The following is a 280,054-nucleotide window of genomic DNA, read 5'->3' on the forward strand; positions in this document are numbered from 1 at the left end:
TAGGGACCATGGCACGAAGATATACACGAGAACGTGGAAAATAAAATTGAAAAAAAAACTCGTACTGAACGGCGAGCGAGCGAACGAGCGTCCTGAAACGAGCCTGAAATGAGGAAGCTAGAGCTCGAACAAGCCAATATAGCTTTTCCCCCTGCGCCATCCAAGCGCGCGCGCGCGCGAGCGTAATGTGCGAAAGCTTCGTTAAACGATCACCTTGCCGGGCGATTACGCGTAACACGCCCGTGCACAGCAACAGCGGGAGAGAAAGAGAAAATCAGAAACATCCAGGGCATGAACTCGCACTCGCTCTCTGCGGTGTTTCTCTATTTCCCTACTTTTTCGTGTTTGTAGCGCATGACTACATCGATTCGGCTCATCTAAACTGCACCCTGTCCTTCCAAGAGCCAGAGAGAAAGAGAAAACTTGGGCATTACAGTCCACGGTATCGCTGGACAAAGCTCTGCAACTCTCTCTCGCTGGGCTCTGCCTATAAAATGGTCATTTCGTACATGCGATTCTACCCCTAATCCTTGCTAAAATGTTTCTCTGACCGCACGACACAATTAACTGGGCTAAAATGTGTTTCCTCGTGCTACGTTTGACTTCTCTATTGTCGCTTATCAACGCGTCGAGATTTTTCCGACATTCCTCGAAGTAATGATCTAATTTTGTCCATATTTAAGACTAGATAACGTAATTCAAAAGAACGTATGAGAATTCTTACTCATTTATGAGAGGGTGAAAGTGCGATAGGGTTTAGGGTGAATAGGTGGATGTAACGAAAAAAAGTCCAATGGAAAAAGAAGTGAGCGTGAAAACAGAGGATTGATTTAGGGGAGTCTGTGCAAGGCGATATCAATGAGGAACACCTGATGTCGCCAGTACTTCATGCATCAACTTCTTTTCACCTTTAAAGAAGTATTGACGCACATTTTTTTTTATTTGTCTTTGTCATTCGATTATAGTTTATTCATTTGTACCAGCTAATAAATAAAGATTTCCGGGGGATAAGTATTCAGTGGAAAAGTTCACCACTCTTATTATTTAAATATACCAAATCAGATAAAATGCAGGTTTCGGCCGCGCGAAAAGAATTGTAGCTCGGTTTTCTGCAATTTCCGCATTCAAAAAGTTCTCTACAACGTTGAGGAGCGAGAGAGAGAGAGAGAGAGAGAGAGAGAGAGAGAGAGAGAGAGAGAGAGAGAGAGAGAAAGGAGAGAAAAAAAATGCAAACTGAAGTAAGTAGATTGATCCAAGCGTGCTCTGAGTAGTTTTTCATCAAAAGCTCGAGCCAGGCTTCCTTATTCGAGCACCTGCCAAGTAATATTCATAACACTAACCACTCATCTTTTAACTTGATGATGAGAGTGAGATGTGCGGAGGGCAAAAAAATGTATATAGAACACATTAAAAAAAGGAAAAATACTCTTTTTACGAATTATAAAAGAAAATACCGAGTAATTCAGAGAAACGGAAAGAAGATGCAACGGGCGAATTTTTCATTACTTTCTCTTTCGCATTTAATTTGCCTGTGCCCTCGCCGCACAGCTTCTTTTGGGGGCTCTGCAGTATACGCACGGCATGCACACAATCTTATCCCCGTCGCCGACTCTGCAGTACAGCGACGACGACGAGGGCGGCATAATGCATGACTCGAATCGGAATTCTAAAAGCAATTTCTTCTTATTTGCACCGAATGCGCGGGGACAATATTTCGGCCTCGAATCCGAGCTCCGTATAACCTGTTGAATACAATAAACAAATAATTCGCCCGCGTCGGAAGGAGGGTGCGAGAGAAAGGGAGGCCAAATTAAACCGAAATTTACTCGGTAATTACGTTTACTCTCATCGCCTAGCTTGACACAAAATTGTCTTACTCAGTGTTTAACGGATAACAGGTATATGACGATGCATAATGGGAAAATTAGCCAGCGAAGCGGCTGAAAGTTCCATATACTCGGCTATATGTAGGGTGATGAAATGTAGGTCAGTGCTATATAATGCAACTAATCGATATTGTTCAACGAGGATCGACTTGACTCTTTCGCTCTCTCGCTCTCTCTTCTCGTACCCCACGGCCGAATAAATGCATCCATCTATCTATCTCTCTCTCTCCGAGAGTTAAGCTCGAAAGCATCGTTTCATTCGCAGTAGACTTCGAGAGCTAGGCAAGGCTCTTTGACTTTAAACTAACGATCAGCGCTTTTAAGCTCAAAGCAAATCAAAGAAAAATTTTCATGAGCTAGATTTTCGCTAACGAAATTTTTCTTCTGAGAGGGGTCTAGAAAAAATTAGGAAAAATGTCTACGTCAACTACGAAAGTTCATACGTACGTACTATACGTACGTCGCAATTATAGAGGAAATAAATGTGAATTTGGCAAGTCAAAGAACGTCTCTCTCACTCTACGTCGTCGTTTGCAAAAGACAAAACAGCAACAAAGGACAATTAATTAACAGTTATCATATCAAACAACAAGGCTCTGACTCCTCTGGTTTATGTAGATACACATGCGCCCAGGCACATATACGCACACACCCACACACACGCAGAAGTCAGCTAGTTGATGTTATCTCGAGTAAAGACGCTCGAGGGCCTCGAGAACGAAGAGGTGGGAGGGATGACCACCACCGCAGAAACAACACGAGACAGTACACGAAGTTATGCTTATATACGTTTTGCCAGGCAGCGCAGTGTAACACAAAGTAGCTATATAGCAGGGAGCACGCGCCGTACACGTCAGTGTATGTGGGTGCACACACACTGCATGTGAATATGCATGGCGGCTGTTATATGTATGTATACGGTCTCGAGAACGGTCAGCTTGCTTTACTCAAGTATTAATGCTCCGATAACAAACTCGAGGAAACTTACGACGTTACACAGGGCAAATATAAGCCCGATCAATGAATCACACACACACACACACACACACACACACACACACACACACACACACACACACACACACACAAATATACAATGTAATATATAGCGAGGGATCATTGCTCGAGGTTAAGTGCTATATAGCATCTTCGAATGCGCCGAGGAGAAGAGGAAATGTATCGGTAGTCGAAAGGAAATTGACGATAAATACGTTGGGATTATATGTATGATTGCCTTTCGAGATGAGCTGTGCGAGCGTGTGCAAAGTGAATTTGGATATAATAGATGTGCGAATAATTGTTTGGGGCGCATGCATAGCCGGCGAGAGGCAAATCAATCGATATCCTGCTTGTAAGCGTCTATATGGAAATGCATCATAATGAATCATCGAAAATGGCTGTTTCAATTTTCAACTTTTATTACTTGGAGATTGATATTTCCTAAAAACATATGCATATAATATACGAAAGAAAAAAGCAAACGAGTGAATGAATTTTCAGTTCCAAAGTCATTTATCGAACGTTGATATTTTTCCTCTCTGTCTTTGTCCGACGTAGAGTAGCTCACATAGCAGCAGCAGCAGCAGCACGTGCTCGATTGACCGTCCAAGTGGTGCAGCGTGTCGAACGGTACACGATGTTGCGGTGGATAAACTCCGAGGCCATCGCAGCAGCAGCAACAACAGCAGCAGCAGCCGATGACTGAATTGATGAGGAGGTTTTGTCGCCATGGTATTTTTGGTTGATTCGTTAATGATCGTCGCGCCGAAGCTCGCACGGGCTCGCAAAAAGCAATTACATATGCTCGAGCCATATGTGCCGCGTACGCTATATACCCCCTGCACGCGTCACAATTAATTATTTATTTTCTCTATCCGTATAATAGGTTAAAATCGACCGAGAGATGAAAGATTAATGGACATTTCAGATATTAACAATGTAGGCGGAAGATGAGCAAGATTTTAAACGCGTTATGAGCTCTTATCAACGATTATATAATAGAGAATATAATTTGACAGGCTCGCGCGGCAACAACCGATTTCCCAAGTCGGTAAACGGGCGCGGGAAACGGAATAACGCAAAAAAAAAAAATAGGCGACTCTTTCGATCGCTCAACGGCGCGTGGGCTAGATTAATACGTTAGTTTGTGTATGTATATTAACGCGCGCTGCTGCCACCCATGTATATATATATACGGCAACTTTGTTGCACCAAAGCCTCTATGTGTGTGGTATACGTGTATATAAATGCCAGTCGAGTAGAGAGAGAGAGAGAGAGAACTAGAGCCGTGCTACTGCGCCTTCGAGTACAGAGAGCGAAAACGAATTATTCACAGAGAACTAGAGCCACTCAAAGCGCAACGCGAGCTCGCACAAAGCTTCATATTTATTGCTCGGCTCGAAGAGCTTTGATCGTGCATTATACACATTGTTCAGGATTCGGATACTTTGTGTGCGTGTGTGAGTCTGTCTGCCTGCGCCCGTCCGCACGCGCGTGTTCGCGAGTCGAGAATTGAACTTTGTATCCGGGAATAGAGAATTTTAAGAATATTCTCTATTACCCGGCATGCAGTCTTTTTCTTTGGCCGATACTTTCATATGTATATAACAAAAGATAGCAGCGGCACCGCTCGTTTCTCGTATTATAAAGTCCAGCCGCTGTATAGATACCGAACGAGAGGTAATCGATTCAATGTATATAATGCCTAGCTACATACACACGCGCAGAGGTCAAGTCGCTCTTCGGAGCTAGCTCTGAAAACTTTTACAAAGACGTATAGAGGAGTTGACCCGGCTACCGTTGCCCGTACGGATAATCGAATTTGGATGCAGGTGCAGGTCGGCTGAATCACGCGTAACGAGGCTACACTCGATAGATTTACCCGGAGCCTCGCAGCTCGTGTCTTATGTATGTACACGAGGCAGTTTCGAACCTGTATTGACTGATCTCTGGTCGGTAACATTTGAATACCGATTGAAACGCGCACTGCTACGTGTATACGTGTGTGTATGTATGTGCGTCGTCCAGCAGCAGCAGCAACACCCATCCGCAGTTTGACGCGCGTTTCTGTGTCAATGTGCAGCAAATTCCCCCCGTGTATGTATATCTATATACATTGCGTTCGATCGTCTTTGGGCTGATTGCCGTGCAAAATCAATTGGAAGCTACAATGCGCGAACGCCCGACAATAAACTCCCTCTCGCTGTTATATATATATGTTGTGTTTAGCCAAGCAAATGAGATTTTTTTAAACGATCGATCAACCGGACGGTTAAGGATTTATCGAGCGCTCGTTTCATTCTCTCTCGTCTATAGCATATATAGCAGCTGAAATGCAACAAGGCCTGCTGCTGCCCGTGCGCACGTAGGTATATATAAAAGCTCGCGTGCGTTATCTACTTTTTTACTCGCGACGTTCATGCATATTCACTCTCTTTTATACGCGCATATACCGTCCGGAAAAGACAATGATAAAACGTCTACGGCTTTGAAAGGACTCTCCGCGTATATATCTCGTCTGTGCGATGTAATGAAAGCTCGAAAGAAAAGAGGATATCCGACTATTATCTCGCGCGACGCGCACAGCAGCTTCTCTCTCGGGGCGGGCCGTGCGGGGGACGACGACGACGACGTAACACTAGGGTAAAGGGGTTTAAAGTTTATTAAGGGAAGATTTCGAGCCACGAGCTCGAGACAGATGGAGAGATAAGGAGACGTTCGAGTGTGCGTATTGTTCCTGGTGCAGAAAGAGAGAGAGAGAGAGAGAGAGGATCGCTTTAAGAGTTACGGGGGTGCGGGGGTAATCCAGTGTTTTATGAATATGATTAATCTGTTGGTGAATTTATTACCGCCGAGTTTTGATCTTTATAGCTCGCGCGCCGTATAACCATTAGGCACAGCTTTTTGGTAAATTAGCAGCAGGTATATATATACGCAGTCAGAGCTTCAGAAAAATTAACGGTATTTTCAACTTCATAAACTATAATTCGGTTACCCCGAAATACGTTCTTGCACACACTTTTGAATATAACGAGCGCCAAGCTAACTCTGGGTCAAAGTTTTACATTAATTGAAAGTATTATAACACTTATAAAATTATTCATCAAGCTCACGCGGACGGAACATGCATCTCTCTCGTGCCACGCGCATTTATATACATATAATAAAAGTCGAGCGCGCGCAAGGACGACTTTGGGATGTGTTGGAGTGTATAAGCTTTGTTGGAAATGATAAGGATGCACGCCGGGCTAGGCAGAGGCAAAAGTGGATTACGTCTATATATGTACAGCGTGCTCGCGCGAGTTCGTACGTTACTACTACTCCTCTCTATGGCTGTGATGTATACGAGCTTAAATTGCAGCGCGAGAAATATGATATTATTTTACGCATCGAAGGAAAGAGCGAATCTTGAAGTAATATTTTTCGCCTGAAATGCGCGATGATGAATTTTCGGAGCTGGAGTGGTAGTAGTAAATCGGAGCGCGAGCTTTCGATCATTACCCACCGTACGATATAATATGAAATAATAGCTGTGTGGCGCAAAACAAATAAAATTGCATCGCTCGCTCGCGCGCGTCTAATTATCAGCGCATTTCTTTCGCGTATATAAAGGGCGAGTTTAATTAAAAAACTAGCCACCCCTGCGTGCAGCGTGTAACGGCTTGCTGGCGCTCCAGGCCGTTATACGTTCAAAAATGTTCAATTAACTTCATTCGACAGATAAGGCTCGCAAGCTCTCTGGTGGAGCCTGGGAGAGGAATAAATTTATTCAGCGTGAGAGCTTGCGCAGGGCTTGCATATTATACATAGAGGAAGAGCGAGGGGAGGGGATAGAGACGGCGCGGGTTTGTGGCGCGCGCGAGCGCTAGAGAGGAATAACTAATTTACTTTTTTTCTCTCCGACCGACCTCCGTACAGGGTCGCACTACGCGCTAACCCAACGTGACGCGCTTTACTACCACCACTATAACTACTACTACTACTGCGACTACGACTACTATACAGGCTATATTATACGCTGCTGCAGTACTGCTGTAAAGGGAAAGTAACCGCAGTGCATATGACTGACATAATTCAAGACGTGCCCAAATAAACTTCTTCACTCTCGGTAGAGCACACAGCACAGCGCAGCGTACAGCACGCAGGGTGCTGTGCGTGGTTTTATACAAAAAAAAAAAGTAGATGAAAAAATGAAGAAAAATAAGACAGAGCGCGTGTGCGGAGAGGCATTGTGCGCCGCTTGAAAAATCGCCCGGGCTAGCTCCCCAAGCAAAAACCTCATTCACACGCGCGCGCGCGTACTCTCACGCTCACGCGACAGTTAGTTTCAGCTGGACGCAATCCTGACTCTTTCTACTGATGTCTACTACCGTCGCCCGACCCCGTCGTCGTCTCTCTGCTTCTTCTTTCTCTCCCTCTTCTTCTTTCTTTTTTTCACTTTCTTCTATTAATTCACAGAGGGACATTTTTTTGCTCTTATTATCATTTTGTCGCGTAAGATATCTGTATAATACGGTTATTACGCCGTATTATCTGCAACGAGGATTTCCCTAGATTCTTCCCTCTCTTTCTCTCTCTAGCTCTTGGCCGGGTGAGCACAACTTGGACCACAGAGATAAAAGCACGTGCCGAGATCAGATTTTTTTGAATACTTGATTTTTTCATGATTTTGTATTCAAAATTACTATTCATGACACAATTTTTCTCTCCCTCTTCTTTCAACGAGCGATTCGTTAATTCTTTTTCTCTATACATCTCCTCTTTTTTTCTGCGCTTACGCTTCGACTCTTCGTCATTTGTCCGACAAGTTTTTCATGTGCCAGAATATATTCTAAAATCGAAAAGTATATTTTTCACCGATTTTTAAATTTTCTAGAGCACGTAAAACGTCGGTGTGTGTGTATGCAAAGCGTTCGATTCTTCTGTTCGCTGAATTTTAACGATAATTCGGAATTTATTATCAGCCATTCAATAGCACTGGGGATAGTTAATCAAGGTTTATTTTGTTCAAAGCCTTTAAATTACTGTGTAAAAACATGGAATAGACGTTTGGGAAAGGTCGTAATTTTGATTTACATGTTTTCACCGCGACGCGCGCAGTATATGAAAATGCACTCGCGTGATACGAGCTCTCGCGCGAATGCACGAATTCCGATAGAGCACTGCAATACCCGTAATTGGCACGACATTAATTTTTTTTAAACGATTTTTCCTATGCAAGCACACATACGAGACAGTATTATATGCATGCAAACCGTGAATTTTTATTGAAAAAAATATCGAATTTTCATAGCACGTATTAATTTTTGAGGTAATTTCGAAATATTGATTCAAATCAAGATTCCGAGCATTCAGTTGCAATGCGTTCGCGTTCCCGCGGAACCCAGTTATCGAAGTCGAATTTCAATTTAAAGCTGCGAGCTAGCGCGTGGTGGAAAATAATTTCAAATCTATTTTCAATCTACCGTGCCATTCAAAATATTCATACGTATTTTTGCATAGAGCGGCTGTTGCTACTACTGCTGCTGCTTCTACCGTGGAAATAACCGCTAGAACTAGTATATCTACTTGATTCCATTTGGAGGTATATTTACAGAGCCACAAACTCGCAATCGTCAGTTCAAAAAAGCTCGTTTTGGAAAACGAGAATTGCCGCCACACACGAAATTCCGCAGTTGCTAATTAACCCTCCGGAATTCTCCTGGAAACTGTCCTTTGCGTCGTCGTCGCGCGTGGAATTTTGCCACCCGACCTCGAAGACGCAAGTGCCTTATCCAACCGCTTTTGTTTAGACAAGCATTTTATGTGGTTTCGCACTATTATTCTTTGCATTAGAATTTTTCATACTAACACACGCTATAAAGTTCATTGCTTGTTTTTAAATTTTATTTTATAAGGGATCAATTATCCAGTAAAGTATTAATGAAAAATCAAAAGAGTATATATGTATCCGACCGCAACAGTTCGGGGCGCCATATCGCGAGTTCCTAATTCCCGCAATTGTGCGGCTTTTCAAACTCACTTCAAACTCATTCGCGAACAGTCATTCTCGCCATTTTGAACTTTGCTCTACGTATTACTTTCACATCATAACAATTGCAAATGGAATGCCACTTCTCTTTCGTTTTAGTAAATATTCATAGCTATTTATATACAAACCTCGACGATGCATCTCGCTGATGAATTCGCATCTGACCAATTTTCCAATTACAATGCAATAAATAGAGATGCAAAAAAGAAGAAGAAATACCTGAAATCAGAAAAAACAACTATTTTGAATGATCAACGTTTAACAGTGAAATCATCGGTTTTGTATTGAACTTTTTATACGAAGCTAAATTGTGCAACTTATATTGCAACAGAAAAATGTTAATTCGTCTCTTACTCTGATCCACCCTCTAGCCTCCATTGACGTGTTTCTCGCTCATACCTTATAAAGCTCTACATATATATAGGCGCAAAATGAGAAAGAAAAGGCAGAAGATCAATGTGCGGCAGCTGAATCAATTACGCCTCTGATCTGCCTCTCTCTCTTCTCTCGCTGTTGCCTTCTTTTTACTGCGCTACTAACATCCCCGTAGTAGCAGACGCAATAAAGGCCACTCGTTTGAGTATAATCAGATCTCTCGTTTTCTCCGTCTCTGCCCCTCTCTTTCCCTCTCTTATACGGACTCTCGTTATGTAGAAGGGTTGGCTGTTATTCTGCTTTACTGCTCGTGAAAGTCGTTTGTTAAATGGTTAGACCAAGGGAAATGTACTACTATTACTAGTGATTATGAAGTTTTATATAAGCATGTTGAATAATTGGGACACGTTATTAACGTAAAATGTACCAACGTCGTACGTTAAAATTAATATGAAACGCAGCGAAGGAGGCCGTGCGTAAAGCAATGAAATTTGTGCGCGCGCGGCCATATAGATACGAATAACGAAACGATTTGGAAAAGGAAAAAATTAAAATTGAAATTTTTTAAGCCCTTGATTTTTTTCCTATATATGCGTAACGGGGGCTATACCTTCGCTCACAGTCCAGGGGAAGTTGACTGTTTGAGCGCCTAGTATAAATTCATCGTAAAAAGCTTCAACATTTTAACCGAATATCCGACGGTCCATAGGAAAAGCTTTCTTATAATCGGATTTTCGGCTGTTTCCAGATTAAGCTCAATTCGCCGTAAGTATACTTTGCCCCTTACATTGTTGCGCGCGCCCGCAGTATAGTTCGAACTTAAAATTCGTTTTTGAGCTGCCTAACGTTTCGCCAGAAAACAAAAAAAAAGAAGAAAAAAGAAAAAAAGTAGAAGCTTAAGCCCGCCTAATTTTTTTAATCGTCTACCCTGGGTTACGCGCTCAGCAGCAGTGTACACACGTGAGTGCACACAATGTAAGGTGCCAGCAAGACAAAGAGCTGCACATCGCTCCGATCAAACTCTCTCTCTCTCTCTCTTGCTCTCTCTCGCTCTATCTCTGCGCTGCTCCCGACTGACACAACCTTAGGAAAGCCCTTGGCATTGATCTACGCGACAAGCAAAGGGTGGATCCCTACAACGAGCTTTACCGAGGGTACGTGAGTGCACTCTCTGTGCGGAGGGTAAATCTACAGACTTGGAGGCTGCGGATAAGGGGTTGAAGCTCGAACGTCGGGCTAAAGGAGACGTTGAAGATACTAATAATGTAATATTATGTTACGCATTTTAGATGAAGTTGGAATGCCCGGGCAGAGCACCAGGCGATACCTATGAAAATATGTTAGGAAAAATTAAGTTCATAATTCAATGGTGTTTAATCCATAAAGATTCAATTTACTTTCCTTAATAGTATCTCCAGTTAAGGTTGATGGAAAAAACTACTGGTAAGCTCTCAAACTCAACTAGAAGCCTCAGAGTCCAGTTAACGTCTAATATTACTCAGAAAGCACACACGATGTTTACAAATCTCTTTACCCAAAATTCTCTCTCTACCGCGTACATTCCTAGAGTTTGAAATCAAAGTTTTGATGTGTTTGAGCTCAATCAACGACAACATTTCGGTAAATAATAGAACACTGAGTGTTAGTTGAATTTTTTTACTAGTAAAATTTTATTAAAATAGCTGTAAGATACAAAAATTGGATAACGCAAAATAAATTTAAATAATAATTCCGAGAAACTTCTTACATCTGATAAACTAAACCGATTGAATAAATTAACCTTCTTCTCGTAATCAACAGATATTGTAAATACGCTTCCACGAAAAGCAATATTCAAACGCTTGTAATTAATAGTAATAAATAATAATCTTCTCGCTTATACACCTCCTTCTGTTAACGTTTTCCTTAAAACAGTACTATCTAGATTTACGCAAAGAATGGTACTGTAAACTAAATTGTTGTGAGAAAATGTTTTGCCACTTAACTATTTATTATTTACAGAGCCTATTGCAGGCGAGATCAAGGAAACTCGAGCGAAACTCGTGAGCGTAATTATTTTCGGCGAAAAACAGCTAGAGAAATTTCAGCTGCTCCAGTGCGCAAAGAGAAGAGAGATGCTGTTGTAACTTTCTTGACGCTGAACAACATGAAGGATTATTCGAATTCTCGGCCATTTTTTCACTTCAGAACTTGTTGATTATAATTGCAAGAAAATTTTGGAAAACTTTGTAATTAGAATAGTTGAGTTTGAACCCGATGGATGTTGCCCTGTATAAAATAAATTTGCATTTCTTCGTCTTTATTGCATACATAATTAATGTCGTATTCTTTTTTTTGTTCTGTGACTTCGACGTATTTCGCTAGCTTAAAAAAAACCTCGAAGACCGAAAAAAAACTGTTATAAAAAGTATGCAAAACAAAATAAACGCGCGAAAAACTCGCGAGACGATTTTTTTCTCCAAACGCAGTGCACACGTAGTGTGTCGGATATATTTATTATTCGCGAGAAAAACATAATCTCAACGAGTCGACGCAACGAGAAAGCACAAAGAGAAGATAAAATAATAAGAGTACGAAGGAGGAGTAGGAGGAGGTTGTGAAAAAAAAGGTTTGTAATCGACACGTGGGAGAACTGCCGACAAGTACCTACGCTACAGCGGCGGCAGCAGCTACGACGACGACGACGACGACGCCATGGGAAAGTTCTCGCAGTTTAAACCGTTACAGCACGCAGGGCTGTTTGTGGACGACTAATACCCAAGACAGCAGCAGCACCATAGAGGCAACACACAAGCAGCGGAACTTTTGAAGTTTCACTATTATAATACAGTGTGCGTTATGTGTGCAGATTCGAGTACGTGTATGCTGTATAGGTAAACGAACCTCGTGAAAATTATATAAAGTACTTTGCATGCGACATGTTGGGTTGACCTTCATTAAACTAATTAGTCTTTTACTTATTGCAGGTTATTACTTGTTTTTTTATTGTTAATGCTTCGACAAGAGCAATTTCGTGCGAATACGAAAAAATCCGCATGGATTAAATATTGATCATGCAAGCGACGATTGCGCGTTTTCTTCGTTATTATAATACGAGTGTTGAGCGTATTTTAGAGCCGTAACGAGCAAAAACTCGTTGACGAATAGACGAAAATCTTCACACGAGGTTAGGGGCCTCGCGCGCACGACAATGCTCGAGTGCCGCTGTTGCTGCTGCTCCTCCGCAAAAACGAAAATTCATATCCAGCCATAAACTGCTGCCTCGTATTCTCGCTAAATGGCAATGAGAAAATAATTATTTCTTTTTTTGCGCCAACAGTTCCGGCGCGCGTAAACGTGTGTTTGGCATTTCTGCGCGTCATGAGCAATCATAAGGATCGCGTGCATCAGCTTGTACATGGACGTGCGAGAAAATTCTCGCTTGATGTAAAAATTTGTATTCAATTTTTATTACAACTTCATTGTTTGCTTGATCGACGGCGCCTCCGCGACTTCTTTGCGTACTTTTTTGCGTTCAGACATTTGTTTTGCACTAATAAAATGCAATACGATGTGAACTTACGTTCGTGAAACACGAATTGTTGATACGCCTTTTACGCTCGTGAGAAAAATTCGATATCGATTCACTCAACTCAACTTGAAATCGCACGAGCACGTATTAAACATTTTAATTGCATTGAGTGTACGCACGACGCAACGTAAAAGTCCTTTTCTTTCTTCCAAGTGCAAGAAACTCGATTAAAGTCGTCGTCGTCTGTGTGCGTGCGCGCAGTGTGTGTATAGTCTATGTGGGTGGAGAAAAGCAGCAGCAGCACGTCGGGCGCAGTCTATCTTTCCACTCAAAACGCGATTCAAGCCTTTAACAAAGTGAGCTCGTGTCTACATTACACATAGAGCTCCGCGTCTTTAGTCTCGAGCTCGTTATACATCAAGCTAAGAAGGGTCTATACATAACGTCGACGCACAAACGCGGGGTATAGAGGGTTTATAAAAAAAAAAATTGCGCTCGCGTAGAGTCTGGTGCCGCGTCGAGCTTTTCATTGGCGCTGCTGCGAGAGGGGGAATCTTTTTCTTTTGACCCAAAGCTTGTTTTACTTTTTCAGACCTTGGCGCGAGGTAAAGAAGAGCGACGCGCGCGCAGTATACGCACTTGCTTATATACATTGTTACAAATTACAGCGCGTACGTACACATAGGCATGTATATAAACACACATACACCCACAATGTAGAGCTAGAGGCATACGTAATGTATGCGTATTTTTCTTTTTTCATTTCCTTTATTTTCTTCTAAATTAGAAAGTTATACTCGCGCGCACGAACCGAAAACTGCGAATGCATTTATATTGTATACACATACAGCCCCGAACAAACAGTCGGTGCCGTTGCTGCTGCTGCCCACGCGGCGAATGCGAATGCGCTAAATTACTATTATTACATTTGGAAATATTCCAATGAATATTTTCGCCATAAAGTATAAGACTTTGGCATTTCTACGCGATTACTTTCGGGCCGGCCCTGCAGCGCTAGCGGCAACAGCAGCAGTATCAGCAGTAACAGCGACAAGAGCGCACGAACTATTCATAAACAATCGACAGTGATACCAAATTTATATGCACATACGCGCGCGCGCATTCGCAGAGAGCAGCATTGCACGTCTCGCACTCGCACGCTCAGCATCGGAGAGAAAGAGAGAAAGAGAGAGATCGATTCAATTTATACATTTTCACGCTCCATTATTTGTATTACGTTCCACGAGAATATCTTTGCTGGACGTCATCCAGTATACAGTAGCCTAGCCGGGCAATTTGCTCAAAACAAAAGCGCGTCTGCATTCGCGTACATTGCGCCGCAGCGCGGAGGGAATATTTTAAACATCGCAAAATTTTTTATGACAAGTAACATAAAGAAAACCGTATCGTATACAGTGAGTTAATGCGGTGTATTAGCACCAAAGCCGAAAAGAACCTGCGGTATGAACGAAAAGTGCGATGAAAAATTTAACTGGATTCGACGCCGCAAAAGCTCTGTGGCCCTTATACACACTCAGCGCTCGTCTCGTTAGCAGAATTCGTGGCACGTATTATCCATAGAGCATGAAAATCAGCCCTAACTAGACGCAACCGCCGGCTGTGCAATTTGCGCATCACTATTTAAGCTTAGCTCTCTACTGAGCTGGCCCAAGGCCAAATGCCACATCAAGGCCCGGCTCTTCTATATGCGAGGGCACAGGCTGCTGTCCTGCTGCTGCACTTCGCCTAAAGCTCGAGGATTATAATGTAGACGTGATCTCGGTATTCGTACCGGTGCGGCTTATACATCTTGACACGGATGACTCGGCACTGCGCACGCATACACTGCGAGAATGATTCCCAAATTTCTCTCGCTAATTGTGCGTACAGCTGCGCAAGCAGATTTTGCCGTGTCGCGGAATATTTTGATGAAATTTTTACGATCGGCTGAGATGACAATATGCCTCGCTGCCGAATTAAATCCCCGAAGGCTCTAGAGGCGAAAAAATGTATAAATCACGCGCGCCGCATCGAATCAAACATTAACATCTCATCGGATCGAGCGAACGCGGGGGCACCTCGCGCAAAAGAAAAAGGTCGGTACACTGTACGTATATCAACAAGTTGCTTAAAAGAGAACTGCTTTACTCGCTTGGCGTTTCATACTGCGCAGAGCCAAGGAAACAACAAAAGCTGACCTTTTATGGATGTCAACGCGCATTTCCCTGCGGCGAGTAACGTTTTTCATTCAAAAAAATATGCTCGCCCATGATTTCTCGCGCGCGCGTTAAATTATATAGTCGTGCTAGCTCTTTCATTCTCACAGGTAAAATGATACTTTTTTATAGAATAAATATTTCGCAAGTCTAAAGCGTAGTGTTCAAAGAGTTTAAAGTAAATTTAATAAAACGAGCAATAGTCAAATGACAGTTAATTCCAGCTCCGTCCTGTATGAAAGCAAATCGCGTACTAATATATGAGTAAAATAAATGTAATGAAATGCAGCTACATAATATTCTGGTAAATTATATACCACTTATTATGGCACACTATTGTTACGTTATTATTAACTGGTTCGTGTTTTAATATTGCCAAACACGTCACGTGAAACTCGGAAAAACGTGTATCCCATTGTAAAAATGTGCGTTGACTTATATCACCATTTTTACTTTGCCATTTAAAAGTGTACAGATAAAGGTACTCGCTATCTAGTGATGAAAGCTTTAACTAATATGATTTTATCATTGGTTGAAAACTGATTTATATTTTTGAAACAATTAAATGGTCATTTTCAAGTCATTCAAAAGGCCTTTAATATTTTTTAACATAATTGTAATTGAAAAATTATTAAAAACAAACCAATTAATGTTAGTGTCTTTCAAATGGTCGTTTTTTGGTTATTAGGACATTAATTTTACCGGGAAACCAGTTGAAAATTTGTTTTTCTCCAAAGCGAGCACGTGTTAACGTGCAGCGTGGGGAAAATATCAACTCGAGACGCGCAAGAGAGAAACCTAAAGGCAGCTAAGCCACACGTGTGTGCGTATACGCGTCTGCAAGTGTATGTGCAATGAGAATGATTTTAAAGATATATATTATACAAACAGCTGCTGCTGAGAGTATCTTGGGTTCGCGGGGCCCCCGGATGCAGCGCGAGTATAACACACATATATACATACACACGTATATACATACAGACGAGCGAGAGGCACAGCCAGTTCCTTTCACAACTACTTTGTACGCCGCGCACTAGTGCAATATATATATATATCAGCCGTACGAATCTTTCTATGGGTCATATTATATATGTTATCTATTGCTGAAGCCTTAGCCTTTCTCTCTCTCACTCTTTCTGGATATAGCTGCTACACAACGTTACACTTTTTTTATTTCTACCTTCCTTGTATAAGTAAATGCATACGATAAAACGTTAATTTTGCACGTGTGAGAATAAATTTAGCCATTGTACATATTCTGGTGAAAAATCCTTTAATAGATTTGAACATTTCATTTTTTTTTTTTCACAAAAAGATGTCAAAAACACGATGCTGCCGGTCTGTCAAATTCTAGGTTGTTTCATTAATTTCAAAGTTGAGTATCGCAATAGCAACAGAGATTGATGAAAGGTGAAAAGGTCCGTCCTTTTTACGTCTCGGTGTTGCAGTAGCAGGAGATATCCTCCCGCGGAGCATTTGCAAAATTCAAAATTAAATAACTCGAAATGAAATCAGCGGCGACGCGCCATCATTTCGAATATCTTTATATACATCGCTCTAGACCTGCTCCAGGCTGGCAGGCAGGCAAGCGAGAGCACAGCTGTAACACGCGATATGTACAATGTACTGATATATATATAGCACAAAGGCTGCACTTTCGCGTGGACTTGCGTAGCCTTGACAAATTTAATCGACAATGCGCTACAATTGTTAAAGTTACACTACTTCAAGCTGTAAATAGCTATTTTACAACTTCAGTAGATTAAATTTCCGTTCCTTCGGCTGTCGGCGCCGGGACAAAGTTCGAAGCAAATTCGTAGGAGTAAGAGGAAAAAATTGACACGCAAGTTGACTAATAAAATTGAAAATAAGAACGAGTCATTCACGTGCAGCGAGAACATTTATTATGCTGTACCTAATAATACTACACCTACTACTACTACTTGTTCAACGGCATTGCAGGTCCCGCTATACGTAAGCAAAATTGAAATAATCCGTGCGCGATCGAGTCGAACAGATAATCACATTTATTCGACCAATCAATCTCGCAAGCAAGAGTTCGCAAAAGCTTTTTCGCGCTCTAAATCCCCGCCGATACGTATACAAGCACAGCTCTCGCGCGCGCACCCATACACAGACACAAAGGAATGTGCCGATAAAGTTTTAAAAGTATACTCTATGAGGCGGGAGGGAAAAAAATAATAGCGAGGCTCAACGTGAAACCAAAATTAATAGCGCGCACGTTCGACTTTGAAAACTCGCCTTGTCTCTCTCTCTCTCTCTACTCTACGTGAACTGTTCTGTGTGTGTGTGTGTGTGCAACACCGAAATCCCTTTCGCGCGCGCCGAGCGCATAAGCTATATCCTAGCTCACCCGAAACTTTTTTATCTTTCATTTTTCAGGCGTTGTTGATCTCGCTTGGTTAGGCCGTAAATATCCATTGCTAAAGCGTGTGTACGTGTACACATCGAGAAAGTAGTTATATGTATAGGCGCTAGCGCAGTACACGCCTGTCTGTGTGTATCCTATATGTATAACATTGACCTTTTCGGGACTTTTGCAGGCCGACAAAAGTGATACGTGCACGAAAGGTATATATGTACTGGCTCGTAAATCATCGTTCGATTTCGTATGATTGATGTATATTTTTAGTTCCGTAATAAAATGTACGATTCACGTGCAGCAGCAGCGGCTGCGGAACTACGCAGCGCTCGCCTACGCATCCCAAAATTTAACGGAACGTTTCTGCAGCAGCCAGCAGCAGAGCAAAAGTGGGCACACATCCGATTAACAATTTCTCCGCTGCTGCTGTTAGTAGTATAGCTCGTGCGCTCGGGCTCGAGGAATTCAAGCTCTGGCCTGCAGCCCCATAATTTCTCCATAACTCTTCGTGCACACAGGATGAGGAGCTAGCTCGTAGTGTGGCGTTGGTGGTGGTGGCGTCTAGGGAGGAAGGGAAAGGGGGATCCTGATAAAACTTTGCCGTTGACGACGCTCTGTGTGTGTGGCCTGAGCTTTAAGCCCCAGATACGTACCGGAGATAGCGTGTGCGTGCTATTAATAAGGCATCGGGGGCTGCGCGATGCTATACCAATGCTGCTGCTCTATATTGCGCGCAAGCTCTAGCTAGCTCTATATAGTATAGGCTTGTAGAGGATGCGTCAACGCTTGGAATTTCGGACTTGTCACGGCTAATTGAGCGTAATTATACGCAAGCAAGGCAAGGCAAGGCTCCTCTCCGCAAGCTTATACCGACGACGATGGAGAAACGTACGCGAAGCTTTCGCACAGCTGATGGGTCTAACAAGTTGCCGAGGTCGCAGACACTCGCGGTTATGTGTGTGCGAGCGTGTTACGTGTGTAGGTGCGCCTCATAACTACGTGAATTCACTCTACCATGTACGGCTACACACGTACACTCACGCGCGCTTGAGTAGTTAGGGTAGTGATTACAGCGCGGGGCAAGAGAGAGGAATATTACTTTGGATATACTGTGATTATATGCACGTTAAAAAGCTCGCCTTACTCGAGCGCGCGAATATCTCGAATTACAAAATGCTTCGATTTCCCATTACTGGCGCGTACGATACTCGACGTGGGCACGCTAGGTACGTGTGCATGTGCGCCGGGATAGTCCAGCGTAGCAGCAGCAGCTACTCCTGTTTGCATCTCGTTTCGCTCGATGGCAATATGCAAAAGTATGCACGTAGCACGCCGAGAGGCGAACAGAAAGAAGCTATATAGCTTCTTGGTATGCAAGCTCTAGTATCACGACATTGTTGAATTGGCTTTTTTTGCTGTTGCCGAGTGAGAGAGAGAGAGAGGAAAGAAATACAATAGGTGTACGATGGCCTCTATATTCACACGGGATTGGATTTCACGGTCTCCAAGCGGATTTTTCCAGCTCTCCACGTTTCACGCGCAATTTTTCTTTTTCTCTCTCGCTCTAGCTCACCCTCCTTGACCTAGTCGTTTTTTTTTTATTCTTAACCAGAATGATGAAGAGAAGAGCTCACTCATCGGACTGAGCTGCTCCGCTGCTGCGCCGGGCGAGCGACTGTTCGATATGCGTTATTTGTCTCTCTTTTATCGATACAATTTATGAGATTTTTGCTCAAGAATGACAACGAGTCCGAGAGTTTGAAAACACCCAAGCATTCCTCCATCGGGTACTTCATACGCACTCGAGTCTATTACGGAGAATTCGCTCGTGAATGCAGTTGCCGAGGCAGCAACGGTTGCAGCAACCTATACACATCGCGATCGGATGAAAATCTCTCTCCTTTTTTCTCTCGGTAGATAGCCATTCAATTAGCGAATAAAAAAGGAAAATACACACAATAGAGCTCGGAATCGACGCGTAGAAAATCAAGTATCTCTCAATTCTGCTGGCCTATGCGCTGCCGCCGCCACCACCACCGCCGCGCGCGCATCGTCATCCACGAGTTCAATGAAAAAGCAATATGATTCGATCTTCTTTGCGCGGATTTAAAAGACTAGGTCAAGTTTTTCAATTCCATCTCATCTTTTGGCCTGCGCTTTTTTCATATAGAGATGTATATATATATAGATAGATCGACCGTACGAAGATACGATAAAGTGCACTCTCTTAAAAAGACGCGCGCGCGTGGGCGCGAGTTCGATAAAAATACCCACCCATCAAGCTGCTGCACATGATGAAATTCCAGTATGCGCACATAAGATAGAGCCTACAGTCTTTGCTATATGAAAGAAGAAGAAGGAGAAGAAGAAAAGAGAGGGAAGATTTTTCCTAATGGCAACTATCCTCGTGCAAGCTCTCGCAATTGAAATCGACTACTTATATGCCCAAGTGGGCCGTTGATCGGTGTCTACAGCATCATAATTCGGCGAGAATGACGCGTTTGTTGTTTTTAGGAACGAAGATTATATAAATAAGCTGCCACTGGTGTATCCGGAGGCATAAACATCGTCAATCGTCGCAAAACTCGTCTTTTCCGGTGGCGGTGATTTTTTTCCTGCACCCTCGGGCTATATATAGTTGTCCAACGTAATTGAAAATACCTCAAACAATGCATCACCCCAAGAAAGGGAAAAAATAGCGTCTCTCTTTTTCCTTTCAAAAGGTTCATCGACTCTTTCTTTTTTTTCTTCAGCCTTTTTTTTTTAATCTCTACTTAACTTTTTCAATTTCGTACGCAATTATACAGCTCGTCTTTTTTTCTTTATTCATACATTCCTTGACGCAACAGCATTAAAGTTTTATTAGTTGCGTGACGAGTGTAGCCCGCCGTAATGCTGCAGCAGACATTCGCATATAAGAAGATTAAGATTTGCCTTTGCTTATATGAATGAAGAATTGTTATTTTTTATGCGTTACCCTTGATAGAAATGTTCAATATTTAACTAACAGTTTTTGTTTAATGAAGAAGTTTCTTGGACATAAAGAGCCTTAGAATTGGACACTTACTAACCAAAAGTGTTTTTTCTCATTCTAACCTAAAATCTTTTAGATAAAAATGAACTTTATAAAGACGCACTTTTACAATTATTTTGAATTTACCACTTGCAGATGTACAGATCGAGGTACTCGCCATCTAGTGGTGAAAGCTTAAATTAGGACAATCGTATCAATGGTTGAAAACTGGTCTACATTTTTTGAAACATTGAAATGAACAATTGAAATGTTATTTTCAGTGCACTTGATATTTATAACACAGTTGTCACAGAAAATTCATCAAAAACTAGCCAATTAATAGTAACATATTTAAAGAATTGTTCAATGGCAATTTTTTATTCATTTTCTAGTCATCAAGTTATTCTTAATGCCAAGCATTTCTACCAGGGACATCATAGAAAATGAACTTGAAGGTGCGTATCAAACAATTAAATGACAAAAATGCGTTTATCCCATGCTTATTTTTCACGCACGTACACTGGCGCGCGATGACGTCATCGGCAGCCTATAAATACATCATGTCACTGCTTCCTGCCCCTTGGCGTAACCTACTTTTTTTTTGCTATTTCTCTTGCAACCGGTGCTTTTTACCCCCTGTTCTGTGCTCTGCCCCTGACTTTGCTAGAAGCTATTTTCTTGTACAACTGTAAGCTTATCTTCAATTTCCTTTTCGTCCTATGCGCCCGAAGAGCTACATAACGCTGCGCGCATCTCTCTGTACATGTAGCGAACATGTAACGAACTCACTATATTTTTTCACGTCTTTTTTTAACTTTTACATAACGCTTCTACTAGAGCAGTTTTATTTATTATTACGCTATTTCGAACATGCATTTATACGGTTCGAGCTGTTTAATGACAACATTTTGTGTTATTGCTCGCGGGATCTGTCAAAGCGATGCGTTCCTTTTTTTGTGGCTTTTTTTCTTATCCATTCGGAGAAGACCCCAAGGTATTTTTCTTGTATTTTCTCAGCTACCGATTATATAAACGCAATTAAGCTTTACATACAAGCGCCGCACGCCGAGTATATACCTATAGGTGGCAGTGTCGTTAATTTAGTCTTCAAGTGGCCAAACACTGGGAATGAGCGAAGGACGTCGACGTGCTCGGGCCGTCTACGTCGTCATCATAGTGAAACTGCACAACGACGACGACGACGACGACGACGACGAGGGCAAATAAATACACGTTAGATAATGGGAAAACACGAGAGAGTAAAGGACTAGCTGCGTTCGCGCTCGCTCGAGCTCCGCACCCAAAGGGAGTGTTACACAATGACAATGAGAGAGACAGAGACTAGTATATACAACGTTTGCTCAATGAGCGACGAAGATGACGACGACGACGACGACGACGAAACACACGTACACGAGCAGACAGAGAGAATGGCAAACGATAAGGCATGCAAATTTACGGCCGCTATATGTGTGCCGTTTTCAGAGAGAAACTGGGGCAGGAATACTCGACGATACACATATAGTATATAAACGTACATATACGCGAGTATACGTGTGTGTAATACACACTGTGTATGTATGCGAGGGGGGCGCGCGCGAGTACGCATAAAAAGGTCGAATATATTTAGCATTTTATTCACGCGCTACTTTATAAGAGAATGGGGTTCAAAGTCAATGTTTCAGTCGGGTATAACCGTGACGACAACGACGTCGACGACTACGACGAGGAATTCGAAATCAGAATTTCATTAATGGAATATGAAAATGAAATTCAGCTCGTTGTTTGCCGAGAGAGCAGCAGCAGCGACGTCTACGGGCGCATATACGCTCGTCGATATTTTTTTCTTGAAGTAGAGATTCGGACGAGAGAATATCGGTCACATAGCGCGCGCCGGAAAGGTGCAGTTGCAGCGCGCGCGCGCGGATTATATCGGTGCATTGCCGCGCGGCTGAGCATTCGTTATTATTAATGTATACGAGCGAGTGGACGCACAGAGCGTGTGACGCTAATACGCGTCGCGCACGTGCTTGCGAACGAACAATAATTCCGTGCCGCATTTGATCGCTTATATTAATTTGCGTTTCACGGAGGAATTTCTCGTGGATACAGGAATATTCTTCAGCATCAAATTTTGATTGAAATAGCGTACGGGGTACGATGGAATTTGTAATCATATTCTGAAAGATATTTTTACTTTTTTTCGCTTAATACACCTGAGAAAAGAGAGGAAAAGAGATTGTGTAAAATAAGAAACTTTTCTGCGTTAATTTATATCAAATAACAGCTTGCAGTAGTAGTATTTGAAATTAGTCAGGCGCAGCTGTACAGAGCAGCCGGGGCTAAGCGAACGAACGGCGGCGATGGCGGCGGCGCAAGAGAGCTAGCATCAGAGAGAAATATAGCTCGAGGACAATAAGCTACAAAGCAAGAGATGTGTGTGTGTGCGTGTGGCTGGGGAGGATCTCTCTCGATAATGGAAGCGATTGAGCTGGAGGGCCGAGAGAGCGTGAAACAGAACAGCAGTAGCAGCAGCAACCGAGAGACGTAGCGTAGGTATACACACAGAGACGCGGCGCGCACACCTAAATAGATTGAGTGCGGTCAGTGGGACGTAAAGCGAATTAACATTCCCATGGATGCTGCTGCGCCGAACTGTTATACTATTGCACATAGAGGAACGTCTAAGTGTTATTTCGCGCGCGCGACTTTGCCGCCCGTGTAAATACATTTGACGTATGGGGACAGAGGGCGGATATTAACGCTTCGCTGCCCAACTGATCGGACGATTTATCGCTTGTTGTTGTTGTTGTTTTTATTATTGTTTTTTTTTGTTATCATTATATCGATGAAGGTCTAGCGGACGCGGAGGACAAAAAAGTACATAACTCTGCTCTGCTGTATATTGTCTTCTAATTCGAATACGCGCGCGCACACACACACGCGCCTCAGGTTATTTCAGACGCACGAACGACCGCAACTACTGCTGCTTCATAAACAATACAAGCCGAAAAGGAAATATACATACATAACGCGCACATCGCGCGCATAGTTTCAGGTACATCCGATGTATATAAGTGTGTCAGTATGTGTGTGCATTTATATATACCTAGATGCACGTGTACGTGCGCAATCGCTCGCAAATATCCAAGCGCGCGTCATCCACATAAATAAACCACTACGTTGCTATGCTTGTTCTCTCTCCCACTACTCCCTGTTTATGCCATAACAAGAGAGAGAGAGAGAGAGAAAGAGCCTGTCAAGCGATTAAAGCGACGAAAATATCAGTTTGGGTAGGCTCTCTCTCTCTCGCTCGACGTACTACTACTCGCGCTGCCACGCAGATATGAGAAAGCGCGTGTGCACGAGCGCAGGGGAGCCATGTATAAATCGTATTTGTACACTGCACCCGGCCGCATATACGTGCCTATTTCAAACGCGCTGCGCTCGCTGAAAACGATAAAATGTATACGAGGAACACAGAGAGAGAGAGAGAGAGCAGTCAACGTTGTATCATGTGTGTATTATATTCTATATTTCTATGCATGACGTATCTAGCGAATAGTCTTTGCTAAAGCTCGAGCTCCGCGCGCGTGTATCGCGGTCGATTTGTTCAAAAATTCACGAACAAGCGTGTAATTTGCGTCTGACTCGTGCGTGCACACACTGCACGAGATAAAATTAAGTATCCTTACGCAAGCATATTGGGTTTTTCATTTCGAACGATGATACGCTTTTTTTCGTCGCGCGCGCTTAAAGGCAGAGGGAAGCTACCCCGGCTGCAATTACGAGAAACTACCGAGGTCATTCGGGGGCTCTATATATACGCCTCTGCTAAACGAGAATCCAGCCGAAAATTGATAGCTTCCAACTGTCCATTTAGCGGGAGCTAATTACCCTTATATATAATATATAGCCCTCCTCAAGTAACACAAAGTAAGCGTCGTAATAACTTCTTCAAGTGCAAGCGCGCGGCTATAAGTGCATAAGAAAGCAAAGCAAAAAAAAAGGAGGGAACAGCCCGTATAAGTGCGCGCTAACAGCTAAAAGAGCTGCTAAATTGAAGGATATGAAGAGAATAAAGCTCGAATTACAAAGTTGCGATCGCTCGTGATTTACAATTATGATCGTCGATATGACCTATGGAGCAATAAAGTTGATTTATGTGTACTCGAGATTCGGTAAAAACTGTTGTATTTTCGACGTTAATCGGAATTTCGCGCAGCTATCCAAATAGTCGCGTTATGATTGGTGATCGATTAAGATAATTAAAAATTACGAGTCGAAGCGTTAAAACTAATTCCCTCGTATTCACACTTACCAATCGTAAAATCACATTGAGTCAGGCTGGCTGGAAGGAAGAGAGAGAGCAAAAAAAATCATCATCGGAACAAAGCTGCGAAAGCACAACGGATATCGATCAATTTCGCTACTGCTGCTGCTGCTCAGCTGACATTCTCTCATAAAAACAACCAATAATCAATTGAAGCATGCCGTGTGCAGCACAAGGAAAGAGCGAGGGTCACGCAGAAAGAGAGGAAGAGAAAGAGAAGCGATAAAAATCCCGCAAATAGTCTCCATAAAGAGCGTGACAAACCTCCGTTGAGCCGATGTCAGCTGGCTGATTAGCTTTTTCACTATTTCTCACTCACTCTACTATCGATATGTAAAACGAACGGCACCGTGTCAATCGCGGGAGGGGCGGCTCTATATAAGCTCGTTTTTTCTCTTTCTCTCGCCTTTTTACCGAATCGACAATGGGTACAGTAGATAGTGGTGGTAGTAGCAGTAGTCGTCGATCCGGAGATCCCGCACACAAAAGAGAAACCTGTCGACGAGCTATTAGCTTGTCCCACTGCATAGATCTCTGCGAGCGCGAAGAAAAGGATCTTGAGTAGCTCGAAGCTAAAAAAGCACGGCGAAAGCCCCAAAGATGCAGTGAAAAGAGGAAAATAGGGTGGGTGACAAAAAGAGAGAGAGAGAGAGAGAGAGAAAGGCCAGAGTTGAAATTGACAAGATTAGCGTGAAATGGGAGATACTCGAAAGTATATTGTTTTATGAAGATAGCAGAAATGAATGCGCTAGAATTGAAAATAAGAAAGAAAAAGAGAGAGAGAGAGATAGACGCAATCGATGCTACTTTAGACGAAAGTTTTTCAATCAATAAATACGACGCTGAGAGAAAGATAGAGAGAAACGAGAGAGGAAGTAAACTTAGCGCAATGAGAAAAGGCCCCGCCGTATATAAGACGATCGAGAAAGAGGGAAAAAGCCTTTTAAATATACATAAGGACGAGGAGTTGCGCCGAATGAAACGAGAATCAGCTCCCAATATTGCTTCGGATTTACATAGTTTTTGCATTTAGAATTCATTCGGGCTGCAATTTTCGGTGTCGATTTTGCTGCAGCGCGCGCGCACTCACTACTCCGCGTCGGTAGGAATCGGAGAGTGCCATCGGCGCGTGGACTGATGAAAGATTTACACGCGTTCCTTCGTAGAGCGAATTATCAATTTTTTATTTTCTAATTAAATTTCGATCGCAGTACATATAAAGCGCGTGCCGAGGCGCATTTGCAAGTACACGAGCGCTTGTATCACTCGAAAAGTCGAGTGAGCCTCTACCTAGCCCCAAGCCCTGGTGAAAAGGAGCAGATAATGGAATCATTTGCAAAGTGTACACGCACGGATGGCCGATTTGCTTCTGAACGCGCCAACTCGTTGTATCTCTCTCGACTATTTTCCAGGTTTCTCGTGCTACGCGCTCCACGCAGAGCGAGAGAGAAGCAAAGGCAGCTTTTTAGCCTCGTTTGCATACTCGAAAACTATGCTTGTTGTTAAACTACGCAAAACTGCTTCATTCCCCGGGCACGTGTGCATAATGCGAGCTGATTAAATAGTACATACAATGTTTGACTTTTGCGCAACGCAACCCCTCGAGGTATGATTGTGCTCTGAGATTTTATTTTACACACGGAATTGCTGTATCGAGCCAAATTTTTCGAAAAAGTGAATTCTAAATATTCCATATATCCGCGTATCGTCGCTAAATAGTAGAACACGGAATCTCAATAACTTATTCAATTTTAAGTCACGCGCACGCAACCGAATTACTTTCGGAGGTAAAGAAAGCGGCAAAAAAAAGATGAAATCCTTTCCTACATACATTATATAAACCTGCACAGCCTCTGCACCATTTACGCGCGCACACGAACGCTAGTGACTATTAATTTAAACTTTTCCCTGCATACAGTAGTATACATTCCCGTGCATTGTTTCGCATCACTTCTTCTGCCAACAATAAACTCGGAAAGAGAGAAGGAAAGAGAGAAGATAGAAAAAAATTCTACACTCGCACGAAGGGAAGTTCGAAGAAACGCGCAGAGAGAAAACGAGAGCGAGATAGCGAGATAAAAAATAAATATTATGCCGTGAGCATCCTTTGCGTCATTCTGCGCTGGACGCCTTCGCACACGGCTGACGGAAAGTATTTATTTTGCAGATAGAAAAAATTGGATGCCTCGTGTATGGAAAATGGCAAAAAATATTAATAGCGAGCGACGGATTCGGGTCGGATTTTCAGTGGCTGCGACGCTTGAAATTGAGATTATGAAGTGACCAACGAAAATCTAGGTCACTAATTAAGCACGACGCAAGCAAGTCTAAATGATTTTTTCAAGATATAAAATTAAGTAAAATAAATTATAATGTTATTTTTAAAATAAAAGAGCCAGTGAATATATAAACGAAAAGAACTGTGAGAAAATTTCTCAACTTTGAGCGACAGGATTTATCCTCGCGACTGACATTTTTTATCATAAAGCAAAAACAGAACTGGAGCGATCGGAACAAACACAAAAACTTGAGATCGAATTCCGCAACGCTGTACATCGTGCGTTCACGTGCGACGATCGTAATTAGGACGGAAAAAAAGTTCGAACTTCAGTGTGTATGTGTGTGCTGCGCGCCTTTACCTATGTATATTCCGCGCTGAGGCTCTGCTTATACTCGAGGAACAAAAGTTATGCGCAAAATAAAAGTGAAAAAACAAAACACATGCGCTGTACACATAGCGAATTTCATGTGAATGTTGCACACACTCACACACCTACACACATACGCGAACTTTGACATTTTTCAATTCGCTGATGCGCGAATACGCTGAGTTTAACAAAAAAAAAAGAGGAAGAGAAAAAAAATAACATCGAACAAAAGGAATAATTTCTGCTGCAAATAAATATGGGTATAAGCTATAGTGTGTACTGCTTATATTAAAGGTTGACTTTTACGCGAATAAATATTGAATTTAAAAAATTGTGCGAATTTGAAAGGCTCTTTATTTTTGACTCGTATCGACGGCCTGCATGGGCAAACTATGAATTTTATTTTTTCAACGTTTGCTTTAGAAAATATTCAAAAATAGATAATGAAGGATATGGAATTGTTCAAAAAACGCGTAGCAATTAAAAGGGAGTCATCCAAGCGTTCATACACATCTGAGCACTTGAAACCATTGAATTAGGGAGTCTGGCGTTTATCCAAATCTCCTCCTTCAATGACACTAGCAAACCAAAGCCTAGAAACTTCCCTGTATGGACGCTTTACATGCTCCTCTATCATTTCGGCAAAGCGATCGCTTGTAACGGTTATTCGTTGCAATTCGTAAAAATACATTATTCGTGTGTGGGCGTTTGTCGATCGTATATATCGTCAATCATTCCGCGATTTTGTGTTGGTGCGGACGGGGCCATCTGCAAATATTTTGAATATTCATCCACATGTGTATAATATAAAATCGATGAGCTGAAATGCTCATTAAAAAGCAATTTTCTCATCAGCTTGAATACTGCTGCTGACGTATATATATACATATAGAGGGTTGCACGCGTATAAGAGGCAAACAACCATTAAGCCACAGGCAGCAGCACAATCATCTTTCATCTTTGCGCGCAGCTTCATATATAAATATAGTACCGATGGTGTGCAGTGCGCGGGGGCACAGCGTATAGAAAGAGCCCAGCAGCGAAGAGAAAGAGAAGCGGCAATCGCTAAGAAAGTCAAAAGGAATCCCATTCACTTGGACCATAAGCACTTTTGATCGAGCAATTAATTTTCTACGACAACGCGTCTTTATACGTGTATACACGTAGATATACACACTTGCCGTCGCGACGTGAAAACAAAAGAGGTCAATACACGCCGGCTACAGAGGTTAAATCAGCCGTGAAAGTCGCCATACCGTTGCAGCCGGGGATTCCGCCGTCATAAACAAGACTTTAAACGAGTCGAAATGTGTAACCTCTCTCTCTATAAGCCCACGCGCATCGAGTAGTCCGCGTACGCGCATACACACGCGCGGGGGTATTTATCCCTTCCGTGAGAGCCCCTACCGAAAAAACTTCATCCACGCTGTAAATAATAAAAAAGGATAACTTAGATAACGCACGCGGAAGAAACGTAGAAAGAGAGAGAGAGAGAAAGAGACAGAGTATAGAATAGATTTTTTTTCTCCCTCGCTCTTTCCACAGTTTTTTGAGTAAAAAAACATTCACGGCCGAGAGAAAGTTATAAAAACTTTTGGAAACGTTTGTATTATATACTGCGCATTACATGCACATAATAAGTTTTACCGTCCTTACACGCGATATACGCACTGGGTTTCTTTCCCCAGATACATATACACACACACACGCAGCAGCCACCCAGACCGAACGCTCCGCTATATAGTTCGGAGTAAACGAGAGAAAGGGGGAAAAGCAATCTGAAACAATAAAGTGGATACTTGCGCGCGCTGGCACGTACACGCACAAACACGCGCGCCCATGCGCCCCGGCTGCACTGCGCCCATACACACAAACACACATGCATACGGTTCAATCATACGCTTTCGCAATCCTTTCTTTACATCGCCTCTAGTTCTCGTAAAAAAACGAAAGGAACGAGTCAATTCCTCGGAAAAACTCGGTACTAAAAGAATGAAATAAAGGTACTTTACTTTTTTAAAACCTCATTCTATAGACTATTTTCTATATGAAATGCGTTCAAGTTAAGCTTCTGCGAGGAGCGCGTTTCCCCAAAAGTGTCCCTCTCCCTCACCCTCTGCTCTGCTGGCAGATAGCAAGTTAGGAAACGCAATCGAGATAGAAGATCGAGATTCCAGGAGTTTTGTTCGTTGGGATGTTCTCCTCTCCCCCTCCCCTCTCCCCCTTCTCTCTGTCTTTCTCTCACTCGAAATGAAGCGCGCTGCTCGCGCTCGGAGTACACTTGAAATTGTTAGAAAACAGGGCTTCATTCTTGCGGCACTCTTTAACTTGGGAGGCACCCTTTAACCCCTTTATTGTGATTTCGGATTGAGGCGTTGCGCGCGCGCTAGCTTTGTCCCAACAAAATTGTTTCACTAAATAAGTGGATCAAACTTTGGAGATGGAGTTAGAGGTGAGGGCCTGCACTCGCAGTTATATCCTCCACTATACACGCAGCGCCACAGAAAGTCGAAATGCAGGTTAGTGGGTCCAATGACATTTCTGTCGCACGAGGAATTAAGAAATTTAGTTTTTCTCTCGCTTTTCACTCGTTTGTTTTGCTGATTACGATAAAAAAAGGTTTATCTTCGCTCTGCTGCAGATTTCCCCGCGTAACCCTCTCTAACGAGACAATAAGCCATCTCTGATGAAAGCAAATTTAATTGTTTCAAATTAATAATTGCACCGGCAAGTGGATGAAAAGTTGATCTCGCGACAATTTCCCTGGGGCAGGTTGCAAAATAAAATATTCAATTTTTATTGCGCCGTTCGAATGAAAAAGTCGCACATTTAACGAATAGTCGCAGAATATAAAAAAATATATAATCCCACCGGAAGGTAATCACTGCCATAACAATTTTGCCCTTTATACATCGATAATTTTACCTATCTAAATAATACCACATACAGCACTAAAAATTACTGTGTTACATGAAAAAAATTAATATATATCGACTCTGGGGCTCTTTTTCTAGAGAAAAAAGCAATATCTGCTAGCAAATGTGTTGATATTCAGTATAGTATTTCTCTCCGTTTAGAGATCATAAAAGTTGAGGTCAGATGAAGTTTAATTTATTAATTTATGAACGTCCCTAATACGTTACACAGGCATGAGTGTCGACACACAGCCGCTCCCGTGACTTGCCGCCGTAGAGGAGGACGTGAAGCGTCTTGCCACGTCCTGCCGAACGCTGACTAATCTCAGCGCGCTGAGCATACAGACGCTACTGTTTTAGTTACCTGTCATCAGATTAAATGTGATGTGATTTGTAAGTGTGCTGGATGAAAACAAATTGCAGGTTTTGAAGTATGTCAAGTGTGAAGTCTTGTTATTAGTGTTTGCTATGTTAAAGGTGTCCTAGAGTGCTATCATTGGATACATTGAAACAAAATTGAAAAATTAGAATAAAGTCATAAGACCTTTAATCAATATACCAAAGAGAAGTGTTTTGTCCAGTTTTATATAAAAAAGAACTTAAATATACATTGGTATGAGACTGTAGATCTTAGGAGATAAGCGTTTGTTACTTTCAAGCTAATTGTAATCAGATTCCAAGTGTTCGTATTAGTCAATTTAGTTATGTGAGGTTTTATTTTGTTTGATGGACAATTGGCCCCAGTCACAACTTCAAGCTAAGCATCAAATATCGTGTGACTTTAGGTAGTTGGAGCTTAATTCAATTGTTTTCCATCGTTTCATCGCATTTATAGAGTGAAGATAATTATTTACTTCCTTTATCGTTAATTATTAAGTTCTCAAACCGCCGAAGGTTGAATAGCTGAAATTATTCAACAACTTTCTAAATTCATGAAATTTCAGTAATATTTTTGTAAAACATCATTCATCGAGAGAGTATTTTCTATAAAAAAATATTGAATTTTTCGAATTTTAACTGATGAACTGAAAAAAGAAGTCTTCTTCGGACGGAAGATATTTCGATCTTATGCAAAGAACTCGCCTACTTTGGCGGCGCGTACGACTCCGGGAGCCGACGCCCTCTAGCAGTGGCGTTCTCAAACAGTTTATAATAATAATCTGCGAATAAACTGCGTTAGGTAGGTTAGCTTTCTAGAGACAAGCAAACGATTCTATGTGAATATCGATAAATTTAATGATTCCGATCGGCAAATAAGTAATAATAAAAAAGTAATAAGTAAAAACTATAAAAAAAACCAAAAAGATTAATCAATAGTCAAAACGAAAAACCAAACTAGAAACTAAAAAATTGGGGGAGGAGGGGGAGGTCACAAAAAACGAAAAATCTTATTACGTAATTTATGAACGGCCCCTATCCTATAAAAATGGTGAGGTTTTTGGCGTGAGCAGTTTATAAGCGCTGTGATTGGTCGTTCAGTAGCTTGCAAATGTTTGCCATCGTTTTGCCACTCGCCGCCAATATACGAGTATTGTAAAAATTTAAGAAAGTTAAGAAGGCTTAAGACTAATTTTGATTGATTTCCTCGAGGGGAAGCTGAGGCGAAAACCCGACCCATTGCGTATTTTTACAGTTTATAACATAATCTTCGTTTATTTTATTTTTCTATTTTAAATATTGAAAAATGGCAAAATGAGATAAGGAAGAAAAGAGCGCGCGCAGTGCGCTGAAAGTCGAACTAGAATTAATTATTATTCGTTAACTAGCAGTAAAATTCAAGATATACTGGATTAAAGTCCGGTCTGGAAAGATATTTCCATTTTATTTTGTACGTGAATTTTCAAGCAGAAAATTTTTAAAGTGAGATTTTTTGTCACGAACTAGAAGATTTTCACCTATTAACGGTTCTTGATTTTTCATCATTCGAAAGAGGTCGTTTTTGTCTATGTGAGGGTTTTGCAGCACAAACACTCCGTAGAAAACTTGACGTGTACATGTGCGGGCTGGCATAACCTAGACAATAGTAAACTACGGCAAGTTTCTTTCACTTTGAAAGCTAAGAGCTTTGCTATATTCCATGTTTCAACAGGTTCACACAAACCTTTAGGTCGATTAAAATGGACGCGCGGTGAAAGGGAAAGAGAGTGAGAGAGGAATATCATTGCGCAAAAATATGAAAAAATATCGCTATTATTTTGCAAAGACCTAAGAAACATTTGGTTACAAATGGCGATCGATTTCAAGTGAAAATATAGTATATTTCTCAACGGGTGCACATATGGTTTTTTAGCAAAACGAGGGATTATAGCACGAGCCGAAGGCGAGTGCTGTAACGAGTTTTGTTGAAAAACCAGATCTGCACCAGTTTGAGATACTATTTTTTCCTACGAGAGCCTAAAATTAGCGGCAAAGTTGCGTATTTTAGGTTAGAGTGGGAAAAAATTATTTAAGGTCCTCCACGGACCGATATACATTGTTTCAATAGCTCATTGCGACAATTTTTTTGAAAAAATATAACCCACAACAATCGAATTTTTTTGGATTTCGACGTATACGTTTTTATCTCGAAAAAGAGGGAAAATAAGAAAAACGTTAAATATTCAGTCAAAAAAGAGGATGGCCAAAGAAGGCATAGGGGGTAGGACGAGAGCACGGGGGTGTGCGACAAGCGAGAAAAAGATAAAGTACAGTGAAACGTGTATAGAGCACACAAGAGACTAATTCCAAGAGCTGTTCTATATACGGCTTTTTCTCTCTGTGCGCGGGCCATTGTAAAGCAATGACATTTTCGCCTCTTGAATATATATTACATGCCTCTCTCTCGTTGCACGCGTATGTGTTTGCATGTATACTTATACGTATATGTATATACGCAGACTAAAGGAGATGAATATCCAGTTGACAAGGCATGCGTGTGCAATGTATATATATATAGTCTGGCATATATGTATGCGTTCCAAACGGGAGAATTCTCGGGAGGTACAGTCTGTGACGTCGTCGTCCCGGTCGTCGTCGTTGTTGTTCTTGTTGTTGTTCATGCGCAAGCGGAAAAACAACGTCGCGCACGGGTTTTTTTCCGCGTCTCTAGCTACGCAGTTGCTGTGTGCTGTACGCGTGTGTGCGCCGCGCGCTCGCACGACAGTATGTAAAATAACGCATGATACGTAAAAACATTTCGGGTTAAACTTTCGTGCAAAATTTCTTTTATAATTCCCTTTTTCTTTCCTTATAACGCATTACGTGTAAGCGAAATCTGTGCGAAAATTGCGCCAACTTTGGCAAAAATGTATCTTACTATTATTAAAAATTTTTTTTATCAATTCATGCAAGGTCTTTCGAAATCACAGCACTGACTCAACAATAGTAAGGACTTGTAAGTATCATTTTCGCAGTAGAGATTCAAACTTTTTGACGCGAAGTAGAACAAGACTGCTTTGGTCAGCCGGGATAAAAAAGCACAAGACTGTATATTTTTTCAATCCAAATACAGTCATAGATCACACACAGCCGAAGCTGTGAATACTCGACGAATGTGCGACTCCTGTATTCTGAACGAAAGTTGCAAAAATATCAGAGCAAAAAAACTCACCTCTAGCACTGCGTGTGCAACATCAGCGCTAACGAACGAATAAAGGAGTCGATGGCAATATTACAGGTGCATACATGGCCCTCGGCGCGCGGCGGCTCAACAATATGGTAAATATAAAATCGGGAGGGCTTCTCTGCTACTTGTTGAATTAATTTGCCCGTGTTCGGCACAAGTTCAAAACTCCACGCTCGTGGAGGTTGTATCGTGAATCCTTTATGCGTGTATCGATATATTTTTTTGAAAATTTCGAACGATATCATTCTAAAGAACGTTGGTGGAGACATTCCATTATTTTTTCCCACGAACGTCACGTAATTTTTTTACGCGCAAAAATCAGTGCTAACGCATTTTGACGAAATTATGAATTATTGTTACTGTTCAATCTCGCAGATTGTGATTGGCATCGGCTTCGTTCGACGAAACACCAAAAGCCGTAAAATCGTCGGAACATCCCCGTAAAATTCAATGATTTCAAAAAGAAAAGCCATATAATCCAGGGACAGGGGTGAAGGGTGCACGTATGTATATAAGCGCGCTCGTGTTGTACGCGTCAGTATATGGAGTCAGAGGTCCATATAATCACGTGCAGCTTGCACATATCCGCATAAATATGAGGGAGGAAAGAGGCAGCCGTAAACAGGCGTCGTGTCGTTCGCCTCTCTCTCTCTCTCTCTCTCTCCCTTTCGTATATAGTATAAAAATAGTTCCCTATATATAATGTGCGCACTGCAGCGTCGAAAACACGTAGCAGCGTTTTCGATTTACTCTTCCAGATGTTATATATGTATGTAATGCATTCCCTGAACGTAGCTGAATTTATAGGTCTCGACTAGCTCGGCTCGCTGCTATACGACTGCCTGCTGCTGCCGTTGCTCTCTCATCCTCTGTGTATTGCAATAATATATACAGCCTTCGAAAGCGTGAATATCTTTTTGCCTTGTAATACGCTTGTACATTATACGCAAGCAATTTGAGAAAGAGATAGATGAGGGCAGTATATCCGAAGAGTTTGGGAAAACTTTGCTAATACAGTGATAAAAAAGATCTTCATCAGAAATTTTAACATCAAAATTTTAACTTTATTCGATTTCATATTTTAAATTATTAGATATATTCTAGTATATTTTCAAAGTAACAATGGTTAAAAACCCTAAAAAAATTTGTCACTTCCGAATTTACCATACTCCATCTGTCGATGGAATCAGAAAGCTCATACTCAAATATGATCTCTGTACGATTACGGTAAATCTTGTTACAATATAAAACCAACTTTTGGAATAATTCTTACATTTAATCCTTAAATTTTGCGACAAGAATATGACTAATTTTTTAAATAAATAAGCAGCTTTGTAAGAATATCTGTTGGAAGTGAAACTTAGAAGTGAACTAATTTTTTGGAAAATCCATCTTATTTTTATGTTTTATTTAAAAAAGGGATAATAGACCGAAACATAAAGTTCGCACTAAATACATACAAGAATATCAAGTAGGCTAGTGCAGCTATAGCAAAAAGCTCAACGCAATTGCACACACACTCATACACATACACAAGTAGCAACTTCTTCGATTAGCAAGTGTCCATGCTTGTTATGCAGAATCAACATTATATATATAACGTGCAGTACAAAAAGTTGATAGTCTAAGATCGTCGAGAGCTATTCTATATGTACTATACATCAATAAAATAATACTAAGATAAAGAGCAAAGAGGAGCACCGAGAAACGATATGTTGCAATTCTCGAGAACGTAAACATAGAATAGTGATACGACCCTGAGACGATACATCATCGCGGCTTGACCATGATCGAATTATAAAGACGGAGCACTCGGAGCTACGCAAAAGTTTTTCAACGAAAAAAAAATAAGCGATAAGCCGGGTTATTTTCCAAGCTTGCATTATCTCTTCTCGCGATACAAAACTTTTATCAGCAGTCGATAGTGACTGATTATTTTCTAGGTGCATTTTTGATACGTCGGTGGCGGTCGTCAACTCGACATTTGTTCAAATAATAATAATAATACTAATAATACGCGGATATTGGCGCACTTAAGGATTATTATACATAGTGGGTCTTGCGTACGCGTTGATGGACACGCGTATATCATACATACAAATTAATCATGACAAAATCTCGGCCCCGTGGCTATATCTTTCTCTGGTATACATCCTATCCATCAGCGGCAGATCTATAATATATAAGCATCGGCGCCAATAAAATTAGCCATAAATTCTCAAATTCTAATCGAACTATCGAGAGAGAGAGAGAGAGAGAGAGCGCACACCCGAACAATCGGAAGAATGTCGGGGAGCATTACATCGCAGTAGCATTATGTTCCGCGCATTAACCGTGTATTAAACTTGATTTTACGTCAGCTCGAATTCGCTGATATTAAAGCAATTGCTCCGACGCGCGTATAATACATATACATATCGAATAATATAGTAAGTGAAAATTTTCAGCGCCTGCGTATAATACTAGGAAAATCAGTCTTTAACAAACAAGTCGAATAGCCAACTAAAACTATTGTCGATTGCCGAACCTCCTGCACGTCCTCCTTCTCCTCCCATGCGTAACACTCGCTTTGCAAACTCGCGTAGCACGTAATAACAATCGAAGTACCTGTCAGTCACCTGCTGCTTTTGCTGCTACTGCCGCATGCGTTTGCGTGTGTGTCAATCGTTTAACCTATGGCATATACAGTCCGACCCCCGCCCCCCCCCCCTCACACACACACACACATATGTAACTCACGCACATGCATACGAGTCGCACACATGCACATAACTTGTCACTCGAGCGTCGTTCGACACGGCTTAATTCTCAAAGCCATTATGTGAGGGCGCGTGCATGATGTGTATACGTATAGGATGTACGCGCACCCTTGGCTGTGCGATGATTGCGCATTTCTATCGTTTACGATCCTATGCGCGTGACAAGTGAGAGACTCGATCATGCTCGCGTTATATGCATCGTAAGCTTCATCGCACTGTTTACACTGTTTGGACCAGGAATCGATTTATCGAGATTTTTTCCCGAAATTATTACAACGGAGGGTGATAGAACTTACTGACCCAGAGAGCCAAATTGTCGAGTTATATATGGAATATATCACTTAAAAAGAACCAAAGCAGAGCTCCGTCACATATACGAAAAAATACATTGCGGAAAAGGTACTCGAGCGTACACGGCTCGGCATTGCACACACGGAGGAGGGAGGCTCGGGGTCAAGCGCACGACGAATGGTCAGCGATAAATAAAACAATCAACCACCCTCTTCTCACTCTCGACTCGGGCGCGAGCTCTTTCTCGCTCTCTACCCTGCTCCCTTCTTTTTTCACACATACATACACACGCGTACATCCGTACGTATTACTAGTCTCTCTCTGCCTGTACACAGCCCTCAAAGGCACGTATAAAATATGACAAATGAAAAGTGGTCGCATTAATCTTGAGTGTGCGTGAAAGAGCGAGGGTGCCGAGAGTGAGAGAGCAAAAGAGAGAGACCGCAAAGAGCGCGAATCCTCGATGTTTAATGGCAGGACAGTGGGACGAAATTGGGAATAAAATTTTTTTTTACACCAGAGCTATCCCCCTTTTAGCGTACCTCATATTGGTATGCAAGATTAATGGCTTTTCGGGGATGTGCGCGCCAAAATTAATACGTCGGCAATTTTCAAGTGCGTATACGCGAAAATCGAGTTATATAGCGCGCGCACGGCTCCGCCGACACGCGTACGACACGGCCGTATAGTAATCTCTTGGCTGTGCTACCGGCTGCTATATATGTATACGATTTTGCAGAGATGCGAGACATTTCATGCAAGTCGCGGAACAGTGAGAGGAAGGAAGCGAGGAAATTGAGAAAAGACGTCGGCGCTGCGCGTGGCCTGACGTCGTTTTCCGCTAGAAGAGTGTAAATCTTTCTATGCTCGAGACATCGGCGGACTTTTTTCCTCCTCCGCCTCCTATATATAGCCAGTCAGCGTGTGCGTGTGTGGGTGTGTGTAGCTTCATATTGTGCGCGAGCGCGAATGTAGGTGTTTCCCCGGTAAAAAGTGTGTACCATATATAATATAATGATTTATACTCTCGCTCGCGCGGAAAGTCGATCTAATTTATTTTCCGAGCTTATTTTCGAATTTTATGGATCAAATACGCTACACGTACGTGAAATTCAGCTATATACCCTTGCGCGCGCGCGCGATATATATTCGATTAAAGCCTCATACGTGTGGCAGTTGGACCGCGCGCTGCTATACGTAGCGGTTCTGCCTGCACGCGCGCGTATCTCTGACATTTATTCAATTACATCGTTATATCTTCGTCGCGAAAAGGGTTAATTACCGAGTCAAGTCACGACGTTTATATATACCTATATAGGATTGTAAGTGAGCACTCTCTTCGACTCGTTTAACCCGCAGTATATCATGAAATTAAGCGAGGCTATGGTTGCTCGCTTACGAAAAAAAATAAAAAGAATAAAAAAAAGAGAGAAGAGTAGGATGGGAATCGTTGGCAGAAGAAGTCAGCGGCGCGAAATCTCCGTAAGCGAAACAATTACAGCCTTAATCCTCCTTCGGGGGTAAGAAAAATGCCGGCGCAGGGACGGTACACACGAATCGCTTGCGTGCGTAACAATAACCAAAAAGAAAAAAAGAGTATGTCAGCTCGAGCAGGCAAAAGAAGCAATCAATTGTTTGCCTCAGATAACTACGTGTGTGTGTATCCGTGTACGTGTGTGTGTGTGTGTGTGTGTGTGTGTGTGTGTGTGTGTGTGTGTGTGTGTGTGTGTGTGTGTGTGTGTTGCAGTTTTCCCTCTCCCTTCGTTTCTCTCTTTTTCTCTTGGGAGGGTAAAAGAATCAATCATGTTACAACGTAGTTGCCTTCAGACTCAAGTATAAGAGCTCCTTTATATGTGTACAACTACTACCAGCTATCTTTTCTCTCACAAGCCTTTGTGCACGGAGCAGCAGCAGCGCTTCTGCAGTTACCTAAATATAGCTTCTGCTGCTGCTGCTGCTGAGGGAGTGAGAGGGTCTGCTGCTGCACTGTGTGCGAGAATTTCCGACAATCGCGCCTGGCTCTGTGCCCCAAAGGAAGCGTCGCAGCGCTGCACAGCCGCACCCATTTTCAAATCTCTTCTATGCTGCGGCGCTTCGCTTCTTTGCGAGACTAGAGCAGCTCGACCACCCCCTCTTAATCCCGAGAACCATGGGAGAATCTCTCTGCTCCGCGCACACATACGTTTATACGCGTTGTATGAGAGTTTTTTTGATAAGCGCTCTTTGCTCGTGCCCGTTGGTGCTTTTACATCCAACTAATATTTATCGATAAATAATTTCCAAAAGATATTGAATTCAATTCCCGATGGATTGATATTACGCCTGTACAATCGCACGCGCGTGCGGTATGATATAACAAAGCTATCGAATTTCCCGGAGAAATATAATTGCGCGAAATTAGATTTCCTCGCGCGCTCGTTTCCCGATATTTGCGCGGGCGCGGATAGTTTAATTCTTGCACTTGGATAAATCAGTGCACACGCGCTCCCCCCGTTTGCTCGTTTTCGTTCAGCGCGGCTTGTGTTACGTATCAAATTTTCGATAAAACGCGCGCGCCTGCCTAACACGCGCAAAGTCAAACTCACTTACGCCTAGTTCTCGATTAATAAGCCATCACTCGTGCACGAGAGTATTTATGCGCGATAAAGGTTGCTTCAAAATTTAACTTCGTTTCTCGCTGCTGCTGCTGCTGCTGTTGCTGCCGCCGCCGCGAAGCCAGCTTATGCCGTATATATTTATCGTCGTCTGCATGTGTATGTGTGTGGTATAAAATTATGACGCGGTTTCGCATAAGTAACGACTCACTTCGAAACTTGTCACAGCCACACGTACATTACATATGTATATGTACACGTGTAAACGGCGCCGCGCGCAAGCGTCGTCTATGTGTATTATATACACACATATACTTAGCCCCAAGGTAGTAATACCTTAACACCCAATATGCACATTTCGAATGCGGTAAATACACCCGAGGGAGATTTCGAAATCTGCGCGCGAAGGATACAGCCGTACATATACCCTACCTACACACACACGCTCGCATATACAGAGAGACCAGGACCGACGACCGCCGTGCCCGACCTCCGTAGCGAATATTCATGCAGAACCGTAAAAAGATATATATTGTATGCCTGGCTGGGGCTGGTCTGCTGCAGGTTCTTGTTTCGCGTATTATACGACTCGACCCGTGGATTAAACAATTTTACCATAATGTAAGGTGGCAGTTGAAATTTTTCGAGCTAATAAAAGTGTGCTTTATAGCGATGTGAATTTCTCGATAGATATATATATATATATAATAACGGAAGGACCCTTGACGTGGATAAGCCATGCACGCGGGCTCTGGTCGTCAAACTTGAAAATCGATTTTTCCCCATCGTTATTATGGTATATACATATAGCATCGATTATTTCAATGCATTTTCAATACGCGCGATATATACGTACTTTGACTCGACTTATCCACTGCATCAAAAAGTTTTTTTTCATACTAACCGTTACGGAAACTAGTCTGCGAAGAAGTGATATATTACCGATCCTTCCCAATTTGTTTTCATTTTCTCGGTACGAAAACTTTCCCTATCTGCAGCGTATCTACGAAAAAAAAAGAAAAGGGATATAAAACTGCAGTCGACTAATAATTTTCCAAAAGTTCCCGCGGTCTTTTTACCTACATCGGCCAGTGGCAGTTCGTCGAAGCTCAGCGCAGCGATCGCACAAAAGTGGCAATTTTTAGGATACGATCCGACCTGCTAATCCACCAAGACAAACGATCGCGAGAGCAGTATCTGCACGAGTAGCGAAGAGTTTAGTCGGACAATAATTGTCGAATTCCGAATAGCCGGCAATATTCATCCGGCAAAGCTGTTCACGTCTATGGCGGAAGCTCGTGAGCGCGCGGGGAGTCAGAAATTATTTCGCAGGTTCAATCTTTTTAAAACCCTGCGCCCTCGAGACTTGATTCTAAAGTTTTTCTCTCTCTCTCTCTGCACCCTCGCGAGAGCGTATAACAGCATTTCCCTCCCTTGGAGAGCACATAGCTGTCTATTCTGTGTCGAAGGCACGAGTAGTGGCAAAACTTTTATCGAGGTCACATGAAAATTTTGCGGTTGTCTCTCTCCCTTTCCTTCTCCCTTTTTCTTCGAGCAAAGCTCTATAATGTACGCACATATACCTATACATTTAGAGTTTCGTCATAACTCGCAGCGAGCGCGAACCATAACGCGGCGCGAAGAAGAAACTTTGCCTCTAAGCCACTAATTAGGTTACTTTTTGGGAAGCACTTGTTGCACAATTGTTACATGATTAAGTATATTTGTTAATTTTTAAGCCTGCGTTGATACTTCAATATATTTTAAAGCTACCAATAGATTGTTGTGAGTAAACCCCACACTTCAAGTGCATTTACTTATACTGTTATTTTTTCTTTGCCATTTGCAGATTTAAAGATAGATGAACTCGCCATCTAATGGTGGAGGTTGGCTTCAATTACGATTGAATCTTAACGATTTTTTTTTATCAATTTCAATCTAAATTTTTAAATTTGAAAATGAAATTAAATATTTTTTTCATTAAAAATAATGTGTGATCGCTTTTAAAGCATTCTTTTGAGCAGTATATGTTAAAAAAATAAATCAGTACTGACATATAAATTTTTAACGAAAATTCATGTAAAAATACCTTGAATAAAATTTAGTATGGTTTACTTTAATTTAAAATTTTACATTAAATCTGTATTTATTGAAGGTTTTTTTAAGAATGTCATTAAGTTCGAGATTTCAAATAAATCATGAATCATGAATTATTACTTGAACAAAGAATCGTCATCTCAATGTAAATTAGTTCAGATTCCTAAAGTATCCAATTTTATAAAACATTGTTTAGACATAAAATTCTTGAAAATTGATTTTTTTAGTGCGGAGAGTCCAAATTGCCACAGGTAGTGTTTGTTAATTATATAACGGCCTCTCGCTTACTCGGCTCTTTATTCCGCGGACAGGGGGCGAAATTTAATAATTTCCAATTAGATCCCAGCATGATTGAAGTATTTTAATTATAAGATTAAATAATTATTAATCTAAACAAATGAGAAGTGGAAGGTGGGGCACAGAGGGTTCAAGAAGTAAAGAAGCGGCGATATAGTTGGGGATGTAGAAAATGTTGTGTTCCTGGGAAAGTTTTTAATTGTTCTGGAACGTAGTAGTAAACACAACATCATCGCACTGCTACTGCTACTGCTGCCCCTGCCACTGCGCACTACTATCGATATAAAACTCTGCTTGGCGAAACTTTTGTCCTCCGTTTCTACACCAGCAGCAGCAGCAGCAACAGCGGAACACGTAGACGAAACTTTGTGTGTGTATGCGTGTATGTGTGCGTACGCCACAACATGTCGCAATTTTAAAAGCAACTTTGTTTCCGTGGCTTTAAGCAGAGGCTATATGTATATACTTGGCCACGCGGTGGCTAACGTGCAGGTAGCTGTAGAAATTCTCCCTCTCCCGAGCAAAGTTAACGAGAGAGTGAGAAAGAGAGAGAGACAGGGAGAGAGAGTTTAATTAAAAAATTTTTCGTAGAAAACTAAGTGGATGCTAATGATACGACTTGTTAGTAAGCGCGTGTAGCTGCGGGAAATTCGAAACACAAAAATGTCACTGTGATCTGTCGAGCACAAGAGTACGAGTGTGTATTATGAATAGACAGAAGCATGTCGAATTAATTTCTCTATCGAGCCCGTATATAGTTGATTTTTTCCTAAATAAATTAGAATACGAATTCGTAATTCAATTAAATGAATAACGGGAGTAATTGTGAAAATTTATTTGTATAATTTAATAAACTGTAAAATTTTTCAAAAACAAAATCGTAGGTAAGCACTTTTCTCTTGATTGAATCATATTTTTTACTCATTTTAATTATTAAATCAAATTTTTGACAAGCATACGTAATAATATGTATATTATGCTACCTTATTAAAAGTGGAAAACTTTTTTATGAACTTATTCGATTCATGCAGTCCCGCAAGCTCATCATTTTCAACCAAGTACCAACATTTTTCAATCGCATTTTTCCTCCGCCACGTATAATTAATTCTAATTAACCTTCAATTCACATGTATCAAGTTCTTTTTGGTCGGATCTTCTTTCTCTCTCTCTCTCTCTCTCTCTCTCTCTCGCACTCTCACTATCCCGTCGCAACTCACGTTCGTATCCTGTATTTATTTTATTCATCCATTCACTTAAGCCGAGTACAAATTAGTTTTTGACTCTCGACTCGGACAATGAGCTCTATCTCTCGCGTGCACAGGCGGATCTCTATACTTGGGGATGAAATCCACATAATTAAAAGACTGTACGTCCACGTGCTCAAATTATGCATTTTAATAAAACAGCCCTATGCCGAGGCAGCAGCAGCTACAACTTCTTTGGATTGCCACGAAAATTTTCCAATTATCAATAACCAAATACTATACCTCGTATAAACCACACTAATGCTGCAGGGATTAGCTCTCTCTCTCTCTCTCTCTCTCTCTCTCTCTCTCTCTCTCTCTCTCTCTGGTGCAGGTATAGAATTGGACATTTTGCACTGTGGCAGTGGGAATATAGGCTGGTAATGCGGTTACACGACTTGCCCATAAAAAACATGTTATTCTTGCGCTATAGCTTCGTTCTGGTGCATTCAGTCTCTATACGTATATGTACTACCTATACATATAGATATGTATAGGAGTGCTGCTTATGGATAACTACCGGCTTTTGCGGTTTAATATACCTTTGCGATATATAGGATTTGGAACAATTTCATTTTCAGTATCTCAAGTTTTTTAAATTCAAATTGACTAATAACTTTCGAGCTTGCGCCTCACTCGATACTTATACCGTTTTGGCTACAGGTGTAGCTTTTTTCAATCTCTTTTGAAATCATAATCTCGCTCGTCTTCAGTGGCTAATTAGAAAAAGTACCGCCTCGATCACGGAATTCGAAAAACTTCAATATAAGTCTTTGGTTCGATGAAAGTAGTAAGAAAAGGATAAAACAATTATGAAGGTTTTTACTAGTTTTGAAAAAATTTAGAAAACATTTTTTGGTTCAAATAAAGTTATTAAATGGTTTTTAATTTGGTTTTTTCGGTAAAAAATTATTTTTATTATCGATCGCGTCTCATATAGCAGAAATGATCAATCTGTCGGTAAGTTAATCAAAATCTTTTCATGGAGAAAATTAACTTTAAAGTTAGCTCAATTTTTCGACAGTATACCCTCTTCGATTTTATTCTTAGATATATCTAGTGCATGTTTCGTTGATTAATCATAAAATCGCAAGAAGTTCATCGAAAACTCAGTATCCAAATAAAAGTTTTCCGCTTTCGCAGTTCTAAACCAGACGGGAAAAAAATTTTCGGCTGATCTAATCGTTACATGAATAACAGTAGGAACTAAGTAACCAAAAATAATTTTACAAACGGTAGTAATTAGTAGTTCACGAAATTTTATTTAGTTTAACAATACACCACCACCACAACAATTAACGAAGGTGGAATGATAATTAAACGCCAGAGCATAAGGTAATGAGCAATTATTTCGGCATAATTTTTTGAGAAATCTTAGAAAAACGTCTATACAAATATTAATACATAATTACAATTGTAAATCATAATTTTTGTACGCACTTGTCTCAAGCGTATTTCTTTGCGACCTTCATGGACTGTTTTTTGGTGCCTTAACAAATCTGATTTTTTTTCAAAATGTTTTTCGTACTTGACACATGCGTAATCTTTGCGACTTTCATGGACTGTTGTAATGTGCAAGAGCCATCTTGATTTATTTACTAATTTCTCTCCGATATGATCACATAAATAATCTTTAGAGATTTTGAAGGGGAAATCTTTTCTATCTTCTTGTACTGTATTTTGCGAATGGGATTTTGTTCGAAATTTCTCCTCACACTAGTCGCGTGCAAAATCTTTTCAACCGTTGTTTACTGTCTGTAAGTGCAAGAGCAATCTTTGTTTAGTATGAAATCTCTTCGCACACATTTCGCACAACTAATTTTTGAAAACTTCGTGAAATATTTTTTTTGTGCTCAAGTAAACTTGATTATTTTCATATTTTCTCTCGCACTTGTCGCATGTGTAATCTTCGCGATTAATGTGTATACTAATTTTTAATGTGTAAACAAACTCGATTTTTTCAAAAATTTCTTCTCACATCTGTCGCATGTGTAATCATTTTTTTCATTGTGAATTGTGTCATGGATTGCTAACATACTTGATTCCAAAGCAAATGCTTCCTGAAAAATATCATAAACATGTTGTTTGTCGTCTGAAAGAACGATGTTGTTGTTCACTTGAATTATCTTGTGAAACAACTTTCTCTAATTTATTATCACTTTTATCCATTTTGGTGCCTAAATTAAACGAGGGATCCTTCTATTTAGTACCATGTTAATGGAATTAATTAAACTTATCTATTGGTATTATGGGTTGTTTCATTGGAGAGGACAACATTCAAACTAATTTTTATTTTCACTATAAATATGTTTAGTCTTCGAAGAACGATGTAAAAATCATTGATCATATTTTTTACAATTGAGGTACACGCCCCACGCTGCGGCGTGTTTGGCATGCTCCATAACCCGCCACTACTCGTCTCTAGTCTCAGTTAGCTGATCATCAGAGACTGTTATAAAATATTTTGCATATCAGAACATCACTTTTTTTGTAAATAATATGAAAAATAATTAGATAAATAGATTATTGCTTACGATTTTCGAAATTGAAGAAGAATGGATTTCAACTGAATTATAGAACATTTTGATAAGCTTTTACACTCTCTTTAAAAAGTAATGGCCTGATCATGCTAACGAAATATGAATGTGTTGTGATTGTCCATTGGAATTTACTTCTTCATTGAGTGCGAGTTTTTATATTTTAATATAACGCGATAACTTTTGAGTCGTACGCAGCGTGCTAGTTTATAGCTTATGCGTCCGAAGTCCGTTGAATGGTGACTGTGATATTAATTTACCTTATTACATGTTTCATGTGCTAATATATGTATGTGCGGCACAAAGATGTACTAATTGATCAGAATCTAACGATAATTGTAGAGCTTTTTAACACAAACAATTTTAATATTACAGTTCATGTAAGAAATATGAGTCACGGGTATTCACAGTAACGAAAAAATAAATAACAGTTTAAAATAGTTCATTGTTCTTCGCGAAATGAAAAGATATTGCAAAGTTTTATTTAGAGTATACATGTGAGTGTCGAAGTCTTCATTAAGTTCAATCATGTTGAAACAAATCTCACGCTGCTAAGGCTTGCTCCGATTATGTACTTACATTATGGAAATTATGAAGTTACTTTTTTGTCCAAACTGGCGACATACCACATTTAAATGTACATATGTGTACGTATCTTTGTTGCGATCATGTACTATATTAATGTGAGATTTAAATTCTATTTTTTGTCCAAATAATTCGTATTAAATCTCACATTTGAAGAGTTTGCTAAGTATGTACTGACTTTATTTGACATTTGAGCTAATGCTTAGGACCAAATGACTTATGAGGCAATCTCAAATTCGAATGGTTTTTTACATTAATGAACTGACTCTATGTGTCTTTTGAGATCATTCTTTATTCATAATAATTTGTGAAAAATTTCAGACTGAAAGGTTTACTAAGATTATGTACTGCATTTAGGTGAGATTTAAGGTGATCCTTGCGGCCAAGGGTTTTTTCTGATAATGTACTGAGTTTATGTGATCTTTGAGGGTAACTTTTTGTCCAAATGATCTGTGACATGTTTTACATTCGTAAGGTTTAAGAAGATTTTATATTGAATTTATGAGTTAATTAAGGTTACACTTTAGTTCAAATGATTTGTGACAAATCTCACATTCTAAGGGTTGGCTCTGATTATGAACTGCATTTGTGTGCATCTTGAGGTTACCTTTGAATGAAAATGCTTGTATGCTTGTATCCAAAAGTTTTCTGACAAATCTCACATTCAAAGTCATTATTTCGATCATGTACTGCACGTAAGTGCTTACTGAGGGGACTTTTGTATGGAATCGATTTGTGGAAAATCTCACATTCATGTGGTATGGTCCGGTGCTCTTATGTTTCAAGTTTATATGTGTCTTATTAAATATGTTCACTTCCTTCTGTACGTAAAGCTTTAATTGATACTTTTCTTGAAATCGACAAAAATTATCGTAATCGAATCCTTTTTTTCTTGAAATTATCAGCCTTTTTTTATTGAAGTAATTAGTTTGAATTTAATTTTCCATTTTTACAATTGGTAGGCAACTTTGATACTCAATTTTGCAGGTGTCTGGCGATAAAGATTTCAGTTCAGATTTAACATATTTGTACTGTAAATCGATGGATATTTTTAAAACTACACCTAAATTGCAAAGATAATTTCGAATTAACATAGGTGCGATATATAGGATAAATATTCACACAAAAGTTAATATATTTCTAAACTCAAACCAATACAGTGCAATTTCACAAAATGTATCTCTATTTTTTTACATTTCGAAAATTGATGGCTTTGATTGTGTCTTTAGAATGTTTTGTATTGGTCCTTGGATTTGAGTAGATTACGTTAAGAGCAAGTTTTCAAATGCCGGATAACGTGATCGAGTACGCGTATATGATTCGTGCAAGCATCACGCTGTTAGGCGCTAGTTATAATACATATTAAAATTAATCAATTGTCTATAGTACATTGTACATTATATTGTACTAAAAGTTCATTATTTTAAAATAATTTTAAGAGAGGATGAATTGTGGTAAATCGCAACTCAATCACTTACACCAAAAGAAGAAAAATGATTCCTATTGGTATAAACAATTGGGCGCCATATTACGTAAAGAACACCAGTTGCTAGAGAGAAAACTCAATTTCAAAGTAGACTGTGTACCGCTGAAAGATGACATAACTTGATTTCGACCTCCCCTACTTTCCAAATGGTATACAAAAATTCAATCGTCGCATATCGCTGTAAGTTATCGCGGGGCTACCGTACGAACGAACCTATCCCTAATCCGAATGCGATTGAATCGACGACGCAGAAATAGGTATGGAAGACGAGTCTATAGGTATAGGTACTGCTCGCCGATCGAAAGACGAGTCTCTCGCTCGCCTCCCAAAAGCAGTTTATTTCCTTTAAGAGGCGAAGGGCTAAACATTTTTCACGTCCTCGTCGTCGTCAGCGTCGGCGTACGGCACGCCGCAGCAGAGACTTTTATAAGCGCATCACGATTAAAATTGAAAATATTTCTTCAATGTCGTCGTTGTCTTCGTTGTCGCAAGAGAAAGAGAGAGAGAGAGAGCAAAGAAAAGGCTTCTTGGACGGTCGCATTAGACGCGTATAAGGCAGAAAGTTGGAAATTATACTTATTCAGTGTTAATAATTATTCATCTAAGATATTAGTCTCTATATAAGCTTGGAACTTGCAAGTGCTCTTCTCCGCTCGTAATATTTGAGAGTGCGTGAGCCTCGGCAAACATCGTTATTACGCAGCGTTATTACTTATTAAGTCTCATTATAACGATTATCTACTACTACTTCTGCTACTGCTACTGCTGCTGCTGTTACCACTACGCGCTGTAAGATGTATAAATGGAGGCTGCTGCCGCCGCCGCCGGGTAGCACTGAGCTAGAGCATCAACTTCTTGTTGAACTTAGAAAGGGGCTGGAAAAGACACAAAACTACAATATTGAGATAAATTAGTCGGAGAAATAAGGGAAATAATTCGTGATTATGCTCGAGCGTATGCTCGAGCGAATTAAAGTACCTGCGCAGAGATTCAATTGCGAGATACTATACGAAGACGCGATTTTCTCTCAACGAAAATTCGACACACGGCACATCTGAAGTCGGTTTTCGATCTTTTGATGTGTACGCAAGCACAATGAGTAAGCGCTACAAATTTATCAACTCAACGACGAAGGTAATTCAGCTTGTACGGTAGCTGCCACGGCATACACCCACGAGGGAGAGAGAGAGAGAGAGAGAGCCGAGTCAAATCTCCATTAGCGTTTGCAGCTGTGTTATAATCGAAACACGATCGTGTCACACGCTGACAACATAAGTAAGCACTCTCCCGAGTCCTGACACACATGCACACTCCGCCGTGAGTAGGTATACACACGCGTGTGATCCTTTTGATTTGCTTTTGTGGAATGCAGCGCTGTATGTTTTGTTGCTGCTGCTGTCTGCGTGCAACAATCCCTTGCTCCCTTGTCTCTCTCTCTTATCACCCTCAGGGTCCGTGGTTTCCGATGGATTTCGATTTTGCCGGCTCTCGGATTCTCGGAGTGCACATGGGATTGTTTAGCTGTGTTGCAGCAGCAGCTCGAGCAAGCCTAGGATTAAGCGCGTGTGCGCGCGCCCAAATACGGCATTTCGCATTCCGTGTTTTACATTTGGCTTTTGCGACGCGGGTGAACGTGTTCGATCACTTCATCCCATTGTTATTCTCGTAGATCCCTCTCACTTTTCTCTCTCTCTCTCTCTTTCTCTCGCTCGTACATATACTGCGCGCGAGCTTAATTTTCTTTCTCGGCAATTAAAAATAACGATTTCAACTTTTGCAGAGATCCGCTGTATAGCGAGTATTCCACGTGCGCACCGTATACGCATTATGTAACTAATGGATTTATTTCCCCCTTAAGCAGAGGACGACTCTCCTTGGTGCTATACCTACGTTATGTAACGCGGGGGCGAGCACAAGTTCAAAGTTGACTCTTTTTTTCGTTGACTGAAGTTTCGGAAGTGAAATTTATTTAAAAGAGATTCTTATCTGCGAACTCAAAGTTTTCTCACTCTCTCGCAGTATAGTTTGGCGCGCGCATAAGTTTTAACTTTCTTTCGCACGCGTGCGCGCGCGGGCGCGTAACGGAACTACATATAAAAGTGAGAAAAATTCCAAATAATCATCACAAATTTACAATAAAGCATATTTTTTCCGCCTGCCGAGCCATTACGCGAATCTGTACGTTATATATCGACACCCGGCGGAAACTTGTTTCTACCGATCTCAGCACATGCAGCAGCTTATTAGGCGCGTGTGTGTTTGAACGAGTAGCAAATAGACGATCAACACGGAGAGAGCTGCGCAGCTCCCTTATAAAATACGAGATAAAGCAGTCAAACATCGTGTGCGTATCTCTATCACTGTCGTTTACGATGCGCAAACGCCCGGCATGTGTAAGGCTGTTGGCCATTCCTGATAATGCGTGTGTATGTGTTTGTGTGTGTACGGCTATCGCGTAAATACGCACATGCAGCAGTAGCACTAGATAAGAAATTCAGAGTTTATTAACGAACACGCACGGATAAACGTTCTTTTGTTATTTTTTAAAGCACGAGCAGCACGAGGCAGAAGCATCAGCACGAACTTCAGGAGCAACTGCTGCAGAGCATAAAATATCTCAATATATAATGCCGAGTAACCGCAACATCATCATCATCATTATCATTGAGTGCTGCTGCTGCTGCTGCTGTTGTTGCATATACATATAGTTCACGTGTGTATGTATAGAGCATATAGTCTCTCTTTCGCATATGTAGATATTCCCTGGTGCTATAATCTAATTGCACGGGCGGCATTATCATTCATTAGGAGATCGCATATACATATATGTGTGTGTGTGTGTGTGTGTGTATGTGTGTGTGTGTATCACACACAGCAAGCAGGCAGGCATACGTACATACACACGTACAAGTCTTACGACTCCTCTCGCACTCGCGATTGAGTACCTTTACCTTAGCATCTGCAAGCTTCGCACAATACAGCTGCTTCTATATGCAGTATATACATGTATACTCGCCCTCTACACTGCATAGAGCGGCGTATAAGACACTCTCGTTGGGAGTATTGCTCATATAGACGCGCCGTATATCCAATATAAGATTGGCGTCTATTGTGGAGCTGCGCGAGGGGGGCACACCGGGTATGGGTTGATGAAGCCAAGAGCTAGTTCAACTCAACTATATATATATGAAGTATATATATATGCGTATGGAACTTGGAGAAACTGCCGCTCCTCTCCACGCTCGCGTAACATATATCGCCCGCGGAGTCTGGGCGCATATCTTCGTGTTAATTATACTTGCTGCTGCTGCTGCTGCAGCGTGTAATATAATGTACGCGTGATATTTTGATGCGATCAGTGCCCGCGATGGCGTTCGAGCTTGGATTTTTGATTCGCAGCTGATTTATAAATGAGTTTTACGTGATCGCTGCGATCCATGGTTAAGTTGCAACGCGATTACGTACGTGGACTCGTGGTGCGCACAAAGGAGCACTCGGCTAATTGCATTTGAAAGTTCGTAAAAATTATTAATTTTTGTTTGTTTCGCAGACAGCGTGTCTTATTAAAGGCGCGCGCACTCACCTAACGATGTGTCTACACCCATGGGTTATTTATTTTTTTTGTTTTGTTTTCCGAAACTTTATTATCTATCTTGTAACATCGAAGTGTCGATACGCGTTCAATATAATGGCGTGCCAGCTAAATCATTGTATATCACACACGGCTCACATAATAAAGCCCGCCGCGTCTATGTATATACATCGAAATATAAATGGCGCGCGTGTATACATATACCACCGCGAGAGAGAGAGAAAGATCTCGTACGTAGATAATGCGAATATGCGTGTGTTATATAGCAGCAGCAACAACATGCCAGGCAGATAATTTATCATCTAGCTTTTTTTCAATGTAAATATAGCACAAAGATCTATGTTCAATTACACATGACAATTTACAAGATTATTCGAGCGTCGAATTTTTTTAGCAAAGGCAAGCACAAGAATGAAATAATTTTTCAACAAAAAGGCCTATGTATATAAAGTATATAATATATCTGCCATTCTAATCGAGATTGACGAGATAATGCCACACATAGACGCAAGCGTCGCACGACGCGCAGAAAAGGAGAGCCAGCGCGCATAATGCGCGATGTATGAATATATAAAACGAGGTTGGCAAAGAAAAGTGTCATCTTCTTCAAGGGTACACATACGAACAGAGAGACGTTTTAAGCCACGTCGCGGCTAGAAGCACGCAATTCTTCATTTATCTTGTTTGCCCGTGTGATATCGGGTAACGTTATATAATTTCTCACGAGTCTCGGAGAAGACTCGGAGCTCTCGACGTTTAGCAAATTAAAAAAAATACGCATATAAACTTAAACACTATCTCCCGACAGGCGTACACAACAGGACCACGGGGCAATCCGTCGATAACATTTCAGTGGATTCACAGGTAATTATACGTGGTCGCGCGGCAGAGAATAGATAGATCGCAAATATCATTATCCCCGTAGCACAATCGTGCGTAGGATCGACGAGGCACGCACTGCACGTCATGTGCCGCGGCCGCCTCTGCTGCATGTACACACACGCAATCCCAATGTCTGTGTGATGTATTTATATTTATGCGGATGGGCGATCAATTATTCAAAGACGACAATGCGCGGAAAACACGGTGTGCTGCCTGTGTGTGAACGAACGAACGAACGTGCGTGATGCGTTGCGCCGCTCGCGAATGTTTGTCTGTCTGTGTCTGTATGTGTACAATATAATATCGACGAGTACAGATGCGCACCCTGATACTCGTGCGGCTTTATAATAACGTTTATATTATGCAGTTTTCAGATATCTTGCGTGTTCCATGGTCCGTATACAGCAACGTGAATATTGAGAATTACGCGCGCATGCATACTTGTGCGCGTGAACACACGACGCCATAAGCATTATACTATATATTTGGCAGTCATTCAAAAAAGTAATAAAATTATAACACGACAAAAACCTTTAATTATATATTGCTTGAATTATTGACAAATCAATTGAAAAATCAGCAAAAACTTCACAACAATATAATGACATACGTGTGAAGTACTTGAACGCACATAGCTTTTGCATTATGTAGCACGCTCTATTAAGACGTCAGAAAAACGGCACGTCATATTGCTCATTGAAAATTTACCACCGTAAAGAATCGATGAAAAGAAAATAGCGCGCCGCGTAGCTGCGTACCGTATACACAACTATATACACGAGCTAAGGAATACGCGATCGCGGCGCGGCAAACAATGCAAAAAACGCTCCAACGACTCGACGCAAAGGGAAAAGTCGCCGCCAGCCAGCGCAGCAGCACAGCCAGCCAATCGATTATAATTACTGGAGCAAACATTTTTACGCATTATCAGCGCAACGCGTCATTGACCGAACTTGTACGTATATTTATGAAATACTCGTATAACTATACAGACACGTGGTTTACACTATTACTATATAGGTGAATGCTGAAAGTACACAGACAACATTGCGGCGCGCGCGCGATCAACTTCTGGTCAAACAATATAATACGATAAGACCTTCGGGCGTGAGCAACAAAAATAACGTATATCTAATAATAATCGAGGCACGAGGTTTGTGTATACGTGTGTGTGGGTCCATATTACAAGATAAACAAGCCCGTGAGCGGAGCGCAGTTGTCGCTCCTGCAGCGCGAACAACTTTTTGCTGTATCATATTATTATACACACACCACTGAGCGGCTTATGTATGGAGCAGCGAGAGAGGGTCGCACTATAACACCCGATCGATGTCGTGTGGGAGCGAAACGAGAGTGAGGCAATTAGGTTACAACATTTAGGATATCATATAGCTGTTGGAGTGCATTTAGTATAAGCAGGAGTTCACTCGAAGGTTGGGCGAAATCGACGAACTGCGGCTGCTCGTATCAGCCGTTTTTTTCGTGTTCATAATGCACTCGTTGCCGCGCGCGCGGCTCGCTTAAGTGCTTTAATGCTCGCGCACACACACTCGATACAGAAACTATATATATTGGGATTTTCGATTAGAAAAGTTCAATCGTCCGATTAGGTGCACCAGGCAGATAAAGAATGAATATTCATCACAGCCCGATACGAGATATATGTATTATATTTCATAAGCAGGCCAGGCTTTTATTCCTGCTCGCTGATATAATTAATTGAACGGACCCGGTTGGGGTACTATCGCGCGCGTATATCTCGCGCAATTCTGTCGGTAGATCGAGCTCTGCAAGTTTTAGAACAAACGTATTATTGATTTATCATTTTTTTACAATAATTCTTCGTTCTCGCACCCACGCAGCTCGCGCTTGCAGGGATTTTTCTATACAAATCAATCAGGCGAAATATCAGAAAATAACTGCCTGCCGCTGCGTATTTTGCTATCGATAAATTTGTCCCAGGGTGCATCCAATGTTTTATAGTGTGTTTCGCTGAACAAAATCTTTTTTTTTTCGTTCTCGCTATCTCTCTTTTTTTTTCGTTTGTATCATTTCATTTTTCTCTTTGCACTTGCGAGGATGACGTATACGTCAATATTCATTTGAGCGTATAAATATATATAAAAGTAAGCTTACACCGTGTACACATGTAATGAATAGTCGAAACAACAATTGAACGCTCGTCCTAAAAAAAAACGAACGAATTTTCATCAGCCAATGTAACATTTGCCCTAATTCGACGGAGAATGTTTTGTATTAAATTTATCAACGAAATTACGGCAATAAAAATTCGAGTATCGAATTTGAAAATTTCAAATGATCTTCGAACGATAGTACGTTTTTCTCTCGAATCGACAATGTAATCACTGTTTCTAGAGCAAGCTCGAGGAAAAGTCAAGGAGCTAAAAATGTGTAAATTAGGCGCAGGTATCCGCATGCGAATACATATTAGTAAGAGCAGCCCGTGTCGTGTGACGCACGTCTGAATTCGAGAAAGAGAGACGCGTGTGGCGAAAAGCCGTGAGTGCGGGCGCGGATGAGTGTCGACGTATGTCAAACTTGGAGCTAGACGACGTCGTCAACACACATCCACACACACACACACAACGCTGGCACGCATGCACACACCTACATAACAGTACAGACGTAGCGAATAATTCCGAATAAGATCACGTCCATGACGCGCTTGAAATTTCGAATAAACTCTATATACGTATAGGAGTCAGGCTGCTCCGTGTGCAGATACATATATATATATATATGGCTTATCAGTGTGCGACGCGCACACCCGCCCGAAGAGCGCCTAGACTACTACTACACCTGAGAGAATACAGCGAGGCAGTGAGCGAGCGAGAGAAAAAGAGAGAGATAGAGATGGCGACGGCGAAGAGATGTTTGACGAGCGGAAAAGCCATCGACGGGTAAAGAGCTCCCCGGAAATGCAGTGCCAGACGTGACTACGCGCGAGTCTTTAAGACATTTTATGTATTATACACATGCGCGAGTACTCGTATAATATATATAATGTATGTATTTCAATGTTACTACTTCTCGTGTCTCGACGCGTAGCTCTTCCTCGTTTCTTTGACGTCGAGCTGCGTTCGCAATCATAAAGACATATAGAATTGATCATGGAGGAAATGGCTTATACGTCCACGGAACCGCTCGGTTATTTCGAAATAAATTGATTGTTTATGAGGCAAATTCAATCATCGTCGCGGCGCATAACTGCTAGCCGATTTCCTCTACTTGGCAATTTCCTCGTGTAGAACACGTACGACGGCAGAAAAGTCTCGAGCGACAAGCAATTTTCGAAAAACCGAGTAGTATTCGCCGGGCAAAACTACCCGTACAATCATGTAATTACGTTTGAAACGCGATATCGCGTCGACTACTGCACTGCCTCGAGTTTACATCATAATACGCTGTGATGCGCTGCTGCTCTCTCACTGGCAGCTGCAGCAGCAGCAGCAGCAGCAGCAGTCGAGGTGCAACGCGACTGTGCCGTACATGTGTATACATGTGAAGTATATTCGCGCGGCGTGGACTAATGGCACACTACTCATCATCGGTGATTGCACATTCGAGTATTTTTCCTTCTCGAAATGCAGCGGTGTGCGACCTCGTTAATACCGGGTGCAAAACATGCCTCTCGGTTTCTGGATTACACACACACACGCGCGCGAGCGGCAGCTAGCGCACGGTACAATCAGCAGACACTTTTTCTTTCCTCCAGCGCTTCGCGATAATCACTGTACTTGAGCTCTCGGGGGAGGGGGGCTAAGATGTACTTGTGCCTCACGAGCTGGTCCAATTTGCATGGGAGGAAAGAGAGTACGAGAGAGAGAAAGAGTTTGTCATTCTTAGGATGCATGGAAAGGAGTGGTTTTCGAGTCAAAATTTCGAGTACATTTTATTTTTGTTCGAAAAAGAAAAAAAAACAATAACTACAAGTGTAATAATAAATCTAATTTTGGTTGTTGATGTTTACTCATTATAAAAAGAAGAATTGTCAATCGTACGAATTCTTATACTTTCGACGAATCGTTTCATCGGAAAAATAAAAATAAAAATTGGTCTTTCATTTATCAAACACAATGCTATTCTCTCTCCTTTTCTTTTACTTGCTGTTGCGCCTGTTTTCTCTGTTTTTCTCTATTCTTATTCTTCCTCTTTTCTTTCTTTAGCAAGCAATCCCATTACCTTAAAGTAATAACTAGAAATGTATTTATTCGCACGTAATGCTTGGCGCGAACGCATACGGCTATTATTATATACATGTAGTCAATGCCATCGACACTGAAAAGAACAACGAGGAGCGAGAAAAGGAAAAAAAGGCATTAAAGCAGAGAGACGAAAAAAAGGAGAGCAATATTAGGTGGCGGTGGCGGCGACGATGTTGCCGCCGCCGCTGCTGCTGCAAGCCATAATAGTGGATGGGGTTAAAAAAATTTTTTTTTTCTTCTCTCACGTAATCACGAATAAAAGTTCTAGTACTACTATTGCTACTGCCCCGAAGAAACGAGAACGGAAGAACGTTCCTGTAGCGCGCCTCCCAAATTGAATCATAAAACATCAATTTCAACCACATAAAGAAAACCTTCCTGCGGATGCACGATGAAACTATACCGCGCTCTCGTATGTGCCTCTTTCTCTCTCTGTGCGATATGTATACTCGCGTGCAGAAAAGAGTATATAAGTGTAAGAGAGCGAGAGTCGTTCGATTCGATCGACGACCTTTATATGCGACGCGCCGAGGGTCAAATAACGAGCAACTTCGCAGACGCCGTGGTACACGAGCTCCGCGCGCATAAGTGTGTCTGTGTCTGTGCATGTGTGCGTGTGTGCATGAAGTACATAAACATGAAATATGCCCGTGCACTTTCTCATTTTTATATTCACTTTCCTCCTTGACTCGCTTTTTTCCTTCTTTTATCATTGCCTTTTGATAATTCATGTACGTTCGATTGAGCGATGTCATTTTTGTAAGTAAAAAAAGAAGAAAAAAAGTTTATCCGTCCTTTTAAATTTTTTTTAATGACCTACAAATATTATTACGTCAAATCGATTACTCTTTTTCTCTCTCGCTTGCTAAAGTCAATAAAGCAAGTAAACTCGACACTGTGAGCGTGTCCACAAAATTGCCTCAATTCATTTCATCTTCTTATATATTAAAACCGACTAGTCCAATGCTAGGAAGGATTTAATGTTGCAGAAAATGTCACTAATGGTTGAACGAGAGAAAAAAGGGTAGTGAGAGAGAAACCACAGCAAAAGCAGCAACGGTGGCTCCTCTTTTCTAAACAGCCATAGCCTTTGAGTGTCCCAAAAAAGTTACGGGTGTTATATAAACGAAAGTAAAGGATCGTTGGTCCGTACATATATAGCAACGCTCGTGGCTGGTATAGTATACGTACACGAGAGAGCAATATCCATGATTTACGCGAAGCCACACGGAGTTTTTGCTGATTCGAAAAATATTTCTCCGCGATGCATCTCGCGCCATGTGAGGACAAACACCGACTTGTAGTAGCAGTTCTCTTCCTCCTTTTTTTTTGCTCTTCGTGTTTAGAGCTTTTGCCCCACGAAGAAGAAAAGAGAGAAAATATAATAATGTTAACCTTTGAACGAGAACGAAGAAAGAGTGGGTAATTAATTCAAGTCGACAGCGAAAGTTCAATGGTTTTTTGGATGGGACTGAAAAAAAAATTCAACAGAGAAGTTTTTGTGTGAGAGCGTCTGTGTATATAGGACGAGGAGCAATAACGATTCGTCAAGCTGTGCTTTTAATTGTGAGCTTTTTGCGAACCAACTCTCTCTGGGCAGACCACGTAGAGTCCACTCCTGAGCCTTTATTGCTGAGAACCAGTAGGTATGAAGCAAGTTTTTATCGAAAGAAGAAAAAATTAATTCGCTGGTTATGTAAGCACGGGTCTCGTACGTATATATTTTCAGTTCAAATGATGAATAATTGATTATTTCTAAAATGAAAATCATAGAAAAAATGTAGGCAAATAAAAGTTGGAATTATCGAAGTTTTATTGCTATTTATGCTTACCGGAAATATTTTTGCTACTTGCAGAGCATTTACAATATCTCTCAATCTCCATCTGTTGATGAAATCAAAAAGTTTATACTCAAATATGACAGCTTTGATTACTATATAAATCATGATACAGTGCAATACAATCTGTCTCTGCTATAGGAGTCTATATTCCAACCATCGTCTCGCTGGATCGCTAGTTTTTCTACCAACTAGTCCTCCCTGCCCTCTTCAATAAACGTTCCATAAGAAATTTGACATAAAAAACGCGACCCCGTAGTCATATAGACGTCTTTAAGAGATTTCAAATGCTTACCAAACGATATTACCTGGATATTGCGCCTAACAGACTCTCTCTATATCGATGAACCATTAGCTTCGTTATAACTGCAGACTGCACATACATGCGCATATCCACTCGAAGCCGTGCAGCAGCAGCACGCGCTCGCTCGCGCACACATACCAAAAAAGACAAGTCAATGTGGATAGAGAGGGTTGATATAACAACCCACCGAAGGCATTTTTAACGAGACCCGTCGGTTTTGCTTGATTAACGAGCAATCACTCGTTCGAGCGAAGATATCGATCAACGAGGCGAAAAACAAAAAAATTCGCGCCACGCAACGGTCGCGAGCGCGCGCATGACAAATGGCTATAGGGAGTAATAAGCTCGGCAAACTGATGGAGTTGCAAAGTTTTTTCTTTGTCTTTTGTTTCCATTTTTTTTTTTTTTTTTTGGTTTGGTCGCTCCGGCCCCCGAACACTCGAGGGAAAAATGAACGTTGATCCTATTACCACGCGCTTTTCGCCCGAGTTTCGCTAATATTTTTCTTCAAGGCCAATTATCTCTCTCGAGCGTTGATTAAAACGGACAGACTTAAAATTTTCACGAAGACATCACGTTGAGCCCTCATCGAGTATGGGCGTAATATAATTGTTCGAGCAAAGCAGCAGCGGCATATCGCAAGCAAGCAAACTGACATCGAAGCCACCAAAGACTTTGCTGATTTATTTCATAGATTTGAGTTTGATATTATAATATAAGGGTTCAACAGGAAACTACTACAGCAAGTGGACGGTAAACTTTACAAAGCACGTGTATGTGTTATGTGCCGTGCTGCTTTACGTATATACTCGCACACTACATAAACAAAATGTTATGCTGCAATAATCGATTATCGATTATCGGCATAATTAGGGCATGCACACGCATACATGTACAGAAGCAGCAGCAGCATCGGCAGGCGGCATGCCCATGGCTGACTGCATCTCTCGTGTGCCCCACCTCGCACCACCACCAACACACTGGCGCATGCACAACTTCGTTCTCTTTATCGTCACTGGAGGCTTGAGCTGTTACGGTCCTTTTGGGGTAAACGAGCTATAGGCCTGTGCACTATATACACAAACACACACGAACGCCGCTGCTGCTGCATGCAATTACCAGCGGTGTCAAATTCGACGCGTCCATGTACATAAGACAATTTATCGAGAGTCGTTAAGCCGCGTTGATAAAATAGTAATCACGGATATAATTGAGTTTCGAGGGGCAGATGAGAAACGACGAAGAAATTAAGAGAAGAAAAAAAAAAAGTTCCATTGTAGTAATTGAAATTGAGACGTAAGCACGTGTAAGATCGTTAAGTAAAAGAACTCGAGAACGTATCAAACCGTCGATTCGTAATATGTAAATTAATGTGCTTCACTCGAGCGCGCGCGCGAGATAATTTATCAATTATCGATGAGATTCGCATTGCGAACAAACATCGTCGTAGCAATAAAAGCGGGGCCAGCGCGGTGGCAGTCGTCTTCTCGACTTTAATGTTGGGGCGATGTTCGAGTGGAGCTCGTTCAATCCACTTACGGATTGGAAGTTACTTCGCCAGGTGCATCGTAAGCTTCTTCGTTCCGCCTGTGCACTCGTATGTGTGTATGCATGTGTGTGTGTGGTTGCTCACGCGCGTTCGTGTGTGTTTATAACGCCAAAACTTTCGACGTATTAGTCAATTGCAAAAGGAGTGAGAGATAGAGAAGTTCCATGGTAAGATGCGCACTAAATTATCCAATGTATCAGATATATCGCTTACGCGTAAGACGTCGACTGAAACGCCACGTGTATATTATAGGTACTCATAACTTTGACGTATCGGACCATGTTTTTTTCAATCGAGTAATAAATGCTTTTTCGCAGGGATCAGCTTGACGCGACTTGTATAATTTAAAGATTTCGCCATCGCACGAATTTTTCAAAGCATCGCGTGCGTGTGAAGAGGATATTTTCATGAATTTATACAAGGCGTGTATAGAAAAAAAATACGTTCGATTTTTCGTTTATGCTTTGAAGTTTAGTTGACGAGGATTCAGGAATAATATGCGCTCACAAATGATCGTTACATATGCAATTTACAAAAGTGACTTGTCCCCGCTCGCGAATCACCCTAATTCGACAGACGCACGGTTGACGTAGTACTTACTTCATTATGAAACATTAAATTTTAACGCTTATGTAAGGGAGAGAGGGTGTAAAAAAATCTGCGAAATATGTATAAAGCTAAATGCACAGCTTGCTCGTTTAAATTATAACGAGATGTACGCACATATATATACTTTACTCGAGTGTACACGTAAATGTGCATAGCATATATACAATATACACCCTGGCGCTCATCAGTAAAGTGTAACAAAGACCCGGAGTACATATATATGCTCCATGTTATATGTATATGTATAGCTCGCGCGTGAAAGAACAAAAAGGAAATAAATCCTCACCGGTAGGCTTTGCAGTTATATATACACCCGCACACGTATACAGCACGCCGTAGTGTAACCACGTCGTTAAACGCGCGCAGTTAATGATCGTAAACGCGGGAGTATACTATCTAAGACCGGGTGCATTTTCAAAGCTCGCCTCTTTCTTTTTTTTTCTTTTACTCGACATCATCGTCATTAATGGACTGTATACTGCGCGTAAACTAGTACAGCAGCGAGAAGGGGTTAAAGATCATCCGAGTCTTGGTAAAGCGGAAAAAACGTTGTAACGCTCGATTTCAAAAAAATGATTTGAAATCTTGCTGTAAATTATTCATGTAACGTTATAAATTGCATAATACATCGACGTATAATACTCGGGGTGAAATATCGTTAGGTTACGCGTTCATATTCGTCATTAAAGAACGTTACAAAACGGTTGAATTTCAAAAAAAAGTTGCTTACATGAATCGAATATTACGATATAACGATTGCCGCCATTTTGTTATACTCAAATTTATAACGTTTAGACAATGTCTATCATTGTGGTACAGACTCTTTCGAAAATACGTTAAAAAACACTCGAGTACGAATAAAACGTCACACAAAAATTTCATAGCTAAAGTACGTTACCTTTCGCTGCTGAGACGATTGTCACGGCGCCGAGAACGAAGATCAGCTCCAGTAAGTGATGCATCCCGAGGCCGGTCGAACAGCTCATTTCAAAGATAGAAAATGGAACATCAAACTCATAGAACTGCACCAACACTCTTGATTATACCAAATGTTATCTCGACAAAATAAAGAATCGCACAAGCACTTCACTGATTTTCCGTTTATCCTCCCCGATACACAGCAGCAGCTTGGATTATGATATATATTGGCTCGGTAAAGTTTCGAACTCGCGCCTCGACAAAGTGCCGCCGCTGCGTCTCTTTCTTCAAGCAAACGAACTACTTCGAACACTCGTGCGTATGATAAGGTATATACAACACACGCATATAAACTCTATATTTGCGTCAGAGAGAGCAAAAGGACATTCGCACACGCCGGGGTGACACAGAAACGCCGCAACAGCAGCAGCAGCAGCAGCCGTGCGCCGCGTTTATGGAGGTTATAGAGGCACAAGTGCACGGCGCAGATACTCTCGCCCGACTCCCCCCGCGGCCTCCCGCACTCTCTTCTTCTCCTCCTCGGCGAGTTTGTTTTGCTCCGAGGCTTCGCGGCAGGCACTTCTGCCAGCCGCGGCGCAGAGTAGCAGAGACGCAGAAAGAGCAATGTTCGAAGTTGAACGTTATAGCAGGTATATCTATCACTCGCCGAACATGTTGGGCTACGTCGTGCGTTATGTGTACGAGTGAGGCTTCACGCGTGTGTATGTGCGAGCGAGTATATAACGTGTGCGGGATTCGCAGTCCAAAAGGGGTGGCTCGACGACCTGGGCTTCGGCTTTAGCTGCTATCTACCGAAATGTTATCGAAATTGCTACACACGCGAGTTCGATCGATCAACTCGACCCGGCAGCGCACACATACGCACACATATACGCATTCAAGTTAGTAACATCGATGAACTTTTTTATGCCTTTTGCAGCTAATCATATCACGCAGCTGCGTAGCTTCAGGACTCGTCGCACGTGTCTTTATCCTCACACAGGCACGCACGGTCACGATTTTTCTCGCGTTTTTAACACTCAAGATTCGAACTTTTAAACGTTACACTGGCGTATACGCGCGCTCGATTAACTTTGATACGTAACGACTTTTTCTGAAAAATCAAAATTCGACGACAGCATCAACGTGGACAGGGCGAATCGAGCGTTAAGAGCTGTTGCTCTCGCAAGCGCCGACTCCGTTCTGTCAAAATGTGCAATGTGCATAGATATAACGGCGAGAGCTGCCGGGCAGATACCGTGTGTTGTGTGCGGCACGGGATGCTGCAGCACCGCCAACAGCAGCAGCAGCAGCAGCAGCAGCGGCAGATACGGGGTGTGGAGTATTATATATATAGAACTCGCTTTTCTTACAGTAGTAGTACTAGTAGTAGTAGTGGATGTTGAGCCGGGCTGAAGTATGTATGTGTGAGAGTGTGTGCGTGTGCTACTCCGTGCCAGTGCGCAAAAAAGATCGCGCACGGAGGAGAGGATGCAGCCGTCCGTACTATACCTGCACACGAGAGAGCAGCTGCCCGCCCTGCGCCACCGATCCGGTATTCGATTTTTCGTCCTCTAGGGGGACATATGTGCGTATTATATATAGAAATGTACGGATATTTCACAGCTGTTTCTCTTTCTCTATGTTACACTTATATCAACGAACCTTTTTTTCTATTCAAATGGAGCAAAAAACAAAACATATCGTAAGATTGTTGATTTTAACGTATTGATAACAAACGGTTAATAATAATAAACTCGATAATAAACGGTTGTTTAAAAAAAAGTCAACCTAGACTTTTCACGAAGCACGAGAAAACGTTCAAATCCTCGAGCTTCCCGTCGCAGTGTTCGGCGGAAGGACACGACCTCCGACGAGAAAATACGAGCCGATATTATATGTGTGGGTGGCGGTAGAGCTTGCTGAGCCGGGAAACTCGATGCACACATGCTCGTGCCTATACCTATACATACGTGGAATGGACCACGCGCCACCTCGCGACCGTTGACCCCCACTCGCACTGCTAGTCCGGCACACTGCACTGCATAGCGGCAGTCGCCACTGCTGCCGCCATTTGACCTTGATCTTATTATAAGGGTAGCCGAACTTTAAAGGATTGAAGCTTTGTAATGCAAGAAATGCGATATACCGTAGAGCATTTTAAGTACGGGTTCATAATCAATCTAGGCAATCGTAAAATAAAAGTCACCGATATATGTTGCGATCTTTTTTTTATGTTTTTTTGATGTTTTTCCTACAATTTAAAATTGCATAAATACATACTTCAAGTTATTAAAGTAAAAAAAAATTATACTTTACAATAATAAATTAAACTTTCTCGAGATTAATACCAATTTAATCTGTCGAGTAACGTTTCACAGATTTTTTATACTATGAAACCTGAAGATCAGTTAAAAGTAATAACATTTTTTCTGCATGACGCAAATTTCTTATTTAATAATTATAAGCGTGTATAATACACGAACCATTAATATGAATAGCTAAATAATATGTACATGATAAATTGAATTTGTTTAAATTCTACTAAATTATTTCTAATCATACTCCTCCTCACATCAATTTTCTTCGGGATCGATATTATTTTCAACACTCTCGGTGGTCTGCTCTTCGCTGACTGGGTCTTGAGTGGTTTCTAATTCATTAGAACCCTCGGTAGTTTCCTCTGCACTTCCAGCTTCAGTAGTTAGTTCAATAGATGTTTCTTCGCTGCTTTGTTCTTGGTTTGATTCTTGGCCCGATTCAGAAGTATTTTGCTCTTCACTTTCCGAAGTTGATTCTTGACTTTGTTCACTATTTGGCTCTTCTGTCGTTTGCTCACCACTTGAAGCTTCTGTATTTTGTTCTTCACTAACAGCTTCAGTTGTCTGTTCAGCACTTGCAGCTTCCGTAGTGTTCTCATTGCCGCCTTCACCACTGTTTTCTTGGGTAGTTTCTTCCTCATTAGAGGCCTCTGTAGTTTGTTCGCCACTTGAGGATTCTGTTGGCTGTTGTTCACTAGAAGACTCAGTCGAATTCTCATTGCTTTCTTCGCCATTGCTTGCTTCAGTAGTTTGTTCATTAGAAGCTTCCGTGGTTTCTTCACTGGAAGCTTCTGTGGTTACTTCATTGGTAGCTTCTGAGGTTTCTTCATTAGAAGTTTCCGTGGTTTCTTCACTGGAAGCTTCTGTGGTTACTTCATTGGAAGCTTCTGAGGTTTCTTCATTAGAAGTTTCCGTGGTTTCTTCACTGGAAGCTTCTGTGGTTACTTCATTGGAAGCTTCCGTGGTTTCTTCATTTGAAACTTCTGTCGTTTCTTCATTAGAGGCTTCCGTGGTTTGTTCGACACTAGAATTTTCTGTAGTTTGTTCAGCACTAGAAGGTCCTGTTGTAGTTTCTTCATGAGACTCTTCTCCACTTGATGGTGTGGTATTTTGTTCTTCATTCGATCCTTCGGTACTTTGGCCTTCTCCGGATTCACCTGAATTTCCTTCTTCGCTGGATCCTTGGGTTGTTGCTTCACCACCAGTTTCTTCAGTAGTTTGACCTTCACCAGATTCCGATGAACCTTCATTTGATCCTTCGTTCGAGGCTTCAGTAGCCTGTCCTTCTCCTGATTCTCCAGAATTACCTTCTTCACTCGATCCTTGAGTTGTTGTTTCAGCACCAGTTTCCTCAGTAGTTTGACCTTCTCCGGATTCACCTGAATTTCCTTCCTCGCTCGATCCTTGAGTTGTCGTTTCGCTACCAGACTCTTCGGTTGTTTGTTGCTCATTAGATTCCGATGAACCTTCATTCGACCCTTCATTAGATGTTTCGGTAGTCTGACCTTCACCAGATTCCGATGAACCTTCATTTGATCCTTCGTTAGAGGCTTCGGTTGTCTGACCTTCACCAGATTCTGCTGAATTGCCTTCTTCACTGGATCCCTGGGTTGTTACTTCTTCACCAGATTCCTCAGTAGTTTGCCCTTCACCAGATTCTTCTGTATTACCTTCCTCGCTTGATCCTTGAGTTGTGGTTTCGCTAGTAGATTCTTCTGTAGTTTGTTGTTCACCAGATTCCGATGAACCTTCATTCGATCCTTCATTAGATGTTTCGGTAGTCTGACCTTCACCAGATTCAGATGAACCTCCTTCGTTTGATCCTTCGTTAGATGCTTCGGTAGTTTGGCCTTCCCCAGATTCACTTGAATTGCCTTCTTCGCTGGATCCTTGGGTTGTTGCTTCGCCTCCAGATTCCTCAGTGGTTTGACCTTCTCCAGATTCCGATGAACCTTCATTAGATCCTTCATTAGATGTTTCGGTAGTCTGACCTTCACCAGATTCAGATGAACCTTCTTCGTTTGATCCTTCGTTAGATGCTTCGGTAGTTTGGCCTTCCCCAGATTCACCTGAATTGCCTTCTTCGCTGGATCCCTGGGTTGTTGCTTCACCGCCAGATTCCTCAGTGGTTTGACCTTCTCCAGATTCCGATGAACCTTCATTAGATCCTTCATTAGATGTTTCGGTAGTCTGACCTTCACCAGATTCAGATGAACCTCCTTCGTTTGATCCTTCGTTAGATGCTTCAGTAGTTTGGCCTTCCCCAGATTCACCTGAATTGCCTTCTTCGCTGGATCCTTGTGTTGTTCCTTCACCAGTTTCTTCGGTAGTTTGACCTTCACCAGATTCCGATGAACCTTCTTCGTTTGATTCTTCGTTCGATGCTTCGGTAGTCTGACCTTCACCAGATTCCGATGAACCTTCTTCGTTTGATCCTTCGTTCGATGCTTCGGTAGTCTGACCTTCACCAGATTCAGATGAACCTCCTTCGTTTGATCCTTCGTTAGATGCTTCGGTAGTTTGGCCTTCCCCAGATTCACCTGAATTGCCTTCTTCGCTGGATCCTTGGGTTGTTGCTTCACCACCAGATTCCTCAGTGGTTTGACCTTCGCCAGATTCCGATGAACCTTCATTCGATCCTTCGTTGGATCCTTGAGTAGTTTGACTTTCTCCGGACTCGCCTGATCCTTGAGTTGTTACTTCATTACCAGTTTCTTCAGTTGTATGCTCCTGACTGGAAGAAGAGTGTTCTTCGCTGGATCCTCCTGAACTGGATTCATTGCTCGATTCGCTACTTTGACTGCCAGATTCTGTCGTTGGTTTTTCCGTCGTCGGAGCTCTCACTTTTGTACAACGACCCGCCCATGGATTACAATAAAGTCCTGGACAACATTCTCCAGTATTTTTGCACTAAAATAGATATTTTTCAATTAGTACATCATTTTTTTTGCAACCTATTAGAAATTGATTCATCTTACCCAATATCCTCTAGGTTTACACACTTCTGGTGGAGGTCCATTAGGTTTCGTACACCTACCAGCCCATATATTACATATAAAATTACCACAGCACTGGTCACTTTTGGTACACTGAAAAATTAAAATCATACTTTGGTTACTCTTAATTTTTTTTTATTCATAGCATTTTTTCAGCTATGACATATTTTAATGTTTTATTAAATCTATTATTTTGAAGATTCTTACCCGAAAGCCAGGTGGTCTACATACTCCTTGTGGTGGTGTTGGCTTCTGAGTTGAAACTTCATTTGAATTTTCAGAACTTTCATTGCTCTCATTACTCTCATTACTTTCATTGCTCTCATTGCTCTCTTCACTCTCACCAGAATTCTCTGGCGCTTGAGTTGTAGTTGGGTACTTACGCACGGTACACCTTCCTGCCCAGGGATTACAATAGTATGGCGAACAACATTCTTCGCTGTTCCGGCACTGTAATTATTACAATGATTCTTTTAGAAAACAGTCTTATTTTTTCAAAAAATTATTTAATGTGTCATTGCTTACAATAGCTCCTTTCGGAACACATGTTTCACCACCAGGTGGATAATCCGAAGGTCTCTTGGTGCATCGCTTAGCCCAAGGATTGCAAATAAATGGCTCACAACATTGAGAGTTGTTCGAACACTAAAAAATAAATGTCTAATAATTTTCAATCCTACATAAAAAAATTTTAATCAACTAGTACTCACTCTGAATCCTGGAGGATAGCAACTTAATGCTCTTGCCCAACCTTGCGGATCAGGTACTGTACAACGATTCTTTAATGGGTTGCATCGAAACGGACCACAGCAGTGAGCATCATTTGTGCACTGAAAAACGAGATCATGAGTGGTCGAATCGAATCGAATAATTTCTACACTTTAATTCTAAAAACTCACGAGCTGTCCGGGATATCTGCATGGAACTGCGTCTGTCTGAGCAGCTGAATTTGTAACGCAGAAAACTGCCACTAGTAAGAAGACTAACACCGTCGTCTTAGCCATCACTAGGCCGCGTATTCTGTAACAAACACACACAATTTATCAATATTGAACTATTAAACACATAAAGATGCAGCTCGTATATCCAGCACACACTCGAAAACATTTACACATCACAATTTATCGAATTTTATGTATGCTCTTCAGAACTGATAACTTGCTACTTGTAAGATACGTACATCAATCGAAAAAAAACGTTAACTCTTTCACGGACTGTCTTGATTGCTTCAAGTTTGAAACTACATCTAAGATTTATCGCCTCGAGCGAAGCCTTTTATGCCCAACGAGTCTGATCGCATGATCAGTTGTTGATGATTACTGATAATTGATAAGAGATGTGAGAAAAAGATATTGTACTGATCATTGAAAAAAGACGGAATCTTCGGAACTGCCGTGATTTTTTTCATCATTTAGTGAGCGATACGATCTATCTTTATGAATAATTATCAATATTCTCTCTTTCAAATTAATTCAAATGTCATGTTTAGATATAAGTATTTTCAACGCATTCAATCATGAGTTTATGGCAAAACTTTTTTCGAGTTTAAAAAATTCATTATCCATAAAAATCGAATTTGCAGGAAAGCAATCGTGAGGATTGAACTTTACGAGTTTCATACAAACTAAGATAAACTTAAGCATAAACTTTTCATTTTTTTTTATTTCATCTTTCAAACGCACAATTATCGATTGACTCGCTTAGTAGTTATTATTTTTGAAATTCAGAAAATGACTTTGAACGTGCGTCGCTTATTTCCGAGAAAATCATAATATGTATACAAATATTTACGTTATATTTACAGATGATAGAGGCACTTATTTTGCAGTATTGATTCACGCAATCCACTTGAACCCTTAGTTCTACGCGGGTGGTATCGATAACGGCGAATATCTAGAATGCACGTGCACAGTATACGTCGATTGGAGGTAAGGATTTTACATATTTTTTCCCCAATTTTTTCATTTTGCTCCTCGAAGCATCGTGGAAAAGTTGCGGGTACGAGGGCATCGCTTAAAAGTCGACAATAAGAATGCATAATGCAATAGATGGCTGAAAAATTGATTTATTATAAAAAAATTTCGTGCGCGTCATAGTCTCTCGTGTATCGCATTTCCACTGTTTACTATGACAATATACCTAGCTATCTATAAATCTATTTTTAAACGTCATCATTTCTACCGAGAAAATGGTCAACAGGAGACTTTAAATCTGACATCATACCTGTTGACTGATAAGATTTTTTACTTCTTTCTACGACTTGATTTAGTTGATATAATTTTTATCAGAAGTAGGTGCGTGTTAGATCTGAACGGAAAAAATGAATTGTTACCAAATTTTTCCAAACCTCTCGGCATCTCATTTGCAGTTGCAAAATATAGTAAAAAAACGTCTTCGAAGGTTAACGATCATATATATTTGTCGAATCTATCATTTCCTACCTTAGATACGACATGTTTATTTAAGATTACTCATTTATTTTGACTTATTATTTTATACATCAAACACGACCATTAATTACTCGACCGAGTATAAAGTGGCACTCTGCGCAGAGTGAAACCTTTTTCCGTTATTATTTTTTCCGTTTCATCGAGCAAAAATGCGAGTAATCAAGCATATATGACGAAAGCTTCGCGGGCGCGTGCAACAGAGCTCGCGGCATAAATACATTTTCTTCTTTATTTGCTCTGCATTGTAAGCCAGGGCGCAAAAATACCAATAGGACGATTGCATTTTGTTTTCAAAATTCACCATCCGTATATATGCCTCCGCGCGTGTATATTCCGCTCTCGGGGCTGCGCACAGTGCACTGTACGCATTGTGTGCTTTATCTCCGAACGTCGTAAACTCGCTCGTGCTCATTGCTGTACGTATAACATTGTGCACGCTGTAGTACAGCTCCAAGCTTTGCAGCAGTCCGTGTGTTTCCCCATACGAATTATGTATCTGTAAACGCATGTTTATACGTCGGCGCAGCGGAGCGTGGCCTACAAAGGCGCGAAGCGTAACCGAGCTCGTGTTCGGCGCTGCTCCGAGTTCGGGGCCACTCCGAGTGCCCGAGCCATTACGTTTAACGAGCTGATTTTTTCTCCATCAATGGCAATTAGGCCCGCGCATCGATATTTCTCTTCTCTCTCTCTCTTTTTTTGACCCGTGTACGCGGGTGGATCGCCGCTCGAGCACCGCCACCTTTGCCATCTCGGTATGGTACGCGCGCCGTGGGATATTTGTACGCGATCACAGGGCAAGAGAACTAATAAAGATTGAGGCCGAGCAAGAATAATTAGACCGTTGCTCGATACATTAGTTAAATGAAGTGAACCTTTGAAATTCACCACACAATAAAAGAATCGACTTAATTCATAATATTTACAGTCCAATTTTCATGTCATTGAACTCGCTCTCAGTTCTCGAAAAATCGATTCTATCGTGTTCCTCAGATAGCAATTGATAAATTCAAAATATGATCAGCTACACGCACGTTCTCGTCGGACTATCTTTATTTCCGACGTTCAAAAGTTCCAAAGTCAGTGATTAGATTTTTAGACGCCTGATAACGGCAATCTTGAAAATATTGTCGCGTCAATTTTGTAAAGTTACTCCATTGAAAAAAATTTATTGTAAAACTCATGATATCGTTCTGATTGATGAATCGCTAATAGGTGGCAAGAAAACTTTGGAATTGGTATAAATAAGAATTTTCGCATATGTATAGTATGTATTACGATGTATACCTGGATCCACCTAATCGCATTCAAGTATTCGTTTTGCTAAATCCCAACTGAAAATGTGTATCATTTGATACTCGTGCGGATCTTTTTCTATCCGACACACGTCGTAATATTACGAAAAGAAGTATTTTCTTTTTCCGTCTCTCTATGCGTGATACAGCGCGAAGAGCTCCGTATACTGCGCCACGGGGAAACTCGATATTCATTTCATATACAACAAAGGATGCGACAAAAAGGACTTGTTTTCTCATTCATGAGAAAACGGAGCTTTTTTCCTTGCGTCGTGCAGCAGCAGCAACAGCCTCGAAGCCAAAGGGAGAGAGCTTCAAAAATGAATTTGAACCGTCACGTCTGTGTGCGCGCCTGGCACGTCGTTGTACATATATAGCGCGTACAACATAAAAAAGACGCGCGCGTAGCCGATATGACAATACCGTTGAAACGAAATTCCTCGAGGCCAGCGCAGCCGCGCGTCGTAGCTCCGGCTCCGAAAGATTCGTATACCTTGTGCGACGCTCTGCCTTATAGGACGCGCGCGGACATGGTGTAAATAAAAAAAGAAGAGAAAAAAATATGGGAAATTCGTTTTACCTCGCCGGCGAAGAAGATTAACCCCTCCTCCCTTTCGGCTCTTACCACCCTTGCAACAGAGCTACAGCGCGCTACCGATGGTAAATTCAAAATATAATAATGCACCGTGAGTACGGAAAAGTATATTAAACTCGGTTGCGGCGCCGTACTTTGGGCCGCCCCGAGAGTTAAACGTATTTCGGGCGTATTTATTATGCGAGCTATACTATTACAATTTATGCGCGCGCCGGCGAATATACATGTACGTAATAATAAACCGAAGAGGAGGCGGAGGGCGCGGGGCTAAAAATAGTAATAAACGAGCGAAAATATGCGCCCATCTCTCCTGCGAGAGCGCACCGAATTAATTATATGCAACCTTGACAGCCAATGAAATTAAAGCCATACGTTAATCATGCATGGCAAGGGAGGAGGTGCAGCAGCAGTAGAGCAGCTTCGGTTTTGCTGTGTATGCAGCAGCAGAACAGAACCGCAGTTTATCGGTCTGATGTACTTTATAAATATAAATACGGCTGCGCGCAGAAAACGCAATTAATCACGCTTATGACAAATATTGCCGCTACCTATATACTGTGCGACATAGTCGTGTAATGCGTATATAATAATAGCCGCCACCACCTACGTCGTTGGCCGCCTTTCTAACTTCGCGCTGCAGCTAAGCAGTATAGGAACTTCCGCATAATGTCCTCTTGCGTGTAAGCGTTTAGTGTAATAGTTGTAAGCGCGGCGGCTTCGTCGTCGTCGTCGTCGTCGTCGTCTAATGGCCCGCATTATCAAGCCACGGGGAGAGATGCTTCTTACAAGTTGTAATAGGGGTAAAATTGATAATCCTGCCTTCGATTATTTACGCGAGTGGAAAAATTTTGAATTGAGAATTGCACCGGATGATCGTACGTACGCAAGAGAGAGAGAGAGAGAGAGAGAGAGAGGGGGAGAGAGAGAGTGCAATCGGAATATGCCGTGCGCGAAAAGTAACGAGAGAGAATAAAATCTTTGATGCCCATCGATAAAAACTTGCGAACGATGTAAAAAACTAGATACGATTCTTGCTCGCTGCGAAAAAACCGCGAATGTTATAAAAAAGTTGGCGCGCGAGCTTCAGCTGGGAAGGTAAAAATCATCGCCATATTGTTCGTAAAAAAAATAAAAAAAAAACTTGTCTTTTTTATCTCTCCCCGTTCTTATACGTTATATATGTGGTACTCAGCGGAATATCAATATTTTTACAAAGTCACGAAAAGTTCCCTTTCTCCCTTACGGCGTAAAAGTACGAGTATAATCAGTCTGCAGAAGAGAGAGAGACTGTCAAGTCAAGCTCCTAAAACTTACGTACGTACACGCGCGTAGTAGGCGGAGGGACAAGGGAGAGAAGGAGAGAGAGAAGAAACGAAGAGCCACACTGCAAAGTTTAATGGTCTTATACGATATAGCTCGACTAGAGGAGGAGGACCGAGTAATGTATGCGCGAGTCTTCCAAACATTTCTTGCTCGGCTAATTTGTATTCGAATGGATTAGACAGCGGAAGAGAGAGAGAGAGAGAACAAAAAAAAATAATCCCACGAGGCATAAAATTGAGAATTAATAATCGCTTAAAATCACGACGGGTATTATCTAATTTTTTTTGTCTGATTAGCGCGACGCGACTTTCTCCGCACACGTTATAGCGAGGCTATATTATACGTACGAGATTCGATGATGAAAAAACAAGATATTTTGGAGCGAAAAATACGAGCGATTTTAATCTAACCGGAATATCGAGGCGCAATAATATTTACGTTGAGCGACGACACGTGAGTCATTCGTGATAAATGCGTAGTGTACTCATAAAAATCCGACCGAGAGCATACAGCTAGAAAAAAATCACTTATTTAATGCTTAATAATAAATTGTGGGAAAAAAATTCGATCAACGACGTATAAGCAAAATTGAGCTGGATTTTTGACGTTTTCGATGGCCGAACAATGCACACACGAAGAGTCGAGATCTGCAAATCTAGCCTAAACACGTGTAATTTTCACATTAACCGAGTAGATATAGGTAGACGCGCGTATACAGTCGAGCGGAATGAATTTTCCTGTAATGCGCGCACACGCTATGTGGCAGTGACACAAATCAAACGCATAAAGGCACAAAGCTGCATCGACCGTTTCTATATGCATGTCTGTGTGTGTACACGCGATGCATATAGGCGTGTGCCTGTGCATGTGCACGCATTACAAGCTGTCGTGACGAGTAGCAGCAGCACTGGAAAATCGAAAAAAGCTAAATCAATTTTCGTTAAAACTTCAAACAAAAAGCGACATGAGCACACATATAAGCCCCGACGCATTGATTGTTTGAAGAGCCTCGCGGCCGCCGTCACGTTGCTCTGTACTACATGGTGCTGCTGCATGTGTACACCTCTCGTTCTCTCTCTCTCTCTCTCTCTCTCTCTCTCTCTCTCTCTCTCTCTCTCTCTCTCTCTCTGTCGCTAGTCGACTCTTTTTGCACTTTCGACTCTTTTATTTTTAACGCGTTTATTGAACACACCCGGTCCCCCACGCGTATGCAGACGGACTTTTGTCGACAAACTTTGGGAATCGATATCATAAACGCACCAGAAATCAAGATTTACTCTTTTTTCGGAGGGAAATGTTTGCACTGAGGCAAAATAGGGGAAAAAAAGGGAGCCAAGAATTTCATTGGCACATTCACAATCACCGCGAATCCATCGAAATTTTTTTAACGAGCACAATGAACGAGGGATAGAGAGAAAGAGAGAGAACAAGGCAATTAAAAATATAAGTCGCGATGATAGACCAGTAAATAGTGAGAGGTATAAAAAAAGTGTCACTTGACACGCGCTCACACTATCATCCACGAACTGTATAAAATTCATCGCTTGTTCGTTTCGAGGCTTCGTGCTATTCTTAATTAAATTCTCGCTGCTACGTTGGCAACTATATAGATTCTCAGCTGCATCGAAGCATTACGCTCTTTATTATATAAATTTATAATACTTTTTTTTTCTTCCAAAAGTTCCATTGAGATTTGTTGAAAATAAAAAGAGAGGAATGAATAAATAAAATAAAACGATTTTTCACGCGTTTATCGAATATAATGCAGGCGAAAAAATCCACTCGTTGAATCTCCTGATGCTGCTGCTACTGTCTACTTGTCTACTTGTCTCTTATAGCCGAAGAAATGCAAAATGTCGGCGGGAATTATTAAAAACGATGAAATCGTTATGAACGTTTTAAACAATGTCCTCCTTTTCTTGACATTTTATCTAGCTTCTCTCTCTCTCTCTCTCCTACCGACTGCAACGCGCATTTGCGAGAGCACCCAGCAAAAGGATGGGTTGAATAATTTATCCTCAAAATTGCGCCACTCTCTCTTTTTCTCTCTCTCTCTCCCTCTCTCTCAGCAGCTATATACAGAAGTCAATGGAAAATTTAGACTCGCGCGCGTTTTCCAGAAAGAGAGAACATTCAGGAAACTGCCCTGTGTGTGCACATGTACACACACAAACAGCGCTAAAGGGAGTTGGCATCGCGAAACAAATACAGGGCAAATTCAAATTTAGAGAACGACAGAGAGAGAAGAGACACTTTTTTGTCCCATTTGGTAAATATAGATGCAGACACGTGCGTACAACGTTTTAGCTCTTGCGAGTATAACATTTTCGTTTTATCGGCTCTCGAGAGTTGGAATTTATTCATAATGTATCGCGAGAACAACTGCGCATCTCTTATGCTTTTAATCCTTCATGATGTCTCGTACTCACCAGATTAGCGATAAGAAAAAAATTGTAGCAATTATATGAATGCACTTTTATTCGAACTCACACCCACAATATTTTTTGTAAACTTGCATGAGCTCTCGGGTAATGAAAAAAAAAAAAAAAACTGAACTTTGAATTTTTGAACGAAACGATAAATAATTAGATGATTGCTTCCGTACACTGTAACGACTTTTAAGCTACTGTTGGCTCAATATGAGATTCGAATATCCCATGGCATACGATGATCGACGCAATTTTTGGGGAACGTTGCACGTAGGCCTAACGCGGATTCTACGAGAAAATTAACCGTTTTACGAGTTCTTGGTATAGGCAAAGCCATGACGCTCTGATGCCTCGAATGAAACGTGCCTATTTTTATCGCTTCGCCCAAACCAGTTACATATTTGGTTCAGCGACTCCTTCAATAAAATTTGTACTACCGCATCAAAATAAAATTTATTTATTTTAGATCGAAATTTTCACGTACGTTTGATTATCGCCACCGGAAATATTTAAAAATTATGACGTTTCTGTTTTTCGAGCCAATGTTGTGCATCATATGACGGTTGAACCAGCTGATTTCGAGCTTTATCAATCAGTTATCCTGAATCCACGTTCGATGAGTTCTTAATTATAAATTATATATATAACAATTATACATCAAGGCCTCGAAAGCACATATAGTGCCGGTGGCATATTAGGCTATGTGCAGCCTGTACCGACGGCAGAGCATGTATTATTCAATCTTTCGATTCCGAAACGTCATCTCGGAATAATACCTCGAGTATTCGACTGCTGCCGTGTACAGCAGCAGTTCAGCGCGATTATGTACCTACTGATCGATGAGGAGATGAGAAATTACCCGCACGGCTTACTTCTTGCTCCGCGCACTTTACTATAGGCCGGGGCGGCCATTCGATCGGCCGCTCGATGGCTTCATTATTCGCCAATTGGAAGCTCAAACATTTCGCATTATCTCGAGAGCTCGGTGGGTGTGGCTAAATCAAGAAATGAAATCGCGTAAGTATATTATATTACTCGCGCGCGCACGAGTTCTTTTGGCGCGCCGGGCGACGCTTATCGCGCCCTCGTATAAACGCCACCGCGACGGCCGATGGCTTATCTCGCTCTCTGTCTCTCTGGCGCATATTGGCAAAGTAATTAAAACATCGGCGGCGGCACCGGCGGATGTGGTGGTGGTGGCGTGCACACACTCGACTGCATCATCGTTATATCGATGGAACGGCGCAATCGCGCGACATAAAGATTTTTCGTAGCACAAAACACGCGTTCGTGCTTGACACAAATCCGACACTTGAAAGTTGCCTTGTCTCTCTGAGTCTCGGCAATGCATTTTTTACATCTACTTTTTTTATTTTATTTTTTTCGCTGCCATCCGCACGATCGAATTTGCGTCTGGGACTGTTCCTTGAATCAAGCCTCGCGATTGAATTATTTATTCAGCGTGAGATAAGAAAGTTCATACAAAAATGCAGGTGGATCACCGGTACGTGTAGGTATGTGTGCGCATCGACGCTTCGCATTCTAACGATGATTTCATCCGTAAGAAAACAGCCATGCAGTGCGTTACACAGGTTGGAAAACAAGGTGCGCGTGTACATTTTTGTTTCGTATCCAAGCTGTATACTCCGTCCGTCGATCCAATGTTTACTCGACAAATATATAGTTGGAACGTTTATTAATTTTTCTTCTTCTCTTTTCTCTCTATTCGAGGGCCACAAAATAGACAATGCACAATGCTTAGCGAGCTCGAAGACGGAGTCGAGGTAAATAATCTGATTAGTTCGGAGCATCGAAATTTCAAGAACTCCCCGTTGTGCTGCGTGTCTCGTATACTCTTGCTTTTCTTTTTAATCAAACGTTCCACGACGTCGTCGTAGTCGCAGGTGATATCGAGAGCTAACAAAAATAAAAGCCAACAGGTTCGATTGTTATATCATTGGCAGAACTTTGAAATTCTATCAAGCGAACATAAGATACGCAGCGATCGTGCGTATCTCTCTCTTACTCTCGAATGCAAGTGTAAAGGCGTCACGTTTACACCTTATCCTCTGGCAAAATAGAAAAGACTTTTTATTATCCCTTTCCACCCCCGAGAGCTCGTATGTATATACACACACACACACACACACAAGCTCGCGCGAGATTCCCTCCTGACAGAGCTGCTGCTGCTGCTGCTGCAATGCACCACGCCGAGGCGCGCGCACCGCTGGATAACGAACAGCTCTCCTACATTGGCGCGTCAAAATGCGTCTTCTACGTGTGCGGGAGCGAGCTCGAGCTTGCGAAAAAAGGTAAGAGAAGAAGAGAGAAAAGGGAGAGGGAGAAAGAAGAGGAAGAGCATACGCATGCCTGACTCGAGCGGGACTGTAACTACTTGAATATCGCGCAAACGTGCCTTTTTCTTCCAAGCTCCACCTATGTGTGTATGGGTGTGTATGAATACGTCGCGGCGTGCCTCTGTGTGATACTTGTGCCGCTGCTGCTGCTGCTGCTGTTGCACCGAGCTGTGCGTGTGCAACGTTGTCGAGCAGCAGCAGCGGCGGCAAGCGCTGCAATAAGAGAAAAGGAAAGGAAAGACGAGCGAGAGAAAGCTTGCGTGAAATTGAACGAAAAACGATTTTTTTGTACGAAAACACCTTCGTGAAAGTGGGAGAAAGAGAGAGAAGAGAGACTTTTTGCTCTTGTCTTTTTATAAAGCAGAAACGAGAGACGAGTTGACTGAAGCAGCAACGCACACAGGCGCGCACTAGGCGCAGTGCGTTTAAGCTAACGGCTTCGATTTTTCGACAACATAGATGAAAAAAAAAAAAAAAAAATGAAGTAGGAATTTTTATCGAATTGAAGTTTTTCAAATCTCCGTGTGTGCGTACATACGAATCGTATTACCAACCGATGATTTACTTGCGCGAGAAAAGGTCGCAAAGAAAAGATGACAAGATCGCATCTACAGTATGCTTATTATAATAATACGTATGTAATGTATAAAATAAAAAGATACGTGCTCGACTCGCTAGTTAAAAATCAAGAGTCGCCGCTTGAGAGCTGTGAAATTAAAAAAAAAGCCCGACGTCATCTAATTAAGGCTTCTCGAAGCGTGTCGAAGTCGAGATTCCAAACGTCGCGCACACCCACGCACACATACTAACAAACACGTATGGCAGTTGCTGCTTTGGTTGAACGCACTTCATATTATACTCTCTCTCTCTCTGTCGAATCGATTATCCTGTACATGAGGAAGGAGGTCCACGTACCAATCGCTCGAATCCAATTAGTCGTCGCGCTGCTTATATTATGTACCCCCGTGCTTACGACGATCACAACTCCTGTGTACGATGTGTATTCGAGCACCCTCGCGAACGAGTTGAAAAAAAAGCAGCTGCAGCCGCCGCCGAACTGCAGGTAATACGCGGGGTTTCGGTTGAACATTGTAAAACTTTGGCTCTACTCTCTTCCATTGTATTCGTGCGAGAAGAGGCGAAAAGTGCGTAATATGTATTCGAAAACGCCGAGTACACGGAACGATTTGAATGGTAGCTGTGGAGGTCCCTGCAGAGCCTCACCCACACGTACGCACATACTCGCGCTTACACAGAAATTACATCGTGCCCCGTGTATGGGTGCTGTATGCAGCGAGCGGAGCCCTTTATACATTCAAGCCGACTTGGCGGTAATTATTATTCCGTCGCGTCGGTGCATTAATTATAATCGTGCTCGGCTGCTGCTATGGCTTCCATGCGCTGCGTGTGGAGCGCGGCACATTTCGCTCACGGTACAAGAGTCGAGAGAAACAGAGATGGAGAAAGCTCAGCCACAGCCACTGCAGCGAATTGTCAGAGCCCTTCCTGAAAGAGACACGATGGCAGAGCTACGTTATATACATTTTATCGGGGCTCGAGAGCAAGGGTTAAAAAAAAAAAAAGATCCTCTTCATCGACGATGCATCCGCACAGCTTTATAGTTAGTAGCAAAAGCCACTATAGAGCACAGAGTATTTTCGAATTTCGTAGCATCGTTTCTATATAAATCGGAGTTTCTCGTGGGCGCGCCTGTCGAACTATCTACCCGTGAAGCGTCGATGAAAATAGAATTGCCGGCTTGCAGTAGTAGTGGAGTCGCGCGCGAGTCTCCGACCGCATGAAAGATCGATCCTTGCCGCGTCGAGCTCTTTCCGCATTCACGCTCGCACCGAATCTGCAGCTGCAGCAGCAGCAAAGACTAAAATAGAAATAGGAGAATTCGCTCTCGACTAATCGGGGGGTGTGCGCAGATGAAGTAGAAAAAGATGGCCACGTAACCGAGAGGCGCATTTTTGCCTTGCGTACGCGATACATCATATTATTCAAGGAAGAGCGAGGCTTTTATACGATCGGCAAATTCCAAACTCACAGCTATTGTATATCCTATCGGGATATATATTTGTGTGTGCTAGGATGATGCTAAAGCATATACAAACGCATCCTCTATACATTCCGAGGCCTCGACTTTTTACCTGCACGCGGCGATATCGTATTCCGGACCCGAAGTTATGCGCCGCGCTCGATCCTACTCTTCCTCCCTCGCATCAAGCAGATTGAGTTTTGAAATTTCATCTCTAAATAACCTGTATATATACGCGCGCACATATAGAGAGGCTCGCCTGCTGCTGCAAGCATATGGATTAAACTATGCCAAAGCTTCAAACTTCGTTTTATCCGTATGCGATCGTAGCTCTCTCGGTGCAGTGCGAGCGATATATACATTATATGTGTACGTAATATATACCTTCATTATTTGCCTCATTATTTGTACATATTTTCTTGGACAAAACATGAATAAATATTTTCAGCGTTACGCGTGCATACGCTGTGCGTGCGCGAGTTTCGCTTAGAAGAACGAAATAAGCGCCTCGTGATATGGAATTTTACTCTTCTCTCCCCTCTTAAAAAAGCTCGTTAATTTTTTCTTTCTCTGTCTGCCTACACGAATGTTGTTTCAATTGTATTCAGCTGCAATTTGTAATTCTCCGCTGCCGAGCATAATTATAATATCTTTTATTCGGAGTCACGTTTGTTGCTCTGGCAAATATTCGATACACATTTACCGTTTCTCAAAACTCTCTGTTCGGTTTGCAACCTGAATTGTACGCACTGCCTCCACAGTGACGAACCATATTGTATTGGATCTCTTTGGATAAATAAACGCCGACCGCGTCCATTCCATGTGTAGTGTGTGTGGGTGTCGTATCGAAGAGAGGAAGGAGGACTTTTTGGAGAATCATATTTGGCCCAAAATTCCGTACCCTGGAAATAGTGCTGGTAAGCAGGTATTCGAAAATCGAAAATGTCGCGAGTGCACGGGAGAATTTCGAATTGTATATCCCCCCGAGATCGGACTCAAATTTGAATTTTCTGCTTTGGACTAGAATTACATCAGCGTCGATCTTTGAATCGCTCGAATTCCCCATGCACATTCGAGTGAATCCGTTCTTTGCCTTTTTTCGTAGGCAAATTTAGGCACGGCTCTCGTACAAAAGAAAAGGACACCGTGCCCCATATACACTACTACGTATCTCGATAATAACATGATATTCAGAGCTGCAGAAATAAAAAGCAATTGCATGCATATTTTTTGACGAAGCATGGAAAGAACTGCAGAAAAAGGCGGGAAAGAAAGTAAATAAAAAATGAAAAAAAAAAAAAAAAAACGCGGAGAGCTGCGATTTGCTCGAGGAAGCCAGCAACTTGTTGCGCGACGATTACGAGTCGCTCTCTCTCTCTCTCTTTCGCGATGTACGATATTATACTTGTACATCCTCGCGAACGGCATGTATATATCGCGTGGAAGGTGTATATAAGCGCGCGAAAAAAATCCAACCGCAGCTCCGAACGCGTTCGAGCCACGAAACTTGCGACTCACGTAACGTGTGATTGCGAAACGTCGAGAGGCCATGCGCTCGTAAGCCTCCGCGCGCGATAATAATCCAAAGGTCGTGTATATCAAGCGAAAAGGGACACGAGTTTAAGGTTGCACGCGGCCGGAGTTGGCGAAAATCAACAAGTGTTGACGGGCCGCGAAATCGGCCGGTAGCAGCGGCATTCGATCGATCGCAATTACGCAAACACTCGCGTTACGCGCCCACCTTCGTTTCGTATACACCCATACCTACATGTTGCGTGCGTGCAATAATAATTATTGCACGAGCAAGTAATTATATGTAACGCACGTGGCGATTCGACGACGACGGCGGCCGAATCAAAATGCGAAAAGTGAAACTCGGCGCGAATATCATGCATGCGGGATCGTGTCCCGCGCGCGTGCGGAAGAAAAAGTGAACGGCAGCGGCGGTGCGGGGTCCGATCGACGCTGGCCACTGACCGACATCGACTCGAGTGCGGCCGCAGCTGCTGCTCCGAAATGCACCTAACTGCAGTCCAGCGCAGGCTGCAGCTTTTGTATATTATCCTATATGGTCAGTTCGATCGTCCCCGTCCATGTTATAAACGTCAAATTCGCAGCTCTCGCCAGTTGTTACAACATACATTTGTACATAGACATTTGCATAGACTCAGCTAGCCACTGTGGTATGTATGTTACACAAACGTAGACGCACTTGTATATGCTTTTCTACTAATACGATTATTCGCGCGCGTCCGGTGCATAGCTATATGAAGTAGTATCGTATAGTAAGCGGAAAAGTCGTGACAGTTGTGCTACTACTGGCCTGCCTGTCTGCGAGCCATTTAATTGTATATACCTATATTGTATATAGAGGACGGGCAGCAGTGAGTTCGGGTGCACTGGCGCGGCTGCAGGCAAAGCTCGGAGCCCAGCTCGCGACTAGGCGGCACAATTCCACGGGTGGGGAAAATCAATAAGAAAAAAGAGGCACGCACCACATATAGCATAAAGCTCGCCAGTGCAGCGTGTTACGCGACACTACCTACACACGGGGTCCCCCCTCGGTACATCTGCACTCGCGATATACTTCGCGACAGCCTACGTATCGTAATTTCGTGCAAGTTCGGCAAATTGTCAAAATGAAGCGCAACAACGTCTTTCGCGGATCTCGCTTTAGTCTCGTGCCTCGGCTCCGGGCGAGCTGCTGTACGCGCCGAGTAGCTTTGCCTGCTGCAGCTGCGGCTACTCGTGCAACGCAATGAGCGCGTCAAAGTGAGCCTGTGTGTTCTCTGTCTCTCTCGGTGTTTGCACTCGCTTGCATACACCCCTATACCTATATCTATATACATAGTATACAGCGGCGAGGAGTTCGCTGCAGCTGTGCCCGGAATTCGCGGAGGAGGACGCCAAAATTATTCGCCTCAGCTTTTGAGGTTAATCGGAGCTTGAATCACTGCCATCGTATCACCATCGCCCTCGCCAGCTGCTGCGTGCCCACTGAGAGACTGATTTCGCAAACGAGCCATATACAATATCGTTAACGAGTTATCGAAATCAATTCTCAGTAGTAGCAGCAGCAGCTGTTTTATAGTAGTAGTGTTTGACATATAGCAGCTTATCACGCGCTTCTTCGATGATATCGAGTAAGTCGCTTCACCACTAATTGTGGAAAAGTTATTACACGTACATCTTGGCTTGAACAATGGATTTGCAATAGTTTTGCTCGCTAGACTGCGATAACTTGGATGAGAATTAAATGCCGAACGATTTTGCCGAGTCTAAGTGATAGATTTTTCCATTAGCTATAGTTTTTTGCTGTGAGTGTCGTGTACTAGAAAAAAAATCAAGCTCCGCGATCGTTTTCGATAAATTATTCAAGACTACGTCGAGTGCGAATATTTAATCGATTATATTCTAATCGTTATTTATTTATTTATTCATTTATTTATTTATAATTAACGGAAGGTTAATTTTATTCTATTCAATCTGTCACTTCTCAATATTAATATGACCTTAGCTATTTGACTACTTGACATAAACAATACTCTTGTTTCAGCCTTGAACAACTTCAAGTATAAGAAAATAAGCAGACTTCTCAATGGCAAGTGAAAGATGACACCAGCTGCAGCAGCGGAGCAATGACTAAGACTTAGATATCAAATTCTGTACAATTCAAACAATCAGTAGCGATGGCTTTTAAAGGGCCCAAATTAATGTGGCTATTGCTGCCGCTATTCCTGTTGATGCTATGTGATAAAACTAACTCTACGCATATCACAGGAACCTTCAAGACAAAAGATTTTTTCAAGTTCCTCATTAAATTTGGTTTTCAACGAACAGATCAACTTAATCCAAAAGATTCTTACGGATATATTTTTGGTAATATCACTTCAAGAACAAACTTTACTCAGAACATTACTTTGGCTGTGCTCGACCGCAGCCACTTTTTAGAATACTATGGCAATCGAACAATAAGAAATAAGGAACTCGCCTGTGCCATGATGTTTGATACGCTTAAGAAGAGTTCATACGATGAAAAATGCAACGATGATGGTCAAGATTACTTGAGGTAATTATCTACTACATCTTTGACAAGCATGGCTTTAATTCATCGATTAACAATTATTAAAATTTCGTAGGAGAGTCCCTTGTCCAAAAGGAAAATTGTGCCCAGATGAAAATGTACCTTGGAATGTAATTAAAGGAAACCAATTTACTTATACGATACAAGATCTGTATCAACCACGTTTCTGGTACATTAGTTTGGTAGCATGCTACAGAAATAATGAAACTTGCCAATGGGAGTATTATGACAAACAAGATGAATTAGAATATGACATATGGCTTGTCAATGGGAATCCTAATAACAGTGGTTTGAACAGTCTGACCTATCAATTCTCTTATGATAGGCAGAATACCATTGAAATGTATTTGATGTTCTTTGTGTGTTATATAATTTTGGTGCCACTTCAATTGTATGCTGTTAGCATACAAAAACATCCTGTTACAAGACTTTTCACAGCCAGTCTTCTTTTTGACTTTATGGCTTTAACCCTAATTCTAATTCACGTTTTAAAATTTGCACTTGACGGGGTAGGCTATGAGCAATTAGAAGTTGCAGGTGACATAATGGATATTATATCAAGAGTAAGTTTATTACAATAATAATTGAAACTCAGAATAAATTAAATGTTATCATAATCATTACTTCGGTTTTTTTCAGACAACTTTCATGCTATTACTATTAGTACTAGCTAAAGGTTGGGCAGTAACCAGACAAGAATTAACTTGGAAACCTTTACTTTTTACAATTTGGCTTTGCTATGGAGTAGTACACATTTTATTATATGTTTGGAATATGGTACGTAATCAGTAATGAGGAAATTTTGATATATTGTCTTGAAAATCTGTTCATGTAAACTAATATTTATATTTTTTTCAGACGGAAGTTGATATCATTGAAGATATTGATGAGTATCAAACTTGGCCTGGTTGGTTTATATTATTTTTCCGTACTATGATTATGGTTTGGTTTTTACGCGAACTTCGAAACACCATGATGTATGAGCACAATACTCAAAAACTTAACTTTTTGCTTCACTTTGGTGCATCTTCATTGGTATGGTTTATATATTTACCTGTAGTAGCTCTTGTAGCCCTTCAAGTTGGTGCTCTTTGGAGGTTTAAATTATTGTTAGGTAAGACAACATTAATTTCATTTTGATTTTTTATTTATTTTTTTCATAATTATCTAAATATAATTTTAAATCTTTATTTAACAGGTATCACATACTCAATTGATTGTTTTGCTTATTGCGTTATGGCTCATTTACTTTGGCCAACGCGTAGTGAACAATATTTCCTTTTAGCTGAAGGTGCGGATCATGGCGATGAACTCGATGAATTTAACGAAGCACCTCACGTTATCAATAGCTACGTAGAACCACCAGAGTTTAACAAAATCATTGCTTAAGTTAAACCCAGAAAAGTAAAATGGTGTGTTAGTAGAGTGTTACTTTTTATGTTGTAGACTGAGTCTTGTCACATTGCATTTAATGAAAAAAAAATGATGCCACACAGACACGTTATTGAAAATTATTCAGTTGAGAACTGCAATTCTTAAATATTCAATTGTTGTAAATAAATGATTCATTGTTATTTTTTGGTGAATCATTTTTATTGTTAAGATAAGTTCTGTTATTAAGGAACTCGAATGTAAAATATTCATATAGGTAATATAATTTTTTATATTTTACATTAATATCGAAAAACTATTTTTTATCATTTCAAATTAATGATAAGTTTAGTTAACTTTTGTATTTTATTAATATTTATTCCTTCAAAAAATTTTATCAGAATGATCATGTATAAAAATGTATTCAAAATGTAATTATTCTTTTATGAGATTTTTTAAATCTCATGGAATGTCTTCTATGAGGTATATTAATCTTTGCCGTGATTTTTGTAATAAGCTTTAAAATTAGCGATAAAATATCTGAACATTGCCTAAAACACTGTTCATTTTATCTTAATATGTAATTAGGAAAGTCAATTTGTGATGCTCAGTCAATAACAATCTAATGTTTTTATAACTCAAAAAGTAAATCTTTAAATGTAAGTATAAAAATACTTATTTAGACGCAATTTCTTATTTATACTTGGAAAAGTATGAAATTTAATGTGAAAAAATCGATGACAACGTAGAAAAGCTTTGAAACAATGCAACGATAATGTGATGCAAGATTGCCAAAATATCAAAATTAGTATGTCGATGGAACAAAATACTTTTATCTCCTTAAGCCTGATGATATTTGTACTACTTTCTTACCAATTTCTATCAGTCGATGTTGTAACAACTAAGTAATTAGTAATCAAACATTGATAATTTTTCATAAGTAAAGTTGAAAAAATTGAATGTACAGTAAAAGATACATTTTCTCGCTTAAATTATTTTCATATATAAATGCCACAACAAATTTTCTACACAAAAATACTCTATTCTATTAAATGAAAATGTATTTGTAAACTCCAAATAGTTACATCAGTATTACAGAACTCCTCAGCCAACTTTTAATTGAAATTACTTGACTAAATTGTAAAAGAACATTACTCACAACTGTATATCTATATTGTGTATGTATTTTATTCTAGCCATTTATCAATCGATAATATTCTTTGCCTCAAAGGTGCAATTCTATATATCTTTAAAACATGATTCACTATGATTTTTAATTATTTCTCTGATATATGTAAAGATTAGTATGAATGACCATTAGAGAAATAATAAGCTAGCATTCCATCTATTACTAATATGTTACTTACATTTAAATTAAATTCTTCTTTAAAAAAACTGTAATTAGTAAGGTTTTTAAATCTTGTAAAATATACTTTTGGATAGAAACTTACAAATTAAATCAAATTATTTATCACTCGTTGTAAAAGATTTAAGATGTACACTTGATTTAATAAACAACAAGAAAAATATAATCTTTAACTAGATTTCGATCCAAGCGTATTTATTTTTGATGTAACTTCTTTTTATACAAAAAAACTTTGGCTTATACTTTTACAATTGATATAATCAACATTCAAGATATCTAAAGCAACCTTAAGTGAGAAGTAATCTCATCAATCTTTTCTGTTGCACCAGGACCAATACCCAATACAGTAATTGTGCCAGGTTTTAACTGCGTTCTTCCAGCATCTCTAATGGCAGCAGTGACGAGTCCAGACTTTTGTGCTGTTTCATAAAGGCGTAAAAATTCTTTTTCAGTTTGAACTTTCAAAACAATCTTAGGCTGACCCATCATAAGCCATGCCCTAGCAGTAAAATAACTAAGAAATCCTCTTCTAGCTTTTGTAAAACATTCAACTGCGGCATGAGCACATTGCGATGCAATTTTGCCTTGGCCCATTCCTATGTCCATTCGGACAACTAAAACCATTTTAATGATAGACATCTCTGCACACTATTAACAAATATTAATCAAGAATACTTTTTCTCTTGTGATTCTCTGTACACATTCATACAATCCTTAAATTTCTTAATTTGATCTTGGCACTGTCTCCAATCGTGGGTTTCAAAAAAGCATTCCTAAAATCAGAAATAATACCTTAAAAAACCATTGCAGTGGACTAGTTTATTATTAAATAAACATTATTATTACCTGTACTGCGTGATGTAGATCAATACAGCCGGTCTTTTTTAGCATCAACTCTACTTTATCAATTGGTTCTAGCTCTTTTTCTTTTTTCTCTTGAGCATCAGACATAATTCCTGAAAATTATTTACATCGTTCGATGTTATTAATAATGATTCTGTACTTTCTTTTCAAATTATGATCTGTTATGAAACCTCCCCCTCACGTGGAAAGAGCAGAAGACGCACAGCACGACGACCGACGACGATGTCGAAGACAGCTGTCGTCTGTCGATGACCGGCATATTTCAGTACCCATTGTTGCCAATCCCCTGCAACACGAGTGGCATCCATATCAAAACAATGACTCATCTTGTCAAAAAAACTTTTCTACGATGAATAAAAAGCAATAAAAACTAGTCTAATTTTCGTGTAATCGACGCTTGAGCACATCGACTCCTAATCAAATCAACACTGAAAACTGTAGAACATTTTCAGTGTTGGCAATAAACCTGTTAAAGTAACGAGCAACTCGCTTCAAGTTGATTCTGCATAATCTGCCGCTCTTACACAAGTGTTGCTGTGCAGAATTTTAAGTGAAAAAATTAAATGAAACTATGAAGTGCACCGTGATTACTGATTCTTGTCAAGACTGTTTGAGATAATCGATTCCTCGTTAATTTCCGTTCACCCAGGTGTTGCAAGCTGGTACATACTTATTTTTATAAACAGAAGTGCGCGCCTATTTACTCTGTGAAAATTCGCGTGTGCCAAATCCGGCATCTCGCTGGGGCCGGAAAATTCGTGTAGATATGATGTATCGCAATGTGACGAATTCGATATTGGTTATAAGCAGTGTCGATGTGAAAGTATGAAGCAATTCGTCAAGCATAAGAACGAGAGTTGTTTGTGCTGTGTCGTTAAGTGTCGAAGAAAATCCGAACCCAGGAAAAATATAACAACTGATAGGAGAGGTTAGTTTTTGTTGCAATAATTCGTAATACTTTTATGTTTTCTTAATAAAACGTCGAGGCTATTTCTATCCTTTAAAGATTTAATTTTGACCAATACACTCCTCAAAGTGAAACTCATAAGGTTTATATCAATACCATTGAATTCAATGGTTTTCGTTGTTTATTACTCCGATTAATTTAAAAATGTATGAATTATTCAAAAGCAAGTTGACCCTTGTTTAAACATTTCTCGGAACTTTTTCGTCAACTTATTAACTATTCAAAATAAAATCATCAGGTGTTGTTTGTCATTGAAGCGAAATGTTAAACCGTTGTTACGCGGCTCGGCGAGTGCAACGAACTTTTATATCGCTACTTACACAGTCAATGAATAATTAATTGTCTTAACTAATTATGTAAAACACCGTTTTCACGGGTCAATTTTACTCTCCCTTGCTTGACTTTTGTAAGACACGGAAAAAAATTACTCTTATCTGTAAGTTTGTCAATTATTCTTTATTTATTATATTGCTGTTTCCATTCCATTCGATCATAAATAAAAATCAATGCTGAATGTCCAAACGAAAAGTGCGAAGCTCTCCTCAGTCCTCGGCTCGCACGTGCGATCAGTGCGCTTGCGCCGAGCGTCTAGCAGACGATATCTCGCTGTTCGTGGTAGGTTTTCTTGTGTATTTCGGAGCAAAACGTGCATGCCTATCTTTCCTCGAAATGACTCGTATTGTTTTGATATTGAAGTGTTGACATTCCGAAGAAATGGAAACGTGATCAATCATTGGTCTCAGTCGAAACAATGACACCTTCTCTTTTAAGGTCTTTAAACTTCTTGAGCATCGTAAATAAAACTCGAAGTATATAATTCGAAAATACGTATAGGCCTTGTCTTTAAATGAAAAAAAGGAAGAAGGGTATTTAAACGCAGACTTTCATATTGATAAAACAGAGCTTGCGCGGAGAGCGACTGACGTTGCAATTCGAGTTCATTCGGAGCAGCCACCCTCTTTCTCTCCTGTTCAACCTCGAGCCTCCCTCGAGTTTGTATACACGAGTTGTGAAGATGAAGGAACTTTTCACTCAGTTTTTCTCGCGATTTCCGACCAGATCCTTCGCCCGCGATGACTTGGATGATCCACGAGATTTGTTGTGACGTACCAACCCGGTTCGGAGTGATAGTGAAATCGATGTGCTGCTGCTACTATTACTGCGAGTATCCTGATCGTAAATGGGTCAGCAGCGCCGAGTAAAAAGGCCAACGAGTTTCTACCCCGAAAATATTAGGTATTTTTGTCCGCTCAGTTCAGACGACTTTTTGCCTGTATCATCGTTATTAGATGGGTATTATAATCGTGTACGCTAATTCAAGACGATTCGTCATCATATGATTTGTTCACCGTGAATTAGCAGAAAAAAAATTGAATTAAAATTGCAACTCTTTTACGATCGATTGATCAAATTATTATTTTTTTATCTTGATTCTGAAGGTCAACGTATCGCACTTATCACCTGTCTCGATCTGTCAGCACAGCAACTATAATAAAGCTAAATCGCGAACAGATTTAACGTCGTTTGCTCAGTATAATATTGACTTTTTTCTTCGGGATATAAGTACACATTTGATCTGCAGCGGCGCGCAATCGTTTCCAATTATTACATTATCGGAAATTGGTAACTCGAGTCGAAGACATTGTAGCTAATTCCCGAGCGAGTTAAATGATAACCGATAAAAAGTGGAATCTGACGCAATGGCCGCAGTCTGCGACGATTGATTAATGATTTTTCATAATTCGCGCAGTGATTAAGGCTTATACTTTAATCACGAGTCTCGAGACTCTCTTCTTTTTTTAACAACTTAATTAAAAGTCATTCAAGTTCAAAAGCGTAATAACTTTTAATAATCAAATTGACCATTAATTAGAGCTCGATACTGTCTCTTGAATAAAAAAAAAATTGTGATACAGCATGCAATGCAAGAGTCTCGACGGTTTCGAATGAGCAGTAGGACTCGTATTCATAACACATGTGTTTGAAGCATTAGATGTAGTCTGCATGTATACAGTACAGTGGAGTTCAAGGTTCTTATCGGCAGTGCAAACTTGGAGCCTCTACCGCCAGATGGACAGCGCCTCCACCAACGCAGTCCTGCAGCGGCTGATGCACTTTTTTTGCAAAAAATCGCACCACCCCCGCATTGAAAAGTAACTCGGGAAAATTTCACTCGTCCAGTAGTCGAATAGTCGTGGCATCGTTCTTCGTTTGATTCAACCCCATTCCAACCCGATTGTCCATAAAATAATGCACCGAAAGCCCGCGAATTCGGATCTCCCGCTCGTTTTCGCGCAGCACCCGCAAGTGGCGAGAAATTTCCTCAGATTCGTATATAAGAGCGGCTCGCCGCTAGCTCTCTCGTGGTAGTCTGATGCTTCCCGGGAAACCAACGCATTATGAACGCGGCCTTGATATCGCTCTAGACCACTTCATGTGCAGTACACACGTACATACACCAAAACCGTCATCTCGATTTCGATAATTTACTTTAAAACAAACCGTGGAAGCGACTGTGACTATCATTTTGCCATTTTTTTTCCTGTATTCTTTTTTATTCTTCATCCTTTGTTTTCAATTATCGACGAGCGCATGTGCTGAGCCGTGCAAGAAACAACTGACAATTTAAAAAGAAAAATCCAACTGACGACAAAACGTGACGTTATCGGTTATCTTTTACATACGCGCCGCGTTTCTTTCCACAATTACGAAAATCGTCGAATATAATAATTTGTTAAAAATTGAGCGCGATGTACGTCTGTGGAAGATTAAGGCGATTAATACCCTGGACCTCCATCAACAATAATAAGTCCAACAAAATACCAAGTAAACAGAGGCCAGATTTGCTTATCGCGTGCGTGTCAGAGAGAGATACTGCAATTTTTGACGATCCCTTTTACGCTCGAGTCCACTGCTGTTGATCATCATTGCTTATAGCTACGCACAGTAGTTTATTATCTGGTTGCCGATGTGACGACAAACTTGAGACATAACTGCACGAATACCTCGAATTTGTCGCCTGCAAAAGTTCCTCTGATTAATCCGAGTCTCCTCTTGCTTCTAATGCCAATAGTAATAAATCTAATCGATATTGTATGTATCGCAATACGAGACGCGGCGGCTACTATTACGATCTAAATAATAATGTCTTATGCAACACAATGCATCGATCCGTGAGCGAAAGAGAGAGAGGGGAAAAAGAGCGAGAAAATATTATCATTTCGCAGACGATAATGACGCGTCGGGCAGATCGTCTATAATTTGAAGACAAAACAATGAAATACTGCATATTTTTTTCTCCTCCCTTTTTTTTCCTATCAATCCGTCGAGCTTAAGTTTCACTAATCTTGCGCGCGCGTAACGACGACTTCTGGCAATTTTGCTCGGCTCAAACCTTGAACCTGCGCATCGCAGAGTCGACGTCGTCGTATAAGTCGTCATCGACTTTACAAGCATAAGCTCGTGTATATACTAAACTATTCGTGATTAGCTACTCCGCAAAAATATATACGCTATTACGTCGCTGAGTCTCTGTATACATATTACATGTATATAAGAGAATAAGAGAAGCTCACGTGTGCGAGCAGGATATGTCTAGCTGATGGTCCGTGCCAATCGACCGCACGAAACTAACTTTAGTCTTTCTTGGCCGGCAATGCCACCCGCGCGCGCACAACCGTGTGTTGTAGTACCGTCGACGACAACTCGATCCGCGCGTGCACTTCCGGCTCGAGCGCAGACTCGCTCGAATTACCTTAGATTTTTTTTATTTTTTCTTAAATATTTGATGGAGCGTGTTCATTCTATTTAAAGAGAACCGAATCGCGTTGCAAAAATTGATCATAATTAAAAAAAAAAAAAAAGTAATCGAACGAACGAAAACTATTATTTATCGTCGATTTGTCCACATACAGTGCTCGCGAATGATATACGGCGAATTTTTGGAGGTATGCGATTAGAGACTTGTGAATTTATTATTTTTCATTGATAAATAACTCTCGAGGCAAAACAAAAATGCGAATCGGAGCTGAATTTCAATATTACGCATTCGAATTGGAGTGGTTTCCCTTGTAAATCGACGAGATACGCGCGATTATGCAGAAGCGAGCATAAACAAAATATTACGAATGAATGATAGTGCATATTGCGATTATTCAATGAAACTCATAAACACATCGTTATGGTTCGCAACGTATGAATATGATTTGACTAAAAAAGAAATTTACTCATTTGTGTTTCAGCTAAATTGCCACTATTGGTTGTCAAAATTTCAAAAAGCTGGGAGTGATCGGTCTGCGCGAGTTGACAGCATGGCAGGGAGGTTTGACGAACAAAAAAGAAACGATAACGATAAAGCTCCAAATTTCTCAAGCAGTACTCAAGGTAAGAAGATAAAGCAAAGTTGAAGAACTTCGAGACTTTCCATCGTATAATAGGCTCAGCATAATGTTTCTCATTCTTGTTGTACGTCATTGTGACATACGCGTGGATCATCTCGAAGTCGTTGACAAACAATAATATCTGTACTGACGTTCGCTGCAAATGTATCGGGCAAGTAAACAGTGAGTGAATTCATTTTGTCGTCGTTTGTGATGCAGATACAAGTAACACTTGCGCACACACATACACAAGTACTCGGGTACAATCGACTTATCAAGTGTCTGTCAACTACACGTAGTATTATCGTGGCGTTGTGTGACACTGCGCTGGTCAATTTTTCTCCCCTCTCGCCCAAAAAACACTAAAAATTCTTGTTTTTTCCGAAACGAGAAGCGATACAACACGTTTCTAATCAAGATGACTGCTGCTCTCCGTAACAAAGCGAAGGTCTGCCTGACGCAATGCCGCTGATATGATGCAAAGAGCGGCACGAGCGAGCTCGCTAATTGAAAAAAGAAGCCACACATAATAATGTATACGGGCTCGTCGTTGCCGCCGTTCGCTCGTCCGTCGCACACACGCGCGTATTGTATACGCTCGAATAGCCGACTCCGAATAAGTAGCGTATGATAATTACATTTTTGAGGCGAGCGTATAGCCGCGCGAAAAATTTCAGGGAAATGCAGAGAGCGTTTTTGGGCTAAAAATACGATCCTCGAGCCGTAATGAATTCTGCGCGCCCGAGAGATGCTCAGATATGCGATTATTTTTATTTTCATTTTCGATCGATCATTCAGCGACGCGATGACTCGGCTTGTTTTTATCGTCGCATTGAATTCACGATTCCTTTATGTTTTATGTCATCCACACGTGTTTTACGATAATTTTATAAATATAATTTTTTTCTGCTCGATTTTTGAACTTTTTTAATTATGTTCTACGATCGATATCAATGCGCATGTTCCACTAAAGCCAGAAGTCTGCACGTGGGCTTCCCCCGTAATCACGTTGCGAATTTCGAAATTGATACGACACGATGACTCTGTGTATCGCCGAAAAAAAACTGTCAGCCTCTCTTATTACTCTAAATTCCGTATCTTTATATTCGTATCGTTGTGTACGCCTGCAATGACGCAACTCTATTTGTCCTCGTTTTTCTGGTGTGTATGAATGACTATGAAAATTGACCGAGATTTTTTTAGTCGCGTCATCGCTGTTTGGATTTTCCACTAGACTCGAAGTACCCTATATTCTTACGGTCATATGCTAATAAGCGCATACTTTCGCCTTGTTGTCGAACTGAAATCTATTATGTCAATTATTTCTGCACTGTTTATAGTAAAGCGTCGGGTACTATTCCTTGAGCATCACTTGCTTTTATTATTGCAGTATTGAATGCATTTGTACTTGCTCGAATCATTCGGAAATTTTTATCTAAATTATCGTTTCTCCATATCAAAGATTAATTTTTACACTTTGAACTATAAACTGCTGGTAGGTAGATTATGAATATGATTAGTTCTATTGCCTAATCGATAAAAATGAAAGTGATGAAAAAATTGTGATTATACAGGAATCAATACTTTCTAATCATCACACAGATGTAACGTCTAAAAAAAAATTATTTTTCTCCATGAAGAACTAAATTCTACATTTGCACCAATATTATCTTTTGGACCTCTGTCTGAACAAAAAGAAAAGATGCACTTCAACTAATTGATTCCGTGCTCACAGTCAGATTTATTTTTGAAAAGGCACTCTTATTTCAATACCAGTTTTGAGGAACGCATCCTCTTTCAAAACTATTTAAGGCATCCCGATTGCTTCATCGAAAAAAATACTGATCAGTGACTAGAAAGTAATATCTCGATATATGAGTCTCGTGTATTCAAGTCAAACAAAGTACACACGCAGATCTAATCTCTCTAGGCTATAGGAAGAGAATATATTATGAAAGTATAAAAATAGTTTTTTTGTTTCCTCCATAATTTTATCACCTCGACAATTGATATCATTCACTCCAAATCTAACGCTCATTCATGAGTTTTTGTTATCCTAAAAGTTCGCGTTCATCGTCGCTGTGTACAGCTCCTAAATTTAAATTCGACCTCTACTCTGCTCATTAGTGGAGCAAAAAAAAGTAGAAAAAAAGGAAAGATAAACCAGTTTTATGATGCCCATGGTTTATGTGTATGTGTGTCTATGTGTGTACATAACTCGTGCGAGGCTCCTCTCGAGACAAGCCTCCGTACACGAAAAAAAGGAATTAAGCAATAAAAACGGGTCTGTCCCTGAAAATACCCACTCATGTACTCACAGTCGCATGTAACACGTGAATATGTATAAGTATAAACACACATATATACGCACACAACACACTCATGGAAGCCGGCGCGACATTTACTCAAAAATAAAACTCATCGACCGAATGCTCGTGGAACGCGTACTCTCATATATACACGCACTCGCGCCGGTCTCTTTTTCTCTCTCTCTCTTTCTCTCTTTAGCGCGTCGCGTATTACACCGACGAGCCTACCGATGCCGGCCAATGAGAAAGCAAACTATAATCGAGCCTTCCCCTTCTTTTCGGCAAGACCGATGTATTTCCTCGGCTTAAAAAGCTAAGCGACTCGCCGTAGAATGCATTATTTTCAGTACAGACGCTCTGGCTTGCACGCATACGTAAGAGGCTCGGCTCGTCTCGCCTCTCGTTCGCTTAAAAATTGTAAAGTGTCTGCCGCCGCGCCAGTTTGAAACCATATACATAAATAATACAACACCACCATATTTGCCATTATTATAACGGCTTGTTTTTAAATACTTGTGCACCGTGGGTACCTTATACCGCATTGTTGCTGCGACTCTTTTTGCTGCACCCCTGCCTGGAATACTTCTAAAACCACAAAAGGTAAATTTGGCTGCACGTGCGAATATGCGTTATGCTGTGCTATGTGTCGCGGGTACGAGTTACATACACACATTTCGACACAATGGGGAGACGTGTACCTCGAAAATGTAAACGAGGTTTGGCAGCTCTCGACTTACGTGGACTTTGTGTTTTTCAGTGAATGTATTTCGTTCTGGAAGAAAAAAAAATTATATCGAATCGAGAGTGCTTTTACTCGATCGAATAAGTAATACTCTTTAGTCGCGATGACAATTTTTTTTTTCGTTCAATAATTAATTAATTGTGGAAAAAAATCAATTGCGAAATCGGCTCTTATCGGAGATCAAAATGATAATTCAATATTGGAGACTTATAATATATATTGAAAAAAAAAAAAAAAATTTAATTGCGCGTGAAAAAAAATACAAGAAAAAAAAACAGAATTTCTGGTATAAGTTAGTTTAGGCGCGCAAAGTAGAGAAAATTAACAGGCAGTCGTGAATCTAATCGAGTTTATTTGCAGATACAACAAAAATGCCAACGGCGCCGAGCAAACCAGGCCCGTTCATCGGTGTCATCGACGTCGGTACTCGTACCATACGATTTGTGGTAGGTATTATTAATTATCTTATCGAAAGTATACAAAAAAATATATATAAAATAAAATTAAAAAAAAAATTAATCAATGAGCGATGACCTAAAATTTTTTTGCCAAACGACTCATTGAACCGCTCAATCGGCCTCACGCAAACTTTTGTTGATTCCGATAAACACGCGCCGATATTCAAAATATCAAAAAATGTAAACATTATCGCACATGCTTGACTCGTCTGCATCCTCGCCGCAGATCTACAACGCCAAACACGCGACCGAGGTGGAATCCCATCAGATCGACATCGAGCAGATCTGCCCTCAGGAAGGATGGGTCGAGCAAGAACCAAAGGAGATAGACTCGGCGATCAGGACATGTATAGCCGAGGTGCTGACGCGCATGTCGGAGAAGGGCCTGGACGCCTGCAGCATCTCCACGATCGGCATTTGCAATTCGCGAGAAACGACTCTCGTCTGGGACTCCAAGACCGGAGAGCCGCTTTACAATGCTATACGTGAGTGTTTGTTGTTGTTGTCATTATACGAGGAAAAATCCCGGTGTGTTTACATGCGTGCAACAATGCGCACCGATTGGCTGAATTTATAAAGAATCAGCGAGATAGACGGAGAAAAAAAGAGAGAGAATTGGACGATTGATGTCGAAGGCTCTTTTCGTCAAATGCAACAAATCGGTTTGTTGCATAGTGCATTATAACGCAGTAAATAAATATGTACGCATCGTCGATGACCCATAACTCGTTCCTTGTATCGTCATGCTGATATAAGCACTTTTCTCTCTGGTGCAAAAGCCTCGGATTTGATTCTCTCTCTCTCTCTCAATTAAGAAACGCGAAAAACGTGGAAATACCATCGAGCCCGCGCGCCGCATCCCACTTTAACATTGCCCCGCGAGAGAGACTTGCGTCATGTTTTTGTGCTTTATACACACGCATACAGTGTGTAAAAACCGGTTTTTCCTTAACATTCGGTGTCTATCGGCGCCCGTTTACTTCCCTCTCTTTTTCGCTCTCTTCGTGTGTATATTATAATACATTATAAACAGTCCATTTCTATGCAAACGATCGACTGCGCGGGGACTGCGTAGTATATAGACATCGAGCCGCGTGCAGATATGCGTTGGAAAATTAATTATTAACGATCGACGCATTTCCGATGATTATTTACAGTCTGGTCGGACATAAGGACGGACAAGATGGTCGACGAGATAATAGCCAAATTCCCGGACAACAATAAGAATCACCTGAAGCCGCTGTGCGGTCTGCCGGTCAGCTCGTACTTCTCGGCGCTGAAGATGCGCTGGATGATGGATAACGTGCCCGCGGTGCGTAAAGCCATGCGCGAGCGACGCTGCATGTTCGGTACCCTAGACACTTGGCTCGTTTGGGTAATGACCTTTTGTTCGACAAAAGATGTTTTGTTTTTTGCAAAGAGCTACGTAGAGCAAAAAGTTCACGAGTTCGTTTCTTGTTGCGTTCCACCAGAATCTGACGGGCGGCAAAAAGGGCGGCCTCTACATCACCGACGTGACGAACGCGTCGCGCACGATGCTCATGAACATCGAGACGATGCAGTGGGACACGACGCTCTGCCGATACTTCAACATTCCCATGCAGTATCTGCCGCAGATACGCAGCAGCTCCGAGATTTACGGAAAAATCCGAATCGGACCGCTCAAAGGCATACCGATATCCGGGGTAAGAAACAGCAGCCGAGCAGACGATACGAAATCTTTCCTTTTTTTTGTTGAATAAAAGCATAATTAACGCTCTTTCTTTTGTTGTTAAGATTCTGGGCAATCAACAAGCCGCACTGGTCGGCCAGAACTGCCTGAAGAAAGGCCAAGCTAAAAACACCTACAGAAGCGGCTGCTTCTTGCTCTGCAACACCGGAACGCAGGTAACGATCCCTCTATCTCGATTTCGCGTACTACCGATCTATTTCTCGCGAGAACGAAATTTTGAGGCAATTTTTTTTTTATTTTTCGCAGAAAGTATTTTCACAGCACGGCCTCGTGACGACCGTCGCCTACCAGCTCGGTCCCAAAGCTCCGGTAGTCTACGCGCTCGAGGGTTCGGTAGCCGTCGCCGGATCGGCCATCAAATGGCTGCGCGATAACATGCGCATGATCAAGGACGTGCAGGACAGCGAGCATCTTGCCGCCAACGTCCTCAACACCGGCGACGTCTACTTCGTGCCGGCCTTCAGCGGACTCTACGCTCCCTACTGGAGAAAAGACGCCAGAGGGTTGGTATCCGCGTGTGAATGAGAGAGTCGACGATGGGTTGAGCAATTTTTCTCATACGATCTGATGTATTTAGAATCATTTGCGGACTGACGGCGTTCTCGACCAAAGATCACATTATAAGAGCATCGCTCGAGGCGGTTTGCTTCCAAACTAGAGACATTCTCGAGGCCATGCACAAGGATTGCGGTTTTCCATTAACGAAACTCAACACCGATGGCAAAATGTCGGTCAACAGTCTTCTCATGCAGCTCCAAGCCGACATCACCGGTGTACCAGTTTGTAAGTTGTAACTTCGAAACTTCTTGCACTTTGACGGATTAGCGAATACCGACGAATGAAATTATAATTAATACAGACAGATCCAAATCGGCCGATATGACTGCCTTGGGTGCGGCGAAGGCAGCTGGTAACGCAGCTGGTATAGATCTTTGGACTTTGGACAACGAAGAATCCGAGTCCGTGTCGAACGACGAATTTCTACCGACCACAACGATCGAAGGTAAATAATATCACAATGTCATTATGATTTTTAGAGTCGTGCGATTGTACCTAATAAAAGAATTTTTTTTCAGAGAGAGACAAAAGGTACAAAAGGTGGAGAATGGCAGTTCAAAGAAGTCTCGGCTGGGCTTCGGTGAAAATGTCTCCGCAGATGACAGGTAAAACAACTGTTGCTCCTAGTTGCAACGCTGAGCATAATAAGGAGACTAAAAAGGATTCGTTTATTTGTAATCCCATCGAGACGCGAAGCTAGTAGACTTAGACTTTGTAGAAATCCATGTTGTATTTTTGTGAGATCAAAAGACTTTATCATCCTTTTATATACGGGTAATATACCTGCGTATATGAGAGTATATAAAAATTGACACTTCTCCTCATCCTGAGAAATAAATATCTCTCATTAGATGTTGTTTTTAAGCATGTTGAGAAAAAATTGTAAATACTTTGTCATGAAACATAGGTACAATAGTGAATGCATGATTCAAATTTGTTGTTATGTCAGTAGTTTATAATTTTACACAGTAATTTAGTTTACTATGTGATTGGCACTTAACGAGCATCTAGTAGTATTACTATTGTCATTTTATGGTTCATTAGTTATTAAAGTTGATGTATATTTTTTTAAACAAGTTTTTTAATATTTGTTTTTGATAAAACATTTTATTATTCTCCTTGTCCTGCTATCCTTCTTGATTTTTATGGTTTTTTTATTAATTACCTTTTGATTCCTATACAAAAAATCACAATTTGCAAAATGTAATAAGAATTTGATCAAAACAAAACTGATCCAAACCAAATCATCAAATCATTGATGAAGTAATATAATAATTTGATTACGATTCAAACGTTGGTTAAAATTCAAATATATAACATGACACAAGGCATCATTGTTTTTTTTTTTTTTGCTTATATTTTGTTTTTACAAATGTTATTACGTATTCACAATCTGTGATTCTTTGTTATCTCAAAGTTATAATTAAATAATGAACAAAAAGACAGTTTGCACATGAGAAAATTTTGTTTTTACAGATGATAGGTATCGCATCTTGGCGTCAATACCTGCGAGCTGGTTCTTACTGTCAACGTTCATGTTACTTAGAATCAGTTGCTTTTTCGACAATCGGTGACGCATTAACGATTGCCTCACGAAAACGATCGGCCGCAATCATCTAGCTATTCAATCTAGTACAATGATACCCGCACTGATGTAGTCAACCCCAAACGCAGGCGTCTTCAATGCCACGCAACGACAGTGAAATTCACCGTTTACGAGTTCAAGAATCTGCAAATGAAATAACGAGTCATAAGCTTGTACTCACGAGTGTAATGATGATTTCGCACAGCATGAGTATCGTAGCAATTGTGATTTTTTGGAAAAATATTTGATTTGCTATTCAACGGCGAATTTTATGTAGAATAAAAATGATATTCTCGCATGTAAGATAAAAAAATGATGTTGAATGATATTCATAAATATGAGAATAATTTGAAATGTCAGTGATGTAATGGTGATTTATTATACGTTTGAAATGATCCGTGTGTTCAATGTGACTAGATTTATTTTGATGATCATTCAAAAAAGCTTTAGTCTAATGAACAACCAAATTATATATCTTAAATATAAAAAGTAAAGCGGTATAAAATATGATTGAAAGAAATTCATAGAAACCATATTGAGATTTTTATTTAAAAATAATATTAATGGTAACAATGTTTTTAAATGTATTAATCAAGTATGTTTTATCATGCCTGAAAGAATCTCTTGAATGATGGATCGAACAATCACTTGATTAATATCGAGGAGTATCTGCTATTTTATGTATTATTTTATTTTTTTTTTTATCTTTAATTTTATCTTTTATTTTATGTAATTGTTATTGATTTGGAAATATAATGGTTTTGTAAGCGTTTGAATGGATGTGTGAATACGGTATATCAAAACTTATTTAACTTTCTAAGAACAAAAAATCGATAACTGTATATTTTATTCATAAACCCACGTATTTTTAAGGAAAATAAATATTATTAAGAATTATGTTTTGCCCGCAGCAAGACATTAGACGGAATTTTTTAAATTTTAGTTGTATAAAAGTAGATTTTAAGAAATATTGTATGGTGCTGAATAATTGAATACCATCGATTGTCAAACTTTAGGTTTATAATTGTTGTTTGCATTAAAAAAAGAATATAACGCGTATATAAGTTCTGAGAATGTGAACTACGAAGAAAAACAGAAAAGGGAAACGAAACGATGATTTGTCAGGTAGTTTGCAAATATCCTGTAATTGTTCCTTCAAAAAATAATTTGTTTAATGTTGTTCAGTCTTTTTTGAGTACATTAAACATTTTTAATTATAAACCAAATCAAAAATTAACTAGAATTCGTCATTTCACCGATATTCCCTCGAAAAGCCCACTCAGCGTCCAGAAGTAAAACTTGCACAATTCGTGGCAAACGTGTCGCATGATCTCTGAATTTTCATCGAAACTGGAACTTTGGCGCCGAATCGTTCGAAAATCTGACAGTCGAAATTCGCGCATTCGAATTGACCCGATAAGTACAATCGTCTCGTCACGCGATCGAGTGCTAAAAAAAAAAAAATTATTCGCAATCGCATGCCATAATATACCGACCGATGCGAAGTGCGAAAATATATGTAACGCGCGATAGAGGCATATATCGCGCCATCCCACGCTGATTTTCGGCGTCTTCACCCACGCGAAAACCTCCAAATGGCTTGAGCGTGTCGCCGCACGGCGTCGCTGCTGCTGTTTTCGCACACAGGCGAATGTGTCGCACTCTCTGTCTTGCTTCTCGCAGCGGCGGCGAGCGAGTCTGTTGGAGTTGGCGCACACACACATACAAACCCACACAGAGACATTGGAAGCAATAATAACAATCTTGCGTTCGCGCATCGAAGCAGCAAAGCCGCCTGCCTGCCAGTGCCTGCTTGCTTGCCTCTCTCTCTCTCTCTCTCGTTTGCTCGGAGCTGTGGTGGCAGCTAGTTTGCGGCTGCAGCAGCGAGCAGCATCAGTAGCCGTTCGCCGCTGATTGTGTTTGCGCCGCGCGTTTTTCCTCGCATACACACACACGCATACGTATACGTACGGAACATCATATATACACATAGTGTGCACGTAAATACTATAGCTATATATATTGTTGTGTGTGTACATGTATATTCGCACATTCGGAGTCTCTCGGCTCCTCGGCTCGTCGAGTGTAGTACCTTGGCTACAGTCGAGTGTGTCTGCGTGCGTCTACAACATAATGTACTTGTGTGCGTGCGTTAGTTAGTATATAGAGAGAAATAGCATATACGTGCGTGAGTTGCTGCTGCTGTAGCTGTAGCTGGTGAGTTGCAGCCTGCTGTAGTGCTTTGCTGCTGGGCTGGCTCTAGTCTGTGTGCAGTGCGTGGTCGCGCTCCTGTATATGTACATATATAAATAAAATATATATAAACGTCGTGTATAGGCCTCGTGTCGATGTGTGCGTGCGTGCAATTATAAACAGCAGGATCGGAGTCGTGTTCGAGGAGCGCAAAGTGTAGCGATAGTTCGTAGTGTATACATATCTGGCAGATTATCGTCATCCTCGTTATATTATCATCATTATCATCGTAAGCCAAAGTGCGTCTATCTCACTCTCTGTCTGTCTCGCACTGTGCATGTGTGTGTGTGTGTGCTGTCTGTCTGTGTGTGTGTGCTTGTGTGTATGCTGCATGTTGTTGTGCAGTATTCAAGTGCGTTCGCGAGTGTGCCCGTGTGTCTGTGCGTAATGCACCGACGAGTGCAGCAGTCCTATACAGAAATTCATTCACTTTAATGGTAACTGTGTAATAAAGAGAGCAAAAGAGAGTAGTTCGCCTTACGCGCGTCTCGTTCGCGGTTTCTCTCTCTCGCTCTCTTTCCGTCTGTCTGTGCCATTGCCGCTGCCGCCGCATCGTGCAGTCGTCGTTGCTATAGTGCTTCTTCTTGGTGTTTCTCGTCGTGCTAAAAATTCAGAAAAATTGCCTATGCCAAGCGTAATCGGTCTCTCCTGGCGCGGCTGCAACAGCGGCAGCAAGCAAATGTCAGCTTCGAGCTCCGCGACTCTAATCTCTCGTGTATAATACACGGCTCTCGAGTCGATCAGCGCAAAAGAGAGCGTCTCTCTCGCTTGAGCAGCAGCCGCTCGCTGACGGACCTCCTCTCCTAGCGCCTCTGCGAGAGGCCGGGATCGTTGAGCGCACATACCCATATACACTTATTCCGTCTATACACATGATGTTATTATTCTAAACGGGAGCATTGTACATAACAACAACATGAGACGGCGTTTGGAGCTTTATACATAGCTGACTGATGCTGCTGTTGCTGCTTGACGTACAGCAGGAATCGTCTCTCGAACTGAATTATTAACTCGTCTCTCGCTCTCGGTCTGTCTTTACTCAACGCTTGTGTATATAACGTATCGAGGAATACCTTCAAAAACACCTGCAACTTTTCAGGTTTTCCTCTTTTTCATTTTTCGTTTATTTTTATTTCAACGTTTTTTTTTTACCGTACGCTCAATGAAGCGATGCTTGGCGAGATGCAGGCAGTGTACAGTGCAGTTTGCGGTCCGTCTATGTATGCGTTCGTCTCTCTGTGTGCATGTATCTCGCGGCCGCGTGTGCATGTGTGTGTCTGTCTGTGTAATACGTGTACGCCTGACGGCTCCGAATGTGTTGGTCTATCCGTGTTGTCCGTACAAGAAACTGCGGGAGAGCCTGTGTAGTTGTGTTGTATATCCGTTGGATTCGATGTTAGTATATGTGTGTATCTTTACTCGCTTGATAACCTGTTGTCTGGCAGACTGCGGTGATTGAAAATTCATTTAAACGATGAGATGAGTATGCGATAGAAAGTAATCATCATCGGTGGCGAGCTGTCGTAAACAAAATTATGCAAATGAGAATCGTGAATTAATGATTATGACGGATATAAATTCGGGCTTGAAAAGGAGTGCTGAAGATCTATTGGCACGGCATTTTTGGAAATGAATGTCAAGCATCTTTACAAGCATGACTACTGTTACCACACTTAAATAGGCAAATGAGAATTTAAAAGCATAAATGTTGGAATTATTCAAAATAATTTCCCAAAGACTTGTCTCGGTGTATTATAATGAATGACTCATAAGAGCATTATATATTCTCATATTACTGATTCCATTGATGCACTTCTATCAATGAGAATTGTCTTCATTGTAGTATCAGTAATGTTTATACTCAACTCTTGCATAACTTTTACATTGCTTAATGCACTCTGAAAAATTGAATTTAATCATTAGTTTAGGTCATTAAAGATTGTGAAATGGAATTTTAATCTGTTCAAATGTGTATATAATTATAAGTGTTAATATACATCATAAGAAATAACAACTTTGAACTTTCACAATTACAATGTATCAACTTCTAATTCCTATGTATTATTATTTCAGAATCAAGATGTCTACTCCAGGTGGTGGCGGTGGCCGGAGTCGAACTGTACACATCAGTTCAATATTCCAGAAACTGCAGGGGCGCTTCACAGAAGTCATGACACCACCAAAAATGTCAACTGATAAACGCATGTTAGACAAAACGTGGAAGTTGATGGACAAAGTAGTGAAGTTGTGTCAGCATCAACGCATGAATTTGAAAAATTCACCACCCTTCATACTAGACATTTTACCAGATACGTATCAAAGACTCAGGCTCATATATAGTAAATATGAAGATCGGATGCATGTGTTACACAATAATGAGCACTTTTGTGTGTTTATTAATAATTTAATGAGGAAGTGTAAGCAAGCAATCAAGTTGTTCAAAGAAGGCAAAGAAAAGATGTTCGATGAGACATCTCATTATCGAAGAAACTTGACAAAACTTAGTTTGGTGTTTAGCCACATGCTCTCTGAACTAAAGGCAATTTTTCCTAATGGTGTATTTGCTGGTGATCAGTTTCGTATTACCAAGTCAGATGCTGCGGAATTTTGGAAAGAACGATTTGGAAACAGGTATGCCCAGCTCAAATATTTACCACACACAAACACAGTTTAGTAAAGTAAGCGATTAAAAATTCGCACTCTGCCTCGTTATATACCGTGTGCAGATCACACAAATGATTTCACTTTCTTATTAAATGGCTTGACTCAATTCATGAGATCATTTCCGAATGACCTGTAGTGAAACTGATATCGCGCGCGCGAGCTCTCGCATAACTTGGAATTTATCAACGACCGAGAAAACCTCGTTGTATAAATATTGCATGATTAAAATATGTATAATTCGCACGATAAGACACATTAAACATGCACGAGGCGAATAATGGTCTATTACAACTCGTCGCTGAGTTTGCATTTGCAACTTTACAATAGATACCGAAAGTTTTCTACATTTTAAAATACACAACTGAAGCGAGCCAAATAACGAAGTTACGAGTTCTCGGCCGGTGCAGCAGAAAAAGCAGGAGAGGAAGGGGTAGGAATCATCAACGCTGGCGACTATATAGATTATTTCCGGCACACATATATAATTCATCTCGGTGAAAAACAAACAAGCGATCTATAATAAATGTCGAAAATGCATCAAACCGGCGCGCAAGCACACACACACTGATACACGCACACCTATACGTACACAACCGCGAGAGAAAGAGAGCTTGAGCTTGAGCTCTATAGTTTACAGTACTCGTACGCGTGCTATATGTGTGCATCGGTTTCGCGCTGGCCGCGCGCATCATCGTCATCGTCGTCGACCGACGCTCTTTTCGTATTAATAGCCCATAACGACGTATCACGAGACGATGGACGTATATAGCGAGACAAGTGCAGTGTTGAGCCTGTGTGTATATATATGTGAGCTTACGCGCATAGACTCTGGCCGGTGTTTATATACCTACGACCCACTTTACTTACCCGATCAGCTGGTGGTGAATCGAAGGACGCATATACATATGCATGCGCATAACGTTGTATATATAGCGTAGCCAACGGCCGCCGCGTTAATGATGTAATCGCCGATGGCTACATCGTACATGTAATACCGGATATGCCGATCGATCAATTTTTCGCTCTCTCTTGCTCTCTGGTCTTTTGGGGCTCCCCGCGCACATTTGCGCAAATATTGGGGAGCTTTTAATGATGATACACAACGATGGCGATGACGCTACTCTGCTGTTGCTGCTGCTGCTAATGTAAGTACGTGAGCCGCTGCGCTGATTACGAAAACCTCGAGCCGAGCTTTTATATATACTATTACGTTGTTACTGCGGCCGGAAAATGAGATGCCTGCGAAATTTCGTGCCGTACCCTCTCAATCGAGAGAGCTTTTTGTGCGAAACGAAAGATTAATCACTCAGACGATCGCGGAATATTATTGTAAACCAATGCCCTGAACCCAAGAATGGCATTCTTTTTCTCTCTTTATCTCTTTTTCCCTCGTGCGATCTGTGTTAAAATTTAAAAATAAAGTTTTTATCAGCCTGGAATGCGGTGCACGCGAGCAAAAAAAAGAGTAAAAACAATATTTATTCACCTCCCTCGTTGTGATGCTATGCTACTCTGTGTACATCGCCGTGCGCGCGACAAGCTCGTGAAAAATGCACCGCGCCTGCAGCAGCAGCGGCGGCAGCTTCATCGCAAAATGTTTTGCGGGGCCAAATTATCTTCGATGAGTGAGACTATTTTTAAAACTCTGCGCGCCCGCGAGATTCGGATTTTAACAAGGTTAAAACAACCGACTTTGAATGAACTTTTTTTCTTCGTCTTCTTCTCGTTTCCGAGTGTCGTCAAAACACCAAGGAAACAGAGTCGGTGTATCCGGACGGGGCGAACGTTTAATTGAAAAATCAGGCACGCGTGAAACTGCACGGGATGAAGTACGAAATCCATACGGACTCGTCCCGAGGATCAACCCTTTGAAAATCCCAGTTCAATTATAGTTTATGTATATACTTCGTTAGTTTGAATCGACGTTATACAGAAACTAGTTCAGCGATCTGCTAATAGATTAATCGATCGACTTGAGCACATACCGATGCGCGGCAATACATCGCTCTTTTTCCCATGCAAACGTTCTCGCATTTTATGAAGGATAAATAATAATGAAAAAAAAATGATACAGTAATCCCAGGCGTGTCAGGGCAAACCACGCGAGAAAATCCTCGATGTTTGTACGTGTACGATGCTCGACGAGTGTATACCATGTGTGTGCATATATAGCCGTGTGGCTTTCGTTGCGTTAGCTCGAATCGCAATATCAAACAAAATCAACGCGCGGGATTAAACGTATTTGTAAGTAAAACGTGTTCAAAAATGTTGCTCACACATACACACATATAGAGAGATCAAATGGTCAGGGTGTATCTCGTACTGTATACGTGCATTTATGCTCGAGCACAGAAATAGATTTGCGTACGCGGGGCCAACGACTGTGTGTGTATGTGTGTTGCTCGCGTGTGCACTGTGCACCGAGAGGATTAGAGAAAATAATGGTTAAAAAAAAAGGAGACGTCCGAAAGTTTGACTGCACTCGGTACGGAGTTGCTGCCGCTGGCTTTGCTCTGGACCGTTTAAAAACACATTTACACGTTGAGCATTTCTCTTTTTTTTTTAACAAGTTCATTATTTCTCATCGAGTCGTGCTTCGTACATACACGTGTATGCGCCGAAGAAAAACCGAACTAAACGCACGAGCCGTAAAAAGTTTGCCGAGTACTTTCCCGATTGATTATAAGCCGAAGCATCATTTGCGAATCCTCTATTTCTATGCTATATACTGGCTTTTTCCTGGAATGACGTTTATACGCTCGCAACCTGCAACCTGCAGGCGTTACGTTACTCTACCTATATACGTGCGCGCATCGACGTCACGAGCACGCCGATCGGAAAATTAAGTGTAGGTGTTGTTTACGTTGACGCTTAGCTCGTATGTGTGTGTACCTATTATACACAGGTATACCCTAACGTATACATAACTTTCCGTCCGATATGCTCGAATACGTGAAGTTGTATAGTTCACGGCAGCAGCTTTCAGCGCGAAGCTCTCCACACGATAAACTTGTTAATCGAACTTTGGCCGTACCGTATAACGATTTCTTTTTTTTTTTTTTTTCTCGTAAAGTCAATGTTGAAGCGACCGACCTTGAAATCGATTATAGAAACGCACACATAACGTTGATTTACGAATTGTTTGTTGTTGTCGTTGTCGCCTGCAATGGTCACCTTCGCGCGGGAAGCCGCACTGTCGAGAAAGACGTAGGGTCGCGCGTGGTATTTCCTGGAAAATCCATACGTGTGCTCGCGCGTAAAGCTCCTACTCGTCCTAAGTCGTCATTCCCATCATCGTCATCGGGCGCGCAATGATCAACGCGTGTGTACATCATGATGCATTATAATATACGTGTACGGTACGCAAGCAGAAAAATTAATCGAGTTATAGTTAGCACGTGCTGCAGGAGTGGCTCTATTCGTTTGGAAAAGATGAGTTGGCGTTTCCCCCACGGGGTATATTCTCGAGTGCTAGTCTAGCTCAGCTTTGCACCCGCGTAATATACGATATATATAATAATAAACACGTGAAACGCATTTATTATTTTATTATAGCTTAGTTTTACGCTGTATAGTTTTGTAATGAGGTTATCCGCGTGTAACACGTTTTACCTGGAAAACACGACGTGTTTATGTTTTCATTTTGCCTTGAGAAAATTTCGACTTTATATACACGCACACCAGCGTATCTCGAGACACTTATGTACGAGATCGCAGTCGAGACCATATATTTTGCCTGAAATCGAGTTACAAGTAAACTTGGGAAGATAAATCGCCTCTGCGCCTTCCATAAATGCACGTACGGTTCAACGCTGCACCGATTGCTCAATGTTCGACCTAGCGTAACAATATACACCTTCATAATTTGCTACGCTTCGATGCGGGGATCACACCCATCTCTCTAGTCTCTGTCTTTCCCTCTCTCTTGGGTATATTAGTGGTTTCTCTTAATTGAAAAGAAGATTAAAAACCCATCGAGTTTCACTCATAAAAATATTATCATTTTTCTAATATCATCAACTGTTGTTGTTATTGGTTAAAATAAACATCAGTTCTAGAGCAAAGAAAAAGAGAGATTTAAATGCTTCGTGAACCAATCGTACACACCCGTGTACAAATCGCAAATATCATATTTAGCAGGAACGACGATGTTTTCAAATGAGAAGTAAGTGTCTTGGCCAGACTTTTCCGGGCAATCATAATCCATACGCAGTCACATATATAAAGCTCGAGTCGAGAGCAGGCAAGAAGAGATCTGGCCACAGCCATAATATAATGGCCAAAATAAATCGGAAATTGTGCGCGAGAGAAAGAGAGAACGAGAGCTCTTGACGAGTTTTGTAGATTTATCGATAGCATTAACATCGAAATCACATCGCAGACGTGCGTGCATATATTTACGACTGTGGCTGCGGCTGGCTGGCCGACTGTCCGGAGCTGAAGGAAGGCTACTTATGTGTACTATTACAAAGCGATTAACCTCCTTCGCTTTAGAATAAATTGTCGCTGGTGCATATGTGCGGCTGATGCTGCTCCGAGCTAAAATAATATTCGCCAACTTTGCGAAGAAACGTGCGCGAGGCTATATCCTCGATATAGCGATATCTACATGTATTACCGCCTTGCGCCCAATTTTTCCCTCCTCCTATAATTTGATTAAATATTCCGGTATGCGGCTCGAGAGTATATGTGTGTATACGTACTCATAAACGTGCACCTTCTTAATATAACGGATACGTAATCTACTCGCCGTGAAGTACGTATATACGTTTGCGGGCGCGCAATTCGCAAGTTGAACGAACCTCACGCTCACGCGCTCGTCTGGCATATAGTGTATGTAGGGCCTCGCGTATGAAGTACCTATTTCTCTTCGGTCTTTCTCTCTCTCTCTCTCTCTTTCGCAGCGGGCATGCACAAGTGTTTTCTCCGAACGGATTTTTTTCGACCCGTCGCCGCCGCCGCCGCCGCCGTCGAGCCTTGTGGCGCGTTTCGATGGTCACGCTTCGCTCGTATATAGGTATGTGTGTTCTGCGCTGCTGCTGTGTAATATGCGCTCATGCCCTCGTAGTCGTTGTACGTTTATTACAATACAGAATGCGCGAGGCCAAATATGAAAAATAACACACAAAAAACACACACACGCACACATTTCATGCGCCTCGTCGCTTTCGGGATCGACAAGTTCCTCTGAAAATATGTAAAAAGGAATTAGACGCGGAGAGAGAACAAGAAGGAGAAAAAACCCCCGATGAGAAACAGTGGGCGCGACACACCGTGTATACACGCGTTATAGTGTACGGATAAGGAGCTGTATTTGGAAAGAAAGAATAAAAGAAGAGTCGTAGAAGACATGACCAGACGGTTACGCTCTCGGAGCTACGGTAAAAATAATAAAGACGTCGCGCGGCGCTCGACCGATCGATCGATCCACTCGAATTGTTATATACTCCGAATTCGAATATAACGATAACAGCATCGAGTACGCGATATAATACATAGAGTACCGGACGCATGGAAACTCGTCAGCGCGTCGACGACGATGACGCGCATACCCGAGGCTTATAATATAACATCGCGTGTGCGCCTTGTTGATTTTGCCGATTGTCAAACATATGCAGCGCGCACAAGACGCGTCCTTCTCTCTCGCCCGATACACTGCGCATTCTTGCATACATACACACGCGCGGACTAATACACGTACGCGTGCACGAGAATACATTAATATTGTATTAATATTAATGTAAACGCGCGCGCGCGCCCGCGTGCATATAATATTATATAGCCCTGGACTCTGCTGATGCACTCACGCGCGCGGCCGAGCTTACTATGTACCGCATGAATAACCGATTACCGTTGTTATTATTAAATAGAAAATGTGGAATTATTATTATAATTACGAGCGAGAGAGAGAGAGAGAGAGAGAGAAAGAGATGCGCCACGCGCGTGCGGCGCTGCGGAAATATGCTTGCTCCGCGTGCTGCATGTGTACACATCAACGTACTATGTGTTGCAGAGCCGCAGAGTTTAATTATCGCCGCTAATTAAGGCGTAAAAACGTAAATCCGCTTGCCGCAGCAGTATCAGCGTGAAAAAAAGCCCGCGAGCGGCTCCGTAGTACGTGTTTGCATCTATCTCGGACCAGGCGCGCGTGTAAAATTAGATTAATTTCGACGGATGTATGCATACGAAACGTGTATATGGTCGATTCTCCCGAAGTCTGCTTTTTGCATGTCTTTATGCCATGTTCATAAACTAGTGAAGATAAGCCAAATCTGGATCGGTCGTTCATTCAATATTGTTGTATTCTTCATGATAGGACATAAATATTTCAATTTTTTAGTGCCAGTTACATTTGCAGTGGAGATGTACATGCCAAATGTCACCTCCGTGGCATGTCTAGATCTCAAAATCAACTCTATTTGCATATACCATGCATTCTCATAAGCGCCTGGCCCTATAATAACTACGAGACCAGCTTCTATACATCCAAAGTAAAGTTTAAGTCTATATCCATAGGGCTTTGAAAAATGTTTTAAAAAAATTTCCCACACAATTGAAAAATGTCTCGGATTTTAATCATCCTTCTGCATAATTCCAAATATACCGCCTGCTTTGGGTCGCTAACTCATTTTTGATGTCCCTAGATACGTAAATGTCAAGTATTATAACCCAGATTTCGATTAGTGTAGGTCGCGGGTTCAAATTTTACATTTTATCTATGCAGCGATAATTATTCTATTGGAAAATTCACGTGTGTCAAAAAAACTGTCACCTCCGTGGACATGAATATCTCGAGCTATGATCATTCTTTTTAACCGCTCGCCCCGTCGAAAGACTCGTTTTTTATGACCGAATTTCGGGTTGTACGGAAAATTTTGTGCGTTTCTTATTTTTCAAACGTAGTTGATCGAAGACGCGATTTGTCACCTCCGCGTGTGTCACTTCCGTAACCGAAAATAGTCCGTTTTAGGCATAAAATTGGACCTAGTTTTAGTAAAATGAAATCTCAAGGCCCCAGATTCAATGATTACTTATAAAGGGTAAACTAGTTCGCGCCGTTCAACGTGAAAAAAAAATTTTCACCATTTTTTCATTTTCTATACCCGAAAAAGCAAACTTCGGGAGAATCAACCATATACTACGCAGATATCTATGTATACGGTCGGGCGGCTTATAAACGTTCGGGGGCGGCCGGGTCGGACCGAGCCGGGGGCGCCCGAGGAAAACGACGATTTTCCGATGATGCACTCAAGCAATTTCACCGACATATACAGCTGCAACAATTATATGCTCGTCGTCGTTCTCGGTAGTATACGCGCGTGTCGTATTATATGGAAGTCATCGGATGTGGCTGCAGCAGCAGCTAGAGGATGCAAATGAATGGGGCAACGAAGCGCGCCTATTATATATAGCTATAAGCGAGGTGGTTTCTGCCATATTCAAATCCGATTATGTATCTCTGTGCAAAGCTTCTCTTTCTCGTGCTCATCTTAGCATTGTCAATTTCCATGTTACCGCTGCTGCTGCGTTGCTATGTGGGTACACAGCAGTAACAGCCGGCGTTCGTCTTTGGCAGCCACCGCGAATCGTTCGTTAATTTTCTCTTTCGACGTACCTATAAGCCTCGTTATACGTACCAGATATATAATTAAGTTTTTACAGCTCCAAATATATATGTATCTTTTGCGAGCGAGTGGGTGGGCAGTGGCCAGAGCGCCGTCGACCCCGCTCCAGCTTTCGATTCGTGAAAAAAAGAAGGAATAATAACAATCACATACATCTCTCCCTGTGTGTAAGTAAATTCAAAAGAAACTTAATGATCTTTAAGAGAGTTGAAACTATTCGTTCTATATATTATGTTCGCGCGCAGAGCCATCGTTCCTCCTCGTTTCTTTTCTTTTCTGGTTTCTCTCTGTCGAAGGCCATGCAGTGTGGCCTTAGTATTTTTTCTACACACCTCGTTTCGTGTAACTCGATTATTAAAAATAACGCCACGCCGCATTGAGATTCCACCACCGCCACCACGCGGCAATATATAAAATATTTTTTCGTCTTTTTTTTGTTATATAAAATCCCTTGGTAAAAAATCGAACTCTTTCTGTATTATTTCGTATTATTGGGTAAGTCGCGATGCGGACTCGATACATAAATACATATCGAGCGTTGGCGGCAGTGACCGAGCGCCAGTGTGTGTGTGTGTGTGTGTGTGTGTGTGTGTGTGTGTATCCAAAAATAATAAATATACTCGCGTACGCGAAATCGGAAGTATAGTTTAGCCGAGCGAAAAAAAAAACAAAAAAAAAACATATGTCTCGCAAGAGAGACCGCGCCAGGAAAAAAGCCAACTTCAACACTTCCGGACGGCTGGTGCTGAAATATCTCTTGCTTTTTCTTCTTTCTGCATAATATACACGCACATCAGTATAGTAGTCGGCTTTTGCACTTTGAATTAAAATTCATAAAAGTTTCAAACGCTCATTCACTTTATCGAACGACACGTGTTTGGTCTAGACTCCGTAGACCCCAGAGATAATCATGCATTCGTTTAATCGGATTGTGCTGGGCGCATAAATGCGGACAAGAGCCTCGCGAAGAGAAAATTGAAGATAGTTCGAGACGCGACGATCAATTAGCCATCGTAAAATCTGGTATGCGCCTGAACTTTTTCTGCAATGCTTACTGAATTTTTTATATTTTTTATTTTATTTTTAAAGTCGCGAAAAATAACCACGTTGGTTTTCAATAATACTCTCACGATTTCTATTCATACACGTGCGCGCGCTTATAATTTTTACCTGCGGCAGCTTTTATATGCGAGTCGTATAATATTTTATGGCAAGCGAGCGTTTAATTTCAATGATGAAAATATCGTTTGATGAGACAGAATGGCTGTCCGTGAATATATACAACGAATTAAATTTTTATCGGGCACTTGGTTTTGAATTAAGATTTTCTCATAACGTTTGCGCGGTTTCAACATTCAATTTCCCTTTTTCAATATTCAAGAAACTCCACTTCCACAATCGAATCGATATAACCGAAGAAAATAAGCTGAAAACCCGAACTTGCGAGTTTATATTCTCTCGCAAAAACACATGGTCTCGCACGGACGTGTGCAATATTGTCGCTTCGCTGCAGCAGCAGCAGCAGCAGCAGTACAGCACAGCACAGCACAGCACATCCAAAAATAAAATGTTCGACCTGCAAAGTGCGCGACGTCGCGCGCGGCTAGCAAAAGTCTGCAGCTCTCGTGCTGCGAGCGAGGGAAAAAGAGGTCGTGTGTGTCTGAGCTCTCTCGTGCATGCGATATACATGTTTGTCTGGGGGCTTTTTATGAATGAAACACTTGCCATTTGTGTATACGTGCAATGTACGATAATGCTTTTATCCGATGAAACGTTTTGGCGCCCTTGATGTTAGAGAATTCCGTGTAAATACACATGTAGCGGAGACTACAGAGATGAGAATGGAACGCTCGTATATACTTTTATATAATGACACGTGTCATTTGGAGTGGGCGCGCAGGTAGATAGATTTTATACTTTAGTTAGCTAATTTTAAATTTATATTTTCTTAGAAATGCAGGATCTTCTTACTGTATGAGCTAGGATGGGAAAGTTTTTTATGCAACTCTAACTGGCACAACCCACGGACTTCTTTTTTTACTTTGAATGCACTTTGCTCGTCAGAAAGTTTTATAAATTCCTTTATGAAGTACTCAGTCAAGTATGTACAGCATCTAATACGAATATAATGCATTCATGAAAAACCGAAGAACATCGCCCAGTACCGGAAAGATAAAGTAGTTATATGGAAACGAATCGCTGTCGTTGTAGTGATATATAGATATAACGTATTCGAGATATTCCTCTCGCCCGGGTAAGTAGGTACAAGAGAGCATGAAGCATGAAAAAAAAAGGGAAAAATGCAAGTTAGCTCGTCTAACACACAGAGTATTACTGCACGGACAGTGTCGCGGCGGCAGCGCGTGGGCGTAAAGTAACGTATAGGCGAACGACGAAGAAGAAGTCGTCAATCGTGTCGTCGCGTCGTTGGTATTCGGCTGTGTACAACCAGACTCGCACACATACACATATACAAACTGTATATAGAGATAGAGATAGCATGAAACGAATCGCTCTCCCTCTCTCACTCTCTCTTGGAAGTTAACAGTTAAGGGATTCTCTCGACTCAGTAGTCCGAATCACTCGCCAACTTTGCTTTGACCCTTTTGCTCCCTCTCCTGTCTTCTCTCGTTCTCTCTCTTTCTCCCATCCTCTCGGTGTGGTGAAAATACAAAGCATAGAAGAGCACATGTCATGCAGAAAAAAACGTTAAACCCTTAAAATCCCCCGTCGCCGACGCGGACCCACTCACACACAGAAGCACTGACAAATACTCGCACACATAAATACAGAAAGTATATTACGGTGACACAGGATATCTTATTTTAAACGTCGTCGTGCCAATTTCGCGCCAACGACGTCGTATTTTACATAGATTCTGCTGCTAGGGGAAATGATTAGGATGTGTATACAGATATAGTCACGCATAAGTGTGTGTGTGTGTGTGTATAGCTATAGTAGAGACCCAAACCCGCCGAGGTCGCTACTGGCTGCTGCTATGAAACGTCGAAACGATGATGGGAATATATTCAAGAATGAAAAAGCCAACTAGATGTCAAGGATGGTAATATTTAAATTCCTTTCTTCTTTTTTTTCATTTGACTTTGCGCTCAAGAGCTTATTATTATATTTTGGTGAGTTACGATAAAATGATTTTGTCGTTGCTATTTTCAAAGATTTGAACTCAAAAATACACGAGCTTTTCAAGGCTACCGTGTTACATTTTCTCGACGACGAAATAAGACCTTAATTCGCGTTATCCATATAGTACATATCGATTTACTATATATTTATTACCGATTAAATTGACTCTAGATTCCTTTGTTCGATATACTCGCCTTTTAAGATACTCAATCCCGGTCATCCTTTCGATGCCTCTATCCCCCTCATTGTTCGCAACGCCGGATAATAAAATCGTAGGTCGTAACAAACGAATCGATAGGGCGTCTATACTAGGAGTAGGGTTTTTTCTTCGATCATCATTTTTTCATCGATCGCCTCGTGTCGCGCGCTTGCATCGCATTGCATAGTGTATAAGCTGCAGCGCGAAACGAACTTATATATATATCTCAAGTGTGCGCCTGTATCTATCCTAATAGGATGTGGGCGATTGTGTGCTATTATCAGCCAACTCACCGTTCGGTTTCCGGCCAAATGATCCGCGGATGTCCGCCTCGCTCTCTCACTTCTCTCGTCATTTTTTGCCTCCGAAGACCGGAAACCAACTATTCTGCACTTTTCTCACTCTCTGAGCTCTCTCGGGTGCGCATATAATATAAACGCTCTCGTTGATACGCGTCGTCATCTAGTCATGTACTTGCATCGGGCCGGGATCATCCGATCCGCGTCGAAAGACGCGCGCGTGACACAATCGATTTTATTGATTTGTGACACGCCTCTTCTCGTGTCAGAGGCATGATGACGATTTTTCGACGTCACTAATTCGCGAGAGCGTAGGTAGGCTTAGTTTATTATACATGAGCAGCGACGACAGCTGATGACGATGCGCAAGTGTAGAAGGATCGATTCGAAAGCTTGCATCTCCGGGATGCGCCGCTGCTGATGCCGCTCACGTGCTGCTCCGAGAAGGTCGTAAGTTTGTCCCGAAATTATAATGCCGTGCACTTAAATCGAAGCTCGCGTAATTAATAATTGCAGCTCCTGCGCAATTCTTCTCTCTGCGGCACAAATTGGCCCCCATGAAAATTTAATTGGGAATTTCGGCGAACGAAAGCCATAAAAAGCCAATCGATATTTGCATAATTGACGGCTATAACCGTCTCATCCTCGCTAGCGTTTTCCACACAGCAACGATCTTCTTGCGACGTGCTCGCGTCGTTCGTGCTGCATTATACTACCTTTGCACTTTCTTTTATGCATACTTTTCTATCGCAATAGCATCGCTTTTGCACGCGCGCCATAGCGGAGAGTTGGAGCGATATACATGTACGCGAGGCTCTCTCTCCCTCATACATAATATCGAATTTACATTCTCACTTTGAAGCGAAAGAAATGCGTGTGTGCAATATAACCGAACTGTGCTGGGCTGCAGTTTGTTGTTATACAGCAGCGTACAAGTCGCGAGAGTGGGCGTAATAGAACCGACGACGACGACGCGATAAACGCTCGTAACTTTTCTAAATTGCGTCGGTAGCCGCGCACGCGGACACTGGTGTATAATTTAATACGGCTTGTCTTTCTCTCGTTCTGTACAGCTGTTTCACTTATTTACAATGTCACAGCTTTCACGGGTGTATACAAAAATTTAAGCTCGATATAGAGAGTGAGTGTGTGACACTTTTTTTTGCTCTCGGCGATATAATATTGTTTGTTTTTTTTTCAAATACATATAGCGTGTTCGATTGCACGAGCTGTGTGTATTATCACGAAAAATGGTTTGGTATGCGATGCACCCTTGGAATTTGAAAAATATTTTGAAGCGCGTTTTCACTCTGTGCAATTCACACCCATGCATTGGGAGCCAGAAGCTTCTTTTTTTCACGTGTAAATTATTAGCCTCGGCGCGCTTGTGTATGCGGATCAAAGCTCGCCACGGCGTAAAAAAACCCAATAGAAGTCAACAACAAAAGCTTTAGTGTGATATAAGCATTGAAAAATAGACCAACACCTTCACGCGCATGCATATACGCACACAAAAAACTCGCGCTTGCATTTATCACTGTCTTTGTCAGGGAGGACGAAAAATTCATCACGAAAGAGAGAGAGAGAGAGAGAGCTAAAAAGCTTAACGCGAGCTTTCAGGTATGTATGTGAAATTTCGTCTGTGCGCTGTGTGTCTTGACTTCGTCAGCTGTTCCGAGCGTGTAGCACACGAGGTCAGTTTGCTAGTAGTATACCGTGTGTCTACTTCTATGTATGATATATTTAAAAGGAAAGGGATGTTGTGACGTCAAAGAGAGGAGACTACGACGACGACCACGAATTTAATACGGGCTTGTGTAATATCGTTTCGAGAGAGAACTCGGGCCGGAGCTAGTAACGGTATGGCACACACACGAGCGGCTAAAATTTATTACATTTTACAAGCGATTCGATATTTTTTATTTTCTCTCCCTCCTGCCTATAATGTATAATAAATTATTGCGATAAGTATCGCGTTGATGTTTTGCGGCGTGGATAAAATAAATATATCGGTCCACGCGATATTTATACGAGCGCTTTAAGAAAATGGATTAAAAGTATAAGCGTTTTAATCCCTATATAGTATCGAATTGCGCCTCGTCGTATATATCATTAGTGTACGTAATACTTTATGAAAATGTTTACGCGCTAATTCTTTTTTTTCACCCCATCTATTACATGGAGCGACAAAAAATATTGAAAAATTCACAAAAAAGGTCTGACTCGTTAATAATAAATGCATTTCACGTACTCAACCTATATTGCATTGAGCGAAATATAGCACGGTTCGAATCAGTGTCGAGGGGTTCACACCGCGAGAGCTGGTAATGAACCGCCAAGATTGCGCGTTGATTATATTATTTTTAAAATTTTCGCTGAACTCGGCGAAAAATCAAGCGCTCGAACGATTCGATTGTTATCCTTGTTTTTTGTACAGAGTATGCAAGCTTAAGAGATAGTAGATGTATAATGAGCGTGTTGCAGTGCGGGCATAGGTTTATTGAAAAGTCAGCATTATTTCACTTGCAGTTGGAGAAAAAAATAGTGGTAGCAATTTTTTATTCAAATCCAAATTTATTTTATTATTGTTTATAATGGAAATTATTGCCATAATTACCTTGGAAGAAATGATTAATAATTGTCTAATGACCAAAAAATGAAAAAATTTCTGAAAGTACATTACCATTAATTAACTTATTTTTGGCGACTTTTCTGGTACAAGTTTGTTAAAGCCCACTTCAAGCGTTCACCACTAGATGGCGAGTATCTTTATCTGTAAATCTGCAAGTGGCAAAGTAAAAATAATTATATAAGTTTAAGCAAGGTTTTGTAACCATTTTGAGTACGATACTAATATCGGTGGAATCGGTGGAAATTTACTAGGGTAGTCCTAGTCGTTGGTCCTATTAAAATATAACGATCATAATTAAACATAACCTACTAAATTTTGTGAACTACACGTTAAAATATTTTCTTCCAAAAAATGTGAAAAAAATAGTCTTAATTCGGCCAAGAATTCCTATTTGTATGTATAAAGCCTTTTAAGAAAAGCAAAAAGACTGTATCAACACGTATTTTATTTTTTGCTCTCGCCCGTGTACCTTGAAGAGAGATGTAGAGCTTGACTTTGTGTATATGCACTTTACCTTCTTTCAACTCGTTGCTGCTACGCAGAGTGAGAGCGAGAACGAGTTATACAATAGTAGATGAAATCCTCAGGAGGATCCTCAGTCGAGAGAGAGAGAGAGAGAGAGAGAGAGAGAGAGAGAGAGAGAAAGAGAGAAGCAGAGCTAGACGAATCCACTCAATGTGATCAAAGACTACCCCGGAATGCCCTATATTTCTTGGCTATAAAAATCATTTGCCCTGCTTAGCTCGCGCCGCTGCTGCAGCTGTGCACACACGTACACCATTTTACAATTTCCCTCGAAGCTCGCAGGCGCCGCGCTCGTTTCTTCTTGTTTGACAACGAGATATGTCATCCTTGTGCACTCCTGCGCGTCTCGTTAAGGGGACGCATTTTCAAAACTTTCTTGCACTCGCTACTTAGCACGCGTGCAGCTTCATTGTTGTTGTTGTTGCTGCTGTTGCTGGGTGCTGCATTTGTGCTGCAGCACCGTAACGCCAAGATTTGACCCATTGTTGGCGAGTGACACATTTTTATTTTCCACAATTTTTTTTCCTCCCTCTCTCTTTCTCTTTTCCTTCGAGCAATTTCATATCTTTTCTCTTACTTTTTTATCCCGTTTGTAAGTACCGCCGATGTGCCAGTAATATGTGCTGCTGCTGGCGCTCGTCGTGCGATAGTGTACTGCATGCAGCAGCAGCCTTAGTTCACGTTATAACGTGTTATTGTTGCCGAGACTGTATTATAGCTGCCACGCACGGGTCTTATATGTGCTGCACTGCCGATGACAAGTCGACGACGCAGATGCTGCTGCCATACGTGCGCGCGACTTAGCCCCGAAGCGAGTCGAGTAACGTTTCTTTTTTTCTTATCATTCGAGTATAATTTTCGTGCGCAGCAGCGCCTTGATCGTGGCCCCATAACTTGAAACGAAAGGTGCAACTCTCGTAAACTCGCGCGGGAATATTACTTTATAATTCGGCGACAATAACTATTTTTTTTCTCTTGTTGCGCGCGGGCCCCGATAAAAATCGACAGATTCCAAGCGCATAATTGCGAGTTATAGAAAGCCGCTTGCACCGCGCTTGCAGCTGCTCTCTCGCTCTTTCTTTCGCTCTCTTTCTTTTCACTCGCACTCGCTGCTCCTGGGCGATAAAATTCTTTAATGAATTGGCTTTAGCATGATTCCGAGCGCTGCTTTCTGGCACTCTTGTTAATTATACCGAAAATGCAAAGTATACAAACGTCCGCGCGAGCATGCACGGTGTGGTGCAACAGCAGAAAAGTTTCAAGGCGCCGTTACGCGACTTCTTTTTATTTTTCGCGCACATGCCATACTGCATCTATATGTGAGTCGAAAGGAGTCATGCGCTTTTAGTAAATTAAAAAAATAATAATCGTTCAGCATCCCCACCTATTTCTATTATTAGTGCGCTAATTTTTTGCTGGAGGTCTGCAACTTGAAAGTATACGGGCGCAATACCTTCGACACGCGAGGATCTAATTCGATTTTCGTTATGAATATGTATATTTTATCTATTGTACTCTATTTCTGCTACCAATACGTACGCGTACCTATACGTACGCGTACGTGACCGCAAAATCATGACAACGTATTATCAGCGATTCTAAATAAATTTTTGTGTGCGGCTGAAAGTAGAACGACACACATCCATATACTTATGTTCATGAATGTGTGCGGTGGAGAAAAAAATCTGTTTCGACGAATATCGCAGCCGCAGCCACACATATACGAGGCTCCGCTGGCGCGCACGGGTGAATGAAACTCGCACGCACGTATGGCCCGAGTATTTATCGCAAAAAGAGGTCGCGTCATCGACCAAAGCTCTTTCAAGTGCTGCTGCTGCTGCTGCTGCTGCGACTGCCGCTGCACTCAGCTCTTGAGCGGGATACAGTAGTCCTGCAGCCGAGCCGAGCGCTTGATGCAAGCTGCATTTTGTCGCTTTTCAGTCTCATTTCCGGCCCGATAAATGCTCTTCCGTTCGAACGGTTATTTCGTAGCGAGGCCTGGGCTATTATATACTTTGTAATACACACTCTCGCGTATAGTATGTATCCACAGGCTTCGACGTGTGCCCGTGTGCCCCGTTAATCAGTTGAGGTCGATACGAAATTACATTTAAACTCTCGTGCTCCGATTAACCCCGTAACCTTTGCTTTTTATAATGAAAGAGAAAAAAAAGTAAAATCCCTATCGAGATATAAAGTTAATGGGCTGATGCTTCTTCTATCGGGATAAATAGATCGGAAGTTGTAACAAGGTCAATGTAAATGTGGCGTTGCAATTTTTCTATTCAAATCATCCAACTGAAAAAAATATAAATGCATCTCGACTTATTTTATTAGTTTTACTGATTAAACTCTCGATATCTACTCAAAGAACTTTGAAAATTACCATCTGTAGCATATAACATTTACAATTTTCTACTTTCGTTTTGAAAAAAAATGAAAAAAAAGTGACACACGTTACAGGGTCAATGCGAAAAATGAAATTTGCAGCAAGTGTATGAGAGAGGCCTAAGGGTAAATTGACAAAGTAAAAGTCTATATAAAAAAGGCGAGTCTCGACATATATTACAACTGCACAAGAGACGTGCTTAGATTGAGTTTTCTACCTCGTATACTTTATTACCTGTATACCGTCACTTTTCCAACGCTGTAAAACGACATTTTCTTCTCTAGTACACCATCTGCTGTGTACAATAGAGACCTTCCGAACGAATAACATCGTGCGATTTTTCAAATTAAGCTTATATAGCAGCGAGAGTCGTCGGTGTTGAAGCTTATATATGAAAAAAATGCCACTATTGATATTAATCACAAAAATGGATTTTCGTTGTACGGATTAATTTTTTATTCTTTCGACTCTTCCAGAGCAAAATTAAAAAATACAACAAGGGAAAAAGAGCGCTAAGAGAGAAGGAATCTGGGTTGCTATGCGGGTTTATTTATTTCGATGAACTCTGATATCCATTGTTGCGTGTATCTATTTTATGATGAACACTGACAGCAGCGAAACAATGAGCCTCGAAATATTTTTCCAACCAACAATTTTCGCGTTCAATATGCGACCACGCACGTGTGTATATGTGCTTTTTGAATTTCTAACGATTTACATAGTGCACGCGTTGTTAATTATAAATTCACGATTCACACATTATTAATCTGAAATAGCCTGGCTTCGATGCATCGAGGTCATATTTGCATTCTCTCATCAAAACGGATGCGGGAAAGATTATACGCGTGTATTATCAGCTTTTTGTTGAATTTCGATTACAAAAAAAGGGCAGAGAAGATCAAAAGAAGAGCGGCGAATTTCGGGAGACTGTTGTTGAGCGCGCGCGGATGTTACACCCTAAAAAAAAGTTCCTCGTGTATAGGATAGTAGTACACGCGATGACGCAACGCCTCAATGAAATTTCCTTCTCTCTCTTCCTCTCGTCTTCTTTCTCTTTCCTTTTTTTAACGTCGCCTGAAAAGTTCTAGTTTCTGCTCGGCGCGCCTGCGGACGAGCTATATAATACGCGAACTCTATGCTGCGCGCCGGCAAGCGCGTTTTAACCCAGATACAAGCGCGATGAATAATACATGAATTTTTCTTCTCTCGCTAGTCGAGCTCTAGCTCATAGCAAATTCGCAGCAGCAGCAGCTATACACAAATCCTGCGGGCTTCGGCACTGCCATACAAGTATAGAAATTCTCAGCTGATTTGCCCTCAAGTCCCGATGAATGTGTAAACATTGTTCGTTACTCTCGGGCGATGCCGATAATGATGCTACGTTGCCGCTGCTGCATCGTACTACATATTTGCCGAGCTGCTAATTCTCATTTCGTGTGATATGCACAGACAAAGCGGAGAACCGTGCGAAATTGATTAGGGCCTCGTTGAGAGCAGAGCCTTGTATACGCGAACGAATGTTTTCTCGCGTTTTTTACGCTCGCTCGCTCGCTCTTTTCAATTAACTACTTGTCGACCAATTGTGTAGTGGCAGGCAGAAACGGCAACAATATATAAGCAGCGGCAGGCCCCGCGCTAGCTTCGCTCGAAAGGGTTAAAGAAAAGTATGCCAAAAGTTATACATCTCTCCCGATGCCGCACGCAGCAGAGCTGCACTACTGCGCGCAAAAGCCAGCCAAAAAAAGGCAGCGGTACCGGCGGTGGTGGCGGCGCATCATCCAGTAATTGGAATGCTCATCGCATGTATATACGGTAAAGGTTGCGCGCTCGCAGTAGCAGTAGTAGTATATAGAAGCAAAAGCTCAAACAATGAGTGATAAACAGCAGGCGCAACAAAAGTCCCTCGTTTCTCTCTCGCTCCCTCTGAGGTTCTCTACCTTTTATTTCGGAAAAAGCCTAGCAACTGATGGTATACATACATACTGGAGCAGGGGGTCTTATAAAAGCCCAACTTATATGCTACATGGCGCAAAGTCATAGCATCGTTTTTCTTCCTTTCGCCGTGCGCTCAGTCACTCACACACATACTCACCCATTCTCGCTTTGCACAGTAGGGCTCATTTGCAATATGTAAGCGCGACGTCGACGGCAAATCTCTCTCTCTCCTCTCTCTTTCTCTCCGCAAAACCTAGAGCTAGAAGAGCTGCTACTGCTGCTGGTGCTGTTGCGAAGCAAGTTCGAGAAGCCCAGGGCTTGCGCGCGTACGTATACGTATGGTCGTTGGCGAATTACTTGACCCCGTTTTCGTTTACTGCCTCTGTCATCGTCGTCGTCGTCGTCGTCGTCTCGCGTCGCGCATTTATGCTCTCTCTCTCTCGTTCTCTTGATGGGCTGGTACGAACGAGAAATGCGAAAAAAGAGATTGAAAAGAAGAAGAAGAGAGAAGGCGGGGAAATTGAGAAATTCAACTTAATATGACGAAGAAGAAAAAATATATACATTTTTCCACTTTTTCGTGTGTATGCATGCGCAAATTTCATTCCCGAAAGCTGATGAATTTCGTCGCGCATACAATCCCCGGAATTCGGTCGTCGTCGTTTGACGCGCAAAATTTTCGTCAAAGGGGGGCGACGTAGCAGAACACAGACTTTATGTTTGGGATACCTTTGGTGCGGTGGAGTAGCAGCGGCAACGCAGCTTTTGTTTGATCGATGCAAAATATCTAATCAGAAATTCCTATGCTCGACGGAAAGAAAAGCCAAGCAGCTAGCTAGACGTCGATTTGGAAAAAAAACAAAGTCGCGACGTAGGCTCGTTTCAAGCAAAAAGAAAAAAAAAGAAATTATAATGGCTCGTGTTCCAGTAGTGTAAGTTCGGAGCCGTGCGTCTGTGACTCATTGTATTATTACGCGAGACGTCTAAAGTTCTCGGCATTGTGCGTGCGTTAATCGAAAAAAAAAAAAAACGCCACGAAGCAATCAGCATATATGTATGTACGCACGACTCACCGATTATGACAAAAAAGTTACATCTGTCGTGTATGCAGTGGTTATTGTTGTTATTTGTTTTTTTGGTCCGAAAATTGCCGACTTTCTAAGTGCACTTGTACCGCTTGCGCTCGCTAAATCCTAAATTGCTTTCGGCTTGTATGTAATGCTTTTACATGTGTGCTGCTACTGCTGCTACTGCTGCTTGTACCTGAGCGTGGCATATGCAACCAAGAAAATATACTGACGAATTGGCGTTTCTTTGCAATTCCATTTACGGAAGAGACCAAGATTTAGTAATCTCTCTCGCACGCGCTCGCCCCGGCAAAATTCATCCAATTCGCCGTCAGAGATGCGAGTTGTAAAAGCCAGTAGCTGTGGCAGTGGCAGTAGCAGTTTGACCCGATTTTCTTGGAAATCAACGATACGCGGAACAGAAAAGAGTAGAATGAATGAATATTATGAAAAAGCGAGAAAGACGGTTAAAAAAAATCTTGGGAGATTTTTTAGTAAAATACCTTACATTGCGCGTAAAAGCCAAGTAGCTAATATTAAACTTTCAACGACGGAATTATTATTATTAAAAAAGAAAAAGAAGAAAAAAGGAATGAATCATTATTAAGGCGAAATTTATATCCGACGTAGACGCGTGACACGATACATTTAACGCGTGCTGCTGCGAGAATCCGTTAGCTCGTAAGCAATCCATTGCTGCCTCGCCCAGTGCGCGCGAAATTACGATTGTGTTTTAGGACGCGTGGAGAAAGAAAAGAAGTTTCGCTCGCGCGCGAAAAGTTCGACTGTTTATGGCTTGTAACAGAGCAGCGCACCAGACGTCGAGCTTGGCTAAATTAAAGTAGAATTCTCCCTTGCACGCGTCTAATCGGAGTTCGAGCTCGGCTGCATTGTATGAGGTAAAAGTGGCCACCACCGCAGCGCAAAATGAAGAACTGGTGCAGAACCAGATTCTCTCGCGTGCTCCCACCCTCGAGCGTTAATTGCAATCCACTACGACAATTTGTCATTCGGTGTATAATAAAATTACTAGTTTACGACTCTCGCACTAAGCTCGTTAATGTGCTTATATATCTCATATATTTATTTCTTTTTTTCTCTGTTCCAGGTAAGAGAACAAGTAGTTCAACGACAAAACAAATGTCCTGTCGTCGTCGCGCGTCGTTACGTAAGTTATTATCGTTTAAACGATTGAAATCAGCAGCAGCCAGCGGCGATCGAAGAGAGAAATGTTTTTTGGCACGGCCAACCGCCAGTCCGAGAGCAGTCAAGTGTCGCATATAAATTTCGCCTACGCATTCTTTTTTTTCCTTTTAATTTTATTTTTTTTTTTGTGTTCAACCAGAGTTCACGTTTTTTGGCTTCTCTCTTCGGCGCGCTCGGCGAGGCGCATCTTAGCGAAACTCGACCGATCTCGTACATAGTAGTGCACGCGGAAAAGCTCGAATTTCACAGCGACACGAAGGAAGCGGAAGTGTAAAATAAAAAAAAAAAAAACAGAAAAGAAAAAGTGAGAGAAACTTTGCGTATTACATTTGCATACCACGCTGCGCGCAAATATCGATTAATTGCTCCTCATACATGTATTACGCTTGACTTTTGTAACGCGTAAACTTTAAAAAAAAATTCTTTGTGCGTTTAAATGTAGCTGCCGGCTCGCGCAATATTCATGACTGTAAAAGGAGAATAAGGAAAGAGAAGAAAAGAGGTAGCAATTATTCCTACCACTTGCAACTGGGTTAGCTGTAGCCCATATTTGCTCATATAGGCAACTCGCAGAGCAAGTGTATGCATGCATGTACATTATAATAATAATAATAATAATAATAAGCTTCTCCGGTTCACTAGAGCTTCGCGTTCTACATAATACGGCCCTACTTAACTTTGTCAACAGCAGTGAGTTGCTGCTGCTATACATACAGTGAATTCAGCAACTAATTAAGCAACTTTTTACACAATTGCGTCCGATGATTAATTTCTTGTCTCACGCATACGGTGCAGTACTGCCACTCGACTCGAGGAAACTCGTGTATGAATATGTACATATCGCACGCACAATTACGAGTCTAATGCGCATAAATGTCCGCAGTGCAGCTGTTTACGATGGGGTATTATTGGAAAACCACAGACACTCTACACACTCTGTATATAGGTATAACGACCGTTTGCGAGAGAGCAACACCTGTTATACATGTTTATTTTATAATAAAGCACATTGGTCAGCGGCAGCTTCGGGCGTTTATGATGCCTATGGCAATTTCCGACCTGTCTTAGTCTCTCTCTGCAGATCGACCCATCTATCAAAATTTGTTCTATCCCTTGGATTGCTCACGAATTACTCTGTAACGATTCGCAAACTAGCCGGACGAGAAATATTTTTCTCTCTCCTATTATTTTGACTTGATATATAATACGGCACGTCGCGCGGGCGAGATGCGAGCACTCGAACATTCAAGTGGTTATCACTCGCGCGCGCGGGAATGATATACAGCACATAACCGACACTCGAGCAAGTATTCATGCAGTATAAGGTCGACCTAATTTCGGCTGGGTGCCAAGTAGCCACCGGGACGAAAGTGAATTCGCGCTCGCGCCCCCGCAAAGTACTTATACAATTTTCCAGCAGCAACTCGCTCTACATATATATATAGTGCACATAGTAAGTATAGGTATGTGTATATAGCACGTAATCCTCATTCGATAAATCCTCCGAGCGAAAGGGAAGAGCTCGAGCGGTTTTTCGAGTACTTTTCGAATAGCTTCCTCTTCTGCGCGCTTTCAAGCGGTTCCGCGAAAGCTCCAAATTAAACGCATATAGTATGTACGTTTTACGTATGGAGCGCGTGCAGTCCGCATATGCAAGGGATTTTAAAAGCTCGTCGACGCTCGCGAGCGAGAGCGTCAAAGGAACGCGCGCGCGAAAAAACAGCTCGCGCGAGGCGTCAGCTGTGTGTGTGTGTGTGTGTGTGTATCACATCGACGCGTGCAGCAGCAGCAGCAAACACATTTGCGAAGTTGATGCGTGCGGCGTGTGCGGATTTAATAGTACGCAGTAGCCGGGCACGCGGCATATAGCAACAACAACAACGAGTAGCTTGTGTGTTTGCTGCTGCTGCCGCCTGTCTCTCTATGAATGAGCGAAGGCGTTCGCGGCAAGGACGGCTAATTATAGTTACTTCCTCTTGTACTATACTTTGGCGCGCGCGGATATACACACGCACACAGACATACGTGATACACTGTGTGTTGCAGTTTATATCCGCGCTCGATCTTGCTCTCTGGCACGCATGTAAACTGCGCCAGCTCAACTATACAATATATGTGCGAGTTTACGCATTATTTAGACACGCGCGCTCGAGTCGGCTAATAAAGCATATCGCCCGCGCGCGCGCGTTCATAAAAGTTTCGCGGCAACAATCGAGTGCATGCGAATGCATAATATCAGCAAGACCTCTGTCTATCTCTCTCTCCCTCTGTCTATATTTCGAATTTCTCGCTCGGAAGAATAATAGAGCAATTACCACTGGAGCTTGATTGTTAAGGTATCGATTTTTTCCATCCAGGTGCGGTGAAAACATTTTTTTATTTAATTAAAGTTCCCAGAAATATTGCAACAGTATACTCCGCGCTAGAATCACGCGCGCATATCGCGCTACATTGCCAGCTCGTGGTGTAATGAAAAACAACTGAATGCAGAGCTTTTGTACCTGCGCCGTGCGATGTATCGCGCATAGTTATGCGTGGCCGACACTCGAAGTCTGCACGTGCATGCTACATGGCCGATTCTCCATGAAATCGAGTGTACGGAAAATTTTCTTCGCGATGGTATAAAAAAAATTGCACGGTCGCAAGCTCGCAATGTGCTCAGAAAGCTTAGACAATTTTCAGTAGAAAAGCTCCTTAGCATTTTTTCCTAGAGTCACTCAGGACTTAGTTAGGAATTTATAAGCACGAATTTAGAAAAAATTCCAACTTCAAGGACTGTGAAAAAGATTATCGACGGTCCCAAAAATTCTAATAAAACTTGGGAATTCGTACGACAACAAAATTAGCAAGTTTCGCAAGTTACTATCATGAGGAAAAACATTTTTTTTCGACGATTCGATTTTACAGAGAATCCGTCATGTACACACGAACGATAGCACATTCTGTGTATATTCGTAAAAGCGAAAAAGTGAGAATAGCGGAGCGCGCGGAAAAGGAGAAAATCACAATGGCAGAATTAGCTACTATATACTATGTATACGTACGCCACCGCAGCCGCCCACGCCCGAGCGCGCTCAAATGTGATACCTACACGTGTAGCATATATAGCGAGGGCGAAAGTGCGGCGCGTGCATGTGTACGATATGATGAAGTAATATACACTCGACGAGGCAGCTTGACGATAGTCGATATTGGGTGTGCGAAACTCTTCCATCTATTTATATATAACGCATTTGCTGATTCTGCTTCAAGAATATCGACGAAACTTTTTCTATTAATTAGTTCAGGTGTTGCCGCATCGCGATGCTATTTTATTATTGCGTATACTGTTGCACGATGCAGCATCCCTATACATCTAGAGAAAATTTTTGCAAATATTGGTATAAAGGAGGCAATTAACTTCTAAAGTCATTTGAAAAAATATACTTTGTTAATAAACATTTTAATTACATTGTATCTTTACAAATTGCATTATAATCATGTTATAAGCTTATAGTGATAGTTAAGCAAAAAGTTATATTCAAATGCTTTTCATAGTATGTGATTTATTAATTGGTATTGAATTACGAAGCAATAATAATTATTATTAATCAACTTGCAAAATTGTATATTGAATAGAACTCAGATCGCAGCTAAATAATTTTAATTTAATTTCAACACAAATGGTTCACTTAATGGTCCACGTAAAAATACACGTAGAACTAACTTTAGTTACAGAAACAATTTGATGTGATGCCATTTCTACTTACGGATCAGATAGCTTTTAACACCTTATTACTGATTAAGTGAAACTTTATTGGATGTTTAAAATGCTCGTGGGAAGAGACTCGTTCAAATGACGAAAATATAAAGTAACACTTTTCGACGACCAAGATATGTTCACACTAAATAAATAATTTACTATAAATTTCAATGCGCAACTCTTTATCTTGTAAGAACGTGTGCCTGTGATGAGGCTCTACGAATCTATGAGGTCGCACGACGTTTTCCAACGTTTCGAGTGAACAAATTTTCAGAACAAATCTACAACTATCAGTACAGAACATGTGTTTATAAACGGTATAAATTCGTTGAAAGATATCTGAACAGGACATAAGTAGAGAAATTCGTGTCTTGCTGTAAACAACATTAGTAAGCAGTTTTGATACCATCACCTAATTACTGAAAATTTTAGTTAACAGTCAAATTAGTACGAGTATTGCTGACATAGACGATACCCTACAAAATATTTGCGAAAATATTTTATTTAATCAATTTCCATGGTAAATTGAACTATCGTTCATTCAATTGCGAGACTGATATAGATCAATGTAAAAAAAATCCAAGATAGTTAGCACAGTTAAATTCAGTAAATACGGTAATATTTTTCAGTCAACGACAAATACGGTAGTGTAATTTTTCAGAAAATACTCAACAAAAAAAATATGGCTAATGTGACTATGCACAGTAACACAATTTACAATGTACAAAAATACAATGAATACGACGATAATTACGCATCCGACCAATGTGACAAGAAATTTGAACCCGAATCAAACTCGCTGGGACACCAAAAAATAACCCATGGTAGTGGAAAAGATTTCGCATGCAACAACTGCGAGAAGAAATTTGGACAAAAATCGGATTTGAACAGACACCAAAAGTCTATACACGAAGGTCGAACGAATTTCGCATGTGAAAAGTGCGAAAAAAACTTTCTGACTAAACAGCATATGCTTGTCCATCAGAAGGCAGTTCATGAAAGTCGGAAAGGTTACGCATGTGATGAGTGCGAAAAGAAATTTGGATATAAAAATAATTTGCGCTTCCATAAAAAAATCGTCCATGAGGGTCGTAAAGATTTTGAATGCGACAGGTGCCAAAAGAAATTTGGATACAAATGGACTATGCTTATTCACCAACGGACTGTCCATGAGGGTCGCAAAAATTTCGAATGCGACAGGTGCGAAAAGAAATTTGGATACAAATGGGTATTGCTTAAGCACCAACGGGTTGTCCACGAAGGTCGAAAATATTTCGAATGCGACAAGTGCGAGCAAACATTTCAGCGCAAATCGCATTTGCTAAACCACCAAAAGACAGTCCATGAAAAACTAAAAGATTTCGAATGCGACAAATGCGAGAAAAAATTTGGACACAAATCGAATTTATTTAATCATCAAAGAACTTTCCACGAAAGTGGCAAAAATTTTCCATGTGACAAATGCGAGGAGAAATTCGCGGGCAAAAGCAATTTGAGACAACACCAAAAAAGAGTCCATCCAGAGAGTCGCAAAGATTTCGAATGCGATAAATGCGAGCAGAAATTTGAAAAAAAATCGAAATTAACCAAACACCAAAAAATAATCCACGGAGGTCTGAAAGATTTCGCATGTAACAAGTGCGAGCAAAAATTTGGAAAAAAATGGAAATTGATCAGACACCAGAAGAGAGTCCACGGAGGTCGCAAAGATATCGAATGCGACAAGTGTGATAAAAAATTTAGACTAAAATCCCATTTACTTTCGCACCAAAAAACTGTATACGAATGCCGCAAGGATTTTGCATGCGACCAGTGTGAAAAGAAATTTACATATAAAAATAATTTGAACTTCCATCAAAAAACAGTCCACGAGGGTAGTAAAGATTCCGCGTTCGACAACCAGAAGAAATTTGGACTCAGGTGGAATTTCTTCAGACACCATATACAAAGGAGAGGTTACAAAGGTCGTACAGATTTCTCATGTGCCAAGAGCGGGGAGAATTAGGAGAAAAATCAAAACACAATGAACTCAGAAATTACTCAACATTTGCAAGAGTGAGGAGTAGTTTGCGAAAGTCTCAAAATTTTTTCATTTTTTATCATGATAAAACTATTTTACAAAGAAACGCCATTACATACATTTTCTCAGAGTTGGTTGATCTACATATTATTATGTATAGTTCTTAAATTTAGAATAAATTTTTAAACCTTTGACTCAAATATCAATACGTGCTTACTATAGAAATTGTAAATAGCCGTGTAAAATACTCCATTTACCACAAATTGGTGAAGTGAGGGTTATAAATGTATTTATATTTGTACGCATTAATTAAGTTTATAGAAATAAAAACATTGCTTATTAATTATTGTGTTTCTTAAAGCTACTTGGTCATGCATCGACTGTATTTTTTTGTAATTATGCTTAAATGAAATTTCTATCATAGCAGTGTAAATGAGGGATGGCATTCCAGATGTAGTTGAAAATAAAAACATTTATTAGTGAATATAATGAAATTCACCTAAAATGTCTCGCTATACACTTTCCGCGGCTTATCCGGACCGTTATTTTATAAAAAATTCACCAATCGGCTTTTGTTATATTACATTCGAGATAAACGCGTTGCAGCACAGTGTAGTAAGCTCGATTGCATATGCCCATCGGCATTTAAGCGAGCCGAGATAATAATGTCTTACTTCCGCGTAAGACAAGCGAGCGCTTAGTATAGCGTCGTCGCGCCCGTTCGAGCTCACACACATATATTTTGGATTTTTTTTTGCCCCTCTGCGGCTCTTGTTTTGTCCTATATAGATGAGCCGAGAAAGAGCTTGGAATAGAGCGGAAGTTGGCCGATTATTTATGGAGCGTATCAATGAAGCGCGTCGATAAGGACAACAAAAAAATCGTACAAGTTGGCTCGCGATCGCTCCGGACGAGAGCTGCTTAGCTGAGAGCTTCGAAGAAATTGTAAATGTGCCGATGTGAATCCGTTGCTTTGTGCACTTGACGCGCACGGCAGCAGGTGCTACGTTCCCTCGCGCTTATCGCGCATATAGCACGTGTGTGCACACATAAGCGAACACGTAATATTTGGTTTTGAAATTCAGCTGGAATTACTGTGCATAGCTATGTCATATACCGTCTGCATATAGCTATGACTGATGCTGCTGCTGCACTGCATAGTCGCGAAAATTGGCGCATCTCTCTCGGCGTTGCTACCGTCGTCGTCGTCGAGATTAAACGTTTGCTATGTCTAAAATGTAGACTCGGTTCCGCCACACATACTCGCAGGCACGCGTGCACAATCACACGTATATATGGCACGTGTAGCATATATTATATACCTACGTATGTGTACACCGCGTGGGTATGTGCGAATATAGTGTGAGTCACCGTCTACGTACATACATATTGCAACGACGACGACGGCGACGTGCGATTTACCTCTCAGGAATATACCGTGCGCTGCCACGTGTACCGAGTTGTTATGCCTTTGAACAAATAGTCGAGCTGCCGCCACCGCTGCTGCTGCTGCTGCTGCTGCTGCTGCTGCCTCCGCGACCTCGCGCGAATCATTAAACTCAACTCCGTAATATTCATGCTCGAGATGATACATTTCGTAATTTTCAAAAATCTTCTTCTACAGCGCGTGTCACTAATTTTGCCTTAGAAATGCAAGATCGAGTTTCCTATCTTCCTGTCGTGATTAATTCGTGAGAACTCAACCAGAAATTCAAAACCGATAAATAGAGCTGAACACCCACGAAAATATAATGCATAAATACAAAATATTCGATACGATGTCTGAATTTTATCTGAGCCAATTGAAATTAATCATCTCGTTACGTCATTAGCGGTGCTTTATACATTTTCAAGATCAGTATCATTCGGCAAATGTTGATATCTTCTCTCTGCCCTCGCTGCTTCGCACACACGTATAACAAAACGACGTGCGGTTTCTCGAGTTACATTATTTGGTCAACTTGAGCTTGAAATTTTAGTTAATTCGTCATCCTCCTTGACAAGCGTATAATTATATGACTAATTATTACGAGCCCATTCAATCTTGGGAAAGAGGGAAAAATCGTGTCTAATCGTGCTGCACGACCGTCTACGGTTTCATGAAAAAAAATAAAGTTTTTTTTCTCTATTCATCGTCGCTATGATAATACCGAATCCTTGCTACACATTTTTTATCTTTTCTTTTTATCTTTTTTACTCTCGGTTATCCAGTGTATCCAATTTTGGTATGGTTTGCATGAGCACCATATGTAGAATTGCCATTCACTGCCCTGGAATCTGGGTATGTACTCTTGACTTTTCTTCGTCGGTCGTCTCGTTCTCTTTCTGTCTCTCTCACTCTCTACCGTGTAATACGAGCTGAAAGCTCCGAAGCTCCAGTTACTTTTGCCTACCTGACTATTTTTTTGTTCTTTTTTTTATACATGGTATACATCCACGAAGAATCAATGTAAAGCTCGATATTCTTTTACCGCGTCAGATCTTTCTTTTTGATATTGAGTTGCATCAATTCGTATTGTTTCTATTTTAAAAAAATATTTCACGTGTATGATTGAACATAAAGCTGACTGGTTGATTATTGAGTTAGTTGTAATACAGTTGTAAATAATATTATAGAATATAAAATTACAGCGTTGCTTTCATAAAATTTACTCTTATTGAATTATAAAATAAAATTATTTAAAAAAACGTTATTCGAGAAACAAAAGAAAAAATTAGTCGAGCTATCGGGGTGAAAATTAATTCTTTTTTCCAACGAACCGAACGTACTGAAGTTACATAAAATCCAACAACAAAATCGAGCTCGTTGAGGGAAGCCGAAAAACTGTAAGTAAGCATTTATCGGCGAACCGCTGTGAAAATTTTCCTCTTCCAAGTAAATATCATTTTGCCTCGCTCGGTATCGGGTCGAGTGGATCAGCAGAAAATCTATATACACGCACGATTACCCCCTGAACAGAACAAGTGAGGAAAAGGAAGGAAAAAAAGCAGCATAATTTGCGTCCACTTACTCGTGTTAGACTAAATTACAGGCAAAAGGCTTATTTGCCGACACTATACAGCACGAGCGAGCGCACAACCTGTCCCGGAATATTCTCTCTCTCTCTCTCGGAAAAATGCCTTTAACCAACAAAATCGATACGTCACGCGCTCGGTGTGCACGGATAGGATTTATGATGGTATAAGGGATCAATCGTATACACCGCTCTCTCACACAGCAGTAACACACGATATTGCCACACGTACGCGTATGTAAAAATCTGCCAAGAGAGGGAAAGAGAGAGATGCTTTCGATGCGATGAGTAGTACAAGCGTAACCAAAACTCCCTTGTTCCCTTTCTTTTTTTTCATTGGTTTGTAAAGCTTACCCGCGCCAAGCACACTGTTGCTTTTTTCCGATGAGCGAAGCAAGATCTTTTTTTTTGCGCGTTTCAGCGGTTTTTATCTTTCAGCCGCACTATAGACCATATAGGATGGGAAGGGTTCGTTTTCTTATCACGCTGCATTGAGTGGAGCTTTGTCGGTGAAGCACACACACGCTCTGCTTTTTCATTTTTTTCTTCTCCCTCATTATATTTGGCTTAAAAACTTGACCAAAAGAAAAGGGGGGAAAGGCGCAACTCAAGTTGTATTATCATAAAATAATATTATGAAAATGTCGTTAACGTAACGCGCGAGTAACGTCATTAAAAATAAAACTTAAAATTTCGTCTCAAGCGTAGATTTTAATTTCTAAGCTTGCAACTACAGTGATGGTGGTGGTGGTGGTGGCAGTAGTACCTAGCGCAGCAGCCTGAAGAGATTATACGTGCTCCGAATTTTAAAGGGCGGCCAAGTACCGAGCGCAATAGCCAATGTACAGTAATATTTGGCAATTTCTTGCTGCTGCTGCTGCTGATTACGCGCGTCCTGCAATGTTGACCAGATCCCCGCGCGACAGCGTCACGTATCGGCGCTTTATTACGCGCGAAATTACCGTTATTGTTTTTGGCTAGATTTTATTACTCTCGTTTACAGCTTATAGCGCGCGTTTTCCAGCGCGGGGAGGTAAACAAAGGCACTTTACTATCTATATGTGAAAGATATCTTGTGTTTTATCGCGTATGTTATGAATTTGCTTTTTGCAATAGCTTTTATTTGTTGTCGAGGAAGAGAGAGAAAGCGATTTTTGTAAATTTCTTTGGCATATGACTTATTTCCTTCGATTTCTGATGTGTAGGTCATGTGAAATATAGAAAACGTGCGCTGCCAAGTACTGTTCTTTTTCTCTCAATATTTTTCTACGCGAATGATCGATCTTTGCTCGAAAGAAAAATCAAGTTATCCATCAAATCAAATATCAAATAAAAGCCGAGAGCTCGATCATTCGATTGTTTGTTATTGATAGTTGTTGCTTTCCGCTGTTGTGTGTCCGTGTGTTTGCGTTTGCGTAAAGCCAAGCTAGCCTCGAGATCGAACGATCGACTTTGCACCAATTCGATGATATAAACTTTGCGAAGTAGGATTTCACGGTGAAGTTTCAGAGCGTGCCCACGCGAGTTCACCGCAATGTTCGATGATTCTCTCGTATATGCAAGAGAGAGTCGAATATCAATTATTATCTCGTTCGTGCGCGCGAGGCATATGGGGCGCTGTTGCGTGTAAAATCATTTCGAGCTCGTACTTATACGCGCTCCACTTCGTCGCGATTGTTCCGTCATCGAAAATCAATTTCTCTCGCGTTTTTATGACAATTTTTTTTTTGTTCATTGAACGTCTTTCGATACGGTTTCAATCTGCGACATCTCCATTGTTGTTCGCTCGCTGCTGTACTGCACTTTCCAACAAGACGATGAGCCGCGCGTTGAACTTTCATTCGGAAGTAAAAGCAATAATGAGCTTTCCCATTACGTATACACACAGAGAGACGGACCTGCACCGACGCAGAGAGAGAGAGACTACTTTCTTTGATTAAATGATGCGATATCATCTTGTTTCGGACGTAATTTTGCCAAGTACAGAGTGAAAGTTGTAGTTTCCGAAATTGACGTCAACTTTTCACAACTCGCGTCTAATGCAGCTCGCTCTCTTGAATTTCTACGAATTAAATGGTTCGCCTCGTCATTTCGAGCGATCATCCATCGACATCCGCGCGTAGTAGCTTTTACTTGGCTGGGGGATAAAGTCTGCGTTCTACTATTACCGACACGCCTCTGACAGAAGCTCGGATCAATGTGTATATCAGACACAACATAAAGGGCGCGCGGGCATCGCGAAAGTCTCGTCTCGTCTCGGGGAATACGCTGTTGTTATTATGATATTTCGCGCGCTCACGCATGCGCGCCTCGTAATCGGACAGCGACCGAAAATCGGTGAAAGGCGTCTGCCGCTGCTGCTGTCGCCGCTGCCGTCGCCGCTGCCGTCGCCGGCTGCTGGCTGCTGCACCTTCGCCAACATTTTTTTGTTTTGGGCCTCTTTCACTTTTTCAGCCGATCTCGTACACGCAGATCGGTGGAATATTCGATCTCCGAGCGTCGAGCGAACACCTTCGCAATCGCGTCAGACACGATTTCTACCATATGGATAGCTCGAGCGTCCGAGTTTAATTGAACTTTTCACCGTTTTGTTTTCACACGCTCCTCGCACCGGGGAAAACAGAGACGTGAGTGACACAGGGACTCGTCGTGCACGTCAATTGTTGTATTTGTCAACAAAGTCACTAGAGTAGAAGTAACGAAGAACAGCACGAGAGATAAAAGCAGTGCGTGTACACAAACATCTGTGCAGGTCATATGTGAATTTTATCGAGCGTTGACACCGATAAGTGTTTAAATATATAACAATATATACGCTTGTATCAGTAGAAAAAAAAAAGATTGACGATTCTCGTGTTTTCCATCGAGGGCGTTTGACACATTATTCAGATACCGTGTAGCTGCTGAGTTGGCACAGTTCGATACATTCCTCAGTGCATCCAGAAATTGTTAAAATAATGACTTACTTGGAAATTAAAGCTCTGCTCCAAAAGCATGGCCAGGAGCACCTGCTTCAATTTTGGGACGAGCTTTCGCCGGAAGAGCGAGATTGTTTGATCGAAGATATCGAAAATTTGGACTTGATGGAGGTAACATCTTATTTTACCAGAGCCATAAAATCCAACGAAAGCAAAAGTTTGCTGGATGAAAAAATTCAGCCCATACCAGATTCATCCATCGAGTCGATCAAGACTGTTCTACCCGAGCAGTTGCAAAAGTATGAAAGACTTGGACTGGAAGAAATAGCTAAAGGTAAGGCTGCTATCATTCTTATGGCTGGTGGTCAAGGTACAAGACTTGGTGTGGATTATCCAAAAGGAATGTACAATGTTGGGTTACCATCCAATAAAACACTATTCGAGTTGCAAGCTCTAAGAATAAAGCGTCTACAACATATGGCCAGAGAATTGTTTGGAGATTGTGCAGGTATTGCATTGTACATCATGACTAGCGATGCTACTCATGAAACAACCTTGGCTTATTTTAAGGAAAATGACTATTTTGGTTTAAACGAAAACCAAGTTAAAGCATTTAAGCAAAGTACTCTACCTTGTTTCACTTTTGATGGTAAAATCATCCTTGACGACAAGCACAAAATTGCTAGGGCTCCTGATGGCAATGGTGGATTGTACGTTGCTTTAGAAAAAGAAGGAATTCTGAGTGATATGGAAAACCGTGGAATCAATAGTGTACATGTTTTTTCAGTTGATAATATTTTAGTAAAAGTAGCTGATCCAGTATTCATTGGTTATTGCCTTAGTCGCTCTGCAGACTGTGCAGCTAAAGTTGTTAGTAAAAGGTCAGCAGATGAGCCTGTTGGCGTTGTGTGTTTAGTAGATGGACTCTTTGGTGTTGTTGAGTACAGTGAAATTTCAAAAACTACTTCACAACTTTGCAATGATAAAGGAACTTTAGTTTATAATGCTGGAAATATTTGTAATCACTATTTCACAACTGAATTTCTCAATAAGATTGCTAAAAATTATTCAAAAGAATTGGATTTACATGTGGCAAAGAAAAAAATTCCATTTATTGACGCTAGTGGCACAAAGTGTAAGCCAAGTACATCAAATGGTATCAAGATTGAGAAATTTGTCTTTGATGTTTTCAAGTATTCCTCTAAATTTGCTGCTTGGGAAGTTTTGAGAGAAGATGAATTTAGTGGACTCAAAAATTCTGATTCTGCAAAAGAAGATTGCCCTACGACAGCTAGAAATCATATTTTGGATCTTCATAGAAGATGGCTTCTCAAATCTGGAGCTAAAAATGTTGATGGAAATGTTGAAATCAGCCCTTTGTTGTCGTATGCTGGAGAAAATTTGGTAGACATTGCTAAAGACAAGTCCTTCAGAGGTCCTTTAGTTTTAAATTAAATTGTGCAATTTTTATACATTTTTCAATTATTACTTGTGAAAAGAATTTTTAGAATGATGTAATCAGTTTTGACACTCTATTTTTTACAAATCATGTACTGAAGAAGATTTATTTTTATGATACTTAGTTTATCTTGAGATGTATCTTTTACAGATTCAGAAAGTTTTATTTTTAAACAAAATTTTTTTATATTTTTATTTTATTTAAAGAAAAGAATTTATTATGATGTTTACACTGATAATTAAGGCTGATAAGGACTATAAATTTACTTGAGTAATGCATCAAGAATGTATAAATTCTTAGTATTGCAAAATGGTGCCTGTTTTGTATGAGATGTATAAATATATTTTAATAGTAATTTTTCTAGAAAAGAAGTTTAATATCATGAACAAGCTTTATGTGTCAATCCAGTGTAGTTATTTTTAAAATGTTGTGCAATAAACTGTAGTTCAAATAGACCTCGTATAAATGTATAAAAATATGAATAATAATACAGCTAAGATCCTGATATATATGATTTTTATATTTTACATGACAAAGGATTAAGAATTGTTGTCAATAAGATTGAAAAATGCATGGAAAAATCTTTGTTAAAAACAGGATTTTTACAATGTGGTCAATCAACTTGAATCGTTAGTGTTTTTTAATCATTTTTATCAATAAAAGCGAAAATGTTTTTAACTCCGTTTGTCCATTTATTATACACAAAGTCACTTTTAAATGAATAAAAAGTTGTTTTATTTGTGAATATAATACAAAAAAGATAATCGATACAAAGAGAAAAAACGTATACGTCTTTGGAAAAATAAGCAGCTTTTGAAACGTCGAACTCGTTGAATTTATTCAACTTCGTATAAGCGTGGCTACGAACATAATAATATGAAGCTGACTTGATAAACTTTCGCTCGTGCGTTACTCGTACGATCGAGAAAGAGAGAGAGAGAGAGAGACAAGGAGTGAAAAACGGAGAATATATTGTCGTATATAAAGAGAGAGTAGTGCGTATCACAAGATATAAATACAACCAACGCAGAACATTTCAATAAAGAAAGGCGGCTGAGATCTTAAAAGTACTTTTCGAGATGTACAGCGAGGTCCATGGGATCGGTGTTGGGTCCGTGTCTCTCGACGACCTTACCCTCTTTGTTGACGATGAACTTGGTGAAGTTCCATTTGATGAAGTTGCCAAGAGTGCCTCCCTGCTCCTTCTTCAAGTACTTCCACAGCGGGTGGGTCGTATCGGTGTTCACGTCGATCTTCTCGAACAAGTCGAATTTAACCTGCATAAACCAGGAGAATAAGTACAAGATTTTCCTGAGAGTAGCGTGTAGGCAAAAATTTTGCCTCGACAAAAGCTCGGGTAAACTACGATAAATTCTCCGAAGCGCAACCCGCACGTTTCGCGCATTTAATATAAAAAAGAAGGAAAACGTACACCCGCGCGCATAATGTTTATAAATCACAGGGGCGTCGATGCATTTTCCTCGAGCTTCTTGCAATTTATTTCCTTTTGCGCCCTCGAGAGTTTGTGCGAGAGTTAACCTAGTTTTTAAACTTTATTATCCCCCAGTTCTCTCCTAAGAGCGAGTCCAGAAGTACATAAAACTTTTTGTACGTTTATATTATTTGTGCGCGAGCGCAAACGAACGCACGATTATTTCGATAAACTTTCATTTAAAATTCGAGACGTTTTAATTGCGCCAAGTTTTCGAGCTAAGAAACTGAGACTCCCTCAATATCCCCGAGTACTTTTTTGTCGATGCGGAGTACGTAATTCGACTTACGCTTTTACGAGCGGCAAAGCTGCAGATTTCCTCGGGGCTGCCGGGCTCTTGGCCGTTGAACTGATTGCAGGGGAAGGCCAGGATCCTCAGACCCTTGGACTCGGCGTACTTGTCGTGGAGCTCGTTCAACTGCTTGTAGTTGTTTTCGGTCAGTCCGCACTTGGACGCGACGTTGACGATCAGCAGGACATGGCCCTTGTATCTGTGATGGTTTAAAAATAAAAAATCAGTTTTCATAAGAAAAACCTAAGGTATTCAAGTTAACGAACGCGTTCATGTGCATTACTTTTCCATAGAGACGGGCTGTCCCTTGATGTCGTTGACCGTAAAGTCGTAGACCGACTTGGCAGATTTGTAATCTTCGTTTCCGCTCATGACTGCTGCAACACGATAATGAGAAAAAATTCAGAAATTCAGCAGTTGTATAAACAACGTGTTTGCAAAAAATAAATGTCGATAAACTTTTATCTCTGCGTACACATTAGAGAGAGCAACGGTAAACGGTTAATTCAACAAAACGTTGGATAAATATTAGTATAAATGCGATAAAAATAGAGATTCCATTACTGCATGCATGAAGAGATTCAATTATTGCATCCTTTTAACAGGTTTTCAAGATTATTATGCATGTATTGAAAAAGCTCGGGCGTACACAACATACGTACACAGAAACACAAACACGTACTCGTACTCGTACTCGTACTCGTACTCGCTAAACGTTGTAGAGTACTATCTAATTGCAAACTGTCCTAATGACTTTAAATACATGTACGATGCGCACAGACAGGCGCATATGTATATTACATACTGAGGTAGGTGTATATGATATAGAGAGGTGTACGTGCCTGAGAAATTTCGAAATAAAGTTTGAAGTCCGATCGGCACGAGGGTGGGCCTTAAAAAACGCATTCCTTCTAATTGAGCTTTTTTCTCTTTCTCTCTTTAATTTATCTCAATTCCTACGAGAGAAATGAATGATTAATGGTTTTTTTTCTTTCAATTTTTCGTTGCTTATCAAGGTGTGTGTGCATACAGCGGCGTACATCAATATTCGCCGCTTTATAATGTATACGGCGTTATAATGTATGTCGCCGGGATTATCGACGTTTTTCACGCATTATGCACGCAAGTTCATTTTCATATAAAATTTGAGCTTTTCCTTGAAAATGAATAATGCATAAAATTATGGTTCGAATACATACACAATCGCACTCAATTAATATTTCATCGCTGCACAAGTGTGTTACCTTGTGCCTCTTACTGCTACGAAAATTTACAAGAACAAAAAAAATCAAGAACAAGAAGTGAAGTCATGCGTTCGATCGACTTTATATTTTTTATTATTACATCCGAGAGGAGGATACGCACGTAATGCATAATATCCGAGTCATTGAAAATCTCTCTCTCACTCTGTCTCTCATCCGGCGAGTTGCACGGCAAAACGAAAGGTTGCATTTGGCTGCACGTACACGCAAAACACACACATACGCAAATACGACGACGACGAGAATCGCGAGATAAAACGGGTGGCGCCATCGAGCGCTGCATCACAGTACGACGATCATCTGATTTTGCGTGAAACATTTTGTGTGCTGCATTCACGCAACACACACAACAAACTCACACAATGAATTCGGCAAGCGAGAGATCGGCTCCCTGTCACGGACATTGAACAACGAGTTTACGTTTGTTGCGATCGCGATTAAATGAAAACAACGACGATGGGCAATGGATTTCGCGCAAGACACTCTTACCTGCGATGCGATCTCAAACGTTTGTAGAAAAGACGGATCACAGATCTCTTTTGCGGATGCTAGTAGGTGCGTGGCTCGAAGCGTCTGGTCGCAAACTAATGCCACTCGGTACAATATAGCGGCGCGACAACGGAGGCAGCGGCTGCGCGAGGCACTGACGACGACGACGACGACGACTCACGGCGACTCGCGAGTATTTGCGTCCGTGTGCGCGTGTATATTTTCGCCGGTATATGCCAACGTACACGTACTGTACTAAATACACGCGCGCGCGCGCTCATTAAACGTCCAATACGATACGCAACGCATCAGCGTGACTTGGCGGCTTTGTCCGCTTTGTTGTGTGCATGACTATCTGACCAAAATATTCGACTCGTACTTTTTCATTCCTGATTTTTCCATCGCAGACGACAATGTGTAACGCGCAATGTTGCGTAAGATGATTATTTTGAGCTAGAGATTTGTCAGGATTTTTTTTCTAAAAATGTTTTCAAGTACTGCACGTTGGTGCCGATTAAAATATTTCACCGATGTATGACAATTGGCGAGCCTTGAAATAGCATTGAATATGCAATAATTCGAACGCAAAGATTATTCTAGTACCTTGACAATTAGTCGTGTTTTACGATGTAACGAGATCTATGGCTGATATACACCTGCATTAGTCATATTTTTATACCGCAGCAGGTAGTACTGCAGCCTGTTATTGGTAATGACAGGTCTATACACACCTAAGTGCAGCACCATTCATAATAATAATCGAGCCTGACTATGAAATAATGACAATTACCTCGTGCGCATCGATCGATGCCACAAATTACACGCGTGTCGTTACGAGGCAAAAAAATAACAAACAAGTTGGACATGTAGAGTGAATTCGATTTCCCCATTAAACATTGACGCCCAGCAACAATAATAATAATGATGGTACTATACGCGCAATTATACACGATGAATAATTTAGTTGTACTTTAGCGAGTGTGAAAATATTTGTGAAAAAAACAAATCTCAAATGCTTCGATCTTCTTTTTTGTTACAGCACGTTAGTTCCATGGAAGGTGTTCAGGCATGAGCTCAATCAAGTTCATCCCATCAGTTCAGGGCTCCAAGCGATGGCCCTCAAATCGACGATTGACCTCACGTGCAATGGTTACATATCCAATTTTGAGTTCGACGTATTTACTAGGTTTGTAGTGTGGCGAATTCCGAGCATGACTCGTATTATTTCGACGCTCGAACGCTTCCTTGCTAAATGAGGTTGTGCGTTTTTTTTCCAACAGGTTGTTTCAGCCCTGGTCAACGTTGCTGCGCAACTGGAAGATACTAGCCGTGACGCACCCTGGATATGTGGCCTTTTTAACGTACGACGAGGTCAAGGCCCGATTACAAAAGTACTGCATCTCCAAACCGGGCAGCTACGTCTTCAGACTGAGCTGCACGAGGCTCGGCCAGTGGGCCATAGGATACGTCACGTCTGACGGTGAAATATTACAGACTATCCCGCACAACAAGAGCTTATGCCAAGCTTTACTGGATGGATATCGGGAAGGATTGTGAGTTGATCAACATTATCCATTCGTTAACAAAATAAAGTTATAATCTATAACGATCGTGCACCTCGTGTTTCAGTTATCTTTACCCAGACGGGCGGAACGTCAATCCCGACTTGACGTGGGCCGTTCAACCGACCCCTGAAGAACACATCAAGGTCACGGCCGAGCAATACGAGCTCTACTGCGAAATGGGCAGTACGTTTCAATTATGTAAAATCTGCGCCGAGCACGACAAAGACGTGAGGATCGAACCTTGTGGTCATTTGCTCTGTACACCATGCTTGACTTCCTGGCAGGTGAGTCATCGCCGAGATCTTCTTGCGCAAGCTTCGCAATTAACTGATAAACTGATAACGATAATTTTCCGTGTGCGCAGGATTCCGAAGGCCAGGGTTGTCCGTTCTGTCGAGCCGAAATCAAAGGAACGGAACAAATCGTGGTCGACCCGTTCGATCCCCGCAGAACCCACCGTCAGGGTGCCCAGTCAGCGAGCGCGAGCAACGCCTCGACGCCCACGCAGGACCTAGATCCCGATACCGAGGTATCCGATGAATAGAGAATGCCTAGACCATCACTTGCTTTACTTTTTTTACATTCCTTCTCATTTTTTTCATTTTTTTATTATTTTTTTTTTTGTTTTCTACTTTTGCTGTCTATAATGTATATGCCTATTATTGTTCCCGCCCTGTACTAGATTAACTATAACTACTCGTTCCGTCCCAATTAAATAATTGAAAAACCGCGCATGGCTGCTGAGCGTTTGTTTGTCTCCTTCTTGATTTTTAATGTTTTAAAAAAATAACTTTTTCTCGATTTCTTTTAAAATCTTTGAACGCTTGAGTGCGAGTGCTGTTGTATAGTTTATAATTAATGTATGTATGATTTTTTTCTATTTACAATGTGTCATTGTTAACTCAAAGGTATTAATTTTCGTTTTATAAAATTATTTGACTGCAAAATGAATACAACTAGAAACTCTGTAGGCGTGATTTTCTGGCGAACCCTAATGATAATACGAGTTTAATAAATTCTCTGTCAATGATGCATAAAACGGCCAAATGTCGATTAATAAGTTTCCTAACACGTTAATATATACGACGCTTGAAAGTCAAATGGTAAAATGATAAACGTATAAGTACGTTTATAGAATTTCTTTTGTAATTCTATTATCTGATAAGCTGTGTTTACTGTAAAGATTGATTTATTTTTAAGATCGCGAATGCATCTGTGCTGAGTGAGAAATGCGTGAAATTAGATTATATTTTCGAACAAATTTTTTCGAACTGAGGCTTTTGCTTGTCGCTGATTAGATTTTCAAATATCGATATGTGATAGTTAAATAAATTTAGTATTAAAAGACATTCATATTCATCTTCTTCCGGAATATATTCTTTACTATGTAAATGAAGAAATTTTCATTCATTGTTCCATGATCATCATTACTAGATAAGCGCTTTTTGCATGATTGTTGCAATAGAAAATTTATAAATTTTCTTTTGACAAAAACAGATTATTGCCACCAATGAGGGACCAGTTCTTGCGAATCTATCCAATATAGTTGTATTTTGTAAATTATATATCATATAGGATTACGCTAACTTTAACATAGCGCTTCAATGAGGCTTACACGACGAACAAATCATACGGAAAAATACGAAACATTTATCATTTAATGTTTTTACCGTAAACGCCGTTAACGAATATATATTTCATTGATAAATGTGCAAATTTCGCGCTTATTGTATAAAAAAATTAGGAATAGAGAGAATGTGAGAGCTGTGAATTGAGCATGGATTACGTAAATGCACGTGTATTGTATTAATTGATAGATTTTGAAATTACTTCAAAATTTTCATTCTAACAAGTATTGACTAGTATACTATATATTTGATAATGAACTGCGTTATTTGTATGAAGGGTTGTGCTACTTGTGCAATGAATATTATGTATGTTTCGTTTATACGTTTTTAATTCTCCTTGCCAAGTGTATCGCAAAAATGGCTTTAATTAATTTTTTTTTCTTGAGTGCGAAAGTTCAATTCTTTTTTAACTTACTGTAATATACTAGGTGCAGAAATTGCAATTTTTTATTTGAATAAAAGGACGCTCATGTTTATTTTTGAAATGAAACCTTTCTGCTTTTTTCTTTCATCCTTTGAAAGTTTTTTAATATTGTTCGAAAAGAAGAAAAGATTCTTCTAGTTTTAATATTACTCTATGTAATATTACATCTCATGATTACATTTGAGTTGAAGATTTCTGCATGCCCATACACATTGAACTTACTAATCAAACAAAAATAGACACTCAAGTACATTACAACAGTGAGCGAAAGAGAAATACAATGAAGGTGAAACACATTGCGGATTCCAGAGGTGAGAAAAACGCTTCATTCAAATTGCATTTTGTTTAGAAAGCTTGTTTGCTCTGCTTTGCATCCTTGATCGAAAATTGCTCTGGCATGTTTATTGTTTTATCCTGTGTAAGTAAATCAATGAAGAAAAAAAATTAGCGCTAGTATTATCGATGAATGGAATGTTCATGTGCAAGATCAAAAGAAATTGTTGTAAAATTAAAATAAAAATTAAAAATGAGAAAGAAAAAAAAATTAATGAAGTTATTTTAGGGCAGAATGTGGTTTTACTACGCTTGGTACTGTGGTGATTGGGATTTACGCAAATAAAAAAAATTAGACAGTTATTAAAATTACTTCTAATGATGTATAATATATTAAAATCCAATTTTTTCTTCTTCCAGGCTATTATGGAGTTGATCAACGGTAATGGAGCAGGTAACGACACGGACGATGAGGACGATTCAGCCTCGCCGTCGACATCACCCCAGTCGTCGCGCCGAGTCGTGCCGAGTCCACCTTTGCCACCGCGTCGTTCCTCGCCGTCTCCAACGTCCAATGGACCTGTGGGGGTTGTCCCGGCGAGTATACCGATTCATCAATCTCAGCCGCCACCGCCAGTGCCGCCGCAGCAGCAGCAACAGCAACAACAACAGCAACAGCAGTCGTCGTCCCAGAGAAACGGCCACGTCCCGGTCAGGCATCTAACAGTGCCCAAAGAGAACGCACCGCCGCCGCCGACGCTGACGGCGACGACCCCGAGCTCGATGGCTCCGCCGCTACCCGCGATAACGACTCCACAACAGCCCGCGCCTCCACCTGTTACGGTCATTTTGTCCTCGAGTACCAACAACGAGCCAAACAACGTGAACAACAAAGCCAACGGCACCGAGTCGAGGTACGACATGCTGCACCGAGCATCGTCGCCGTCGCCGGTACCGCCGGCAGTGATAAGGCCACATTCGCGATCGCAGCCGCAACTCGTGAATCGAAATCCTCCGGCTTTACCGGAAAAGCCAAGGCCTCCGATGCAACAGCAGCAACAATCATCGGGCTCGACCGTACCACCCGCAGTGCCACCACCGCTGTCGGTTCCGAGACCGCCTAAGTCCAATTCGGTTCAGAGCGGTGGCGTCAAGCAGGATCATTTGTACGAGAATACGATCATGATTCCCGGCACCAAGCAGCACGTCGTAAAAAATATTAATTTAGACGTACGTTTTTATTTATTATTTAAAACCTATTTATGAACGCTGACTGTTCATTAAACCGAATTTTTTTTTCTAAAGGTGAACAAAGCACGCATATCGAATCTGATGAAAGGCAAAGATGAGAGTGGTCGACCAATTCCAAAATCGAACGAATCAGCTGCTGCTTACGAGAATATTAACGTCGAGCACATATCGAGGCTCGTGGCTCTTGGTTTCGCTCAGGATGCGGTGATCCGGGCTCTCGGTATTACGAGGAACGACCTCGAAATGGCCTGTGATATCCTTCACGAGTTTGCCCAGAAGTCTTCCTGACCCGGTAATTATAGTCAACGCTTCTTTCGATCGATCGCAATCTTCAAATTGCTTTTCTCATTTTTTATTTGTTCTTGTAGCAACAGAAACAAACGACGACGACACGTGACCCCCGTTGCCCGCCAGGCGGTACTTTTGACGAGGAAGTCGAATCCGGAAGAACCGGAATAACCGACCGCTCGGCAGCTGGAGTAGCTATAGCATCTGCGCAGATGAGCAGGCGGCTATCGCCGCCGAGTCGGAGCAGTCGTCGACAGCCGTGGCATCGTCAGCCTCGTAGCAGCAGACCCCGGACGGTCGCGTCCTCGCCGGCCAACAACGCGATGCACAGGAGCCCGCGACGCAGCAGTGCTCTCTCCCTGTCGCCCCAGGCCGTGAGAAACCGCGACTTGTCGGCTCCGGTGGCTAGAGAGCGATAGAACGAGGCCTAAAAATTGGACGACATTGTGGTATAGAGGACGACGATGACGATAACGGCACAGCGCGGGGGTTGCGATCTAATTAGTTCATAAGTTAATGCATAAGTATTGTGTATAAAGTGATGTGACTAGACTTGTAGGTATCGCTCGAGCGCTAGAGTGCGCACAAAGTATATGTTTCGATCTACTGAACGTAAAGTATGCTTCAGATAGATCGATGAACATTCAAGTTATTGGATGTACTTCACTTGATATTGGGAACGTAATGTTGTGCATCGAGCACGCAGATGTGTTTGATGAATTCATATATTATATCCAAATAACGTTAGTGTCTATTAATCTGATAATCAAATGATAGATTCGTTTATGTAATTAACGTCTTTATTCTAAAATTAACGTCACTTTGAATTGAGATACAAGACAAGAAGGCAAAACACCAATTCAATTGACAAATTATCACAAATAATTTGTAAAAACGATTATATTAGATTACGATAAAAAGGGAACATCATACACAATTAGATTATTTCTAAAGTGTCGCTAGGATACAATTATTTATTTTTACAGATATAGAAATCATTTCTGTGATATCTGGTAATCAACAATTAGCAATTGCTAGCTAGCTTGTGTTAGCCTCCGATCGTTGAGACGAACGATTTTCCATGTATTCAATGCGAACAATCATTTCATTTTTATAATGCACATAACAATTTTTATCGGACGGATCATAGTTGTAAAGAAATAATTTTAAATTATAAATGGCTCTTTTAACGTGACGTAAGTTAAAAGTTGAATTCTTTATTCGAATATGCGAAAATGTATTTTATTGTGTAAATAAATACACCTCCATTTGTAAATTATTTAGAAATACTTGATTGGCATTGTTAATAAAAAGCATTTTATTTATCAATCTTTCAAAAATGAATAATTTTGTGGGATTTCTAACCACGTTTGTAACCTGCATTCCAGGGATCATTTTGTAATACTTAATGATATATAAGTGAATGTTTTTTTCTAAGTATATCATTACGACTTATTTATTGTATTGAACAAATTGTGATATTTGATTTTAAATTGTATATAATTTCGTAATTTTTTAGGATAAGCCTTTGGCAAAGATTTTAAGATTAGCATATTTTCAAATTAGATCATTTCCTATAAATTGTAAACGTAAACAATCATTTCATCATTTCCTGAGCCCTAGTACAAAAATATTTTATCTTCTCTATAGTTGTATTAATATTAATTTAAAAATAAATAAGTAGGAATATTAAATTGTAATGAAAATGTTGTGCACTGGAAAATGTTGAACAATGCAAAAATTTGAATATTTTTTTAGTAGGCAGTGGAATTTCTTCTGATTCTGATGAATGCATTACGTGATTTTGAAATTTCACAAACCTAACTTAACATCAATAATATAAGTAAATTATGTTTTGGGAGAGTTAATAACAGGGCTGCACAAGGGAAAATTTCACATCAACTTTCAGTTTCGTTTCAATCATTCATGACTGATATTACATACAGATTAATTAGTTGTATAATAGCTTGTGTCAAATCTTTTACTGATTGCTAGATACTGAAGGACTGTAAATAAAAGCGATGTCGTAAGTACTAATTGGTAAAATCTTTTCACGAAGCATATTAAGTTTTTTACGAACAAAGATTTGATTAAAAATACGACAATCTTGAATTAAAGTATGAACGTGAGTGACATGAGTCAAGACTATAACAATGATTTAATATTCTACCAAGTAAAGTGTACCAAGATCAGAAAATTATAATCTTATATACTGTAGATGATTTCAATTTATAATTATCGTGGAGGTGACTTGTATCATATTCAACCAGATAGTTAACAAAACAGCCAATGCCTCTATTAATTAAATTAGTTAAAATATTACATTCATGATAGGAAAATGATTCAGACTCTTCAATAAAAATGTTTATATCGATAAAGCATGTTGTAAAGTGAAAAAAAAATGAGTGATGAATTAAACTTTAGCTTGTGTGACATATTAAAATATACATACAGATACGATTTATAAAAATGAGCACAATGCACAGAAAAAAAAACAAATAGTACCTCTTAATGTAAGCATAAGTAGTTTCTGTTTATAGCTCACAAAGCCTTAAGAATTTCATGCAATTTAATTTAGTTCTAAATTTTAATGGAAACAAATTTGCATTTCGATGGTAGCGTATTCAAAATCATTGTTGTTCGATAATAACATGTATAGATATTGAAATTATAATTCGTTCGGTAATAGATTTGGAATTCTTGGCTTGTGTGTCAGAATCAGTAAGCGTACACATTAACGTCCTATTTTTCTACATTGAACAATACCGTTTCTCTTTACAGTAGTATTGTTCGCGTTATACATGCGTTACATGTGAAACTGAATATATTAAACGAAGAAAACAAAAAAAATAGATTAAAAAAAGATTCAAAGTGGAAGTGATTTTAAGGGGGAAAAATATAAAAATAGTTATATTCTACGATAAATAGTTAATTAGTGTAAGTAATGATTAAAAAAAAACATTACCCATGTCGTGCAATACACAGCGTGAACCCCTCTATAATTTTAATTTCATCTGTATAAATTATTTTATGTATATTCTCGAGAATAAAAACAGCTCATTTACAAATCAACCAACAGTTTATTCATATTTAAAAAATATATTATTCAATATAACTTTGAACCTTAAAGTATAACATCGTAAGAACAGAAAACCATAAAAACCGTAATAAAAAATTTCTCAACCACGTGACGACAATTCATCTCTGAGCTTTTCGTACCTCTTAAGCTCCTCTTCGCTGACACTTGGAACGAGTTCTCCCACTACCTCAAGAAAATCATCCAATTCAACGATAACATCATCAGACGAAACGGTATCTCTTCTTTTTATGTCGACCTTTACCATGAGTTTTCTAACGGCTCGCAGCCAGGCATTCGAGCAGACGGAGTATAGGTCCGCACCGGTAAGATTTCTCGGCAAATTTTCCACCAGTTCCTTCAACTCCTCTCCGCCTCTCTTCAAATTGAAGTGCTTGGTCAAAGCCTCGAGGACGCTGATCTGCGAGGCAGCATCGGAGTAAACGCCGACGTAGAGCATCTTGTCAAATCTGCCGGGACGCAGGAGTGCAGGGTCAACCAGATCGGGCCGATTCGTAGCGCCAATCACGAAGACACGACCCTCGCTCTCTAATCCGTCCATTTCGGCAAGAAGTTGCGAAACTACGCGATCCATAACTCCGCCACTGTCACCGGACCGACCACGATTCGGTGCCAGAGAGTCAAGCTCGTCGAAAAAGATGATACTAGGCGAGGCCGCACGAGCTCGCTCAAAAACTTGAAGAGATTTTTATTAAATTTTGTTGGAGAGAACAGCGAGATCCATTTATGAAAAAAAGAATTACCTTGTCTGACGTTCTTTTCGCTCTGACCCACATACATATTCAAAAGTTCCGGACCTTTGACCGATAAAAAGTGGAGCTGACATTCCGTCGCGACAGCTTTGGCTAACAAGGTTTTACCAGTGCCAGGAGGACCGTACAATAAAAGTCCGGATCTGTTCATACCGGAAATATTGAGCAGAGGCATCTCGATGCGACGCATGATTTCGCGTTTCAATTCAGCTAAGCCACCGATATCGTCCCAGTGAACTTTCGGTACTTTTGGTGCTCCAATCTGATCGGCAAACGTTGATTGCATGTATTCTGCAACGAATTTAAATTTAAATTTAATTGGGTCATCTTAAATGATAAAAAATATTGAAAATAAATATGTACCGCAAGCACTGACGAAATCTTCGGTTGTTAGAGTCAAATCAGCATCCTGCTTTTGAGTACTATCGACAAGTTTCAAGCGGCTCTTTGTGGCGTGCGATACTAAAGCTTCTAAATCAGCGAGGACGAAGTCTGAACACATTTTAGATATTTTTTGTAAATCAGCCTCGCATTTTAGACCATTCATTTGAGCGACCCAAGATAATATTTCAATCCTTTCGTTTTGTGTTAAACTTTCGATTGTAATTTTGTCGACGAAAGTTGACTCAGTATCTATAGCCATTTCTGACTCACTTGATATGGCAAAAATAATGAGAGGAAAATTTAACTTTTTTCTGTACAATTTTTTTAAAGCTTCTGAGAAAGATGCAATGACTCTTTGATCTTTGTGACCTTCTGCATTGATGCCAAGTACCTAAAATAAAATGAAAATAAAGCATAGTTCATTGTTTAAAAAGATACAATTTGTAAAATCAAAAACCTCAATATTATGGAGCAAGAGGATACATGGTAGACATTGTTCTGCCTCATATAAAATGATTCTTAATTTTGCTTCAGTTTGTGCTGCTGTAAGGGCTTGAATATCAATTAAATTAGCTTCAAATATATTTAAGCCCAATGTTTCTGCTGCTAGTTTGACAAGACGTGATTTACCACAACCAGTCGGACCCTCCACAAGAAATACAGGTTTTACATCAATTTTAGTTTCTGCAGGGAAGAAAAACAGTTGATTGTTTTATTAAAAATGCAGCTTATATTTAAAAATAGGTCATACCATTCTGTAAAAAAGGCATAACGCATGATTGGATTTGCAAGAGTTGACCTATTAAAATTGGAGGCCAAGAACAAAAACTTATTTTTTCTTCATTAAGAATATCACAGATGCATTTACATGGAAGATAACTATGTATATTTTTCTCTTCTATAAGTGACGTTTTACCATATACAACAAAACTACCGTCTTTGGCCTTATCTTTTCCTATTCGAATATCATTTACTTTAAAAAATAATAAATTTAACTTTGAATTAGATACACAATATGTTGCTTCTGGAACATAATCTTTGACAGTAATTTGTAAAATATCATTTGGGCGTAGATATTTTGGCACTAAAAAGTAACTCTTCAATAGTTGATTCAACAGTTCTTCTGTACATTCAGATGGACTATTTATCAATGATATTTTTACTTCAGTGGCATATGATATAGCTTCATCATTTACTGAAACTAAAACATCATTTTATAAATAAGATGTATTTTAAGAAGTCAATAAGAAATTATATATTCTTACATAAAAAATATGTTGAATCTTCTTCAGGTATTGCTTTGAAATGTTTGTTTAGATTATTTTTTAAAACTTCTGATACATAGATTGTATTTAATGGAAGGTAGTCTACAAACAAAACTGCTACCTTATATTTTTTTCTAGATTTTTTTGAGCACAAATAAAACCAGTTTTTTGATTTATCCACATCTTTGTTGTTACATAAAATATATAAACCATCATCTATGAATTTTTCATTACATTCTTTGAATTTTGTTATGTATGTAACATATAATTTTTTAGGTAAACAATACAATTGTAATTCCATCTTTAACAGTCTTTGAAATCTCTTGAGTAAAAAATATATAAATAATAATTCACGTGTTGGCTTTTTCGTGAATTTATTGGTTAATCTTGATAAATAAACTAATAATCCAATTGATTGCTGAATGGAAAACATCTTTAATTTTTATAAATTTTATTCACAAAAATAGATTTAAGTATCGAGCTGGGCTCTACTTGTTGATTGCGTCGTTCTTAGATGACACAAATGATAAAAATATATGACATTTTAATCTTCAAACGTCACTGTGAAACAAATCACTATTCACAAGTGAATAGAAAACACGAACAAAAGATTATAATTTACAATAATCGCATCAACACCACGAAAAACTGAATTATCGAACAAAAAATTTAAGTAAACAAACACATTGACACATAAACAGAGCCAGGTTTCCAAAATACCGGTCTTATCTGCTATAAGTAGAGGTTAAGCGCATCAGTATTAAGATCTTTGACAGCCACTGGCTGAATGTGCAAATAGAGAGCACAAAATACTGGATTTAGAGAGTTCATCGCCCAATCATAGCGCGGCACGCGCAACCGGCTATCAAATGAGAACTTTCATCGAAATGCATCATAATATGTCAAACACTGACGGATCGAAAGTTATTATGATGGACTGTCATTTTTTTCCTCAAATGTTCAAATTTTTTATTATTTGTCGTAAAGAAAATAACGTAAAAAATAATTTTAATTTAATTCTGTTCAGAGAAATATTATTGAAACAAAATTATTGTTATTTACACCACAAATTTAGTTGAAAAATTAATTTCATCATCCACTTTTCTACATGAAAAAAGGGAGTTGAAATTTGAATTCAGATGTTTACTAATTCTTGACGTAAGAGATGCTCCGTGATTTTATCAGTTTTTTCAAGGATACGCTTAGTGAAAATAATTTGAACAGGACATCCAAAAATTGATCATTAGTAAAAATATTAGCCAAACGCATAAATATCCAGGCCAAAGCACAGTCACGTAACGAAAAAAAGGAGCCCCATTGGCGAGACGTATTCTCGCGAGCAGAAGACAATTAAAAGTCCGTTGCAAAACATACACGCGCTAGCGCACCGCTCCTGCACGAGATCAGCCAACCACAGGGCTCGTCCTCCGCACATAAACTGTATATCTTGCGGGTATACCTACATGGCCGTTGCGCTTGACGCCATACACATAATACAGCAGCAGCAGCATAGGACTGGCCTGTAAGCGCGCGAGATACCATGTTTACTGTTTAGGCGATTATAAACTGCACACACACACATACACACCAACTCGGGGATATAATACGCGCAGAGAGGCTGCGTCCGTGTATTACAGCGTATATAAGAGGTGGTGCGTACATGTATAAACCAAGGAGACGAGTCATCGTTGAAAAACTGACCCTCTCGATTCGGCTTACGCAGGAGTGTGCTTGGCGCTCGACACCACCCTGCCTGCAATCGACGCGCGAGTATAATCAAAGCGACGACCGCCGAACATTTTGCACCCGCGCGCGATAGCTGCTTTTTGTACCCGCCGTGAGGAGTCGTTCGACATCGACCTAACCTGTGATATTGTAAATTGTATATATCCAATTCGCACAGACTACTCAGAAGATATATATACAGATATATGTATAATATCTCCCATACTAATAGCGCGTGTGTGAGTGAAAGAAAGAGAGAGAAAGATAGAGAGGCAACGAGGACATTTGTGTGTGCAGAGTTGCATGGCCAAGTGTTTTTTGATTAAAGTGTCGTTGAATAGCGATTACAGGACAGAGACGAGAGCATGTTAAGATTTAAGGTAAGATATTCCACTCCAGGCCTTGCTTTGCCGTAAAATAATCGCAGAAACAGTGTCGGGATGTTCATGTCAAAAGGATCGAAAGTAGCGTGTGTGTTGAGTTTTATGAATATATAGGAGGGGCCGTCAGCGGTCGGAGCATCTGGTGCTCCTTTTTTATTTCAACGCGTTTGATTCATCGAATTCGTTATAACGCGTTCGATTCATTATTTTTTTTTATTTTTGGCAAAAAATAAAATTAAAACGAATCACAATGAACGCAGGACAATAGCTCGTCGATTATTGAGAGCACGATGTAAAATTTTATAGCATTAATGACCATGTGATCCTGTTCGATTCTTTGATAAGATTTATTTTTACTTGTAAAAATACTCTGAAAATTTTAATGATTAAATAACGAAAAGTAAACATTTTTACGTAGCATATGACATAATTCTGTTGATCATTTAAATGTCTAGTTAATGATTTCATTTACTTTAACTATTAATGTTGTGATTAATAAATGATACAGAGTTTAGCATTTTTATCTATAATCTATTACATAGACTGCATTTGAACATTTTCATTGAGTTAGATGTCATTGATAAATGATTTATTAACCTCTTAATAAAATTGAATTATTGAACATTTATTTCTTTATTGTTATAATTTATCAAATTTAATTTTTTATTTATAAAATTTGTTCTGTTTGAAGATTAAATAAAATTGGCTTGATAAAAAATGGAAAATACAGCAACTGTGATTGCCCAATGTAAAGAAAATATTCAACCCTTAAGACATGGAAGAAATGTTAGTCAACTTGGCACTGCTCTTCGTGCACAAGATGACGTTGAGGCACAGCAACTTATTCAACAAGAAAAACAGTGAGTTTTATTTTTGAACTAAATTTTGCCTTGTAAAATATATTAAAAAATAATAAACTGATTATTTTTAGGGCGTTTGAAGATTCAATAAAAAATTACGAAGGAGATGATCCTCTTGAAAATTGGTTTGATTATATATCATGGGTAGAACAAAGTTTTCCAAAAAGTGGACACGAATCTCCGCTAGCAAAACTACTGCAACAGTGCCTAACAACTTTTGAAAAAGATAAGAGATACCATCAAGATCGAAGGTTTATACGATTATGGATCAATTATGTAAGTTCACCAACAATTTAAAATCACTTGAAACAGCGATAGATATTTTAATTATTGTTTTTGCAGATAAGTGTACAAAAAAACCCCTTAGAGTTATATCAATTGCTATATACCAATGGAATTGGAACAATGATTGCTGATCTTTATCGTGCTTGGGCATTTGAATTAGAACAAAATGAAGATTACAAAAGAGCTGACGAAGTGTACATGATGGGTATAAATTGCAGGGCAGAGCCAAGAGACGAGTTGGACCATGCTCATAAGTAATTGCAAAAATTAAATATCTTTTATAAATTTAGATCTATTGTTCTGATGTATTTGTGAATTTTTAGGAATTTTCAATTGGCTGTAGCAAGAAAAACACTTGGGCATATGGATGATCGAAGTGAAGTTTCTGTTACAGAACAACGACAAGCTTTTAGTTCCTTAAAAGCAATTAGAGCTGGCAAAAAAGTTAGTAGTGTACGAACTGGTCATAGAGTGCGTGATTATATGCCTGGTGCAATCCCACAACAAATGAATTCCAATGGACCTCAAAAACCAAATGCAGGAATTCAAATTTATCAAGTAAATAATGGAATAATATTATTAAATTTTCTGATCGTTACATATAATTGCTTAAAAGTGACTCATGGTAACAAATTTCTTTTATCTTATTTTTAGGATGATGCACCAGCCAGTTTGAAGGGTTCTAGTATTTTAGATCACGTTCCAATCGATGATGCTGTGCATAAGGAGAATACCATAAAACCAGGACCATGGAACAATTCTGCTAGAAAATGTCCATTAATGACTTCAGCTGTAAAGCCATCTTTCAAAGGTAACATGAATGAGCTTATTGCTAAATTTACAATAGTTCAAAGAATTAAGTTTGTATTTTTTAAACCCAGTTCATGAAGATAACGAAATCCAAGACATGGAGAAATTGAGACTGTATCCAAATCATGTAGTTTTTTTTGATGGTAGAAAGTACTATGATCAGTACATGCAGGTACCCGTGTATGTCCCAGATGTGCCTAATCCAAATATTGTGTCAAAACCTCATTATCCCAAAGATTTAGTTTATGCCAATAATGTGGATTTGAGTTTAGAGCAGATAAGAGCTCAAAAATATCTTCAAAGGTAAGAATTTAAAATAAAACAAATCTATAATATATTTTCGAATTAAAGAAAATATACATAAAAATATCTATTTGAAAATAGCCGAGCTATGAAAGATCCGGAGCAAGCAATGGATCACCAAGACATTGAAAAATCAGATCATCAGGCGAAGTTGCAATTACAGCAAAAACGAGAAATGGAAGAATTCGAGAGACAAAGATTGCAAAGACAACGAGAAAGTGAACTGGAAAGGCAGAGACTTTTAGAAGAAGAGCAAAGAAGAAGTGAAGAAATGCAAAGACTGCAGCAGCAAAAAGAAGCTGAACTTGAAAGACAAAGACGATTAGAGCAACAGCAAAGGGAAGCTGAATTAGAACGTCAACGTTTATTAGAAAGACAAAGGGAAGCTGAGATGGAACAAAAAAGGATGATGGAACAGCAACAGAGAGAAGAGCAAGAAAGACAAAGAAAACTTGAACAGATGATGGAACAACAAAGACAACAACAGCAACAAAGTATGCACTCATCAAGTTTTTTAAGTCAGTATCATTCAGGAGGTGAGAATGAGTTACTTAGCCAAAGTATGACAGTTAACACTAAGGAGGCCGTAAGTGTTATGCAAGATTTTTGGCAATCGCCAAGCGGCCGAATAATGCCTAGTCCAGTCATGCAACGCATGAACTCCGAATCGCGTAAACTTGCGTTCAACATTCACATGGATAGTTCGATGACACAAAATGTTATGTCCAGCAATAAGCTTCAGCATCAACATCAACAGCAGCCAAATTTTCCTAATGTACAACCATACAATAACCAAGAGAATCATCACTATCATAATTCTTTTTCCAACCACGAGCATCAAAATTCTTCTTACGGAAGCCACTCACTTACTCAAAATCCTTATCATTACTCAATGCAGGTATGTAGTTCAAATAGCTTATCTTTACTTTGATGTAAATTGAATGAAAATATGTGATTTAACGTGTTTTTTTAGCAACACATGCAACAGCAGCAACAACAACATCATTCTCATCACGTTTCGCCATCGTCTTCGCATCAAATGATGCAACCTCAACCACATCAACCTCAACAGCCCCCACAGCATCACCAAATGCCTCATCATCTTCACGAGGCGCCACCGCACGCGATGCATCATCAACACCAATCACCAGTACAATCCCATTATCCTCATCATTACCCTCCGGCTGTACAACCAATGCCTCCTTCTCATCATGGGATATCCCATATGCAACATGTAAATACCTCTCAAGCAATGAATACTTCTCAGAATGCAAATACTTCTCCGAATATGAATGCTTCTCAGAATATAAATACATCTCAACACATGAATACACCTCAGCATGTAACTCCACCTCAACATGTGACTCCATCTCAGCTTATGAGTCCACCTCAGCATATGGGCACATCTCAGCATATGAGTACACCTCAGCATATAAATACACCTTCACATGTGAGTGTTTCTCAACATATGAATTCATCTCCACATGTGAATGTTTCTCAACAAATGAATTCATCTCCACATGTGAGTGTGTCTCAACATTTGAATTCATCACAGAATATAAATAATTCACACATGAATTCTCACCATCTAAATTCATTGCAACATATGAATACTTCTCATATGAGTACACAGTCTTTGAGCACCTCACAAAATTTGAATACATCTCAGCATATGAACACATCGCATCTAATGGGTAATTCTATGGGTATAAATACGTCGCAGCAAATGATGCACTCACCGCATCACCCTCACATGCCTCATCAACATACTCAACAAGCAGTGCTGCAGTCCCCTCATCACCAACATCAACAGCATGTTCAGCCACAACATCACATGTATAATAGCCCTGTGCCAAATAATATGAACTATGCTCAGCCTTATGCATCACCGATGCAACCACCTTACCCAAGTCATGATCAAGCTAAGCAAGTAAGACGTCTTCATTTTATTAGATAACAGTAAAAACTACCTTTTACGAACAAAATTTATTTTATTACCACCTTTTCATCTTTTTAGGTTCAATATCCAGGCTATCCAGAACAGCAGCATCCTCAAGAACAAAAACCTCCATCATACCGTATGCCACTCGAATTACCGCACATAAAATCTCCGGGTATGAACCGTCGAGACATCGAGTACCTAGAGAATGCCGATAACAAAGAAAATAATGCAACAGTTGGTCTGGAAGATAGTTCGATAAAACAACAGCCTCCTCAAACTGACGAAAATAATTTATATACTGATGAAAGTCTGGGCATCGCGCCACTGCCAGGTGTTAACGAGACGTGTTACACCGAAACATTCAATAGACCACTTATTGCATCGACTCCGATGACACACAACTTTAAGACTTACAAATCGCCAAGAGATATGCCGCCACAACACCATCCTCATCAACAGCTGCATCATCAGCAAGCAGTGCAACAGTATCATCATCAACAACATCAGCAACAACACCAGCCGCAGCATGCACTTCCTCAACATCAGCAACACTACTACGATAGCCAACCTGTTGCACCGCAGCCACCACTCCCACCGCCGTAAGTATTATGGGACATACTTGTTGAGTGTATTGATTGCTTTCGTCATAGCGATAAACCTTTTTTACGATTCTCACGCAACAAAAAGTGAATTTTACTCAATCGCATTTTTTCTTGACAACGTTATTGATGATTCTTTGCCGATTTGCGCGTAGTGAAAAGTAAAATAGTTTTTAAAGATCGAAAACACTGATTTTTATGCCGACAAAACTATTGGCGAGTAGATTATCTCAGTTAACCATTTGTATTATATATACATTAGAACATAAAAAAGTCCGATATGAAAATTAGCGCGACTAATCTATACGTGTAACATGAAATTGCAAGCTTGTTGCGGGTAACTCTGATTCATTTTTTTTCTCGTTCGTACTTCTGACCTATATTTTTTTTTAATAATTTTAGAGCTCAAGCAATGCCACCACCGCAACTGGGGGAAAAATTAAGCGTTATTATGGAAACTACTAGAGAATACGTTTCCAATAGTTCAACAAGCAGTGGTACTCCTAGCGTTGGGTCAACCATAAAAGAACAACCAATTGGTACGTACTGTATTTTTAATATTTTTTTCTTTGAGTTTTTGAATTAACATATCAACCCTTTTAATAGATTCTATGCATTATCGAGATGCGTATGGAAACCAGCAATTGCAGCAGCAAGAGCAGCAGCAACAACAACAACAACAGCAACAACAACAACAACAGAAATCCCAAATACCTATTAAGAAAATACGTGCTCAAATAAAAACTAATGACGTTCAGAGTCCACGAACGATTCAACGTGGAGTTGAGCAAATTACTAGTGATATCAAAAACAACTGCGATTTACGTAAATCGATTAGTTTTAATTCGCCCGAAACTGCCATGGATTGCGAATATCAAGAGCCAATGGAACAAGAAAGTAAAATTGAAGAACCAGAAAAAGAAGAACCTCCTTTCGAAATGCCTACGGGCGATTTTAATCCTTTCGACAAAACATTGATAAATGGATTATTAAGAATGATCAAATTTCCAAAAGAGCAGCACAGTGATGGCTATGTCAAGTTGACGACTAATCTTATAAAATTCGTTCCCTCTGCTACAATAAGTCTCGGTAAGTGTTTTTACATAATAAATAAATGGTGAACTAACCGTAAATAATAAATTACTATTAAAATATTTCAATGTTCGTCAGGAAATGACATGTATGATTTGGATAAGTGCCTTGGCAAAGGAACGTATGGTACGGTGTTTAAAGCAACCGACTTACAAACACGTAAAGTTGTTGCGCTGAAGACTCAAAAACCAGCTTGGGTATGGGAATATTATATTGCCAGAGAAATAAAGTCACGTCTAAAGAATCCTCATATGGTAGGTTTACACATAAAAACACATACAAAAGAATCGTTATAACATTCTTAAAACTCCTAATAATTGATTTAGTTGCGAGGCTTTATGGATGTAAGACATGCATACGTAGCAGAAAATGGAAGTGTCTTAGTAACTGAATTTTCAAAATATGGTACACTGTTGGAGGTGACAAACAAAATTAAGGTATCAACGGGAAAACCACTGAGCGAACCATTGGCTATTTTCTTTACAATAGAAATGTTAAAAATTGTTGAGTACCTGCATAAATGCCAAATAATCCACGCAGATATAAAACCTGACAACTTTTTACTTATGCATATGTAATTATTATTTTTTAGCTACCAAATTTAATCTAAAACATTTTAATAAAAAATTAACGGTATTGAACTTTCATCAGGCCTCTTGAGGATTATAGACCAACTATTCAATTGATAGATTACGGTTGTAGTATAGACATGAGTCTATTCCCTGAGGATACTAAGTTTACTCAAGTTATCAAAACAGAAGACTTCACATGCATCGAAATGCAAACCGGAAAGCCCTGGACTTATCAAACCGATCTATTTTGTCTAGCTGCTTCTAGTCACTGTCTTCTATTCGGAAATTACATGAGGGTCTCGGTGAGCGGTAAAAAATGGTATATTAATTCCAAACTTCCTAGGTAAGTGTAATTTTACGATATATATGTAATTTACGATGAGCAAAAATAAAAAGTCTAACATAAAATTTTTTTTCATTAGGTATGCCAAGAAAGTTGTATGGGAGCAATACTTTACTGAAATGCTGAACATAGAGTCATGTGATAAATTACCTAATTTAGCAAAGCTGCGAATCATGATGGAGGAAGCACTGGCCCAAATGCCTGAGTTGCAAACGAAATATAGACAATTTTCTAACATCTTGAACAGTCGATAACGCTTACTTCAAGCCGCTGTTTCTTACACAAACTATTTTTACTATGCGTTAGCCGTCTTGTTCAAATATTGTTCCGCGCAGTAAAAATCAATTCCTTCCTTTTATATTTCTTTTAAAGTTAAAAGAATGAGTTGATTCTTTAATCGAGTTTTCGAATAATATATTGTACGGTTGTATAAATGCTTATTTTTAAGTCAACTTAGCTATTTTAGCTGGGTTATTTAAAACTTTCGCAGTTCTATACACTTACTTGTGATTTCATTGTATACTAAGAGATGATAATGAAATATTTTGGTGAATACTTTATTTTGGAGAACTAAGTACCGACCAATATGAAGAAAGATTTTTATTAAAAATCTACGAAAGTTCCCATTAATAAGACTCATCTAAGTGCTCTAAATGTTTAGAATCAATGGTTATGAAAATACTAATTTTACCTTACTGAAAGTTATTTGAAAATTCAGTAATTAAAAAATTAGCCAATGTAGAAACCCTCAGCTTACTTTTTCTAATAAATCTTGGAAATGCCAAAATGTCCTAAATTTCAACAATCAATTTGGAGATGCAATAATAATATGGATTTGTATTTTAGAAACAATGAATACTTTACGAATATTTCGTTTTAATTTTATGGTATTATGAAAAAAAAGGGTGCTTATAAGACAAGGGTAGGGCTTATTCCGATTTCATTCGTTTAAAAGTAGCGATAATATTTATCATCGGTGCAAATGGATTTTTTGAAAAAACATGTATGCCAATAAAACGTTGAATCGTTTCTTTAAAGAGTAAAAGTTATGAAATATGATAGAAAAAACGTCACTTCGCCCCTGAACCATAAAAAGATTAGATCCATTTTAATATGGCGTACTGAAAAACTAGCGTACAAATGAGTTTCTCTATAAAATAAGCTAAGGTATTAGAGAGTGAATGTAAACTAAGGAACATGGACAAAGATTTCAAATTTGTGTTAGGGGCGTTCATTGTTAGATTTTATAAACCTTATAAAACCGTACAGGATCGTGTAATTGTAATTATTAATTGAACATACGGTGGTTTGCGTGGGTGGCGATGAAACGTCAAACGTGGTTTTTATCAAGGTGTGCGTTGTAATAATGAGTGGAAGAGAATAATGCACGTTCAATCTTTATATTATCAATATGTATACTTTGCCTTATTAGAACGATGCTGTGTAAAAATTGAATGAATTGTACTATTGAAACCAATTAAAAATAAATAAGTAACTATTGCTACTTGTGAAGTAAAGAACTTATTTATTTGACAGATCTTTAAGTCTGAATGCCAAAACGCAACGTGTATAATTTATCGAAGTTTTAAAACAGGTAAACAATATTCCGCAATGGCTTCTGACCTTTTTAAAAGTTAATGTATTTAGCCTTTGCTTATCTAAAAACATTAAAATTACATCATTTTCTAATAATAAAAACAGAAAGATACTTTTAAAATTTATACTTTTTAATTTCCATACCTTAAGTATTATATTTGTTTAACATTAGATTAGAAATTGATTTCACTAATTAAACTTTACAAATATATTTGTATTTATAATGATTTTGAATTGAACCTTCTTCATATGGATAAAAAATTTCCATCTCTTTACATGATTATTTTTACATAACTTAATATCAAAGTTACTACTTTTTACAATTAAAATACGCATGAGTACTTAATTTTTTCCAACAAATAAAATCATTTTCGTGAAATGTTATTTGTATGTTTAACTAAATTAAAAATGAATTTTAAAATCTTCCTACATACATGATTTCATTTTCAAACATTATTTTTTATACGTTCGCTCGAGTCGATTGAATAATTTTTAACAAACGTCATTCGAAAGAATAAATTAATGATTTGCAAATAATTAATCTTTCCTTTTATAAGCATTTTTCCATTTCACAATATTTAATACTGACTTAATATTTTTGTCATACTTTTAATTGTTAACATTTACAGAAAGTGATTAACACTGAGCTCATTATAATATTTCTTATGATCTAAATTTGTTGAAATATAATAAATAAATGTACAAAATCATAAAATACTCAAGACGGTATTTCTAAAAATCATACCTTTCATTTTTGACTGAAGAGAATTATGAAAGATTTTTATGCTGTCGATGCTAGTCGAAGACGCGTTATAAGTTTTAATTACTATCTTAATTTGTAAAATTTTACTTTTTACCGTAAAATTTACAATTAATCAAATGCAACAGAAGATTAACATTTACTTGGACTTCCCCAAACATTGTTATTATGTGGCAACCTTCATATTGAAGCTCGAGTAAATTTTGTACGTCTACTTCAACTTTTTCCATGGATACTCCCATGAATTTTCCGCAAACTGCGAATACTCCATTTCGTTCAGCAGGGGATATTTCGAATACAACATTTTTCATATGACCATCTGGTAAGTTATCAAATTTCACAATTATTCCTTTTTCTTTCAATTTAGTTGCGGTAAATTTCAAAGTTGATTTAGATTTAAGGCGTCGGAGTCCACTCTTATTCCCAGTTTTGACATCATGCAGTGATCTTTAAAAAAAATGTTTATTCATTTGTAACGAGTGTAATATGCAATTCATAAGAATACATGGTATGATAGTTTCGAGATAATGTTTTGAAATGTGAATAAATATTTTCTTATTACAAATGTAATATTATTAAATAGTAAGTTGAGTCCTTACTTTTTTCCTGCAGAGAGATTTTCCAAACATTTTTTGATATATTCGCTATAAAATTGAACTTGCTCTTCGTAGTATTTTGTTTTTTCGTCAAGACGCTGCTTAGTATTGCGAAGTGTTTTCAATTCTTTTTCTCTTAAAATATGATAACGACTTTTGTTAGCCAAATCTTTGGCTACAGCCGTAACAATCGCTTGATAACCGTTATCACGTGATACCAATCCATACAACTCCAATTTTTTGAGTGAAGCCCGAATTTGACGTTTACATTGTTCCAAAGTTTCGCTGAAAATAATAATTTCCGTTCAAGGCCATTCTTTTTTAGTTATAAAGTGGCTGAATAGTTTAAGAATAGTTTGAAACTTTACCTCTTTGTATTCAAATCAAGCCTGTTCTGTTGCCTTGATCGTTTTGGTATTGGAGTCAGTCCACCTTCTAAAGCTTCAATCAAAGTATCGCCAGGTAAATATGGAAGTACCGAAACAAGTAACTCTTTAGTTGTGATGAACATTTTCTTCATGGAAGTTTCATCCGTTCTGTGTTCTTCATATTTTTTGCTCAGAACGAGTGTGATTTCGGTTTTTCCCAGGTGTAAGAAGTTACTATCGAGTTTAGGCTGACTTTTTCCTAATAGTTTTGGTATGGTAGGTACACCTCCGATGTCATCAAGCAATTCATGCATCTGGTCTTGTGGATCTGGTGCTATCAAGTCTTGATGCTCGACAAGTAAAGTGTGAGTATCTATCATTTCCTGCACGGAGATTGTGATGACCGGTTTTTGTATAAGAGTTTCTTCACTGTATTCTGACATATTGAAATGTTCGTCAAGATCCTCAATGTCGCAACAGTCCATGAAGAACTTTTTAAATTTTATGTGACAATCAATAATAAATGGATTTATACGTAGCAAATGCTCCTCGGCAAACTAAAACAAGAAATCAAATCATAATATTCTTTCAATATTTGCTTTTTTTTAGATTTTATAAATATTAAACTCACCCCTTTTTTTGATGCAGCGAAGTGTAGAATTTTAGCAACGGTGGCTAAATTTCTTCTTTGTTCATTTGAGAGCGACTTGTTAATCGGTAATGCAATAATATCGAAAGCGTCGGGTGTTACTATTGCTGGATTAAGGAACTGAAAGTATATCAAGTTTCCGACTATTTTGATAATTTCTTTGTGCGCAACGTGAGGAAACTTTTCCTGAAGAGTTTCATTAAGTATTTTGGCCATATAACATACACCATAAGGTATCGAGTCTCTTGAGGCAATTATGCAAGTTAGTAATTCATCAGTTATTTCTCTCAAGACTTCAATGCCTTTTTTCAATCGTTCTCGCACTACTTTGAATCTCAACGCTTCGTGTTCAGTAACTCTCAATGGCAAGTCTCTGTGATCGATGTTTAATAGTTAAAATATGTTTCTTTAGAAGAATCTCAAATTATCAATAAATTACTCACGCTGATTTTCCGGACTCCATTTCTAGAGTATTTCTCCAAGATTTGAAAATATCAGTCGGGTTCGATTCAATAATTAAATTTGTATTATCAATCATTTTCTGAATAGTGGGTCCAATAATATCACGTAAAGCGCGCTGGCCGAGTTTTCTTGCGTAATCGATGGCGACTTTTAATACTAAAGGACTTGCTGTTACAACCTCTGAGGGTTTAGTGTACTTCGATCTGTTGATGAAAAAATTCAAATTGCAGTAAAAATATTTAGTTGCTAATAATCGAATGCGATTTAAATTTTTACCGTATCTCCTCTCTCAGAGCATTACCCAAAAGCTTGAGAAGTAGATATTCTTCACGCGAGTTACAACCAAAATTAAAAAGTTGCAGAATAACGTTGTGAATGAATTTATGTGATTTATTTTGCGGCAAAAGAATCAACAATTTTGACAGATAGTTAGGGTTCGTTTGAAGTTCATAAAATAAATGCTGATAGCCTTCAAGCATTTGACGGCCCTCTTTCGTTAACGATTTCAAACCTTTTTGAGTACTGTAAATTTCATTTTCAAACGAGTATTTATTGCTGTGGTAATCTTTTTTTTCAAAACCTTTCGTCAGAGTCAAGTTTTCTAGATCTTTACCATGTCTAACTACGTCCTAAAAATGAAAAATGAAAAAAAATTCAATAAAAAAATTGGTACATGAAATAGTTCAAATTCCCACTAATTATACCTGAAGAGTAATACGGTTTTGAATCAAAAGTCCTATTTTCAAATCCATATCATTTAGTTGTTTTGCAAGATTTTGATTGTGTTTAATCGATTGTACAACGTCAGCCTTCAATTGCTATTAAAAAATTATAAAATAATTATTATTTTTGGCAATTGAATTATTCGTGGATGATATTTACCTCTAATAACAAGTCCTTGTCGTAGTCTTTTGAACTGAACTCTAATTTGCATGCAAAACTTCTTACTACATAATACGGCGGATTATCCATTCGCAGCAGAGAATGAAAGTTTCTGCGCGCTAAACGACCGCGCCAAAGTGCTTGGATTTTAATAATATCGTCCTCCTAAAATTTCAAAGTTTAACGAAACTATTTATAAAAAAAATTTGGAATTTACAGGATTTTAGAAACATTTCATTTTCAAACTTACGTGACTTCTATAATAACTCAAACTGTCTGATGATTTACTACCTATACCAGATGAATAATCTCTTGTAGTATCTTCGTGTAACGTTTTGGTAAAAGTACGAGTTTTTAAGACTTTACGCCACCAAATTTGAATCGATATAATCGCTTTTATTTTTCTCAATAATTTTCTGCGTGTTAAGCAACCTCTTGCGTGAGCTTGAAAATTGATGAGTGATCGATCGAAATGTACTTTTGTATCCGCAATCCGAATATTCATAACGGCTTCCTTAAATTCATAATGAAAATTTGTACTACAAATTGTAAATTTTTAAAACTTGCAGCATTTAATACTCACTCGTACATCATCTAACGTAATAGTAGAGGGTTCTCCAATATTTTTTGGCTTTTCCCACTCGAAGCCTGCGGTTATTGGATTCAGATAAACAATATTATTTAATGGTGTCATATATTCTATGATTGGACAACTATATTTTTCCTCCTAAGTGTTGAATTAAAAATTAGTAGTAACAATTTATTAACAGACAAAAATTTATTGACAGACCATTGGCTTAAAATTACCTTATACTTTTTCAGTTCCAGCAATTTTTCGTACGCTTTTACTTGATTCGTTTTGTCAATTTTTTTAAAAAACATCTCTATATTTTCGGTTACTAACAATACATCTTTCCGCTTTAAACCTTCATTTATATCATACATGAAACTGGCAACTGTAATCAATTTTTAATGATGAAAAGGTATGATGAATTTAATTTATAATGAATAAACACAAACCTGATTCTACGTGGTCATGTTCCATCTTTGCAGATTCAATCATTTCCTGTATATCTTCTAACCAAAGTCCGGAGCCATCAGCGTGTTTTTGAACCAGATTTTTTTTCAAAAGAATCATGTACAACATTACATTTTTTTTTTCAAAGGATGCATTAATAATTTTTCCAATTTGTTCCAAAATAGAAAACATCTTGTCCTTTTGATTTCTTTTAACAATTTGAGTTAATAGTTCTAATTTTGTTATGACTTCAAAAACAAATAAAAATGAAAATTAGAATTTGTAATTATTAGACAAAGGTAAAATTAATTTCTTATAAAAATCGTATTACTTTTTGTGTCTTCGAGGCATTGTTCATTTACCGAATCAATACAATCTTGAATATCAATATACGTTAGCAAGGGACAAACATTTTCAACTAGACGCTTTTCTTCACGAACGGCCCGAAGTGCCTGAGTATACTTGACTTTGTGTTCAACTTCTAAATTCTGTGAAATGAAATTTATAAGGAAATAAAATAATGTTCAATTGTAAAGAATTAACTAAAATCAATTATTTACCTGTATATGAGTGTCAGGATGTCTTAAAGCATCATATACCATATTAGGATTATTCATATCCACTGCTTTATTTACGTTACCAATAGCTGTTAGTACATTTAAACAAGCCACAATATCTTCGTAAGTTAAGTTTGCCTGAAAGTACAAAACATTATCTTATAAATTAAAATTCATATAGAATTAATATACTTATAAAAATCATTATTAACCTCAGTTTCAATACGGTCAATTTTCATTTCTTCAAAATAAAGCGGAACAGCAAAATCATCAACAAGATGATCAATTCCTAAATTTGGATCCATCAATGTATTGTAAAAATCATTTTCATTGCAACTCAATAAATTACAATTTAAATTATCAATCGCTTTTTTACCTATTAGATACAAGAAAATAAAGAAGTATAATGTAGTTTTAAAATATTTCTAAAATTCTTGAATGTACTAACGTAAAGACATTTTTTGAGCTTTTCCATTTGCATTATCGATCGATTTTTGTAATTTAGTTTGCCAATAATTACAACTTTCTGTAATACGTTCTTCCCACTCATTAGATGCTATTAATAATTTTAATTCTGATTTGTAGAATTTATAATTTTTTGAATTTACATTTTTCAATTGCAAGCTAGGATCAGATAAAATTGGTATGATCTCTGGATTCGTTTGATTCATTTGATCAGTTAGATGTTGCAAGGCAGACTGAACTGTAATAATTAAATTTTGTTATTGTTTAAATTTAGTAGGCACAAAAAATTTATTTCACATTACTCACTATTAACAAAGGTGATATGTCCCTGTATTTCTGCATGAGTCAATATTTTATCATTTTCATCAGGTACATAACTATCATTCAAAGACTGCATAAATTATTAAAAAATGAGCATTCAGTTTACTAATGTAAATGTATTTTATTCATAAAATTAATAAAAAAAAATTACCCTGTTCATAGCAGATTCTTCCTTTGATATTTTTGCATCATATAATGAACATAAATACAATTCTGAATATTCAGGTTTCAAAAATTGGATTTGAGCATTAGGTTTCTCTAATGTATTCAGCAATGTTTCTTGGTTCTGTAATTTAAGTAAAAAAACAAATAAAAATCAATTAAAGATTTTTCAAGTTTTTAATAAACTCATAAAAAGATAACTTGATGTATTACCTTTAATGTTATTGCTTTGTTAATATCAGAAACTGCTTGATGTAAAGCAGCTGTATCACCTTCATTACTATTTGTTAGTAAACCTCCAATTTTCTGAAAAGCTGGCATTTGAATACCCTTGTTTATTAATTCTCGTTCCATGGCATCTATTTGTTCATTTGTGAATTTCACTTTTCCATACAAGTCTTGGATTAAAGGTGCTTTTCCCAACTTGAATAAATGGGTGCTCAAAGCATGAATACAGTATACCAATCGAGGCATATTTTTTTTGTCGTAAATATCCGTAGTTTCTGGTTGAAACAACTGAAAATTATCATGATTTGTCATTCAGCATACAATTATATTAACAAATTAATTAAATATTAATACTAAATAGGATAAATTTGATCACTTACCAAGGGTAATTGCATTGATTTCAAACATTTAAGAAAATTAATAATATTATCTGTATGACGAAACTGTAAACCAGCTACTGAATATCTTCGCTGATCAGGATCATATATCTTATGAAATGGTAAGATCTCTGGTGCCATAAAGTTTCCAAGCTTAGCCAAGTAAACGCCATTTCGTAAATTTTCTTCCAATTCTGTTGTAGGTGGAAGTTTTTCTCTTAAGCATGTTTCCATCCACCTGCAAAATATTAGTTTTATGTTATTGTTTATGCAGACATCACAAACATATAAATTATCAATTTAGTTTTTAATGTTCACCAATTCTCCACCTGCAATTACGTGTGCCCTGAGATTTTTTCATTCAAGATACGTATTATAATATTCATATTGACATGGATACTTACTTTTTGGCAGCTTCCAAATTACACAAATACATATAAGCTGAATCATTTTGTCTCGTTTCATCCATTTCTTGAGCTGTTTTTCTGCCATTGCTCATTCCTGTCAATGAAAAGCGGATAAAAATTCAATGAAAAATCAATCCAATTTTGCGAGCAATCATAATAATGCCACGAATATTTTTCCAACATCGAGATCATAGTGTACGTAAGCTATGCGAACTTGCTGAAACTCACTTGTATCGTGAGCCTCGTGAGGTCCCACTTGTTGAATCTCCGTTATTTTCATGATTTTTGCGTTCAGCGATGCGAATTAAAGGGACATGTCACGCTAAACACGGAATACGTTTAAATGAAAACATACACACGCGAATTGACGGACGCGTTCAAGCAAAACAAAGATGCTGCGAGTTTGCCGGCTTTTTTAACGACCTTTCCCCCACGCGTTTCGAGAGCGATTTGAAAAGTTCGTTGCAACAATACACCACACACACGCAGGGCACGCGGACAACTCCGTCCTGATTGGGCTTTCAGTGGTGGACATAAGGTACGTTTGATTTGTAAGTAATTACCGTCACGAACTTCGTGATAATTAAAGCGGAAAATATTAAAATTAATTAATATTACGTTCAAATAGCACATTGAAATTGAATTCGGATAGTCGCAAGGAGGTCATTCTGAAGAATATCTTCGACTTGATCGACTTTGAAACATAGTGAATTAGATTCGTTCGGTTCGAGACGTATCAATAATCTATTCGATGACGTCTCAGAAACGTTTCAATACGTGAAAAGACGAACTCAAGACGTAATGCTTGTTTCTGCTAGGCGCTGGCCAGGCAGCGTAAATTAGGTTAGGCCATTGACAAAAGTCGCGAAGCCGCATTTCGAATCGACGCGAAATTCCATCATCGATCGATTTGTAAACACTTCAATATCGAGGAAATGTTCTGGTACGGTGGTCCATCGAGACTTCAAGTATTTGCCGCCGGCTGCATGGGAGTAGCGACCAGCTATTACGTTTGGGTTCCGGCTTACAGACAGCGGGCCCTGGAGGAGCGAGAAGCGAGAGAAGCAGCAGAACGGAGCCGCAATGACAACAACAACTCGCAGCAGCAGGGTGAAAAAATCTCATCGTAGATGTACGATTGTCTTCTGCTAGTCTCTGTAGATTTTGTGTACATATATAATAATGAAAAAAAAAAAAACGATTGCTCAAAAAGCTGTCACGTACGTCAAACGACGTCAATGTATAAATTTGATAAAGAGCATGTTTATATTATAAAAAAGTGTCGCTCGTAAGTTGTCCTAAGTGAATTTACAGATATTGAATAAACGATGAGAATTATTCAAACGACTGTGTCTGCCTTCTATATTTACCAACATCGACTTCATTAATTTTTCATGACACTTGGAATGGAACATGTCCAAAAGTAATGTAACATCTCGTGTAAAATGCACGAGACGACCGTGCCACTGCTACTGCCCAATGTCTATGCTGTGTCCGAAAAATTGGTTTTTCGTTTCTCGCGGCTCTTTCGCGCTGGTGTACTTTCAATTAATCGAATTATTATTCCCTCTCTCTCTTGATGAACGCAAGCTTACGCGCAAAACAATATCGAATCGCGCTTGTCTCTACTGGTGCTGGCCAAGTTTTTGACGGACGCTCGAGAGCTCGTGAATATTAATTCACCTCCGCGCGCTCGATGCCGTGAATTCACATCTCGGAGCTGTATTAAAAATAATACGGAAGTTTGTAAGCACGAGAAGCGAGAATTAATTACGATGATTCGGAGTTAATCCGAGCGATATATAATAGGGGTGCTACGTGGTGTTTTAAAAGCTCGAAGCACGACGCTCCAAGTAATTACGTTAGTATACAACAGCTTCCGAGGAAATTTCGAGCTCTTCGTTCGGTATACGTAATCGCGTAAACTGTTTCACGACGGCAGGGTAAAAATAACAATTCGTACACTTTGTGCATTGCTGAATATTATATTTCGTGTGTTGACTGTAGTTTTTCATTTTTCTCTTTTTTTGCTGCGCCGACAAGGGCACGTACATTCGCAACACGCCCAAATATAAAGTTCAATCTCTGTGGCTCAGCACTGGTCGTCGCACTCGACCTTGGGCAGTCTCACGCACTCGTGGAACTTGACGCCGAAGGTGTAGCCCGGCCTCTTGCAGCATTTCAGGCGTTGCGGGAAGTACTTGGCCGGTCCGGGTCCGTCGCAGCGGGGCCTCGACTTGGGCCGCGTGCCTATGCTGAACTTGGGCGGACACTGGTAGACGAGGCAGAGCGGGCCGGGATCGCGAATCGGCGGACTGAACTGGCACGGCTTGTCCTTGGGCTTGCCGGCGCTGCGCAACGGAAAATCAATTTTACATTATCGTCGTTTTGTGCTTGACATTTAACTCGGTGGAGGTGCGTCGAAACTTACAACGCGAATGACGGTCCTGGTGGATATATCGGTGGATCGTAAGGTCCGGAGGTCGGTGGCGGGCAGCGGCTCTTGGGCTTCGGCACGATCGAGAACGCCGGCGCCCAAAAGCCGGGCAGGTCGTACTTCGGTCCCGGACTGCAGCTCTTGGCTGTATATTAGGCGAAAACAATCAAATGAAACTCGGTTTTACGTGAATCGGTTTATCCGCTGTGATTACCTGGATTGTGTACTGCTTTCGGAAAGGTGTAGCCGGGAATGCCCGGCGGTTTGATCATGTACTTGGCTGGTCCGGGCCCCAGGCAACTCCTTCTGGCCGGGACTATTTGGCCGATCGTGTAGGCCGGCTCGCGCCACTTCGAGTGGCAATGGTCCTTATAACCCACCACGGCTCTCAGGTTGTACTTCGGCCCAGGCGCTGAAGAATCAGACCGGTGATGATTTCGTAAATCAAGATCGGCAACTCCCAGCGAGAAAAAAAAGTAGCTTACCTTGAACGCCGCACGACTTGGCACAACTGTCCTTGTTCTTGTTGATCTTGTGTAGATTACGATCGCCATTGTCGCACTTGTCGGCCTTTTTGCTGGGCATTTTGCTCTTTTTTTGGATACTTTTTTGAAATTTTAATTACTTATGATGTCGCCCAATACGCTTCACGAGAAGTTTTTTGGGGTTACGGAAAAATTTTGATGTGAGCGGCCGAAAGGGTTGCGATTGAATGGCGAGAATAAAGGACGATCTACGCGAGCTTGCGCGCAGCCGAGCTTCATCGCGCCAATCGACGGTCGCTACACCTAGCAACGAGATTATATAGCGATTCGAGCAATGATTTTTATTTTTCATGTTAATCGTGAATAAATAAAAAAGTACACAAAGATGTTTGGGAAGACATTTTAAATTTATTTGTCAGGATAACGATACAATTGATAAAATGCAAAATTTTATTTTTAAATGTCATCGGCCGGTGTCATCGGCACCGTCATACATTCGCTGTGCTTCATTCCAAATGAGAATTTCGGCTCTTTCTTTTTGATCAATTCGATGGGATAATAGTACTGAGGTCCGGGCGAATGTATCGTGTCAAAGGTTTTGTGACGGAATTTCATCGAATAAGCGGGACAGTTCTTTTTGTAGGTTTTCAATTGGTACTGATAGGCAGCCGGACCCGGGCCGATGTGACGAATTTTGCTCTTCGGTTTGAAAGCCCTTTGAAACGCAAATCAATTAGATCAGTTAGATGGGGTGAATGTAATTTTTTTAACGATAGAAATTTGATAACCAACATTGAGTAAGCTCCTTCTGCTTTTATGTCTGGTATGCCAGGCCCAATACACGTCGGAAGCATATAAGTAGGACCTGGGCCTACTTTGAATCTGAGTAAATCATGCCTGGCTGCTATAGTGTACGCTGGAGCTTTTTTTATGTGATTTACGTAAGGATTTTTTTCTGGTGCATGTGCTCCAGGACCAGGTTTCAAATCGTGCTCTACATCAAATCAATTTGTTATTTTTCATGGCTTTACAGTTTACCAGTCTATACGATATTTTTAGCTTACGCTTTCGATCGTGTTTGAATGCCATGGTATAAGCTGGTGGCTTGTATGGACCATGTTGAGTAAACTTTTGGTCCACGGAATAGGGCCCGGGAACTACCAAGTGTATTTTTTGTTTATGCCGAAATTTCATAGTATAGGCTGGTTCCCGATGTTTAGATGGATCATGGTCATCGAATCCAATAAGATTTTTCAATCTATATTGAGGACCAGGTCCTAGCAAAAATATTGAAGTAATGCTTTTAATTGGTAGTTCTTGGAGATCAATAACAAGCTACAGGGCTTTAAACTTTTTACCTCTTGGCATGCATCCGAGGCCTTTAGATTTGGATTTTTGATTAAACGATTCCATGATGAAATACTATCTTACAATTTGACACACCAAAAATTTTTTGAAAACTAAAAGTTCAATGTAATTAACCTATTGATACAAATTCATTCTAACAAGTGGTGTCAATTTAGAAAGAAAAAATGACAATCAATCGCAACAACTTTCATACGTATATTATACCATCTGGTATAGATATATATTTCAACATAACAAAATATATGTACAGAATAGAAAAATATGTGGGTAAAAATTATCACTCTTCATCAGATTCAGAGTCATAATCGGATGAATCACTGTCAAAATTGTCTTCATCTGCATCACCTTCGTCGTCATCTTCATTATTCGCTAAGGAATTCAATTTCTCTAATAACTCTTGCTTTGTACGAGTCACATGTTTTGGTTCTGGAACATGGCTATCATCTGAATCATCATCATCATCATTATTATCTTCCTTTTCTTTTGATTCCTCTTCACCTTGTTCATATTCGAGAAGGCTTTTACCAACTTTGGCATTGTGCTTGCTATTTTCTTTCTTCTTCTTCTTTTTGTCATGTTCTGTAATAAGATATTTCATTGTATCAAAAGTTAGTCATTAAAACTTAAATTCTATTAAAATTAAAAATAAAGTAATAACTTACGCTTTCCATTCATGTATCTCATAAACGTTCTTCTCTTGCGCTCTGGCAGAGATCTGAGCATGGCAGTCATCTCAGCATCCAGTTGTTGCTGTTCTTCTTTGCTCGGTTGAGCAGGCACCAACGATGCTTTCTGTTCGCACTTGGGGCACGCATCTCGCTCTCTGGCACAAGGCCCACACATTGTGTGATACGCATGCTTGACAGTCTTCTGATCACACTTATTACACTTTCCAGGCTGCTTCAATGGCTTGTACTTCTTGTACTTGATTTTCCATTCAATAATCGACTTGCATCTTTGACAGACATTTGCTATTTGCAAACTATTGATCTTTTTTGTGATGTGTGAGGTGTCGTGCATGGAATTTTTGAATGCAAATGTATTCTGATGCTTTGGAGGTCTGGTCCTCTTGACGTTGCCTTTTTGTGAACTCATTATTACTAAAAAAAGGGCCGACGTTGCAGTCGGTAGATGCAACTATCGCTAAAAAATTCACAGACACACCCGGTACAACACTCGAGTGCAACAGTTCGTTGTTCTGCTCAACTCACTGTGCACAACGTGTTCGAAAAATTACACACGGCGTTAAAGGTTATAACCGACGACGTGAGACGTCTGTCCGGTCGCACACGTGCGTGCGGCGCCTCGAAGTGAACGCGCGCGCGATACGAATTTTAAATTTTTTTGGAAAAGTTCCACGATCGGCTCTTCACGTGCGCGCATCAATTATTCTCAACTATTCTCGTCGTTGCGGCTTCTGGACCGGTGCGGGAAAACGTAGATAATTTAAATATAAATGTCGCAGGCTCTTGCCGCGCGGATAATATCGGAAAATTGATTAAATTTCGGGTCGAAAAGCGCGCAGCTATGCAGCTATATACATTACAGATATTGAGAATAATTCATTACGACGTGGAGTTTGTGCAGTGGCTGCGAATTCTAAAAATACAACGACGATCGTGCCTTATAGTATACGAGTGCTCGCTCGCTCTTGAGTGATATGGATTTTCCAGTTATCTCGTAACGGACGTCCATTTATTATTCCGATATGAATAAAAGCATAATAATGAGCTTTGCGTGCTTTTGAATAATTACGTTATCTCTCGATCAGTTAAATTGGACTATTAAAGAAAGATTGAGAAGAAATTCACATAATCGCACAGGGAAACTTTTCAAGCTCTGCTTGTCTCAATCGTATACGTAAAGTATACGCTACACAACTTACTTTTTGTAAGCTATATCTATGAAATTATTTTTTAAATACTACGCTCACTTTTTATATAAAAATTAATTCATACGTCTGATCAACGATTATCAGCAATCAAAAATAATATTGGAGCAATTCATTTTTTTATGTGAAACTTTTATATGTATTGCTGGGTGTGGTAACGAATCCGTGAAAAATGAACTAGCGAGCCATTAGCCTCGCATTAGCAGTCTTGGTTTTCACTGCTTAAACTTAAAGGAAGCTTAAAAGTATCAACGAAAGACTGAGTTAAAAATTCTACAATAAGTTAAATCCGTTAGTAAGTTGAGGTAGTGTGATTGAAATTACATTATAAATTCAGAAATAATATGCATATTGTATTTTTTTTATTCATAACAATTGTAACAATTATTATCAATGAAAGGCACTTCGGAAATCCATCTGCGCAACATTACCATTATTGTTAATTTATAAACACATGTATGGAGGCTTACAATGTTTAGAATTCTCATTCGGCGTGATTTGCTCTAGTTTTTCTGTAGCAATATTTACGAAAAAAACGAGCCATTATAGTCGAGTGAAATCTTACATGCAGTGGCGGTTTACGGAGCACGCCAAGTACGCTATAACGTGGGGCTCGGAAGTATTGAAATAAACGTCAAATTTTTTTATTATATATATTTGTGTGAGAATCTATTAATACATGTTTTTTTTTGTAAACTCGACGTTGTCTGTCGGGCGTTTATTTAAAAGTATTTAGTTTTAGACGACCTAAAAATTCCTCGAAGAAATTGTCAGCAAATTAGAATTTCGAATTATTTCAAATGTTGTAAGAATAATGTATAAACAGATAAATCGGTACCTAAATTATAAACATTATAATCATAAACGATTTTGACATCGTCACTCGACACAGTGATAATGTTTATAGTTGAAATTAATTAGTTTGAATGTTGTCTTTACCGATGGAACAAACCATAATATCGAAGACACTTAATAAACTGATCAATCATTTAATTTAGGCATCAAAATGGATCAAAGTGAGAAGTTCGAGGAAGTTGTCTCGGAAAATAATTTGAAGGAACGAGAAATTGTTGTTTCGGACGATAAAAAATATGTTTGTGACATTTGTCAAGATGCATTTACACTAAAATCGAGCTTGATAGCCCACCGAGATACAATTCACAATGAAAAAAAAGATTTTGCAAGCGACAAATGCGAAAAAAAATTTGAGTTTCGAAGTCATTTGATTAGACGCCAAATATTGGTTCCCAAAAGCCGTGAAGATTTTGTATGCAACAAGTGCGAGAGGAAGTTTGAAAATAAATCAACTTTACTCAAGCACAAAAGAATATTTCATGAAGTTTTCAAAGATTACTTATGTGAAAAGTGTGCAAAAAGATTCGGAAATAAACGGAGTTTGCTTTTGCACATAATGACAGTACATGATGGTTATAAAGATTATGCATGTGAAAAGTGCTGGAAGAACTTGAGGAAAAATTCGAATTTGCTCTTACACCAAAAGATACCTCATGAAATTCGTGAAGATTATTCACGTCACACGTGCAAAAAAATATTTGGAAAGAAAGAGAGTTTGATCCATCAACAAAAGTCAGTCCATGAAGGTCGCAGAGATTTTGCATGTAACAAGTGCGAGAAGAAATTCAGACAAAATTATATTTTGCTCCGCCATCAAAAGACAGTACATGAAGGTCGTAAAGATTTCGTATGTGATAAGTGTGAAAAGAAATTTACACAAAAACCGCATTTGCTCGCCCACCTGCAGATAGTCCACGAAGGTCGCAAAGATTTTGCATGCAACCATTGTGAGAAAACATTTGGAAACAAATCGCATTTGCTCGTCCATAAAAAAACAGTCCATAAAGGTCGAAAAGATTACGCTTGTGACAAATGTCAGAAAAAATTTGGACTAAAATGGAATTTGCTCACCCATTTAAAGACAATCCACGAAAATCGCAAAGATTATGCATGTGACAAGTGTGAAAAAAAATTTGGAGGTAAATCATATTTGCTTTTACATAAAAAGACAGTACATGAAGGTCGTAAAGATTTCGTATGTGACAAGTGTGAGAAAAAATTTGGACGGATAAGCCATTTGCTAATGCACCAAAAAACAGTTCACGATGGTCGTAAAGATTTTGCATGTGAAATGTGTGAGAAGAAATACGGGACTCAAAGTAATTTGATAAATCACCAAAAAATAGTGCACGAAGGTCGCAAAGATTACGTATGCGATGATTGCGATAAGAAATTTACACAAAAATCGACTTTCATTTTGCATCAGAGGACAGTCCACGAGCATCGGAAAGATTACGCATGCGAGAGATGTGAAAAAAAATTTGGACAGAAATGTATTTTGCTTTCACACCAAAGGACAGTACACGAAGGCCGTAAAGATCACGCGTGCGAAAATTGTGAAAAGAAATTTGAAAGTAAACCATATTTGTTGATACATCAAAGGACGATCCATGAAGGTCACAAAAGTTATGCATGTAACAAGTGCGAAAGAAAATTTGGATTTAAATCGAATTTGCTCTTACACCAAAAGACAGTGCACGAAGGTCGAAAAGATTACTCGTGCTACAACTGCGAAAAGAAATTTGGACAGAAACAGCAATTGCTCAGACACCAAAAGACAGTACATGAAGGTCTCAATGATTTTGCATGCGACAAATGCGAGAAGGTATTTGGACAAAAGTGGAATTTGTTTAGGCACCAAATGACAGTCCATAATACGCATGCCACGATTGCAAGAAGAAAGATTGACAATTGTAAACATATATAGATACTTATAGTTATGTTTTTCTACAGCTGTAATAAAAATTGTGCCTAAACCATTCTGTTCTACGTGAATCTTGAGTTTTCAACAGTCATTAAGGGCTAACAGGGGGCTTAATTATTTTTCATTTTTCAATTACAGTACTAAGCTGTAAAAGTGAAAAAAAATGTTTTTTTTAAGAACACACATGATAACCCTTTTCAAAACCCTATTTGAAAGTATTTTGTCCAGTTAGATACTTAGAAACAGTTAAGTATAATAATAATGAGGGTATTGGTCCTCAACGCAAGCTATACGCATATCTAATCTACCTGTCGTAGAAATCCAAGAGCAAGCATTAATCGATGGTACCCCAGGTGGTTTCATTTTGTTCGATAGCCAATTGGCCATGGTCGCAACCAAAAGCTAGCCATAAGATGAACTGTAGCTACTTGTGTGTACAATTTTCTAGAATTTAGTATTCATTTTTTATCATTTTCCATAAATTAATTTCACTTTGCTATATGTAGTTCAAGTTCATAATACAATTCAATTCGATCTAATAAAAAGTTATAAACAATTTTATAAAAAAAAACATGAAATTTCGAGAAAAAAATCTCGTTTAACTCAAATTTCAACACGGAAAGAAGGTTCGCTGGGGCGTCTCACGCATATAAATTTGGTCAATGGCATGTATACTTTATTGTAAAATAGTTATAATTACGAAATTCAAAATGGGGATCATAAATTTGACTCCCGAAGACCCGTATGTCATAGAATCATTTCGACAATTTTTAACTCGATAACCATCAGCTGTACGAGAAAAAGTTGTAGAATAAAAAGTGTTGAAAATTGATCAAAGAAAACGCCTGATTTTTTCAGAATTTTTTGAAACGATTTTTGGATTTCTGGATAACACCATTTTTTCAAACGGGTTAACTTGTACACGGGATTCTTTCTGGGAGATGATTCGCTTCGGCTGCCGATTAAAGGTCGTGAATCGATTATCAAGTAATTACAGGACAAAGTTTGTGGTGGTGTTAAACACCCAAATAAACACTCGAACACTTAGAAATGCAAACCACGTTGCATCTGGATTGACACACTGCGCGTAGTTTATTTATTATACAAATTTCTCTTTCTCTCTTTTTCTCTCGTGCTTTCTACTTAGCTTCGAATTCACGCTAAAAGATATGCCCTAGGCTTAACCGGCCAAGCTTCAATCATTTACTTTATTGCTTTTTAGTAGTATTAACAATTTTGCTTATGCGACTCGATACTCGACATTTTTTACTGGAGTCGAGAAAAATCGGGTACTCGCCCTACCCCCTATATAACACGGGATGGCACGGGTGCACGACATTTCCCGTAATCTAAAGATAGACCATCGATACATGAGGCACCGCGCGCATCTCTTCTTTTCCACTTGGCCATACGAATCAGTCGCATGCGCAGTTGACAGACATATCCCTCGAAAAAGGGGTTGAAAAGCGGCAGAAGCAGTCCTTGCATTTGCTTGTGTGTGTATATAGCTTCGCGCCGCGCTCTCGATGGCCAATGAAATATTCAAATGGATAGCGCGCGCACAACCGAATGTCAATCTGTCAACCCTTACACGGAGCAGCAGTTGGAGTGAGAAAGAGAGAGAGAGAGAGAGACGAGGCTCATCCCATCTTCTCGCACGACGCGTCTCGCACTTTGTTTAGTCAATTATTAACTGTCCATCTTTGTTTACCCTTTAGCCCTCTTCTTCTCTCCCCTGTTTTTACTATATTGACCGTTTCGCGGCTTGAAAAATGTACGTCGCAGCATAAATGGATATTCCTAATTTATGATGGAATGATATGGATATCATGCAGTCGGCGCGAACCACGTTATCCAGTTATTTATGGAATTTTTCGTCTCGTCGTTCAATATTGAGAATCTCTGTTGAATGGCAGCGAACCGGCAGAAAAGTCTGTCTAACTTTTTCACCATAAGACAATGTAGCTGCATCAATATTCGATGCTATGATACTCATTGTATAGGTGCATACGATTAGCGAATAAAAACTGTCCATTTACGTCCACTCCGTTGGTATACGTTTTCTAAGGGACAATTAAGCCTTATTTTCGCAGCTCTATGTATAGGCCTCGGGTCTGCGAGTTACGGGCAGCTGAATTTTTTAACAGCCCATCGCCGCGGATCTTTCTGCAACTTTTCGATTGCTGTGCTGCTGCAGCGCGTGGGTAAGAAAAACGCGTCCAACCGATACATGGATCTCACGCACCAAGATTACACCTACCTGCAGTGTGGGACCACTTTAATGCTTCCGGTGTACATAATTTTTTTTCTCTTAACATCATTTATTACGTCAAAGACACTGCAAGATCCTGCACTGTATTCTAAAAAAGACGAGATCAAATTATCGTACGACTTATACAATTATTTGGACTAATACGATCATTTAGACTTTGTCATTTGCAAACTCACAAATAAAGGTACTCGCCATCTAACGGTGGAAGCTAAAAGTGATATTATGGTATTTAAAGTGCTTGAAAATTAGTCTTAATTTTTTCAGACAATTAAATTGTAATTTTCAAATCATTTAACTTGCGTTTAATATTTTTAATTGAAACAGAAAAATTGCCAAAAACAAGCCAATTAATATTAATACATTTGAAAAAATTTTCAAATGCTATTTTTCAGTAACATGGTCATTATTACAGTGAACATTTTTGCCAGGATTTGGGACAAATTTTATTTGATTATAATAGGAGAGAGGCCTATGAAAAGTTGATACCGACTATACTATGTAAAAATATTAACTCCAATGCCGTGATCACTCGTTCTTTATAATATATAAACCAGAGCTTTTTTTCCAATACAACTGGTATAGAAAAATTTGTGAAGAAAAGTTGATTTCTGAGTAGAAAAAATCCGTGGTCGTCCTCTCCAGTTTTCCATAACCATTTTTATTACGTTCTAGAATTAGTCGGCACGCTACTTCGCTACAATAGCCAAAATTACTCATGCATTCAAAAGTAAAAAATTGTACTGCACTTATGTTTTACCACTGAATATTAGTAAAAAGAAAGAGATGAAGTGTATAATATAATTTAATTTTAAAATTCTCAATCGACATAATATTCAGCTCAAACACTTTTCACTTTGTAAGACCACTTTGATTGCACAAAAAACTTCAACGACAAGTCCAAATGAAGAAAAAAAGATTACTTTGAAATATTAAACTCCATTCGAAATAAGAATATTGAATAAAAAGAATACTATCGTATGTTTTCTGTAAAGTGTATTTTTTAAAGAGGGATATTAACAACTATTTGTTCAAATTTCAAAATGCCAAAATTCGCAGACAATTTTAGGCACTTGATTATTTTGGAAGATTTATTTTTAATTAAAATTCAAGGTTCTCATTGTTACTGACTATTGCTAATAGAAGTACAATGTAATTTTTATACAAAATCAAAGTCCGTATCCTAATCAGCAGTACAGGCCGTATACAGTTTTTACAAAATCAAAGACCAATAAGAAGGTAAAAAATGTACAGACACATTTCGATTTAATACTTTATTAATGAAAAAATGTGATTACTTCATATGGTTCATTACAGTTTCTACTATACTTGAAGTTGTAAAATTAATCGAAGCTAATGAGTCTTCTAATGAAATATAAATTCATAAATTAAATTTATGATTTGTGTAAAGAGTAAAAGGTCGTAAGAATAATTCGTTTCATTGTGAGTAGGTAAAAATTTTATTGAAGTTTAAATCTTTGAGTACATGTGCTAAAAACGAGGAATTTAGATACTAACGTAATATTAATGTATAATCGCATTCATTATTTTTTAAATTGTTTTTACAAGCCAAATTAAAATACGATAATAACAAATGACAACGTAGATCGTATAACAACACAAAAAAGTTCAAAGAACGAAAACATTGTGTAATAAAACGATTTTCTCTACTCTCTGAGACAGTAGAAGTTTGAGAAACAGCGCAGAGCTGAGGGTATACTCAAGTAATACGTCTTTTTTCGATCAACACTGGCTTTGAAGAAAAGTGCTTTGTAATGAGATGATCGAAAGCCAATGTTACGGAACGCAGTCGTTGTATTTTTTTTCTTATTCTCTCTCTCCTTACCATTTTTCCAATAAACCTGCTGAAAATCGTCTTATTTATTATTTGTTTCACGATCGTGGGATCATTGCGCTGACAATGTTGAAATGAAATTACACGACGGCTCCTTTTTTCTTTTGTTTTTTTTTCTTGTCATCCAGCTTTTTTTTTAACCTTCATTAAAGCAGGTGTTTTTGATAAAAAAAAAGTAGGAAACAAAAGGATTTCAGTATCATACTCGATCGGCCACTTGAATTTCATATGTATTAATAGAATGAAAAATTTTGCAATGCATCGCTAATTTTTAATAATATCTCAAGGTTAAAAAAAATCTTAGTCAGTACTCACAATGAATGAACAATTTACTATAAGCTTACGATACTTTTTGCGTAAATTTTTCGATAAGTATTATTAATATTTATTATATAAAAATTGTTCTTATTCATTACACTCGGTGCACTTTTACTCTCCTGTGATCATGATTATTGCCCGAAAGCCAATATCGAATAAAAAAGGCTTTCTGAGCAACAATCAAAAGCATGAAGAGAAATGGAACGGATCATCGTTCCACGTGAGATGGCATGCCTTCATCTCGACGAGTGTTGTTCTTGTGAAGTGGATGAATTCAGAATTGTACCCATCTAATGAGAAACATCATGATATAATAATTAGCATTATTTTGTTGTCAGTAAAATCAAGTGAATTCTATCGATGAAAATCCTTGTTTAGACATTCTCATCGAAAACTCAATTTGATAATGAAATAGATGAAAAAAAAAGAAAAAATAGAATAGTCTCCGGATAGCATATTTCACAACACATTATGCAAAATATACCGTACGCACGAAGCATGTGCCGTTTGAATGAAAAGCGCAACACGTAGGTGTGCGTACTATTATAGTCGCGCGCGCGGATATACCTATACGCGAAAGAAGCCAAAGCGCGTGCCACAGTCAGCAGTAGCAGCAGCACACATAACCGGACACGCGGCACGCGAGCTTTCCCTTATAGTTCCTACACAGGAGTAGTGTACTATGGGCGCAGATAACGTCTCGATTGAAATTTCCCGCGTATCCATATGTATGTGTACGCGTGTGTTTTTTTTTTGTGCACCGCGGACAATAGAGATGTATTCAGCCGTTTCTCTGTTCGCGCATACACACATAGCTACAATACAACTTTTCATTCTTGGCTCGAGTTTTTCCATACAATGAAAAAACTGCGCGGACGATGCGTACCGTAAAATACATCTGCAATACTGTTAATTTTTGTGCCTACGATAAATCGTTACGCTAAAATAAAAAGAGAGGCAATACGTATTCACGCGTGAAAATGGATACACGTAGATCTCTCTCTCTTTCTTTCTCTCGCTCCCGCTTTGCCCGCAACGAGTATAACAATAATTGAAGTCGACCGAGAGCAAAAAATAAAATATAAAAAAAAGGTATATATAAATTTAATAATACAAAATCGCTGTAGGAAGGCTGTGCAGCAACATTGCTACAATTAGAAATTGTGTTGCCGCGGGCTCCGAGGCACATCGGTCGAGCTGCGTCGAGCTCGAGCTCTCCGCGTCGATTCCGCGAAAAACATTTGAAATGTAATATCGGCACGAGAGTAGCAGCAGCAGAAGCAGCAGCGCACTGTTAAGAATATATATACAGGGCAGAGCGAGAGTCTGAGCAAAAGAATGAGAGTCTCGAAGAGGAAGAAATTATATTAGGAAGTTGTAAAAAATGATTCGTTGTTACCGCTACGGAGCGCGAGCGAGTACAAGAGAGAGGAGGAGAGAGAACAGAACAGAGCATCGTACTGTAAAAAAAGATCATTGGAGCAATTGTCGAAAGAGAAAAGAGAGAGAGAGAGAGAGAGAGAGAGAGAGAGAGAGAGGGAGAAAAAAATCCGTGAAAAGTGGGTAAAATAAAGAGTCTGTGTGGAACATAGCGAATGCCCAGATTATCGAGTAAAAAATCCAAGTTGTAATAATAATTCTTGCGATGCATTTGTGTACACGAGACGGAATATAAAAATGAAAAACGAGTACAAAAGAATGTACGCATATTTGTGTACGAAAGGTCAAGGAACCGAAAAATAAAGGGCGCATCGCGGCACACGAACGTTTTGACCGCAACGATCGCGAGTCGCGTAATAATTATATACGCGCACAGAACACCCGCGTTATTATTACACGCATGTTACTTACGCGCGTGCGGCGAAAGCAAAACAACAAAAGTGCGAAAAAAACAGTGAAAAAAATTTCGTACCTCGTGTCATCGACGTTGTTGCGGGTCGTCGAACTTTGGCTCCTCGTTGTTGTTACTCCTGAATGGGGTCCTCGACTCCTGCAGGACGCGTGTGCGTGTATTATTGGGCCTCTGGACTGCACAGCTGACGCGAGGATTCAAAGTCCTAGAGCTCGAAGAACAATAGACTGTATCTGTAATACTCGAATACGTAGAGAGAGTGAGAACAAGAGGAGAGAGCTCGACCTGTTCGGTCGAGAGCAGGCGAGCGAGTGACAATGGCTCGAGTCTCGCCGATACCGGTCATCGTTCGCTCGCTCAGCTCGGCGCGCTCGAGGGTGCGCGTGTATCATTGCACCTACGAGGAGGAGGGAAGAGGGCGAGCGCGAAGAGGAGGATAAGCCGCCGGCAGGGGTGGGAGTAAAAGGGACAAAAGGGTATCGGTCGCGTGTGCGCGAGGCAAGGGCGCACGCGCCGATGCGCCAGGCTGCTGCCTGTAAACCGCTACTGCTGTCGTCGTTCGCCAGCCAAGAGGAGGTGGTGCCAAATACACACACATACACACATACACACATATATACACTTCCCTCCAACGTACCTCTAGAGCCTTCATACATGTACATACCTCAATTGTTACAACAAGACACACGAGCGAGAAGATGATAAACGCTCCGTTTAGCGAGTCGTGCATGTATCGGCATGCGCGCATGTGTGCGCGCGGCAACGACACCCCTTATGTGGAAGCCGCATGGGCCAGTATGCAGAGGCCATTGACTCTCTCGAGCTTGAGAAAATGCGCTGCACTGGATGTGCATGTGGCGCGCAAGCGGCTTTTTTGGTTGTAACTCGCGCGAATCCACCCGCACGTGGTTGTTATATTGCGACGATGATGCGCGTGTGACTTTAAATATACCGGAGCTGCACAAAAATTGGGCTTTTTATATTGTATTCGTCGGTTTCCGCAGTTATTCCCGGAGCATAAAAGTACAATGATTAATTTTCAATTACGATTTTCTCATACACACAGCAAACGTTTCCAGTCGGTTGCCTGGCGAGGAAAAAATACTCGTTGAGACTTGATGAATATTCGTTATTGGCGATCTCAAATGACGCACTCATTATTATTATATGTGAGCGCATATAAGCACAGAATGTGCATCATTGCATAATCATCATCAAACGATGAAACGCAAAAGTCATTTTTGATGTATACTGTACCCTCTCTGGTAACTATATACGCAACGTAGAGCCAACCCCCATACACTATGCTGCTGCTGAGCGACGGGCCTTTACATACGTATGAATAAGTGAATCGGTCGAGCGCCACACGATGTGTTTCCTCTGTTACGTATACGCGGCGGGATAATAGCTTCTGCCGTCGCTCTCTGTGCGGTGTCCTTCATCTTCACCATGCATATGTATACGTATGCAAAGATCCATTTCACCTGCGTGAACAGCCAACACACCTTGTCAATCTAACGCTAATCATTTCAAACGTCCATTTAGAGCAAACGTATGCGGTGGTGCTTTCGCAGCCCTTGTACCTTGGAATATATGCATGGCCCATACGTCTGCAATTTTTTTCCTCTCTCTCTTTCTCTCTCTCTCTCTCTCTCCAGTCTCGGCGCTTATTATATATAAACGATTTGATATGTCTGACAGTTTCGAGTGAGCATGGCTTTGTCAACGCGAGGACGAGCGAGTGTGTAAAATATTGATTCTTTTTTTTTTCTTTCCACATATGCAAAAGTGTCAAATGCTTGATTATATTTTTTCGGTCTTGATTTCATACACCGAGAGACGTGTTTAATTTTCGTTAATTTTTAATGCTCGACACTTTCATTGGCGTGGCTTTGAACTTAATAAATAATTTATAAATAAAAAAATACTAACAAATTGTCTGCGAGAGCTTCATTTTCGATTGTATGTTTATTAATACATCGCGAATATAATCGATGAATTCATCGTTCGTTTTAAATACGCGATTACACAATTTGATTAGTGCAGGGTGTGTAACTTTCAAAATTGAATTCTCGCAAAAAGATCGTACTCGAAAACCTGATATAGCAGTAGATGTGAAAATTACGGCGCTTTTTAATTGATTAATAAATGAATCATTCTCGCACTGTCTTTCTCGCGTTCATCTCGAAGCGAGCGCAAGGTTTTATAAACTTATATTCTCTCGCCCTGCAGAGCTCGATTTTATAAGAATAGCACGCCGATATAACGTTTTGCACAAGAGCTTTACGACAAAGAGAGAAATAGACGGTGATGTACGTGGGGTCAAATCGAGGAGAGATGAGTGTGTTCGCTCACACACACGAAGGTGCACGTTAAAAATGTACAAGACAGGAAATGGGGTGTGATACCGCATATATAATACTTGACTGATGGCTTTAATTAATTTTCATTTGGGGCATATATACACATCGACCGCGAGTAGTATGCAGCGTGTGCGCATATATAGATGGAAGACGAGCCGAGACATGCAGAAGAGAAAAGAGAGCGAAATCGTGTGTACGTGGAACTGGTATATATAGCTTGATTTGGTGAAGGGAGATAATTAGATTAACGACTCCCGTACTGTACGTAGAAATTGCCCATTCGCAGCTTTTTTACCTCAAAATAAAAACCTTGTCGAGTTAGTCTGCGCACTCCAAGTATAAAAGTCACAAATATAATTCACAACCGATTATTTTTCATTGACAAATTTTACGAACTATATGTGGCTCGAAAATTTTATCGGATATTATGAGCCACGAGCGCAGAGAAGAAAAAATTTTGGCAAGCACAGCACATAGAGAGAGATGAAAAAAAGGGCGAGTGGAGCAGCAGCATCAGCAGCCACTGGGTCGATTCGAAAATTCTTTCTCTCTGTCTCTTTCTTTTTCTAAATCGTAATCGCGCGTGACAAAAGCGATCGAAATAATCCTTGCATGGGTCCTAGTTTTTTCTCTCTCTCTCTCTCTCTCCTCTCCAAAACAAGCACCTCACCCTTTTTTTGCAGCTAACCGCTCTTCTAGCCGGCCCCCTTCGTTTTTTTTTTCAAATCGTCATCGGCGATGGGGTACAGCAAAGTATACACGCACGCTGCACGCTGGATTTTTTTTCTATAACTCACCGAGGCTGCGATGGGGTGAGGCTCTTTTTTAACCGTGCGCGCGTGTGCGTGTATGTGTGTAACTGTTACAAGGTGAGAAACCTATGGAGAAATTTTGCTTCTTTGATAGGGGTAATACGTGGCGCTGCTGATGCTGGGTACAGGAGTAACTCTGTAACTTTTTTATTCTGTTTTCTCTCTCGTTGCGATCGAGTTTCATTCGTAGAGCGGTGTACTATACGCTGTACACGTAAGGCTCGAGCCATGTTGCGCTATGCACGCTGGGCATCGATGCACTTTGATTCAAGGGATGAGCGAGGGTTGGAGGGTAATTTGTTCCAATTTTTTCCCCTCTGCATTCTATGAACCAGCTGCGCTACGTCATTATTAGCCAGTATGCGTAGAGGTCGCTTGGACATTTTCAAGGCAACGCACTTTACGATTAATGAGTATTTTTTTTCTTTGGTGAACTTAATGTCTTATTATATCAAAGTATTCTACATATACCTAATAGTAATAAAAATGAACCGAAATACGAGGTATCGTCGAATTCTTCCAATGCCATCGTCATTGTCGAGATGACATAAAGCGAGAACAAACAAGGAAAAAAATCAGTCCCTAAGGAGCAAGTATTTAAAAAAAAGGCATTTCCGGAGGCCCTTGTACTATCGAAGAGAGCAAAAAAAAAATTGCAAGAAGTGTACTTCGATGCGGTTAAAAGGGCAGCTTGAGACTCTTTAAAAATCTTTACATAATAAGAAATCAAAGTAGATTTCAGTATTTGAGAGACGACGAATGGTTTTTTTCATGTAAAATCTTTACTTTGACACAACATTTTTGTTTAAAATAGGCGTATCAGTATTATTTTAATGTTTTTGTAAAAAAATCCATTAAATACAATTACATACCTTATTTTTAAAGCAAAAAAAGGATTTGATTCTATTTGATCTAAACTTTTAACATTTTGATTCAAAATTAAAGGTCTTATAATAATTTTTTTTTCATTAATTTGATCAAAAATATATGAAAACTTTATGATAATCAAAACCAACCTTCACCGTTAGATGGCGAGTACCTTTATCAGTGAATCTGCAAGTGACAAAGTTGAATTAATTGTATAAATCGTAGAGCATGGTTTATGAAATACCACAATTAGATTCATTTTAAGCCCACTCATAAACAATTAAATTGCTGGATACTTATACCTAAATTTAATAAAATTTTCGTTTTATGTTAAAATTGTAGAAAATTAAAAAAACTTCAAATCGAATTGAATACGAAATTATTCACGAAAAAATCATTAATTTTCAATTCAAATCACTTAAATTTAAATGCTTACATGAATTTAAATCTATCGTGAGAGAAAAAAGCGTCCTCCGTCAATTTTAAATCAAAAATTTTTAACAGAATCGAGGAGCGCGTGTCGCGCTTCAAATGGCAAGTATGGCAGACGAGAGCAGCGTCACTCCACGCTCCTCATATGCACGAGAATCGCGATTTGAAAACCCGCGAAAACAACCTAATGTTATTATATGAAATTTATAAAAGATACGATAATTCTGATTCGGTAAATCGATCCCTCGTAAAAAGTGACACAAAATAGTGTATTCATAGTCTCTAGTCTAATAGAGATATATTTTTGATCGTTTATACGCTTGGATGAAAATATTTTCGATACACTTTTGAATAATTATGAGTCATTATGAGCCACTAATTTTTATTCCTTAGAAAATATATATAAATCTCAAGGTAACGCAACACAAGGATTGCTAATAAAAATAATTATTGTCAGTCACTATCGTACACACCGGCTCGCGCACACGTCCATAACTCAAACAGCATATAATACAATTTTAACAACTCAATAATCCTAAGTCACTCGGAAGGAGCTCTAAAATAGAAATATCACGCTCGCAGCCGGGTGTATAGGTACTACTATAACGCAACGATGAAGCGTGCGAGAGGATACAGTGTGCAGGTGTATATTGAAAAGGCCACAGAGAGGAAGAAGAAGAAGAAAAAAAATGCGATACGATTCGATGGTGTGTATACAAACAACACGTCGAGTCGAGAAACATCACGCACCCGCGCCAATATCTAAGGTTCGTCGTGTGCGCTCTTGAGCGAGCGCAGCGCGATTTTATCCTCTCTGTTTTTCTTTCTCTCTCTCTATCTTGGACGAATTATTAATGGGCCGACGATGATGAATGGACTATTCGGATAAATTGCGTAATGCGCCGCTCGGAGCACAGAGTGAAAATGGGCTTTATTGGGCTAAGGCCATCGTATGTGTGTGTGTGTGTGTATGTACCTGCGCACGGATTTTTGACGGATAAGGATAGCCCTCCCGAGAGAGAAACCCTCGTGTAGTAAACGTGTATTATACAAGAAGAAAAGTTGCGTCTCGCAAAGCTTGCGCGAAAGTACGTCTAGAAACGAGAAAGCTTTTCCTCTTGATTAGCCGGGGCCAGCGCGCCAATGATTTTTATTCGCTTTGATGGGCATGAGCGAAAAATTGATACGATATCGAATACTTTCTTTTTTTTCCTCTCTCTTCAGCGGTGCAGTTTATATACCGAGCGGAGGAAGAGAGATATTGGCATACATTATATACACGCGAGCGGCAATGAAATACGTACGTACGTTTTCCCCGAGAGTCTTTTTTCCTTGCCCGTACTAAAAACAATAAGGTAATTATGCTGCGAGTGCAACGAGAGGCAGACAGTCATAGAGAAAGAGAGAGAGAGAGAGAAAAAGCAAAAGGCCCGATGTACAACTGGAACGAGCATAAAAATATTAACGAGCCATATAAACCGAGGAAAAGTTATGAAAATTGCATCTAGCGAACGAACGAGCCCGTGCATGGTGTATACACCTTTTTGCCTTTCGGAAAGTAAAAGATCGTCGTTCGATGTTTCGAGGCAAAACTTATACAGCTTCTAGCACAGGCTTTGGCATTTCGGTATTTGGCGTCACCGCGCGAGACGAGGAGCTGCACGGAGCAGTTTATATCGTTCTGTGTAATTTTTAACGAGTCGCAAAAAGATACGCGATTCTTCCGGAAAGAAAAATATTCGCGTACATGTTATAAAAGTGCACTGCTGCTGCTTATTTGTGTATGTGTGCGCGCTCGAGAGGCAATGAACTCTCTCTTTCTTATAGAAGCCCGTCTATATTATATTATATTGTAATACAGGTGCATAATTTTTTAAGTGTGTATGTGTCAGTGGTTTCGAGTATTTTTTTGCACTCTCGTGTAGCATCGCGTTTGTACAATGGCGATCGTAATAACTTTCCGTGGCCGTGACTCCGGGTGCCGAAAGCTTGTGGTTTCTGCTATATAATATTATAATACGAATAAATTGCAGCAAAAAAAGCTTCGCACACGCTTCTCTACAGGTGTCACTTCATTGAGACATGGGCGAGGCGCTCAGTGGCGCGAAAGGGTGAAAAAGGACCATTATACAAATGTTAGGGTTCAGCCGAGTGCGAGAGAGCGCGTGGACTACTACTGTCGCATTACATATTTACGACTGTGCATTGTGTTCCGAGGAGACGTTTGTGTTGCCACATTTTTTGTCATCTTCGTGCGACCTTACGTATACGCACTTCTATCCTTTAAATATATTTCCGGCTGCAGTGCGGAGCAGCGCGTGTCAACGCGCGAGAAAACGAGAAATCACGTTTTTTTTATTCTTTACACGAGGGTCGAACGAGTCGCGTGCCGGAATTAGCATATCGTAATGTACGTATACACATGCTCGTATCAAGGTATTGAATCCAATTTTTGAGCCATGTACACAACAAAATACACTCGTGCGGATCCGAGCGAAGGTGAGATGGTCAGGCACTGATAATTGTGCGTACGCACTCGAGTCGATTCAAATTAGTCATACGAGACTAACGAAGTCAGAATCGACTCTCGGACACTTATCGCGATTCGTTCCCTGTATTACATACTCATTGTACTCACAATCTGTATAAGGGACAAATCGTTGATATCGATGTGCGGCTACGGTGTATTAAAGCGGCAGATCGTTATCGACGCGCGTCGGCAACTCTTTAACGCCGCTCGAATATAAGCTCGAATTTAAATTCCAAGGCGCGTGCAGTACACTGCGTAAGGGAGTGCGGGTGAAGGCTATATTGTATTATGGCTCAATCTAACGTTCCGAAATACGAGGCGTGCTTGGCGCACGAGCATGCGTGGTACACAGGGCGTTTGGTAATGAAGTACGAGGAAAAAAAATACATACGCGACGGATAAGAATATGACGATTCAACCCCCCTTGGACGAACGAAGACGCCTAGGGGTCCATTTATGCATGTTACCATAGCGACTCCGCGATCTGTAGAGTAGGTCGAATTTTCATATACTCAGCTCGCATTATAATGATAAATGCCGCGTATTTTCGTCTTTGCTCTATCACACATATTATAAAGCAACTAATATTTATCGAAGATAATTACCCAAGCAATGGTTTTGCACAGGTAAGAGATATCGGGCGAAACAAAAGCTCTCTCTCTGTCCGCGAGAATTTGGTCGTAAAAGCGCAAAAAGTACATCGAAGAATGACAAGTCAGCCAGCGAGAGCAAAGAGTTCTCGAGGCGTCGTAAAAACATTGCGAAAGTCCGAGGAGCCCAAGTCGACAAAAGGGGAAAAAAAGTATAAGGTAGATAAAAAAAAGGAAAGAAAGAAAGAAAGAAAAAAAAAATAAGAGTCCGCGAGGAGAAGAGCGCCCATAGATCGTTCCGTTACGCCGCCGCGCGAGTGAAGCGTAACGAGAAACGAGCGCGCGCCGATAAAAGTGAGCCTCGCTGCGTTCGGGCTCAAGCAAGTAAGGCCCCGCTCACTGCCGAGTATATACTACTTACTGCTGCTACTACTAGCCAGAGTAGCATAACGCGGGGCTCAATGTTAATCGCGTCTCTCTATAGCAGCAGAGACGCTGACTTTTTGCCATATCGGAGAGACGGTATTTTTTGCAATAGTCTATAGCTATAGCTTTCTCGATACTGTGTAAAAGGGTTAGTAATTTCCTCCGCGAGGATGTTGCCGCTGCTGGCGAGCAAGGAAAAGAAAAGAGAGAGGTGCAACCAAGTCGGCAGCGATGTATTGCGAACACACACACACAGAAGGATAGACCTACGATTATAATGGACATTTTAAAATTACGTTTTATGACTCGGACCAGAAGAGCGTGGAGCGAAAGAAATTTTCTCTCCACTCGATACACGTCGTGGTGAAATCGTAAGAAATTACATATTGACACATGACAATAAATTTTTGGAAAATCTTGCGACTGTGGCTGTGCAGGCTTATCGTAATTTTGCTATAAAAATATTTGAGAAAGTGATCTTACAGCTTTTAACGACGTAGCAATTTATTTAAAATTTACCTTGCAATGTGACAGAATAGCGCGAAAAAAGATAATAACAGAACTAATGAGTCAAAGCTCTGCTCAGAAAAGTTCGATTCCATTTCGGAGCAAACACATTGAGTATAAAATTAGATTGACAGTGAATCACAGTGATACCTTATAAACACAGCATTATACATTGAAATCACTTCTAATTAAAAAACGATTATTACAGCTCGGAGAACGATTAATTATTCAACTATGAAAATCGTACCTGAATAAACCCGCGTCGGGATCGGGCTCGATCGAAGATATACAATACAACCGAGAGTCCACAAACGATATAATTCCATTATTTTTTAGCTCGATAGCACTCGATGGATTTTATCAATTAACGTATATAAAATGAGACACTTTTTTATTGGCAATAATGAGGAAAAACGCGTGGATCGACTGTGCGCGCGTCCAGTAAGCTCGACGGCTCTCGATGTAGTGCTCTCGTGGCGGCTGCAGCGTGTCGTCGCCGATATTCCTTACGTATTATAAGGCACCAATGGGCGAGAACTCCGGTACCCAGCACGCAACGAACACAACACACCCCACCCGCTGCTCTGTCTCTCTCTCTCTCTCTTTCTCTCTCGGCGTTGTGTATAGGCACCTCGAACGCTCGCAGTGTATATACAAAATCCGCGACGATCCTTTTGTATTACAAAGTCTTTTTCCGATCACGAAGTCGCGCGAGCCTCCGACTCCGCAGGGTATACACACGAGGGAACATTGCCTCGGTTGCAAGCGATGCGTACCTATCGCTGCAGCAGGTATATAATGTGGAAAGACGACGTATTTTGGTCGAGTCATCGCAGCAGCAGCAGCAGACACAATATGATAGAGAAGCTCGACTCTTGGCTGTTTCACTTCTGGTTTTTTTTTCTCATTTCTTTCGTCATTATTTTTCCCTTGAGCGCATATACTAGCAGCGCTCGTGTGAACTCGATCGTCTCTCTCTCTCTCTCGCTCGCTCGCTCGCCGATCTGTATCGGTTGGCCGCGCGCGCGCGCGCGATGAGAAGCTTTTGCGCGAGTCTCTCGAGTCGCGAGAAGGAATTCGGGTTGATTGAACCTCGCCGATGACTCGGGCACTTGTGTATATTCGCTACCTTTTTTCGCACGTATCGCCGTATTAAAGTCATCTTGACAAACTCTACATGGATGTCTCTACTTAGATCTCGAAAATCCTTGTGAAAATTCCTCTTAGAATCGCTGGAACCACAAGCAAGCGACGCAGGGTATACCAAGCGCTTGATCTACGGAAAAAATGGATGCTCTAATCGAATAAAATCAATGCTTCCATATGTGGTGTGTAGTACAGTAGATACACGTATAGAAAATATATAGAGAATATGTGCATATATAGCACATAGAACGGAGTCGAGCTCCACAAGTGGTGCATAGTACAGCCAATCAGCTCTTGATCATTTACATGAAAGCCGCCGCCACCGCCGCGCGCGGGTCTATATAGATAGATGCAGACACAGTTGAGAGAGAGAGGAGGGGACAGCGATTTTCGTCCAGTCCACGTAAACCACACCTACCGATTCCTTTTCTCTCCGACTCCGACGTGCTACTACTACCGTATGTGTACTGTCTGACGCTCGTGCGCTTATGTATACGTGCATAATATAGCCATGTGTGCGAAGGGGCACGAACATTACGATATAATCGATACAGGCCATCGGGCCAATTTTGACCAATAGCCAATCGCTTCGTGACGAATGACGCCGCGACAGTTGTCGTCGATATATGTTATGTATACGGGAACCTGCCGGGGATTTGTTCGTTATTTATCCGACTACTGAAGTTATACATTTATTTACAAAAAAACTGTTTCAACATTAATTTTCATTGTGTCAGAAAAAAGCACTCGAGTTTTTTAAGTCTTTAATTGAGTTATTTTCAAAAATGACATAGTTCATTTATATAATTCATTGATTTACGATGGACGCCACTAAATTATGAAAAATAGTTTAAAATTTGAATGCTAACAAACGTTAATAATAAACCGTTTTATTTTATTCATCTGTTTATCCTATTATCATCAAATTGAATATATGAAACATTTTCCATGATGCTCTATTTCTTGACCCACTTCACACACCGTAAAATTATTTTTTCAATTTTTAATTTTTTTTTTTTCTGGTGAAATATCACTCGTAGAAAAATTTTTATTGCGTATTAGGCTAAACATCAATAATATAATTTTGTTGATAATACACAATGACTTGACGTTGTTCTGTTTACATTGCCATACCCAAATTTTAAGATCATGATTTGTAAATATTATTGAATAAAATCGAAAGCAGTTGATTCGACGTGTAACATTATAACTGATAGATCAATCGTAAGTGAGATTCTATGCAAGAAGGATGGAATCGAGTAATTTATTCAACTGCGCTGTCAGGTAATTTTTTTTTTATAAGAATGAAGATGTGGAAATATTGTCACACGAATTATTAATTTTATTGAAATCTTTACAGAGTTAAACAAGAGCCCAGAGATGAGTTGCTGATAGAAAGCGACGATTACAGCACGAAAAAGTGATTGGTTCATGAAAGATAAAGCTACGAAAACTACAAAACACGATGCAGACTTACACCACAGGAGGTCGTGCTGCTTAACCGTTTCTGAAGCTGCTTTATGAAAAGCGAAGCAAATCTCCACTGCGCTACGGAGTATCTACCAAATTTTCTAGCCATTGCAGCTTCCTACAAATGTCGCACGACCATGCACTCGAAAACGTTAAGTAGTTTTAGCAATTGACGAAGCTGCATGCTCTTTCGTAGTGCAATATTTTTCTGTTTAATGTTTCATGAATTAATCACTTTTCCGTGAAGATAATTGACAATACACGTGATGTTAAGCACGTTAACTTTTCTAAACCTTTACGAGAAAATTCGGTAAGTGTTAATGTTTACACCCCGCTTGCATTTGCTTTCAACGATGATTTTTACTTAAATTCAATTTTATTACAGGCTAAAATGCTTAAAAAATGCGAGGATAATCATGAAAATGAATTTAACGACATGCGAATCGAGTTTGAATCCGAACTCATGAAGCATAGTATGAATTTATTATCAATTAAGAAATTTGACAATTATTCTCAAAATCACTTGCAAAAATAGAAACTGTGGATGGAGTGAAAAAAGAATTTTTTGGAGGTGAAGCAAATAAATTTATTATGAATTTAAACCCTGATCTTAATGAGAAAAATGAATTAAGAAATGTTAAAAAAGAGTTTAACAATAAAAAGAGACTCAAAATATCAAATATCAATACGGTGCACAATAGTGTCAGGTCTGCATGTAATATCTGCAGCAAGACATTTTCAGTAAAAAAAGTCTCCAAAAACACATTAATTCGATGCACGGTAATATTACCTACGCATGTGATATTTGCGGGAAGACATTAACACAAAAGAGTCATCTCAAAACTCACATCGATTGGATGCCTAATGGCGGAAAAAAATTTGCAAATAAATCTTATCAGTACATTATGATACTGTCTATACATGCGATGCATATGAACAGAAATTTACACAGAAGCGTAGTATCAACTTCCACATTCTTAATAAACATAATGGTACCACCCACACATGTGATATTTGTCGAAAAACGTTTTCAAGAAATCGATGCAGTGCACAAGGGTGTCACACATGCGTGTGATACATGTGGCAAGATATTTTCACACAAAGTGGTGTCAAAAAACAAATTATTTCGGTACATAACGGTGTACGATATGCATGTGATATATGCGAGTCAAAATTCAGAAGAAAGATTTATCTCAAAATACACATTGATTCAGTGCACAATCATGTTGCACATCCATGCAAAGTATGCGGGAAGATATTTTCACAAGTATCAAGCCTATATTGGTACGTTAAAACACACGATAATATCAGGTATGAATGTGACCCATGCCGAAAGAAATTCAGATGGAAGAATAGTCTCAAAAAACATATTAATGCGGTGCATATCAAAATCAAATATCCGTGTAATATACGTGGAAAGATATTCACACGAAAGCACATTCTCCAATTGCATAACCGTACAATGCACAGTGGTATCATACACAAATGCGATAGATGCGGTAAAAGATTCACTTAAGAGAGACGTCTTCAAACCCACATCTAATGCAGTTCATCATTCTCGCATTATGACCTATCATTTACGATGCAATTTATTTGTGCAGAAGACTAATAAAAAAATTTTCATTTATATCAACATTATGAATTCTATTTATGTTATCTGACTGCATAAATATAACGTACAAATTTGTAAAAATCAATAAATTTCTCATGAAAATAAACGATAATGCTTTAATTTGAATAAATTTAAATGTTATATTAAATTGTACATAGTTTTCCGCGTATTACTCCATACAAGTAACTTCGATCTTTACATTACATTCCACGCTGGACCCACCCCCTAGCATTGATCTTAGGCTCGTACACGTTCGATGGCAACAGAAATCGAAGCGTCCATCCCCTTCATCGGTCAGTATTTTTTTTATCCCAAAATGGCGTCTCGGAAACGCGTAGGCAAGGACTATTGGCTAATTTCTTCGGCCCCCTCAAGGGGCTGTATTATAGTTTTCAGAAAAAATTCATCTCTCTGGAACGTGGGTATTTTTAATAAAATAGAATTGAAATTTTACCCGAATAATTATGAATTTCGTCTAGGAACTTCGATGAGAAGCATTTATCGAATACTTATTGTTTCTCTATCGTGAAAATAAAATTGTTCAAATGCAAGTTTAATTTTCTGTAAAAAATCCCATTAAAATGTATTAATGAAAAATCCTTCGGAACAATCCCCTTCATAATGCTACGAGCACGCATCGAAGATCAATGTTACCGTTCCTCCAAAACAATCTTAAATCTCGTCTCGTATCGACGTACGTTTCGCGGAAAGAAACTAAAAAAATAGTGGCAGTGCCCCAGCATTAGAAGCAGCAGCAGCGGCAGCAGCTTCAACGCGTCATCCCCGTGAGCAATCTATACGCATACACGAAGCACACATAACATCTGTCATAATCCGCGTATACGTGCCGCGCGGTGAGGCCCTTTCGGATTTTTTTTTCGCCCCGTTCGATATTTTACACGCGCAACGCGACGCGATTTCTTTTATCCTTCTCTCTCGTCTCTCTCTCTCTCTCTCTCTCTCTCTATCGCACGAAGGGGGAGAGTTTCGTAAAAGAGATCGTTTTGTCGCTACAAGGGTGATCCTATAGCCCCTTAAAAATCCTGTAGCTCTTTTTTTTATCATTCTATAGGCCATAGTTTCCGATCGAAGGTCGATACCTTGTGGGCATATTGTGTCGCTCGCTAGCTGGCGCAGCTCTTTCATTCACGAAACGGTAGCGTTTTTTATTCTGTTTTCTTTTTTTGTGCTTTTTTTCGGGCAGAAAAATGACCCGGAAACGGCTAATAATCGGCCCATCGTATACGCGCACATATATTCTCTCGTAATTTTTAGGTATGAACGTCGAGACTCGAGACGGCTAATTATACATCAACCCCGCGATACGTTTATATGAACGTGTATAGCCGTACGTACGATTATACTCACTGCACAGGACAGATTGGCTGGATCGATTCGAGCCGCAACAGCAGCCAACTCGGAGAGATTTCCAAGCACGTGACACGCGGATCTTAATACGTAACTTAATTATGCAGCCACGGGTCTCGCGATTTTGGAGTGATGTATGCGCGACGTTTATCGATCTTCGGATATGCTCTGAGTCGGATGCATATTCTAACATCGAAATGTGATGGAATCGTCAATGCAGTCGCGGCGCGCACGGAGATAGGACGCGTCTCTCTTTCTACCTCGAACCGATTTTTCGCCCATTGCCAATTCATTAACTTATTCATGTCGATTTCAGATGGAAATTATTTACTCGGATGGCTATTATTCCGGAGGTAAGATTCGGGTTAAATCGGATTATCGAGAAAATTGACTGACTCTTTCGTTCGACCGATTTTCTCTCGGTTTATCTTTCTTTTTCCTTTGCACATATCCTTCGATACTTACTACGTGATATTTTTTAGCAAATTCATAAGATATTTCACATAAATTGATAAATTATTGTAGGCACTATTTTTCACTTTTTTAAAATTCAAATTAAGCACTCTTTACTTTTGTCAGTCTTTCGCTATCCACACTCGAGGCGATTTTCCTTATCCCACCAAGAATCTTCGTGGCACATCTTCTCTAGTTTACGCGAGTACGAAGTTTAATATGTTCGTTCACTGCGTCGCCTCGACAATCGACTGACGATCGAAAATTTTTCGCTCTACGCGGATACGTCTCGGGCGCGTTCCTTCCTTATACAGTCCTGCGCTACATTATCATTATGATGATGATTCTAAACAACCCTTCGATTGCTCTCGCTCTCATCATCTTTTTTTCTTTTATTTTCCCCACTCCCAGAGAGGCACGCATGCGGTGGATGGAAAAAAAGTAGGCGAAAGGGTGGGGTGCCGGCGTTACACAATTTTTTTTTCATTCATTCTTCGCGTTTTTGAGGGGGGTCAAAAGGGTGCAAATAGGCGAGTATCACCCAGGTGCTGTTGTACCCAGAGTCCTAAAGGGATTGAGAAAAAAAACTGCGGGGTCCATGGCGCTGTGTACACACAAAATCTATACTTTTTTTTGGTCTATATTAGAAACTCGGTAGCGAAGTGCGCCAAGATTATAAGTATTTATCTTTATTTCATTTGAGGAGTATTAAGCGATTTATCGAGGTTGAGCTGGTGTCAAAATATAAGGATATTTGCTGAAATTTCATCTCTTCTAAAAGTCACAATAATCGAAAATTCACGAGACCTTCGTAGATAAAAAATGTTTCGACATACGACCGACATTGATTTTATTTATTTTTATAATCGAACGTATAAAGCTCGTAAATTTGGCGATTTTTGCGGTGCATTCTTTCCTTGGATTTTTAACGAGTAACAAATCAATACTTATTTTCAGCGCATCTTTGCATCGTGCGAAATACAATTTAGAAATATGAATTCGTATTTTTTATGACAAGCCGTTTTTATTCGGGTCCATTTTCGTTAATTTAAAAATTATTTTAAGAGGATTAGAAATCAAAGTCGTTACTGAAACCATTAAATTAAAAGATTACACTGATTACGACTAATTGAGAATTAGCAATATATGAATTATAATTTTTTTCTCAAACCAGAGCTTTGTGACTAAGGAACTGATAAATTATCATATTTTTATAAAGTATACCCAAGCTCAGTTAACGAATGATTGAAAATCAAAAATTTTTATGTCGCCACTATGTAAAATTATATTACAATCGATGGAGCTTTTATATCTGCAATAATCGGCACTGGCAGAAGATGCAAGAGTGTATGTCTACAGCAGCCATCGATTAGTCAGTTTTTGCGCGCGTAACATAGCGCCCTCTGCGTCCTACTGCGCGTAGATAAGGTAGGCTGCCAAATGACTTTTAAATATATTTTGCAATGTATTATGTGACGAAACGCGCAGTATTTTTGAATTGAAAACGACTACTATGAATTATGACTGTGAAATTCATCGAAGGCACAAAAACTTGTCATACGTCATTGTCATCATTAGAGCGAGCTTAGATGTTTTTATTCCATCGTTTTTGTTTTTTTTTTGTCACCTCCTCGGCTTGGTGAATAATCGACTAATAAGTGCCTAACCGTAATGAAAACTCCTCATGCATATTAATCGATCCGAGTATGAAAAGAATACGAATTCAAGTGAACGACATTGTGTCGTTGAATTACGTCGTACGCGAGAATCACTTGTTAAGCTCGGCCACACCGCAGACGAGGTATTATAATTTATTGTTGTATGTCGATAGTCGTGTGAAACAATCGCGACAAGATGTTCGAACGAGTCTGAAGGTGTTTAGAGAACCAACAAACTATTCATTCCAAAATAAGAGAAAAAAACTTGTATTGATGGTATTTACTTCGACAGAAACTAAAATACGTTTCGTTTTCGTTCACTACCTGCACTGCTTCTTTTAAAATCGACACTCAAATTCGAATAATTTGAATAAAGTATTATTGAAAACCTGATTTTCCGACGAATCAAGTTGGATTACGTGATATTTCGCGTGTGTGTGTCTGCATGCAAAACGATTCAATTCCTCGATGACACTTCGATTTCCTCGCGAACGTCTTTTACGTTGACTTATAAGCCGTTTGAATTTTTGCGAGATGCAGGCAGAATTTTGCTGAGCACACACATAAAGAAGTATAATATCAGCTGCGTCGTCGTCGTCGCGTTTGCAAACACACGCACACACACTCCCACCTCGACGGACTATTGAATCGCATGCGGCATGTGGATACCATACTACTACTACTACTACTACTACTACTACTACGCCACTCATAGAGCATATTTGCGGAGCGGTGGACTGCTGCTGACTGGCAGCGGAGCGCGGCAACTGCGGGGCGAAAAGTCGCGCGCGCGTTTAGTCGCTCGGCAGACGCGGAACGGAGCATCGGAGCATCCAAGCCCTATATATAGGTAGTATATATATTAAAGTACGCAAACTATCACGCCGTTAACAGACACAAACACACGTACAACGTAACATATACTAACGTAAAAAAGTACTGTATTACAATTATGGCCGCGAATGTGCACCACATCTTTTGTTGTTGCTTTAACGTATAGACAAACGACAAAACGAGGAAGGAATCGAGAAGTTCGTTAAAACAGTACTCACAAGAACGCGGCTCTTGGTTTTTTTGAACGTCACTTTGTGCACTTCCGCAGTCTTGCCGCGCGAATACATGTAAAAACTTTGGAGCATTAGTGCACTATTATCGAAGTTCGTTAAGCCGAATCGCGAGCTGCTTACTGAACAAATCCAAAAATTTCGAAGCTCGAGCTTCGAGCAAGTAAAGCGAATTCGAAATTCGAATTGGTTTGTTCGAACAGTTGAGCAACGAAGAAGTAAATAAGAAAAAAAAATGTGCAATACGTGAATTATCATCGTGCACGTGTTCGCCGGTCAATTATTTTATTGCATTATAGCTGTGACACACGATCGTACGTACAATGTTTCGAGCGCAAGCAATGTGCTCATAATATAATCTCAAAAACTCTCAAAAGGGCAAAATTGCACGCGGCCTACCCGTAATGAAAAGCAGACGCTTGCTGCAGCATGTCACACATTTATATACACTGCATGTATACACACAAACTTCCATAATAGATATAGGTATACTAGCATGGCTAGGCTCGTGCGCGCGCGCACTTGCGAACTTTTTTGCTATATACCTTTGCTGAGAGTGCATAGATATACATGTGTGTATACATATACTATATAGGCACATACATATATACCTACACACGTACAAGCCGCTCGATCGCGGCAACGGCAACGACCAGCTCTCGGGCAGCCAACACCTTTTGTCGTCGCGTAGTACATACACCTTCATCGTAACAACGCATCGAACACACATACATACAAACCGCATTACCCTATTATAATATACACGAACGTCAAAGTGTGGTGCGTGCTTTTTTCATTGACGCAGTCATTGTTGTTTCGTTACAGTTGTTTTGGAGTCAGGCGCGTACGTAAACAAAACCACATCAAAGCGCATCGCAAATGACATCGAGGATAGCCTCAGCAAGCCTCATCTCGCCGAGATAGTATTCGCAGTGGCTGGCCGTAATATACATTTTTGGCGGGAATACGAAGTTCGCATCTCCCGAGCGAAGCACTCACGCACGCAGCACAGCCACACTCACACGCAGAGAGAAGAGTGAGCAGCAGCAACAGCCACGAAGAGAGGCTTTGATACAAAGGGGGAGAACGGCCGGAGAGTTCTTCGTTCGTATAGTAGTCGTAGTAGTAATAGCATATAGAAAGGGTCTACTGCTGCTGCTGTTGCCTGCATATTATATAGCCCGAGAGATACGAACGAGGTATATAGTGTGCTACGGTGTGCCCGCGCGTGTGTGACTTTGTGCCTCGACGAGAGAAGAAACGTATATATAAGGAGAGTGAGATAGGTCGAGCTGCTGCTGCTCTAGGAGGCAACGTTCCTCTTCCTTTCTCTCTCTCTCTCTCTCTCTCTCGGGCGATTGAAGATCCTATCTCGCGGCCTAGCAGAGAAGTGAGTGCGCCGAGTGCAACGGAGTAGTCGTGTGTGCTACTACTATAGATATATTGAACGTATAAATAGAACAATATAAACAAGCTCGCGGAAGCGCAAGAAAAAGGCTGCAGCAGCACAACACAGCAACATGACAACGCCGGTGAAGAAAGTTCCGATTCACCTGCAGGTAAGAAGCAGAAGCGTGCGCAGGCACTGCACTTCATACATACATAAATAATAATAAGAATTTCGCTAGACAATGCAGCTTGGCTCGTGTCTTGTGCTGCGACTCCGGCTTAGCTGCCTCTGTTTCGAGATTAAACATTTTTTCTATACGGGATTCCATACGGCGTAGAAATATAGCAGCAATGCTCTATATCGATTATGGTGGTGGTGCTGCTGCGTGTGTATGCGCTTGTGCGCCTGCTGCGTGATGGTGTTTGCCCTGCCAGCTCTCATGGTGTATCGGGCGCGCTATGCACAGTCTCGAGAGACGACGACACTTCTGCTCGATTCTTTCGCGCAATTCGATTGATTGGAACGAGCAGTGTAGTAGACAGATACATACTTTATCTATATTCCCTTAATAGTGATTGATATTTGCGATTTGCTTACTATGCAAGCAGTTGTGCGTACAATGTGTACATACATACGCACCAGAGAGAGAGAGTACGTATCGATTATTTTACGAGCTGTTGCTGCGGAGCCGAGGAAGCGTGTATTACGCTCTGTGTGTCGCGACATATACAGTTCACACACCCAAGTACTACACGCGGGGATACGGTATTGATCTATTTGGGGATGGTGCGACGAGAGTGCATCGACGAGTGAGATTTCCTCGCACCCGAGAGCGAGTCAGACTCGCGGCATAGGGTCATTATACTCTCTCTCTCTCTGTCGGTCTGATGTAATTCGATTATATAGAGCGGCCTAGAGAGCAGCGATTTGCGCGCGCACAGAGAACTGCGCTGCCTTTGTATCGCTCCTACAATATGTTGCTCAACGTTAAATTTTAAGTAACCAATGCATTCCGGAGGTATATAAGAACTAAACACGAAGCGATATATATTGGTACTGTATTGTATACCTCTCATGGCCACTTATAACGAGCTCCGAAAAATAAGCAATTCATAATCTATCGTCGCTCCGTAAAGTCGTGAGTGAAAGGGTTACTTTAATGCTGATTTTCGAAGCTACGGGGCCTCTGTAACACCTTTTAGGTAGATACATTCTCGAGTTGTTACGAAGCCAATACACAAAAAGCTCACACTCGTTTCGTGCAGAAGACAAAATAATAATGGGTAACGTTTTATCCCGGAGTTGCGTCAATTTTGACGTCTAGCTTCTTGAAAATAGACTTCCGAATAAGCTCCGAAGCGTGCTCGGTGCTGCGCTGATATAACACGCCGCGTTGGGTAATAATACCACGTGTATATGTATAAAATTCGAAGTTTAGGCGAAGAGCTGCTTAGCTGCTGCTGCTGCTGCTGCTGCTGCTGCTGTGGTGCTGTCAAAATGTCAAAAATTTTACATACATTTTTAGAACGAGAGCGAGAGCCGCTGCGCGTGTTTTCGCGCGCAGTCGTCGTCGTGCATGTGCCGCTGCTGCTGCTCCGCTTTGCATTCGATGTGTTATTATGAATAATCCGCTTTGCTTTCATCGCGTCGCACGCGGTATCGCTGCCTGTAAATGTATACAATGCATACTATACATGTATGTATACGTGTGAGCGCAAAAAAAGGCACCTGCCTTCATAATCGTGTCAATACCCAGATACGGGAAATCTCGTTATCTTTAATTATCGCCGTCGTCGTTCGGTCACACGTGTATGTGTGAACGTGTGTAGATCTCCTCGATCTTTTTGTTTCGACTCTTCGTAAATACGGACGCTTGTCGCGCTCTGTTCTGAAACTGTGTATATAAATTCGACCGCCGCCTGAGCTAGTTCCGCGACGCGCCCAACCGCGACACACAGCGTCAGCTCCGAATGTCTATTCAAAAACTCGAATAACGGGGCTAGGTGAGTAGTAGTAGCGAGCGGTAGCCACTACCGACACTTGTTCAAACTTTATTACTCCACTATTTAGATTGGACCCATCCCGTGTACGATTACGAAGTGCGAATAAATTTTTTCTTTTTGAATAAAAAAACAACGTAATAATATACTCTTACACGACAGTCGTCATAATTAACGAAACACCGGCGAGATTTTTAATAATAAGTTTTCAACGACTTTCGACAATTTGCAGCTTTACTTTCTATTTACGTAAACACAGGCTCGTTCGCTCGAAGCATCTCCTCTCTACTCGTTCGAAAAGGTCAAAGAGTTCTATGCTCCTTAACACTTCTTTTTCCTTATTTGTGTGCACGTTTAGACGCCTGCACGTATCTGTGTGTGTGTGTATGTGAGAGCATGCACAAACGCCGCTGCTTAGTTAGCGCTCGTTCGTGCATCTATATACGTGCTGCGACGCTTTTTTACCAGCTTCACACAACCATAACACTGTATAGAGCTGCGATGCAGAGCTCGGAGCCGAGCGAGAAGAAGTTTATTTTTGCTATCTGTATACGCACACGCGCGCGCTAGCACTAATACGTGTACGCTCTCGGCCGCACATAGAGCGAGCGCCGATAGAAACCGGTCCCTCGAGTTACGTAATTTTTTGTTTATATACACGCGCTCGTGCGCACCGATACTACTTTACTATATGCTATAGTGCCGCCGCCTGCACCATGACGTTTATAATTGAGCGTGGGTTGGTCGCGCGCGTGCACACACACATACCTACTCCGTGCAGAATCATTTGAATTTATAAAGCGCAAAGACCCAGAGACTCGGATTCCAATTGGATTTGAATCGCTTACTTATACATTTGTAAGGCGTTGAAAAAAAAGAAGAGATTTGGCGTGGGGGAATAATATTATTCCGCATCGATGAAGGGTGTTTGTAGTATACCTCCGAAGTAGTAGATAGTAGTATTTCGAGGCGCCCTCGTGGCGCGAGCTCGAGAACGTAAAAGACGTTTTACGCCTGGCCGGGTGCTTATTTACACACGCGGATATCAAAACAGTACGACACGTGTATGAATCACCAGTAGTGTTGTACAAAATCGGAGCCGCATGACTCACCGATACTTTTAATCCCGAATTTCACTTGTTATATGTGTGCTATTTTATTTAGTATCACGAGTTACGACGCGAATTTCACATTTCGCGCGACTTTTTATAGAGGCTCGTCGAGATAATGAATAACACTCGATCTGCATCGTGAGCACTCGATAAATGACACTATAGACGCGAGTTTAAATAACTCAAATTAATTCAACTCATTATCATAATCATTGTCACGGCGCACATGTCTCGGCGCGCGGTCATTAAAATATTGTCTTTATATCGTTGTAACGGCCCCGTGGCACTTAATTTGCCGATACTTAATTAATTCACATCATCGCGTGTGTACGAGTACTCGACCTTTATAGCGAGTGACTTATAAATCGTATCATATCGTTCGAAAGGCAATCGTCTATATCAGGCAAGTCTATAAGGAGTGACCCTTGATCGTCATCGACGAGACACTCGCTCTAACCACGCAACCACATATCTCCACTTACTATATCATATCTCTTTATTTCTTTATAGAGAAAATAAAACAATACATTCGATCGCAATACGATCATTTCAACAATGCTATAGGTCCGTTATAAATTCCGAGAGGCTAAGAATCAGCTGATTCCACTCGTAAAGGGCTGATGATTATCGACGTCTCGTCGCGAGATAAAATTTCAAGCGTTTTCAGTACCGAGCTCAACACGAACGTCTGCCTGCATAGATGCTCTCTTATCCCAACGTACGATCTTGGCTCGAACTACGGGTACACACGCCGGGAAATATTGATCCAGGCAATACGAAATTTTCTCTGCCTCGTGCACGCGCGCGTACGCGACTTATTTTTTCTCCAGCTATATCTCGCAGATGCACTCGTCGGGCGTCGTCGCCTCACTGCAGACAGCAGTTTTTCTCTTATAGGCGAGGTGTCGAATTTTATTTTTTTCTCGCGAGGTGCTGATTTTAAGCTTATTGGCAACGTATTCGTAAAATAAATTTTAAATCAGCAACGCGATCGTTACTTATTTAAAAGATTATTTGAAGTATCAAATTTGACTACTAGATGGCACTTTTGATTCCCGCAAGTAGTTTAACACTCTTTAGATTAATATATGAGAGTGTAATTTTTCGATTTAAATGTTGATGACTCCTCCTGTTCATCATTTAAAGCTGTTTTTTTCATGTCTTAATGCAAATATGGATTATATATTCATGATCTTTAAATTATAAAACAATTTTCGCGCAAGGTCGAAAAATATACACTTTTTAAGTATAAAGTCGATTACTTGCGTCTTGTACTCGCAACGCGTCACGTACAGTACGTAATTCGAAAAAAAAATACATGCGTATCAAAAAGTTTTTCTAGTATACTTTGCGTCGGTGTGCAAATATTAGCGCCGTTGTACTAACATTGCTAAATAATGAGGTGTGGTATTTCTAGCGTATAACTGTTGCCATACGGCCTGTATTCCCACCTGAAAATTGACGACAGCTCGATGCGAAAACTTGCGGTGTTTACTTCCCCTACCGAGACATAAAAAAATAATAATGATATAAAAAGAGTCACGCTATACGAATAATTTTACGACCCTCCGAAACACAATTAACGCGGCTTTTCTGTCGACTCACATCGGCTATCTTTCATTCCCATTGAAAAAATCTCTAATACTCTATTTGACTGGTTTACGCGCGAATCAACGTGTATCGCTGCGTTATAGTGTACATGAATACGAGCGAGTTGGCGCGTGGCTCGCGCAGTCAATCTGCAGCCCTCGAGGCCTCGCGAGGCTTGAAAATCTGCATTCATATCTGCGCGACGACGTACCTTGCGAACAGTTCATAATACACAGCACAATGCAACACAACAGTACGACGCCATGAGCGCGTGCACATACACATTACATGCGGACAAAGACAGAAAACGCTTGAAGGCCGACATTCGTCTAAATGTATGTATCTCGATGTGTATACAACAATACCACCCTCGGAGCATCCCCTCCTTTTATTCGCCCGTGTATACGTACTATATCGCGCGTAGACAGTGCACACGCGACTGCGGAGGACGATGAACTATCGATTCGCAGCTCGAGCGGCCGTCGCCGCGACGTGGACGCTTCTTGATGTTCTATAATAATACATCGAGCGATCTAACCCAGACGAGCTCCTAATAATGTAACGCTTATTACTCAATTGCGAGAATGTCTAACGAATTCGCAGGGCCGAATAATATTTATCACGTATAATGGATGATACGGGTAAGACGATTACGTGCTAGATAAATTTGCACTTGCGAGAAATTGCTTACGGGGGGATATTATGTGTCTCGATGCGTGCCCCGCAATATGTAATAATACGATGAGGAGCTCGCTCGGTGCTCGAGCAACCTTGAACTTCGTGACGCAGGTGAATTAAAAGAGGCATAATATAAGTCTCGCGCCATTCGGACGATGGGTGTCGCCCGATAAGAACGATCGATTTCCTAAATGCGATGGCGCGAGTAAGCGCGGACCTCGTTTTACTCCATGAAACAACTTTTTTACTGCCTGCTGTCGTTTTATCGCTGCTTGTTTTGCCAGTCGAAAATATAGGCTACGATCATGTAGCCGTTTTTTATTGCAATGACTTTTTTTCTGCAAAATATTAAAACATCGCACTCAAACTTATGTCGTATGCAACCAAATTTTTTTTCTTCTTTGAGCGCGACCAATCTCGCCGCTAATTATTCACGTGTGCGCGCGCTCGCGCGGCCAACAATTATTTACGGTAAAAAGGAGCGAGAGATGGAGAGAGAAAATTAACCAACCGCGATGATCATCGCCAGCGAACCACAACATCTTCCCTTTTTCTCCGTATAACCTGGGTGAGCAATAATAAAAATCAACACCGCACGCCGATATTCCACATTTTCTTATACATTGCATATTCTTTGCGCGCGCGAGCACAAGAAACAAAAGCTCATTATAATGCGCTCGAGATATAGACGCAGGGAGAGAGCAAGAGGTAAGGCGCGACACGCGCCGCTGCACCGAAAATTCCAGTTTAGAAAAGTTTTCCTCCCCGTCTTTTGCCGCCGACGCCGCCGCGCATATTTTTCGAGTGTGACCCCTTATCTCTATTCGTGCATTATTATATGACTTGATGCATAAATAACGACGGCCAGATCCACGGTCTAATTCACAGGTGAGCGCAGACAGCGTAGACACAAAATAACGAGCGGACCGGAAACGGCGCCCGCCGCGGGGCCTCACGATCGCCGCGGTATTTTACTATAAAACTCTCTACCGCATATACGGCCTCTCTACACCTTGCGCATAGCTTATGTACATATATTACGTATATGAATGCTGATTTTTTGCGCACCCGCACGAGGAGGATGTGCCTGTAATAGTACTTACTACGTTGTGTGTACGCCCGCGCGCGCGCGAGACGTACGCCATGTGCTTGTTACGTATTTATGCGCGAAGTAGCTATACGATTGAAATCACGTCCACCTGCACGTGGGAGGTAGATATATCAGTATTTATGCTGTCTGCTCGTTGTTGTTGCTGCTGCTGCTGTTCTTTTCCTCAACTTTCTTTTATGTACGTTTGGTTCCTGTATCGACAAAGCCTATTTTGTAACAATTTCCCTGGTAAAAATGCTTAACATTGACAATTTTCTGATGACCAAAAAATAATTATTTAAAATCTAAGATATATGACCATTAATTAGCTTGTTTTTGGCAAATTTCACAATGTTAAACGCATTTAAATGAGCTAAAATTGTCATTTCAACCGTTTCAAAAAATTAAGACGACTTTTCAACCACTTGATGTATAGTAATATTGTTCATGCCTTCACCACTAGATGGCAAGTACCTTTATCCGTAAATCTGCAAGTGGCAAAATCAAAATGCTTGCATAACACAAAGCTCGGTTTTAGAACCGTTATTAGCGGATAAGTATGTTTTATTATTAATGTTGATGTCTTATACACAGCCGAAATTTTTGAAAAAAACATTCCACTTTTGGATTAGTCTTTTCCAGCTTTAGTGGTTTTCAATAATCAAGAAACTTAAACGCTGACCAAAATTAGCCATTGCATATTAAACATTTCTATCAGGGATCTTATTAAAACGCTTTTATATTACTTAATTAAATTAATAAAATGTTGTGATGTTGTGCTCGTTATTGCATTAGTGTAAGCATTTTGCTGTAAGAAATCGAAAAGCGTAACTATAATTCATTTACATTGTTTGAAATTGCGTTTCCTCTCAACGAAGTAGTTCAAGACACGAAAGTCATTTTCGTTTAATTACGTCTGATCACATTATGCAGTCGAAAAGATTACTTATTCTTGTGCATTTTATTCGTGCGTGGTATTTTACATTAAATTAAGGAGGCAAGAATGTAAACAAGGAGTATTAATAGAGCCATGCGAATAATTTTGCAGGTTCTTTTTTAAATTTCCCAGTGAATTTTTTACCCCTCTAAAAAACATTCCTGACATATGCCGCGGGCGAGAAAACATCATCGGACCGAGAGCTTTAAAAAACTATGTTTCTCTCGTTTTGCGCATGTATGCGCTATTTCGAGAGCGAAAGCTTATATCGTTAAGCGCTTTTACTTCAGCTATAAATACCGATATATGTAGCATATATAGATTTACCCTTCTTTCTTCTTCAGATCGCGTGAAGATGCCTTTTAGCCGCGTTGTTTAATGTGCATGTGTATGTAATATACGTACTCGTATACGACTGCATTCATACGTTTTACACCGTGCGCATGTGTGTTCATAGTCGATTATTCGCGGAAAGAAGCTTTATTATATCGACTTGAAAGTAGAACGAGAGCTTGCGAGAGCCCGAGTACGGGACGATTAACGAGAGCGAGAGTGCATCGATGATCCCAGCAGACATTCTACCGCCTTCGACTTTACGAATGCGCGAAATAAAAAAAAAGTACAACACGAAATTGCCCTTCGTGACCATGAAGGGAGTCTTTTGAGCGTGAATTTCGTTGAGATTTCCATATGCTGGGTGTATACATCGTCTCAGTGCTTTTATTTGGGTACTATACATAGACGAGAGTTGTGTTCTCGATTTCCACTTTTCAAGAGTAGTGGAGCACCCCGTTTAAGTTAATGAAATATGGAAAAGATCCCGGGGCTTGCCAAGATGAAGTTTGTAAGCTGCCTCATGTCATCTGAATGTGCACAATTCTCTGTTTCCAGAAAAATACGTACATTTGCAAATTACACAAAATTTCTTCGCACTTAGAGAACTAATTTTCCCTGATATTTAAATAAATTCTAAATATTAAGAAAAAATGCCATCCGTAGTAATTGTCACCTTCCGGTTACTTTTATGAAACACTCGTCATAGTTTTTAAGGCAACTTATTTTAATAAATATATTTACTCAATGGCCGTGTTTAAAAAATACATTCGTAATTTTAATAATAACTTGTGTAATATTAAGAGTTTGTGCGCAAATAGAAACTTGTTTATTCATTAAAGGTTTATCAATTCACTTATTTCCGGTGCGTATCCAGACCTAAAATAACAACTGTGAATTACGAGTTAAAATCAGTTTAATGTGTGACAAAGAATTATTCGGGTGATTTTTATTTTGTTTTCGCGCGCCGGATACGAAGGGAACGCATTAATGTATACATGTGGCTTAAAGTAAACACATGAAGTGATTTAGATAAAAGTACAAATAGCTTCAATGTGGTTATTTCAACGTATAATTCCTGGGAAACTTTATGTGATCCATTATATAGTTAACTTAAAATGTATACCATTATACATACGTGTAAAGTTGCTCAAAAGACGTAAATAATTTTGAAAATAAACAAAAATCATCGATTCAGGCATTAACTAAAAGTAGCGAAACTGTCGTTACGTAAACCAGTTCAATTTCCCTTTCGCATTATCTGCAAATATTATCCTATTTATTTCACTTCAGAGATTTTAAAGCCGCGCATTAAATGAAAGTCTTGCGTATACACTAAGCGTTCAGGGATTTCAAGAATTTGTATAAACAATAAAAAATTCTAGTACGATAATTACGCAAAAGCGTAAGAATTTTTAAACGCTGCGATATGCCACAACTCAATATGAAAAAAAGCTCGGCGCGGATTATTCAAAGAGGTCACGTGTGTGCATGTCGATACTAACATTTATATTATACAATATATGCACTCCGGTCGCGCACGCGAGAAAGAGAGGGAGAGAGAGAACGTAATCAACGTCGCCGCGGCGATCCGGCGTCTGATGCAAAATACCGACTTTACGTACGTCACGGACGCGGATCGGTAATGCGCGCGCCTGTGCAGCGATCGGAGACTATTTTGCACCGCAACGATAGGTAAATAAACACCCCCGTATTAAATAACGATAATTGAGCTGCTCGTAAAAAAAGAAAGAAAGAAAGAAAGACTCGAGCGTGGAAACGTCGAATGCCAGTGAGTCTAACTAACCACAAATAGGCAAGTAGAAAAGTAGCGAAAGAGAGAGAGAGAGAGAGAAAAGTCACGCTAGAGATATTTTCATATTAGGCGAAACGTCGCTCCTGCCGCAGTGCATTAGACGAGAAACAGAGGGAAAAGAAAAGAATAATAAAAATTGAGAATTGTCCGCGAGTGAGTTTGTGCACGCCAAGAGGTCCGTTATATGTATTCTTTAATGTGTACGACTTGTATTATAATACGCGCGGATGATTCTTTTGTTGGCCTCTCGCGCGCGCGGCTTATTTATCGTACACGCCATTTTTTCTTCTTCTGTCATTCAGTGGTTTGCCCTCGCGCGTATGAGTTACTTTTTTTATCATTCAAGTATAATAGTCTTGAACTTGAAGACCGCTCGAACTAGCTCGTGCACAGTCATGTACCTGTTGTAATTTGTAGTACGTATACGTGCGAGTGTCAATTGAACCATTTGTCATATGAATGGCACTGCAGTAACTTGAACTTAGAAAGATTAGTTGCTCGTTACGCTTGACTCGACGAGGTGCATACGCGATGCATGTGCATTTAGTAGTACACTATACACGTTACACATATTTGCGCCTTCAATGAAGCGCATGATTGGCCATAGCTCAATTTTCATGCGCTCTCCCGCGAACATCCCAATTCATTAGCTTCAATATAATCTTCCTTATTAATCGGACTCTCTACGCATGTCTTTGTATACTACACCCAACGTCATAGCATATACTGTATATACACACGCGCGCGCGTATGCATTATAATTTGACGGGAAGTAGAAAATAACGAGTTTAAAATGTACACCCGCTTTGCTATATCCGATGCGTATACATATGGGTGTGTCTCTTTATCCGATGATATTGACATTCGTTTTATACGAGCTAATCGACGCGCGACTTTGTTTTATTATGCTGTCGTTACGTAAAAAAATGAATTTCGATGCACGATAGTGCAGCAGTGCACGATACGGGATGAAAGTTTTCATGCTGAGTGCGCGCGATATTTATACACTGTGTACGTTTTATGCTGCCCGAGATAAACAGAGAAACCGCAGGTACCCACGCTGCGTGGCGTGTCATCGTCGTGTCAACTTCCACGTAGATACATATAGGCAGTCACATGCTGTGCACGAGCTGCTATACGTTTACAATTTAAAAGTCGTCGGTGCGTACCGTAGTACTAGCAGGCATTATTCCACGACGAGCGATACTATACGCACGAGACATAGGCACTCGCGCGACGATAAAACATGAAAAAAAAGAAGAAAGAGTATAAAAAGCCTCTCTCTGGCGTGCTTGCTGCACACGACGATCCCTTTCGTTTCTTCTCTCTCTCTCCCTTTCGTCGCGCTGAAATACAGAAAACGAGTGTATTACACCCTCGCTCGTCGTAGTAGCGCGCGACGCAACATACAAGTACGGAAGACAGGCAGAGCGCAAAATTCCTGCACTTGTACACGCGATACACTCGCTCTGTCTCGTATCCTTGTGGTTCTCCCTTTCTCGTACGTATACATGAAAAAAAAATCCATAAGCTCCGAGTTTTGCTCTCGTGTTGGAGGATATATACGTATGTACGTGCCTGCTTGTAAAATAATCCCAAAAGGGGAGCGACGAACCACTCGCTTCGGGTAGAGGGTGTGCGTAGGATTGCGTCGATAAATCAATGCTTAATATATGACGAACTAACGAACGTGCGGGGGGAGTATGCGTGCAAAAGCAGCGAGATGATGGTCTCGTGCGTGAAAATAATCTAGAACGACGATTATTAATTGTCATTATGTAAAGAGGTTTAGGGGAGATAATACACAGCAGCAGCAACGGCTCGTTGCAGCTTTTTGCGCAGCGCACGTGTGTGCCCATAATATACGTAGCATATATGTAAATCAAGGATAAATTGAATCGAATATTTATATCGTGACTTTTTTTCATTTTTCAGAGCTCGCAGAACCGACTGCTGATTAAAAATGGCAAAGTCGTCAACGAGGATGGGATCTTTGACGCCGATGTGTTCGTCGAGGACGGCGTTATCAAGTAAGACCACGAGTGACATTCAAAACTCGATTAATATATAAACTGCTATTGCACTCCTACGCGCATAACGTGTACTTATTTATAGATAGATATATTGTGTGTGTGTGTGCCACCCATAAATCATTCTTAATTGAAAATCGTCCGGTACTTACTTACTTATTTATCATTGTTATCATGATTATTTTACCCGCAGGGAGCTGGGACGGAATCTCATAATACCGGGCGGTACGCGCACCATAGACGCGCGCGGCCGCTACATCATGCCCGGCGGCATCGATCCGCACACGCACTTCGAGCTGCAGATGATGGGCGCCAGGAGCGTCGACGACTTCTATCAGGGCACGAAAGCCGCGCTGGCGGGCGGCACCACCAGCGTCATCGACTTCGTCATTCCGCAGCAGGACGAGGGCCTGCTCGAGGCCTACGAGAGGTACCGCATGACCGCCGACGAGAAGGTCTGCTGCGATTACGCGCTACACGTAGCCGTCACCAAGTGGGACGCCAAGGTGAGTTGTTGTTGCGCCGGCGGATCGCAGGACGAGATGCGTATATTATTATAGTTCTGTGCTATACAGAATTACGCGGGGGAAAGCTTGATTGCGCTATATAGCTACTGATGTACGTGTAGCAGCTATCTATATCGCGAATAAATCGTACAACGTCCTAGTTGAGGCAAAAAAAATAGAAGAATATGCTACACGACGCGGCTGCATCGGTGGCGCGGAGGAAATACAAGACAGCAGCAGCACTACAGACTTTGCGTGATCGAGGCCAATCCGCGGCACACATATGATACCTACTACTACTACTACAGCTACTGCTACAAGCAACATTGGCTACTGTATAGGCGCACACGCACATAAATTATGCATCGTATAAATCTGATCTATCAAGCTTTAACAATTCCTCGTGCGGTAATTTTTGCGCGCCTGCGAGACATACAACTCTTGGGAAATTTATTATATATAGATATATTATTTATATATAATGCCCGCGGAAATTACGGGAAAATAACATAATCAACGGTGCGCTCGTGCGCGAGAAAGATGACGCTCGTAATCGCGTATAGAAAGTTTCTAAAATGCTAATTTACTTCCGCGCTTGGCTGTATATAATTGAGAAACTTGTTGTTTCTGATGTCATGCATATCCTCAAATATTTTATTTATACTCTCTGACGTCTTGTTTTAAGAATAAAATTTACGGAAATGCATATGACATCAAAAGCAACAAAATTTAAGGTAATTTAATTTCACTAAGAATCGGCCATTATATTCAATTTTATATGTGACAGATACTCGAATGCGAAAATCGCGTCTACGAATAAAATAGAATAAAGCGAACCGAGAGAGAAAGAGGCAATGACCTCTGGAGCTCTCGAGCTCGCGTCTCCTCGCTGCAGCCCGCTGCATGTGCAAATTGTTGCGTGATGATGAGAGTCGCGCTGCGCTGTCTGAAAGAGAGAGAAATTAAATTCGCCAATGATTATTTTCTATATCGTCACGTTTTATACAAAGGTTCGGTTGAAATAAATATATCCCCCTGCGCGCTCAAATAATACAGAAAAACAAAAGGTTCCGATCGATGCGCGATATAATTTACCCACGAACGAGTTCGAAGTCATTCGAGTTTGACTTACTTTGTTTTGTAACTTTGTATTTATAGAGTCCGAAAAAAAATATGTATAATACCTGCGATAAATAGTTGAATTTTTTTGTAGGTCGATGTGTCGGGTAGATTTCGTGGTAGGCTTGGTAACAATCGTAAAAACAGCTCTCAGTTCATTGTAAAATGTAATCAAAACTTTTTTGTTTTTTCGCACGCGCGCACAGACCCGCGAGGAAATGGCAACTCTCGTGCAGGAGCACGGCGTCAACAGCTTCAAATTTTTCATGGCTTATCGCGACGTCTTCATGCTGAGAGATCCGGAGCTGATCGAGGCTTTCAAGGTCTGCAAGAGCCTCGGAGCCGTAGCAATGGTGCACGCTGAGAACGGTGATATCATTTACGAGGTATGTTAAAACTCGCATACATATCCATTTGCACACATAATGTTATGTGTGTGTATATATAAAGTGAAGTGCATGCGTACGCACGCCCGCCTGCATAATTTATCATGGGAATTCGGCGCGGCTGTATGCATTAATGCTTTATCTGGCGGCTTGGTACATAGATCTGCTTTCCATCTAGATTGCCATTCTGTTCGACTAAAACGATTTATCTCGCTGCGAGCGCGCTTCCCGACAAAAACTTTTCTGCTTCGATTCGATCTTAATTTATCCGCAGTTTCTATATTGCCGCCAGTTAAAGCAGCAACCCGTTTGGACAATTTTTTGCTCGTACTGTCAATCGTGTTTGCAATTTTATAATGATATAATTATTTCTTTCTCTAATCTTTATTCACCACTTTATTTCACCAGAACACAAAGAAACTACTGGCAGCCGGCGTCACGGGCCCCGAGGGTCACGAGATGTCACGGCCCGAAGAGGTCGAAGCGGAAGCCGTTAACCGCGCTTGCATCATCGCGAATCAGGTGAGTGCACTGTATATGCACGGTATGTGTGTGCGTGTGCAGCGAGTATATAGGGCTTGTGCGTTATCCCCGGATGTGCGCGAGCCTATGCGTGCACGCACATGTGCTGTAGTTTCACGCAGTAGTGTACTACTGTACTATACTCGACACTGCATTTACGGTGCAATGCGACGACGACGACGATGATGATAAAACTATCCGGATGCGATAGATTTATTACGGCAAATGCGGCATTAAAAATAAAAATGTCTTTTTATGCATTTACGTTTACCGTGCGCAGCTATTATACGAACAGATGTCATATGTGTGCCGCTGTAAGATTAGCTTCGCCTTACAAAAGAGCTGAATAATTTTTTTCTTCATCGTCATCAAAATCGCATTTTGACTCCTCTTGTATCTCTTCACGCATCATTTTCTTTTGTTAAGTACGCTGATTTTGATGTTGAATTGCCATTTTACTTTTTTATTTTATTTTATTAAATTCAAGATTTATTTTCTCGACTCATGCACTCGAGTACAATAAACGTATGTGTTTCATTCTTGAGCACTCTGAGAGCATACCATGAGATGCCATGTGTAGTGAACAAACACGCCATATCACGAAGGCGCTTCTATTTGCATTTCTTAGTACGTAATATATTATGTGCTGTTTAGTGTATTGCGCAACGTAGTGTATTTTACATGTTCAAGAGACGCTCTATTTGTTGTAAAAATTTGCATGGCCATTTTAATTTTTACATTTTTTCTTTTTTTATCAAAATACTCTCTTGCACAATAAACGCAGAAAATTAAACGCTGTCACCCGCAGACACGTTAATTCTTTCGCTCGTTAAACGATAAGGAGGAGCGAGAGTGTAATGTGTGCAATACAAAAGAAGCTTGCGCTGCGCAACTTCGAGTGCATCCTATATACGAGAAGCCGCCGCCGCGTACATGAGAGTTCGAGAGAATAAAAGAAAAGGAAGTGGTATGAAGGAAGTTGAATAATACGAAAGAGAAGTCGGCTGATGCTGCGGATTTTTTTTTTATGAATCGTGAACAAAAGTGTAATGACGGACGTGCTGATGTGTGCATGTAGGCTTTTTAATATATTTTTCCTCGTAGAAAGTTGCGAGCACGCGATGTTTATATATAGTTTTGAAAAAATTGATTTTAGACACTTTCGAACTAATGTCAAGTAAATTACTCGAAATTTTATGACTTTCATCAAAGCCGCGGTACGCGTTTACCCGCTTTTAATAAAGGAGCAGCATTAAACGCGCAATAAGTAGGCGTTTATAAAATAATAATCTACTCGGTGCCATTACGCAATTAAGCTCTATTAGTCGAGCGCACTCATTGAATTCTATGAAACGTCGACCTTATGCTCCAAATCCACATCAACATCGTCCGTCACAGCTTAATGAAAATACATAAAGAGCAAAGCAAAAAAGTAGACACCAATGAAAGCAAAAACATAAACGAAAAAATTCAAGGTATCGTGCCCGCTGTACGTCGTGCACGTGATGAGTCGCAGCGCCGCCGATGCGCTCTCCGACGCTCGTGCTCGTGGCGTTTGCGTTTGGGGCGAGACCCTCGCCGCGGCCCTCGGTACCGACGGCACGACCTATCAGCACAAATGCTGGAGACACGCAGCTGGACACGTACTGAGTCCGCCGCTGAGGCCCGATCCCGATACGCCCGAAGCCCTCATGAAGAAACTCGTTGTGTGAGTATATCATGGTTGAACAAAACAAAACAAGGGGAAAAATATTAAAAGGAGCATTAATATTGCAGTAAAGCTGCACAGGTGTTGGGCATCGTATATATAATTATATCATGCAGCATATCAGTGATTTTCGAATTACGCGAGACGGAAGTTCCATTGACAGGTGCTAAAACTTAATGTAAGCAGTACGCAGCATGCGTGGTGTATAATTACTTAGCATGGGAAATTATGAAAGCTTACTTCGAGCCGATGATTCGACTCTATTTTATGATTTTAACTCACGGGAGCTTGTACAGTAAACAACGCTTTTTATCCGAAGTATAACAGTTCACATAACGATGACTTATATGAATTTTGCGTTTGTGTATCGAAGTCGATGTTAGCTATAAATATTTTTTCAAACATTTGAAATCATTGATATGCTTATGTAAAAGATTAATACCACTAACATAGAAATAGTTATCGAATCGTACCACGTCTCTATATTTTCCACTTGCGGATAAAGTAAACATCAGATGAAAATGTGTGAACTCGCGCTTGAAAAATCGTTAGCGAGTACCAACTCTCACGATTGAGCTACTTGACGAAACGGTCGTCCCAAACGATCTATAACAGTCTACAGCGTCGTTGATAGCTTTTTTAAATTGTCGAAGCGTAGAAAATGGGCGCCATTAAATTCAATTCAGTTTTTCTTTTCCGCGACTCTCGAGGGGGGGCCGGAAAAAAAGTTTCATTTATAGTTTTTATCAACACGCAAGAACGCGATGAGAGATACATCAATGGAGCACTCGCGTGAAACTCATAATAAAGCAACCGAGGCGCTGCCGCAGCGGCACCGCGCGAGCGTGTAAATAAAGTATTTAATTATTACAAGATACAAGAAAGCGCGAGAAAAATGGAAAAAAGCCTGAATAACAACTTTCATTGTGGTTTAGCGTATTCTATAGGCAAGCCGTTCGTGGCGTAAACGCAGACGCGCCACAGCGAGAAATGCGATTTCTACGGGATGTTTGTAAATTTGCAAGAGGGACCCATGAATAGAAAATAGATTTTCGCAGTCACAGCTGTAAACTTGAGTTCCGTAACGTAACGTATCGCGGACACGCCACGTCCCGAAGACTGACGCGAGACTGACACGATAGCGATACCTACATCGCGTCTGTATTGGCATGCTCGACCATATCGTCGATTGACCAAATAGTAAGTCAATTTCACCGACCGTTATTGATTCGGGGCTCGAAGTTTGAGCGTATTAAACTCTTCGAGCTGCGACATGGGGCGGATATCGATAAACATAAATAGATTACAGTAATTCGATGCAGTGCGACACTAATATGTCGAAGCTTTGTGTGATAGCTCGAGATTTAATTTCAATCTATTATCATTGTTCGGGGTTTTAAACTACTATTATTAGCTCGATGAATTAAAAAACCTCAATGTCAGGCAGATTATTCCATTCGACTACGAAAGATAACTCAACCGATTTAATAATCGTTGATAATGATAAATCGATGAAAAATCAGCGATGAATGTGACTTTGAAAGTTTTATTTTCTTGATATAACTTTTACAAATAAAAATATCCCCTCGTAGATAAAACCCATAAAATGGAAAAAAAGCACGTCGAAAACAACATTGCAGTTTACAGCTAGGAAAATTGCTTATCAAGGCTCTCTGCACGCATGTGTGTATGTTTTTTCGCTGCAATTACGTCACGCGTGTGCATCATCATCATCATTCGCCAATAGATTCATATACATAATAATTGCCATCGGTGGCACAGAGATTTATCGTCTCGCTTGTACACATAAGATAATATCAACTTTCCACCCGTTCGTATATAATAAACATCGAGATCGCTTGTGTGCATGTATACGTGTATAAGAAAGCCAATAGTTGCTGGATTGATTATGATCAATATAAACATAGTTGCATGTGTAATATCAGGCACGATTTGATTTGCGAAGCCTACGCTATCGTATGTATTATACGCACACGAGCAGCCTATAGCGTAGCCGTCGTCGTGATCATCGATGTCAATCTAAATCGTCGTCGACTGTATCGTACGCGACTCGCATGTAATGAGAGTAGTGCGCACACCGACGTTTATCTTTTACATTATATTACCTATATATATTTAGCCTGTATAAATGTGTGTGCGTAACTGTATATCTATTGGACGAGTAGCAAGTTTGTATTTTATGATTTTTCTGTTGACATGTTTAGTGAAAGATCAATGCAACACTTTTTACTCTCATCTCTTAATTTTTTTGTTGCAAGCTTCTTAGCTTATTATGTATATGTGTTGTATACTTGTACTTTTTTCTCTCTCTCCGTCGACGTTTGTTTAACCTTATATTATACAAAACGAGGACGACGCGCGGGTCGTAAATTATTCCAACAATCATACGCCCTAAGCTGCCACATACCCTTCTTTATTTTTTTTACACATTATCCTCAAACGTACAATGGATTTTTTTGCGGACGAATGAATTTCACGCTCGCGAGACTTTCTACACCTATAGGCACCTATAGCGTGCTCTATGTAAGGCGCATTGTGTATTCATATAACATAACTATCACGGATGAAAACTCATCGAGTCGCTGTTGAGTTTCTCATTTTCGCGTCATTGTGTGTTATTTGGAGAAAATACTTCATTACACTAACAAAGGTGTAAATTGCTGGCAAAAAGTGCGCATATCCACGCTCTCGCGAGTTTTACATTTGAAATCTTATCTCCGCACTACTATGTATCGGTAATTAATACGTAAACCCTAATGCCGTCTCGTTTCTCGATAAGATAAATCAAAACATTCGCATTTTCATTTTTCCGTGTTACGTCGCCGTCGTCCTCTCTCAATGTAGCGATGAAAACTTTGATAAATTGAACAAAAAAAAAAGATGACCAAACCAAACGATCCTCATAAACGCAGCTGAACTGTCCGCTCTACATTTCGGCGATAACGAGCAAATCTGCGGCGGACATCGTCGCGGCGCGCAAGCTCGATGGCGTCGTCGTTTTCGGCGAGCCGCTCGTCGCCGCGCTGGGCATCGATGGATCCGCTCAGTACGGCAAAGACGCCAATCGGGCCAGAAGGCTAGTTACCAATCCGCCCTTGAGGCCCGATCCCACGACGCCTGCTTACTTGTCCGAACAATTAGCTCAGTAAGTTGTATGTCTCCGTATGTGTGCGTATGTATTTTTCTTATCGTATACAGTAGATTCGATTCGTTTGTAGTGCTACTATAAATATAGAACACGTATAAGAGAATTCTAGTTAATCAAAGATCGACTTCTTTTTTCGCATGTAGACGAGATTAAAACTTCATTCCTTCGCATAGATGCGCGTGGATCGAGTATAACGACATAATAAATTCACAATTCGTCATTTTTGCCAATCGTTTCTTTAAGGCATCGGCGATCGCGAGTCTCACGTGTAGGCTATTAACAACATTTTCTCTTTGTTGGCACTCGTATACAGGGACAAAAAAATCCCGCATCCCATACAGAGAAATTACTTTTTCCGCGCGGTGAGATCGAGAGACGATCTGCGAATATATAGACCTGTTTCTCAGCGGGCGCGCACTCGATGAGATGGTCTCTCTATTTGTAACTCGACTTTTTTTGTTCGCCGATCCTCGTCGAAGAGAAATGGAGAATGCTGTGCTGCACGCGCACGCACAGCTAATGGAGAAAAATAGTATTAGCAGTAATAATAGTAGCGTAGAAAAGGGAAATTGATTTTTACGATATGTGTATATACTGCCGATTTTCATCGGATCTTATAATTAAGCATTGCGAACAGTTGCTGTGGGACAATTCATCGGAGACTGCGGTAACAACTGCGTGAGAAAGTTCGGATCAACTCGCGATCGTCCGTGTGAATGCGCGACAATGGTGGATCGCGTTTTACTTTTGTTCTTCGGCGACGTAAAAAGACGAGACGATCGTTAACCGATTTCTAGTTATCATCATTCGACGCGCATCGTAAAACTCGATCAAATTAACAATGTACTAACATTTTGTAGATGTAGTCAACGTTGATGTAAACTTTTCTCTAGATCATCGGTGCCAATCCAGCCGGATAATAATTAATCGAATCTTCAAACGATTTTTTTCTTCCTTCTAAATAAAAATATAGCGACGGACTGCAAGTGACCGGCAGCGATAATTGCACCTTCAACGCCGACCAGAAGGCCCTGGGCAAGGACGACTTCTCGAAGATACCGAACGGCGTGAACGGCGTCGAGGATCGCATGTCCGTGGTCTGGGAGAAGGGCGTGCACGCCGGCCTGATGGACCCGACGCGCTTCGTCGCTGTGACCAGCACCAACGCCGCGCGCATCTTCAATCTGTATCCGCGCAAGGGCGTGGTGGCCGTCGGCTCGGACGCCGACATCGTCGTCTGGGACCCGAGCCGCAAGAGAATCATCTCGGCAGAGACCCATCATCAGGCCGTCGATTTCAATATCTTCGAGGTAATATTATAGCTACATATATCATTCGAAACGCCCCGAACGTTTTGATAATACTCGCGTATACCTATTATACTGTTGTATACGCTTTTATTGTATACATATACATACGCATGATATGTGGTGCGTGCGTTCCCGTGCAACAACCGTTGGATATATATCCGCTACTGTTCATTGCGGTAAATTACACGCGCCGCTGAAACCCGGTTATGACCGCGTGTGTTGTGTGTGTGTGTGTGTGTGTGTGATAGCGAGCGAGCGAGCCGCACTCGTGCGAGGATCATGCCTCGTAACATTTCATCATACGATACTCTATAAACTTGACTTATGCAAAACATTATTTTTCTTACAGGGTATGGAGGTCCACGGGGTGGCCGAGTACGTGATCGTCGGCGGTCGCGTCTGCGTGGACGAGTGCCAGGTCAAGGCCGTCCACGGCTTTGGCAAGTACCTCGAGACTCTGCCCTATCCGGCCTACGTGTACGACGCGGTCGAGGAGCACGAGAAGCAACCACGCGGCGTGGCGCGCAGCGAGGCCGACGCCAAGCGACAGCACGAGGAGGACCTGGCTCTGGCCAAGGCGCGCGAGGCCGCGAGAATCGCCAAGGCCCAGGCTCAAGCTGCAGCCGCGGCCGCGATGCAGAACAACTCCGCGCATCCGCATACCAATGGCCACAACAACGGCAGCGAGAACAACGGGGACGCGCGACCCTTCAGCGCCACCTTCCCCACCTCGAACACCGCGCCGCCGAGCGTCAAGGGACCCAGACTCGAAGGACAGAGAAATCTTCAGGATTCCACGTTCTCCATTAGCGGTGAGAGTTGTGTTGCTCTTTTTATTGACTTGCAAAACAGTTATAAGTTATACGTAATAACTTTTCTTTTATTTACAGAAGACTCCAAAGAACCTCAGCGATTATCGATTCGCGTGAGAAATCCTCCAGGTGGACGCAGCGCCGGAGGCTTCTGGTAAACAACATCCAACTTCTCGCACATGATTCGGTGCTAAGTACGAAAATCAAAAAGAAAAAAAAATATGGGAAGAAGAGAAAAAAAGTGTGCAGTGTGACGAGGAAATGTCATCCGAAGACCAACACAGAACAGCTGAGAATGCCTCCGAAAGGCTTGTCTGCGCTTATCCATTTCCAAATAAGGAAATAATCAGATTGTTTATATATTTTCAACAAAAACATAATATTTAATGAACTTTATTTTTCTTCACACGTGTAATTTCTCTAAATTACTTTTAGGAGAAAACTCAATGATATATATTGAGATGTGTGAATGGTACTTTTTTCATTATTCATTGTACTGTATATACAGTGCTCGATAGTGGAATACGTATGTTAACGAAATATATATGAATTATATTATATATATTATTTTATGTACAAGTCAAGTACTCGACAAATCCTCATCGCATAATTAAACGAATTTAATGATTTTTAGATACTATTTATCAGATGAAATATACTACTGTAGATTTGTACGACTTGTTTTAATTTTTAAGATTGAATATATTTTATTTCACGCAGATGTAGTTGATAACAGTATCGCACACTTGTATAGTACGAAAGCATGTTAAAAAATTAAATTTTTCGGAGGGTCATTGAAACGAATTGAATTAATAGATTTTCGAGGTAACTCGTCTCTTTCACACTTTTGCGACATAGACTGCTGATTAACATAATCTTTAATAACTGCGACCATTGATATATATTTAGTTAATGAAAAAAATAATTAAGGTATCCTTAAAAAAAGTAAAATAACTTATTGTGCAACTGTCATTATGTTATTATATATTTAATAAACGGTATTAACTAATTAGTGAATGTATTAAAGTGTCGTTAAAAACGCAATAGCAATTGTATGAATTTGTTATGTAAGATTCTAAAACGTTACCAAATGAATAATTAAAAAGATTCTACGACAAAACCACAACGTTTGAAAAAAAGATTACACATCAGCGAATCGGCCATCTTATTACTATTTGTCTTGTCATAGTGGCGAAGGCAATTCCAACATTTTAATATGCTATAAGGCTACGCAACTAATTAATATCAGTATGCACCAATAATAAGATCAAGAAAAGAAAAATGCATTTTTTTACGCGCTCATTATTTCATGAAATAATGTAATTCATGTGAGAGCATTGAAAAAGAAAGTAAATTTTGTACTAAGGATATTCGTGTACAATTTATGTGCAGTACCAACTGAACGTTGCTCTTATAAATTAATAACGTGCTAAAAATAAAACGAAAAAAGCGTTTCAAGCTATTTATTTAAATGCCAATGAACGCCTAGGCGACTGCCTTGTGATAATACTAAGTATTGATGAATATTGAAAAATTTCTCGATTTCAAAATTTGATAACAAGATTTAACTTATTGCTATTGTATTATCTGTTGAACTATAAATTTGAATCTCAGAAGATTCGTTCTTTATAATCTATTACATACATGGTTTATTATGAAATAATAATTTCACACGCTTCTAAAGACATAATTAAATTGTATCTAGATATATGAATGAATGTCTGTTGCTATGTATCTGAAAACTTATAATAAATATTGAATAATAAATATATAAATATTGATGTCTAGATAGATCCTCATTTTCCTCATACGAATACCTTTCTCACCCTATTTATATTTTGACAAAGCGTACACCCAATGAAAAATAGTGAGTACCCGATTTATAGATGATCCAAAGCCTATATCAGATTCTAATTTTAAAATTGTTGCCGATTGTCTTACGCAAAAATAGGTATCGTTAAAAATGTCAACATCTACAATAAATATTGTCGGTAGCGACTAGCGAAGCTCATTCAGCAGCTGATTAATGCTAAGTCACATTACCCTTGCTTTTACGGTCTTTTACGCGCGAATCTTGATTTCTCTCCACAGTAGCCACTGTACCATACGTTCTGCAATGCAAGATAAGATCCCATACGCTTCTCAGCGAATCGCGTTTGGCGTGGTCACTTAACCTCGGGCGCACAGACTAGTACACATCAGCCTCGCAACTTTGCGCGACAGGACATGTCAAAATATTTGTAATGTCTTTATTAAAGGTTGGTTAATTTTTCTCAAAAATATTCAACAAATTATTCGGTCCCCTATCGACTGCGTGTGATTAATCGTGCGGCAGTGTTACTCGTTTGCATTGAGAGTAATTTCGTTTTTAGAGTCTTCAACCGGCTTTGTTTTTTCATCTACGATACAACAAGCCGAACGTAAAATTTTTCGAGTTGATTTAAAAGTAACACCAGTCATACCTGTATTGTTGCTTTGTTTGATTTCAAGAACTTTGTAATCAATATCTTATTCAAACTTCAATTGTGAAGAAAATATTTCATTGCCGATGAAAACAAACGTTAGAGGTCATTGATTGTCGGTATTAAATAAGTTGAGTTTAACGTTTTTTAGCATTATTAAAATGGCGAAATGAAAAATTGATTTGTTGTAAAGACATTTTGAAAGAATTGAGTTATTTTGATTATTATTAATCATCAAAGTCTAATCATTGGAACGAAAATGTGATATTGTTTGATATGTGTTGATGACTTATATTGACCTCAATATTGTATATTGAGTAGATTCGAAATCATTAGTTTTAATCATGTTATTTAATTTTTATAATTTACTTTTTTTAATTTAAAATATTAATTTGCTTTTTAAGAGTCAATTCACATTTGAAGAAGCATGGCCATGTATGCGACCAATTATACTCAATCTCTTGAAACAAGAGCCCGTTACACAATTAGAATGGCAAGATCTATTCTATTCAGTTCATCAGGTATGCCTAGACGAAAAAGGTCCACCAAAGCTCAGAGATGCCTTACGAGAAGACATCATGGAGTTCATTAAACAAGCCCAAAAAGTAATTCAAAAAGTTTCTCTAAAAGTTTTCTTTTAAATGAGTAATATTTTTATAGATTATTAATAAATTTATTTCAATTTTAGAGGGTCATGGCACATCAAGAAGAACAAGCCCTCTTAAAGGCTTATATTTCAGAGTGGAGAAAGTTTTTTACGCAATGTGACTACTTACCTACCCCATTTAGACAATTGGAAGCCTCATTGCGTGGTAAGACTACATCCACTCAAAAGAAAAACCAGCAAGAGGAAAGCATTGTGAGAAAGGTTAGTAATTAAAAATTTTACTTATGCTTCAAGTTAAAATTTAATTTATTACAATCAAGTTGCAAATTGATCTATATACTTGTTTTTATAGTTGATGTTAGACAGTTGGAACCAAAGTATTTTCAACGATATTAAGCAAAGACTGCAAGACTCCGCCATGAAACTAGTTAGAACTGAGAGAAATGGTGAAGTTTTTGACTCACAGTTGGTTATTGGTGTGAGAGAATCTTATGGTATAAAAAGTTCCATTATCATTTTATGTATTTTTATTTCAAAAATACCAGATTTTTCTTACACTTATTTTTCCTATTTCAGTGAATCTGTGCTCAAACCCTTTGGATAAACTAGAAATATATAGAGAAAATTTTGAAGCTGCTTATATAGATGCAACAGAGGCCTTTTATTGGGTAAAAGCAACTGAACATTTAGAACTTCATGGGGTAGAAAAGTACATGAAATTTGCAGAGGCAAAACTCAAAGAAGAAGAACTACGAGCTCAAAAATATCTTGAACCCAATAGCACAAGTGTGGCTTTGCTTATGGATCGTTGTGTTAAGACTCTTGTTGCTAATTTCAAAACTCCTATTCTCGCTGAATGCCCTAGGATGATAAAAGAGTATGAAACTGAAAGTAAGATATATTTTTCATTTTAATAATATAATAATCTGATAATATGGAAATTGAACGTTTACATTTCACTGCGCAGAGCTTAGATTGATGTTAAAACTGATGGATAGAGTTGAAGACGGAGTAACTCCTATGTTAGCAAACTTGGAAGAACATATTGCGACTGCTGGTTTAGATGATATGATGGCTGCAGTTGATATTATAACTCAAGACTCTGAAAAATATGTTGAACGACTGTTAGAGCTGTTCCGACGTTTCTCGGCTCTAGTTAAAGAAGCATTTGACGATGATCCACGATTCCTTACCGCGCGTGATAAAGCTTACAAACTTGTTGTAAACGACTCATCTGTATTCAAATTAGAATTACCTATTCGTCCTGCGCCACCTAATATGCCTCTTATTGTTGGTGGTGCTATTATCAATAAGCCCGTAAATAATAATATTCCTGGACTACCCGAAAGCAAGTGCCCTGAACTTTTAGCTAATTACTGTGATATGTTACTGAGAAAGACTCCACTAAGCAAAAAACTAACTTCAGATGAAATTGAAAGCAAACTTAGAGACGTGGTATGCATAGTTTCTCAAAGCTATTTTTCGATGTCAAATAAGTTATGATTAATTTCGAATTATTTTACTTGCAGCTTTTGGTACTCAAATATGTTCAGAATAAAGATGTGTTTATGAGGTATCATAAAGCGCATTTGACAAGACGTTTAATTCTTGATACTTCCGCCGATTCTGAAAAAGAAGAAAACATGGTTGAATGGTTAAGAGAAGTTGGTATGCCAGCGGATTACGTTAATAAATTAGCACGAATGTTCCAGGACATTAAAGTTTCATCAGATCTGAATCAACAATTTAAAGAACAATGCCGTGCAGCCATTGCAGACAGCATCAATATTAAGGTACTAAAAGAAACACCACTTTTTAAATTACTGTAGTGAACATTGAAAGTATAAATATGTTCATTGTTTAATTTCAGATATTAAATGCTGGAGCGTGGGCAAGAGGTAGCGAACGAGTTACAGTTAGTTTGCCTCTCCAATTAGAAGATTACATACCTGAAGTTGAAGATTTCTATAAAAAGAAACATAGCGGTCGCAAACTACAGTGGTATCATCACATGTCGAATGGAACCGTAAGAAACAGGCTATTTAGTGTTGGGTAGACGGGTCGACGGATGATTTAACAATAATCATTTTTCACAGATCACATTCGTCAATCAAGTAGGACGTTTCGATGTTGATGTAACTACTTTCCAAATGGCTGTTCTATTTGCTTGGAACGAACGACCCATGGATAAAATATCATATGAAAATTTGCAACTCGCTACGGAATTACCAGATCCTGAATTAAGAAGAACACTTTGGTCTCTTTGCGCGTTTCCCAAAATCAAGCGACAACTTCTCATAGCTGATCCGCCAGCAGCCAGCCCAAAAGACTATTCATTAGGCACAAAGTTTTGGGTCAACCAGGAATTTGCCATTGTGTAAGTATTTTTTATTAAATTTTTATTCTTCGGAAATTTTTTGTAATCAATATTTAAAAATTTCGTAGAAAAAATGGTAAGATGCAAAAACGTGGAAAAATAAATATGGTAGGGCGGTTGCAATTATCGACTGAACGCAGCAAAGAAGAAGATAATCAATCAATTGTTCATCTTAGGATACTACGTGTTCAAGTAAGTACAACAATCCTTCAGTTCGTTGATTAAATCATAGATTACAAAGAATTATTATTTTTCATTAACTCTGCAGGAAGCCATCATTAAAATTCTTAAGATGCGAAAGACAATCAATAACACTCAATTACAAGCTGAACTGATAGATATACTGAAAAATATGTTTTTACCTAGTAAAAAGATGATCAAGGAACAGATTGAGTGGCTTATTGAGCATAAGTACATAAAAAGACACGAAAATGACATCAATACTTTCTTGTACGTAGCATAACAAAAATTAAGCAGAAAAAAAATCATTCGAGTCATTTGCCGATTGATAAACTATATTTTTATAACATCGGTTACGCGTTTGTGGAAAGTGGACGTCTTGTCGCGAGTTAATTGGGTTGAATAATTTTTGGTTACGGATAAATTGCTGTGATGCATTAACAGATTACTTTTGTTTTTCTTTGATGGGCAAAGGTTGCTTCAAAAATCGATTTCAATATTTGACTGAGCTCGGTTGTAAATGCATTCGTATGATTATAGTCATTTTTATTAATTTTTAAGGCAATTGGAATTAACCTTAATTTACAAACGAAAATACCACTTTCTTTCACAACTATTTTTTTTATAACTGTGATTTTAAAGTGACCGCCCGACGCATTACGTTTGTAATGAAATAAAATGTTTTATAATGCAAATTACAATATAATTGGGAAATGATTTTATTGAAGAATCATAAATATTAAAAAAATAACTGGAACACTTGAACTAAAGAATTATATATAATTAATGGAATCGTGGAAGTGGATTTTATCAGTAATCCATAAATGTTATGTAACAAACGTAAAGTGAACATGTTTTTCATCGATTTTCGAATTGTAGTATTTACTGAGTCTTTTTTGATAATACTGTTAGTTTTAATTATTATTATATATTACTGAATGGTGTATTTTTACATAGTGATTCTGACGTGCAGTCTTATTTTGGATTATAGTAGATTTTTTGTACAATCCAAAGTTTTCTAAAAACCAAGTTATAAAACAGTGTGTTAAAATAAAAAACTGATCAATGAACTTTGTCATTATTGGCGCTAAATATGAATTTTCGCCAGTAAAGTAAATAATAATGATAAATTGTATAAAGCCTTTGTAATATTTATTAAATGTTGAGAATATTCAAATGTAAGAATTTGAAAAACTAAAATGAAACATCTAAATCGAAAACGAGTTTTATTTTTCAATACTTCTCCAAAAATAATATTGAAAGCGGTATATTAATGAAAACTCCATTGAATTTTTCATCATTTATTTACATTATTGATGACACATTTCGCTTATATTCATTTTTATAATTTGTCTTTGGGTTCCAAAAAAATTTACGAACTTTAGTACGTATATAACTCAGACTTTGTAGTACAGTAGGTTTAAGACTTGCTGTACCCTAAGTAAAAAAGGAAAGATACAATAAGCTTGAATTCATACTCAATATCCTGTTTCATTTGCATAAGCATTTGACATTCACAAACATACACATATATACACATATTCACAATGATTAAGGGCAATATACTTGTACCTTAACTTGTATAAATTACCATTTCTTTTATTCGAATTGAACGACAACTATAAATATGTATTTTTAGCAATGGCTCTCAAGTTAATGCCGCTTCCGAACATTTTCTTTCCACTCATTATCCTTTAAATAAATTAAAAGCTTTTTTCGCAAACAACTGAATTTCGTTTATACATAATTTTTGAAGAATTGCATTAATATTTTTTACACTTCCATTAGTGTCGTTAAAGTAATTTTAATTTATTACATTAGGAAATAATTGTAAAATTACTAGAAAAAAGTAAACTTCTCGGCCACAACCTTTGCATAATCCCGCGATATGGTTTTGATATCATTTTTTTACATTACTTACATTTGATAAATGTATCATTCAAAATCCTCATGCATTTTTTTATGAAATTCAAGATAACAGGATGTCATTTTAAATATTGATTTTGTTTCTTTTTTCCGCATATGAAAATACTTTTTTCTTTAAATTTGGAGTATGCGAACTTTTTTCATACACATGATTGATAAAGTGTGCAACCAAATGGAAACAGCCTTTAAATCATGAATATCTTACAAAAACATACACTTTACGCTAAAAGTAGCATTAAAAAATAGCTATAAATACATTTAGAAAGACAGATATATATACAATTTTTACGAAAACAACTTTATTTCAAATTAACACGCACAAATTTCTACATATATTTGAAAATCATGTAGAGACTAAAACTTTCTGCGAAATTTCTTGATAAAGTATTCTGCGCAACACTAATTACGACAAAATTAAAATCAATACGTTCATAAGAGTTTCTACTGCATAATAAAAAATGTTCAACTGCTACTTCTGACTAATTGTTGTACTAATTAACCAATAATAATTTTGTCGTAATACAGGTTTTCTTTTGACAATTTGTGATAATTTATTTTAAACTTTAAAAATCGCATGTGTTCAGTTTGATTGTTCATGAGCTTTTCTATAAAAGCAGGTAACAGTTATCGATACTTCAATTTTCGTTTCTACATATGTATTATTTCTTTTTTATGATAAAATTATCACCCAATTACATTTTATCCAATACACACAATGATTGTATAAAACTAATTTTCTTTCTATCAATATGAAAATAATCATGTGTGCACTACAACTTCCAACATTGACACTTTATTACAGAAATTACATCTCCAAAATTTATATCACTCATTGTTCAAGGAAGAACTATATTGAGTGCCAATGTTGTTACTCTAAGTTCTTATAGCCAACATTTTTGCTTTCAATTCCTAAATAACACATGCTTCTAAAAGTCATTAATTTATTCTTTTATTAGGCAGCCATTTTTGTGTTATCATTGTTTCATGATTGAACATTAGAAAAATTCATTGTTAAAATATATCATCTTTATGAAAGATTTCGGGGTTCAAAGCATAATATTTATTAAATTTCAAACCAACAATTTTATTTCATTCGAACTATGTATTTAACTTAATTAATACTTTTGAAGTTAACATTAAAAAATAAAAGTAAAAAATTCGGATATAATACAAGTAATTGCATTGACAAAATTATATACAATAAGTACTTTGTATGATTGATCTGCATAATGAATATACTCAGAATAAGAAAAGACCTGAAATTGTTTTATCAGTTTAACTACAATGAGTAAGAAATTTTCAGAAAATCAACACTTGTAAACATCAAAAACTGTGATAAGAGTAGTTACAGTTTCAGATCTGTTTCATAAAAGTTTATGTATTAACATATGTAATGATATTGTTTTTTGAAGCATTTTAATATACTCACGAGATTAAATTTTTAATAAGCATTTCTTATGAGTATAACTAAAAAGCTGACCAGCAGCGCATTTTGCGTGCAATTCGTCTACACTATAAGCATAATCGTTTCGTATTTTATATTAACGATTTCTCTGATCAAACGTTCTTTCGTTAATCGTCTGCCTTCTTGCTGACACAATGTAACATCAAGAATGCTATAATGTGACAGTATGAAATTTGTAAACGTGATCTTAATTTCATCAAATTAAGCTTGTTTCTTGTACACTTGAATTACATAGGATATAAACATATTTATTACCCTTTTGGATGGATCACTTTCAATGTGAGTACAATTCGCCATTAATTTGTTATATATAGTAGACAGTAAAGGAAGGATGCACTTACACTTAGATATATTCATAATATTCATTTTTTATGAGTAAGATTTTTGGTGTTTTAATTTTCTAATGCAATAATACTATAATCTTAAAAATTTCTAATATTAATCATTATAATTTCATAAATTTTCATTAGTATTAATTTTTTTTACTTGTACCTTATATAAAGGTATACTTAGAAGAATCATAACTGGAACACAATTACTAAAAGTTAACAATATTAACATTACTAATGTTTATTTTTGTTGATACAATTTTTTTTCTTAAAAACTTACGATACTTTTCGAGAATTTTGTAAAGTCGCTAAAAAAGTACGGAACGCAAATTCGTAAATTTTTTACTGTAAAGTCACCAAAAATCTTACTGAACTTTAAATAACTACTATTAACATTAGTTTTCGAATGCCGTTAATCAGGGCAACGAGTATGAGGCAATCGATTAGTTTTCAAGTTATTTGCATTTTCGCAAATATGTACAACAATACCTGGTTGATTTGTAGTTCCAGCATGAAGTTCATGACTTTCTCCTGTTTGAATAAAAAAAATTACTTGTTATCTTACATTTTTTTAAAAACAATGTATCAAATGTACAATAAAAAATATATTCCAAACAAACCAGGAGTTAAATTTGCAATAGCTGCAAGCAAATCATGATTAACTAATGGTTCATTCTCTTCAGATGGTTCCCAACCAACAGGTGGAGATGCTGGTGGAGATATTAGGAACTGTTTCGTTGGCGCAGGTGGATGTAAATGTATGTCATCAGCATCTGGAAAAGAGGATTTTGTATATTTTATTTATATTACATTATATGTATTATAAATAATTTTTAATGATTTGTATTATGTGAAATTTACATACCTATAGGCGTTACAGGCTGGGCAAAGTAGCAGTTTATATCTGTTTCACCAAAGTGAGCTTGGTGCAACTGTACCCTTGCGTGGGCTGCTGCACTTGGTGATGTATAGTTTACTCTCATTCTTCTAAATGATCTGAAGTACTGAAACGTTACAACTTCTCCAAACTGTTTGAAAAGTTTTTCAATCTCAGCCTGACAAATTAAAAAAATTAACATAAATTATTGGGACCTAGTATTGATTATTAATTTGATAAGAAAAATTAGAATACCTTCAGTTCATCAGATCTGAACACTCGAGGGTCTACATTTGTAACAATTACAGACATAGGTAAGTCCTCGTCATGACAAAGATCCTCCAAGGTCTTGTTTAACACGTCCTCTGCTTCTTTAGTAGTGTGCAGATCATTTAACTGACCCAAGTTGGGATGAAGATTGGGCAAACCATCTATTTCATTAATGATTATATTATCCGAATTCGCCACATCGTCGTCCTCAGTACTCTTCTTCCTCTTATCTTCCATTTTTGCAAATTGAGTTTGCAATCTTTTAAAGACTGTTCAACTGCAAACAAGCGTTTGTTAAAATGAATAAACTGTACATCGGATCAATAGAATAAATCAAATTTTTTACAAAAGAACGGAGGCACGTTTATTTACCTACTATATTACGGTAACGAATTTAAAAATAAAAAACCTTTTAGATAGAAATAATTATGAAAATGATTGAAAATAATAGTCTTGTTAATCGGCGTCGCGATCTAGCAGGTATCTAATCTCAATGGACGTCAGCGATACTTGAGTATATAGGTATTTATTTACAAACACGAGTGCGATTTTACGTTACAGATAAAAGTTTCCACTTGTACGAATATACGCACGCACTGACGATCACTATCTATATATATGTCAGGAAAGAGTAATTGTTAATTATGACAATTGCTACATAACAGCTTTGTAAAAATTGCTTCTATATTTGTTGTCGCGTCGACTGGGGTAAGCCCCAATTCAAACTGCGAATGACGATCGCGTACACGGAGCTTTTCGAGAACTGTATCCACGGACGTGTTCTCACTCTCTCTCTTTCTCCCTTTCTCTATCGAGAGAGCGAGGCATAGACCGAGCAAAGCAGTTAAGAGTGACACCCATAATTTCTAAGAAACAAATATTTGAGATTTTTTGACGTCATGAAATGATTTACAATGAATCGAAATATTTTTTCCACAAAAGAAAAATCAGATTTGAAAATTGTTGTCAAAATCAATTGATGTCCAGTAGAAAAATGCAGCGCAAAAATTCGGTCGTTTTTTTGCTTTGTTCTATAGATTCGAATGAAAAATTGTGATTGTTTGTTAAACTTAAAGTCCTTTTGGTAAGTAGTTTAGATTCTAAAAATTAAGCTCGATTTATCATGATAAATTTCTTTTCGCGACCTTTCGAGCATTTTCATAACGATTTGAATTATAACGAAAAATGAGGTCTAATGACAGCTCTGCGTGTAGCGCAACACTCGCAATTGACAATGTTTACATTCGTCGCTAATATATAACCTCACTCATAATTAGAAGTTTGCTTAGAAAAATTGTTTATTTTTTGCACCAAGGTAAAGTTCTTCAGCTTAGCTTTACGCCACTATTTTCAAAATTCAAAAACAATTAAAATTAAGTTTACAATTGACGTTATAACTTGGGATGTCCCGATGCTCCGCACTCCCCCGTACCTTACAAGGTAAACAAAAACAAGCGCGCACGCTGGGTAATTCGACGAAAAAACGATTGTTTTTCTAAGTATACGAGTCGAGAGACGAGTAAAGAGCTTTATATACAAAAATATAACAATAATAATAACAATAAAAAAGTCGAGAAAAAGCAAAGAGGGAGAGGGAGTATATATCATTTGGCCGATGGTCGTTACATGCCTGCTGCTGCTTCTGTGTGGCATTGAAATCGAATCTCGATAAGGCGCAAGCAGAGAGAGAGAGAGAGAGAGCGCGAGATCTTCGCATAGAATCAGCGGGCTAAATCAGCTGAGCATTATACATCCCAGAGCTCTCCAAGGTCTCTCTCTCGCTCGCTCGCGCACGCTATGTCTGTGTGCGTACGCGTGCTATATGTACGTGTGTACATAGACGTTCTATGTACAAGCAGCAGCGGAGAGTACGTATGTAGGAGCACGCGCGTGTGTGTTTGTATACACACACGTTTAAAGGGATTTGTTTATATGAACTCACAGGGACACACTCGACGCGATAGCCATATTATACGGAGAGATGCGCTATTTCGAGAGCAAAAAAAAGTTAGCTGAATAAACTGCACACGTTGACATTAAAGGTACTCACGTTCAAGAGGAAAAATTGAAAAATATCTGCGTTGGATGTCGAATAGTGGTATAGTATCGTAATATGCTGTATCTACGATGAGAAACGATTACTTGAGATACACATTATACACTGACAGGACGAGAGCAGCAGCAGCGGCGGAAAGTCTGTGTGTAATAATATTACACGAATATAAGAGAGGCTTGTGGAGGAGGAGAGAGATATGTGCGTGTGATATTAATAAACGATGCCAGGGAAGCTCGTCGACTTGGTTGTCGGCCCTTCTTCCATGCCTATTTCTCTCTGCAAATCATCTGCCTTTGTCGTCGTCGACGCGTCATAGTCGCTACGCTCTGCGCGCTGCTGGGACTGTATAGGTACGATAAAAGCTTCTGCTGCTCGTGTAGTGTGCTTCTGCTGCTGGCAAAGCTTTAGCTCACTTTCGCACGTATGTAGGTAAATATAAATGTACCGCTACTGCTGTACTCTAATGACGACGACGACGACGACGACGACGACGTCGACGAAGACGGCACAAGTGTATACATTCACGAATTGTGTGCGCTCCAACACACACAAACGTACACAAACAAAACACTCAAAAACACTGCACACGCAGAGACGTCACTTTGAGTCGTTGTTGTACTACTACAGCAGCAGTCGGAGCACTACTAGAACCGTCTGAACTGCGAGACGATGTATACAGTGCCTAGTACGGCTCGCGTGCGTTGATATTATATAGCAACAAAACGACGACGTTTGTGCGCTATATACATCTATAAATATATAGAATGCACACAGCAGCGCCTAGCTAGAGCCCGACGAGTGAGAGAGAGAGAGAGAGAGAGGATGACGCACAGTAGCCCCAGCAACAGAAGAGTCTACAACGTTATAACAATTAACCCGCGTTGCATAAATATACGGTTGCAGTTTTTTTTTGTTTTTTCAATCGTTCTTCTTTTTTTTCTTTTTCGTTGTTGCTGTCGTGCGTATTTCTGTCTTTTTATTCGCACGAAATTAAACGAGCTGACGAAATATGCAATTCGTTGATACTTTTCTCGAAGAATCGTTGACTATAAGACGACGAATCTATCTATGTAAACGTCGCCGAGGGTTTTAACAAGCCCCACGATATCGGAGTCACGAAACGAGACATAATAAATACCTCTCTACATAGCAGTAGCAGCAGCAGCAGCTCTGTTATCTCGAGCACGCACGCACGTAAACTGCATAGAGAGCTCCGCGCATTGCAGCCCACGAGAGGCAGTCGTTCTTCTGCTCGCGCGAGAATATCGTCATGTATAGCTATATGTATACAAATGTCGAAGGTATATCGGGTGTGCTTTTTAGAGCGACTGTTCGCCAGCGACGGTGGCTACGTTATAACGCGACGACGACGACGAGAGGCGCGCCCGCGCGCATGCCCCGTTGCCGTTTGATAGCGGCGACTAGTAGCGGGTGAGCCGAGACAGCCGCGCTTTACATCACACACACGCACTTACACTTGTGTATACGATGACGTTGATGACGATGAAAGTGTTTCGTTACAATGCAGGCAATTTTCATCATTCGACCAAAAAAAAACTTTTCTCTCTACATACACAGTGCTGTACCCTTTTCAACGCGATATACGCACGCACGCGATCGTTATCGGCTCATGCTCTTCTACGACCTCTTCTTATTCTTTTTTTTCTGCTCTCTTCTGTCTCGAAATCTGTCTTTTATAAAATGCTTACTTACGAGCTAATAGTCTCTCTCTCTCTGTTTTCGCGAGAGCGTGTGTTTTGTTGCGTTGTTATTCTTTCGTACGCGCTTGTTTTATATGGCTTATGTGATATCGATACGAAATTGCGCTTAAACTTTACAAAATTGTCGTGGTCTCGTGCTGAGCTGTTTTTGTTTTATTATTATTATTTTTTTTTAACAAATAGATAAGCTCTTTTACGATGTAATCGATCGTCAAAATATACTTGCAGCGCTTTTATGTCGAACAATTGTGAGTTATAAAAGGCTTTCAATACTTTATTTGTACATAAAACTCAAAATAAAGCAAAAAATCGATAAAAATGTGTAAGGGAAGCAAAACAGATAGCGCGAGAGAGAAAGCGGCAGGTGTGTCTCGTATATCGGTACATAAAAAAAAAAATAAACGCCGCACGCCGCTCTAACTTAGACTTGCACTTACAGCGTGCGAGTATTTGAGGATGTGCGAGTATCCGATTTTTTGAATATTACTTGATTTCCTCGTTGAGCAATGGATCCACATAATTCGTAATTTTTTACTTCGAATGATCGTTGAATTATCAATACAAAAGTCGAAAATAATTTTTTCAATGTATGTATTTGAATCATATCAAAACTTATAACATTAAATAACACCTATTTACATAATAAAATTATTATTCTAACATATAATTCTAATAAAACATATATTTACACAATAAAATTATTATTTACATTATCATTACAACAATTATAACAAATATTTATTAATAATTTCGAGTAAAATCGAATATCTAAAAAAATTTTTTAGACAGGCCAGAAAATCGACCATATTTATGTATTTTTCATCAAATATTAATATTAAATAATACATTGTACTGCACCGACGACTATTTTGTTCAGGCTATCGCGGGTCGAATGCATCTGCCAAGCAAATATTGTGTAAATCTTCGTTGTTCAGCGTCTCGATGATCATTTCACACATCTCGATTGGCAGCCGATAGTGAATTAGTTTCAAGAAAGGATTCAGGGCCGATGCTCGGAAAAATTTCCTCGATAGTTTGTTGCACAGATGCAAAATCAAAGTCTCTATATGCCTTGTAGACAGCGTACGCCAATGCCAGGAACGCATTCCTACGTAGTATTCCATACACGTGAGTTGTTTCGCCGCCTCTTTGGGTTTTAACTCGATCAAGTCGTAGAGCGACAGGTTCGGTTTTACCTGCATCTTCTTTGCTTTTTCTGCGAACACCTCGTCGTCGTACCAGCGTTCGTCGACATCCGCCGACTTGTCGAACAAGTCGAACTCGGCGAACAATCCCATGATCGACAGGGTGTCGTTTCGATTCAATTCGTATCCTCTTATCTCCAGGAGTTCGACGACGGCCATAGCGCTGGATGCTACTTTCAATTTAAAATGAAACCAATTCTCATTTGCTCGCTGCCTCGATTCCTCGTGGAAGTGACTAGCGGTGGGAAAAACGAAGCTAGTCAGATCGGCACCACGATCCAAGAGTGTACCGATAGTTTTCGGTAAAAGATTCGCTACAGCCCATTGCAGTGGTGTCCGGCCCAAGTTGTCCTTCGCGTTAACCTCCACCTTCTGCTTCATTTCGTCGTTGAGCTTGAAAAATAGCTCCAACAAGTCATCGTCGTATCTTTGGCAAATAACATGGAGGTGTGTCAATCCTTCCTTGTTGGTCGACCTCGGATCGGCGCCTCGCCTCAGCAGCAACTCGGCTACCTTCTTCTGCCTGCTACCCAGAGCATAGTGCAACGGTGTGTTACCCAACTTATCTCGGGCGTCGATATGATTTGACTGATTTAATAGGTTGCTGGTATAGAATAATAACTTCACCAATTCAATGGAGTCGGGTTTCTCGCAAATAATGTGAAGAGGTGTCGATCCATTCGCGTCCGCTAAATTCGGACTGGCGCCATTAGTTAACAGAAACTTGGCCATGGTTCTCAAGCCGTTGTTTAGAGCCAATTTCAATGGTGTGTCACCAGCGCTGTTTTGGACGTTGATCTGCACTGGCCAATATTCGTCAGCGCTGTGATCGATTAAAATCTTCGTCAAGTCATCAGCGGCATCGTGGCATCGTTTGCAAATTACGTGCAGTGCAGTATCTCCGTCGCAGTTGGTCATATTCGGATCGGCGCCTCTTCTCAGCAGCAACTCGACCAGCTTCTGTATGCCCAAGTTCGCGTCTTGCAATGCCAAATGCAGCGGTGTTTTGCCCTCGCTGTTTTGGACGTTGACCTTCACCCTGAGTCGCTTTTCCCAGCTGATCTTGTATAGCATCTCCGCTAAATTATTATTGTATTTTTTCTGACTAATGATGTGCAGAGCGGTCATTCCCTCTGTATTGGCTAAGTTCGGATCGGCGCCATTTTCCAGCAGCAATCGGGCTATGGTAGCGTGATCGCAGGCCAAAGCCAAGTGCAGCGGCGACTCGCCCGTTTTTTGCCAGATACAGTTAGGATCCTGCCCAAATTCGAGGAATTTCTCGACTGCTTCTTCACAGCCGTAGATGCAGGCCACGTGCAAATGCGTCAGTCCCGACTTGTCTTCGTAGTTATCGTCGTATCTATTGTATATTTTGAAAAGCTCATGGACCAAGAAGTGCCATTCGAAGGAATAACTGCTGGCTGCATAATGCAGCGGTGTGATACGACGCAACGCTGGCTTGTCCCATAGCTGATCGTCCCTGTAGCCGCTGCGAACCACAAAACTGATGATATAGTGGACGAGATATGGCTTATGGTTATGCATTTTCATGGCATCCGTGAGAAAACAATCGATTTGGTCGGACCGAAAAATGTCTCGGAGATCTGGAAGCTGGTCTACCCATTTTCTGATTAGGAGATAAAGTCTATAAAGAAATAGAGCACGCTCGCTTTTGATCTCCCAATTGACACTGTCTCGTAACCTTTTCAAATTATCCAAGTTTCCGGTCTTCTGAAGATAGCGAAATTTTTTGTGGACTCTGTTCTCGTAACCTCTGCGTGGACATTTCATTTTTTACGTTCTACGCACTCAACACACAATCACTTGTCACTTAATAATATAAAATATTTTTACTTTGAACACCGAAATCACTTGGGTCGATGCGAGCTTCTACTGTTCCCTTCAGCGTTGTAAAGTGTAATGAGCATGCGGACACTGCATCCAAGTGAAGAAAGAACACGTGTACGAAGAGCAATTAGATGTAAAAGTACACGAGAATCAATTCTGTCGAATTTTTCGGGGAAACAAGAATTGGATCGTGTATAAGCAAACGACATTTCTTATTCCATTGGGCAGAATTAGATTGAATCTTTAGTGTACGAGCATTCGGTAACGATCAAAAAAATGTTTCATCTAAAGTAGATTGTGATCTATTAGCAGCTCTTTTGCTAGAAAATATTTATATTATTTATTTTATATTGATTGCAACGCCTACAAACATATACTGTAATGCCAATATATACACAAAACAACAGATTAATTTTAAGCTATGCCCCTGATTTGGCCCTGAACAGGAACTAATATTCATTACTAGACTATTTTGAAACTATAGGCATCCAAAGCAGACCCGGATCAGAACCGTATTACCCGCCATTTTAGGTTCCAGTAGTGTTACCAAGTCAGAGCCAGACAATCTGATCAGGCAGCCGTATTTAGTTTCCAGTCGGGATTGATTGGAAAATGATTGAGCTGTAAATATACGCAGTCCAGTGAAGAATAATAAGTCTTATTCAATTGCCGTACTTTTACTTGTACGAGTATTTTGATTTTACCACTTGTAGATTTACAGATTTAAAGGTACTCGCCATCTGGTGGTGAAGTCTTTAACTGGTATTATCATATTTATAGTAATTGAAAACTGGTCTAAATTTTTGAAAACTTTCAGATCATTTAAAATGTGCTTAATAAATAATAATTCAATTTTAATAGAAAAACCGCCGAAAGCAAGCCAATCAATGGTAATGTATTTTAAAACATTTCAAATTGTCTTTTTCGGAATGTAAGGCCATGAGAATTTCGATCAAGGCATAACAAAAAATGGTGGATGAGCAGTGTACCCACTTGTTGTTTGACCAAGCCATCAAAAAAACCCGGGAACTCGAAATACAATCGGGTACCAGAAAATTTGAATAATCGATTCGAGATCGTATAAAAAAAATCTTGTCTCGATGGCGCATCATCTCCGCTTTTATTATCCTTTTATCCAATTTGATAAAAAAGAAATTCGATAAAAATCATCTATTTTTAGATGTCGCGCACGTATAGATGTTCACTGTAAGAGTTGTACATTATATACGTCCTACATATACTACTCTTTTGCCGCTACAAATCGCATGCGGCACACCTGCAAGCTCGGCAGTTTATATATCACTGCCGCGCCGCCAGTGCAGCAGCGACAACAACATCAGCAGCAGTAGCACGTGTGTGTACACACATTGGCCGCGTTTTAATAATATACCACGCGACGATGACGTTGGTATATATGAGCAATTCTCTAAATGAAACGCATTTTTTGAGGTAGAATCGCGGCAAATTTTTTTTTCAACCTACGCGGATACGGACCCCCGGGAAATGTTTTTGGGGGTCCTAGGAACATGTAACCACGTAGGAACCATTGAAATTTCAATAGTGCTTACTTTTATAGCTACTTTTGTGATTTAGAGGACGAAAAATCATGTTTTTTCGTAAATGCGGCTAGTTACTCGATTTCCAAGTCGCTGAAAAAGTATCAAAACTCATCTGAAAAATTTAACTAACTACTGTAATCGATAGGAAATTTTCTCAGCTTTCCAATGGTGCTCTCAGATTTTCCCACAATTTGCTCATTCACCGAGAAAATCGCCATCAAACATGCCAAGCTAAATATCTCGAAAAACTCGGTACGGAAAAAGTGATCTTTGAGGTTTATTTTTGATTTTTCCTGTTGAAAATGAGTATTTTCGGAAAAACTGAATGCACCATGAGAAAGCTGAGGAAATTTCCTATCGAAATCATATTTTCATTTATTTTTTCAGTGGAATTTACGAGCTAGTTTTCATTGTAGCGAGCCGAAAACCTCGTGACCGCGCTGAATCAGCTTGGAAACAGAAAACAGCGAACAACGTAAAAGAAATTCCCATGTATAACATTGTAATTCGACTCAAAAAATAAATGAAGATATGCTTTCGATAGAAAATTTCCTCAGCTTTCTTATGGTGTAGTCAGATTTTCCGAAAATACTCATTTTCAACAGGAAAAATCAAAAATAAACCTCAAAGATCACTTTTTCCGTACCGAGTTTTTCGAGATATTTAGCTTGGCATGTTTGATGGCGATTTTCTCGGTGAATGAGCAAATTGTGGGAAAATCTGAGAGCACCATTGGAAAGCTGAGAAAATTTCCTATCGATTACAGTAGTCAGTTAAATTTTTCAGATGAGTTTTGATACTTTTTCAGCGACTTAGAAATTGAGTAATTAGCCGTACTAACGAGAAAACATGATTTTTCGTCCTCTAAATCACAAAAGTAGCTATAAAAGTAAGCACTATTGAAATTTCAATGGTTCCTACGTGGTTACATGTTCCTAGGACCCCCAAAAACATTTCCCGGGGGTCCGTATCCGCGTAGGTTGAAAAAAAAATTTGCCGCGATTCTACCTCAAAAAATGCGTTTCATTTAGAGAATTGCTCATATATAAACGAACACGCATAATATACGTATACATAGATCCGCGTTTAATATAATGCGTGTAAACGCGCACTTTATATCGGATAAAGCTCTCGCTCGAGAGCGATATGGATTTTGTCATATCCGCGCGAGCAACGACGATGACGATGATGACGATGATTAAATATAGATTCGAAACGATCGTGATGGGATGATCGTGTCGAGCACTCGCGAGCGAGCGTCCCGCTTATTTAAACCCGCACACTGGAATTGAGCAACGGCGCACGTGCTGCTCGCTCGAAAGCTCGAACGCAAGCCTTTAAATATAATCGAATCGGCGCAACGGCGGTAATTCACTAAAAATAGAGAGGTAGAGTTTCGAGCGTAAATAAAAGAAAAATAGACGCAATTACGGGGCTATTACAGGAGGATATCGCGTTCGGGGCAGCTCGTTGTCATGTATACCGATATCGTACGTGCGATGCACATCGAGCTTTTTACACTGACACGTCTGTAACAGCTTTGGATTTCCGAAAGGACACAAAAAAAGAAGCGTGTATGCGTATATCCGGCTGTCAGCGCGTCAGAGAAATGATATCACCGATTCACGTATAGCAAAAGAGGAAATCAAAAGCTCTCGCGCACGATCGCTGCACACGTACATTATACACGTCTACTGACCGCAAGCTCGCGCGTCAAAAGGAAAAAGCTTCGAGTTGCTTCGCTGATCGACCTATACCTATACGTATAATAGCAACGTATAGCGAGTCGCGCGCCTTCCAAAGCACACAGCCGCACGATTTATATACATTACGACTCCTACTACTTATATATTCTCGCGTAATATACCGATGTATTCGTTTCTCCTCTCCCTCCTGCTGCGGTCCGCGGCGCGCGATAGCCGTGTAGTGCACCTATACTATACGGCATTGCACGCACTGCAGGTTTTATTATGCACGCGAGGACTTTACCTCGAGGTTCTCTCGTCGAACTCGCTCGCGGCTAAACGAGTGCGGCGACAGCGGTAATAAGTGCGCCTGTATGTAGGTACGCTGCGACACGACGGCGGCGGCGGTGACGGCCATATACGACGTATCATATGATATATAAATGCAGACGCAAAAAAGCCGCAAATGCATCATCGGTCTCAGTTTTATATATGTATCGTAATGATGTATGTAATGCTCTGGGGTACGTACGTTCGCGATCGGTTGGACTGTCAGTGCGCTGGCGCGTCTGTGCGAGGAATAAACATTGCCGATTTGCGATCGTTGCACCGATCGCCTCTCCCTTTTTTTACTTTCTCCATCTATCTTTTGGTTTTATTCAACGAGTAAGTAAGTATGAGTACAATATAACCAGTGCATGCAAATAATCGCGAGTTCGTTCGCAGCACGAAAAAAAGGACAAAATCATCTGCTATAACAGACCAGAGGATGACAATAAATCTGTACCCAAAGTTTTCGTTCTAGTCCAACTGATCCAGCAGTGTCATCGAGTAGTATACATCTAACTTTGTGCGATTTCATCGTGTGACACCTAAATATACGTGCCTACGCAAATTTTACTCGCGGATAACAATTAAATGGCATTACGATCTCGACACGGATGCTTCTTTTTACGCGTAAATCCACGCTATACCTACATTATCTCCTAAGTGTTTATTATAGACTTTTTTTCGAGCGAATAGATAACGCGCGAGTCACGCTCGTTCCGCGGATTTCGTATTCGAGAGAGATTTTATTATCGAGCAAAAAAAAAAAAAAAAAAAAAAAAAAAAAAAAAAAAAAAAANAAAAAAAAAAAAAAAAAAAAAGAACAAGAAAAAGACAAAAAGCACTAGCGCACGCGCAAGTTTGAAAACGAGACTCGTTCGATTTGTCGCGTGTGTATAGATATCGCGCATAATACACCGTGTACTCGTTATTCGTTCGATCGTGTGTACATATACACATAAGGCGTCACGTGAAATTTTAGACTCCGGGATACCTTTATAATACGGTACGTGGAATTCTATGGTAGCAGCAGCTCATCGACGACGACGTTGACGCGAACAAAAAAAAAGCTGCCTTCTCTGATCCAATAAAAGCCCCCCTTTTTTTCTTCTTTCTTTTTGCGCGCGCGAGAGCCGATTATATATCTCTCTCTTTCTTATACATACACACACGGACGCTTCGGACACACTCGTGACTGTGTACACACATACGCCTAGGCGCGCGAGTATCAGGCCTGCACATTATATGGTATCGCATGTTTTACTCATTGTCGTATACGCTCTTTCGTTGTACACACATAGCTGTTAAAACATGCTTATGCGCGCGCGAGACCAGCCAGTATAGATCTCTTGTATACTTACTCGCGCTGAGCACATCCGAAAGAAAGAGAAAGAGAGCGCGCGAAAAAAGAAAACAAAAGGAAAAGCCGAGAGAGCGTGTGTTTGTGTGCAAGCGGCCGTGCATATAAACAGTATACACATATTGTATATATACTATATACATATGTAACTGTATTATATGCATCTGCAGTACACGTTGCTGCAGCAACAGCAGCCTGCGCGTGTATGCAACCGCTACGTCCAGTCGGTCACCACTGCGTGTAGCAGCACGTCTCGGGTAAGTACCTACTACACTTTACGCATGTATACTGCTAGCTGTTTTTCGTACATAAAGCGTGTACTTGTCTGCGCGGCACATAAATTGATTAAATTTCGAGATAGAAGAAAATAGTGGCGCGCGACTGAAACTGCGTCAAAATCTCGCACTGGCGCGCGCGTGTTGTGCCAAAAAATACGGAGCAGAACGCGCGTGTCGTGCGTCGCGTATGTTTGCTTACTTGTTTTGTATCGTATACATAGAGTACGTTTACGTTGCTCCGAAAATTGAATGGAGTGCAAAAATAATTAAGTACAGACAAAAGTACCGGTTCGTAGAAAGAGTGCGACGTATTATATAAAACCAACTTACGATTGCAGATAAAATTACGTTGAAAAAGAAGTGGTATTATAACGCGATACAGTGATCCCAACTTAACATTGTTACAAGTTATCGTAAATGTATAAAACGTTTTTTCCGTATTCTTCTTATCTACAGACGAGCAAAATATGAAGAGATTAGCGCGCAGAGTACGCAGGGCGGTAAAGAAGAACAGCAGCAGCGGCGGTAGCGGCGGTGAGAAGCAGCAGCAGCAACACAACGACGACACAGATTACTACTACTACTACGACGACGGCACTGCTGGAGGAGCGACTCGTACTGGCTGTGGGACAGAGGCCGCGGCAGCAGCCTCGTATTATTATACCAACGACACTTATCCTATAACTGCTGCCAGCAACAGCAGCAGTCCATCGAATTCATCGCGACTCCGAGAGCAGCAGCAGCAGCAGCAGCAGCAGCAGCAGCAGCAGCAGCAGCCACGGCGCGAATCGTCGTCAGCATCGCCGTCGCTGTCGTTGTCGTCGTCGCCGCTAGCCGCCGCCGCCGCCGCTCCTCCGGTGCTGCGTAATAATAGTAATAGTAGTTGTACGCGCCGTATAAGCAACAACAACAACAATAACAGCAGCAGCCGCAAAGACAGCCTCGTAATCGTCGACTGTGCCAGTGGTAGTGTTTTACTGAGGTCGGCCAGCAGCAGCGGCGGTGCAGGCAGCAGTCACTGCAGGCGTTACTACAATACGACGGCTCGCGAATACACGACCGATTATCATCGTTGTTACAATTCACCTGCTCGTGATTTTAATAGCTGCTGTTGTTGCGACGCCGCAATGACCACGACGACCATGGAGGGCTCCCTCAGCAAGTGGACCAATGTCGTCAATGGCTGGCAGTATCGATGGTTCGTGCTCGATGACAATGCCGGCCTCTTGTCTTACTATACAGTGAGTATATCATTGCAATCACATGCACCACCACAACGCGATTCGCCAAAAAAATTGTGCGCGATGTATCATCCCGGAGCAGGCCAGTTACACTGACACGACGAACGCGCACGCACACACACACACACACACACACCCATTGACGAGGAGAATGTGTCATTCGCGGGAGTCCCGATGAGCTACTTTTCACTCCATAAAAAGCGGATGTGTACACCGCTGGAACGCTCTGCCAGCTCATGATATTCTTCGCACCGAGAGCTGTATCTCTTTCGTCTTATTTTGCAGCACACATTCACCGACAGGTGTGTTAGGTTAGGTTGCAGATTCTGTCTGTATTAATCGTGCATATTAAATCGCTGACACATTGCATGAATTTTGGTAGATTATTACAAGCGGATCGTTCGATTGGTATTTAAACCGTATTAAACTCTGCTGTACCCAAGATACCGATTTGATACGACATTTGATACCCAAGATACGACAAGATAATAACCATTTCATTTGCCCATGCGTGTGCTGCGAGACGATTTATTATTGCCGCAAATCGACAGGTGCGACGAGAAATTTTCGCAAATTCACGTTTCTCGCTAGGATTATGAATGACAGTTGGTGTACTCAGGTCCTTTTGCACGTGAAAAAGTTTACCTTGACACATTAAATTTGTTGGTTGTTGTAATTATCAAAGAATTTTTTTTGTTTTTTATTAGAATTTATACAAATCAATAATTGAAAGAGAAACAATTTCAATTTATCCATTGTTATTTACACTTGGCATCAGGCCATGTATTTACAGAGGAAATTAACTAACACTTACAATAACCTTTACTATTTTTGTCAATCTTCAATTTGTAAGTTACATCAAGTATTATTATTATTAATATTATTTTAATTATCATTATTATTAATATTGTACACAATATATGTGTCAATTGCAAAATCAATCATAAACAATGAACATAAATGAATCTATAATTTGCTCACATGAAGCCAATACTTTGTTTTTCATTTAATTTCTTGAGATTGCGTATTGGATTGATGTAATAAGCAATTTATCTATAAAATTTTTAAAATTTCATTAGCTCAATAATTTACAAAAAATATATAAAAAATTTTTTTTTCTCTCATTTACATTGTGACAAATTTGGAATGTGCTGCCATTCTCACACACCTATTTTGTTACTTTTCCCTGTTACTAAACAATCCATGGTATTTAAATTTAGCCTCGTAGACAGCGATGACATTTATTGCTTTTAATCTATGCTATTAGTTAAAGTATTGCACGCCACTTTTAAGTGATTGAAATGAAGTACCTTGGAATCTCTCATACTTGAGCGGAATTTATCAATGAAAAATTGATAGATTAGAGATAAAATTTCATGCTATAAGATATCTTTGAATTTTGAAACCATGAAAATAAAACTTAGGCATAGCCAAGAACTTTTTGCTTACTTCAAGTGAGAACTGAGCTTTGGTTTCTTTTGTCTGAAAGTTTCAGTTCTTTTTTCCTTCAACTTTTGCTTTTGTTGGTGCCTTGTAATTTTGCCTGTAAAAGTTGTAGAACAGGATGAAGTTCATGAAGAGATTGAAGACCATTACCACAGCTCCCCATTTTGGTACATGGCAGTAGGGCATGAAAGCTTGCAAAGTGTGTCCCAACAAGAAGAAGAATTGTACCTTGAAAAAAAGATATCATTCGCTTGATTATCGTTGCTTTGATCGTGAAAACTCAAGACAATTCATGTTACCATTTGCATTATGGTAATGTAGGGCTTGAAGGGATTGATGATCTTTTGCACGGACGGCCCTTGGCTGCTGAGCAAGTAGTAGGTGTACATGACCACGTGGATGGAGGAGTTCACGACGATCGGCACCGTGGCCATACCGCCGGGGAAGTACCTGACCGACATCTGGGCGATGTAGATCGTCGAGATGTGATGGTACAGGTGCAAGAACGAGATCTGTCGCTGCTTTTTCCTCAAGACGAATACCCCCGTCTCGACGAGATCGATCATTTTCAACACCAGTGTCCAGTAGTAAACATTGACGAGCTTCACGAAAAAAAAAAGCAGTTTTCACAAATTAAGTCATGATTTTTTCATGTTTATTCATGCGCGTTAAATGGAAAAAAAATCGGCGTCGAATCGCCTCGCGCATTTTTAAACCGTGAGAATTTTCCCCATCTCTCATAAACTTTACATGAGATTTGCAATTGGTAACCTTTTTCCCGATTATATGCGAGAATTTGATTTTGCAAAAATCAATGATGATTTTTTTGTTCGTATGGGAGGGAAAAAGTGAACGAACGATATGCGTCGAATCCAAAATTCGCGCAATTGAAGAAACGAATTTTGCTTATAACATTTATGACGAAAGGCAAAAATCGGATTTATGTAACGACGGAAATTCTTGAGACAACGTGGAAAAGAACGCGTTTATGGAGATTTTTCGAATGAAAGGATACATATATAAGTAATCCACACATGTATAATTCGATTCGGACTCTAGTTGTTAATGAATCGATTGGTTTACCGTATACATTACAACGTAAACGCTATACATACGCGTTTAAAAGCCACTTTTTTGTGCTTCCCGAATGAACGAAAAAGTTTCACTTTTCTCAAAAAAAAAAAAAAAAAAAAAAAAAAAAAAATGAAGATGATACGTAATAATTGGGCTTTCGAATATTATACGTTTTCGAATTAGATATTCATACGGTCCGAATTGTTTCGCAATAGTATATTAGGCGATTACGCGCGTACATACTTTTATATTTATTGTATCCGGTAAAGACTCACGTAGTTTCAGTTTTAGCCATTGCGATATTTTTTTTCAACGCGCCCGAACGTCACAATATATGCAAATATTACCACGACCGCAAGACCACGCTGACTGCGTCGAAGAACAGAAGAAAAAGAAAAAAAGAGCGACTTATCTGGATAAATCGAAATATAATATACCTCCATGGGTCTGCCAACAGGTGACCTGTCAACGAAGACGCAGCCGAGGCCGAAATCCGTGAACAGTCCGTACTTGATGCACGAGTGCACGATCCAGTAGTTGTAGATTATTTGAAAAATGTTGTAATACTTGATGAAGGTCTTGCAGCTCCAGGGCTCCTTGTCCTGCATGTACCTCGGGCCGCATCGCAGGACGAAGTACAGATAACCGGCGAATATCAGGTACATGCTCCATTCGTACTTCACGATCAAGTAGTCCTTCGTTCTGTCGTCTATACGTTAGAAAAAGTATAAAAATTAGGTATCTTGCGTGCTTTTGACATTGATTTTTTTCCAATGTATAAAGGCACACGTGCTAGAGAGGAAGCGTTAAATATTACAAGCAAAAAAATTAAACAAATATAAAAAAAGGTGTTGAAACCATGATGATTATGATACTCACGACATGTGATTTATAATATTTTTCTCGCGCGGTATGCAAAATAATATCAACATAATATTATGTATTTCAACAACCATTCAGACAAACGTGTAAACGTCCCAAAGAGAGACTCGCAGCAACGCAAAGCATTTGCAATGTCATCTTTCTACACCGACGGGGGTCATCCACTACTATACTATACAACATATAAAACTTTCTTGAATGCGATCGCGTCGCGCGCGCTTTTACTTGTATATATTGTACGGTAAGCGCGCGGTGCATTTCATTACGATTCACAAAAAAGCTGCTGACACTGCGCGTTGCGTTCATTACGACGACCAAAATAATTTCTCGGTTATATATATTTTTCAATGTCCTGCAGTCGAAAGCTTTTTTTTTATGATACACACAACGTGATCGTTATTACGAAGCACCAGCACCACTGAAACCACCACCAATTGTGACCGAAATTTTCAAGCGCGTGCCACATTTTTCGTCGCTAATATCCTTTTGTTTATAATCTACCTGTTTCCGTATTTAGGTAGCTTTCTTTCAGCCAGTTCCACACTTCCATCTTGGCGCTTTTATGTGTTCTCGTGTACTTGCGACGATGAAAAAAAATTCAACTCACACTCTCTTGGTTCACACGAACAATTGGCCAACAAAACAAAATGTAAAATAAAAAAAGACAGTAAAAGCTCACTCGGTTTTAAACGCGCGCACGTTGCCGACGACAAATTGCCCACCCGCGCCAACCCAGCCAAGTTGTTTTGAAAAGGAGAAAAATCGAAAAAATCGGTCGGTCTCTCTAACGCCAAATCAATAAAACCATCGACTTTTACCAGACCAGCTTCTTTTTTTTATCTTTTTCTTATAAAATCGGCAGGCTGGGTTGAGTCCTGGTGTGTACGTCGTACACCAAGAAGAGAGAAGGAAGAACTGCGCGGCTAAGCTAGCCGATGGTTAATGACTGACTGACCGATCGGCAGTGAACAATATTTGTCTCATCGATGTTGTTTTTCGGTCTCTTCTTCGTGAGCGCGCGAAACACACAGACAGACGGACGGACACAGGAATGGGGCTCTGTGCGCGCGATCGACGACGACTACTACTGCTCCGAGTGTGTGGCCCGTACCGATGGCGGTGTGTGCCGCGCGGTGTCCGTACGGTAGTGGTTATGCCTTTAACGCGTCGCGTAGCCGCGGACGTAAGTAAGTGAGTAAGTACGGACGGACACACACTCATGTGCTGTGCTGCTATGAGCGGCGTTTGCCTCGACAATATTCATGAGGGAACCTAAAATACTTACTTGCTAACATTTATCCGCGTTTATTGCGCGCTTAGCCACGCTCATACATACATACTTACACATTTTAATGTGTAAAGGCACGTGTTTTTTGTATGAGTTAGAAAGAAATGAAATAAAATAAGTCGAATTGGCGGGGGAACCTTTGGGATTCTCGCTTTGTAACGATTATCTCACACACGAAATTAATGAGCTTTCATAGGCCGATTCGATTTCTTCACGTGCGCGCGTGACGAATGCGTCTGTCTGTGCTTATGTTAAAAAATCAGAACGGTTCTATATATCGCTCGATTGGCATTGCAGTGCTAAATGCAGTTTTGCACGTTTTTCCAATAAAAGGGGGATAGTCGCACAATATTTGCTCGGGTTCAAGCGTTCAAACAAGTGGTACTACACGCTCATTGCCACAAATATAATAAACTTGAGTCGTCTTCGTCTATGAGAAGAAACAAAAAAAAAGAATAAGAAAAAAACGACGACGACCGCACTGTTTACAGTACCAATTGTCACGTCGATGTATTTTATGTTATTTCACTCTCGTAGGATCAAAGAAAAAAAGCAAGAAGAAGCGAACGCGCAAAAAGTGTTACCGAGACTCTCATTTCATTCGCATGATACACGAGGCTATTTTCAATGATTTTTCCATCCATTGGACATGTGCACGAAACGCGAATCTGTGCGGCGCGTGTTAATTTTACGCGTGTTATAGCGCAACGAGTGCGCGCCGCACCACACCACCGTGCAGAGAGCGAGCAAGCAAGAAGATCGGTATTATACATTCGTACTTTTCGTAATAATCTCTTTCGCTGTGCGGTCCCGTGCGCGGATTAATGTATACACCAATACGTAAAAAAAAGTCTGTACATTGAAGTAAAAGTTATTGGCTTTGACATTGAATATGATGTAACAGGAAGAGCACCTCTAGTCCTAACACACGCGCACAATTATTCGATCAAGGAATGTTATATTAATTGCGTGCAATTATGGTTTTTACGTCAATAATATTTTGAAACATTTCTCCGATTTGGTAATCCGCGCGGCAGCACCTTTCTCGCATAATTTTTTTATTTATTTTAAAGATTAGTCATTCGTAAGAATTATATTCGCACCCGATAATCGATCGTTAGCTTTTTCCCAGTACATTTTCGCAGGTCAATGAAATCCCTGAACGCTCCGAGCGGACGTCATTATCAACTTGTTGAGGTAAAAAAGTCGAAAAGCTCTATGAATTCTCACGCGCGCGTCAAGCAATTTATTTTTATTTCTGAACGCAGAATAATTACGAATAATTAGCCGCCACGACCATTTGTATTATCTATTTTATAAAATGTAAATGAACGAGTTGAAACAATATAATATGCACGAGCGCCGTTGCGCGAATTTTTCCAAAACAATTTTTTTTTTGCAAGCTTCTGCGGACTTGCGTGTGTATGTGTGTGTGTGGCGTAATAAGCACGAACCGTTACTTTCAATAATCGTCTCTCTCTCTCTCTCTCTTTCTGTCGAAGATGGGTAAAAAAAATTATTGCCATCGCAATTGCGCGCTTTTATATAAAAATTGATGAAAAAGCCTTGCGGCGTCGTGCGTACGTGCACGCGGTAGCCACGGCGTCTACACAGCGACCTTTTGCGGTTCTTCGCCATTTATTTATTTATTTTTTCATTTCATACGCATGCAAATTCGATTCGGGGCCGAAAAACAAACAACCTGCGCCTATATAATACAATAACGATGCGCGCGACAATCGGTTGGCCGCGGCGGCGGTACGAGCGCGTTCGATGCAATTGTCGCGATCGCGTTGGGTGGTAGTGGTGGTGGTGGTGGTGGTGGTGGTGCGCGTAAGTAAGTAAAGTACGAATGCTTTTGCGGCCGACGTTGCATTTCTCGGCACCTGTTGATCGAGACTTGCCTATATACGTAACAACACAACGCGACGAGGCAAGCGAACGACGAGCGAACGAGCGGTTGTGTCGCGTCACTTGCTTACGGCACATAAGCATGCGGACGGCCTGTACGCGATATAACACAAAACAAGCGGGAGCTTCCAACTTGAACCCTGACTCTTGACACTCTATATATGTATATACATTTACAAATATATAGACACATCGACGTGCGCACACACACACACACACACACACACACACACACACACACGATCGAGCGTTGTCGCGTTGTGTGTGCGTGCTGCATGTGTATCTCGTGCGCATATGCAAAAATTATCGGAGACAGTAGTTTTCTTGGACGATGTCTCGTATGTGTGCGTGCGTGTGTGCATGTATTTTGACAAGCGCGTGTGCTTGCATGTGCCAATTGCACGTGGACGACTTGCGCGATCGACTCGGCAATAATGCGAGCGAGACCTTTATTAATGAGCGCTCGCGAGCCGAGCTGATAATCCGCCGAAGAACGATGACGATGAACGATTTTATGCGTCGAGCGCACGATAGCGATTATGCGTCTATTTTACTTTTTTTCCGCCCCCCGAAAATGTTTACGATAATTTCCAAAGACAGTGGAAAATTATGAACGCTTTAAACGGTCGTTTCTCATCTCGTATATCGTCAAACAGGCATATACAGAGTCACTTACTACTTTTTTTTCGCGGAAACACTGAATACAGTGTGTGGACGCAAAAAATTGCCTTTGCATTCAATACATTTCAGTAATAACCTAGTGAAAAAAAACGAAACAAATTTTATAAACATATAATGTTTTAAACATCGTCGTTTGAACGTCAGTCGAGTTTTTGTGCGGTACAGTAGCCAAACTGTTACGTGAATTTTATAGAGAAGTTTTTCACAGAAGCGCGTTTGTACGGAATACTCCTTGAAATAATTTTTCCGACTCGTTTTAAATGACACAAAACCACACATTTTTTTGTAGAGCATAAATCGAAAAATTGATTTCGAACTTATGATGTACTCTCTTCTTCCAGAGCAAGGAGAAGATGAAGCGCGGGGCTCGGCGGGGCTGCGTGCGTCTCAAGGGCGCCGTGATCGGCATCGACGACGAGGACGACAGCACGTTCACCATCACCACGTCGTCGAGCAAGGACGATCCCAAAACCTTCCATTTCCAGACGAGAAACGGCGAGGAGCGAGAGCGATGGGTCAGGGGACTCGAGGACACGATATTGCGACATTCCCACGCGGTAAGTACGCGCCACCATCGTTGCTGAATATCAAAAATAAAATATCAAAAAAAAAAAAAAAGAAATAATAGTTATTTATCTATGACGGACATTCGGAAAAAAACGGAAAGAAAGGGAGGAAAGAGATAGAGAGGAAAAAATCGATAAATTTCAAATAAGCTGGGTATACGTTTTCCTATTTTACCGAGTGTTTATATCGGTATATACTCTCTATCGTATACGCGCGAGCTCGTGCACGTATATACGATGTCAGATGTCATTAGAATTTCAAATTCTATTGTAATGCAGTTACTACTACGACTACGACTACCACGCACACCATGATGATTTCTATATACTAGACGCGAGTTATTTTTTTTTTCGGCGGGGTTTATGCGGAAAACGTAGTTCACTAAAGATATTCACTCGAATTATGTCATCTCGCGAGCGTGTGTGCGTTTTTCTTTTTTGTCCTCGTAGTCGTAGTCGTGAAAACTATTATTTTCTGTATGAATTTTCATGAAGCCAAATATATATTTTTTCAAATGTTTCCGGGATATAGATGTATACTTCTTCTATTTCTCTGGAAACACGGCCCTTTTATTGAAAACTTTCCTGGTCCTTTCGAGCGCGCGCGCGAATCCATTATAAGCGAAATGGACAATTGAATCGCAGCGCCGAGGTTTCAAACATTTTTTCTTTTCGTCATCAAAGTGACGTACGCATTGCGGTTTCATATCTACGTCTTACTCGCTCGCGGAAATGAATTTTCATCGCTTTTTTCTTTCATATTTCTGACGTCATGGGAATTGGGCAGTTATTGACGCCAGCGCGGGCCTAATCGTTATTCTTACTCATCCGCGTATAAAAATTTGATTCGATTTTAATTATTTTAACCATGAGATATTTGTCGTATTATACTTTCATGTACATGCGATAGCGTTGGGATCCCCGCAAACCACCACCGAAGCACGATTTCGATCGGAAAGTCGCCGAAGCCGACGCTTATCTGCAGTTGCTCATCGACCAGATCAAGGTATTGGAGCAGAAGCAGAGCTCCCTGGTCAACGACAGTAACAACGACGACTCCGCCGCCGTCGCCGAGACCGAGGATAAGGGAAAGCGATACGCGGAGATACTGAGCCAGGCCAACGCGATGCTCAACGCCGTGAAACACGCCATTGTGCAGCTACAAATTGCTAAGGCACGTTGGGAACTAGAACACGACGAAATCAATTGTCCCTATCGAGTAATTTTTTTGCTTTTTTTTCTCTATTATGCTGTTTGTGTTTTGTATGCATGTACTTTTTTTTGGGCGTTGCTGGTTTTGGGATTAGTGTTGACGCCAATTTATTTGTTTTTTCCGCAAAAGAAATGCAATTTGTTTACGAGAATCGATTCGATAATAACTCAAATTTTGGTACATTTTTTCAGAACACTGCCATTCCAGTAAACGGTATCTATCGGGGACCAACTGAACCTGCTCCTGTCACACCCACACTAAAACATGGTTAGTTTTGTCCTTTGGATGTGTTAAAATTTAAAACTTATAATCATTTACTGGTCCGAAAGTAACATTAAAAAATGTTATTTTTGATGTGAAACATCTATATTCGCGTTTGGTATTTTTCGATTTTAGTCGCAGCCAGGGAGCCCGACGCTGCGGTTCAAACTGGCATCGAGCTGGGCTCCGAATGCACGGAGCCTCGAGGCAACGCGGCCAACGGTAAGCGCTATAATCTTTTTTCATATCGCCTAAATACTTTTTTTTTTTATTCATATTTTGAGACTCGATGCATGTATATGACCAGACTTCACGTTACAGACTGTCGCGAACGAAAATATGAGAATTTCCGTGTCGATAACCAAGTTTGTTTGCGTTTCCGCGTCTATAGTTTTCATGTTCTATCAAGTCCTGGTTCAAATACTCGATCTAATACAGATACTTTATAATCCGAACTTTTACCTGGATGTTCCAGCGACCACGAGGAATCTTCCAGTACCCGAGTATTCGTATTCTTCCTCGGACGAAGATGAGGATTACTTCGACGCCGCCGACGAGATATCGCCGACCCAAACCACGCCGTCGCAGACGCAAACGTGAGTTGAGACCATTTTTCCGCTCGATGATAAATTATAAAAAGAAAACAAGTCACGTTTTGTGCGAAATTATCCTCAACGCGGAAAAATTAATTTTGCAGGAAACGACGAGAGCCCGTCGAGAGAGTGCCGTCCTCGGAGAGCAATACCGCCGCAGCGGACAGTAGTCGTCCAAAGGCCGCCCCAGCACCACCGCCCATCAAGCATGACGGATCGATAGATTACGACGGTACGATTGTTAATTTTATGTACCTACACACATACACAAAGATCCATTTGCCCTCGTTACCTGTCGTCGCTCGTTGAGCGAAATTTCGTCACCTCTCTCTCAATTACGTGATATAATCGAGCTTACGCAGATACTCCAGAATGAAAAAATGTTCAAGTGCATAGGTTAAGCTACTTATAACAAATAACAACAACAATACTTACAACGGTGCATGATGCGTGTATTCTATAACCTTTTGTGCGTGCTATAGTGTATCTATTGGGTCAACGACCTCTCCCCGCATCATGCTCTATAAACGTACAGCGGAGAGCGCGGGCAATACATAGGATTGTGGGTCACGTGAAAAGATAGTGATTCTACACGCGAGAAAGTGAGAACGAAGCGCCGCGAACCGATTTTTTTCTCTCACTCTCTCTCTCTCTCTGCCTTTTAATTCCGATGAAATTTTTCTATACTTTCAAATTTAACTTTATATATAACTCGAAATCTACGTATTGCAATAGCGGCGGTATTGACAAATGACGTACTGATCTTTCGATTGAGCCTAAAATATACCTGTCATTATATTTCTTTCCTATACTTCTGTTCCATTATATTCGGAAAAGTTTTATGGACGTTAATCCGTACTCAAATCGGTTTTGTTTTTAATTATATCTATTAAACGTTTTGAGTTTGTTGTACTGCGATAAGACATCGGTCTTTGCTATCGCCAAAAAAATCTTCCATCCTCCACCGCGTGCGCACAAGCTCTATTGTCATTGTCTCGGGCTGATTCAAACAATAACGATTCGCGTGCGTAGGACGCGCAAAATCCGGTAACAGCTTACGGCACTGTTAATCATTTATTTTTACTCTCTCTAGCGTTTTCATTCAGAGTCTTTATTGCAAAAAGAAACACTTGATAAGGGCGCCCACGGTCAGTGGCCATCGGAAATATCCACCATACATTTACGAGATTATGAGTATACACCGTGTATAACATTTTCACTCGATATAATATGCGTGAAAACGGATCGTCACGTGTGCGCAAAGGACTCCATTATCCAACGATTATTACCCATTAATTGCATCGATCAACTCGGCTACCAAGTCGAGGTAATTGGTTCAGCATTTTCATCAAATTTTACCCGACTAAAATGAAAAATGGAAAATGGAAAATGGAAAAATAAATAATAATTCGTTCGTGGCACGTATCAGGATTGAAAAAGCCTTCGGGCGAGAGTGCCGCGCGCCCGTCGCTGAATGTATAAACAAAATAAATCGACCGTGCGGAAAGATAGGTGTGCGAAAGAGGGTGAGTTTAATGACGTCACGACATTGCTCGTTGCCACTGCATCGCTGCTGCTGTTGCTGCTGATTTTCCTTGCGCTGCACACGTGTGCGACTCTCTCTCCTTCTCTTTCTCTTTTTGAAAGTTATACGCTCGTGTAATCCGTGCGTGGGTCAGTTTATTCAGGGCCCTTTCTTCGTAATTGAGCCGAGAGCAGTTTTTAAGCTCGAATCGTTGCGTATTACGAAATTTGGCCCGCACTCGATTTAATTAGGCTCGAGCTAATAACGAGCGGCGCGACATCCATTCATCAATTACAAAGTATATACGCGCGACAGGTCGAAATTTGCACTGGGTCGTTTACTCTCCTCGCTGCAGCAGCAGCCAAATAGCTTTCACCTTCAAACGTCTCTTTATTTCTCTCTATTGTCGGTCCTCTTTCGCGCGCACCTTTTGCCCGATTACGTGCATGCGCGCGCGTTCGAACAGCAGCAGCTCTTATTTCCACATAGCTTTCTCTCTCAATCGAATCCAAAAAAAGCATGAATCCTTAATGAGCTCTCTGCTTCGATTCTCGAGCGGCCCGCGTCTCTCTCTTCGGATTTTCTCCCCCTCGATCTGAGCAGGATGAAACGTAATTGCGGGTGGAATCGTACGTAGTACAAATCGTCCTCCCGAGTGCATGCTGACTTCTATCTATATGCATACTGTACGCTATATCTCGCGCTCTACTCGCTCGCTTATATTATTGATTCAACTCCTCGGTGCTGCTGGCGTGTGGTGGAGGCGCGTGTGGCGGCTGACGTGTGCGCGCGGCTGCTGCTGCTCTGCTCCGCTGCCTGCGACTACGACGGCGGCAACGGCAGCGGCTGCGGCGGTGGTGGCGCGCGTTAGGTTCTCTCCATCGCTTAGTATACAGATATAGAGTTATCCACGTTGTTATAATACGATGAATGTATATACTAATGCACACACACACACACACACATACAACCGAACGATGCAGCAGTAGGTACTACTACTACTGCTCTAATGCGCACCCGAGAAAGCGAGACAGAGACGGAAAATTCGATAGACAGAGAGAGAGAGAGAGAGAGAGAGCGAGAGTTAGAGCGTCGACGTCGTGTGTACCTTTTACCAGTGGCACAGCCGTCCACAACCAGCAGTACGCCCCGGGCCATGCTGCTGTGAGCTCTGTGTAATAAGCATATATTTTTGTGTATACGCGCGTGTGTTGTCTGCTGCAGCAGCGGGATTGCCTGCGTCGCGATTAAAAAGCTCTGACCTTTTTTCCTCTCTCTCTCTCTGTTTCTTCTCTTTCGCAACGTTTGTTTGTTTTTGTAAAGTAACGTGCGAGAGGAAGAGAGAGAGAGATCATCCGTCGTCTCTGTACAATGGTGCGTGCGACGCGCAGGACGATTGTTTAACGCAAGGGGTTTATCATTGTTATTATATTCGTATACAAATGCGAGCGATCGGGGATTAACCATGATGACGAGTGAAGCCCGAGGTTAGTTTCCTTTTTTTTGCCACTTTTTTTTTTTTAATTTCGTTCATCCTTATACATGGCTCGACGATGAGTACGAGTGAACGTCGAAGACACCAGCAACGGAATCATGAAGCGACTCGGCGAATGCAACCGCTTGGATTGTAAGTCTATGTAGCACTCATGACCCACAGACTATACAAGTGTGTGTACGTGTATACGTGTGTGTTGTGTCTGGCACAGAAATACACTACCTTCCCGTGTGTAACAGCTACACACACACACACACACACACACACACACACACCGTGATTTCCGATGTTTCGAAATTCATTCAAGTTTTCGTCCGAAAAGCTCTTCGCGTATCATCCATAAAGTACATAGTATCGAACTTGCTGAATGTATAGTACTTGGTATGTACACCGCAAATATGGATTAGGACAGCAGAGAGGAGGGTGTCGTCGTCGGTCCGCGAGAATTTTCTGCTGCGCTCGCGAGTTCCATTGACCCCGAAAAACGCGCACACTTTGGTTGAAGTTAAATTTAAACTCCGTGTCGTCGATATCGTCGTATCATGCACAACCGCAACGAACAAATAATATCCGTACTAAAGGCTCCGATTCACGTAATAATTTCTCTATAACGACACACGAACTTGCGGATCTTTTGATCGCGCAAACGTAACAAAACCAAGACCTGTCTGACAGCTGCAAGCTTTCCATGTATACATACACTTGATACGCAAATTTATGATGAAGGATAAACACTCGCAGCGTCTCGATGCGTTTATATAAAATAAAATAAGCTCATTCGATTATTTTTTTTTCTTTTCGTTGCAGCAATGTACGAGGAGGAGAGCGACGGAGAGCGTGAGTAACAATTTCATTTTTTTTTCTTCCAATACAGATGCCAAATAATCGAGAATATCGTATGAATGTTGCTTTTCTTTTCGTTTCAATGCAGTGGACTCGATGGAGAGTCACGGCTCGGTGGTGACGCATCTCCTGTCGCAAGTGAAAATTGGCATGGACCTGACGAAGGTCGCCCTGCCGACTTTCATACTGGAGAGGCGCTCGCTCTTAGAAATGTACGCGGACTATTTCGCTCATCCCGACCAATTCGTTAGGTAAGTTTAGTCTCTGTGTCGTCTTTTTGTACCCACTTAGCGCGCCTATTCTAATATTAGGCAGTGCACACGCAGCAGCCGACCGTTCCTTGTTGCTGCCAACTATGCGCAAGATTGTATACTATTATTACGATATTATTGTGTCGCGGCGCAGAAAAGCGCGACGTCCGATATAATGCTCGCGTGATTCGGCTAGAGAAGAAAGATGGGAAAAGTTTTCAAATAGTTCGTCCGTATATATGTTGGCCTTCGATTATTATATACGCAAGGGAAAAGCGCGATCGCTAATGCTGCTATATCTACGCTAGTTTCGCGTACCGACGCAAAAATCGACGCTCAATTAGAACTTGGATTTATCTCTATATTATATCGATGTGTGCACATTGCAGTATCGCCGACATGACGTCACCGCGAGAGCGCATGGTCCAAGTGTGCAAGTGGTACCTGTGCAGCTTCCACGCCGGCCGACGCTCCGGCGTCGCCAAGAAGCCCTACAACCCGGTGCTCGGCGAGATATTCCGCTGTTTCTGGGAATTACCGGGAGCATCGGGTGCTAAAGAATCATCCTCCTCGAGCGGCACGGCGTCCACGCAGCAGCCCGCAGCCGTCCCCGCCGAGGTCGAGGACGGCCCGGTACCGTGGTGCAACGAGAACCAATTGGCGTTCGTCGCCGAGCAAGTCTCGCATCATCCTCCGGTGAGCGCCTTCTACGCCGAGCACAAAGCCAAGCGCATCAGCTTCGGCGCCCACGTCTGGACGAAGAGCAAGTTCCTCGGTCTGTCGATCGGCGTGCACAACGTCGGCAAGGGCACGGTCCGTCTGCACGCCCACGACGAGGAGTACGTGCTCACCTTTCCCAACGGCTACGCGCGCTCCATCCTCACTGTGCCCTGGATCGAGCTCGGGGGCGCCACGAGCATCGTCTGCGCCCAGACCGGCTACCAGGCCAGCGTCGACTTCCTCACCAAGCCGTTCTACGGCGGCAAGAAGAACAGGATCACGTGCTCTGTCACGGGGCCACAAGACAAGAAGCCCTTCCTCGTCATCAACGGCGACTGGAACGGCGCCATGGAGGCCAAATGGGCCGACGGGGTGAGTTTTCTTTTTTCTTTTCTATGACGCGCGTGCAGCGACCGCACCAAGACTGCTATGCACAACTCGCGTGCGCTACGCGAGAAAGAAAGAGGGTTGGGATCGATTTTTTCGGTTCCGACACGCGTGTATTATTCATCGCGTAGAGAAAAAGGTGCCAAGTGCTCGTAACCTATACATATATATACGTCGCTTCGGGTCAATTGCATACCGCAATCTTTGAATTTTAAAGAAAAACCTCCGTTGACGTCAATCGAGCTTTTTCGGGTATTTTTATTACCAAGAATATCATGGATCGATAGTTGGCAAAACGAGGTAAAACCATTTTTATCGATTCACTTTACAGCGGACCGAAGTATTCGCCGACGTGCGAGAGCAAAAGGTCGAGCGCAAACTGGTCAAGCCGATGAGCGAGCAGGAGGACGACGAGTCGCGCAAGGTCTGGCGCGAGGTCACCATGGGTCTCAGGATCAACGACATGGACAAAGCAACGGCGGCCAAGATCGCCATCGAGCAGAAGCAGCGCGACGACGTGCGCTACCGCAAGGATAACAACATCGCTTGGCACACGAAGGTAAGACAGGAAGACGAAAAAAAGCTCGTTATGAACTCATTAGATCGTTGTCACGTATCACGAGTGGCGATTTTTTATTTATTTCTTTTTTTTTTTTAACACGTTCGTTTCGTTTAGCTCTTCAAAGAAACCAAAGACGGCGGATGGGATTACATTTCTCCGTTGGAGAATAGATTGAGCAGCGACGGCGGCAGCAGCGTGCCCGCGCCGGTGGATACAGGAGCAAACACTTCCGCCAACTCGAGCACATGATAAGAAAAAACTAGCCACGTCACCACTCACGTTTTTTTTTTAATGTACAGCACTTTAAAAACTTGCGATTTGTATAATGTTAATTATAGTTTTCTAATTTTTATGCATATAGTAAGTGGATGAAAAAAACAATTTTTTAGAATCGAGGTTCCCTTCATTGTTTAAAGATGATAGTTCGATTTTTTTAGCATTTTTTATTCAATCGATTATTGTATTTATATTTGGTTGAGAAATCTTTTAGTTCTAAAAAAGTTAAGTGCAAATATATCAAGTATTTTCCATGCGTCTAATTAGAACCTTAAAGTATAATTTAATATACTGAAATATTTTGATGTACATATGATACATATTTTTTATGAGTAAATTGTTCTATTAGTATAATTCAAGTAGTGTAATTAAAATGTTAAACATAAATTCGTAAATTTTACGATTCTATTATCGAAGAATACTGTAATAATATTCTTCTTTTCTTTATATGCTTTTTATAAAAGTTGTACATTATTAACTTTAATTTTAATGCTTTTGAATTGGGGTGTTCAAAGTACTGGCTTAGGGAAAACGACAATTTAAAAATGTACGAGCATAAGTTTGAATCGTGGCACAAATCATTTTATTCAGTAATCAATGCAACAGTAAATTTTGAGATAATTCTGGTTGTAGCATTTAAAACTATTGTATTAAGCGTATAGTGCGCTCATATTGTAAATCAACGAACAAATAAAGTAGATTTAATATTAAATCGTAGTTATTCAGGAGAGTTATACATGTAAATTTCAGAAACTGCTTTTAAGTCTCTCATTCAATTTTGTATATATTCTCGTTGAATTGTCTATTACGATCATTCTACTGATTGCTGCGTTTTCATGTAAATGTATTATTTACTGATTGATCAGATTCAATCCTTCACTGTTATACTCAAACTGAAAATTTATGAAAACAATACTGAATAAATAAACACTGAAATTAAATAAGTAAAAACAAAAATAAAATGAAGCGCAAAATTCAGTTATGCTTGTAACTATCTATTAGTTATATACTACCATATGAATATTCATATTTACTCAAGGAAACACGCTGAAAAATGCTCAAAAAACTTATAAATATACGAAAGGCAACAAGTTCGGATCCTATTGAATTAAAAATTGTATTGAAAACTTGAATAAAAGGACAATATAGCCGATCTGAACAAACGGGAATGCGGTGCACTACGGTTGTAGATTACGAATCTATTTAAGTGACCTTTAATTAAATAAAGAAAATAAGGACAGTTGTCTTAAACATTTTCAATACTTCTTCCAATTTCATGACAAAGAGTGCAAAAAAAGGCCAATTACTCGAAAAGAAAATATAGCAGAAAAGATGAAAACATTACTATTGAATACTAATGTGTGTAAATACCTCTTGAAGAGGGATAGGAATCGAAAGATTAAATTTTAATGCTCAAAGTAGAGAGATGGAAAATTTGTGTTTACTCTTAAAATTCTTACCTGTGAAATTTACACTTTGTACATTTTTAGCATTTTATAATACGAGAAATTATGTTTTAAGTACCTTTTTTACATTATTCTTCATACCTAAATTTCTTTACACCACAAAATCAATATATCAGACATTGAATGTACAGCTTCAACTCTGTGGCGGTTTTATTACAAAATCCTAATGCACTCCAAATTTCATAATGATTAAATCATTTTTATGAAGCCACAAAAACTCGAAACATAAAATTAAAGTAAAATGTTTCAAAAATGAAGTAATATGCACTAAATAGTTAAAAATTAATGATTTATATGAATTTTGCACTGATAATTAGAAAGACCCAAATATTTTATGTTTTAAGAAGTGAAAAAATAATATCTGAAAAGTATATTGAATTACAATAAAAATGACAACAAAAATCAAGTTTCTTATAAATACTGTATGTTAGTGATATTGGCCTAGAATAGATTATACAAGATTTAGATGACATATAAAGCTGTAAAAATAGAATTTGATTATAAATATTTAATAATGTTACTTAGAATCGATGCGTTGTATGTGATGTTTTGCAAAAATAAATGACTAAAAATAGTTGAGAAAACCATGAAATATTTTATTATTTTCGAAATTATTTTCACACATATTTATTCTCTGTACATTATGGTCATAGAATCAAACCTATAACAATATACAGGTTCTGAAGTAGTAATGCTAGTTTTACTGTAAGAATCATCATATACTTTTCTGTAAATGAATCTTTATATCAAATTAAAAGTCACAAATCTCTGTTGGTAAAATACAAATTGTCTATTGTGTAACATTTTTTAAAATTTATAATTGCAAGTGATCAATATAATGGTCTTCAGCTTTATTTTATGCTGGTAGAAATACTAAAACATTGTCTAAAATTTTTTAAAATTTATAATGGTAAATAACCAATATAATAGTCTTCAGCTTTCCTATATGCTGGAGGAAATCTAGCAGTGGAAGACATCAGTGCTTCCATTCCAGATATAAAACTAGATAAAGGTAATTCACTAAATTCAACATCTGGATCATTATTTTTAATCGTTGATTTACTCTCTCCATATTTATAAAATACTTTAACAACAAAAGATGATTCCAAATCAATACTTTGTTGTGTTAAATTTACTTGGTCAGTTTTTTGTATGTGTAATTTTTTTTCCATTGTTTTTAATATAATATGATGCGTACAATGGGCTTCTTCAGCTTCTAGAAGTATTTTCTCACCTATCGTATAATCTGATGTATACTTGAAAGTTGTGAGAAAGTCACTTAGCGGTGAAGAAATTATCTTCATAACACTATCATCATCTATTATTTTATAATTTATGCAACAGTTCCATATTTTTAAACTTTTCATATTATTTTCTTTGGCTGATCCTATTACAGCAAAACATCTATTGCATTGGACTAAAGAGTTACTAGAGTTCAAAAGTTTTGACCTGTCTTCAAAAACATTTGTATTAAAGAGGCAATAATTTGAAGAATAAAATAAATCTGACTCTTTAGGATCCATAGAAAAAGGCTCATCTTTGCCATGCTTATGGCAAAACCACTCTTGTGGATCACAACCTGAGCTTGGAAGAGGTAAAACTCTTTGAAAGTTAACAATTTTAGTAATTCTATTTTCGCAGCGTGCACAAATTAATTGACAGTTTTTGTTCTTTGGTGGCAATTGAAGCTCATTAGCCAAGTTCATGTAATTATAATTGATCTCATCATTTTTAATTATTTCAGTTTCAAATTTACCATACAAATAGTTAGGCTCAGTTTGTATGCGGAAAGATATCCATTTGTCCGTTATTCTAAGGGATGAAAGAGAAGACGGTAACAAATGAATGTTAGCAAGCGGCAAACTATATAATTTCCCTTGAATTTCAATTTTAATATCATTTTCACCTAGTCTGACTTGTAATCTTGAATTATCTATACTTTCCTTCAATGAAATGTACGCATTGAGAGATCTCAATCGTGGTCTTATTTCTAAAGTAATAGTGTTCATTGTTTATAATTAAAATTAATAACTGCAATAAAGTTCTGTTAAACAAAAAGAAAACAGAAAATTGAACTAGCAGAAATAAGAAACTAGATGCAAGTATCTTATTTTATTAATTCTCTCTACTACGTATTTAAATTTTCAAATCCTTGTGAAAAATTTTGCTGTATAAATTTTGTAAGAAAATTTCTGCTGGAGTATCTAATCATTGCTCCCAGCGTCGAGAACTGTTTTTATTATGAACAATGAACCTTTCTCAACAAATTTTCAAGTGTTGTCACTCGAACGACATTTTAAATTAAGCACACGATGTTGTATATTCCGGCAACATCCAGTCGGTTTATTTTTAGACTCGCTTCGTTATAACTTCTTTTCAATCTTTCAGCGGATAAAATTCTGACACTACCTAGCGCGATGCAGTTTTACAAGAAACTGATCTTAAAACGCTCGACCAACTGATGTATGGCGTGAGATGCACGTGTGCATTCAAAACGCATGCGACACCAAACACAGAACGAAAGGAGTGAGTCAGTGAGAGCTACTTTCGTCAAGATTGAGTCGCACGCCCCCAATGACAGAATCAAAATATTAGCTTGCTAATGAAGTTGCATCACCGCGTGACACTTTCACTTTGGAGTTTGAGTATTTTTAGAATACAAAAAATTCGTAGGTACTTCCATATGGCTGGGTGGATAGCTGACTGACTGGCTTTTAAAAAGTTTTTAGTAAACAATCGCACAGCTCCGATGGCGGGAGAAATGACAGACCACGTGACTCTTGACGCGCAGCCAAGCGCATACGAACGCGCATACTGCACTTTTATTATTCATCGCGAAGGAGATTATTGGGTAATGCCTTACATAAAATAGAGTATTTCACCTTGTAAGGTCGACTTTCACTTTTGTTTCCGAGTTATTTTCTTGCGATTTTAAATTAATTGCTTTATCTCGTTGTCGCAAATGTATTGAGTTGATTCATTAATGATCTATAAGAATAAATTAAATTGTTCCAGAGCTCCGAATCAAAGTCGGAAAACATAATAGAAATTTTCTATTGTTTATTATTTAAATAGACACACATGCATGAATGGGTGATCTTTGAGAATCTGATTGTTCTCCCATAAGAGAACTTGTTAAAAACGTTCTCATGCACCCGGCTAAGTTTTCAGCAGAGTAAAATAATATTATTGTTCAATTTTAATTTTAAAATGTTTGAACTTTTTTAAATGCCTTTAGAAGGTCTAAAATAATCTCAAGTACACAGCAAAATGTGTAATGGCATGATTACTTAGATCGAAAAATCTTGAAATACTGTTTTATTACTCAGAGTAATACCGATGACCGTCTCGTACTAGTTGTCAGTGACGTATCATTAGTGCGATTTTGACAGTCCAGACTCCAGACTAAGCCTTATGCAGATTTTTATCAGGCAAACGCTCGGCGCGAGAGAGTCATCGCTGTGATGCATGTTATACGTCGCGGTCCATGTTTGATAGCAGTGTTATAGTGTGTGACTGTGAGCAAAAAAGTATTCGAAAACTTATTGTTCACGTCAAACGCGCGTCAAGTTAACTCGTGAAAAGGAGCAATACTATGGTTGTGTACGATTGAGCTTGGAGGATATCAACTTTGACACGTAAATATGGGCTGCTGCTACAGTTTCTGCAAGGATGACGGCAGTCAGCAGGTACGTACTTTTACATCTTTTTTCTGCGTGACTATATTACTGCTGGCACTCCACTTTCCTTATCACATTTCGTGATAAGTTCAGGTCGTTTACAGCCATGTGTACTCAAACTTGTAGCTTTGCTTGCAGATTTTATGAGAAAACACCAGTCTGGGCTGATATTTTAGTTTTCATATAATATTTTGTTTATACAGGGTGGTGAAGCCAATGAACGCACACATCTACTTGCTGACCCAGTCAGCAGTAATACCAGCATACCAAGAGTTCATAGGTAAATTGATATCCTCTACAAATATTATATCGTTACAAGAACTTTTTTGCAATAATTAATTTGATTGGTCTATTTCAGTGATGACTACGTAAATCAGTATCAGAATTCAGCTCCTAAAAGGACTGATGAACAAAGTGCTTTAAATAGAATTCTTCATGAAACTGCAGCGTAAGATATTTTTCCTGTTCAAAAAAAAATAAAAAATAAAAAATAAACTATTACTATTAACCAGTTGACTCTATAATATAATTGAAAATAATTTGATTTCAGGAATATTATTGATGTTGGAGCGTTAGATTCTCATAATTTAGAACAGCATGAGTATATCGAAAGATCGAGAACATATATAAAAAGGATAGAAACTAGTGGCATAAGAGTACCAGACTTATCGTTTTGTTTACTCAAAGATATACCAGCTCCAGAAAAAGTTCTTGCATCTGCAACTTTAAATCCAGTAGATAAAGATCTTGTGAGTTGTAAAAATTGAAATTTTTTTATAATTTATCAATAATAACTGAAAACATTATTAATAATATTATACAATTTCTTTAATAGATCATGAACTTCTTACACAACTCAGTGTTAGCCTTAGAAAACGTCCAAGTTGAACACAAAGAAGATTTAGTTGTTCCATTTTTATCGTGATCTTTATATTCTCCATGCAAAAGCACTGGTAAATTAGTGCGCACTTCATCCACTCAAGTTCTGAAACATCAAGATGAATTAATGGGAATATGGGTAAAATCATACTTTACAGATTAAGTGAGTGCATAAAAAAAAAATCATTGAGAAATTAAAAATTGTTCAGTGCTTTTTCTATTTATTTATGAACTAAGTTTTGTGAGGTTTTTCATTGTTCACAACAAAACTATTTTTTTACTGTAAGCTAGATTCTTATCTATTCATAATATCATTATTGATATTTATTCTTTTATTTTTGATGAATATTGAGCATATAGTTTATTTAATTAACACTATATTTGTCCAATCACTGTTTGTATAAATGCAATGAATTTTTAAGACGATTTGTATAAAAATAGAAAGATCAGTTGTTATTTAGTTCATCAATTAAGTCATCTCCAAATTAACTCTTAGATATTAATTGTTCTTATCTGTAAGATTGTAACTACTTTAAGTATTGTCTATTTTACCATAATATTTTATCTCTTTATAATTAGACCAAAGCTGTGTAAAAATAATTTTTTCCAAACAATTATAAATCTTTATCAATTTACTTGAATTGGTATGCACTGTTTACAATAGAAATATGTAATGTTTGTTTTAAAAACAAATATTCTAATAGATCACTCGTCTTGTGAAGACTCATTTCTTAGATTATTTTATAAATGCTTTAAAATTCTATTGAAAAAGTCATGTCCTTTCTAGGCAGAGCTAAAATAAATTAACAAATATTTTCGTAAGTGTTAAGTGTTATGTTACTAGAAGTATGAAACTTTCATATGAAAATGTAAATTAATAATAATTGTACACCTATAAATAATTTGTAAAATATACTGATACAAAACTCATTTCAAATTACTAACGACTCATTACTTCGAACAAAAGTAAAATATTGCAACGTTTTTCTCGTAAACACGATAGCTACTGATCCATGTATGACGCATGAATCAAAGAGCGATAATCGAGTAACGTTTCTCGAAAGCACACACATGAACGATCCAATGATGAATCTATTGTTTTACGAGATGTCATTAAGAATCACTTGACATACGATCCATAAGATTAAAGGCCACTAATTTTCTTTTGTCCGGCCGAATCAAAAGAGAGTCCCCTTCTATATCGAAGGAAAAGCGCGTGGGTGTCGACTCCTCCCTTTTTCCAACAAAAAAAAGAGGGAAGTCCGGCGACAAACCGGGAATCTCATCAAAAATGGGCGGCTCGATCACATAATGAATAGGAGTTAGTAAACTTTTAATAACGTCGGGTCCGAGCATGTGTGTGTGTAAATGTGTGTGTTAGTTAATGCTGCAGCCCACACACGGACACAAACTCATCGCCCTCATAATGAATCAGTATATAGTAGCTCTGCTGCTTCTGTAGGGTATCGCGGGGTATGCACGTGCTCGAGAGTAGTAGCGCGCGGCTTCATAAAAGCGTAACGAGCCAATGCACACGGCTCGTGCCGCGGCCAGCTTATTATTCGTCGATTTGAACTTGGCGCCGCGGACGCGTCTGCAAATGTGCGCGCTCGGTGCGGGACGCCTGCGAGTCAGCGGAGAGATCGAACGAGAAGAGAAGGCGGCCTCGCGTACACGCACGCACTGCGACGCCACCGCTAGCTGTGCGACAGTACGGGACGGAGACGGCGGAGCTACACGTATTGCATATCGAATTATCCCACTCACGAACACACACACACTGTGTGCTGTGTCACTCGCAGTACTTGTGTTGCGTAGAAAGAGAAAGAGAGTTACGCACACCAAGCCACTGCCATAGGATAGTGCTAGTGTATTGGTGCGCTCGCTCGCTGGCTTCTCGTATTACAGTATGCGCTTTCGGCCAATGTGACCGGCGGCGCGCCTCGTAATCATTGGTCCGTCGACTACCGCCCCAATATCCTGCCTATTTGTTCGCTCAGTGCTTTTGCTGCGGGCCGCGAGCCAACCTATCCAGCGCTGAGCAGCTCGACCGAGCCGACGAGTGAGCGAGCGAGCGATCCCCGCAACGAGCGCAACAGCGTCCAATGTAAGTTGAGAATTAAATGTTATATATGCCAAACGAGCCAATACCCAACTATTATCGAGATTCTCACTCTCTCCTCGGGCATTTCGAAGCTGCTGTTAGCTGTTGCTGCTGCTGATAGCTGAACTTGAGTCTCCCCCGGGGGCCAACCGTCAAAGCGATCTGTCCAATAGTTGCTATTTAATACAAGAAAGTAGAGAAGAACGTGGCTGCAGTCGCGGATTACTTCGATTAGTGACGTCTTATTGGCCCACGCTATATACTAACTGCGACCAGTCGTTTCGTTCTTGACTAACTTTGATTTTTGACAGGACAATCTTTGTTGTTGTCTCGCGATACTAATTCTTCGTTATGCAAAAGCTTGTCTGTTCACGCGGTCTATCGCGGAATCTAGTCATGTCAAGCGATTCTCGACGATCGCTGTTAGCTGACGCAACGATTAAATAACCCAATCTCTTTGCTACTAACTATTCTTCAACTTCGAATTTTTATTTCTTTCTCTCTCTCTCTCCTCAACATTGTGATACCCCGCCAAGTGTAGAATCTCGTTGGTAAACAACATTACTCGCTCTCGCGCCATGTTGGCATTTCACCTTGGTCATACCGCGAGAGACTGATGCAGCAGCATCGCGAAGAAGAACAGACAATGACGACGTTTTTCGTCGAGGTAGCTGCCAAGTTTGTTGCCCCGAACGTCAGTTGGCGTTTGAGGTTAGCGAACTGCCAACGATCTAGCTGCAGCAGCAAGTATAGCGGCAGCAAGTGTTTAATCTTTCAAGTGTTTTAATGATTGTTGTCTTTTGTGTGCCGCGTGCGTCTGTGTGCGTCGTCGACAATGACTCGCCGACGTTGCGATGAATACACGACTCGACACGGTAAATACTGGTTATCATATCTGTATGCGTGTGGATGCGTAGCGTCATATGTATATAGGATATAAGGAAGCGTCCTTTACACAATGCATCGTATACGCTGCTCTCGTATATATTATGGTGTACCAAGAGTGCTATGTACAGGAAAATAGTGTAGGCACACGCGTGCAATTCGAGAACGTTCCGCAACTGTCGGCGTCATAACATTCCTTCAATAAAGCTCCAAATCCGGTTGTTCGCAAATGGATAACGTAATCGGGTGCCGAACGAAAGTGCTTAGACGAGAGTGAAGTTATATGGAGCTGTCTTTTTACGCTCCCATAACTTCATATCTATATGCGGCGTAGTATACGGAGGTATTTGTGTGTGTGTTTACGTTTGTGTATGTGCATGTCACTGCGTACTGTGTATACATGTGACGCGTTGGCGCGGTTGCCCCACGGCACGAGTGCAACAAAGACGGCGGCATCTGCCAAGTTTTGCCTTTTGCACTCACACACCGTTCGAACTTGCGGCGTGTGTTGTATACATCGCGATATGTCGGGTGCTATGGTGTATACAATGTATGTCCATTGTCTCGAGCTGTACTATATCACATGCACTCAAACGCATTAAATACACACCCAAAATTACGGAGTCACAGAAATAAATGGGTGTACGATAGGAAACCCCGGCCTTAAAGCTTATCCATGCAATGATCTTATGTGATCAATAACCATTACGCCCGTGGTAATCTAATACGTTATCGATGGATTATCTCATTATGCAGTGAATGATGTTCTTTCCTTGTCAGAGGATAATTTTCGTTTTCATGAACATTAGATGAAAAAATATTTCGGCTATCTTTATGAATATCCTAATTGATGAATCAGATAGTGTAATGGAAAAAGCATAGAAAAGATATAATTTTCATGATAAAAATAAAAAAATTTAATTCATTCTTTTATTGTATTGCAATACAGATTTTATGAAATAAAGTACTATGGACCAGCTGTCCGAAGGCCAAACAGTGATGGTTAGCGGAGCTGGTGGAGCAGTTCAAGTTTTGCAAATGGGTCAGGGTGGACAAACCATGTTGATGCCCCAAACAATGCAAATTGCATCGCCAAATGGGCCTATTCAAGTGGTTCCTGTGTCAAGTATAGGTGGACCTAATCAGGTTGTCATTCAACAACCACAGACACCTCAAATCATTCAAACACCTGATGGCCAAACTTACATCTACCAACCAGTTCAGCTTGATGGTCAAGTACAGCAGCAAGCTCAACCAACAGGTAAATTGATACTTTTCTTGCAATTACTTTATTTTGTATAAAGTGTCCTGATTTTTTTATAAATATATATTTCTAGTAATCAATATCAATGGGAACCTAATGCAAATAGCCAATCCACAAACTCAAAACAGTGCAACAACTGCACAGGTTCAACAAATAGCTGCACCTGCGGCAGCTACACAAGCAGGAAATATTGTTATGGTATTCATTATATGAGCAAAATTTTCTAGAGATAAAAATCTACTTGGTTATTTTTTAAACTATTTTTTTTTCATAAATCACAGATGGTACCTGGTAATGGTGCAACACCAACATATCAAAGGCTTGCCCTTCCCAACGCAGCAGAGATTCTTGAAGAGGAACCTCTTTATGTCAATGCTAAGCAGTACAAAAGAATTTTGAAACGGCGACAGGCAAGAGCAAAATTAGAAGCTGAAGGGAAAATTCCTAAAGAACGTCCTGTAAGCATCTTTAATGCTTGACTTTATTGGTAAAGAATGCAAAATAACTTTGATAATTTTTTGTAGAAATATCTTCATGAATCGAGACATAGACATGCGATGAATAGGATACGAGGTGAAGGTGGTCGTTTTCATTCTGGACAAGTAAAAAAGAGAAAGTGAGTTAGTGTACAAAAACTTAAAAACTTGTTATGTGTTTAAAAAGCAGTTCCGCGCAATAATTACTCAAAACTAGTGTTTGACAATACAAAACAATTGTGTATGCTGCTTCAAAACTGGTTTCATTATGTACCATTGTTGAAAAAATGTTTGAACTCATTTTACTATAAATTTTATATTTCATTCTTTAGCCGAGCTAATAATAGTTCCAACAACTCAGTTATGCAGCAACAAACGATAGCAACTTCAACTAGTAATAATTCTCTAAGAACTTTAAGTTTACCACCTAATTCAATGCAACATAGTGCAGATAATATAACATCAACAATCATCATTGAGGTATGAAGATTAAATATATAAAAAAATCTTGTTGCATAACCAATTATACTAATGAAATAACAATTTTTAGAATGGAGGAAGAGATGTTCTACCAGATATTATGAGTGATGGAACGTTAGTTGATATTAAATGATAAGAAACCAAAAAAAAATTTTGCTAGAATTTCTACTGGACTTGTATTGGAAATTTTACTTGTGATATTTTGACACTTTGAAAGAAAATGATTTTAAATCATTGATTAATTGATTGCTTAGCTTATTGAAAGCTTAAGACAATTTTTCCGGTCATTCTGATAATGTACACTGTGAAGATCCTGCAATGTACTTTCGACTTTAATACTAAGAACATAATTAATTAATAAATTAATTATGAATCATCACAACTGTAAGACTAGGTTGTGTTTCATATTAGTTATAAATAGCTTGGATAAAGTATCTAAACTTGTATATTGTAAATTTTGTCAGTCTACATTGTAGAATTTTTGAAAGTGTAAATATGTGAGATCTGTGAGTAAAAAAAGAGTGCGTATGTATGATGCAATCTTAAAGTTAATTGAATAAGGAAAGATATTTTATAATTCGTGTAAATGATGAAATTTTTTACACATAATTTTCATTATAAAAACTGCACTGTATTTTATTAGATAATTTGCGACAGGGGAGGCTTAGATTTATTAAGAATTAATGAACAAACTGATCTAGAACTGTCTGAACTTTTGATATATTTTTCTGGGGGTTCTATCGGCAACGGAGGACCAAAATATTGATTTTCGATTACTTCTGTTCCCGTTTTCCCGATAAAATCTTGATATTCCGTGTAACCAGTGCTATAAAAAATGTTAAATCATCAGTTTAATATTTTATTATAGATTTAAAAAAGAGAGCGTTTAGATTCTAGTGTAAACTTTTTTTATGCTAGATTTATAAGCACTTTTTTGAACTTCTTTATCTTTTTCAATGTAAATGAAATTAATTTTGTAATCTATATCAATTTGCTTATTTTAACTACATAAAACGATGTTTTTCTAATAAAAAATTACTTACTGGACTTTTAAAATTTCTCGTTCTTTTTCATTGACAACCAAATTGTTGGGTAATTTTGTCGCAGGTCGCCGGGCAAAAATGTAATTCTTTAAAAATTGCCGAGGATGTCTAAATGCTCTTTGCTGAGTAGACTCTGGAACAACGTAATCATCTGTGAACTCAACACTGTCTTCGACACGATCAAAATATAGTTGAGGATTGTCTGTGAAAAATATGAAAACCTTTACTATGTAAATTCACAATAATGAATATTTTCCCGAAAATCTCTTACCAACAATGTGACAAATTTCATCTTGATAGACACTTGATGCTAAATGTTGTTTTCGGAGGTCAACTGGTTCTTCGTTTGGAGGACCATGAATAAATTTGCTCAAGTATGGTTTTTCTTTCAATAGCTGAAAAACAATAAAACTGAAAGTAGATTTATCGCAATAAACAATGAAAAAAAATACAACGGACTAACTTTTTTCAAAACTACTTCCGATGGTTCTAGTCGTTGAGAGTACGGTAAACGCTCGCTATGTTTCTTGGTATGCAAGTATTCTTTGTAAGCATCAGTAACAGAATTAGATTCGTCGTATTCGGTGAAAAATGGTTTTGTTTTGAAAATCGGTTTTATCTTTCTTCCCTGAAAGTCTCTTCGTGTAGTCGTTACGAAATCACGAATTTCGCCCTCGTCCTCGAATATCATTTTTACTTTAATTTGGCACAGCTAATTATTATTTATTATTTTTTGGTAAATAAAGATCCAGGTTATGAACATTTAAAATTGACGGTCGCGACAAAAAGAAAAATAAACAACGAATTTGTTCTTTAGTTCAATGAAAAAATTAAAACTGTATTTAATCAAGTGAGGATTTTATGCTCCGACATTGTAAGCTCGCAATTTGGCGCGAAGACGACGTCTCTCGATCATTTGAGACATCTTTTGAAGATTTTGCATCATGATTTTTCCACCGGTCAAGCCGTAACTGTCTTGATAAGACGACAGTATACCATTCTGAGGTGTGGCGTATCCGAAGACTGCGAGGAAAATTTTTTTTACCGATAATTTTTAACGAGGTCTTGGTTTTTTTTTCGATCGTTACCTCTCGTAGACGTGTATGGCAAACGTCGAATTTGATCGCTGGGCGGAGTCATGTACAGATGCTTGATGTAAGCGATCAACTCGCTACCCGCGTCGGGCTCTTCGTTCTCGACATTTTCGCTCGTGATCCTGCTGCGTCCAGCCAAACATTCCGCATTGAAAAATCGTTGATTCGTCGTTTCGTAGCGTTCCAAGATGAATTTTTTAATCAATTTTTTCGCGCTCTCGTCCAATTTAGGCGCCTCGTATTTTTCCGGCCAGTGTTCTATCGGTATGTATCTGCAATCGTTTGAACAATTAATGCATTTTTCTTGAGTAAATTATTTTGGATCTCAACTAACGGTTGTCTTATCGCTCGCTTCTTTTCGATGTACGAAAATTGGGTCTCCGATGGAAACGCTCTGTTACGTTCGTAGTCCATGGTTCGCGAAAAAATTTTTAACGATGGATAAAAACCCTGTAATAAATTTATTTCTTTTAAATGTTATAATTTCGGTAGAATTTTGCGAAATCAAAAAAAAAGCCGACGCTTGCGCGTTTTCAAAGTCTGCAAGTTGCACGATCTGTGTTTTGTCGTCTGCTTCTTCTTCTTCTTTTTATTCTGGCCTTGGGATCACTTGTGTACTG

The 280,054-nt window shown here is 39.8% G+C and overlaps 26 protein-coding genes and 2 long non-coding RNA genes across 56 annotated transcripts; 13 read left to right on the top strand and 15 right to left on the bottom strand.

Annotated features, from left to right (window-relative positions):
• Nucleotides 1-64,050: 64,050 nt before the first annotated feature.
• Nucleotides 64,051-68,296, bottom strand: LOC106653046 (dentin sialophosphoprotein-like). 2 transcript variants are annotated; one of them, XM_023462549.1, is made up of 8 exons: nt 68,220-68,296; nt 67,939-68,059; nt 67,750-67,869; nt 67,565-67,684; nt 67,247-67,489; nt 67,022-67,132; nt 66,056-66,953; nt 64,051-65,995 (listed from the first exon to the last, which is right to left on the bottom strand). In XM_023462549.1, exons 2-8 carry the CDS (start codon nt 68,041-68,043, stop codon nt 64,299-64,301), a joined length of 3,294 nt encoding a protein of 1,097 aa, XP_023318317.1. In that variant the 5' UTR covers nt 68,044-68,059; nt 68,220-68,296; the 3' UTR covers nt 64,051-64,298. The 2 variants fall into 2 exon arrangements, with proteins under 2 accessions (XP_023318317.1, XP_023318316.1); XM_023462548.1 differs by having other exon boundaries at nt 64,051-66,953.
• A 13,704-nt stretch (nt 68,297-82,000) lies between these two features.
• On the top strand, nt 82,001-85,133 carry LOC106653076 (transmembrane protein 145). Of its 3 annotated transcripts, none has more exons than XM_014372318.2 (6): nt 82,001-82,669; nt 83,083-83,595; nt 83,666-84,173; nt 84,250-84,387; nt 84,469-84,724; nt 84,809-85,133. In XM_014372318.2, the coding sequence occupies exons 2-6, from the start codon at nt 83,216-83,218 to the stop codon at nt 84,997-84,999; spliced, it is 1,473 nt and encodes a 490-aa protein (XP_014227804.1). In that variant the 5' UTR covers nt 82,001-82,669; nt 83,083-83,215; the 3' UTR covers nt 85,000-85,133. The 3 variants fall into 3 exon arrangements, with proteins under 3 accessions (XP_014227804.1, XP_014227806.1, XP_014227807.1); XM_014372320.1 differs by lacking the exon at nt 82,001-82,669 and adding an exon at nt 82,688-82,843 and having other exon boundaries at nt 84,809-84,999; XM_014372321.2 differs by lacking the exon at nt 82,001-82,669 and adding an exon at nt 82,856-82,991 and having other exon boundaries at nt 84,809-84,999.
• Nucleotides 85,134-86,545: 1,412 nt separating this feature from the next.
• LOC106653137 (peptidyl-tRNA hydrolase 2, mitochondrial-like) lies at nt 86,546-87,003 on the bottom strand. Its single transcript, XM_014372405.2, has one exon. The coding sequence runs from the start codon at nt 86,984-86,986 to the stop codon at nt 86,624-86,626; it is 363 nt and encodes a 120-aa protein (XP_014227891.1). The 5' UTR covers nt 86,987-87,003; the 3' UTR covers nt 86,546-86,623.
• LOC106653138 (cytochrome c oxidase assembly factor 4 homolog, mitochondrial) lies at nt 86,991-87,431 on the bottom strand. The gene is made up of 2 exons (XM_014372406.2): nt 87,194-87,431; nt 86,991-87,120 (listed from the first exon to the last, which is right to left on the bottom strand). The coding sequence occupies exons 1-2, from the start codon at nt 87,296-87,298 to the stop codon at nt 87,013-87,015; spliced, it is 213 nt and encodes a 70-aa protein (XP_014227892.1). The 5' UTR covers nt 87,299-87,431; the 3' UTR covers nt 86,991-87,012.
• A 94-nt stretch (nt 87,432-87,525) lies between these two features.
• On the top strand, nt 87,526-100,956 carry LOC106653133 (glycerol kinase). 4 transcript variants are annotated; one of them, XM_014372398.2, is made up of 12 exons: nt 87,526-88,139; nt 92,420-92,561; nt 95,969-96,054; nt 96,293-96,551; nt 97,224-97,441; nt 97,539-97,751; nt 97,843-97,953; nt 98,045-98,301; nt 98,376-98,581; nt 98,658-98,801; nt 98,875-98,961; nt 99,833-99,930. In XM_014372398.2, the coding sequence occupies exons 2-12, from the start codon at nt 92,489-92,491 to the stop codon at nt 99,928-99,930; spliced, it is 1,752 nt and encodes a 583-aa protein (XP_014227884.1). In that variant the 5' UTR covers nt 87,526-88,139; nt 92,420-92,488. The 4 variants fall into 4 exon arrangements, with proteins under 4 accessions (XP_014227884.1, XP_014227885.1, XP_014227883.1 ...); XM_014372399.2 differs by lacking the exon at nt 87,526-88,139 and adding an exon at nt 88,969-89,414; XM_014372397.1 differs by lacking the exon at nt 87,526-88,139 and adding an exon at nt 92,050-92,125 and having other exon boundaries at nt 99,833-100,956.
• LOC106653130 (E3 ubiquitin-protein ligase CBL) lies at nt 92,492-151,068 on the top strand. 10 transcript variants are annotated; one of them, XM_023462586.1, is made up of 9 exons: nt 92,492-92,561; nt 104,268-104,825; nt 143,607-143,753; nt 143,848-144,120; nt 144,197-144,416; nt 144,497-144,661; nt 146,878-147,687; nt 147,763-148,000; nt 148,077-151,068. In XM_023462586.1, exons 2-8 carry the CDS (start codon nt 104,275-104,277, stop codon nt 147,994-147,996), a joined length of 2,400 nt encoding a protein of 799 aa, XP_023318354.1. In that variant the 5' UTR covers nt 92,492-92,561; nt 104,268-104,274; the 3' UTR covers nt 147,997-148,000; nt 148,077-151,068. The 10 variants fall into 10 exon arrangements, with proteins under 10 accessions (XP_023318354.1, XP_014227875.1, XP_014227877.1 ...); XM_014372389.2 differs by lacking the exon at nt 92,492-92,561 and adding an exon at nt 101,749-101,941; XM_014372391.2 differs by lacking the exon at nt 92,492-92,561 and adding an exon at nt 101,749-101,908.
• On the top strand, nt 137,011-139,710 carry LOC106653134 (UDP-N-acetylhexosamine pyrophosphorylase-like protein 1). Its single transcript, XM_014372401.2, has one exon. The coding sequence runs from the start codon at nt 137,613-137,615 to the stop codon at nt 139,026-139,028; it is 1,416 nt and encodes a 471-aa protein (XP_014227887.1). The 5' UTR covers nt 137,011-137,612; the 3' UTR covers nt 139,029-139,710.
• Nucleotides 139,744-142,717, bottom strand: LOC106653135 (probable phospholipid hydroperoxide glutathione peroxidase). Of its 4 annotated transcripts, none has more exons than XM_014372403.2 (5): nt 142,568-142,717; nt 141,659-141,772; nt 141,100-141,190; nt 140,814-141,015; nt 139,744-140,309 (listed from the first exon to the last, which is right to left on the bottom strand). In XM_014372403.2, exons 2-5 carry the CDS (start codon nt 141,720-141,722, stop codon nt 140,094-140,096), a joined length of 573 nt encoding a protein of 190 aa, XP_014227889.1. In that variant the 5' UTR covers nt 141,723-141,772; nt 142,568-142,717; the 3' UTR covers nt 139,744-140,093. The 4 variants fall into 4 exon arrangements, with proteins under 4 accessions (XP_014227889.1, XP_014227888.1, XP_014227890.1 ...); XM_014372402.2 differs by having other exon boundaries at nt 141,100-141,193; XM_014372404.2 differs by lacking the exon at nt 141,659-141,772.
• A 32-nt stretch (nt 151,069-151,100) lies between the features above and the next one.
• Nucleotides 151,101-155,045, bottom strand: LOC106653129 (peroxisome assembly factor 2). Of its 2 annotated transcripts, XM_023462585.1 has the most exons (7): nt 154,695-155,045; nt 153,495-153,893; nt 152,981-153,430; nt 152,687-152,913; nt 152,209-152,620; nt 151,837-152,136; nt 151,101-151,768 (listed from the first exon to the last, which is right to left on the bottom strand). In XM_023462585.1, exons 2-7 carry the CDS (start codon nt 153,793-153,795, stop codon nt 151,176-151,178), a joined length of 2,283 nt encoding a protein of 760 aa, XP_023318353.1. In that variant the 5' UTR covers nt 153,796-153,893; nt 154,695-155,045; the 3' UTR covers nt 151,101-151,175. The 2 variants fall into 2 exon arrangements, with proteins under 2 accessions (XP_023318353.1, XP_014227870.1); XM_014372384.2 differs by lacking the exon at nt 154,695-155,045 and having other exon boundaries at nt 153,495-154,492.
• A 157-nt stretch (nt 155,046-155,202) lies between these two features.
• Nucleotides 155,203-164,462, top strand: LOC106653257 (mediator of RNA polymerase II transcription subunit 12). Its single transcript, XM_014372642.2, has 16 exons — nt 155,203-155,599; nt 156,294-156,462; nt 156,534-156,738; nt 156,805-157,001; nt 157,071-157,305; nt 157,402-157,558; nt 157,629-157,860; nt 157,942-158,758; nt 158,834-159,790; nt 159,878-160,401; nt 160,804-160,940; nt 161,008-161,490; nt 161,572-161,747; nt 161,820-162,067; nt 162,145-162,408; nt 162,488-164,462. The coding sequence occupies exons 2-16, from the start codon at nt 156,320-156,322 to the stop codon at nt 162,660-162,662; spliced, it is 4,950 nt and encodes a 1,649-aa protein (XP_014228128.1). The 5' UTR covers nt 155,203-155,599; nt 156,294-156,319; the 3' UTR covers nt 162,663-164,462.
• Nucleotides 164,463-164,534: 72 nt separating this feature from the next.
• LOC106653035 (ras GTPase-activating-like protein IQGAP1) lies at nt 164,535-171,733 on the bottom strand. The gene is made up of 22 exons (XM_014372260.2): nt 171,485-171,733; nt 171,254-171,350; nt 170,853-171,087; nt 170,458-170,760; nt 170,234-170,368; nt 170,068-170,152; nt 169,745-169,999; nt 169,509-169,672; nt 169,300-169,434; nt 169,071-169,227; nt 168,742-168,987; nt 168,529-168,677; nt 168,305-168,448; nt 167,972-168,235; nt 167,722-167,886; nt 167,544-167,657; nt 167,116-167,468; nt 166,821-167,042; nt 166,360-166,750; nt 165,729-166,285; nt 165,364-165,645; nt 164,535-165,211 (listed from the first exon to the last, which is right to left on the bottom strand). Exons 1-22 carry the CDS (start codon nt 171,534-171,536, stop codon nt 164,851-164,853), a joined length of 4,866 nt encoding a protein of 1,621 aa, XP_014227746.1. The 5' UTR covers nt 171,537-171,733; the 3' UTR covers nt 164,535-164,850.
• A 1,535-nt stretch (nt 171,734-173,268) lies between these two features.
• On the bottom strand, nt 173,269-174,386 carry LOC106653125 (extensin-like). The gene is made up of 4 exons (XM_014372381.2): nt 174,179-174,386; nt 173,908-174,105; nt 173,688-173,838; nt 173,269-173,607 (listed from the first exon to the last, which is right to left on the bottom strand). Exons 1-4 carry the CDS (start codon nt 174,276-174,278, stop codon nt 173,349-173,351), a joined length of 708 nt encoding a protein of 235 aa, XP_014227867.1. The 5' UTR covers nt 174,279-174,386; the 3' UTR covers nt 173,269-173,348.
• A 235-nt stretch (nt 174,387-174,621) lies between these two features.
• On the bottom strand, nt 174,622-175,656 carry LOC106653094 (outer dense fiber protein 3-like). The gene is made up of 4 exons (XM_014372346.1): nt 175,537-175,656; nt 175,243-175,455; nt 174,971-175,172; nt 174,622-174,893 (listed from the first exon to the last, which is right to left on the bottom strand). The coding sequence occupies exons 1-4, from the start codon at nt 175,589-175,591 to the stop codon at nt 174,635-174,637; spliced, it is 729 nt and encodes a 242-aa protein (XP_014227832.1). The 5' UTR covers nt 175,592-175,656; the 3' UTR covers nt 174,622-174,634.
• An 80-nt stretch (nt 175,657-175,736) lies between these two features.
• On the bottom strand, nt 175,737-176,831 carry LOC106653092 (uncharacterized protein C9orf85 homolog). The gene is made up of 2 exons (XM_014372345.2): nt 176,209-176,831; nt 175,737-176,125 (listed from the first exon to the last, which is right to left on the bottom strand). Exons 1-2 carry the CDS (start codon nt 176,639-176,641, stop codon nt 175,824-175,826), a joined length of 735 nt encoding a protein of 244 aa, XP_014227831.1. The 5' UTR covers nt 176,642-176,831; the 3' UTR covers nt 175,737-175,823.
• A 20,575-nt stretch (nt 176,832-197,406) lies between these two features.
• On the top strand, nt 197,407-199,282 carry LOC111694417. Its single transcript, XR_002763626.1, has 3 exons — nt 197,407-197,467; nt 197,544-197,963; nt 198,039-199,282. It is a non-coding gene; the product is annotated as an uncharacterized LOC111694417 (long non-coding RNA).
• A 4,210-nt stretch (nt 199,283-203,492) lies between these two features.
• LOC106653227 (dihydropyrimidinase) lies at nt 203,493-226,536 on the top strand. 3 transcript variants are annotated; one of them, XM_014372593.2, is made up of 10 exons: nt 203,493-203,594; nt 204,634-205,367; nt 216,690-216,784; nt 216,978-217,290; nt 218,616-218,795; nt 219,204-219,317; nt 220,793-221,025; nt 225,168-225,504; nt 225,854-226,316; nt 226,395-226,536. In XM_014372593.2, exons 2-10 carry the CDS (start codon nt 205,329-205,331, stop codon nt 226,472-226,474), a joined length of 1,854 nt encoding a protein of 617 aa, XP_014228079.1. In that variant the 5' UTR covers nt 203,493-203,594; nt 204,634-205,328; the 3' UTR covers nt 226,475-226,536. The 3 variants fall into 3 exon arrangements, with proteins under 3 accessions (XP_014228079.1, XP_014228081.1, XP_014228080.1); XM_014372595.2 differs by lacking the exon at nt 220,793-221,025 and adding an exon at nt 223,959-224,191; XM_014372594.2 differs by having other exon boundaries at nt 203,551-203,594; nt 204,614-205,367.
• Nucleotides 226,537-228,207: 1,671 nt separating this feature from the next.
• Nucleotides 228,208-233,034, top strand: LOC106653030 (cullin-5). Of its 2 annotated transcripts, none has more exons than XM_023462547.1 (11): nt 228,208-228,574; nt 229,183-229,383; nt 229,467-229,646; nt 229,738-229,879; nt 229,962-230,276; nt 230,353-230,840; nt 230,915-231,178; nt 231,256-231,411; nt 231,482-231,762; nt 231,831-231,954; nt 232,031-233,034. In XM_023462547.1, exons 1-11 carry the CDS (start codon nt 228,560-228,562, stop codon nt 232,223-232,225), a joined length of 2,361 nt encoding a protein of 786 aa, XP_023318315.1. In that variant the 5' UTR covers nt 228,208-228,559; the 3' UTR covers nt 232,226-233,034. The 2 variants fall into 2 exon arrangements, with proteins under 2 accessions (XP_023318315.1, XP_014227736.1); XM_014372250.2 differs by lacking the exon at nt 228,208-228,574 and adding an exon at nt 228,722-228,908.
• Nucleotides 233,035-234,145: 1,111 nt separating this feature from the next.
• Nucleotides 234,146-239,996, bottom strand: LOC106653178 (protein sarah). Of its 2 annotated transcripts, none has more exons than XM_014372499.2 (5): nt 238,860-239,996; nt 236,795-237,086; nt 236,528-236,717; nt 236,283-236,435; nt 234,146-236,193 (listed from the first exon to the last, which is right to left on the bottom strand). In XM_014372499.2, exons 2-5 carry the CDS (start codon nt 237,044-237,046, stop codon nt 236,075-236,077), a joined length of 714 nt encoding a protein of 237 aa, XP_014227985.1. In that variant the 5' UTR covers nt 237,047-237,086; nt 238,860-239,996; the 3' UTR covers nt 234,146-236,074. The 2 variants fall into 2 exon arrangements, with proteins under 2 accessions (XP_014227985.1, XP_014227986.1); XM_014372500.2 differs by lacking the exon at nt 238,860-239,996 and adding an exon at nt 237,182-237,545.
• A 1,468-nt stretch (nt 239,997-241,464) lies between these two features.
• Nucleotides 241,465-243,336, bottom strand: LOC106652976 (ankyrin-3-like). The gene has a single exon (XM_014372186.1). The coding sequence runs from the start codon at nt 243,334-243,336 to the stop codon at nt 241,465-241,467; it is 1,872 nt and encodes a 623-aa protein (XP_014227672.1).
• A 3,815-nt stretch (nt 243,337-247,151) lies between these two features.
• LOC111694420 lies at nt 247,152-247,967 on the top strand. 2 transcript variants are annotated; one of them, XR_002763629.1, is made up of 2 exons: nt 247,152-247,553; nt 247,610-247,967. It is a non-coding gene; the product is annotated as an uncharacterized LOC111694420 (long non-coding RNA). The 2 variants fall into 2 exon arrangements; XR_002763630.1 differs by having other exon boundaries at nt 247,152-247,549.
• Nucleotides 247,968-248,021: 54 nt separating this feature from the next.
• On the top strand, nt 248,022-249,796 carry LOC106652977 (AT-rich binding protein-like). Its single transcript, XM_014372187.2, has 3 exons — nt 248,022-248,827; nt 249,305-249,712; nt 249,771-249,796. Exons 2-3 carry the CDS (start codon nt 249,316-249,318, stop codon nt 249,794-249,796), a joined length of 423 nt encoding a protein of 140 aa, XP_014227673.1. The 5' UTR covers nt 248,022-248,827; nt 249,305-249,315.
• LOC106653174 (oxysterol-binding protein-related protein 9) lies at nt 249,712-268,116 on the top strand. Of its 2 annotated transcripts, none has more exons than XM_014372494.2 (12): nt 249,712-250,089; nt 257,713-257,928; nt 258,848-259,156; nt 259,342-259,417; nt 259,547-259,633; nt 259,887-260,007; nt 260,109-260,236; nt 263,832-263,861; nt 263,956-264,118; nt 264,508-265,210; nt 265,557-265,784; nt 265,902-268,116. In XM_014372494.2, the coding sequence occupies exons 1-12, from the start codon at nt 249,976-249,978 to the stop codon at nt 266,034-266,036; spliced, it is 2,310 nt and encodes a 769-aa protein (XP_014227980.1). In that variant the 5' UTR covers nt 249,712-249,975; the 3' UTR covers nt 266,037-268,116. The 2 variants fall into 2 exon arrangements, with proteins under 2 accessions (XP_014227980.1, XP_014227981.1); XM_014372495.2 differs by having other exon boundaries at nt 258,848-259,111.
• LOC106653177 (elongation of very long chain fatty acids protein 4-like) lies at nt 250,766-254,635 on the bottom strand. Its single transcript, XM_014372498.2, has 4 exons — nt 253,993-254,635; nt 253,047-253,318; nt 251,835-252,137; nt 250,766-251,763 (listed from the first exon to the last, which is right to left on the bottom strand). Exons 1-4 carry the CDS (start codon nt 254,039-254,041, stop codon nt 251,581-251,583), a joined length of 807 nt encoding a protein of 268 aa, XP_014227984.1. The 5' UTR covers nt 254,042-254,635; the 3' UTR covers nt 250,766-251,580.
• Nucleotides 268,102-270,273, bottom strand: LOC106653176. The gene has a single exon (XM_014372497.2). The coding sequence runs from the start codon at nt 269,536-269,538 to the stop codon at nt 268,432-268,434; it is 1,107 nt and encodes a 368-aa protein (XP_014227983.1). The 5' UTR covers nt 269,539-270,273; the 3' UTR covers nt 268,102-268,431.
• A 695-nt stretch (nt 270,274-270,968) lies between these two features.
• Nucleotides 270,969-273,018, top strand: LOC106653096 (ragulator complex protein LAMTOR1). Its single transcript, XM_014372348.2, has 5 exons — nt 270,969-271,218; nt 271,413-271,489; nt 271,568-271,657; nt 271,760-271,958; nt 272,045-273,018. Exons 1-5 carry the CDS (start codon nt 271,174-271,176, stop codon nt 272,132-272,134), a joined length of 501 nt encoding a protein of 166 aa, XP_014227834.1. The 5' UTR covers nt 270,969-271,173; the 3' UTR covers nt 272,135-273,018.
• Nucleotides 273,019-273,768: 750 nt separating this feature from the next.
• LOC106653059 (nuclear transcription factor Y subunit alpha-like) lies at nt 273,769-278,353 on the top strand. 4 transcript variants are annotated; one of them, XM_014372292.2, is made up of 7 exons: nt 273,769-274,195; nt 276,027-276,338; nt 276,415-276,539; nt 276,623-276,799; nt 276,866-276,957; nt 277,150-277,297; nt 277,368-278,353. In XM_014372292.2, exons 2-7 carry the CDS (start codon nt 276,047-276,049, stop codon nt 277,428-277,430), a joined length of 897 nt encoding a protein of 298 aa, XP_014227778.1. In that variant the 5' UTR covers nt 273,769-274,195; nt 276,027-276,046; the 3' UTR covers nt 277,431-278,353. The 4 variants fall into 4 exon arrangements, with proteins under 4 accessions (XP_014227778.1, XP_014227779.1, XP_023318349.1 ...); XM_014372293.2 differs by lacking the exon at nt 273,769-274,195 and adding an exon at nt 274,289-275,067; XM_023462581.1 differs by lacking the exon at nt 273,769-274,195 and adding an exon at nt 275,156-275,420.
• On the bottom strand, nt 278,315-279,038 carry LOC106653060. Its single transcript, XM_023462582.1, has 3 exons — nt 278,804-279,038; nt 278,612-278,735; nt 278,315-278,542 (listed from the first exon to the last, which is right to left on the bottom strand). The coding sequence occupies exons 1-3, from the start codon at nt 279,029-279,031 to the stop codon at nt 278,337-278,339; spliced, it is 558 nt and encodes a 185-aa protein (XP_023318350.1). The 5' UTR covers nt 279,032-279,038; the 3' UTR covers nt 278,315-278,336.
• A 90-nt stretch (nt 279,039-279,128) lies between these two features.
• LOC106653194 lies at nt 279,129-279,981 on the bottom strand. Its single transcript, XM_014372531.2, has 3 exons — nt 279,769-279,981; nt 279,429-279,706; nt 279,129-279,363 (listed from the first exon to the last, which is right to left on the bottom strand). The coding sequence occupies exons 1-3, from the start codon at nt 279,846-279,848 to the stop codon at nt 279,200-279,202; spliced, it is 522 nt and encodes a 173-aa protein (XP_014228017.1). The 5' UTR covers nt 279,849-279,981; the 3' UTR covers nt 279,129-279,199.
• Between the last annotated feature and the right edge of the window lie 73 nt (nt 279,982-280,054).

Source organism: Trichogramma pretiosum, unplaced genomic scaffold, assembly GCF_000599845.2.
Source record: "Trichogramma pretiosum strain Unisexual culture from Peru unplaced genomic scaffold, Tpre_2.0 scaffold8, whole genome shotgun sequence".
Taxonomy (NCBI): domain Eukaryota; kingdom Metazoa; phylum Arthropoda; class Insecta; order Hymenoptera; family Trichogrammatidae; genus Trichogramma; species Trichogramma pretiosum.

Excerpts from the sequence above, each read along its gene's own strand:
- LOC106652976 (XM_014372186.1), bottom strand. The coding sequence starts at position 243,336 with ATGCATAACCATAAGCCATATCTCGTCCACTATATCATCAGTTTTGTG.
- LOC106653178 (XM_014372499.2), bottom strand. The coding sequence starts at position 237,046 with ATGGAAGATAAGAGGAAGAAGAGTACTGAGGACGACGATGTGGCGAAT. Across the intron at positions 236,718-236,794 it reads TCAGATCTGATGAACTGAAG|GCTGAGATTGAAAAACTTTT; the intron begins GTATTCTAATTT and ends TTAATTTGTCAG. Across the intron at positions 236,194-236,282 it reads TATTGCAAATTTAACTCCTG|GAGAAAGTCATGAACTTCAT; the intron begins GTTTGTTTGGAA and ends TTATTCAAACAG.
- LOC106653134 (XM_014372401.2), top strand. The coding sequence starts at position 137,613 with ATGACTTACTTGGAAATTAAAGCTCTGCTCCAAAAGCATGGCCAGGAG.
- LOC106653092 (XM_014372345.2), bottom strand. The coding sequence starts at position 176,641 with ATGAGTTCACAAAAAGGCAACGTCAAGAGGACCAGACCTCCAAAGCAT. Across the intron at positions 176,126-176,208 it reads GAGATACATGAATGGAAAGC|AACATGACAAAAAGAAGAAG; the intron begins GTAAGTTATTAC and ends ATCTTATTACAG.
- LOC106653059 (XM_014372292.2), top strand. The coding sequence starts at position 276,047 with ATGGACCAGCTGTCCGAAGGCCAAACAGTGATGGTTAGCGGAGCTGGT. Across the intron at positions 276,339-276,414 it reads GCAGCAAGCTCAACCAACAG|TAATCAATATCAATGGGAAC; the intron begins GTAAATTGATAC and ends ATATATTTCTAG. Across the intron at positions 276,800-276,865 it reads AAATTCCTAAAGAACGTCCT|AAATATCTTCATGAATCGAG; the intron begins GTAAGCATCTTT and ends AATTTTTTGTAG.
- LOC106653135 (XM_014372402.2), bottom strand. The coding sequence starts at position 141,722 with ATGCGTTTTTTAAGGCCCACCCTCGTGCCGATCGGACTTCAAACTTTA. Across the intron at positions 141,194-141,658 it reads TTTATTTCGAAATTTCTCAG|CAGTCATGAGCGGAAACGAA; the intron begins GCACGTACACCT and ends ATCGTGTTGCAG. Across the intron at positions 141,016-141,099 it reads CAGCCCGTCTCTATGGAAAA|ATACAAGGGCCATGTCCTGC; the intron begins GTAATGCACATG and ends AAACCATCACAG.
- LOC106653137 (XM_014372405.2), bottom strand. The coding sequence starts at position 86,986 with ATGTCTATCATTAAAATGGTTTTAGTTGTCCGAATGGACATAGGAATG.
- LOC106653060 (XM_023462582.1), bottom strand. The coding sequence starts at position 279,031 with ATGATATTCGAGGACGAGGGCGAAATTCGTGATTTCGTAACGACTACA. Across the intron at positions 278,736-278,803 it reads CGGAAGTAGTTTTGAAAAAA|CTATTGAAAGAAAAACCATA; the intron begins GTTAGTCCGTTG and ends ATTGTTTTTCAG. Across the intron at positions 278,543-278,611 it reads TGAAATTTGTCACATTGTTG|ACAATCCTCAACTATATTTT; the intron begins GTAAGAGATTTT and ends TATTTTTCACAG.
- LOC106653138 (XM_014372406.2), bottom strand. The coding sequence starts at position 87,298 with ATGTCTGATGCTCAAGAGAAAAAAGAAAAAGAGCTAGAACCAATTGAT. Across the intron at positions 87,121-87,193 it reads ATCTACATCACGCAGTACAG|GAATGCTTTTTTGAAACCCA; the intron begins GTAATAATAATG and ends TTCTGATTTTAG.
- LOC106653030 (XM_023462547.1), top strand. Across the intron at positions 230,841-230,914 it reads AAAGCAAACTTAGAGACGTG|CTTTTGGTACTCAAATATGT; the intron begins GTATGCATAGTT and ends TTTTACTTGCAG. Across the intron at positions 231,179-231,255 it reads CAGACAGCATCAATATTAAG|ATATTAAATGCTGGAGCGTG; the intron begins GTACTAAAAGAA and ends GTTTAATTTCAG.
- LOC106653125 (XM_014372381.2), bottom strand. The coding sequence starts at position 174,278 with ATGCCCAGCAAAAAGGCCGACAAGTGCGACAATGGCGATCGTAATCTA. Across the intron at positions 174,106-174,178 it reads CAAGTCGTGCGGCGTTCAAG|CGCCTGGGCCGAAGTACAAC; the intron begins GTAAGCTACTTT and ends CTGATTCTTCAG. Across the intron at positions 173,839-173,907 it reads GAAAGCAGTACACAATCCAG|CCAAGAGCTGCAGTCCGGGA; the intron begins GTAATCACAGCG and ends CCTAATATACAG.
- LOC106653046 (XM_023462548.1), bottom strand. The coding sequence starts at position 68,043 with ATGGCTAAGACGACGGTGTTAGTCTTCTTACTAGTGGCAGTTTTCTGC. Across the intron at positions 67,133-67,246 it reads GTAGACCACCTGGCTTTCGG|TGTACCAAAAGTGACCAGTG; the intron begins GTAAGAATCTTC and ends TTAATTTTTCAG. Across the intron at positions 66,954-67,021 it reads GTAAACCTAGAGGATATTGG|TGCAAAAATACTGGAGAATG; the intron begins GTAAGATGAATC and ends TATCTATTTTAG.
- LOC106653133 (XM_014372397.1), top strand. The coding sequence starts at position 92,102 with ATGATATACGGCGAATTTTTGGAG. Across the intron at positions 92,562-95,968 it reads TTTCTCAAGCAGTACTCAAG|ATACAACAAAAATGCCAACG; the intron begins GTAAGAAGATAA and ends GTTTATTTGCAG. Across the intron at positions 97,752-97,842 it reads AAGGCATACCGATATCCGGG|ATTCTGGGCAATCAACAAGC; the intron begins GTAAGAAACAGC and ends TTTGTTGTTAAG.
- LOC106653094 (XM_014372346.1), bottom strand. The coding sequence starts at position 175,591 with ATGGAATCGTTTAATCAAAAATCCAAATCTAAAGGCCTCGGATGCATG. Across the intron at positions 175,173-175,242 it reads ATTCAAACACGATCGAAAGC|AGCACGATTTGAAACCTGGT; the intron begins GTAAGCTAAAAA and ends GATTTGATGTAG. Across the intron at positions 174,894-174,970 it reads GCAGAAGGAGCTTACTCAAT|GGCTTTCAAACCGAAGAGCA; the intron begins GTTGGTTATCAA and ends TGCGTTTCAAAG.
- LOC106653130 (XM_023462586.1), top strand. The coding sequence starts at position 104,275 with ATGTCTACTCCAGGTGGTGGCGGTGGCCGGAGTCGAACTGTACACATC. Across the intron at positions 144,121-144,196 it reads GATGGATATCGGGAAGGATT|TTATCTTTACCCAGACGGGC; the intron begins GTGAGTTGATCA and ends CTCGTGTTTCAG. Across the intron at positions 144,662-146,877 it reads ACCTAGATCCCGATACCGAG|GCTATTATGGAGTTGATCAA; the intron begins GTATCCGATGAA and ends TTCTTCTTCCAG.
- LOC106653227 (XM_014372593.2), top strand. The coding sequence starts at position 205,329 with ATGACAACGCCGGTGAAGAAAGTTCCGATTCACCTGCAG. Across the intron at positions 218,796-219,203 it reads ACGGTGATATCATTTACGAG|AACACAAAGAAACTACTGGC; the intron begins GTATGTTAAAAC and ends TTATTTCACCAG. Across the intron at positions 225,505-225,853 it reads TCGATTTCAATATCTTCGAG|GGTATGGAGGTCCACGGGGT; the intron begins GTAATATTATAG and ends TTTTTCTTACAG.
- LOC106652977 (XM_014372187.2), top strand. The coding sequence starts at position 249,316 with ATGAAGAGATTAGCGCGCAGAGTACGCAGGGCGGTAAAGAAGAACAGC. Across the intron at positions 249,713-249,770 it reads CGCCGCTCCTCCGGTGCTGC|CAGCAGCCGCAAAGACAGCC; the intron begins GTAATAATAGTA and ends CAACAATAACAG.
- LOC106653174 (XM_014372494.2), top strand. The coding sequence starts at position 249,976 with ATGACCACGACGACCATGGAGGGCTCCCTCAGCAAGTGGACCAATGTC. Across the intron at positions 259,418-259,546 it reads CACACCCACACTAAAACATG|TCGCAGCCAGGGAGCCCGAC; the intron begins GTTAGTTTTGTC and ends TTTCGATTTTAG. Across the intron at positions 264,119-264,507 it reads CATCCCGACCAATTCGTTAG|TATCGCCGACATGACGTCAC; the intron begins GTAAGTTTAGTC and ends TGCACATTGCAG.
- LOC106653194 (XM_014372531.2), bottom strand. The coding sequence starts at position 279,848 with ATGGACTACGAACGTAACAGAGCGTTTCCATCGGAGACCCAATTTTCG. Across the intron at positions 279,707-279,768 it reads AAGCGAGCGATAAGACAACC|ATACATACCGATAGAACACT; the intron begins GTTAGTTGAGAT and ends AAACGATTGCAG. Across the intron at positions 279,364-279,428 it reads GCCATACACGTCTACGAGAG|TCTTCGGATACGCCACACCT; the intron begins GTAACGATCGAA and ends TTTTCCTCGCAG.
- LOC106653096 (XM_014372348.2), top strand. The coding sequence starts at position 271,174 with ATGGGCTGCTGCTACAGTTTCTGCAAGGATGACGGCAGTCAGCAG. Across the intron at positions 271,658-271,759 it reads ATTCTTCATGAAACTGCAGC|GAATATTATTGATGTTGGAG; the intron begins GTAAGATATTTT and ends ATTTGATTTCAG. Across the intron at positions 271,959-272,044 it reads ATCCAGTAGATAAAGATCTT|ATCATGAACTTCTTACACAA; the intron begins GTGAGTTGTAAA and ends TTTCTTTAATAG.
- LOC106653176 (XM_014372497.2), bottom strand. The coding sequence starts at position 269,538 with ATGAACACTATTACTTTAGAAATAAGACCACGATTGAGATCTCTCAAT.
- LOC106653076 (XM_014372318.2), top strand. The coding sequence starts at position 83,216 with ATGGCTTTTAAAGGGCCCAAATTAATGTGGCTATTGCTGCCGCTATTC. Across the intron at positions 83,596-83,665 it reads GATGGTCAAGATTACTTGAG|GAGAGTCCCTTGTCCAAAAG; the intron begins GTAATTATCTAC and ends AAAATTTCGTAG. Across the intron at positions 84,725-84,808 it reads GAGGTTTAAATTATTGTTAG|GTATCACATACTCAATTGAT; the intron begins GTAAGACAACAT and ends TTTATTTAACAG.
- LOC106653257 (XM_014372642.2), top strand. The coding sequence starts at position 156,320 with ATGGAAAATACAGCAACTGTGATTGCCCAATGTAAAGAAAATATTCAA. Across the intron at positions 156,739-156,804 it reads TACGATTATGGATCAATTAT|ATAAGTGTACAAAAAAACCC; the intron begins GTAAGTTCACCA and ends TTGTTTTTGCAG. Across the intron at positions 157,861-157,941 it reads GCTCAAAAATATCTTCAAAG|CCGAGCTATGAAAGATCCGG; the intron begins GTAAGAATTTAA and ends ATTTGAAAATAG.
- LOC106653129 (XM_014372384.2), bottom strand. The coding sequence starts at position 153,927 with ATGTTTTCCATTCAGCAATCAATTGGATTATTAGTTTATTTATCAAGA. Across the intron at positions 152,137-152,208 it reads AGATTTCGTCAGTGCTTGCG|AATACATGCAATCAACGTTT; the intron begins GTACATATTTAT and ends AATTCGTTGCAG. Across the intron at positions 151,769-151,836 it reads CGAAAAGAACGTCAGACAAG|TTTTTGAGCGAGCTCGTGCG; the intron begins GTAATTCTTTTT and ends AATCTCTTCAAG.
- LOC106653035 (XM_014372260.2), bottom strand. The coding sequence starts at position 171,536 with ATGAAAATAACGGAGATTCAACAAGTGGGACCTCACGAGGCTCACGAT. Across the intron at positions 171,088-171,253 it reads AATTTGGAAGCTGCCAAAAA|GTGGATGGAAACATGCTTAA; the intron begins GTAAGTATCCAT and ends AATATTTTGCAG. Across the intron at positions 169,673-169,744 it reads AGCTCAAAAAATGTCTTTAC|GTAAAAAAGCGATTGATAAT; the intron begins GTTAGTACATTC and ends TGTATCTAATAG.
- LOC106653177 (XM_014372498.2), bottom strand. The coding sequence starts at position 254,041 with ATGGAAGTGTGGAACTGGCTGAAAGAAAGCTACCTAAATACGGAAACA. Across the intron at positions 253,319-253,992 it reads CTACCTAAATACGGAAACAG|ACGACAGAACGAAGGACTAC; the intron begins GTAGATTATAAA and ends TCTAACGTATAG. Across the intron at positions 252,138-253,046 it reads CTGTTGGCAGACCCATGGAG|CTCGTCAATGTTTACTACTG; the intron begins GTATATTATATT and ends TTTTTCGTGAAG.